General features: G+C 33.4%; 20 protein-coding genes, 2 long non-coding RNA genes and 4 pseudogenes across 27 annotated transcripts; 5 read left to right on the forward strand and 21 right to left on the reverse strand.

Moving 5' to 3' along the window:
• Nucleotides 1–939: 939 nt before the first annotated feature.
• LOC107420140 (uncharacterized) lies at nucleotides 940–4,973 on the reverse strand. The gene is made up of 9 exons (XM_016029030.4): nucleotides 4,455–4,973; nucleotides 4,151–4,354; nucleotides 3,988–4,045; nucleotides 3,765–3,827; nucleotides 3,148–3,223; nucleotides 2,802–2,917; nucleotides 2,491–2,580; nucleotides 2,275–2,406; nucleotides 940–1,537 (listed from the first exon to the last, which is right to left on the reverse strand). Exons 1-9 carry the CDS (start codon nucleotides 4,841–4,843, stop codon nucleotides 1,403–1,405), a joined length of 1,263 nt encoding a protein of 420 aa, XP_015884516.1. The 5' UTR covers nucleotides 4,844–4,973; the 3' UTR covers nucleotides 940–1,402.
• Nucleotides 4,974–6,202: 1,229 nt separating this feature from the next.
• Nucleotides 6,203–7,969, reverse strand: LOC107420142 (E3 ubiquitin-protein ligase AIP2). Its single transcript, XM_016029032.4, has 5 exons — nucleotides 7,623–7,969; nucleotides 7,260–7,473; nucleotides 6,892–7,106; nucleotides 6,577–6,792; nucleotides 6,203–6,452 (listed from the first exon to the last, which is right to left on the reverse strand). The coding sequence occupies exons 1-5, from the start codon at nucleotides 7,779–7,781 to the stop codon at nucleotides 6,303–6,305; spliced, it is 954 nt and encodes a 317-aa protein (XP_015884518.1). The 5' UTR covers nucleotides 7,782–7,969; the 3' UTR covers nucleotides 6,203–6,302.
• A 353-nt stretch (nucleotides 7,970–8,322) lies between these two features.
• Nucleotides 8,323–11,607, reverse strand: LOC107420141 (F-box only protein 13). Its single transcript, XM_016029031.4, has 2 exons — nucleotides 10,709–11,607; nucleotides 8,323–9,781 (listed from the first exon to the last, which is right to left on the reverse strand). Exons 1-2 carry the CDS (start codon nucleotides 10,718–10,720, stop codon nucleotides 8,537–8,539), a joined length of 1,257 nt encoding a protein of 418 aa, XP_015884517.1. The 5' UTR covers nucleotides 10,721–11,607; the 3' UTR covers nucleotides 8,323–8,536.
• Nucleotides 11,608–12,519: 912 nt separating this feature from the next.
• Nucleotides 12,520–18,012, reverse strand: LOC107420024 (ubiquitin carboxyl-terminal hydrolase 18). The gene is made up of 11 exons (XM_048476518.2): nucleotides 17,623–18,012; nucleotides 16,515–16,716; nucleotides 16,325–16,413; nucleotides 16,122–16,207; nucleotides 15,858–16,020; nucleotides 15,603–15,726; nucleotides 15,316–15,473; nucleotides 15,151–15,235; nucleotides 14,335–14,547; nucleotides 14,113–14,174; nucleotides 12,520–13,859 (listed from the first exon to the last, which is right to left on the reverse strand). Exons 1-11 carry the CDS (start codon nucleotides 17,880–17,882, stop codon nucleotides 12,878–12,880), a joined length of 2,424 nt encoding a protein of 807 aa, XP_048332475.2. The 5' UTR covers nucleotides 17,883–18,012; the 3' UTR covers nucleotides 12,520–12,877.
• Nucleotides 18,013–19,385: 1,373 nt separating this feature from the next.
• On the reverse strand, nucleotides 19,386–22,068 carry LOC107420022 (protein WHAT'S THIS FACTOR 1 homolog, chloroplastic-like; annotated as a pseudogene).
• A 7,051-nt stretch (nucleotides 22,069–29,119) lies between these two features.
• Nucleotides 29,120–36,175, forward strand: LOC107420093 (histidine kinase 5). Its single transcript, XM_016028959.4, has 13 exons — nucleotides 29,120–29,744; nucleotides 30,724–31,595; nucleotides 31,723–31,779; nucleotides 32,023–32,250; nucleotides 32,340–32,433; nucleotides 32,532–32,738; nucleotides 32,888–33,018; nucleotides 33,321–33,370; nucleotides 33,532–33,884; nucleotides 34,045–34,148; nucleotides 34,529–35,323; nucleotides 35,414–35,593; nucleotides 35,692–36,175. The coding sequence occupies exons 2-13, from the start codon at nucleotides 30,858–30,860 to the stop codon at nucleotides 35,812–35,814; spliced, it is 3,060 nt and encodes a 1,019-aa protein (XP_015884445.3). The 5' UTR covers nucleotides 29,120–29,744; nucleotides 30,724–30,857; the 3' UTR covers nucleotides 35,815–36,175.
• Nucleotides 36,176–36,526: 351 nt separating this feature from the next.
• Nucleotides 36,527–41,984, reverse strand: LOC107420154 (glutamate receptor 2.8). The gene is made up of 5 exons (XM_016029043.4): nucleotides 41,608–41,984; nucleotides 38,301–39,640; nucleotides 37,874–38,186; nucleotides 37,392–37,786; nucleotides 36,527–37,267 (listed from the first exon to the last, which is right to left on the reverse strand). The coding sequence occupies exons 1-5, from the start codon at nucleotides 41,894–41,896 to the stop codon at nucleotides 36,785–36,787; spliced, it is 2,820 nt and encodes a 939-aa protein (XP_015884529.3). The 5' UTR covers nucleotides 41,897–41,984; the 3' UTR covers nucleotides 36,527–36,784.
• Nucleotides 41,985–43,083: 1,099 nt separating this feature from the next.
• LOC107420153 (glutamate receptor 2.8) lies at nucleotides 43,084–53,263 on the reverse strand. The gene is made up of 5 exons (XM_016029042.4): nucleotides 52,898–53,263; nucleotides 44,832–46,171; nucleotides 44,402–44,714; nucleotides 43,910–44,304; nucleotides 43,084–43,804 (listed from the first exon to the last, which is right to left on the reverse strand). Exons 1-5 carry the CDS (start codon nucleotides 53,178–53,180, stop codon nucleotides 43,274–43,276), a joined length of 2,862 nt encoding a protein of 953 aa, XP_015884528.3. The 5' UTR covers nucleotides 53,181–53,263; the 3' UTR covers nucleotides 43,084–43,273.
• Nucleotides 53,264–53,653: 390 nt separating this feature from the next.
• On the reverse strand, nucleotides 53,654–59,011 carry LOC107408188 (glutamate receptor 2.9). The gene is made up of 5 exons (XM_048475313.2): nucleotides 58,656–59,011; nucleotides 56,462–57,816; nucleotides 56,047–56,359; nucleotides 54,716–55,122; nucleotides 53,654–54,551 (listed from the first exon to the last, which is right to left on the reverse strand). Exons 1-5 carry the CDS (start codon nucleotides 58,963–58,965, stop codon nucleotides 53,880–53,882), a joined length of 3,057 nt encoding a protein of 1,018 aa, XP_048331270.2. The 5' UTR covers nucleotides 58,966–59,011; the 3' UTR covers nucleotides 53,654–53,879.
• Nucleotides 59,012–62,924: 3,913 nt separating this feature from the next.
• On the reverse strand, nucleotides 62,925–92,774 carry LOC112492618 (uncharacterized; annotated as a pseudogene).
• A 123-nt stretch (nucleotides 92,775–92,897) lies between these two features.
• LOC107423696 (glutamate receptor 2.7-like) lies at nucleotides 92,898–102,287 on the reverse strand (annotated as a pseudogene).
• Nucleotides 102,288–104,671: 2,384 nt separating this feature from the next.
• LOC107409748 (glutamate receptor 2.9) lies at nucleotides 104,672–110,242 on the reverse strand. Its single transcript, XM_048476110.2, has 5 exons — nucleotides 109,901–110,242; nucleotides 106,667–108,003; nucleotides 106,230–106,542; nucleotides 105,713–106,119; nucleotides 104,672–105,590 (listed from the first exon to the last, which is right to left on the reverse strand). The coding sequence occupies exons 1-5, from the start codon at nucleotides 110,178–110,180 to the stop codon at nucleotides 104,973–104,975; spliced, it is 2,955 nt and encodes a 984-aa protein (XP_048332067.2). The 5' UTR covers nucleotides 110,181–110,242; the 3' UTR covers nucleotides 104,672–104,972.
• A 63,994-nt stretch (nucleotides 110,243–174,236) lies between these two features.
• Nucleotides 174,237–177,935, reverse strand: LOC132803713 (uncharacterized; annotated as a pseudogene).
• Nucleotides 177,936–186,868: 8,933 nt separating this feature from the next.
• Nucleotides 186,869–188,732, reverse strand: LOC132803714 (glutamate receptor 2.9-like). Its single transcript, XM_060817088.1, has 4 exons — nucleotides 188,109–188,732; nucleotides 187,695–188,007; nucleotides 186,987–187,255; nucleotides 186,869–186,880 (listed from the first exon to the last, which is right to left on the reverse strand). The coding sequence occupies exons 1-4, from the start codon at nucleotides 188,730–188,732 to the stop codon at nucleotides 186,869–186,871; spliced, it is 1,218 nt and encodes a 405-aa protein (XP_060673071.1).
• Nucleotides 188,733–192,887: 4,155 nt separating this feature from the next.
• On the reverse strand, nucleotides 192,888–197,456 carry LOC107419904 (glutamate receptor 2.9). Of its 2 annotated transcripts, none has more exons than XM_048475108.2 (5): nucleotides 197,098–197,456; nucleotides 194,858–196,194; nucleotides 194,421–194,733; nucleotides 193,905–194,227; nucleotides 192,888–193,781 (listed from the first exon to the last, which is right to left on the reverse strand). In XM_048475108.2, the coding sequence occupies exons 1-5, from the start codon at nucleotides 197,375–197,377 to the stop codon at nucleotides 193,164–193,166; spliced, it is 2,871 nt and encodes a 956-aa protein (XP_048331065.2). In that variant the 5' UTR covers nucleotides 197,378–197,456; the 3' UTR covers nucleotides 192,888–193,163. The 2 variants fall into 2 exon arrangements, with proteins under 2 accessions (XP_048331065.2, XP_048331064.2); XM_048475107.2 differs by having other exon boundaries at nucleotides 193,905–194,311; nucleotides 197,098–197,455.
• Nucleotides 197,457–204,750: 7,294 nt separating this feature from the next.
• Nucleotides 204,751–210,031, reverse strand: LOC107419861 (glutamate receptor 2.8). Its single transcript, XM_016028693.4, has 5 exons — nucleotides 209,329–210,031; nucleotides 206,693–208,056; nucleotides 206,253–206,565; nucleotides 205,691–206,115; nucleotides 204,751–205,570 (listed from the first exon to the last, which is right to left on the reverse strand). Exons 1-5 carry the CDS (start codon nucleotides 209,645–209,647, stop codon nucleotides 204,947–204,949), a joined length of 3,045 nt encoding a protein of 1,014 aa, XP_015884179.3. The 5' UTR covers nucleotides 209,648–210,031; the 3' UTR covers nucleotides 204,751–204,946.
• Nucleotides 210,032–213,861: 3,830 nt separating this feature from the next.
• LOC107419905 (transcription initiation factor TFIID subunit 10) lies at nucleotides 213,862–217,345 on the reverse strand. Its single transcript, XM_048475828.2, has 6 exons — nucleotides 217,165–217,345; nucleotides 216,951–217,015; nucleotides 215,643–215,705; nucleotides 214,938–214,995; nucleotides 214,808–214,858; nucleotides 213,862–214,157 (listed from the first exon to the last, which is right to left on the reverse strand). The coding sequence occupies exons 1-6, from the start codon at nucleotides 217,255–217,257 to the stop codon at nucleotides 214,077–214,079; spliced, it is 411 nt and encodes a 136-aa protein (XP_048331785.1). The 5' UTR covers nucleotides 217,258–217,345; the 3' UTR covers nucleotides 213,862–214,076.
• Nucleotides 217,346–218,185: 840 nt separating this feature from the next.
• Nucleotides 218,186–223,203, reverse strand: LOC107419903 (uncharacterized protein At1g32220, chloroplastic). The gene is made up of 10 exons (XM_016028734.4): nucleotides 222,955–223,203; nucleotides 221,972–222,086; nucleotides 221,773–221,861; nucleotides 221,166–221,221; nucleotides 221,028–221,083; nucleotides 220,339–220,432; nucleotides 219,831–219,910; nucleotides 219,438–219,480; nucleotides 219,077–219,168; nucleotides 218,186–218,629 (listed from the first exon to the last, which is right to left on the reverse strand). The coding sequence occupies exons 1-10, from the start codon at nucleotides 223,008–223,010 to the stop codon at nucleotides 218,450–218,452; spliced, it is 861 nt and encodes a 286-aa protein (XP_015884220.1). The 5' UTR covers nucleotides 223,011–223,203; the 3' UTR covers nucleotides 218,186–218,449.
• A 6,818-nt stretch (nucleotides 223,204–230,021) lies between these two features.
• LOC107419918 (protein GLUTAMINE DUMPER 5) lies at nucleotides 230,022–230,880 on the forward strand. The gene has a single exon (XM_016028758.4). It carries the CDS (start codon nucleotides 230,113–230,115, stop codon nucleotides 230,590–230,592), a length of 480 nt encoding a protein of 159 aa, XP_015884244.1. The 5' UTR covers nucleotides 230,022–230,112; the 3' UTR covers nucleotides 230,593–230,880.
• A 5,821-nt stretch (nucleotides 230,881–236,701) lies between these two features.
• Nucleotides 236,702–237,300, reverse strand: LOC132803847 (uncharacterized). Its single transcript, XR_009639086.1, has 2 exons — nucleotides 236,972–237,300; nucleotides 236,702–236,886 (listed from the first exon to the last, which is right to left on the reverse strand). It is a non-coding gene; the product is annotated as an uncharacterized LOC132803847 (long non-coding RNA).
• Nucleotides 237,301–237,454: 154 nt separating this feature from the next.
• On the forward strand, nucleotides 237,455–238,841 carry LOC107419941 (zinc finger protein CONSTANS-LIKE 4). Its single transcript, XM_016028783.4, has 2 exons — nucleotides 237,455–238,224; nucleotides 238,350–238,841. Exons 1-2 carry the CDS (start codon nucleotides 237,526–237,528, stop codon nucleotides 238,668–238,670), a joined length of 1,020 nt encoding a protein of 339 aa, XP_015884269.1. The 5' UTR covers nucleotides 237,455–237,525; the 3' UTR covers nucleotides 238,671–238,841.
• Nucleotides 238,842–254,027: 15,186 nt separating this feature from the next.
• On the reverse strand, nucleotides 254,028–258,798 carry LOC107419936 (probable protein phosphatase 2C 59). Of its 2 annotated transcripts, none has more exons than XM_025074792.3 (9): nucleotides 258,522–258,798; nucleotides 257,948–258,216; nucleotides 256,518–256,645; nucleotides 255,809–255,907; nucleotides 255,559–255,717; nucleotides 255,272–255,358; nucleotides 255,097–255,188; nucleotides 254,729–254,803; nucleotides 254,028–254,555 (listed from the first exon to the last, which is right to left on the reverse strand). In XM_025074792.3, the coding sequence occupies exons 2-9, from the start codon at nucleotides 258,025–258,027 to the stop codon at nucleotides 254,397–254,399; spliced, it is 879 nt and encodes a 292-aa protein (XP_024930560.1). In that variant the 5' UTR covers nucleotides 258,028–258,216; nucleotides 258,522–258,798; the 3' UTR covers nucleotides 254,028–254,396. The 2 variants fall into 2 exon arrangements, with proteins under 2 accessions (XP_024930560.1, XP_015884264.1); XM_016028778.4 differs by having other exon boundaries at nucleotides 257,948–258,222.
• Nucleotides 258,799–260,864: 2,066 nt separating this feature from the next.
• LOC107419899 (uncharacterized) lies at nucleotides 260,865–267,389 on the reverse strand. Of its 3 annotated transcripts, XM_016028728.4 has the most exons (14): nucleotides 267,147–267,387; nucleotides 266,087–266,213; nucleotides 265,693–265,939; nucleotides 265,518–265,559; nucleotides 265,246–265,317; nucleotides 264,981–265,116; nucleotides 264,672–264,829; nucleotides 264,416–264,500; nucleotides 263,672–263,874; nucleotides 263,350–263,511; nucleotides 262,967–263,116; nucleotides 262,357–262,617; nucleotides 261,474–261,743; nucleotides 260,865–261,265 (listed from the first exon to the last, which is right to left on the reverse strand). In XM_016028728.4, exons 1-14 carry the CDS (start codon nucleotides 267,217–267,219, stop codon nucleotides 261,038–261,040), a joined length of 2,214 nt encoding a protein of 737 aa, XP_015884214.1. In that variant the 5' UTR covers nucleotides 267,220–267,387; the 3' UTR covers nucleotides 260,865–261,037. The 3 variants fall into 3 exon arrangements, with proteins under 3 accessions (XP_015884214.1, XP_048331113.1, XP_048331114.1); XM_048475156.2 differs by lacking the exon at nucleotides 262,967–263,116 and having other exon boundaries at nucleotides 267,147–267,388; XM_048475157.2 differs by lacking the exon at nucleotides 260,865–261,265 and having other exon boundaries at nucleotides 261,575–261,743; nucleotides 262,326–262,617; nucleotides 267,147–267,389.
• Nucleotides 267,390–268,044: 655 nt separating this feature from the next.
• On the forward strand, nucleotides 268,045–269,561 carry LOC107419924 (uncharacterized). Of its 2 annotated transcripts, none has more exons than XR_001581642.4 (3): nucleotides 268,045–268,329; nucleotides 268,434–268,530; nucleotides 269,318–269,561. It is a non-coding gene; the product is annotated as an uncharacterized LOC107419924 (long non-coding RNA). The 2 variants fall into 2 exon arrangements; XR_001581641.4 differs by having other exon boundaries at nucleotides 268,046–268,329; nucleotides 268,434–268,525.
• A 4,715-nt stretch (nucleotides 269,562–274,276) lies between these two features.
• LOC107419893 (protein ENHANCED DISEASE RESISTANCE 2-like) lies at nucleotides 274,277–275,645 on the forward strand. Its single transcript, XM_016028721.4, has one exon. It carries the CDS (start codon nucleotides 274,391–274,393, stop codon nucleotides 275,306–275,308), a length of 918 nt encoding a protein of 305 aa, XP_015884207.1. The 5' UTR covers nucleotides 274,277–274,390; the 3' UTR covers nucleotides 275,309–275,645.
• A 3,353-nt stretch (nucleotides 275,646–278,998) lies between these two features.
• Nucleotides 278,999–279,928, reverse strand: LOC107419864 (aspartyl protease family protein At5g10770). Its single transcript, XM_025074687.2, has one exon. It carries the CDS (start codon nucleotides 279,926–279,928, stop codon nucleotides 279,182–279,184), a length of 747 nt encoding a protein of 248 aa, XP_024930455.1. The 3' UTR covers nucleotides 278,999–279,181.
• Nucleotides 279,929–281,291: the final 1,363 nt, after the last annotated feature.

The raw sequence follows: 281,291 nt of genomic DNA on the forward strand, positions 1-281,291 counted from the left end.
TCCTTATTTATTTATTTATGTATTGTTCTTTGTCATAGATAGCTAGCAGTAATATTTGACCATCCAACTTGACATCATATTTCATTTATTCACATTTTGTCCATATTATTTATATGGTGGAGGAGGTTTTCCAACCTTCCGAACAGAAAACGGGAATATGAAAATCCAAATTAAATGGTTCTAATATATTCGTCAAATCTTACTCTTTGATTGGAAAATGCAAGATAGGAAAGGAAAAAGCAAGTTTCTAGTTAGTAGCTCGACGCTGATCGGTTCAAAGAACCGTTATTGATCAGAGAATACTATATAACTCGATCTTTTTTAAATATAAATAAATAAATTCATGTATTTATCGTTTTTTTTTTTTTTTTTTTATGTGTTGATGGGTTTGGGTAGATTTTTAGGGTCAAACCTTATCATGAAAAAAAAAAAAAAAAAAAAAAGGTGGGAGAAGGGGTTGGATCAGGCTTGACAAGCAAGAATCTAAATCATTCAAGTTGAACAATTGCGACCCTGCGGTTCTGTGATTTGAGCAGATAAAATTTAGGATTTTTCTTCAAAGCCAATTAATATGAGCTACTTTCTTTGTGGTCCAATTGATGACCAAAGAGACACTACCAGGTAAGTTATTTCCGTGACAGTGGTTTGTTCACAGAAAAGGAAATGCAGAGGCAGGTTATAAAAAATCCTATCTTTTTGTTAAAAATACATATAAAAATATATAGCTTGCTATTGTTTACCAGGATTCTGGGACATGTCAGTCCAATTTCCACCACCGCAAGCACAATACATAAAACAACCCTATTTCCATCTTACATCATTTCATTTGACTCCAACCAACTATATTACCGCGACTCAAACACCCTCAGTGGAGGTGGATGTGGGAAAAATGGGATGTTATTATATATATATATATATATATTATAAATATTAAGCCTATTGAAATCCAACAAATTTCCATCATTAAGTTAACAAGAAGGAAAAAATGCAGAGTCTAAAAGCTGATTAACCAGCCAAACACCTTCGGCAATTACCAACAAGTTCTCTGTGCTTGACACGTTGCAAGACTGCCTTCTACTTTTAGAACCAAGCCTCTCGACTTTTGAGCAAAATCAAAATAGAGCTTCATTTTTCTAGTCAATTTATTTGGCAATCAACCTTTAACCATTTTCTTATAGTACATTTTTTTTAGACCTACAAATTCGTTACTGTTGTAAAAAATATTTTTTTTAGACATGCAAATTGGTTACTGTTGTAAAAAATCACCTATATAATCTATCGCTCCCCCACTCACCATGGCACTATTCCATGTATAATGTATCCTATAAGCAGTCGTATACATGCAGTTTTATTTCTGACAGTCCATTCTTATAAACCTTTACTTCCATTGAAACTCTGCATTTCAATCTTCAAAGCGTCTGAACCAGTCGCTAATGGTTCTGATTAGGACTCTTGTTTCATTCAAGGAAAGAGCTTTAAGACCCTGAGCCATAGCATCTGCTGGAGTGTACACATTGCCTACTTGCCATTTCGGTTCCTGGCAAAGGCAAAACCAAGGAAGTGAAAAAAAAAAAAAAAATTATGTATATAAATATATATATTAAAAGCTCTACCAATATTGGAAAATAAGAATAGAAAGGGTATAAATAATCCTCTCGTACTATTATAGGCAGGCTAACCACTGGCTGATAGCCTGTTCAAGTTAGAACGACCGATTAGTAGTTTTAAACTCAACAAAGCTCTCAAGTAAAACATTATTCATATAAGCTACAAGCCCCAAATGTGATATTCTTTCAGTGTCCACTAGTTCTTTGTTCTTCTTTCTAATTCTAGTGGTTCTCTAAGCTTGTGTCATTAATGAATGAAGTATATTAAGAAAGAAAAAAATGACAAAGTTGAGGCTGAACATTTTGTTCTACAACCAATTTTATGCCACTTCACTACCAGCACACAGACAGTAACGAGCATTTTCATGAGATCAAAGGTTAGAATCTATTGAAGAATGCTGAGCCCTCTAGGTGTTATTTTCGGAAATCCATATGTATATGTTGTTACCTTGTCCCTGTTTTGGGGTTTTCTATGTAGAAATTTCCTTTCTGAAAAGACTTCTTGTATATCATTTCTTTTGATTACAGTGAGTACTGGAATAATTGCGAACAATATAGGAAAAAGAATGTTGATTTTTAATAAACTGCCAGCATCAAACAAAGACCAAACTTCATGTTTACAAACAATTGAAATTAGTAAGACAAGAAAACATGAAAAATCAGTTACCTGTATGCACGGTGTGATATGATTACCACTTAATTGGACCTTTTCTAGTGTCCCACCAATTGATTTCACACGAGTTTTCAGTGTTTCTTCTAGAAGATCTGTCTCATCAATTGTGTCAAAGTTGAACTTCACCTACAATACCATAATAATCAAACTAGAGTATTAATTAGTAAATCAAAATTATCAAACTTCAAAATAAAGGGGCATCATATGTACCAGTAGTGTGTGCTTGATATTGTACGAGCTCTTAAAACAATCACGATTTTCAGAGGGTGTTGGCTTGAACTCTGAAATCCCTTGGGTGACCTGACAGACATATTAGAAACAGGTCCATTAAATTCAACATCCAGGTACTTCACCATTTAAAGATATGGTAGATAACGTCAAAGAGCATAAGATATCAGGTCAGAATAAACAAAAATTAAAACCATGATGATTTGATTCAAGGATATGAAGCATTTCAAGCGAATGAAAACCATTGATACATGGATATCAGCTCTGAAGTGTGGTCCAAGATATCAAACTACCTGACCAAACACTGAGGGCAACTGCTCAACAAATTTGTTAAGTGAAGTTAGAGTCTCCTGATCATTGTTTGGTATAATTGCTCCAGCTGCATCAACTAGTACTTTCCACGTTTCATCTAAATATAAGTAGCAGTGACAAGTTCGAACATCAGAAATCACAAACAGATAACTCACAGTACATATCCATGAATATAAAACGCAAAACATAACCAAATTGTGCACGGTAAGATACATAATCATCTGTTAATTTAATGGTATCGTATTTCTGTCTAGAAATTATCAATGTGAAGTATATATAAAGTTAGAAGAAGTTACAAAATTAAACTAAAAGAACTTTGGAATCTACCTGAGGCACTCCTAGCCATTGAATAAACTGGGGATGCTTCTATAATGGCCATCATTTGTCTAACTAGAGGGCCGAACTGCAATACAGCATTACAAACTTTCAGTGCGCCACATAGACCAAGAAATCAAATGATTTCAAATAAAGCAAGCGGAAAATGTGACAAGTTAAATATATGATTTCACATTAGTCAAATGCATTAATTGTTCTACAGAGGTAGCAGAACTAATTAAGTAAAGCATCCTTTTGGTCTGATTTGTGCACAGTGATTTTCTACTAACTGTTTGTTCAATTCACTTTTAACACGCTAGTCACCCCAGCACAAAATTTCATGGGAACAGGAAACTTAAATTCTATCAAAAGGCAACTTTGCGAGAAATATCTATAGAAAAATTAGTTCCAAATTAAGTCAACAGATGACAAAAGCAATATCAGAGTCTATTCAAATATATTACTATTTCCCCTTTTTTGTCTTGGCTGAAGAACATTACGGTTTCCTTTTTCCTCTTTATGATGACAACAAATTTCCCAAAAAAAGGGAAGCTATTTGGTTAAAAAACTAAACAATACAAAACCAAACAAAAGTAAACAACTAATTCACAAACATAATCATTACTCACCTGCTCAAAGTAAGGCACGGCCTCCGTTGCTGACCTGTTGTTGTAAGCAATTGTGGCATTGGCCTTAACCACAAGAGACAATAAATCATATCTTACTCATACAAAATTGTCTCAATATAAAAAAGCAAATGACACAGGGATGAATCTTAATCTACTTGTCTTAAACCAGAGAAAATACGAACCGAGAAAAGAAAACTTCAAGAACCGGAGAAACAGACCAAACCTTTGGTATCTTGTCACAGAAATAGCTCCCTATGAGTACTTGGAGAAGTGCACCATTACTACAAATGCAAAACAAGCACCATGTAAATGCACCCATCACTTCCTTGGCAATGAAAGTGATAACAAGTTCATTTACTCGATTTCTCACTCACTCAGTCACCTACCTATGACCAACAGAAAACAGAGGAAGATTAGAAAGTTGGGCAGGCGTTAGATTAGAACGGGGAAGTCCAGAGGTTAAGATGGAATCCAAGCAGGCATTGAATCTCTCATAGACTTGCTTAGTAGCATGGGCATGATCAAAGGTCACATTGTACGGCACTGATATGATAAGAAACCCTTCCTTCGCCAGTAACTCAATCAAGTAGCTGAAATGAAACCACCAAATCACCATAGGTCTATTTTAATGGACATTAAAAAAGAAAAAAAAAATTTGAAATTTTGAAAAATGGGTTATGAAAAAGGGACCTGTAAGTGACTTCAGGAACAGCTCCGATAAAGGCACCACCGAGGAATTGGATGATGGCGCGGGGTTTCTTCCCAAGGGGCGGAGGTATAACCAAACAAGTATCCATCCGAGTGTAAATCCTAGTGTTGGTGGTTTTACTCGCACTAGTAGTATTAGATGTGAAGGTATTTAACCCGGCATGCCCATTCCAAACACCAGAAGAGGGGCTTCCAGAAGCAGCCATGGCTTTAGTGCTGCCATTAAGTGGAGGGCTAGAGTACTGAATGGTCGTCCTCGTCGTCGTCTTCTTCTTTTTGTAATGGGTGGTGTTGTTTGGAGAGAATATGCATCTGAATTTGGTGCCCAATAGAGAGGAGGAAGACGAAGACGAACAAGTGGCCATCTCCATTACCAAACTAAGCTCTCACTCACTGTGTGCTGCTGAGGCTAACCAGCAAACCAAAATTGCGTCAAAATTAACATCTGTTAATGGTTGAGCCACGAAGTCACAAAACACGTTTGCCTCAAAAATCAAATTATTAGCTGATTTTTTTTATTTTTTATTTTTAAGTCCATTTTCATTCCTGAGTGAATCCGTAATTTCAATTGTTTGTCGTGTTTCTCAATTCGTTCGTATGAGGCTGGATTAGAATTTGGAGCCGCGGAATATTGCCGAAACGACTCGTCGTTTGTGTTAACATTTTTTTTTTTTTTTTTTTTTAAAGGAAGGTGAACCATTCCTTGCGGGCCTTTTGCTTAAGCCCAGAAATGATTTTTGTTCTTAGCCTTCTTTGTGGACCGGCTTTGATTCCTTCAATCTAACTGCCCACTTCGGACTGGGTAATAAGAACATCTTTTTATAATAATTAAGAACTTCATTTTAGACGCAAGAACTTCAATGTGCTGACTAGCAAATGGATCTCAAAGGTAAATTGGGCCATACGATTGAAATACAGCAAATTACCGAAATCTCATATGGTTTCATCATAGCCGCTTGAAATATTCAGGAACATTTCATGTTTATTCTTCTGTTTTAAGTGAAAAGCAACTAAGGTGGTTTAATTTTCCATATTTTAAAATCCTCCTACAAGACCATAGGCATAATGGAACTCATTTTTATAAATTTGATGTTTAACTAATTCTTAACCATGATGATTGTGTTGCAGTTACCCTTGTTAGGATATTCTTTCATAAAATTCTGGTTCCGCCAAGAGAATGCAAGTAAATCTGTGGATAGCATTCTATCGGAAATCCGAATGTCCACCAACACAAGAATTCCGATAAAAGAATCAATCATCTAGAACCTAAACTCAGTCCACATAAACGCGGTTCAAGCAGAACAAGTATGATTAAAACAGTCGACATAAAAGCGTTTCAAGCAAAACAAGTACGCTTAAACCGAGTCTATTATGTCTAAAATCTGTTCAATTTGGATCCGTATAAATTCCTCCAAGGCTACATAAAGATTTTGATACAAAAACGATTTCTTAACATGGGTGCAGAATAATAGAAACTCCGACTCACAAAGATCATGCACCCAAAATAGGCATGAAAAAGCTCGCTTTAGGTTCCAAACTAAAATATTAGACACAAACCACTCGAAACCTGAAACTAGAATTCCTAACTTTTTAAGACATCTTCGGCAGTTTGCACTAAACTTAAAAGAAGGTATATATAAAACATTTAATACAAAATTTCAACTAGTACCGATATTACTCTAGATGCCAACTGTGATATAAGATGAAACATTAATTTCGCAATGCCAAAATAAGCCATATAAACACCTTTATTGGTGTATTATTTGAAAACGATTTATCGTACAAAGTATAGTCTTTCACAATCTTTCTATAAATTAAATGACTTTCAATCTAAACATACATGTATTCACCACCACGAATCGCATTTGCAGCACCTTTCCTCTCTTCTTCAGCCTCCTTTTCCCGTTCCTTCCAGCTCTCGTAGGCATGATCATCCGTTTGCAACTCGTGCCGACAAATTGGACAAGAATTGTGCTCGTCCTGTCAATTATTTTTGGCCAAAATTCATCAATAAGCAAACAACATTAGAGCATACATAAAAATGTACTTCAAAAAACCAGGAAACAAGTATGAAAAAGTGCTAAAAATCCCGAGTAAAAGTTACCAGCCAAGGCCTTAAACAGGGAGGATGGAAGGTGTGCTTGCAAGGCAACTCTTGCATCTTGTCATTCACAACCAAATTTTCTTTACAAATGGCGCACTCTGCATCTTTACCAAGCTTCCCAAGTACTTCCTCAGTAATGGTAATCACAGGAAGCTTCGCCACAACTTCTTTACTAGCAGGTGGGACTCTAGGGGCTCCTCTTTCATTCTCCAGAATCTTCAAAATATTCATATACAAAAGCATCCATATATGAAACTTAACACGAAAAAATGTACACAACCCAGATTAGATATTCAAGAAAGAATAAGGAAATACCGGCGGCAAAACGCTATCCAAATTTTCAATGAGAGACTGGAGTAGAGTGGTAGCGTTTTCCGAGGAGTTGTCTTGTTCCACCGGTCCTAGAGAAGAAGAAGAAGAAGATTCGGCGTTAGAGAGAGAAGCAGCGGCATTCAGGAGGTTTGCTTGCACAAGCCACTGAGGCTGTGGCGGCTCTGGATCCACCGTCAGATGACCCTCAAACAGATACCCTGAAATTTTATCCCAAATTCGTTACAAAAAGGAGCCGAATTTGAACCCAAAAAACAAAAAAATAATAATAATAATAATAAATAAATAAATAAATAAAATCTTATTATTCAATGGGCATTTTCAAAATTTGAGATTAAACAAGGGGTTTGGACCTCCATTACTGGGATTGGAAGGCTCGGGCGGATTGTGAACTTGATGCAAGACTTCCTTAGCCTGAGCAATGCAACTCTGCAAGTGATTCTTCTCGGAAGCATCGGTGACCAGGCTCTGGGCCTGCTCGAAAAGACCCAATCCGGCAGCCCAGAAACCAGGCGACGTGTACCTCGTCTTCAAGACGGTTGCAACTCGGCAAATGACGGAATAGAACTGTAACCCAATCAACAAAGCAAAAAACAAAATCCCAAGTTAACGAATTTAGCTGCTAAAACCAAACAAAGAAGTACAGAAAGGGGAATTGTTGGATTAGACAAATTAAAAAAACAAAAAGAAAAAGAAACAAGGGGATGAGGAAGGACCAATTTGCGGAGAGAGGGAGATGCAGAGGAATAGCGATGGAGGAACAGAGATTTGATGGAGGAGACCGCGTCCTCGAACTTCTGCTTCTTCCCCAGATCTCTCTGCAATTCCTCCAATCGCTGTTTCAGATTACTTTCCTCCGAATCCATATTTTCCATATAGTTTTTGAATTTTTTTTTTTTCCCAATTTTCCTTTTGCCTCTGGTTCAATCGCTTTTCTGGTAACGTTGTCGATCTGTAAATTTAAAGGCCATTCCAATTCGTTGATCGGAGTTTTCTTGACAAGGGGGTCACCGCAAAAGAGATAGAGGAAATCATCGGCTGCGCTAAGCTTCTTTGAGGCTTCTCAGGACCCCTTACTACTCGTCCAGTTATAGGTCACCACGTCAGCATATGATATTACAATAATAAGCATTGTTTCGAGAATACTGAGTAGGTTAGGCTCGAAAAATGAAGACCTATTCGAATTTTGAAACAATTTTTCCTACTTTATTTTCCCTGCATTTATTGGTAACTTTTTTATGGTTTTTGTTTATTTGGGACAGAAAAAATAATTTAAAATATGCCACATTTATGTTTTCTTGAAATAATGTTGTATTTTTACATCACTTTGTACTACCAATTAATCAAAATATTATTACTATGTTGATATATTATTCTATGCATTGAGAATCCAATCAATTGAACATCAAAACAATATAAGAAAAACAAACCAACAAAGGAATAACTCTGTTACATTCATATGTTAGTTAACTACATGCCAATTTCGATTGACTATTTTGCTTAAACAATCCAAATAAAATTTAACAAATATGCTAAAAGAATACTAGAAAATAAAAATAAAAAATGAAACAAATTAAATCAGAGATTCCATTCCTAAATCCTAATCTTCAATCTTCAAATCATTCGGTTCTCACACAGCAGCTTCAATCCGGGGTTCAAATGAGAGTGCAGACATGAACTCTATTGCTTCACCATTTATACAACATTTGGGCAACTCAACCCATTCATTGGCCACCAAATCACATACAACATAGCGGAACTGGTCAGCAGAGTTTAAGCATATCAGTATCTGATCACCAGCCCCTACACAGTTTATGTCCACCTTCTTGCCATACCACTCATGCGACATTGATGGAGGCATTGCAGCAATCTGGTTCCAAGATCGACCATCCTCGTCATACCACCACACTCTTACACTTGCGCTCTCAAAGAATTCTGACAACAGCACGACAAGCATCTTACCTTTACACTCCACAACATCTATGGAGTACTCGGAGAAGACAGGCAATAGCCTTGGGTACTCGGAAAAGTGCTTGCAGGTCAGATTGCAAGCAACAACCTTACCGGTGGAACTAAGGAAGTAGACTATCTCCTCGCCGTCTTTATTTGTGATTACTGATGAGTATTGCTTAGATGGACTTCTTTGCATGTTAGTTGCAACTACATTCCCAGCTTTACTGAGAAAGTAGACAGCATTGTCATCATTTGACTCAAATTCCATGGAATCGTCGACCTTTCTGTCTAAAGATATATCATCTTCCCAGCAACCAATGCTAGAGTCGTAAACTTTACATGAAAGTTTTGGAAATTCACCTAAGACCAGGACAAGCTTGTACGAGTGAGGGTGGTAATTCGAAGATGTATTCATCACAATGGCATGGAGAGGGAGATTTTGTATCTCTGCTTCCAGTGTAGGGAGTTCAGTACAGGATCCCGAAACAGGATTGCATATAATGAAGTTTCCTGATGAATTGCGGAAACAGATCAAGCCACCAGAGGCTGCAACAGGCATGGAATTGTAGTTGGAGCTTTGCTGGAGAAGAGGTGGATGATTTAGCCTCTTCCAGTTTCTTTCAGCTGAATCAAAGACAACCAACCGGTTGAGATTGGGATCAACCATAAAGAACCATGGATCCCGGGAAGGAATGTGAGAGCAAGCAAGCTTGAAACTTGCAGAAGCCGCAACTGATTTCCATCTTTTGCACACTGAAGTAAGGCGGAAGAAAGCGGAGGGTGGTAGCCATGAAAGGATCCTTTCAAGGAGGTCTTCATTAAGCTCATCCATAGAGAAGCCACTGAAAATGCAATCATCTTCTTCTGAATTTCTCTTCCGTTTTGTTACATAAACGGGGCAATCATCAAGAAGCTCCATCACCTATTAAAAAAAGGTGGTGATTATGTTAGTTGTGAAAGGAAAATTTGTTTAAATGCCCCAGATATATACAATACAACCATAGTAAATACATTAAAGAAAGCTCTGGCATGGCGTCAAAATAAATACATATCAAAAAGTGCTAATAACAAGATAAGGAATGCACTCCCAACCCAAGTTATCTTTCCATGTCTGACATTTAATAATTAAGACAAAGTAATTTGGTCAGCAGCAGAGAAAGAAGGGAAAGGGTGTAGAAATTTTAAAGTGTAAGGAACATCGACATCTGAGAGACCCTATGGTTTAAAAGCATTGCCAAGCAATTACTGCTTAAGGATGGATTAGGATAACGCCAATGGGCAATAGCAAATCTGGATCATCATAAAGAATCAAAGTCCATACTTTATATGCTACCCACAGAAATAATTTTCTCTCTGTACAACAAGGTGCTAGGGATTTTAGGGGGGGGGGGGCATACAGAGAAAAGAAAATAAAAGAGAGAAAACAGGAGAAAAGGGGCAAAGAAAAACACCAAAAAGATGGATAAGAAATAAGTTTCTTCAAAATAAATAAATAAATACGGGTGACAAATCAAAACGAGAACTTTAACAAGAACCAATCGGAAATACATGTTGACCTTTCTGACTTACTATCTCTGCTCTTCCATGAACTTAAAACAAAATGAGTATAACTTAAAATAGCGAAAAGAAGAGAATTACATGAACTTTCGCAAAGGAGCAAAGTAATTTCCAATTTACCCAGAAATCACATTTCGCACGCTCACAGTAAGAATAAAGTTTTCAGAAATTAATTTGACAAAACAAAGGAAAAACAGAAAGCTTATGAGCCTCAAAGATCTGAAGAGACAGTACTCAACAATAAGACAAATTTTTTTTTAAAAAAAAAAATGAACTAATAGGCAAAATATACCTGCTTGAGCATGAGCTTGAGCTTGGGGAGTGCGAATGGAAGGCAGCAAAGTTAGATAGTAGAGAGTGACAGGGTTGTGAGTGTCAAAGGGTTTGAATAAAAATGGGCAGTGAGAAGTGAGAAATGAGAAGGAGGTGAATAAAGTAGATGAAAGGGAGAGAGGAAAAGAGGAAGTAGGAAGGGAGGTGGGAAGCTTCCTTGGGAGGTCTTTTTGTTTGGCGTTGACACTTTTTTAGAGGCGGAGCACACGGTGCATCACACACACGCACACACACACACGAGGGTTTAATTGTTTATCCATTCACCCCCCACCATTTCACAAGCAAAAGCAACCTACACACACACACACACACACACACACAAAAAAAAAAGCAAAGACAAAGGGAAAGAGCCACAATCTCACTCTCACTCTCACTACATTCCCTTCCTAAGTCCCCTATTTTTAAGTAGGGAAAGAGGGTAGTTGACTCTCTCTGCTTGAGGTGTGGTTTTTGGCTTTGGATACCAAAGTCCAAACAACTGTGGCACTTGTAATCACTTTACTCGTCTTTTTCGACATAAAAGAAAGAGAAAGCCCCCAGCCTCATCCCCACTGGGGCTTCATTTCAAACACACCCTCTTACATTTCATTACATGTCAAAGGGCTTTGGCATTTCTAAACCAAAAAGCAAAACCCCACAAACCTCCTGCTTCTGTGCCTCGTTAAGGAATCTCTCTCTCTCTCTCTCTCTCTCTCTCTCTCACAAAGTCAATGCCCAGAATCTTGGCTCCCTCAAAGAAACAAACAACAATATAATACAATGGGAAAAAGCCGTTAATTGCGTTGTATTTCATTTTTAAAAAATAATAAAAAATAAAAAATGTTTACTTTTTCGCTTGTGTTACTTTTTCGCTTGTGTTCTTTCAGAGGAGATGCTTGGCCTTCTAAGGAGACCAATGGGGAGATCTCGATGCCATGCAAATACAATGCAACCTCTTTTCTCAAATATGGCCTGGCTTGGGTCTCCAAAGACGGCTCTATTCTTTCTTTTCCCCCATTTCTCGACTCCTTCCACCGAAAAGATCGTTTTTTTTTTTTTTTTTTTTTTTAATTTACCTATAAAAATCTAATATTCGCAGCGTTTATCAGAATGTTTAACTTCAGCTTCACACAAGTTTTAACAGCCACAAAAAGAGAAAACCTTGGACTCCTACACAAACTTTCCCTCTTGGATGGCTAAAGAGCTGTAATAAATTGGAATTTTACAAATGCTTTTTATCTTGTGTGATTTTCATGGGAAAGAAAATCTTTTGAAGATAAGAGTAATGTAGCCTGACCCTGATATTAATTGTCATACTCTTTGGTAAGTTTGATTTCCAGGTCAAGGTGTGGACTTTGCAACCAAAAATAATAATAATAATAATAATAAATGTAGTAAAATAATCTCTTAATTTTCATAGACTCGCTGATATACAGTAAATTAAATAAATAATAATAATGATGTAATCGGCATATACTGTAATTATATTGCAATGATAAGCTTCAAATCCACTTTTTGTAGGCTTCAAGAAAAACAAAGATCTTGCATCGAATCGATCCCAAATCCAACATACATACAAGACTTCTAACATGACACAAATCCCTGTCAATGGCTGGCTAAAAATGCACATGCATGGTATACTAGTTGACAAAGTTCCCCAAGCACAGATCTGGAGTGAACATTACACCAGAAAACTCCATGTGCGATTGACTTTGATATCCTCATCTTATTTTTCTCTTCTTTTTCCTTTTTTTTTTTCCTGCTTTAATTATTAATCAAAAATCTCGGAAAGACACAAAAGAAACCCAGGTGGGCGTAGTCGAAACTAATAAATAAACAAGTTTCCGTACAAGCAAAAGAAAAAAAGAGAGGGGGAAAAAAAACCTAAAAACAAGAGGAGAAAAAGAAGACATTTAAAGAGAAGAATTCCTCCCAACCCGTTACTCTCATTGCATTGCACTCTTTTATCCGAATAAATAAAGTTTAGAAGTCCAACTAAAATTGCTACACATAGAATCCGAGATTTCTACAAATAATGAACCCCAGAGGAAAAAAATATTCCCAACTCAACCCTTTTTTTAGATGATGATGGGATTGTTAAAAAATATGGACAAATAATAAGTTAGAAGCCCTCTGGTACAATGAATTGTCACCCATTATTCCTTACTCTCTTGACTCCAGTTCCGTCATGAAAGTAAGAAGTATTATGGAGTAACAGGTGCTTCATTTTATGATTTTCAGCCCTTGATGCCTCGCTTGAGAAACAAAACGTACCAGAATCCAATTTATGAGCATGTCCACCTTGCGAATCACTTTCATCTGCTGCAGAAGGAGCGTGCCCATTGCTGTGAATTTCAATTTCTTTAGAGGCATATATGGTTGATAAATCATCAACCACATCCCTATGTTCTGAGTCTTTTTTGACATCTTCACAATTTGAAACAGGCAGATCCTTCTCATAGGAACAATCAGCCATATCCGTATCGTCTGAATCTTCTTTGACATCTTCACAATTTGAAATAGACAAATCCTTCTCGCTGAAACAATCAACCATTATCGTGTCTCCTGAATCTTCTCTGACATCTTCACAATTGGAAACAGACAAATTCTTCTCGCAGGATAGAGATACTTCCTCCACAACAGACTGACATGTTTTGTTAGAAGCCACATCCCTTGTATCTGCTCCTATAGTACCAAGATCCACAGCCACAGAAGAAACTTTCTCAGACACATTTGAAACGGATGGACCTGATTCGAAACTATAGGTATTTCTATCCTCTTGATCTTGTTTAGAAGCCTCAGATTCCCTTCCAAAAACCACCACCTCTCTTTCACAGCTGGAAACCTCCTTTACAACAGATGTCGGTTCGGGAATGACAACATCAGCATCAGCATATTTAAAATGTTCTCTTACAGCTTCAGAATTAATTCCAAGAGATGACTCCTTTGCAGAAACCTCAGGGTACAAACTAGCAGATGACGGAGATCCAGAGGGGCAAATGAGAATGCCAGAGTCGCCTTGGGCAGAACATTCAACTTGTTCTTTCAGGCAAGGCTCTTCAACATTGACAATTTGTTCCTCCTTCTTTATAAGTTCAGGAGGTCTTAGACATGATGGTCGCGCCCGAACCCTGTCCAAAACCAGAAAAAAGTAATATTATACACATATCACAAGCTTCCCCTAATAAAAATTGTGAAAAACACAAAAAGCAACCTGCCAGAAGAAATATATGCATATACATGGTAAACATCGTTATATTCCAATGAACACATTCCTTCAACATTATCAAAAAAACTGAATTTGAGTGAAACATGAATAGTATGCGAGAAAAGAAAAATATTAATTGAAAATTGTTATGTCAAAAATTCTTTTAAGACACAAACCTGCTGTACAAAAGCATGTATGCTCCCTGAGAAAGTACTTCTTCCAGTTCAACACCCGTAACCTTGAGAACAGTGCATTTTAAGTCAGATAAAATTACTACGTCAAGTGCATATAACTAAAAGAAAAATAAGCACATATGCAGCCAGCAGAAACAAGCAGAATCACACAGTGCATACACATGGAAGGGGGTGGTTTGGGTTGGGGGGGAGAGAGAGAGCTACCTTACAATCATCAATTCTGTACCAGTTGCCACGGAAATCCTTGGTATAGCAGATATAATGGCCAAAAAATGACGCATTCAGCATGTCCACATGAACAACAACTGCATAAAGTTTGTATATATCCAAACCATTCCCTGCTTCACTCATGTAAGGGCTAAGATCTAAAGTCTCTGGGAAAGTCACACTCTTATTAAGCTTCCCAAACCTCCCACTCTGAAAATATCAAACAGACAATAATTTCAAAATTTGGCAGAAGAGAAATCATTGATAACGAGAAGACCAAAAAGAAAAAAATAAAGCTATAAGAATCAGCACAATGTGCTATAAACGCTAAAAACTCCAAATCCAGATACTGTAGTTTTATTTTTTTCAGAAGGAAAAACCTCTAAAACGTCTAAAAGTTAACAATATAAAAAAGAGTTTTGACTATCTTAAGAAGTTTGAGCAACAACTATTATTTCCTACCAGACTAATGGATCCCACAACCTTCAAGAAACCATCTCACCTGACATAAAAATAAAAAATAAAAAATAAAACTAAAACACCTAGCCCATCTAAGAGCCATTCCAAGTGTAATACTAGTAGATATCAGTTTCCTCTCTATGAATTATTTTACAATCTTCAGTGATACACATTTCTGACAACAGAATTCATGATTATGGAACAGATCCATTGGTATTGTTTTTAATTGATGAAAATAAATAACTTCATTTCTTGATAGAGGTACTTGATCTACAGTAGCAGAAATAATATTGTTAAATTACACGTCCCACTTTACAAATCAAGGAACACATACAAGAAGAGTGTAGCTCAAACCTGAAATCTTTTCAAGGCAATTGTTAGAATATTTGGAGCCTGTTTAACCATAAGACGCTTTGAAGCCTTGACATAATCATTGCAACTACAAACAAAAAGTATATTGAATAAGAGATCATACAGTGGAACATGAAATTATGTATATAAAAGGGTAACCAACCATACCCATCGCATTTATACATATTTTCTCCATGAAGCAACTCCTCGACTGTAAATTGGTCTAAGCATTCCTCCAATGATGCAGCCTCCCCATGAATTTCAACAGTCAAATCCATCATATTTTCATACTGATTTGATATCTTATTGCATGCAGTACATATTACCTGAAAATTATAAAAAGATCAAAAGGATTAAAAGGTAAAAAGGAAAGGCACATACAAAAACAAATTTGAAATCATCACTTGCATAGTGGACTACCAAACATCAAAGGGAATGTATTGCTACAAGCTAACCTGAGATTGAAGGTAACCCCCAAAAATATGTTGGATGATGGTTGTCTCTTGAGAGGCAGGTGGGACAGCTTTTTCACCCCCAAATTCATCGAGGCAGATTGATTGCATTGTATCAATGGCAAACCTACAGGAAAAGAATGGTGTTTAACAAACTTAACCCAAACTTACCATCGTAATATCATAAAAAAAATAAAAAGCCACTATGATAAGCATAGACAAACAGAATCAACAGAATCAAGTAGAAATAACAGAAACCTCATGAACTCATGAGCATCCTCCTGTCTTCCATAGCCAAGATTACCACCAATATTACGCAACCTAGATATAATATTGGTCGGTGAAAAGGCCTGCAAACTTCTGCTAGCTCTTTCAAGATGAGTTTGGAATTCACAAAGGAAGCACCAATCATTCCGTATGCCTAAAAGACAACAAAAAAAAAATACCAAAAAAAAAAAGAGTAAGGAATGTAATTAAACACTTCTAACCAGAAAGAAAAATCACATAAGTCTATGTCTTTACATTCTAACCGATGACCCTTCTCTAACAAGTAGGCAACAAGTGGCCGTGTAAAAGTAAGACACTGCAGAACCACATTAGCAAAGCAACTGCACCGAAAAGGCAGAATTTAGATACAAGAAGAATGTATATGCATAACATATATACTTACATAACTACACAATTTTCATGTGTTTGAGATGGAAAGGGGAAGGATTTGCAAGAACCTGTTTCCACAATTTAACAGTCCACAAGGAGGGAATCCTGGTTTGTCCCAGTTGAAAAGTTTCACGAATTCATCATAAGGAAAAAGAATCTGAAATATACAAATGTTATTATGACATTAGTGTCCAACTGTCTATCAAGAATTACCAATGAAAACAGCACTTCATTTAACAACGTTAAAACAAAAATTACCTCTTTTGGCTGCTTGATAAGTTTAGCAGTTTCACTTCCACGTGCTGGTACCAGTGCAATTCCTGAAAAAGTTTTACCCCTAATCCCAGACTTTACGACACCCCTGTTATTAAATGCATTTTGAGCTGCCTTTTCTCTGTCAGGTTCCTTACACTCTGACTTATGCCCAGATTTCCAGTGTGCATTTTGGCACTTTAAAGAACTAAAAAAGAAAACAATAAATCAATAAGACCAGCTAATAATAAAACTCAAACTCAACTACCGCAGGAAACATGTGCATAAGAATATAGCCTGCACCGCAAAGAATAAAAATTCTGAAAAATAGAACCAGTACCAATAACATTATAACAATGGGGGAAAAAGGCAAGGGAAAAACAGAAAACCATTCAGGATTAAGAACAGAAATACATTTAAACGTGCTACATTCCAATATCTGGGAAAATACTTGATATATCTCCTGTCAATATAAACCACAGGCCGAAACTAGATTATGAGCCAATCACTAGCTAGAGTCCCAAGTCAAGGTAAAATCAGAGAGATTTACAACAGTTAACGGCCTGTTAAATTCTTATCAAGCACCCAGAATAAGCGTAGTTGATTTTGCATTTGTCATAAAAAGTTCGTTACAGTAAAATTCAGAAAGAAACAAAAAAAAATCCATAGCATATACCAGGCGCTATACGTTGTCAAACGTGAATCACATAGAAAAAAATAAAAATAAAAATAAAAACTCAAATATTATGCCTTTACTTTCTACCAAAATCAAGAATCACAAACCCCCCATACTAAATGTTGAATTAGGAAGCGCAGTGGTTTAGAAAAAGGCAAGGTGCATAAACTTCTATGCGAACGTAAAAAGACAAAACATGAAAGCTTGACCAGGAAAATCTTCAAGGCAACCATTGATTACAAAGGGAAATACTCAAATAAGTTAACCCATGAAAATACACACCAAGTAAGGAACAAGTGCCACGGCGCAATTGAATATTATACAAAGAAAGAAAAAATTTTAAGTACCAAAGACAACCCAAAAGATTAATGGCATATAAGCAATCTAATTCAAGAACCAACAAAGAAGTTTGAAAAACAATATATATATATATATTACCAGTATCGAACGGCTTTGCAGCGGGAGCACTGCTTGGGGCCCGAATTGCCGCAAACGATGCAAACCGGATCCTCCATGAGTAAGCCGGGCATTGAGGTCCGATCAGTGGTGTCACCTCCTCCTTCAAAATTGGCGTCGACCTCAAAGTACTTCGAGGCCGTGTTCTTCAGCAAATGGAGCAATCCGACGGCGATTATAAACACTGTGAATATGAACTGAAGGAACCAATTCAGATCCAAACTTACTCCCGCGACATGCATCTACTCCTCCCCCGCGTTGATCGTCGATTCCTCGCCGATCCTTGAGCTTTTCATCGATAATACCGATCAATTTCACTGCCACCTCTTCAATCATAACAAACAAAACTCCCCCTCCCCACTCCCCCCCACCCCCCCACCCCAAATCCCAACCCCAACCTCTCTCTCTCCTTTACTCCCAAATTAGGGTTTTCGTTCTTTCAATGTTCTTTTTATAAACTTTAAAAAAGTAAACACAGAGATCAATCTGGTATAAAATTAGGGTTTTTAATCAAGAATGCATGTTTAGAACTGGTACCAGACAAGGAGGATGTCTTATTGTGGCAAAAAATAATAATAATAATAAACACAAAAAAAAAAAGAAGATAAAATTAATAATTAACAAATCACAATTTCTAAGAAAAGTTATAGACCATTCAGCCAAATTTGTAATAATGCTTTTTTTTAAAAAAAAAAATTTCTCGAGTGAGTTTCGTGGTAAATTCTAGACCAATTCTCCAGAAGCAGCACCAATAAAGTAAAGAAAGTAGTTTTGAAGATTATAAATAATGATTGTAAAAATCAATTATTTACAATTACAGGTTTAATAATGAAAAAGGTTTGGGTTTCTTGTCTGAAAAGAAAGTCTTTCCGTGGCGTGATTAGAATTTTACAAAAAGTGATTTTGGAGGAAAAAAGATATTGGGGCTTTGTTTTGTAATGTGGTCACGTGGAGGGGAAGTAGTACAGGTGTGAACTGTGAATCACTTTCGAAAAAATAACGGAGATGCACGGACAGATATGCGACTCCTTGTCACGGACTTGAGCGTTTTCATTATCAGCGTGGGGTCGTGGAACTTTCCTATTCGCTCTATATTACCAATTGTTGGAGACCTATATTACCCAAAAAAAAAAAACAATATATATATATATCATATTCCATTTTGGAACATTATATTATTTTGACATTTAACTTGTTTAACTTAAAAATTACTCCTTTTTTTTTTTCCTATCTAAATTACTTTGTCTTTATTCACAAAAAAAAAAAAATGTATTTGTCTTTTTATCAAAATATAAATTAAAAAAAAAAAAACTTAATTTATCTTTTCTTTTCTTTCTTGACTTAATTTTTGGCGAATATATCTTTTTATGTGATAAAAATATATTTGAGTTATGATCAAAACCCACTAGCAAAACCTTGAGCCCACTTAAAGCTTGACTTGCAAAGCCTGTTCTCGGCACGTTGACTAGCATTCATCTGTTTTACTTGAATTTTTCATTTTTCTTTTATTTGAACGAACTGATTGATTGGTTCGAAATTTATTCATTATAATTACACGGATAGCCATCATGTACTTTTTTATTCTTTTCTTAACGAGGTTGGATTATAATAAGCATTTGCTTTATTGTCGGACACTTTGGACTTCATACCTTTTTCTCAAAGAATAAAAGCAAATAAAAAGGAGGAAAAAAAAGAAGAAGTAAGAATTTGGGAAATATATTCCTTTTCATGCCTAAAGAATTTCTTCTCATTGAAAATATTTTATTTCCAAATAAATGAAGTCTTAACATTATAATATGAGCCTAAGACAGCTCATTTAGAAGCATTTGGGGGATCTCACTCTCACAAATCAATTTGTATATTATAAGATTTTTAGCCTTAAGATGTTTCAACATCCTTGTATGCATTGGAAACCTATTCAATCTCCATTTCCACATTGTCTATGGGTAAACCATCATCTAAACAACTTAAATCTTCCTCTTGCTCAAGTTGAAAAGAAATACTCTCATTCTCGGAATCACTCTCGTTTGCAAAGCATTAACTTCCATGTCTTACATATCAGTGGAAGTTTTCAAATTTCTTCTTCTGTAACCTATAAAGGCTCTGGATATTTTCCTTCCATGGAACTAAACGGCATTCCCGATCAGCTCTTAACCTTCATATGCTTCTGCCACGAAGACACTAAACCTCTTCCACCTCTCTGAGACATAAAAAATGCCAATATGCTTTAGAAGAAGTCTCATAAGCTTTTGGGGCATCACAAATTCCCTTCGAAAGTGAGTGAGATGGTCAGTGACCAATCTCTTCTCAATGATAAAGCTAAGCAGTTCATGCATTACAGCTACAGCCCTCTCGTCAAATTCTAGTGAACCAGCTTTCAGTCCTCTGGCATCTGCATAAGAAGACCAATAGCACCTTTTCTCAAAGTGCTCGATTTTTTCTCCATATCTACACGCTTTTGGGAGAAAACTACAAAAGAAAAGGAAGAGAAAGCAATCCCGAGGCATGAGCGGGGGACTCAGTTATCCCGATTATTCTCTTCTCCACCTCTGTTATAGCCCAAGTAAGATTCCAATTAACAAGCTTCAAATACTCAGTCTCATCCTCATTTTCACCACCTTAAAGTGTTGGGGATACTTGTGAACCCAACTAGTACGAAAATCAACTGGCAGGCAGAAATCTCTCCTAAAATGGGGAATCTTATCCAAAGGAAGCAATTTATCAACTGACATCATTAAGACCGGGTAACATATTCAGCAACATTATCCTTGTTCTCCTCAAGAATCCTCTCCTCTTCTTCCACCAGATCCTCAGCCAGCTTTGTCATCCCGCACCATAAAACCGCCCTGTGATCCTTATACAACTCGAACAATTTAGGTGATTTCCTAATGAAATAAGAGACCTTATGGGGTTTAGGGAGATTTATCTGCCTCCGATACTGTTCCAGTGACCTAAATGAAATAATCATTTCTGGTTCTTTCTTCAGAATTTCCATCAAGAAGAGTACTTTTGAGGCAATCTTCCACTTCTCTGTAACAATTCCAATTTCATGAACCCTCTTCATTTTGCTCCTGTCCTGTACCCTTTTACTGGTGGTCATGAATCATCATCAGTCCGTGACCACCACCCAGGTTAAGCTTCTCTCGACCAGTTTCTTCTCACAAACATGTTAGCGGACATTGTTAACTCAAAATGGGTAATGCTGATCAGCATTCAGAGAATACTAGTTCAATTGGGATACTGATTCGTATCTGAATGTAAAAATCCAAACTCGTTTTTTCAAGCTATCAAGTGGAAAAGGGACCAAAAGATAAAACAAATGGCATGAAAACATTGAGTAGAAAAACGCCACCTTCTGGTCCATAAACTCAGGCCAAATTGTTAGCTTAGCTTCCGAAGAACAACCTTTACATGCTACAAGATCAGTTCAAACATCAAACTTAGTCCAATCATGACTACTGTCTCTTCATTGGTCTTGTTGGCTTGCAATTGTTATACCAAGGATTCTTGGAAACATAAGGCCAGTTGTTCTCATTGGGTGATCCGCAAAGCTCAAATATCTTATTAAGTTGCTCAGACTACAATGAAGTGTAAAGAATATGTCTGTCAAAAATCTAATAATGAATTAAAATTTTCAATAGAATTTTCCAATACATGGGGAAAAAACGTAATTTATTAAACGGGCAAAATTTGCAATTCTTCAAATTTTCAACAAAATTTCCATTGAAGGAGATAAATATACCCAAACATGAACAAAGCTACATTTTGAGCCAAACACTAGCCAGTCCCACGCCAAGATAAGGAGACACAGTTTTACAATACCTGTATAAAAACGTCAATGCAGAACGTAAAACTCAAAAAAAATTAAAGCTTGATCAGAATATCTCCAAAACACCACAATGATTGCAAGAGCAAAACACTCAAATAAGGTAACCCATGAAATGCACACCAAGTACGAATCAAGTGCCAATGTGCAACTGAATATGCAAATCAGAATGCCTTTTTTTAAAATTTCCCAAAATGTAAAGCACCAAATACACATGAAGATTAATGGCATATGAAAACTGAATAAGATAAGAATTCCGCAATCAAATTCAAGAACCAGTAGGGAGAAAAAAAAAAAAGAAAAAAAAAAAAAGGATTTTACCAGTATCGAACGACTTTGCAGCGAGAGCTCCATTTGGCAGACGACGCGTACCGAATCCTCCATAAGCGAGCCCGGCATTGATGTCTCCTCCCCCAAAGTTTTTGTCCACCTCAAAGTACTTGGAGGCCGTGGTCCCAAATTCTACTGCCAACGACACATCAACCCAACCTGAAAACCTTAGGCCCACTTAAAGCTTGGACTTTCAAGGCCTGTGATCGGTAACGTTGACCTGTATGCATCTGTTTGTTTCACTATAATATCCTTTTTTCTTTTCTCTGTTTTCTCGAGCCGAAACAACCTTTATCACTTTCATTAATCAGAACCTGTATAGGAAATGTTGAGTTTGTATAGATGAGCCATCTATCATATAAACCCATTTTCTAGAAAAAGAAGCATGCCAATTATCCCATTTACTTTCAAGTCCTCAAATTACATATGGTGGTCCAAAAATTTTCCATATACATTAAGGAGAATAGCCGATTACAGTAAAATATTAAAACTTTGTATTTGGAACGCTTTTTTAACTTTTAAATGGTCCAAAAATGTTTGATATATTTATATTTGGCCTCAGTTATTTGTTTTCATAACAATTCACACGCTGTTACAGAAATTTGAGTGTGTAATAGTCAGTGCTGTTGCTGGGCATATTAACAGGCTCAAGATGCATCACAACAATTGAGTTTCCAACTAAGAGCAACGGGCTTTAGGCCAGAAAGCAGAACAACAACGCATTCGAAGCTATTATAGAACTAGGAGGCCCAATATTAACCACTACTAATCCAACATTCTATAAAAATGGTAATGCAATTATGCAACATAAAAAATTTAAAAAAAAAATAATAATAATAATATAGGAGTCTAGGAGAGAGTACTAAATCTACATGATACCTTAAATTGTGCAACTTTCTTTTGATTTTTTATTTGATATTTTGTTTACTTGATTAGCAGTGCTTCATATGAAAAGGGTGAAGGAACCAAACAGATGGAAAGAACATGAAGATTCATACCCTTTTTCCTCATACTTTTTTGTTTCATTTTATTTTTTATTTTGTAGTGCTCCATTCTCTACATTTCTTTATGCTACTAAACTAATTATCCCTTTGGATTCTATATAGGGGACCTCTCTCTCTACTCTCTACTCTCTACTCTCTACTCTCTGTCTCTATCTGTCTCTCTTTTCTGTCTCTCTCTCGTTTAACAGGTTCATCCATTAAGAAATGAATGGATTAGTTGGAATAGCATATGGTTCAAAAAAAGAAAAAAAAAAAAAATTATTTCTCCTTTAACAAAAAAAGGCTATCCTTCAAAGAGTGATCTATATAGGGGCACTAGTGCTCTCATCATTAGGAAAATCTGTTTGCCAAACAACTTTACCATTTGGCCTTGGAAAACCCAAAATCACTGATTCCATTTGAATCGACAATGACCTGCATTTTACTAATGCCAATGAATTTACTCACCAAGTGGGGTATTAAGCAAGAAAACCCGGAGTGGTGCTTACTTTATCCGCTCGACATATATGGTGATTAATTCAGAAGCTTGAATAAATTCATCATCATCCATTTTGTTAAATCATAATATGAGAAAAGATCTCAAATAGTAGGCCTAGAAGGGGGTTTAGGCCATTTTGTCTGGAAGTTGTCTAAAATCTAAATCAGTGTGTGCCACAAAATATATATATATATATATATAAGTGACATCCAAAGTATGTTTGGGGTCATTGGGATATATGTCTCCGCTGTTTGTGGATTGTGTTCGTTTTATGTCTTCGTATATAGATTTGGTTTCCACCTAAATTGCCTAAAAGTATTTTTGGAGGTCCCTTAGATGATTAGGTGTGATTCATTTTTTGTTTAGTTTACTGTACGGATTTCATAATTACTTCCTAATTTGGTTTTCTTTTTCCTTTGCATGAGATCAATTATGATCCACATTCTTTTTTGGTACAGAAACAAAGATAGATAATCAATGCTCATCGGACCCTGTGACATATTTGGAGGTCCAACTGATCACTTGTGAATGAATTAGTATCAATATTACGTCTTATATATAACATTTGTGGTGGTAATTGGCAAAAACTTTCTTTTTGAAAGACAGATCTTTTGTATCGAAAAAAATAAATTACAAAAAAAAAAAAAAGACATCTTTTATTCGATGCGGTTGACAGATTTAGAACAGTCTTTTCTTTTGTTTCTTTTTTTTTTTTTTTGTTTCCATAGTGATTAGAAATCTTATTATATTGAATTATTTCGACACGTGGACCCAATATTTATAACTGAAGGGATTCATCATGATCAGTATTATACAATTTAATCCATCATCATATTCAATCAATTAGGACAGACTGGTATAAGGTTTCAAAAAGTTTTAGAAAACTATTAATCAACAACCTCTCAAAAAATCATTAATTCCCCAAAAAAGAAAACATTACTCAATTATTGGATTCCTAATGTTTAAATTATATGCTTGAAATTCCCTTTTTTTTTTCTTTTTTTTTTTTAATAAAAACAAAGTTTCCACTTTCCACCGCGTGCACAATAAACTCTGGGAGTATTTGAAAAGCATCATATATCACAACAAGAAGTATGAGTACCAAATTTCTTCTTTCTTCTGGGTTGGGACAGTTAATGAGCATTTTTCTCCTTCGACACGTTTGAAAAAAAAAATAAATAAATAAAAAATTGCACACCCCAAACTTCGGAATCGTTGACCTACACTGGATATGGACCCCACCCCATGCCTCTCACTGCAACGGAATATATTATATATCTGAAGCAAAATGGGCCCTCCCAATTACGATGGACCCGTTAGCACCACGACATTTTAGGATATAAAATTTGGAAAAAAAAAAAGGGGGAAAATAAATAAAAATGATGCATCTGCACAACGCAAGGTTTGTTTGGCAAGTAGTTGGTTATTATTAATATGATTGAGGGATAATGGAATAGCTAGCTAGGCTAGCTGTCCATAAAAGTGGACGCCGCTGTGCGAGGCAAACAATGTGGGCCACCCACCCAACGCAAGCCCATCTGTTGGCTGCTGCTGTTGTTCATCCTTATCATCATCATCATCATCATCGTCGTCCTTCTATTATACATTGTACATATGCTCTCTCTCACTCTCTGTCTTTCTCTCTCAACTCTGCATCAAAACCTTCCAGTGGGTGTTTATTCAAATCTATTGACAATTAAAAAAAAAAAAACTTTGGATTCAAATGGATTATAAATTTACCATGCATGCAATACATAAGCTATTTTTAGTGAAAATATTTTAAAGTGAAAGACTAGAAGCATTTTACAAAATCTTCCATTGAACTATTTACATTTTTACAATTCAAGCTGTATAATTGTTGCCTTATCAGCCTTCTCATTAAGTAAAAATAACTTTGTTGGTAAGTTATTTACCTTATCATCTTTATATTTTTTTGTTAAATTAGAATGCTTTAGAAATTTGAAAGATTGTAAATTTAAAATATCAAAAAAAAGGAAAAAAATATTATAAATAATTTAAAATTCTTATATTTCTTTTTATTTGCCCAAAAAAAAAACTTTTTATTTCTTGTTGCAAACAAACAGATCTCCTTTTCCATATATAACAAAATATCAATTGTAATTTTAAATATAGAAGTTAAAATCTTTCTTTATATTTTCAAATATTTTAATTCTATCTCATCAATATTTAAAATTTCATGTAATTTTTAGATCTTACCAAGAAACACACACATATATATATAGAGAGAGAGAGAGAGTTACTTTAATATTTTCACTCAAAAAATCTTGGGTGAACATGGGGATCATATAAAAATGTGTTTCAATAGTTGGTGAAAAATCGTCGTCCATCATCAGGAAAAAGGGGTTTTCCTTGTAACCAAACAGGTCGGTGCATCATGCATGTGCGGGACTTCGACGCGAGCATATACATAAGGTCTTAACCGACCAATTTTGTGGGACAGGTGGCACAAAACAATGGTTAAACCTGAAAACCAAGATTATATTTTATGATGGATTGCATGTTGGGGTTAGCGCAAAACTAAAATAAACCGTGAATATTGAAATAAATAAAAATAAACGATGAGTTAAATTAGTGAAAACGAAGCAGGATGAGCTCAAATCCTTTGGCAATCCCAATTACATAAATTCAGAGGAAAATGACCCCCAATGGGTACAGATCACACACCAAGCCAAAAAGGGTTTGAAAAATACAATTCCCTATTTAAATACCATGCATCTTTTTATTAACTTAAATCCACAAATAGTTTAATGTCTCTGGTACTCATTGGGTCTAGTTTTCTGTACTTTTCTATAATCATCGATCCCACATAATAAAATAAACAAGTACCAAATAAAACGTAGCTTTCATAAACTAAGTGAAAGGGACTGTATCACACACATTAACCAAAAAAAATTTGATTTATTTAATCCGTGTGTTAGGGAAGCTGTCTCCTGTAATTTTCAGTATTTCAAATTAATTACTCAATCTTCAGTACTATTTTTTGAGCATGAATTTTTATTTCCTTTATGTCAATGTTTTTAAATAGGGAAGTTAGATTTATCCTTCTTTGAGAGTTATTTACAATTACAAGCAAAGGAGAGAGGGTTTTACTTAAAGGCGCAGTTAGCTAATTAAGAACTTCCAATTAATGATATGTTAATTGAGGATTTGAGAACCAAGTTGGTATTGTTAATTAACGAATTATTTAATTCTGATAAAAGTCGTCTCTCAAACAATATTTTTCTCTGTAATTAATTATTATATATGCAAAAACATTCAACCAACGTGTTGGCCATCATCATCGACACTCAATCGGTTTTGTTTTTTCTTTAAAAAAAAAAATGATTTTGTTTTTACTTAATGCGTATAGAATGTACATTTGAATCTTTGTTGTTTTCATTTTTCAACCATTACACCAATGTATCTAGTACAACATTAACAAAATTTAATTAAGTTTGACGCCATTAGAATTGTTATATAATTTCAAGACATTTTAATTTTAGTTATATGTATATATTGATAATTTTGCGAGGGTCAGACTATTTTTAGTATTAGAAAATCTAGTCTTAAATTGGACCGCAGACACTTGGGTTCAAAGCAAGTTGGATCAGACGTCAGTGGAAGTAACATACTCCATCTCCATGGCACGGCCTCAGCTCCAACAATTCAGCGAATTAAACTTTTATTTAATTTGTTGGACTTTGTTAATTAATTTAAGCATTGTCATTGCACCATTCTTAGTCCTCATGATAACTTCCAATATGCTGGACATTGAGGATCCACAATCAACGTCGCATTATAAGATATATTACTTACAAAGTTACAATATATATGTATATATATATCCACGTTTCTATAAACAAAAGGACAAATATATATATATATATATATACACACAGACACACACACCATTTTAACTAAAAAATAGACCGAGTAATTATAAGATGAATTAACGTGATGGATCAATTAATTTTTATATATTTATTTAATATTGAAATTTACATTTTCTTTTTTAACCTAAAAATATACAAGCACCAAATCTCCACATATCGTGTGTGTGTGTGTGTTGGGGGGGAGAGGGAGAGGAGGGGAATTCGATACTTGAAATCCATTTGTAATATATACATTTTTTTTTGGGACTATATGATTAAAATAAAGTTGTGGAAAAAAATAATTAAAAAAAAAACATAAAATGTTACAATTATACATAATGGTAATTTAATTTATTGATTATGCTTTATTATGATATTTTGCGACGTTGCACATAATAAAATATGTTGCATGTTATAGTTGAAAGAAATATTAAAAATATTAATAACAGGGTCTCACCTTTATATATGAGCTTTTTCTTCGTTGGAATAACTCAAATAATAATGATAATCGGTAATAATATTATTTAGATTTCATGTTCCATCAAATTTTCAGTGTGTGTGTGTGTGTGTGTGTGTGTGTGTGTGTATTATGCTGAGTTAATGTGCTGAGGCCTTTAAAAGAAAAGCAGGATGGGGAGCATGTAAAATCTAATCAATCTTCCAAGTTTTGCCGCTAGCATTTTGACAAGTGGATTTAAGAATGACGTGGCACGAGAAGGAGTGGACCAAGTTTGATCAAACTCTCATGGGAATTTGGTATATACAAAATGTTGAAGTGGCAGGCAGAGGAAGTGGAGAACAAGGCTTAGTTGTTAAGCTGCATAAACTAATTAACACTCCATTTCTTTTAAAGACAAAAACAATTGGTTCCATGGAGCAGACCAATATATCACACCCCCATGTCCGTCCAACTAATTCTATTAATTTTGTTGGGGTTGACATAAATTATTTATACCTTTTATATGTATTTCACTTTTGCTTTGATTAAAGGTAACAAAAAGGTACTATTTTTTTTTTTAAAAAAAAAAAAAAAAAACAAAAGACTTTTGTTTTATAACAACAGAACTGCCCCATCGTGGAATCTACAACGTGATTAGAAAGTGCTTATGAGTTAATTATATATGTACTTGTTTTTTCTTTGTTTTAAGTAATCCACTCACAGCGCATATATAGTTGAGGAAAATTCATCCATTGTCATCCATTAGACCCAGCATATGCATTTCATTAATTTATAATTCATGAAAGAATAAGATATAGTTTTTTAATTAACTTGCTGATGAAGATGATTCTTTTAAAACAATAACAAGTAGTATAATGCTTCCTCTGGAGTTTTGATTAATTGAAACACACACACACACACATACATGTAAACTTCCTATATATAAAACAAAAATAAAAATAAAATTATATATATATATATATATCTTATAATGTGATGTAATATTTTTAATATTGTTGTAGTGATTACATTATTTTGTAAAAGATATGTATTAAGCATGTGGTTGATAAAATACATCAATTATAATAAAAATTACATGATATAAAACTTGTTTATAGACTTTAAATTTAATTGACCCAATCATGTTTTTATTTTATTTTATTTTTGAAGAAATCAATCCAATTATGTTAAGAAGTGACAGATTGGTTAAAAAAATGTTAATCCAATCATATTCATATTTAAGCGCTCTCTTTATTAAATATTTTGGGTTTCTATACTTTTCTAAAACAAAAGAAGGGCATGCACATACTACTAATCCACAAGAGAGAGTAACATAAAACATCCTGAAAACCATCAACCAAACATTTCACCACAGGAGCGTGACCACCAGACGCCGTCTCAACACGTCACCTAGGAAAGGGCGGGGAACAACAGCAACTTCTTCCCCATTTAAAAACTCCTACTCGCAAAGGACTCTCCTCCTATCTGTCTCTCTTTCTCTCTCTAAGAATTTCCATTGCTTTTATTTTTATTGCTTCTGAGAAAAAAAAAAAATATATATATATATATATATTTATATATATTTTCTTGTGGAGAGAGAAAACCAGGAAAAAACCACAGAAGAAGGAAGAAAAACATGAAGATGACAGAGATGAGCAAAGAGATCGTATAAGCCTGAGATTTTGCAAAAGGAACTCTGAATGTAACCTCAAAAAACAAACACAGAGAGAAAAAGAAAAATCCACCAACATTTTTAAAATATAAAGACAATTTTTTTTTAGTTTTTACTTTGAGCATCTGAAAAAGGCCAAGAATTCTCTAATATTTTTGACCTCCAAATGCACATGGCTTCTCGGGCTTCTCTTCTCTCCAACATTTGTTTTTTGTTTATCTTTTACCTCACATGCTCTCCTCTTCTCTCTCTTCTATCTACTTCTTCTTCTCTCTCTCTCTCTCTCTCTCTCACTCTCAAACAGCGCCACATACTAATTCAATATCATTGAAAGCTTTTGACTGAATAGTTGAAATAACAGATTCCTCCTCAGATCTACAGTGAAAAGCCCTTTAACTATTCTCTGCCTCAATTCTTCTTCATCTTCTTCTCCATTGGCGCTTCTTTCGTCTTCTGGTTTTAATTTCGATACAATCCGTAAAGGTTAGCTTTCGGTTCTTTAGGCTTTTTTATTTGCTGCATGGTTTTAACTTGATTGTTACCTTTTTTTTTTTTTTTTTTAGCTTCAATTTTGTTATGGTTAAGCTTTGTAATTTGCGCTGCGCCATCAGGTCTACTGTGGAAATTGAAATTTTAATCATGCTTATATTGATGGATCATGGCTTCATTGCGTCCAATTCGGGTTTTGTTTCGGATCCGGTTCTGCTTTTTTCCTTTTTCTTTTTTGGGTCTCTTTGGAGGTGTGAAATTAATTTGATTTTGATTCTGCTATTAGGAGTGTGAATTTGTTGATTTCTACACGTTTTTTTATCAGAATTAATTAACTAAAAGTAGTCTAGGAATTATATTAGGAAAATGAAATGGCATAATTTTTTGACTTTTTTTTATTTTTATTTTTTATATAAATTGTAAAGAGTTTTTCATTTAACTTTGATATTTTCTGAGAAAATTTTTCCTGATGAACGATAGCTACATCATATCATGTCATTGTCTTAGCTTGTTGGTCATATATAGAATTTCGATCATTTTCTGCATATTTTACTTTCTACAATTTTGGCAGTGTTAGTTTACAAACAGGTTTTCCGTACGTGATGTTGGTATTAATCCATATATGCACTGTTAGAAAGTCAATTAAGGTGTCTATTCGAGACAAAGAATTCTTGGTATAATCATGATATTCTGTAAAATTGGACTTACCTTTCTTTTCAAATAGTGTCAAGTCGGCAAAATTTCTTGTGGTCTCAGTGTTGCAATCTCCCTTTGCAGCTTCAAATAATTTCGAGTCCATTTTCCATAGATAGTTGTTCTATGATTTTTGTTTATGTTCTTCAGATATAATTCAACAACTCATGTTTTCATTGGTATTCAGAAATTGAACTGATCTGGAACAGGTTTTTGAGAGTGGACGACAAATTCAGCATAGTGTTTTGTTAAGGCTAACTCATATTGCCTTATTTGTCAGGTAATAACTGTAGCATGGAACTACTTTCAGATGACTGAAACGCATAGACTTGCTGTTGAAGCACATAGTTGTAGTATTTTGATGAGTGTGTGTCGTGGACGCTTTAATTGAATGATATTATTCAGTGAATTTCCATGGTTTGCGAGATGGTTACCGATCAAATTCAAGAAATGGAAATGGAAATGGAAATGGATGTGGAATTCCTCCCTTCAATGTGGCCTGAAGATATTGGAAATAATGCTGGAAAACAGTTTAACGTTGAAAAGCCAGGACGGGATCAAGATATGTTGGAGGAGGTCACAATCATAGAGGAACCAACAATAGTTGATTTTAAGCGTCTTTTAGAGCTAACTAATTATACTGACAAAGGTTCCTCTCAGCTGGCATACCTTGTAAAACACTGGGAGTATAAGCAGGCAAATGCTGTACGCCTTCTCAAAGAAGAACTTGACATTCTAAGCAGACAAAGACAGGAAGTTGAGCTCAAGAAATTGGAGATATTGGAGGAGCATCGATTTGAGGAAGAAACATATGGAGGTGATAAACGTCCAATTTCTATTCTGGATGAAGTTTATGACATATGGCCAGATGTTCCTCGGATTAAAAATGATGTTGTTGTTCAGAATAAGAGGGTTGAAATAGAAGCCGAATACGATACTGTTGTGTACTGGAAGCAGCGAGCCTTGCACTTGGAGAAATTGTTGGAGGCAAGTGTGCAGAGAGAGCATATGCTCTTAGAAAAGTTAGAGGAAAGCATTAAAAATCTTGAAAGGCAATCCTCACCAGTGGAAGAACTTTCCCAGATTTTGAAGAGAGCAGATAATTTCTTACATTTTGTACTTCAAAATGCACCTGTTGTTATTGGTCATCAGGTAACTGCTATCAGATGTAATAATGGAAATCCCTATTACTCTTATTTCTGCAAATTCTCATAGTTCTGTAAAGTTTTCCTAGCTCTTGACGCTTAGCCACTAATTCTCTGGGAACCTTCTTTTCCAGGACAAAGAGTTGCGCTATCGCTTTATCTACAATCACTTCCCAAGTTTGCAAGAGGAGGTAATTAGTTACCACTGAAGTTATTATTCAAGGTTTGATGAGATTGCTGTGTAATCTTATTGACTTTTTGCTAGTTAAGCCTTCTGTATATAGTCTTGGCCTGAAGTCAGAGTGCCTTTCTATAACTTTTAGAGTTCTATCTCCTTTTCGTAACTTCTTTTTTGTTTTTCTCCCCTCATCTTCTGGAAGCATCATTTGCAGTAAGAGGCACTTAATACCTTCAGTTTTACTTTACTGTGTCAGGACATCATAGGAAGAACAGATGTCGAAATTTTTACAGGAGCTGGTGTCAAGGAATCTCAAGACTTCAAAAAAGAAGTTCTGGAAAAGGGATTACCTGCAAAGCGAGAGATAACTTTTGAGACAGAGTTATTTGGCTCAAAGACATTTTTGATATATGTGGAACCAGTCTTTAGCAAGTCGGGGGAGACAATTGGTATAAATTATATGGGGATGGATGTAACTGACCAGGTACATAATTTTCCTTTTTCTTTTGGGTCATCAGAATAATACTATTATTGTGATTGTGAATGGATATCGATGTTCTTATTGTATAACAGGTGAGGAAAAGAGAAAAGATGGCAAAGCTTCGTGAGGAGATAGCTGTTCAAAAAGCCAAAGAAACAGAACTTAACAAAACAATTCATATAACAGGTTCAATTTCTTGGTGGCATCTTTATAGTTATGTATGTTGCTTTAATTGGCTTCTAGGGCATCGTTTTACTCTATCTTGCCTTTTAATACTCCTGCAGAGGAGACCATGCGGGCAAAGCAAATGCTGGCAACCATGTCTCATGAAATAAGATCTCCACTTTCTGGGGTTGTAAGCATGGCTGAGATTCTTTCCACCACGAAGCTTGACAAGGAGCAGCGTCAACTATTAGAGGTCATGCTATCTTCAGGAGATTTAGTCCTTCAACTCATAAATGACATCCTTGACCTTTCAAAGGTTGAGTCAGGTCTGAGAATCATCCCTTTTCTGATGGTTTCATTTTAGAATGTTTGTATATATCCTTGACCTTTCAATGGCTATCTGTTGTGTGAGGACTTTTAGTTGATCTCTTCATATATTGATGCTGATATTCTTAAATTTCCTCTTCCACCATAGGAGTTATGAAGTTAGAAGCTACAAAATTCCGACCAAGAGAAGTAGTAAAGCATGTACTCCAGACTGCTGCAGCATCTCTACAGAAAATTCTAACCTTGGAAGGACATGTAGCGGATGATGTTCCTGTGGAAGTAAGAGTTAATAATATGATATGTGTGATTCATGTTTTCCCGCATGCTACTTGTGCTTAACTTGAAAGATTAAACACCTTCAGTGGTAGGATGTTCTGTCTATAGCAGACTCTTGTTGTGCTGAACTGATTACTATTTTATACACAGTTGCACTAAAGACACTGACGCAAAGGTATACAGACACACTCACGCATTGACAGATAGAGACAGAAATAGACACCAAAGAAACATATTTGCAGTAAAATTATTTGTTTCCAGAGTGTATATGAAGCTTTGCAGTAATGTTAATTGCATAATTTCAGGTAATCGGAGATGTTCTAAGGATTCGACAAATTCTCACCAACTTGATCAGGTACTACTAAATTTTCTTGCTTGAGATTTACATGGATATCAGTATATTCATTATTCCATGACACTTAAAATATTAGTTTGTGCACTTCATTGGATGGTACTAAGTTTTCATTCTTTCCTACTGCATTTACCAACTCAGTAGTCTCTGCACCTAATATGCAGCAATGCGATCAAGTTTACACATGAAGGGAAGGTTGGGATAAAAGTATATGTGATATCAAATCCATCCTGGGCAAAAGAAAACGGATGCAAACAAAATTTGAATTCTGATCAATCAACAGTATCACAAAATGGACTAAAAGAGGAGAAACAGACATCTCAAACTAACAATGATCAGAAAGTTCTTCATGGTAATGGAGATAGTGCTCACCAAGATCAATCACTTAATGTTGAATCCAGAACACCAGTTAAGAGTGAGGCATCAGTGAGTGGAGATACGGATGAGCAACCTTATTCACCTGAAACAACAGTGTGGATATGCTGTGATGTGTATGACACTGGAATTGGAATACCAGGTATGCTTTAAGAATCATATCTGACTTGGACCAGTTACATGTAACTGCAATCTATATTTTTTTTCCTTGCTTCTCACAATTAGTTTTTTGCTTAGCTGATTGTTACGTGAGTTAATTTCTACTGCTAGAAGTTGTTTAACACATGCTTGAATGTTATCAGAAAATGCTCTGCCTACTTTGTTTAAAAGATACATGCAAGTTAGTGCCGATCATGCTCGAAAATATGGTGGCACAGGTTTAGGACTGGCAATTTGCAAACAACTGGTAAAGTCTTCTTTCCATTAATAATTATATTTGGTTTGCATTTCTCTATATTTCCATGTCTTTTGGGCAGTAATCAGTAGTGGAGATTAAAAGCATTGTTTATCTATATTAATGCATGTAACATGCCTTGCAAGTAAATCATGCTATGCACTTAGTTGTTGAGTTCAATTAGTGTAAACAGCCAATTAGTCTAGTTACATGGCAGGTAAATATGTTTTTTCCTTTTGCTTATAATTTCATGGAATGTTTATACTGAAAACTTGAAAAAATGACTAATTGGACTTTGTTCTTGTTTGGTTTCACAAACAATCAATTTAATGTAGATTAATGAAACCATTCTCTTATACCAGTCTCCTAAATTATCTGTCTTTTTGGAGTAGGTTGAGCTAATGGGATGGTGTCTCACTGTGTCTAGCAAAGTAAAATGTGGATCTACGTTTACATTCATATTACCTTACAAGGTTTCAGACACGTGCGATCATTCTGATGATCCTGATGAGCTCACAGATATGGCTGATCATGATGCTGCATCTGATGATACAACTGAGAGTTTTTTCCAATTCAAACCGCGCACTTTGGGTTCTCTATTCACGTCTAATGGATCCAGCCGGACCCAAAAACTATTACCACATAATATTGGCTATACTGGCTCACATAAACTAAATGGGTTTTCAGAGAACTCTTACTCATTTCCTTCTAGTGATGTCAGATCAAAAGAGACAACTTCGCTTGAGAATGCTTGTTCTGCATCTAATACTGCAGAGGCATTATCTGATTCAAAAGATCCACTACGACAAAGTTTGGATCCTGATGAGGAAAAAGCAGCTTGTAGAGCCATTGACACTAATGGTCAAATCCAAAATCCCGTTACAGGTCCAACTAATCATGTGGAGGCAAGCAGTGAAATGGATGTAGCAACAAATTTAAGTGAACCCCAAGGAAAATGTATGAGGCAGGAGAAGTCTGTCTCAAGCTCCCAGTGTAATTCGAAAAGCAGTTCAGAAGTATCAAATTCAACACTAAAACCTAAGATTCTTCTTGTGGAGGACAGCAAGATCAATGTTATGGTGACACAATCAATGATGAAGCAGTTAGGTCACAGCATAGATGTTGTGAATAATGGAGTTGAAGCTGTGCGAGCAGTTCAGCGATGTACTTACAATCTAGTTCTGATGGTAATCTCTTAATTCCCATAAGTTTTTTAAGTTCCAATTCAGCACAGGATTTGAATATCATGTTAATAATGGACTATTTATAATCTGTAGGATGTGTGCATGCCGGTTATGGATGGCCTTCAAGCTACGAGACTAATTCGGTCCTTTGAGGAAACTGGCAGCTGGGATGCTGCAGAGAAGGCTGGAGTTGAGGCATCTGAGCTTTCTTCAGATGCATTACAAAATGGTCAGGCTTATAAGAGTTCAAAAAAGAGGATCCCCATTATTGCAGTGAGCACTTTCAATCTAATATTTCATATTAACAACACCATTACCTGTGCCAGCTTTGATGTATCAATTTTGCTAATGAATTAGTGTAAATTTTTCAGATGACAGCAAACACATTGTCGGAAAGCGCAGACGAGTGTTATGCAAATGGTATGGATTCATTTGTGTCAAAGCCTGTAACTTTCCAAAATTTAAAACAATGTCTGGAACAATATTTGTCTTGATTTCTCTTGTAAATTTTTGCTTGTGTACAAAATGAGAAAAAAAAAAAAAAAAAAATAGCATGTTAGGAAAGTTTTGTAACCAGTGTATCATGCTCTGCTCGGTCATTAGCATTTGGTTATGAATTGTACAGATCTACGTACGAGTTATTTTTTTGTCCCTCTTCAAGATCTTCTACATATATTTGTTAGTCCTTGGATTGGATGAGCCTCTGTAGTCTAGTTAGGTGTTAGGACATGAAAACAAAACAGAACATGAAGTGCACTGTTAAAATGCAGGTAGCGAAGGTGACTTAACTGTATAAAGTAGTATTCTTAATAATTTTTCTTCTGAGAATTGGCATTATACTGTTTATCATTCATATAGTCCCTCAGGCTCACATCATAAATAAAATATATATTTTTCTAATTTTTTTTCACTGAGAGGCATTTCTTTTGTTACAATATCCAAGCCATTCCATTAATGTTTATCCTTTTTGGCCATTTTCATATATAAATCGATTGTAAGGTGGGAGGCCGTTGTTTAATTGTTTTATACATTCTCATATCTCTATTCATAAAATTCTCGATGGAATGATGCTTACGCTTAAGGGTTTCAACAACTAGTCCTGGCATGTGCTTTTATGTGGTTTACGAGAAGAATGTTGTCGTATATATTCCACGTATATGCATGTATAATATAAATATGTATATATATATATAAGAGTGTGTGTGTGTGTGTGAGAGAGAGAGAGAGAGAGAGAGATTGGTTTTCACACAACTCACACATTGTGAATACATATATTACAAGTACTGCGTCATTTTCATAGTACGCTGTTTCTCTCATGGGCATAACTACAAGTAAAGATTTCCTGGTATTTCTGGATTTGGGATAATATTATTAATATTCGAAACATTTGGTATATATTATGTCGGGAGGTCCCTGGTCGTTCGATTCTGCTAGCCACAATCAATTTTGGAAGCTGTTCCTAGCCTAAACTGACTGGTTTGTACAATTAGATGGGCTTGGCGAACAGTCGGTGTTCTGTGAGGCTTCAATCACATCCATAGCCTGATCATGAAGATGAATATTACCATCTAAACTCCTATTTCTTCTGTCTTGAAGCTCACTAGTCTTTTTGAAAGCGTGGGAGCTAAGGTCTTTCTCATCAAAGATTTTGAACATGAATCGAATTTTTCCACATATTGAGAGTTCTGAATCGAAATGCATCAAGATTTGCCTATGCTTGTAAAGAAAAATAGCCGCACATATTATAAGAGCTGACAAAGAAGCAATCCCGGCAATAAGGAATAAACCCCAGAAATTATTAAGCCCAAGACTGAAGGAATCCTTAGTGGTTGAACAACTGTTTTTCACAAACCAGGCATCTTCAATTTCCTTCATTTTCTTCCCTTCGATCATTTTTAGGATTGCCCTTGAGACATCACCCACTAACGGAGAACCTCTTGGGAAGACCTGCAAGTCATTAATCAAAAAAAAGAAATGGATCCATCACATGAACATATACATTTATTCATGCATATTACATATATATATATATATATATATATATTTGTGTATGGAGGGTGAGAAATCTTACAAAACCAAACCCATTAGTCTTATAACTTGGTCCAACCAATGTAAAGTTGGGGCAATGTTGAGCAACGAATAGCTCGAGGTAAGGGTTTTCATCAAAAGCAGCAGAAATTTCATCATTTGCAAAAAGTTGTTCCAAGTGTTGCAAGGAATTATATTCCTTAAGGTTTTCTTGCTTGAACTTCAACCCTTCTATCATTCTTCCAACAAAAGAGTATTTTGGGTACCCAACTTTTTCCCCATTCTTTAAAAGTTCATTCACATCAGTAAAACTGGGTCGGAGTTGTTCAACTGTTAAGAGTGATGTCAAACTGGCTGTGTAACTTTGCGTCAATATGGTAGCCACAAAACACCAAATGATCACTACAAACCTTGCCAAGTTGCTCAGAATTCTTTCACCTGTGAATTCATATAATTCGCTAATTAATACAGATTCATGGCAACCTTATGGTGGGGTTATATCGAGTAAAGGTTGAGAAAATTTACGATGAACGAGCATGGTGGTGGACAAGGCGAACGAGAAACTGATTCCAATCTGATGCGAAGGAGGACCGCGGAAATCGTCATTGTTTCGATGCTCAAGAACCCAGACCACAAATCCAATGAAAACAAGAAAGCAACCGGTTGTCACCCAAAGGTCCCAAGTCAAAGGCTTCAAGAACACCCAAGCGTTTTTCATTTTCATGCCTTTGGTTGGCACAATCATTGTGACCGCAGAATCTGTATATGGCAATGTAAAATCAACATAATTGGACCTGTTGGCTATAATAGTGATATCTCCCACTGCCCCATCATAGTTCTGTCAAAGAAAGTACTTATAATTAATCCACCAATATATAATACTTCTGTCAGATAGATTTTTTATGTTGAAAATGAGTACTGTCAAAAAGAAAAAGAGATTATGTTTAAATACCCCAAGATAAACTTGATAGATCAACTCGTTGTTAGTGCCAGCCCGTTTACCATCGGGCTTTGAAAAGGGAATGAACTCGTAGATTACAGGATATGGCATTGCATCCATTACAGCTTTGAAGACTTCTATACAGAAACCAGTGAATTCAGGGTTGCTCCTACTTGAATCATTTACCACTTGAACAAACGAGCTAATATTATCTTTCATCGTAACCGCTATTCTCAGTTTCTTCCCAATAGTTGTTGGATATTTCGTATATCCTTCGGGTTGAGAGGTAGTATCTCCAGGCCATATTATAGATCCTAAATTAGACTTCGAAGTTGAATACGTACTTGTGGAATTCCATTTTCTAGTTAGTCCATTACTGGGTGTCCAAAATCCGATCGATCTCATTCCATGACCATGTACATTCACTATTTGGAAAGTTGACGATTGAAGTTTCCGATTCACAAAACTGAAATCTCCACCCAGCCCTCTAAATCTCGTTGTGGACAATGCTTCCCTAAGTTTCGGACCATTTTCAGAGACCCCAATATTTTCAAGATCTGTCAAGCCGCTAGAAGCATTCAACTTTCGAAAGCCAGAGCCTTTACCTCCAACCTTTTCGACGGCCATGGCTAATGCAAAAACAGCGTCATAAGCCCACAATCCAAAAACGTTAAGTTCTGCATCATCGACCATGGTTGGATTTTCCTTCAAGAATTGCGTCTTCCATCGAACTCTGAAATTTTCCAGCTCTACTGTTTTGGGCACATGAGTCTTTATACCAACAACACCTTGCATTGAATTAATGGCTGATGCATTCGGTGAAGTCAATAGATCAGTCAAACTGTTGGTCATGATCCAAACATAGCCTTCATTCATCATCCCAATCTCTGCTGCTTTGGTAACGAGGTGAGAACCAACCGTCGGCGAGAGGTGCAATATGAAAACTCTGCTCTGCATTGACATCAACTTGTAGAGCTCTGTATCAATTTGGTCGTCTGTGGCTGCAGGAGGAATGGCACTCCGGTAGGGGATTCGGACACCTGCTTGTTGCAAGGCGTCGACAAGGGAAGGCATTAGTCCGCGGCCAAAGTCGTTGTCGACGTAGATGGGCACGGCTTCTCTCCATCCAAAAGCTTCAAGTATAGCACTAATGGCTTTGGCTTGATATGAGTCGCTTTGTGCTGCTTGGAAAAAGTAGGAACTTCTATGCGAGGCTAATGAAGGGCTTGTAGCTGAAAACGATACAACTGGAACCTTTGCTTTATCTCCAAGATCGATTACGAAGTTTGCCTGCATTGAACTCTGTGGCCCGATGATCGCTTGTACTTCCACATCCTTTATAAGGTGCAGAGCTGTTTTATACAGGAAGGTGCATTATTATATATTTATGTATGTATTTTACTCCAATCAGATTAACACTACTCAACTCATTTCTTGGTAAATTCGAAAGATTATTATTATTATTATTTTTTTTAATCAAAGAGGATCTATTTATGTCTCAACCAAATTGAAGTAGCGTGGCAGGCGTATTCCCAATCTATACGGTTAGAAAGTATATATATATATATATATATATTTAGACTTTGACCACAGGTGTCTTATATCCAATATTGGATATGGGTCTAATCCTGAAAATAAAAAAATTAATCGATGGCTTTTTTCAAATAAGAACTATTTCAACTTCAACCCTTAATCTTTGATTAAATAAAGTAGATATAATTTAGCATATATATATATATATATATATCTACACACAAACACACATTATAAAGCGGTGATAAAAATAAAATAATATAGCATTCAATTCAGTATTTTTAAAAAAGGTCATTCATTATTGTTTCTATTAAAAAGTTATTCAGTTTTTTTTTTAAATTAAAAATATAAAAAATAATAAAAAATAATAAATATTTAATTTAAATTTTAATAAAATATATATAAATTTATAAATATTTAATTTAAATTTAAATAAAATTTTAAAAAATCTATTAAAATTTAGAATTTTCGTTTAGAATTTTATTAAAACTAACTTTAAATAAACATTGATTATTTTGATTTTGAAAGATTTTTAAAAATTCTAAATTTTAATAAATTTAATAGAATTTTTAAAGAAAAATATGAATAAAACTAGCACTTTTTCAAATCCAGCCATCATACCATAAATTTTACTCGTACTTGATTTGCTTCGAATTCCTGAAAGGACCGCATAGAGTTCGCAAAACAATCAATAAATTTCTTTGAAATCTACCGCTCCTTTCAAATCCATAAAGAAGAGATTATTAGAAATATCCTTGTGGGCCCGTCTTAGCACCACATAGGCCATCTACCAAAATGACGACTAATAGCTAATGGTTGACCTCAGGTCCTTTCTTTGAAGATTTCTTTGGCATCAATCGTCAAATTGTCAATCATTCACCAACAAGTTATCGTCAAAATTGTCAATTTATCACAATCTATGCCCATTTTTTATTTTTTTTAAAAATAAAATTTATTTCTTTCAATAAAAAAAAAGAAAAGCAAAACGAAATAAAATAAAATTTATTTAAACAAAAAATAATAATAATAATAATAATAACGGTGAAGGACTTATTGCCATCACCGAAATAGTCATGCCATTGCCAGCCACTTAAGTGCTTCTGCCATTGTTTTTATTTCTACTTTTTCTATTTTTAAAGTATTTTTTAAAAAGTCATTCATTATTGTTTCTATTAAAATTGTTGAAGTAACTTTTAAAAATTATTCAAACATGGTTAAAAACAAATTTAAATTCTCAAAGCTATACCAAACTATCTTGTTCTTAAATATATATATATATATATATATATATATTCTTTTGGTTTTTTTAGCCAAGTCAAGTGTCAAGAAAAAAGGTACATTAATTCATTGACTTTCATAGAGGCTTTTATAAATTTTTCTTATTATACAGAAAAATAAAAAAAGGGGTATAATTTGTTGTTAAAATTTTTTTTTTTTCTTGGGATTTGAATATTCTGTGTCCTATCATAATCAACGAATTATTTCCGAGGGATTAACTGTGGATTCTTTATTGATACAACGTTCTTAGATTTTTTATTACCCAAAAAAAAAACTACTTGTTTAATAAAATTTAAACAAGAAGTATAAAGTCAGAAAGGTTCATTTCAAAATTTAAAAATCTATATAAAACTAGAAATGAAGCAATAAACAAAATAAAATTTGCTTCTTTTTTTTTTTTTTTTTTGATACTTAATTGAGTTGTTGATCATACACCCTAGAGCTAATTATCTCAAAGGAGTGAAGAGAGAGAGGGAAGGAAGGGAAGGAAGGGAAGAGAAAGAAAAACCTGCAGCAGCTGAATGAACGACGTCGTTTGTATTGGAGTCGTTGATATGGAGGAAAAGTCTAGTGTTGTAATGAGGATGGGAGTTATGGAAGTCAGAAAGGGCCATGTTGAGGCAGCTCAACCCAACCTTCCCAACCCATGTATCCAAGTTCACGATCGTACCTATGTTTATCTGAATTTTCGTCGTCGTCGAGCTTTCCGCGGTGGCCAAGAAAATCCTCATGCACACAATCAATGAAACCAGCAGTCGGAAAACATATGCTTCTGCTGGTGGCTTCTTCTTCGCCATGCTGAGATTCGATTTTGAGGAACAGTATATTGAGTCGGAAGACAACCCTTATTAATATACCCCGGATGAATGAAGGCATATATATATATATATATATATATACAAACTGTGTGTTCTTTAATTTGGTCAATAACTTAAATGTATAAAACGTCGTTTGATTTCAAAAAGGGAGGCATGCAACCGCCTCACTTACAATGGTTCGAGGAAATTTCTCATGCAATTCATAAAAAAAAAAAAAAAAAAAGAGAGAGAAAAATGGCAACACAAATGTCTCTTTATGTACAGTGAAATAATTATGAAAGTGAAAGAATATGTGTTGAATAAAATATATGTGGATGTAAAACAATTTTCTTTTGTTTTTTTTTTGAGTCAAACTTCAATTTCACAATTTTCATTTTATCTTTTTATTTCTTTGGTTGCGTTATTCTGCGAGTCCGTGAGGAATATTATTCCTGGTTGGTACATTATATATTGCAATATATGCAATATTGAATATGAATGCACCAAGCCAATTAGCAAACTTTACCAAACGTGATATCTAAGTTAAATTCCAATATTAAATTATATAAAAAAATTTAGATTACCTATGGCATGTTAGTCCTAAAAGAAGACGAATTTTGTAAATACTAAAATTTTAAGGTAAATTGTCCATTATATCTTAAGAACTTGGAAATATAATAAAGTTAAAAAAAATTAAGAAAAATTTCAGAAAAATTCTATAAACTTTCCACGGAAATTTCACAAAATTAACAGAGATTACAGAACTTTGCTGAAATTTGATCACATGCAGATATTTTATTCAACTATTTGGAAAATCAACGTATAAATTGAAAAATTATAGATTTTTCAACTTGTTTTTGAAGGATGAAAGAAATTAAAATAGAAGTTTAGTGAAAAATCATTTTTTAATTTATGTTTATATCATTGTAGTTAGGTCAATTTCATGTGATTCGGTAAAGAGAATATCAATTCCATCATTGCCATATTCATCCATATGATTTGATGAGGAAAAAAAGAAAAAATTCCGTAGGCAGCGTCATAAAAGAACTAAAAGAACTAGGAGGCCGTTGTTTAATTGTTTTATACATTCTCAAATCTCTATTCTGGTATGCGCCTTTTACAACAACGACAAATAAAATAAAATAAAAAAAAGGGTCCTGGTATGTGCTTTTATATGGTTTTCGTGAAGATTGTTGTCGTATATATATTTCACATCCATATCCAATTACATATACGCATGTATAATATATGTGTATGATTGGTTTTTTCACACAACTCACACAGAGTGCATACATATATTAAAAGTAGTTGGTCATTTTCATAGTACTCTGTTACTCTCATGGTCCCTGGTCGTTTGATTCAGATTGCCACAAACAATCAGTTTTGGAAGCCGTTCCTTGCTTCTCCTGCAGGGAAAGCGAAGTTAAGCTCAGACTGGCTTGAATAGTTTGAAGGGCTTGGTGGACAGTTGGTGTTCTGTGAGGCTTCAATCACTTCCATACCCTTATCATGAAGATGCATATTACCATCTAAGCTCCTACCTCTGCTGTCTTGAAGCTCACCGGTCTTTTTAAATGTATGGGAGCTAGGGTCTTTCTCGTCGAAGATTTTGAACATGACTCGGATTTTTCTAGAGATTGAGGCTTCTGAATCGAAACTTATCAAGATTTGCCTATGCTTGTAAAGGAAAGTACAAACACATATTACAAGAGCTGACAGAGAAGCAATCCCGGCAATAAGGAATAAACCCCAGACACTATTAAGACCAAGACTAAAGGAATCCTCTGTGCTTGAACAATTGTTTTTCGCAAACCAGACGTCTTCAATTTCCTTCATTTTCTTTCCCTCAGTAATGTTTAGGATTGCCCTTGAGATTTCACCTATTAGAGGAGAGCCTCTGGGGAAGGCCTGCAAATCATTAATCAAACAAAATTTTTTATCACATTAACATATACATTCATGCATATATATATATATATATTTGTATATAGAGGGTGAAAGAGAAAATCTTACAAAACCAAACCCATCAGTCTTATAAGTTGGTCCAACTAAGGTAAAGTTTGAGCAATGTTGAGCAACGAAAAGCCTGAGGTAAGGGCTCTCATCAAAAGCAGCAGAAATTTCACCATTTGCAAAAAGTTGTTCCAAGTGTTGCAAGGAATTATATTCCACAAGGTTTTCTTCTTTGAACTTCAATCCTTCTATCATCCATCTAACGAAAGAGTATTTTGGATGCCCAACTTTTTCACCATTCTTTAAGAGCTCATTTACATCAGTAAGACTGGGTCGGAGTTGTTCAACCGTTAAGAGTGATGTTAGATTGGCTGTGTAACTTTGAGTCAATATGGTAACCACAAAACACCAAATGAGCACCACAAACCTTGCCAAGTTGCTCAGAATTCTCTCACCTGTGAATGCATGTATTATTCGTTAATTAACACAGATTCATGGCAACCTTATGGTGGCGTTATATCGAGTAAAATTTAGAAGGCTGAGGAAATTTACGATGAACAAGCATTGTGGTGGACAAGGCGAACGAGAAACTGGTTCCAATCTGATGCGAAGGAGGACCACGGAAATCGTCATTGTTTCGGTGCTCAAGAACCCAGACCACAAATCCAATGAAAACAAGAAAGCAACCGGTTGTCACCCAAAGGTCCCAAGTCAAAGGCTTCAAGAACACCCAAGCGTTCTTTATTTTCTTGCCTTTGGTTGGCACTATCATTGTCACCTCAGAATCTGTATATGGCAATGTAAAATCAACATAATTGGACCTGTTGGCTGTAATAGTTATATCTCCCACTGCCCCATCATAGTTCTGTCAAAAAAAAGAAAAAAAGAAAAAATAGTAATTAATCCACCAATATAAAATACTTCTGTCAAATTTTATGTTCGAAAAATACCGTGAAAAAGAAAAAGAGATATAATTGATTACCCCAAGATAAACTTGATAGATCAAATCATTGTTAGTGCCAGCTCGTTTACCATTAGGCTTTGAAAAGGGAATGAAATCGTAGATTACAGGATATGGCATCGCATCCATTACAGCTTTGAAGACTTCTATACAGAAACCAGTGAATTCAGGTTTGTTCCTACTTGAATCATTTACCACTTGAACAAACGAACTGATATTATCTTTCACCGTAACCGCTAATCTCAGCTTCTTCCCAAAAGTCGTTGGATATTTTGTATATCCCATGGGCTGAGAGGTAGTATCTCCAGGCCATATTATAGGTCCTAAATTAGACTTAGAAGTTGAATACGTGCTTGTGGAATTCAATTTTCTAGTAAGTCCATTATTGGGTGTCCAAAATCCAACCGATCTTATTCCATGACCATGTACATTCACTATTTGCAAAGTTGATGATTGAAGTTGCCCATTCACAAAACTGAAATCTCCAGCTAGCCCTCTAAATCTTGTTGTGGACAGTGCTTCACTAAGTTTTGGACCATTTTCTGAGACCCCAATATTGTCAAGATCTGTCAAGCCACCGGAAGCATTCAATTTTCGAAAGCCAAGGCCTTTACCTCCAACCTTTTCGACGGCCATGGCTAATGCAAAAGCAGCGTCATAAGCCCATAGCCCAAAAACATTAAGTTGTGCATCAACCATGGTTGGATTTTCTTGCAAGAATTGCCTTTTCCATCGTACCCTGAAATTTTCCAGCTCCTCTGTTTTGGGCTCATGAGTCTTTATACCAATAACTCCTTGCATAGAATTGATAACTGAAGCGTTCGGCGAAGTTAATAGGTCAGTCAAACTAGTCGTCATGATCCAAACATAGCCTTCATTCATCATCCCAATCTCTGCCGCTTTGGTGAAGAGGCGAGAACCAAGAGAGGTCGGCGAGAGGTGCAATATGAAAACTCTGCTCTGCATTGACATCAACTTGTAGAGCTCTGTATCAATTTGGTCGTCTGTGGCTGCCGGAGGAATGGCACTCCGGTAGGGGATTCGGACACGTGCTTGTTGCAAGGCGTCGACAAGGGAAGGCATTAGTTCCCGGCCAAAGTCGTTGTCGACGTAGATGGGCACGGCTTCTCTCCATCCAAAAGCTTCAAGTATAGCACTAATGGCTTTGGCTTGATATGAGTCGCTTTGTGCTGCTTGGAAAAAGTAGGAACTTCTATGCGAGGCTAATGAAGGGCTTGTAGCTGAAAACGATACAACTGGAACCTTTGCTTTATCTCCAAGATCGATTACGAAGTTTGCCTGCATTGAACTCTGTGGCCCTATGATTGCTTGCACTTCCACATTTTTTATGAGGTGCAGAGCTGTTTTCACAGGGAAGTTGCATCAGTATGTGTTTATATAATTAGATTAACTCTAAACTAATTTCTTGGTAAAATTTGAAAGGTTATATATGCAGACATATATATGTATGTGTATATTTATAAACATATATATATATATATATATATATTTTCCCCCTCTTTGTTTCCTTCTAAAATCCAATATAACGATCCATTATGTTTCAACTAACATTGAAGTAGCTGGATTGCAAATATATAAGGATAGGAAGTAGATGTAGCTTAGCATCTATAAACAAAACAAAAACAAATAAACTAAATTAGGACTTTTTTCTTTTTCCAACAATCAAAGGACTCATTCAATGGCCATCAGTCACAGAAGCTAGAGGTAGAAAAATGCTATTTATCATGCTTATAATTAAAAATTCATAATAACTTCGATTTATCACATAAATTATAATTTTTAATCAAAAAACGTAGATTATATTAGTAGCATAGAAAAATTTTATTTATCACTGCTACGAGGAATGTTAATTTTAATAGGCTATTTGTGATCACATATAAATCATTTATTTTTTAAAAAATAAAATTTTATTTAAACAAAATAATAATAATAACGGGGAAGGACGACTTGGTTTATTGGACATTGTGAAGTCCAGCCGCACCAACCAACCGCACCAACCACACAACCTCACCAACCACAGCCTCACCAACCACAGCCACCATTGTTGACAGCCACCATTGTTGATCAACAATTGTGGGCTAAGATGTTGAAAAGTGTGGCCTTGTAAGCCTATAAATAGGCTCCTTACCATTTCATGAAAACCAAGCCAAGAGAGCAAGAGAAAACTCCAAGAGAGAGAGTTGTTTAAGTTCCAGAGAGAACTTAAGAGAAGAGTGAGCAATTCCAGAGAGAATTGGAGAGTGAAGAGAGAGGTTCCAAGAGAGAATCCTCCATGAGAGAAGTTTTTATTTTTGTATTCTATTTTTAAGAGATTAATAGAATTCTTTTATTTTCTTCTCATATTTCTTCTCTAAAGTGGTCAGAGAACCACAACAAGTGGTATCAGAGCTCCTGGTTGAGAGCTTGGGTCCAAAATTTGAAGAAACAAAGCCATTGTTCTTCAAGTTGGTGTTTCGGAAAGTTGTTCAAATAATTAATTTGACAATCCCAGGTGAAAGTACCCGACGAGAGGAGAACAACGAAGTTCGCCGGAGAGAAAACGAACGTCCCACGCGCCCGCACGCGCCGCCTGAAATTTTTCTGCAACTGTTCACGCGCCCACGCGCCGCACGCGCCGTCTGGAGGTTGAAGACGACCACGTCATCAGCCACGTCAGCAGCCACGTCAGCACACCTGCCACGTCATCTGCCACGCCAGCCGACACGTCATCTGCCACGTGTCGCCACGTCATCTGCCACGTGGTGCCACGTCAGCACCATCGGCCACGTCAGCAATATTTTCTGAAATTACGGAAAAGCCCCTGAAGTTTCGGAAATTACGGAACAGCCCTGAATTATTGGAAATTACAGAGTGACCCCTGTAGTTTTCTGAAATTACGGTGAAGCCCCTGAACTATTGGAAATTACAGATTGACCCCTGAAGTTTCTGTATTTGCAGGTTGACCCAGAAATTTTGTGAAATTACAGTTTTGCCCCAAAATTTCTGGTAATTATATTTTGACCCCGGAAGAGTCAAGTCCACCATTTTCGGCCGTTCCGGACGCAACGGTTAACTCCGTTTTGCCAAATTCAGCTCCAATTTTGGTCAAGCCATAATGTCAATGGAAGAATCATCTTCGGGAGCTATGGTTAAGCTCACTGCCACAAATTATACACTTTGGAGACCTCGGATGGAAGATCTCCTCAATTGTAAGGATCTGTTTGATCCTATAGAAGCTAAAGGCGAAAACCCCGATCCCAGCAAAGTAGCAGAATGGAAGAAATTAAACAAGAAAACGATCGGTCAGATCAGGCAATGGATCGACCACAGTGTCTTCCATCATGTAGCGAAGGAAACGGATGCATATGCCCTCTGGACAAAATTGGAGGACATGTACCAGGCCAAGATTGCTCGGAACAAAGCCCTGTTGCTTAAGCGATTGGTACATCTAACATTACAGAGTGGAACTTCTGTAGCCGAGCATACCAGTGAGTTCCAGAGCTTGGTAAATCAACTATCTGCTGTGGATTACCAACTAGGGGATGAGGATCAGGCCCTCCTACTTCTAAGCTCTCTTCCAGACAGTTGGGAGACATTGGTAGTCTCTCTCAGCAATTCGGCCCCGAATGGCAAACTTACTCTGTCTATGGTTAAGGATGCCCTATTTAATGAAGAGGCCAGGAGAAAGGACATTGGCATGGATCAGTCACATGCCCTCGTCACAGAGAGAGGAAGACAGCAAAGAGGTGGTCGAGATAGGGGGAGAGGCAGGAGCAAGAGCAGAGGCAGATCTACAGATGGTAGAAAATCATCGTATAAGTGCTATCATTGTGGCCTGGAGGGTCACATGAAGAAGAACTGCAGAAAGTTGTTGAGAGAGCAGAGACTCCAAGGTAATCAGCCGAAGAAGGATGGAGAGACACTAGTCACTTGTACAGGAGAAGTGGCGCTCTGCTCCACCGAAGAAGAGACATGCCTTCATATATCAACCCAAGATGTTGAGTGGGTAGTCGATACTGCAGCATCCTACCATGTCACTCCACACAGAGATTTCTTTAAAACGTACAAAGCAGGAGACTTTGGTACAGTAAAGATGGGAAATTCCAGTTTCGCAAAGATTATGGGAACTGGTGATATTCAGATAAAAACGAATGTTGGTTGTACAATCACTTTGAAGGATGTCCGTCATGTTCCAGATCTTCGGCTTAATCTACTTTCGGGAGTAGCTTTAGACAAGCAAGGCTATGACAACTACTTCAGCAAAGGCACATGGAAAATGACGAAAGGTGCCATAGTTGTTGCCCGAGGACATATTTGTGGAACGTTGTACAAGACTCATGTGAAGATATGTGCAGACAGCCTCAATATTGCAGAAGGAGAGGCGTCTCAAAATCTGTGGCACCAGAGACTCGGTCACATGAGTGAAAAAGGATTGACCACTTTGGCAAGGAAGAAGCTTATCACTGTTTGCAAGGATGCTGCGCTAGATCCTTGTAATCACTGCTTGTTTGGTAAGCAACATAGAGTCTCCTTCAGTTTCTCTGCATCGAGAAAATCAGAGTTGCTTAGTCTGGTGCACTCTGATGTTTGTGGTCCCATGGAGGTGGAATCATTAGGTGGCAACAAGTATTTCCTGACCTTCATTGATGATGCTTCACGGAAGGTGTGGGTATATTTCTTGAAGACAAAGGACCAGGTACTGGATTACTTCAAACTGTTTCATACCATGGTAGAGCGTGAAACAGGAAAGAAGCTGAAATGTCTCCGCTCAGATAATGGAGGCGAATATACTTCCAAGGAGTTCGATGCCTACTGCAGAAGACACGGCATTCGACATGAGAAGACGGTCCCTCGCACCCCACAACATAATGGAATAGCAGAAAGAATGAACCGAACCATTATGGAAAAGGTCAGAAGTATGCTCAGTATGGCTAAGCTGCCAAAGCCATTCTGGGGAGAAGCTGTTCGTGCCGCCTGTTACTTAATCAACAGATCACCGTCAGTACCGTTGAATTTTGAAATTCCGGAGAAAGTGTGGTCGGGTAAGATTCCCTCCTACTCTCATTTAAGAGTGTTTGGTTGTATAGCTTATGTACATGTATCCAAGGAGCTCAGACAGAAGCTCGATGCAAGATCTACTCCATGCATCTTTATAGGATATGGAGACGAAGAATTTGGATACAGGTTATGGGACCCGAAAACCAAGAAGGTTATTAGAAGCAGGGATGTAGTATTCCAAGAAAACCAGAAAATGGAAGACATTGAAAAGCCCAGAATGTCTCCTAATTATAGTTCTAGTGCCGAGAATTTTTGTCCTAATCCAGCACCAGCACAAATAGCCACAGAGGATAATGAGGTGCATGAAGATATACCAGAAGCAGACCAGGAGGAAGAAGGGGATAATGAGCAGGGGGAGACTCAATCCTCTCAAGCAGCTGCAGGGCCATCACAGCGGTCAGATGATGGTACACCTCCTGAAACCAGTGGTTTACAAGTTCGGAGATCTGAGCGAGGCCGAATTCCATCAAAGAGATTTCCAGAATCTGAGTATATTCTGCTTACTGAAGAAGGGGAGCCAGAGAGTTTCCAGGAAGCTGTTTCTCTTCAAGAGAAGGAAAAGTGGCTGCAAGCAATGCAAGATGAGATGGAATCCTTGCAGAAAAATCATACTTATGAGTTGGTTAAGCTTCCAACAGGAAAGAAGGCACTAAAGAATAAATGGGTGTTCAAGCTCAAGAAAGATGGCAGCGGAAAGGTGGTGAAACACAAAGCCCGAATGGTGGTCAAAGGATTTCTTCAGAAGAAAGGAATTGACTTTGATGAGATTTTTTCACCAGTGGTAAAAATGACTTCAATTCGAGTCATTTTTGGTTTAGTAGCAAGTCTAAACCTAGAGCTTGAGCAGATGGATGTGAAGACAGCATTTCTTCACGGTGATTTACATGAAGAAATCTACATGGAGCAGCCAGAAGGATTTGAGGTTTCAGGGAAAGAAAACCTCGTATGCAAGCTAAAGAAGAGCTTGTATGGCCTCAAGCAAGCACCAAGACAATGGTATAAGAAGTTTGACTCGTTTATGGTGAGTCAAGGCTATAAAAGGACTGCAGCAGACCAGTGTGTTTACATTCAAAAATTTTCAGGTGGAAACTTCATTGCACTTTTGCTATATGTGGACGACATGTTGATCGTTGGACAAGATGCAATGAAGATTAGTAAGCTGAAGAAAGAATTGTCTAAGTCTTTTGATATGAAAGACTTAGGACCAGCTCAACAAATTTTGGGAATGCAAATAATCCGAGACAGGAAGAAGAGAAGGTTATGGCTATCTCAAGAGAAGTATGTTGAACGGGTGATAAAGAGATTCAACATGGATAAAGCCAAACCGGTCAGCATTCCACTTGCAAATCATTTTAAGTTGAGTAAGAGAATGTGCCCCTCATCCAAAGAAGAGATAGAGGAGATGGCTTCAGTACCATATTCTTCAGCGGTAGGAAGTCTGATGTATGCAATGGTGTGTACCAGACCAGACATTGCTCATGCAGTAGGTGTTGTGAGCAGATTTCTTTCAAATCCTGGAAAGAAACACTGGGAAGCAGTCAAATGGATTCTCAGGTATCTTAAAGGTACATCGAAGCTGTGCTTGTGCTACGGGGGAGGTGACCCAATCTTAGAAGGCTATACAGATGCAGATATGGCCGGAGACCCTGATAATAGAAAGTCTACATCAGGTTATCTCTACACTTTTGCAGGGGGAGCTGTGTCATGGCAGTCAAGATTGCAGAAGTGTGTTGCTTTATCCACTACTGAAGCAGAGTACATTGCCGCAGCGGAAGCGGGTAAGGAAATGTTGTGGTTAAAGCGTTTTCTCACAGAATTGGGCATCAAGCAAGAAGACTACAAGATACATTGTGATAATCAAAGTGCCATGGATTTGAGCAAAAACTCAATGTATCATTCCCGTACAAAGCACATTGACATTCGCTATCATTGGATACGCGAAGTAATAGGTCAACAGTTGCTGAAACTGTTGAAGATTCACACAAAAGAGAATCCAGCAGATATGCTAACAAAAGTTGTTGCTCAAGAGAAGCTGAAGCTATGCAGAGACATAGCTGGAATAGATGGCAGATGACCATCAGTTTTAAATGCGACTGGAGGGGGAGAATTGTGAAGTCCAGCCGCACCAACCAACCGCACCAACCACACAACCTCACCAACCACAGCCTCACCAACCACAGCCACCATTGTTGACAGCCACCATTGTTGATCAACAATTGTGGGCTAAGATGTTGAAAAGTGTGGCCTTGTAAGCCTATAAATAGGCTCCTTACCATTTCATGAAAACCAAGCCAAGAGAGCAAGAGAAAACTCCAAGAGAGAGAGTTGTTTAAGTTCCAGAGAGAACTTAAGAGAAGAGTGAGCAATTCCAGAGAGAATTGGAGAGTGAAGAGAGAGGTTCCAAGAGAGAATCCTCCATGAGAGAAGTTTTTATTTTTGTATTCTATTTTTAAGAGATTAATAGAATTCTTTTATTTTCTTCTCATATTTCTTCTCTAAAGTGGTCAGAGAACCACAACAGACATCACTATCTGGAATAGTCATGCCAGTCACTTTAGTGCATTTACCAAAATAGGCTATCTTCTTGGGGCCAAGTCAAGAGTCAAGATAACAATGTTATTGACTTTCATAGAGACTCCTATGAATTTTTCTTATTATTCAAGAAATAATAAAACGTAACGTAGGGTTTCAAAGTCTGAGACTGGCAGGGATGTGAACATTGTTTTCGGGGTTTTGGATTTTCAGTGTCCTATCATAAGCCAACGAACCATTTTCGAGGGATTTGTGGATGATTTATTGATTCTAGCCACCAAAAAACGAAAAAAAAAAAAAAAAAAGAAAAGAGAAAAAAAAGGAAAAAAAAAAAGGAGGAGATCGAGGGTCATATTTCAAATTAAAATCTACATGAAACTAGAAACGATGCAACAAACAAAACAGAACGAACTTTTCTGTTTATATGTAATGGAGTTGTTGATCTAATTAATTAATTATAATCTCTAAAAAGTGAAGAGATAGAAAGAGAGAAAAACCTGCAAAAGCTGCATGAACGACGTCTGTGTTGGTGTCGTTGATATGGAGGAAGAGTCTGGTTTTGTATTGAGGATGGGAGCTATAGAAGTCAGAAAGGGCCATGTTGAGGCAGCTTAGCCCAACTTTCCCAACCCATGAATCCATGTTCACAATCGTACCTATGTTTATCGGAATTTTCATCGTCGAGCTTTCCTCTGTGGCCAAGCAAATCCTCATGCACACAATCAATGAAACCACCAGACGGACAAAGTATGGTTTTTCTGCTGGCTTCTTCTTCGCCATGTTTAGAATCAATTTTTGAGGAACAGTATATGAGTCAGAAGACCATCGCTTATTAATAGCTAGCTAGGCCTAGGATGAATGAAGACATACAGTGTCTTTTTATTTGGCAAATGCTAAATGTACATATATAAGCGTCCTTTGTTTTGAAAGTAAGTACACGACACCTTTATTGCTGTGGTTAAAGGAAATTTCTCATGCCAACCCAAAAAAATAAATAAAAAATAAAAAATAGTGTCAGACACAAACATTTTGGTATACAGTGAAATAAATATGAATGCGAAGACTATATGTATATCTTTATTTTCCAAATTACCAATACATGTTAAGTCCTAAAAACAGAAAATTTTGTAAATATTATGTTTTAAGGTAAAATAGCTATTAAATTTTAACAACTTTCAAATATAATTTTAAGAAATTTAATAAAAATTTCTGAAAAATTCAATAGAAATAAAAGAAAACATGAGTGTCGAAATTGATTATGGAGAACTCGAAATTATGTATGATTACAATTATTATATATTACATATAAACAAAAATAAATATAGTAATTGAATTTTATTTATTTATTTTTAACCACCAGCTATCTGTCTAAGGAGCTACATATATTATTGGTCTCTCTTAAATTGGGAAAAGTAAGTTAATTGATCGAACACTAATACTAGTGTCCAAGTTGTTTGACCATTACGATTGAAATCATGATCATGCATCATGCTCTTGGAAGACAAACATTGATAGATTCTCTGTGGTACTGTTGTACGGATAGGCTGATGGACTTGGGAAAGTAAGCTCATGACCAACATCAACGCTTGATAAATTAATAATCTCCATCGCTGCTTCATCACCATTTGGACTATCAACAATCGAACCATGACCATGACCAGGCTGAGGAGAAACTGACCCACCAACGTTTGATCGATCAGTATGGTACGAATACCATGATGGACTTGGTGGGCAATTTGTGTTGGGAGAGGATCCACCAACCACACTTTTCTCTTGGGCTTCGTTTCTTTTGTAAGTATGGGAGTTAAGGTCCCTTTGGTTGAAGATTCCAAAAATGAGTTGGATCCTTTTCCACATGGAGGCACCTAGATCAGGTCCAGAGCCACTCAAGAAATGCCTATTCTCGTGAAGGAACGTTGCTGCAAATATAAGGAGAGCTAGTGAGGAAACAACACCAGCTATGAGAAAGAGACCCCAAAAGCTATCAAGCCCAAGACTTTGAGAAGAAATCACGTCACGGTCGCTAGGGTCTGGACAACCACTTTCTGCCTTGAACCATTTATTTTCGATTTCCCTAATCCTGTTTCCCTCTGTTACTTTTAGTATTGCCCTTGAAATATCACCAACAAGAGGGGAATCCTTTGGGAAGGCCTGCAATATTGTATACACGTATATGAAAATTCTTTTATCCACGGTTTGATTTATCATCTTATTACAGGTAATAGGATTGCAATAGACGACCTATAATCGTATGTAAAATTAAATGGAAGTTAAACAAAATGAGAAAATATGTATGGGTGAGAGAGAGAGCTTACAAAGCCAAACCCATTTGCTTTAAATGTTGGCTCAACCATGGTGTACTTGGAGCAATATCTTGCAAGAAAAGGTTTCAAAGAGGGCCTTTCATCAAACGCAGCAACTATACCATCATTTCCACTCTTATTTGCAAAAAGTTCATCTAATTGTTCTGGAGAGTTATAAGTCTTGAGATTGTTATCTTCGAAACCCAGTTGTTTTAGAATTCCATGAACAAAAGATCCTTTTAGATACCCAACGTTCTGCCTATTCTTAAGGATCTGGTTGACATCATTAACGGCAGGTTGGAGCTGTCGTACAGTTAGGAGTGAAGTCAAGCTGGCTGTATAACTCTGAGTGAGAATAAGCACCACAAAGCACCACACTATCACCACGAACCTAGCCAGGTTGCTAACTACTCGCTCCTCTTTTGCATACATAACGGGACCACCAAAACAAATTAGAGTTCGAGTAAATAATGAAATTTATTACCCAAAAATATATTTCAAATTATTGCAACATGTCGACCTTAAGACCAAATGTTCTTCTAAATGCGGTAGACTTTGAATATGTCTCTTTTTTTTTTTTCTCTTTTTTTTAATTTTCCATTGACTACATTTTTTAAAAAAAATATTTTGTTGACTAACAACTTAAGGAAATAATAATAAAAAAGACCGAGTCATCGAAATTTTGGATTTTAAAAAATTTATATATATATGCATAAAAATAAACAAATAAACAGCTATTTAATATATAATAAGGTTTTCAAAGGGTTTTTTCAAGAGTGGTTAAGCTGATGAGAAAAAAAATAAAAATAAAAGCTGTCAAGGCATGGGATTTTGTATTGCCTTTCCCCTGTTTCTATTTTTCCCACCCCTTATAGAATTTCACCCTCATATTAAAAAGGAGTAATTCTTTTACACGTACATTTAGATATGGTATCGTATTATCAGTGGACTAGAAAAATGATACCAAAAAATGATAGAAGATCCATATTTATTATGTGTAGTAGACGGTAAATTTTTAAAGGCTTTGTTAGACATAATTTAGAAAATATTTAGAAATAATTCTGATAAAAAATTAAAAATAATTTTTATTAAGAAAAAATCTATTTTAAAAAAAAAAATTTGATTAAGTGTTCATTAAATAAATATGATCATGCTATATATATAACAAGTCCTTTCCACTTCTTACATAGATAGCAATTAAGAGAACTATCAGAGACGATCTTAATGCCTACTTTGTACTCTTGGCTTGTATAGCGTATTTTTATATGATTGAATGTAAAAAAAAAAAAACATTAATTGTAAGTCATGTAAATAATTTTTTTTAAGGGTAGTAATTAACTTACTGTGTGCAAAAACCATAGTTGAGAAGGAGAACCAGAAGCTTGTACCAATTTGATGATGTGGAGGCCCTCTAAAGTCTTCATTGATCCGATGTTCAAGAACCCAAACGGCAAAACCAATGAAAATAAAGAAAAAACCGGTTGTCGCCCAAAGGTCCCAAGTGAGAGGCTTCAAGAAAACCCATGCATCTTTTCTTCTAACGTCTTTGATTGGCACCACCATTGACACCCCTGATTCTGTGTAAGGCAATGTAAAATCCACGTATAATGACCTGTTTGCTCGAATCGTTATGTCCCCAACCGCCGCATCCAAGTTCTGTTCCAAGTGTAAATCCTTATCAACTCTGCAACTATAATTAACTAATTATAATAAGCTGACAATCTGAAATGGAAAAAAGGGAGTAGTTTTAATCACTACCTGGAGAAATACTTGATAGACAAAATCATTATAAGTGCCAGAGCTTGTGCCATTTGGCATTGCAAAGGGAATGAAGTCGTAGGGAACAAGGTAAGGTAGTTCATCCAACACAGCCTTAAATACATCTATGCTGTATCCAGTGACTTCCTTGGTTTTATTAGTACTTGTATCAAATGTCACATTCACAAATTCACGAAACCCATCCTTCACTGGAACTCCTATTCGCAACTTTTCCCCTTTTGTTGCAATTTCCCATCCTCTTGGAACATATGTAGAATCTCCAGGCCATATAATAGGTCCAAGGCTGGTATTCGAAGTGGAATATTTTGTACTATTTTGTGTTTCATCCAAGATTCTTCTGCTGAGTCCATTTCTCTGTGTCCAAAACCCTATCCTTCTTTCTCCCCTGCCATTCACGTTAAGTATCTCGAAAATTGATGACTGTAATTGCCCATCAACAAGCCTGAAATCACCTGCAAGGCCCTTGAACTTCAGATTCTTTAATGCTCGGGCAAGTTCAGGACCGTTCTGATTTATCCCAATTGTTTCCAAGTCAATACTGGAACTACCCGAAACGTTCACATGCTTAAAGCTGAAGTTTCCACCACCACTACCAATCTCCTCAACGGCCATAGCCAATGCAAAAGCAGAGTCATAAGCCCACAGCCCAGAAACATCCAATTCAGCATTGAGGATGGATGGGTTATCATGTCGAAATTGTGTTTTCCATCTAATACTAAAATTTTCGAGCTCTTTGGTATTGGCAACATAAGTCCTGACACCCAATACACCTTGCATGGAATCAATCACTGAGGAATTGAACGAATCTATCAAATTAGTTATCCCATCTGTCATGATCCAAACATAACCTTTATCCATCATCCCAATCTCTTTAGCTTTTATAAAGAGCCGAGAACCAAGAGTAGGCGACATATGGACAATGAACACTCTTGTCTGCATTGTCATTAGTTTATAGAGCTCAGCAGCAATTTGGTCATCGGTGGCTTTTAGAGGAATGAGACTCCGGTAGGGGACGCGGGCATCGACTTGTTGCAAGGCATCGGTCAGGTAAGGAATTATTCCATCCCCGAATTCATTGTCCACGTAGATGGGGACCACTTCTCTCCATCCGAAGGCTTGAACTATAGCGCCGATGGCTTTCACTTGAGATGAGTCGTTTTTAGCTACTCGGATGAAGTACGGACTCATGAGGGATGTCAGAGTTGGGCTTGTTGCAGAAAATGATAAGATGGGCACATGAGCTTTGTCTCCCAGATCAATTACGAAGTTGGCCAGCGTTGAATATTCTGGCCCTACGATGGTTTGCACTTCAACATTCTTTATTAGGTCTAGAGCTGTCATTAACAGAATATTAGATTCCTGTTAAATTTCAAACACTTTTGTCGCAAAACAGAGGAGTTGTAGTAGTTTAATTCTTTTGTATTATTAAAGAGGAATATATATTTTGGCTGAAAAAAGATTAGTAATTAACTTTTGTTTTATTTGTTATATGGTAATTCGAAGTCAAACCTATATTCTCTGTACATGTAAAAAGCATAAGCGCGTAACCGTGTAGCAAAGGGAAATTGTTACACAGCACATGAAAGTCTCTTGGATGTTCAATTACGTCAACAACAAAGAATTCACGATATAAAAGACAACTTGCAAGAGAAACAGGACAATTTATGAAGACTTTTGGTCAACTAATTTAGTAATCCAAATAGCCTTCTATTTCTATGAAGGTATGACCATTCAAACATTCCTTTTTCTAATTCATCTTGACTCTGTCTATGTACATTAAATGAACCAAACCTAGGATTCGTGACATTAACTTGTAAATAAAATGGTATACTTAGTCTTACTCATCATACACTATATCACAAATAAAAAATGTAGGAATTGACCATCATATTGTCAATTCTACATTAATCAAGTGTCGAAGAATAATACCATTGGAGACAGAGAAAATGACTGACTAGTGATTATGGAGATCAAAAAAATAAATGAAAACTAAACTTTGGAAATTTAATTAGAGAGGATAATTAATGAACAAATTGCTCGTCACTCGTAAGAGGTCGAGTCGTAAATTACAAAGCAGCTGTTAGTTTAGAGAAAGAGAAAAAAAATACAAAAAAAAAATATATATATATATATATATATATGTATATCATGGTGGACAAGAAGAGCAAATAACCTGCAACAGCAGCAGCAACACCATCACCATTGGAGTTCCTTGTGTGGAGGAGCAGGCGAGTTTTGTAGTAAGAATGAGAGGCATAGAAGTCGGAGAGGGCCATGTTGAAACAGCTAAATCTCATCTTCCCAATCCATGTGTCTAAATTGAGAATTACACCCACCTTTACTGGGGTTATATTCGTCCTGTTTTCTGCCAAGACCACCAAGAATCTCGGTGAAACAAACAGGACCAGAAACAGAGAAAATACAAGGTGTTTTATGAACATGTTTGTTTGAGTCTCTTGGGAGGGTTTTGGAATTCTTGGCATGCATTAAAGTTGGCGAGCAAAGGAGGGTTTTGGAACTCTTAGCATGCATTAAAGTTGGCGAGCAAACTTACTATTAATAAGAAATAGGGTATGTGGCTGGTTACGGAAAGTAAGAAACAAACATAATATTAAAAGACGACTAGACGAGGCAAAACGCGTTGAAAGTGACTTCCCATGTGTAGACTATAGATCATTACAGTAAAAGAACATTAGTTAACAAAAATTTAAGTAGCGTTTTCGACAAGTTGTGGGGAATTCCCATGCTCTATTTAAATAAAGGTGTTATGCTGTGGCACAATCAGCCGTATTCTTTGACAATTGATATTACTGCTTAAATATGTATAATATATCCTATATCCTTTCTTATATATGTTTTCACTACCTTCTGGCCAGCCAAGGATACATTTTTTTTTTTTTCTTCCCCCTCTTTTAACTATCATTTTTTCAGGTACGGTAATGGCAATACCCACACTACTCCCATAAGGTTCTAAGTTTAGTTAGGATTTGCAAAAGATTTTAGTTAGCCGTGATGGAAACCTCAATCCGAATTATACAATTAACATTGTTACATCTCAAATTTTATTGGATCGAGACATTGCATCTTAAATTATTATTATTATTATTATTTTTAATATTTTGCAGTTGAACATACACATTTATTGCAATTTTGTTTTAGTTTTCAAAATAATATTATTGAATTTATTAAATTTATTTATTAAATGATATAACAGAAAATGATGTAGTAATATTTAATTAGTCTATTTTTTTTAATTCACTTATTTATTTAAAAAAAAAATTCATCTAAATTTTTTTACATTTACATTAATTTCAATTTAATTTATCAAATTTTAAAAATTACAACTGATGCTTTTTTAGAAATATAGATTATTTTAAAAGGTGTGAATAAAATAATAAAAAAATAAAAATTGTTTAAAACCTAAACCAAGATAAATGATATTTTTAAAACTTGAAAAACTAAATTAAAATCAATACAAACCAAGAGAATTTAAATAAAATTGTACTATATATTTAAATAATCACTTATTTATATTTAAATTATATAAATATATTAACTAATAATACTTAAATATATATCATTTATTAAATAAATTTGTTGAATGTTCGTTGTGTTTTAGGGCTGCTACCGCTCTTAAAAACCCATATGGAAGCTTCTGAAAGTCTAAATGAAATTGGTCACCCCCACATCACATGATGATTGTACAGGTGTCATGGACTCATTTCACTCGCTTTATTTTCGCTTTTTCATGTATTGCATCTTCTTCACTCACTTCTTTTTCTCTCTGTTTCCACCAAACCCAACCCAACAAAAATTTTCTTTTTCTCTCGCTTTCTTTTGTGGGAATCAAAAGTACCTAATAATAAACCAATCAAATATGAACAATGAATCAGCAAAAGTAAGAAAAAAGAATTCATGGTCACATGTAAAATCATTTTAAAGAATTCTTATATAATGCCAACCATTGTTTAATACCAAATAACAAACCAATCAAATGTGAACAATAAATCCAGCATAAGTAAGAAAAAAGAAGTCATATTGTTATACACAAAGAAGTTGCTACAGAACATGAAAAATCATTTTAAAGAATTGTTATATAATGCCAACCATGTTTCATACCCATAAATTCATATTCTACACAGGAATCAAAAGGTCTTTATCGTTCAGATCTTTTTTTTATCCGAAAATAAATAAATAAGTAAAATAAAAAAATAAAAAGTCATTGTAAATTTTTGAAAACCAAAAGGTTTAAACCCATGAAAACACATAGAAGGAAAAACAGAGGTCCCGATTGGGTTTAGTCGTTTGGTGGGTGGAGAAGGTGGAGATGGCCATGTTGAAGCAGCTCAGTCTCATTTTCCCAATCCATGTGTCTAAGTTAAGAATTATACCCACCTTTACTGGGATGATATTTGTCCTGTTTTGTGCCAAAACCACCAAAATTCTTTGTGAAACTAGGGATGTCAACGAGGTGGGGCGGGGTTGGTTTTTAAAATCCCGTCCCCGTCTCCGTGGGGAATTTTACATCCCATCCCCGCGATTTTCCCCGTTTCTTTAGGTGTAGGGCGGGATCGGGGATTTTACGGGGCGGGGACGGGGCGGGACGGTTTTCCCCATTTTGTTTTTTAATTGATATATTTTTAAAAAATTTATATAAAAAAATTATTTTATGATTAAAATATAAAAAAATGACTACAATGCAATAAAAATATAATAAAATACATCAAGGAACAAATTTACAATTATAATAAAATACATATTTAGAAAAATAAAAAAAAATGATTTTACATAAATAAAATTTTATAAAAAAAATAATAAATAAATATATATATATATATATATATATATATATATATATATATATATCGGGGCGGGGTTATTATTCTCTGTCCCCGGCCCGTCCCCAACTCGGTTTTTAGGCATTTGTCCCGAGTCCGTCCCGCATCCCCGAATTTTCGAGGAAAAACCACCCCATTAGGGGCGGTGCACCGCGGTTTTGGGGATGGACGGGGCAAATTGACATTCCTATGTGAAACAAACAAGATCACAGATAGACAGAATACAAGGTTTTTGATGATCATGTTTGTTTGAGTCTCTTGGAAGCTTTTTGGAAGTCTTTGGCATGCATTAAATTTTATGAGCAAACTTATTAGCATTTATAAGAAATAGGATCGATACATGGCTGGTTTTGGAATTTCAAGGCCTGGAATATAAAAGTTAATTTCAGTATCTTCAACTTTCATAGTTTTATAATTTAGATTTTAACTTTTCAACTTAATAATTTAGTTTCTTGATTTTAAATTTATTACAATTTAATCCTTGTTTGACCTTTGATTAAAATGTTTTTGTTATCTCATATGACATATATTAAACTATATCAGTTTTCAAATTAAAGTGTCGAAATATTAAAACTATTTTTAATATTACCATATAACTAGTACTGTGTCAGATTAAAATTCAAAACAGAATATATTACAAATTGAGATTTTTAAAAAATATTTAAAAAGATTGCACTTTAATATTTTCCAATTTAAAATTTCATGGCTATTAAACTTTGTAGTTAAAAAGATCCAAATTGCAACAAATTGAATAATAAAAAGTTTAAATTACTTATTGAATTGAAAAATTTAAGATTTAAATTGTAAACTTTTAAATATCAAAAGTATCAAAATGTAACTAACCCTAAATATAATGATCTCCTGCTGACTTAAGTGTGTGAAAAATGGTTATTGAGCCAAAGATTATATCTGAATTGCTAATTTAGAAAAATAAAGTTAAAAAAGACCATATGAGAAGAGAGCTAAGGTGATATAAATATACAGATGTTGAAAAGTGATCCCTTGTGTAGGCTCTATCATTACACTGAAAGACTAATAATTTAAGAAATTTAACTACCTTTATGACAATGGGAGTCTTTAACAAATTGTCAATACACGCCGTAAGATTTGCGATATCTTTTGGAAATAAATTAAAATTAATTGATCAATTAACAATTTTATTTTAAATAAAAGTTGACAGTAAAGGTTGACTTGTGAAATTTTACCTGAAGACTCTGGACCATCATTAATTAATAATTTCTCCAAGGAAAAAAATAACCAAATAAAAAATAAAAATTTATAATAAAGAGAATTACCCATGAACTGATCAATCTAATTTTTAGCCATAAAGGCACAGGGAATTAATATATTGCACTCTTATCTGTTATTTATTCATCAGCCGCATATGAAAAGAAGAAAAAAGATCATATATATATATATATAGTAAACTATTTATGCCCATATTGTGTAAAATTACCGAGAAGTAGAAAACAATATCATTTAGATTATAATATTTAAAATTACGTAAGGATATCCATACTAGAAGGATCTAAAAGTTGGCCTCTCTTGACCAGAGGAGAGTTATAAGCTGATCAAACAGTGATAATGCCCCATACTTAGTTGCTTTAAGTACCATTATGGTTAGAATCATGATCATTATGCTCATGGAACATAAAGTAGGATCGGTGACAGCAGTTGCACGAGGAGGATGATGAACTTGGGAAATTAAGCTGATGATCATGAAGAGTAGCAGTTTCTTCTGTACCCTGAGTGGGCTGATCATTTGGAGAAGGCTCAGGAGAATCCTGGGCCATAAAGTTTGATGGATCAGAATAGAATGAGTATGGCCTTTGGAGGCAGTTTGTATTGGGCGTGGATCCCCCACTCCTTTTGAAAGTATGGGAGCTCAGATCCTTTCGGTTGAAGACTCAAAGATAAGCTTTTGAATTAGGGCCCTTCAAGAAATGCCCATCCGAGCGAGGGAACATTGCTGCAAAATATTATGAGAGCGAAGGAGGCAGCAACCCCAGCGATGAGAAAGAGGCCTCAGAAGCTTTCAAGGCGAAGATTTTCAGAAGAAATTTTGTTGGTATCAGGAGACTCTGAACCTGAGTTGTTTCATCCCTCTTGAACCATTTCATCTCAATATCTTTTAGTATTGCCCTTTAAGTATCACCAACAAGTGGGGAATCCTTGGGGAAAGCCTGTCATAATTATAATTTCGATATACATATACATATGATGGTCATCAAAATAATCGGAATTAGTTAAATAAAATGAGATTATATTATATATGCAAGAGAGAAAAGAGCTAGCTTACAAAAGCAATCCATCAGCTTTAAAAGGCTTCAAGTAAAGGGTTTCATCAAAAGCAGCAGCTATACCATCATTTCCACTCGTATGTGTAACAAGTCTATGCCATTCCTCATGTGAAGTGTAATTCTTTAGATTGCAATCGTCAAAACCCATTTGTATGTTTAATCCTTTTTCGACCTTTAATTAAAATGTTTAACTGTTGTCTCATATGACATATATAAAACTATAGCAATGTTCAAATTAAATTGTTAAAATATTAAAATTATTTTTAATATTGTTAGATAACTAGTATTGATACCAGATAATAGAGATTATTTCAATATACCATATTATGAAGAGATTTTCTATATAATTTAAAAATTTAGTAATATTTTCAAAAAAAAAAAGAAGAAGAAAGAAATTCGTAATATTCCAAATTGGTGGGCGTGGAGCTTACACTACGTGGTTATGAAGTATGCTTTTGTTGGGTCATGTGAGTCCGTTGATATATGTTCAAAATTATGTTTTTTGTTTTCTTTTTTGGAGTGTAAAAGTATGTGTTTTTCTTCTACTCTTATTATTGCGTTTACCTTTGACTAGATCAAAGTATGGTACAGCAAGAAGAAACTAAGGATCCACGTGGCTAAATCTAATTGGAAAAAGGACTGACTGGAGTGGGGCTGCCAGGCCACGTGGCTTGTTAATTTCTGCCATGTTACCCACCATTTTTCATTTTCATATTCTAGACCCAAGCCTCCTTTTTGGCTGAGTTCTCAAAACCAAGCCAATTATCAACAATCATTCAAACATATGCTGATGCAATCTATTTTATCAGGCAATCAAATCACCAAATCCATTTAACCCCTAATTTTTTGAACGCTTGGCACAGTCTAGTTCATTAATGACCATTGGTAAATTTGGTGTTTAAATTTCCGTCTCTATCTATAAATAATAATAATAATAATAAAAATCCTAATTTTCATTCTTAATTAATTTCCTAATTTTGAGAAGGTGGCAAAATACAACAACAACAAAAACGTCGGAGTAGGGTCTGCATTTGCAGAAGATTGCTCCTGATATAGAAACTGTATACGCTATTTTATAAATAAGCAAATTAATAACTCAATCATATTATGGGATATTTATGCAAATGAGTTTTTATTATTTTTTTGAAATTTTTTTTTATTAAAAAGCTAATAAGTATTTGGTTGTAAATAAAAAAATTACATTAAATGTTCATTCAGTTGTATTAAATGCTAATTAAATTTCCATATAAAGTAAAAAAAAAAATTTAAAGAAGTTCAAAATTTGAACTTTTTAAAACAATTTTAAAAAGTTTATTTTTTGGTTAATAAATACTTATTGATTTTTATCAAATATTTTTTTTTTATAAAAAAATTTTTAATTTTTAAATAGAATTTTCAAACAAAAAAAACCTCTGCCAAACAAAGGTTTACACCACAACAAACAAGTTTAAAAGCCATAATTTATTTTGTCAGTGAAAACAAGTTTATTTCAATTATGATGGATCTATAATTTTTGAAGATATAAAGGTAGTGCGTTTAATAAAAGGAGTTATAGAACACGGATATTAGTTAAACTGCATCTATATATGATTTTGTCACTACAAAAATATAAAAAAATAAAAAAATAAAAAAAATTAAAGGATGGTTGCGTCTCTACCAAAAAAAGAAATATATATATATATATATATAATATATATATGGTTTTGTCTTATATAAATGCGTTTACCGTGACCAAATCAAAGTACACACATTCGGACGCTATTGGCACAAGCAAAGTAACAAACGTCAGAGTGGGGTCTACATTTACAGAAGATTGCTTTGTAGAAACTGTAGTTTCCATTTTATAGACAAGTAAACTTTTTGTTTTTTTTTTTTTTTTGGTAGAATTATAGACAAGTAAACTGATAACTCAATTATATTGGATATATATATATATAAATGATTTTTTATTTATATTTGGTTCTCATATATAAATAAAATGTGTCCACTTACTTGTTGCTTCTCACAAGATATATTTCATTCACAACTGACTGGGCAAAAAGAATAATAATAATAATAATAATAAAATCGATCTGAAGATTAAGAACTAATTGTCGTATCATTTATGAATTTTTTTTTTCAAATATAAATGTAAAGTTTATAAATATACATTAATTGATGGTCCAACGGTCCCATCTCCTATCTCCAAACAGACCCAGTCCGAGTCCGAGTCAACATTCCACATAAAGCATATAATATTTAATTTGATTTACGCCACAGTCCGCGCGGTCAATTAGTCAGATTGCCACGTGGTAGGACATCTTTGTGAAACATAACCAAAAACTAAACCAAAAGAAACAAATATTTATTTATACTAATAAATTTCAAATTTTATGCATATTAAAACAAGAAAAAACGGATTCTTCTTTAACTCACACTCACAAGGTTGTCTGGTTTCAGATCCTCAGGCCTGTCCATATTTTCTATTTTTTATTTTTGAAATATTATTTTTAAAATAGAAAATAAAAAATTATTTTCTACTTTTTAATGAAACAAAGAGCATTTAGCCATTAATATTTGAAAATAATTTTTAAAACTAAAAAACAGAAAATGTGTTTGGCTAAATAATTTTTAAACTTTTTTTAAAAAAGTTTTCTTTTTTTTATACTTTTTTTTTTGACATACAAGGAATCTAATACATAATATATATATATATATATATATATAGAGCTATAAACATCCATAAAATATCATATTAGCATAATAATAAAACTACTAACTTTTATATGTTACTAATATAGTCAAGTCACATATTTACACTTTTTTGACATTGTTGCACAGGAAAGGTAAAAACAAAAATAAACAATAAAAAGGAAAAAATAAATACAATGGGTAATAAGGGGAAATAAAAAATGGCGATAAGGAAAAAAAAAAACTTATAGAAAAACAAAAAAAAATGAAAAAGAAAAAGTAAAAATTGAAAAATTAAAAAACAATATCTGATAGAAATGGAAAATAAGAAAAAAAAATAATGGAATAAAGGAAAAATGGAAAATTAGGAAAAAGAACAAAATAGAAAAGAGAGAGAGAGAGAGAGAGAGAGAGAGAGAGAGAGAGAGAGAGAATATTTGATAAGGAAAAAACAGAAAATAAGGAAAAAGAACAAAACAGCAAAATAAATAATTGATATAAGAAATATTTACCCAAAAAAAATTGATAAAAGAAGTAAGATAAAAAAATTAAAAATAAAAAAACTAGAAAGTATATAACGAAAAAAAGGAAAATAAAAAATAACAATAAAAAAATAATTTATGTAACTTATAAAGGATAAAAAAGAAGAAGATGAATAACTATTTTTTTAAATTGTTCTTACAAAAATTAAAAAAAAAAAAAAGAGGGAGATAAAATAAGAGAATAAGAAAATTTCCCTCTCTACAAATTTCTCTCTCTACAATTTTCTTTCTCTTAGATATTTCAAAAAATTAAAGTAATATTTTCTTTCTACAACTTTCTCTCTATATGATAGAAAAACGCACACTAAATAAAATGATTAAGAAAATAAATTAAAATAATATGTATTTTATTATTTTCAAAACAGGTGAAAACATCATTTTATTGTTTTCCAATTTTTTTTTATTTGTTTTCTAAAACTGTTTTTGAAAACTGATGGCTAAACAAATAATCTTTTGTTTTGAAAATAATTTTTTATTTTACAAAACAGAAAATTGTTTTTAAAACAGGTAAGCAAACATGCCCTCAGTCTCTATAGATTTTCAGATTCTCAATGTCTATTCCACTAATAAAATGATTGACATTTACATCATTTAGAAAATGTTATGACAGAGAAGCTAACTGCATTACTGTCTCTATTCCGTCTTGCTGTTTAATTACATTCTAGCATCTGCCATTTGCTGTTAAAAAGTTGAATTAATGCTTTCATGTTTCATCGGTTTGATTTTATTTATGGAGCAAAGAGGATCTGGATCCAAAGGAAAATTTGGCTAAAAAAAATGTTCGGTTTTGGTGGTGGTGCCAATAGAAGTGTCCTGAGTGTCTAGTCAGCATCTAAATCACTGTTATTGATAATTGTTGAAAATAAATAAATAATTCCAACCCCAATCAGGTCAATCAATTTTCCTATTAAAAGGTAATTACAACTTAATTGATGTGACGATGTCCTTTCGATCAAGGTTTAAAATATCCGACATTTCCTCAATGTTTCTATTTTTTGAAATGATCGAAATAAAATTTAAGTTCGACGTGGAAATAGATAGAATTTCCATAATATCCATTGAAATTTCTGAAATTTTGACAAAATTTCCATAAAATATTTACATCAAATCCTTAACAATTTGGTTAAAAAATTTATAATTTCCACTGAAATTTCGAAAATATCCGATATTTTTTTAATTTTTTTAAAAAAATTCATAAATATTATTGATATTTAGTAAAATTTTTATCAAATTAGCTTCATTAATAATTTTTTTACCCTTTAATTGCTTTTTAAACATTTAGTGATATACACAAAATAGAATAAATTGAATTAAATAACATTAATAAATTCTACTTATTTATTGAATATCAATAAAGTAAAAATATAAAGATTGTGTATTATATTTTCTAACTTTGAAAATCTTAATATTTGAAACTACAATGGAAGATGATGATGAAGAGGGCAATAAAATGTATCAATAGATTAGAGATGTTTACTTAGATGATCACGAAGGAAATCCTGATCCAAAGATTACTCAAAAAGTTGAAAAAGAAGGAATAAATATTCAAAAAGTAATTGCTGAAAAAATAAATTCCAGTAGTGGTGATTCATTTCAAAGGTTTATGAGAGAGCCAACTAGAGCTACTAGTGTTTCAGCTCCATCAGGTGGTACACATTCACAATTTGAGACTCTTAGTAGTCACTCTAGCTCCAGTGGTGATGAAGATAACTTCAATAAATTATCTGAATTAGAAGTTAGAAAAGGTAGTGGCCAAAGGAAATCACCAAGTTAAGAAGTTGGATTAAGCCCATTTATTGGTGAACAATATTACACACATGTAACACAAGATAAAGATCATGGAAGTAGAGATGCAGGTCAAGGATTCGGTACTATTGGAAAATACTATATATTTAAAGAAAAATCTATAATGGAGACATCACAATAAGAAAAAGATTCAATTTCTACAAATTTTGGATCTATAAGGGTTGAAAGTCATTTTCATAATCCTTATTCAATGGATATGTATGGAATGTCATCAAGTAGAAACTCATGGATACCATCTCAAACTCAACCATCAGAAAATAGTAGTTATGCACATAGTTAACCAATAATGCAAGATCCATATCGTTAGCATATTAATAATTATATACAAAATTATCAGAAAGATACATCTTTTCATAACTATTTCTTATATTTCACATTTGAAAATCAAAATAAAGAAGCAACCGATGATTTTCAATCACCAATAAGTTCTATGTGGTATTAAGATGATATTTATGAACTACAATATAATTATAATAATTATTTTATATATTTTAGTTAATAAATAATTTTATTATATATGTATTTTTTGATATATTTTTATTAATAATAATTCATCTACGGTTATAAATGCTTATTATAAATCAATTCATTGAGAAGAATATAACATCCATTCAATATTTTAGCAAGTTTTATAATTAATTTGATAATCAATGAATTAAATAAGCTAATTCTAAAGTTTCAATAAAAATTTTCACTTTTTAGAACAAATTTCCATAATTTTTTATAATTTTTTATCGATATTCGATATTTTCATGAAAATTTTTGTATTTTAAATTCTCGATATTTCCATTGATATCGATTTTTTGAACTTTTGTTTTTACTACCGTCTCGCCAGCCAATGATGCTTTTTTTTTTCTTCCCCCTCTTTTAACTATCATTTTTTCAGGTACGGTAATGGCAATACCCACACTACTCCCATAAGGTTCTAAGTTTAGTTAGGATTTGCAAAAGATTTTAGTTAGCCGTGATGGAAAACTCAATCCGAATTATACAATTAAGCTCGAATATATTGTAGTCGTTGGAACTTGTTAAATAATAAATCGGGTTAATAGAAGAAATACAAGGAATGGTAGTGGTGAAAGGAAAATTGATATATACAAAATAGTAATTGGTGGGCATTTAGACGCCTCATGTACAGTAGTTTCTTTTGGGATAATACTCAAGTTTATAGTTTAAGAAATTCGTGATATTCCAAATTGAAATTCGTAATTACCGAGATTGGCGGGATTGTATGGATTATGCGTATGCTAGGAGTAACCAAATAAAAAAAGGGAATTAACATTGTTACATCTCAAATTTTATTGGATCAAGACATTGCATCTTAAATTATTATTATTATTATTATTTTTCGTATTTTGCAGTTGAACATACACATTTATTGCAATTTTGTTTAGTTTTCAAAATAATATTATTGAATTAATTAAATTTATTTATTAAATGATATAACAAAAGATGATGTAGTAATATTTAATTAGTCTATTTTTTTTTAATTCACTTGTCTATTTAGAAAAAATTCCATCTAAATTTTTTTAGATTTACATTAATTTCAATTTAATTTGTTAAATTTTAAAAATTACAACTGACATTTCTGTAGAAATATAGATTATTTTGAAAGGTGTGAATAAAATAATAAAAAAAATAAAAATTGTTTAAAACCTAAAGCAAGATAAATAATATTTTTAAAACTTGAAAAACTAAATTAAAATCAATGCAAACCAAGAGAATTTAAATAAAATTTTACTAACTATTTAAATAATCACTTATTTATATATTATTTATTAAATAAATTTGTTGAATGGTCGTTGTGTTTTAGGGCTGCTGCCGCTCTTAAAAACCCAAATGGAAGCTTCTGAAAGTCTAAATGAAATTGGTCACCTCCACATCACATGATGATTGTACAGGGGTCATGGACTCATTTCACTTGCTTTATTTTTGTTTTTCATGTATTGCATCTTCTTCACTCTCTTCTTTTTCTCTCTGTTTCCACCAAGCCCAACCCAACAAAAATTTTCTTTTTCTCTCGCTTTCTTTTGTCGGAATCAAAAGTACCTAATAGCAGACCAATCAAATATGAACAATGAATCAGCAAAAGTAAGAAAAAAGAATTCATAGTCACATGAAAAATCAATTTAAAGAATTCTTATATAATGCCAGCCACGGTTTCATACCAAATAACAAACCAATCAAAACTACCTAATAACAAACCAATCAATTGTGAACAATAAATCCAGCAAAAGTAAGAAAAAAGAATTCATATTGTTTTATACAAAGCAGTTGCCACAGCACATGAAAAATCATTTTAAAGAATTGTTATATAATGCCAACCACGTTTCATACCCATAAATTCTACACAGGAATCAAAAAATCCTTATCGTTCAGGTCTTTTTTTAATCCGAAAAAGTAAATAAATAAGTAAAATAAAAAAATAAAAAGTCATTGTAATTTTTGAAAACCAAAAGGTCGAAACCCATGAAAACCCATAGACGTAAAATCAGAGGTCCCGATTGGGTTTAGTCGTTTCGTGGGTGGAGAAGGTGGAGATGGCCATGTTGAAGCAGCTCAGCCTCATTTTCCCAATCCATGTGTCTTAAGTTAGGAATTACACCCACCTTTACTGGAATGATATTTGTCCTGTTTTGTGCCAAAACCACCCAAAATTCTTGGTGAAACAAACAAGATCACAGATAGACAGATTACAAGGCTTTTGATGATCATGTTTGTTCGAGTCTCTTGGAAGCTTTTTGGAAGTCTTTGGCATGCATTAAATTTTATGAGCAAGCTTATTAGTATTTATAAGAAATAGGATTGATACATGGCCGGTTTTGGAATGTCTAAGGCTTGGAATATAAAAGTTAATTGCATTTTAGTATTTTCAACTTTTATACTTTTATACTTTAGGTTTTAACTTTTCAACTTAATAATTTAGATTTTTGATTTTAAATTATTGCAATTTAATCATTGTTTGATCTTTAATTAAAAAGTTTAACCAATATCTCATATGACATATATTAAACTATATTAATTTTCAAATTAAAGTGTCAAAATATTAAAACTATTTTTAATATTGTCATATGACTAGTATTGTGTAGTATTAAAATTCAAAACAGAATATATTACAAATTGAGATTTTTAAAAAATATTTAAAAATATTGCACTTTAGTATTTTCCAATATAAAATTTGATATAGTTTTTTTTATCAATCAAAGGAGATGAATATTAAACCTGTAGTTAAAAGTTAAAAAGATCCAAATTGTAACAAATTGAATAAAAAAAAGTTTAAATTACTAATTAAATTGAAAAGTTTAAGATTTAAATTGTAAACTTTTAAATATGAAAGTATCAAAGTGGAATTAACCCTAAATATAATGATCTCCTGGTAACTTAAGTGTTTGTTAAAAATGGTTATTGAGCCAAAGATTATATCTGAATTCCTAATTTAAAAAATAAACTAAAAAAAGACAATATGAGAAGAGAGCTAAGGTGATATAAATATACAGGTGTGGAAAAGTGATCCCCTTGTGTAGACTATATCATTATACTGAAAGAATAATAATTTAAGAAATTTAACGACCTTTATGACAATGGGAGTTTTTAACAAATTGTCAATACACGCTGTAAGATTTGCGATATCTTTTGGAAATAAATTAAAATTAATTGATTAATTAACAATTTTATTTTAAATAAAAGTTGACATTAAAGGTTGACTTGTGAAATTTTACCTGAAGACTCTGCACCATCATTAATTAATAATTTCTCCAAGGAAAAAAATAACCAAATAAAAAATAAAAATATAAAGACAAATTACCCATGAACTGATCAATCTAACTTTTAGCCACACAGGCACAGGGAATCAATATATTGCACTCTTATCTATTATTTATTGGCACGCATGAAAAGAAGAAATTTTTTTTATCAGGCACATATGAAAAGAAGAAAAAAGAACATATATATATATATATATAGTAAACTATTTATGCCCATATTATATAAAATTACCGAGAAGTAGAAAACAATATCATTTAGATTATAACATTTAAAATTACGCAAGGATATCCATATACTAGGAGGATCTAAAAGTTGGCCTCTCTGGACAAGGGGAAAGTTATACGCCAGAAGGATATAAAAGTTGGCCTCTCTTGACCAGGGGAAGTTATAAGCTGATCAAACAGTGATAATGGCCCATAGTTGCTTTAAGTACCATTATGATTAGAATCACAATCATTATGCTCATGGAAGATAAAAAGTAGGATCGGTGATAGCTGTTGTACGAGGAGGATGATGGATTTGGAAAAGTAGGCTGATGATCATGAACAGTAGAAGTTTTTACTGTACCCTGAGTGGGCTGACCATATGGAGAAGGCTCGGGAGAATCTTGGGCCATAAAGTTTGATGGATCAGAATAGAATGAGTTTAGGCCTGGGGGTGTTGGGGGTGGATCCCCCACTCCTTTTTAAAAAGAAAATTTGGTCCAATATTCTTTTTTAAAGATGGTTAAGGATATTTATCCATATTATCTGGATCTTTTTTATTTTACGTTTTAATATCCATTCTCATCTTAAAAAAATTATAAATGACTTCCATATCTTTATTTTAATTCCCCGTGCATCCTGTGTTCCACTAAATAAAAAAGAAAGATATCTTAGCAGGTTCCATTCCTTAGAAATTGTAGAGATTCTTAGTGAGTTTCTTTTTAAGCCTATCCACAGCAAACAAGCCAGTCAAACATAAATGATAAGTAAACCAAAAATTCAAAGGCAATAATTTTCAAGTGCTTATTACCAAATAATAATCACTGGTTAGAGAAAGAAGGAGAGTTGTGTTTGCATATTAAAGCCCTTGGAGGTGAGACGAAAGTGGACACCATTGAAGAATCTCAAAGATAAACAGAGAGAAAATGCCGAAGCAAAGCCAATAGCAAGTTTGACAACTCTTGTAGAAGGAAGAGCAAAAGAAGAGTGTGTATAGAGTAAGGTCGCGTGGGATAAGGAAGCATGTGCCACACTTGCCTATATTAACCCAGGAGTTCTGGAAACTTCCAATATCTTGTCTTCTTCTTGTTCTTCAACATGCGAGCCTTTGTTTTAACAAAGTTGACAGCTAAAAATAATTAGGCCAAAGCTATTAAACTAAAGTGTTACTAGTAAGAGAAAGAGGAAAATGGGATTTGAAGTGTGGGAGGTGGGACATTGGTTAGAGAGAGAAAAGTTGTACGTGGTTTATTAAGGAGTCTCCACATTTGCACAAATTTCTATCATCAAGTTTTGACAGTCAATCATAGAATTTTCCTCCATCCGGATCACCATATGGCCTACCACCATTCAATTCATTATCCATCCACCAGACAATACCATTTGTAGAGAGTTTACAGCCTTTGCCCAAGCACACTTATCTTGGTCCGAGAAAGGTTTCAATCCAGAACCAATTAATTTTATATTGAAATCTCAACTGAGCCTGGGTGAGTGGGCTTGAGCAGAGGCTCAACACTCTATAGAAGATATATATCTCTTTGTGTCTCATTAGATCAAACAATGTTAGGCCACTTTTTGTGCCAATTTGAGAATTTTTTAAGAACTTTTGGGGTTTTTTCTCCTTAGGATCATTGAAAAATGTATATTTTACATGTTGTTGCATTTAACACACATTAGGGAACTTGTGGGGGCCAAAAAATTGATAAAATGTGATAACCATAAGGGTTTCGGTAATTACCGATGAAACCTACGGTAATTTTTTCAGCAACTATAAATTGATTACCGTAGGTTTCATCGGTAATTACCAAAGGACCTATGGTAATCAAATTTTTGTGCCAATTTGAGAAATTGTTTTAGAATTTTTGGGGTTTTTTCTCTTGAGGATTATTGAAAAATGTATACTTTGCATGTTGTTGCATTTAACACATATTAAGGGACTTATGGGGGCCAAAAAATTCATAAAATGTGATAACTATAGGGGTTTTGGTAATTACCGATGAAACCTATAGAAATTTTTCTAACAACTACAAATTGATTACCGTAGGTTTCATCGGTAATTATCGAAGGCCCTATGATAATCAAATTTTTGTGCCAATTTGAGAATTTTTTCCGAACTTTTGGGGTTTTTTCTCTTTAGAATAATTGAAAAATGTATATTTTGCATGTTTTTACATTTAACATACATTAGGGGACTTATGGGAGCCAAAAAATTGGTAAAATATGATTACCATAGGAGTTTCGGTAATTACCGATGAAACTTACGGTAATTTTCCAGCAACTACAAATTGATTACCGTAGGTTTCATCGGTAATTACCGAAGGCCCTACGGTAATCAAAATTTTGTGCCAATTTGAGAACTTTTTCAGAACTTTTGGGGTTTTTTCTCTTTACGATCATTGAAGAATGTATATTTTGGATGTTTTTGCATTTAACACACATTAGGGGACTTGTGGGGGGGAAAAATTGGTAAAATGTGATTACCATAGGGCTTTCGGTAATTACCGATGAAACCTACGGTAATTTTTCCGGCAACTACAAATTGATTACCGTAGGTTTCATCGATAATTACCGAAGGTCCTATGGTAATCAAATTTTTGTGCCAATTTGAGAACTTTTGGGATTTGTTTCTCTTTAGAATCATTGAAGAATGTATATTTTATATGTTTTTGCATTTAACATACATTAGGGGACTCTTGGGGGCCAAAAAATTGGTAAAATGTGATTACCATAGGGGTTTTGGTAATTACCGGTGAAACATACCATAATTTTTCTAGCAACTATAAATTGATTATCATAGGTTTCATCGGTAATTACCGAAGGCCCTACGGTAATCAAATTTTTATGCCAATTTGAGAACTTTTTCAGAACTTTTGGGGTTTTTTCTCTTTAGGATCATTGAAGAATGTATAGTTTGCATGTTTTTTCATTTAACACACATTAGGGGACTTGTGGGGGGCAAAAAATTGGTAAAATGTGATTACCATAGGGGTTTCGGTAATTATCGATGAAACCTACAGTAATTTTTCCAGCAACTACAAATTGAATGCTTTCACTTATTAATGTCGTTTTTTCTCTTACTTTGTCAACAGTTATCATTAATAAAGCTAGATTTAGCATGTTCTTGGTGGAAACACACACGATTGAAGTTGTCGGATGGAATTGTGGTGATTTTTTTACGACGGTGGACAAATGTCAATTACCAACGATGCATCAGTAATTACCATTGGGTAGTAATAGCATCCGTGAAACAGTAAGAAACCTACATAAAACTGAACACAGAATGATATTTTAAAAACACAATACAACAGTTGACTTTGCCAACAAAACAACACATAAAACCAATGTCTATTATGTCAAAACGCATGTTAGCGGTTGAGCTACTAATTGCATTCCTTACTACATTGCATAACACATGCATACCGCATAACATGGCCCCATTATCTTAATATAGCGTAGAGCAATTTATGGTCCTTCGATTGAATGATGCTATTGGTTGGTAGTGCTATCAAGAGGTACGGCGGCCGAGCATGATCGGCTGCTGTGACCAATCTGTTTGCATCTCCCACATCTCTATTGAAGACGCTCCTCTTCTTGAGATTGAATCCTCTTCTTTCTTAGTCTTCCTGACTGTTTGCCAATCTTAGGTGGAAGTACAAGCTGGTTTATGACATCATCTCGAGCATGCCACTGACATTTATCTCCAAGTGGATATATGGTTTCTGAATATGCGTCACGGAGTGAGTCAACTGAGTAATGCACCGAGCAAAGGATATATGGAGAAATATGTCGATGCTTACATGCTGCAATTGCATGGACACAAGGAAATCCATCAATGTCGAATTCCTTGCATGAGCACATCTTATTTTCTAAGTTGACTACTCCAACGAACACACCATAGCCAACAATTTGAAACTCATATAAGTTCAATGGAATAACACGTAAGCCTCTGCCATTATTTGAGCGCTCTTGCATGATATTTTTCAACCAATTAGTAACAGGAGTTTGCATTGCAGCTGTGTTATTTTGATGTTCATAACCCTTGTTGATTAATTCTTCAATCATGTCTGCAAACAAAACAGCTCAAAAACATTACAAACTCTTGTATTGCCCTTCCTCCTCATGATAATTATAGCAGACCATGCCTTCTAACGCAAGAAAAAAAAACTGCTAAATTATAACAAAACCAATATAATATCAACCAATATAATATTAAACACAGTAATCACATAATAAAAGCATTAAAAGTTAACTAAAGACTATAATTGTGGATATTTAGATATCATAAAACATCAACAGCGAGTAGACTTCTTATATAAAACATTTAATATGTCCCTAAGAAGATAATAATCATCAAATGCAGCTCCTACCATGGACCTACCAATAATCCAAACCACAACAACTGTGGTCCTTGTGGTCCTTAAAATTTTGAATAGAAACATAAAGTGAAAAAGCTTCATCATATCATAATATGTTGACAACACAAATACAATTGAGTGAATAATCTTCCACCAGTTCTTTTCACACTAAAGAGAAAAAAGTTCATCCCACATAACAAATAGCAGGGAGTATTGAGCATTTCTTTAAAATTAACAATGTTTCAAAACATGTGACAAATAAATTGCTTAATTTATAAAATCCTAAAAACTAGTTATTAAGTGCTCAGGAGAAAAAAGGTTCTTAGATAAGGGTGGAAATTCTGTGGTTCGGTAAAATAAAGTAGAAAGCTAAAGCATAGATATTAATTTAAACATTGTTACACAGATAATGAGGATCCCTTAATAGTTCCAACCAAATCAGAGATCAGAATGCCAACTCCCTATGTGTAGAATGTACAAATATACAACAATAAAAGGAACTCAATGTTGACCTTAATTTGAAGGTCAGCATATATGAACTGAACAAGAAGAATATAGGTAATAATACTATTGCACTACTTTGAACAATATAGGAACCAAATGGACCTCTAAAATTCAGAACATCTAAATTTTTTAGTCTGGCTAATGATGAAATGAGGAAAAGCAACATCTAAATTTTGAAGTGCATGTAAATGTTGATATCTATTTGTGCAATTTCAATTGGTTTACTCGTTTTTTCATATGAACACGTTATTTTACATTCATTGTGATTTTGCCTGTTTTCTAATATCTTTTCTTGGCTTTTTTCCCCTTAATGTGTGTGTATTTGTCAATACAATAGATAATATAGTGGTGGCTAACTTCCAAAAAGCATAATTGATCCGCAGCCAAACCGAGGAACTCATTTAAAATGTCTTCCTTACACAGCTCCCGTAGTTTTCTATTATTATCATACGTTAACCTATCGTTGCATCTTTTAACATAAAGTGCAGAGGGAAATGATTCCACAACATCATAATTGGAGTTTGAGTTAGATCAATAAATGAAAGCCCCAATGGACTATTTAAATCAATAAACATGTATGAGAAATGACTAAATTAGAAGGGGATGAATACAAAAAATATCAACAAAGAAAACGGAGAACAATTTTTGTGAAGTATCTCTTTGACACAAGAATAATTTACTTGAATAAAAGATATTAAAGTAATGATAATAATATAAATAAAAAGAAAAAGAAAAATGCATGCTGATACAAAAAAAGAAAAGGAAAAACAAAGTGCATTTACATTGGATATTAAGTGTTATGAAGCGGTATGAATGCAAATACTTTAAATCGAAAAACTCATTCATAGAACTCAAAGAAAGGCACTGAAAACAATATCGCTAAACAATTCACTTCGTAAACCATGATTAATGCTGCAGAATAACACTTACCCCAGGAAAACTTAACTCGTAGAGCCCAAATCCAACTAAAGCTACCAAAGGAACAGCTAAAAGTGGACTCAAAAACTTGAAGAATAGAAATAGAAAATCTAATTAACAACAGCTTCAGAATTCCAATTGTTTGAAGGACAAAACTATTTTGGAGAAAACATTAAAAGGCATCAATGCAAACACTCAGCAGCTTTAACAAATATTTGACAATAGTTTTTGTAGTCGAGTTCTATTACTTCTCTAGTTTCCCTTTAGAATGAGAAGCCAAATTTTAGAGCTTCAACTTTTAGCTTCAACTTTCCTCACTTCCATTTTCTCACTGCACTTCCCAAGTACAACATATATGTTAGACAAAATTACATATGTAGATATTGGCTTAGGATTTAAACTAAATATTTTCTTTGCTAGAAAATGTTATATAAGGTTAAGCACATTCAAACATAAGACTAGTTAACATTAAATAATTATCAACATAAAAAATTTAAGCTTTAAGAAAACATGTAGTTTTAACAAGAATGATATAGTAAGTGGGATGCTTATTGTTTATTTTTACCATTTCTATGTTCACTACCATTATTATGGTTCTTTTAGTCTTTGCTCACAATAAAAAGAAAAAAAAAAAAGACAAGGAAATGACCTAAAATGGGGTTGTAACAAAAAATGAAATAGGAATAAAAAATTGTAAAGTCTTGAGAAAATGTTCCACCAATAAGTGGTGGGTTTTGAATTTTTAATCAAAAAGGTGACAAAGAAGTGTACCATAAACGTTTATAGTGCCCTTGGGTGGTTCCTTATCAGATTTCTTCATTGTGGGATCAGCACAGGCAACAACATAAATTTTCTTGTATAGTTCTTCAAGGTTATATGCTTAATTCCTTCTTCTATGCACTCATTAAAGGATTTCACTCAACCTTCCTGCTAATGTCAAATCTTTTTATTTAAAAGTAGACAAGATTATACAGATAAATATGAATTTGGGGGACAGAAAGAAAAAGAACTTAAAAGAGTATCATTTCAACAAAATAATAATGTTGTTATGCCTATGTATGAATATATACCACAATGATGCATATGATATTTTGTGCAGTAGCCAATTATAGTAGCTCGTGTAGGAACCTCAGAAGACAACTTATTGAGGTTATTTTTAATCACATAAAGTGCAATGCACCCATAACTCATTGGAAGAAATTTAAATTATCAATCAACAAAAAGGATGAACATCTTGACTTTTAAAATTAATATTATCAGACAATAGGAAAGCATGATTAAGTAAAAAAGGAAAAATAAAAAGTTCTTCAACAATTCAACTAGAAAAATGTATTCAGATGTGTTACTTCAAGACATTGCATCAAGCATTCTTCTTGGAATTCTTTGTCTTCGAAGAAACAAGAGCATGCCTAGAATAGGGCAAAGAAATGAAAAAGGTAAAACTAAACATTTAGAAATATTTAATCAAAATGCGGACACAAATTAAGCAACTCATACCTACCTAAATGCATAGATGCAATAGGTCCTCTATGTCCAAACATGCCAAAAAATGGCTACAAAATCAAGATATGCTTTAAAGATAAATTTCAACGAGTAAACACTAAGAAGACAGTGGACACAGGACATAACTGACAAAGAAATTGTACTTCGAATATGGAGGAAGAAATGCACACTAATAAATAATCAAGAGAAACAGAAAATAAGATAAAGTACATGTACAAAATAAGAGGGAGACTTCTCTTTATATTAGAATGAAACATACATGCACAAGCTACAAAAGTTAGTGTCAGTTTTCACCATATAAATAAGTGTATTCACAAGATAAAAGCAAAATAAAAAGATTTTGAAAACAAATTTTACCATAAGGTATGGAGGTTTTAATTGTATTGCCTGTCCTTTTGAAGACCTATGAAGTGATGCGCCCATCTTTCCCCTTGTATAGAATATATGTAAATGACACCTTTTGAGGAACACAAAAACCTCATAGAACATGGAAATCAGATTTAATAAATAACACTTATTATCATAATAATAGTAATGAAAAATGTATTGTCTTGTAGGGCTGCTTAGGGTTTTAGTTCTTTCACAAATTCTTTTTCTGTTTGACTAGTGTATCCACTTTATAGGGAAAATAATTTCTTTAATTCATTATGCCTCTTTGAAGTACCAATAGCTTGTTCAAGAAATCACATCAAGAATGAGCATTAAAAAGAAAATATTAAAAAAAGCACATAATGAATATGAAATTTGGCCAATTAAACACTAGAACAGAAGAAAATTAGCTACCAAATCTATAAGACCCTCTTATGAAACATATCCACTGATGAAGTCCAGGTTCAAAGTGCCAGCATAAATTAATAGGAAGTCGAGGTCCAAAGTGATAATCTAACGAAAACTAATGAAAAAAATACTTGGTTAACTTTTTAACATTTGATGAAAAATTTTGTTAGTGGGTCATTGTAAAGAATGACAAGCAAAACTTCTAGAAGAAAAATCCTCACCTCTACCGCACCAAAGCTTTCCATATAACCATTGGCAAAAAACATGTTCTAGTTAACAGCTTAATGATAATGATGGAATTCTAAAACATAATACTATCTCCTTATTCATGCATTCAAAGTATAAACCAGACCAGAATTTCTAAATCGAAAAAGGTCGAAAAGGGATGAAGGGAGAAAAGGCAATGCTTACCTGCTGTGGTTGGTTTGTTATCTTCCCTAAGAACACGTACCGTGAGTGAGGATAGGTTTGAGGGAAGATTGCAAAAAGGGGTTGTGTTGACATGGCATAGGTTCCACTCACCATTTGCCCTACTAATAAGTTCTGTAGATAACCGAAGCCGTGAAGATGAGAAAGAAAGGTCGCAGGGAGAGGGAAGAAGTTGCTGGCAGAATTTAAGAGCTCCTATTGTAAGAGGGAAAAGGATCCTAGAGAAAGAGAGAGTGAGAGGGAAAAGAATCATGTGGAGAAGAAGGAAAAGGAAATGGAATGGAGCAAAAGAAATATCAAATAAAATAACAAAAAAACAGATAAGAAATAGAGAGAGAGAGAGAGAGAGAGAGAGAGAGAGAGAGAGAGAAAGAGAGAGAAAGAGAGAGAGAGAGGGGGTAGGGGAGGGAAATTAGATACGAAATGTGGTAGAAGGGATACTGGTAAAAGGAAGAAAGAAATTGTACGTGATTTATAGGATAAGGATAGAGTTGGAATATTGAAAAAAATGTGGGTAGATAAAAAAGATTTAAAGAAAGAGGGATATTTTTCATTAAGCCCTTTAAAATAAAGGCATTGGGCCAAATTCCCCTTTTTAAAACGAACTCTCCACTCCCTATTATGGGGACTTTTAAGAGACCTTGGGGTTACATAAAAATGGTCATATAATGAGGGAAAATTTAGCCCGATATTCCAGTTTGAAAGCCTTTAATGAAATATACCCATCTCCTTTTGAGGTTTTTTGTTTTACCCTCTGTTTTTTTAATATTCTCAAACCATCCTTTTCAAATATCAAAAGGAAAAAATATACGTGAAAAGCACGAAGAAAAGAGGAAGAGAAAGTAAAAGAGAATGGTGAAGTAGCTACCAGAGAGTTCTTCGAGAGGAGAGATGAGTGGAGGAAGTATCTTAGGCTCAGCAACCAGCTCCGCCATACTTTTCCAGGATTTAGCCTTGGAGTCGCCCCCTTTAGCGTCTACCTGGTCAACAACCAGATCTACAACGTTACTCCTCCTCTTCTTCTGGGTCTGCTTTTAATGTTGTACTTTTTGTTGGGTTTTTCAAGAAATCTTCAAAATAGAAAAATACAATTAGAATCCTATAGTCAGAACCCTAGCTTGGCTTTTGTCATTGGGACTTGGCAGGTGGAAGTTTATTTTGGAAGCCGCAGCAGGAGGAATCAGTCATGGTTAGATTCAATTCTGCCATATTTTTCATCTTTTTCTCTTAATTTTATTGCTTTTCTTACTTTGGGTAGGGGGAAAAAAAAGTGAAAATTTGTTTTAAAAATGCAAAACTTTAGCATTTCAGTTTTATCAAGTTTTATGAATTCTTGATTGTGTATGTTTTTATGATAAATTTTTAGGTGAAGTATTCGAGAGAGCCTAATCCTACCAAGTGTGAGTAATTTTTCCATCTTTTTTTTTTTTGTTGATTTATTGAATTTTGTTGGCCACTGAGAAAATCTTGGAAAAGGGAGTAGTGAAGTTAATTTTCCGAAATATTAAAGTTGCATTTTTGAGCGAAAGATATTAATTTTTCTTAGTTAATGATATTGAATTTGGTCTACAACAAGGCTTTTCACTAGGGATTTTCTTCAGTGTCTAGACAAAAGTTAGATTGGTTAAGCATGGTTTTAGTTTTGGAAAATTTATAGTTATTTTGTTTTTTATGATCTTAATCAGCCTGCAAAGCTAGAGGATCAGACCTATAAGTTCGTTTTAAGGTATGCTTGTTCAACTTGATTGCCTTTGGGATTTCAGTATTTTATTGGAAAGTCTGAGATGGTTAATGATGGTGAATACCTTTAATAATGTTAAAGTTCAATGAAAAAGTAATTATTAATATAGTAAATCAGTGATAGTATGACAAGGGTTAGGTTAGATCGACAATACATGAAATTTGACTTAAAAAATAATCAGTAAATAGAGCTCAATCTAAGAAAAAATTGGTTTGATATCTAGTATGCTAATGATTTTGAAATATGACTTAATCAAGTTAATGCTTTGTTTTCATTATATTCTCTCTTCAGAATACTAGGTAAACAGCTACCATGCAGGCCCTTTGGAATACTGCAAGCACATGTCACTTACATAGACCCTTCTAGAACATACGGAGTGAAGAAAAAGGGATAGTAATGCAATAATGACAATGGTGATTAAACGGTAAAGCCTTCTAAGATTGTGCTTTACTCTCGACTTAGCACCAGTGAACTGTTTATGGCAATAGATCCAAATACAAAGCATCTGTTGTATTATGAGGACAAGGCAGACCATTCAAAAGGACCTATATCTAGAGAAGTTGTTGCTTGTTGAAAATACTTTGATGTCTCTACACAATGACAAATAGGTTAATTCCTCAAATCTCTCCATCAAAAGCAATTTGGTTGTTTTTAGGTTGCTTATTACTATGGTATGGAAATGTGGTAATTTTCAGTCTTCAGTTATTTTTTCTGCCATTATTATTATTATTATTATTATTTTTTCACCTTCCATTTTTGATAAGTACATATGAGTGGAATGAAAAAGGTATTGGTACATGACGTACATTGTTCAGTTTAGCTGCTTATGTTATATTTATAAGTTGTGGTTGAAATTCTAAGTAGATAAACACAATATTTCTTTATCCTTCTAGTATGATGCAAATAATGGGGAATTTTTCTTTTTCACCAATTTGGATTGTATATTAAGTTAATTGTTTATTCAATTTCCTTTTCACTACTTTCTTTCTTGTAGTCATGACTCATGACTAAGCTGTTTAGTTTTTGGCACCTCTGTCTTATCAGTGTTCCTATTTTGTCATATCCGCTGTTTTACTTTTAATTTTCTGTACCTTGTGATAAGCAATAGTTCTACAAACTACCATCTATTCTTTAAAGCACATTTGATTGGTGGACCTATACGGTATATTATTAGGTTCATTGGAATATAACAATGGAAGCTGTATTGAGTTGGGACATATGAGGGTCCTATGCTATTATTGGAAGATAGAAATTTCTTTTTTGTTCATTTCCTTCCTTTTACTATGGTTTTATGTACCAAAATGTCTTTTAGAGTTAAGGTCTTTGTATGCATGATAGACATGGATATTTTTTCCATGGGCTTGTCATTTCTTATTTTGATTGAATCTTGAATCTATGCTTACAAAGTTTCTCATTTGTAGGATTGCTACATTGACATCTGCGCCCTAAAGGTTCTTAGCCTTTTTACTGACAATTTTGATCACCAACATCTACGAGGCCATTTTGTCAAGGGATTGCTTGTTGATGGTGTATGTATTTCAAATTAACTATCTATTATGTTAAAAAAATTTAAACTCTTAGCTAGATTTATATTTCCATCTTATACTTATATATTATATTACATAAATGGAGGCATAGAGACACATACATGATGCTTGTGCCTCTACCAACATGAATTATGCATGTATTATTGAAACTTTATGTTTTAAAATGTAACAGAACTCTCTTTGATTAGAATATAGCAGAATTATTTCATGACTATGCTTAGCTGTCCATAAACTTGTCTAGTTATGTTGGATAAGAATGCATATGGATAAAGATTTATTCATGGTAGATATTTCTTATATTTTTTGTTGATATGTAGTTTAGTACCTTTTGTCAAGTGAATATGCATTTTGTCCTCTTGGACATGTCAACCTTTATATTCATTTTAGTTTTGGAATTGTTCTAAGGTAACCGTACATCCATTCAGATTATGGGTTACAAAATATTCACACATGAAATTCATTGAAGCTATGCGGCTAGACTTGACAATTTCCGCAGTTATGACACTGTTAGGAAGGACATAATTCAGCAATGGACATATCCATTGGTGCCAGGTGTTAAGTTTTTTGGGAACTCTTTAGTTAAATTGGAAAGATAGGGGATGTATCAAGCATCAGGTAATTATCACAAAGTTGTTATAGGATATCCTTTTTATAATTGTTTGAAGAGTTGAGAATTTTCTCATGTACTCATAGCTTTATGAATGGTATCATTTACGTTAAATATTCACATAAAAGAGAGTACCAAGTAATTTGACTTTAAGTCTGCTAGAATCCTTATTTAAACATTTCTTTGTTATTTACATTAAACTAATATTTATTTCTGTTGATATTAATAAATGCAACTAAAACAGTAGAAAAGCTCTTATCAGATAGTTGCACCTTATTGGTGCTTATTACTGAATAATAGCTTCACCTCTCTCTCTCTCTCTCTCTCTCTCTAAGAGAAAGGAGCTTTCGCCTATTTTCATGGAAATGACCAAATAGATGTACACAATTTAAAGTGCAACATAATCTTCATTTTTAGAGTACAACATATCACCATCTCTAATTTCTACTGTGCTTATCAATTGCATTTATACATAAGTGTCAGCACCCGTCTAAATTTCTCACCGGAACCCTAGACAAGTCCTGATACCAAGGAAACCCTACCGGACCTTTCAATGGAAAATCCGGCAGAACCTCCCCTAAGGGTTGGACTTACCACAAATTTCCTGCACTGAAAATACACTTCTATAAACATGACCTTATTCCTCCCATCTTACTATGATTTGTTTCCACAAATTTACAGCACTCCAAAATAATAACAGGGAATTAATATATGATTCAATAAGTATGTGTCCAATCAGTATACAGAGCATTATACAAATGATTGTGAAATTAATACAATGACAGATGAAGCAATACAAGATGGAGAGGAAAAAGGGAAGAAACGCTTCTTGGACTTTCGGCAATAAACTGAGACATCGGGCTTGCCCCGGACGATCAACATCTCCCAATCCTTGTACCTAGGGGAACGAAATTTAGAAATATGAGATGCTAATCATCTCAGTGAGTGACCCTATCTACTGTACAATTATAAAGCAACGATAATTATAGTACATTTGGTTAATTAAGAATAAATAAGTAAGTAAATAATAATTAATTAAAAATAATATTTTTTCTCAAAACCCTTATCATTCACGCAGTTGGAAAGGTTCCCCTTTTAAAACGTTTTACAAAACCCAACATTTTATACCCCAAAAATCAAGAAATAATTAGTCAAATAAATTTCAAATAAAATACAAGAATTTAAGGATCCAAATTTATAATAAAATAAATTGAAATAAAAATAACTTATAACAATTACTAAATAATTAATGCATGTCATAACAATTAATACCGAAACATCTTACATTAAAACAATTCTTGAAATAATTAAATAATTAAAATAAATCAATTTATTGAATAATTAAGCAAAGGAAAAATTAAATCAAATTAAAACCTCCATTTAAAATAAATGGTAAGAACATAGTAAGATCTCTTTAAAATCATCAAATCAATGTAAATAGTAAAATCAAGATAAAATGCATTGTTAAAACATTAATATAAATAGGTAATTAAAGCATAATAAAATTCCATAAAATTTGTATTAAAATCTCCAATTGAATTAAATAATAAAAACAACATTAAATACATTCTAATTTAAATATAATTTCAAAAATCAAGTTTTGAAAACCACTTGATGCACCCACTATATACCACTGGCGCCAACGGTACCCATTGTCCCGAGATACCATCAGACAGGAGGTTAAAGAGAGAAACCAGCATACGGTTGCGTGGCGTCCCACTGCGCTGCTGCTAACAGGCGTCCCGGCCATGGAAGGGCGGCCTACCCTCATCCGATGGCAACTACAGGACAACCCCATAAATCACCTGTGCGCTACTCACACACACCTGCATGCTAATCATATCCATATGCGCACTAATCACATCCATATACACAGAACACCAGTACGTGTATGGTGCCAGTACGTGTATGGTGTATTTAAAACAAATAACCATATTATTATTAAAATACCAGTTTTTCCAAAATTCATCGTGGGAATTATACCATTTTTCAAACTCACATTCCCACATTTTTCTTTAATCCTCATCATAAATCCACCACTTTAAAATCCATCAAGTTCAAATCCATCAATTTGAATATACAAATTTTTCATTGGCATAAGGTCAAGCCATTAGTATTTGAATGCATAAATATTTTTAAACATAATAATTTAAATCCATATTTTTGAAAAATTCTCAAAAATCAATTTAAATCAGTAATATGAAAACCATATAAATTCCATATATCATTAATTCATATAATTGTGCACAATAATTGAATAATAACCATAGCAATAATTAAAATAAATCAAAACCACAATTTCTGTAAATTCCTAAATATATTCTTTTGGCACCAAAACTTATATTAAAAACATTATAAATTGGCAATACAATTCTAGATAGAAATTCTCATAATATTGAACACATAAACATATTTTTGAAATATTCCATTATGAAATATTCCAACAATGAAATTTGATAATAATTACCAAAATCTCAAATTCCTTAAAACCAAAATATTTTATAATGCACAAATATTTAATTCCATTCAATTTTGGCATCAAAATTCCAAATATAAATTTACTAAATATTCAACATATCAAACATATTTTTCGAATAACCAATTAACACAAAATATATATATTTTAACATCCCAAAATAATTTTGAAGGTGGGTCACTCACCTTGAGCACGCAATTAACCCAAGATCCTCCATGGGATCAATTCCATGACGCATCCGTGCTCCTAGAACAACAATATTGCACAACTCAAATAAATTAATATTTTATTCGGATAAATAATACTCGGTACCCGGGGGGTTTAACACAAACATTAACAAAAATTCATGAGTATATACCGAAATGAAGCTTATAGAATGAGGATTACGAATCTGATCTTACTTCCCGAAGATCGGACCCGAGGTGGCCGGAATCTCGCCGGAAAGCTTACGGATTCTAGGCCTTTGATTCTCACAATCCGTTAATAATTGAGGAAAGTGGACACCGGATTTGGGTTCAAAGGGTTGGAATTAGTGGGAAAGGAGGGGCGGTGCAGCTGGAAACTCGCCGGAAAGTCGATTTCCCGACGAACCGCTGTGGTCACGGGAATTCACCACCGCCGGCGGCACGTCCGGTGGCCACTGGCTGTGATTTTTGGTCAGAAGGTTGATCAAGAAATCGGTTGGCCGTGAGGCAAACGGAGGTCGGAATAGGGAGAAATCTGGGTTTGAAGAAATTGGCACTGCCGCCAGAAAAAGCCTCGATCCGGGCGCGTCGGCGGTCGGTTGGCCGTGATTTTTGGTTGGCTGGCCCATTTTCAGGTGATCTTCAAGGTGGGATCGCGCATGTATGGAAAGGGTTGCCAGAAAATGGCTAAGCGGCGGTGGCCAATTGGTTTCTCTCTTTAGCTCTCTCTTTCTCTCTCTCCTCCCTTGGCTCACGCGTTTTAGCCAAAATAAAAGCCACCGGTGGGTGATACTGTTCACTCATGGGATTGGCTGAAAATGCAACACGTGGCACACACTGTTCACTCAAGTCAAAATATATTAAAATATTATGGTATTCGGAAAACTTTACATGTCCATAACTTTTTAACCAGATGTCCAATTTAAGCGTGCCACTAGTCTATGAACTCGTATCTACGAGTACTTCACAACCATGCATGAGTCAAAGCTCAACTTTGCATAAACAAAAAAGTCAACTCGGCACCCTTTGGACAGTTTGGACCTTAACTTGTTTTGCTCATAACTTTCAAACTGTAGCTCCGTTTTTGACATGCTACGAGTCTGTGGACTCGTGACAATGTGTGCTTCTTAACGGTACTTCGGTCAATGTGAAATTCCATTACGAACAAAAAGTCAACATTTGACCTCTTCTCGGTCAACAACGGTCAAACCCGGTCAACCTTGGTCAAATTTTAGAAATTTCCGATGTATTTCGGGACGGGGTGTTACATAAGCTTATTTGAGTATCCTGTATGGCTTTTAAATTATTTTATAATGGAATGAAAATTAGTGTGATTCTTGAGGAAAATACCAAAATGTGAATGGTTGCATGCTAACGTTACTGAATTCCTACTATTTTGTTCAAGCTACAAAAATTCTTTCTCTTACATCTGTTTGACTTTTATAGGGTGCCATGGAGATAACATGTTTTTTCATTGGTATGGCAGATAACTAGACTTGCTTTCTCCTCAATCGATTCAGACTATATCTATGTAGAAGGGGTTAATTATGAGGTGAATTATTTAAAGGTTGATTAAGAGGGTTCCAGTGCAACATGATTTTCATGCATCTATGAACTCTAGCTTTCAATTCAATAGCAAGGATTAGGTCATTTTTGAAATTGTACTCTAATATGAGCTACTTGAATCATCTATAGCCCTTGTAACATTCAAATACTTGCAATTTTTTTTTTCTTTTTCATGTTTCTTAATGGAAAATTTAGTTTCTTCATTGTCGGTTGGAGGAGCAAGACCATATGTTAGTCGAACTGCATCTTAATAAAAAATATTTGTTAATATTTTTGTCAAAAAGTATAAACATTTTAAAAATATATGTTATATTTTCATAAGTACATCCACAATTATTAATATAATTATATTTAAGCATAAAAAAATATAAAATATATATATATATATATATATGCATGATTATTTTTTATAAATAATATAGATGCTAAATATAACTTTAGTAATGATCCTCAACAAAAGAATCCATAAAAAATGGGAAAAAAGTGGAAACATTTCAACTAAATTTGATTACAGATGGTGCATCGGTATATTTTGAGATTTTTTCTTTTTAGGATCATTGAAGAATATATATTTTGCATGTTGTTGCATTTAACACACATTACGGGGTCTTATGGGGGCCAAAAGATTGGTAAAATGTGATTGCTATAGCGGTTTCGATAACTACCGATGAAATCTAAGGTAATTTTTCCAGCAACTACAAATTGATTACCATAGGTTTCATCGGTAATTACTGAAGCCCCTACGGTAATCAAATTTTTGTGCCAATTTGAGAACTTTTTGAGGACTTTTGGAGTTTTTTCTCTTTAGGATCATTTAAGAATGTATAGTTTGCATGTTGTTGCATTTAACATACATTAGGGGACTTGTGGGGGCCAAAAAATTGGTAAAATGTGATTACCATAGGGGTTTGGCAATTACCGATGAAATTTATGGTAATTTTTCCAGCAACTACAAATTGATTACCGTAGGTTTCATCGGTAATTACCAAAGATCCTACGGTAATTAAATTTTTGTGCTAATTTGAGAACTTTTTTAGAACTTTTGGGATTTTTTCTCTTTAGGATCATTTAAGAATGTATATTTTGCATGTTGTTGCATTTAACACACATTAGGGGACTTGTGGGGGCCAAAAAATGGGTAAAATTTGATTATCATAAGGGTTTCGGTAATTACCGATGAAATCTATGGTAATTTTTCCAGCGACTACAAATTGATTACCGTAGGTCTTATCGGTAATTACCGAAGGTCCTACGGTAATCAAATTTTTATGCCAATTTGAGAACTTTTGGGGTTTTTTATTTTTAGGATCATTTTTTTTTTGAAAACCCCTTTAAGATCATTTAAGAATGTATATTTTACATGTTGTTGCATTTAACACACATTAGGGGACTTGTGGGGGGCCAAAAAATTGGTAAAATGTGATTACCATAAGGGTTTTGGTAACTATCGATGAAACCTACAGTAATTTTTCCAGCAATTACAAATTGATTACTATAGGTTTCATCAGTAATTACCGAAAGCCATATGGTAATCAAATTTTTATGCCAATTTGAGAACTTCTTCAAAACTTTTGTAGTTTTTTTCTCTTTAGGATCATTTAAGAATTTATATTTTGTATGTTGTTGCATTTAACACACATTAGAGGACTTGTGGGGGCTAAAAAATTGGTAAAATGTGATTACCATAAGGTTGTTAGTAATTACCAATGAAACCTACAGTAATTTTTTTTCCAGCAACTACAAATTGATTATCATAGATTTCATTGGTAATTACCGAAGTCCCTACGGAAATCAAATTTTTGTGCCAATTTGAAAACTTTTTCAGAACTTTTGAGGTTTTTTCTCTTTAGGATCATTTAAGAATGTATATTTTGCATGTTGTTGCATTTAACACACATTAGGGGACTTGTGGGGGGCCAAAAATTGGTAAAATGTGATAACCATAGGGGTTTCGATAATTACCAATGAAACCTATGTTAATTTTTTCAACAACTACAAATTGATTACCGTAGGTTTCATCAGTAATTACCGAAGGCCCTACGGTAATCAAATTTTTGTGCGAATTTGAGAACTTTTGGGATTTTTTCTCCTTAGGATCATTGAAAAACGTATATTTTGCATGTTGTTGCATTTAACACACATTAGGGGATTTGTGGGGGCCAAAAAATGCTATAGGACCAAAGTCATCAAGAAACATATAAATTGCCAAGACAAGCAACAAAAGAGTCACTGAAGTATAAACAACCCAAATAAAGACAACCCACCAAGCCAGAAATAAAGCCACTTCTTTAAGAAAAGCATAGCAAGGCAGTAAACCACAACCCAATTGGTAATTTGACGGAATTACCATCAAGTTGAGATAATCCTAGAAAGATAAGTAACAAAACTGGAGGTGCAAAAAACTACAAAACTAAGAGACATAAGAAATGATTGTGAAGGAAAAATTTTGCCCTGCTAGATTCCAAATTAGGGAAGGAAAAATTTTGCCCTGCTAGATTCCAAATTAGGGACTTTGCTAGCATGCAACCTCTGGTACCAAGACAAAAAAGCTTTGTTCCAGTACATTTGCAAGTTCCGTCGCAAAGCAACGAGTTGCAGGAAACCCAAAAGCAATAAGCACCAAATCCTAAATTTAGCAAAATTGGAAGGCAAAATTCCTATACTTCCAAAGAATCTCTCTAAATGTCCAACTTTGTTGACCAAATGCACATCTTTACCATCACCAATGTTCTTGTTGACCAACATTTCTGTTAAAGGTTTAATCCATAGAATTGTTGTGAATAGAATCACCAAATAATTTGCATATAGAATTAGTTTAGCAAACCATCTGCATGAAATCGTTGCCAAATTAGATCTGGACTGATCAGTTCCAAGCCAAAACGCCTTGGCACTCTCGTTGCAAGCATAAATAGAAAACCAACTAAGCAACCCATTAAAACAGCAATTGAAGATCTACCAAAACCATCAAGTGGACCAAAATTGAAATCCAGAACCAAAGGACAAATTAGGAAGCAAACCATATTCCCAGCTATGGCTGCCGAAGCCCTAAAGACAACACTCAGTCGCTTCTCCGATCTCCTCGATGCAAATTTTCAAACAAACCTTGGCGAGCAATGTCAAATACTTAAAAACACCCATAAATCCTAGTAGAATCGTATCAAAACCACCATTTGCTAAAGACCCAGATTCTTGCGATCCACCATTCAAGTATTTTTGAAGCAGCAAAGAAGAAATAACCATAACCGAGAAGGTAAAATCATTCCGATACTCGAAGAAATAAAGGCGAGATTGAAGATGGGCATCGTCGAGCATTAGCCAGAAGATCTGAGCATTGCTTTCATCGAACTCAAACTTGTTGTCCTTGGATTTGGTCCTCTTTATAATCTCAGCATTGGTTTTGGTTGAGAACCTAGAAGTTGAATCAGAGGAGCCACAAAAGGTTTCCTTGTATTAAATATAAAATAAAGGACATCCAGGTCTTTTAAAATTTTTTTAAGGGTGTAATGGATATTAAAGGGCAAAACATAAAAGTTCACCAATGCAAGGGTATATATCGTCATGGCCCTTCTAAAAAAGGCATTGGACCAAATTCCCCCATAATGAGTTCCAAAGGCTAAAAGCCCGAATAGTTGATCCAGTAGTTCTAAATATAGATGGGAGCTTAGATCCCTTCTGTTGAAGACTCAAAGATAAGCTTTTGAATCAGGGCCCTTTAAGAAATGTCCATTTGAGTGAGGGAACATTGCTGCAAAATATTATGATAGCCACGGAGGCAGCAACCCCAGCAATGAGAAAGAGGCCCCAGAAGCTTTCAAGGCCAAGACTTTCAGAAGAACTTTTGTTGGGATCAGGAGGCTCTGAACCTGAGTTATTTCATCTCTCTTGAACCATTTCATCTCAATATCTTTAATCTTGCCCTTGAAATATCACCAACAAGTGGGGAATCCATGGGAAAAGCCTGTCATAATTATAATTTATATATATATATATATATATGTGTGTGTGTGTGTATGATGGTCATCGAAATAATTGGAATTAGTTAAATAAAATGGGATTATATTATAAATGCAAGAGAGAAAAGAGCTAGCTTACAAAAGAAATCCATCATCTTTAAATGTTGGCTTGACCAATGACTATTTGTCACAATATTTTGCAAGAAAAGGCTTCAAGTAAGGGGTTTCATCAAAAGCAACACCTATACCATCATTTCCACTCGTATGCGTAACAACTCTATGTCATTCTTCATTTAAAGTGTAATTCTTGAGATTGCAATCGTCAAAACCCCCATTTGTTTCAAAATTCCACAAACAAAAGTTCCTTTTAGGTACCCAACATTCTGCTTACTCTTCAGGATTTGGTTCACGTCGTTAATGGTTGGTTGGAGCTGCTGTACCGTTAAAAGGCAAGTCAAGCTGGCTGTATAACTTTGCGCGAGTATAAGTACCACGAAGTACCACAAAATCACCATGAACCTAGCCAGGTTGCTCATATTCGCTCCCCTTTTAACATAACGTTCCATGAAAACACATTAAAGAGTCAAATTACTCCTTCACTTGCATATATAAAAGTGAAAAAGTACAAAAAGGTGTGTAAAACTTACTATAAGCAAAAACCACGGTTGAGAAGGAAAACCAAAAGCTAGTACCAATTTGATGATGTGGAGGCCCTCTGAAGTCTTCATTGAAGAACCCAGACAGCAAAGCCAATGAAAACAAAGAAACGATGGGTCGTTGCCCCCAAGTCCCAAATGAGAGGCTTCAAGAAAACTCATGCTTCTCTTCTTCAACCGTCTTTGATTGGCACCACATTGACACCCCTGATTCTGTGTAAGGCAATGTAAAGTCCACGTATAACAACCTAGCCTGTTTGCTCGAATCGTTATGTCCCCCACAGCAGCATCAAGTTTCTGTCATGTAAATCCTCATGAATCTGTATCTACATAAATATATATGCATATGTGTGTGTGTATATATATATATAGTATGTATATTTTTTTCGGTATGAACGAATATAAACTAGAAGTAAAAATGGAAAACACGGAGTATTCATAAATAATCAGTTATCACCTTCGGAAAGACTTGATTGACAAAATTATTGTAAGTGCCAGAACTCAAGCCTTTGGGCATTAGTATGCTGTATCCGGTGATGTCTCTGGTTTTCTTAATTAGTACTTTGATCTTATGTGACATAAAAAAATTCAAAAAACCCATGCTTTATGGGAACTCCTATTTGCAACTTCTTCACTTTTGTTGGAATTTCTCATCTCTTTGGAGCATATTCCGAATCTCCTCCTGGCCATATTATAGGTCCTACACTGGTATTCGATGTGGAATGTTTTGTACTATTTGTCGGATCCAACATTCTTTTCCAGTCCTTTTTTTGTGTCAAAAAAAAATCCTATCCGTCTTTTCCCATTTTAAGTATCTCAAAAATCGATGATTATAATTTCCCATCAACAAGCCTGATATCACCACCAAGGCCCTTGAAGTTCTGATTGATAATGCTTGGGCAAGTTGAGGACTGTTCTGATCTATCCTGATCGTTTCCAGGTCAGTGCTATAACTACCACAAACGTTCACATTCTTAAAGCTAAAGTTTCCTTTACTCCCAATCTGCTCAACTGCCATGGCCATGCAAAAGCAGAGTCATAAGCCAATAATCCCATAACATTCAATTCAGGATTGGGAATGGTTAGATTTTCATGATGGAATTGTGTTTTCTTAATCGTAAATTTTCGAGCTCTGTCGAATTTCGAACATTAGTCCTTACAACACCCAACATGCCTTGCATGGAATCAATGACTGAAGAAACTGAAGGAATCTATAGAATTAGTAATCCCATCTGTCATCATGCTCCAAACGTAGCCTTTATCCATCATCCCAACCTCTTTTGCTTTGTCAAAGATCCGAGAACCAAGAGTGGCCGACATATGAATAACCAAAAAAACTCTCTGTCTGCATTCTCATCAACTTAAATATTTTGATATACGGTAAAATTAAATAAATAGGAATGCGAAAAATGTATGTATATCTTTAGTTTCCAAACTAAATTAGCAAACTTTACCAAACGTGATATATATCTTAAAACATCTTTCATGGATAGACTTTCTCCTTTTTATTTTTTTATTTTTATTTTTTTAAAATAAATAATTAAACCAGATAAAGAGATAATTATTTTTAAAAAAATTATCTTTAATGAATTTGTCTAATTATAGACTTTTTATCGCTTTATCAAACGTTGTGAATTTTTCTTAAATTAATTTTTTTCAAAAAGTCAATTTTTTAAAAGGTTAAATTTAAAAAAAAAAAGAAAATTTTATAAAATATATATAATTAATTAATATATATATAAATATTCTTCTATACATTATTATTAAAAAATAATTTTAAAATGAATTATGTATTTATACTATTTAAATTTAAACTTAAATTTTATACTATATAAATAACAATCTACATTCACCATTGAAAATGTTTTTAGTTTTTGAGTGGTTAAGAATTATAGATCACCAATATATGTTAAGTCTTAAAAGTAGAAAATTTTGTAAATATTATATTTTAAGGTAAAATGTCCATTAAATTTTACCAACTTGGAAATATAATTTTCAAAAATTTAAAAAAATTACTGAAGATTTCAACAAAAATAAAAGAAAAGAAAATGTATTTCGAAATTAATTATGGATAATCTAAAACCATTGTTAGTATGATTAAAGTATATATATTACATACAACTAAAATAAACATAATTGTAATTTTTTTTTTTTTTGTTTATTTTCCACCAGCTATCCATTTAAGAAGCTACGCGTATTATTGGTTTCTCATAAATTGGGAAAGTAATTTAATTGATCGAACACTAATACTGTGTCCTAGTTTGTTGCAACACCGTTATGATTGAAATCATGATCATCATGCTCTTGGAAGATAAACATTGATAGATTCTTTGTGGTAGTGCTGTGCGGATAGGTTGATGGACATTGGAAAAGTAAGCTCATGGTCATCATCAACACTTGACAAATTAATAATCTCCATGGTTACTTGATCAACATTTGGACCACTAGTAATCGAACTATGACCATGACCAGGCTCAGGAGAATCTGGCAGTGACCCACCAAAGTTTGATCGATGAGTATAGCACGAATACCATGATGGACTCGGTGGGCAATTTGTGTTGGGCAAGGATCCATAAAACAAACTTTTCTCTTGGGCTTCGTTTTTTCTGTAAGTATGAGAGTTAAGGTCTAATCCGTTGGTATATTTGAGGAGCATGTGTCCTGTATGAGATTGTTAGACAACTAAGAATGCTGTGGGTCAGTAGGAGTTTATTATATTTTCTGTAATAATATACATGTTGAGTATTATTTATTATTTTGATGCATTGATGTATATGGATCATTATATATTTATGAGATATTTTATTAGACATATTATTGCTCCTTATATTTACAGGCCTGTTGGGACTATTAGTCTATGTATATGTGTATGTTGATCCACAGTTGCCATGGTGAGTCTCTACTACCTAGTTTGGGTATATTGATGTATCCTGTCAATACACAATGTGCTCGGATGAAATGGTATTTGTGTGTTGGGGGATTGCACGTGGTGAGGTAAATCTCTACTAGACTGAGTTTATGGCATGCAAAGAGCTCAGTTGAAATGGTATCATATTTTGGAAGATTTATTAAGAGAATCTCTACTGCCTAGTCTAGTATATTGTTATGCCCTGTAGGTATGCTATATATTTAGATGAAATGGCATTATAGTTCGGGAAATTCTGTAGTAAGTGAGTTTGGATTATATATATGATGATGATTATACAGTCCAAGTGGGAGAATGTTAAATAAATTAATAATTGTGGACTTAGCTTAATCAATTACTCACTTACAGGGCCTATTTATGCCATTAATAGGACTGGTTTATTTTAATATTTTGTAGTAGGGTTTTTGGTCACACACTTTCTATAAGACTCCAGTTGGTCCATTGGGCTAGAGGATCAACTCTCTTTATAAGCTCATTGACTTACCCATATTTTTCCTAGTATTATTATATTATTAAATTATTAGTATTTTGTGTGTTAAAATTAATGGGTAAGTGTGACATGCAGAGACTATAAAAAGTCTAGGGCAAGCAAACAAATATATTCTATACGGCATTTTGATATTAGGGTTTTTAGAGATTTAAGAGTGGTTTGAGAGTAGTGTGTCCATAGACACTACTTTATATTGTTTTCTATTTTGCAGGATTAAAGATTTAATTTATCAATGGCTGCATTTGGAGGTTAGTAATTTATGATTTATATAATTTATTATATATGTTTAGATCCACAAATTCTAACAACTAGTATCAGAGCATGGTTAATATACATACTAAATTCTTTTACAATGTGTTCCCGTTGTGAATGTTGATCTGTTATTTTATATACATGTTTATATATATTCGACCATTGATGATCTGTGTATATTGATTACATAATATTTATTTTATTATTGTTTGCTCTTCCTTGATTAATCGGAGATTATATGTTTACGGTCTGTGAAATATAACCCAACTATTATATACTCATTAAAAATAAAAAATAAAATAAAATAAAAATTGTAAAATTTTTGGCTGGATACTGCTTTTGCAAAATATTGAGAAAATTGTGTTTTGCATGAATTTTTGATCTGGGTATTGTGGATTCTTGTCTCTACGTCGAATGGAATTAATTTTTTAAGGTAATTTGGCTTGAAAACTTCAAAATTGGATCTGGAAATTCTTGTTTAAAGGCCAAATTACATCTTGCTTGGGTGTTAAATTTTCTGGGTCTTTAAGCCAAATTGACACCTAAATATTGTTGTCCACACCGAAAGGATTCTTTAGACACTAGAATTGAAGAAAAATTCCGCCGGAGAAGCCAATTACAGGCGGGTTAAAGATTCGGATCGTCTGACCAGTTTGGACTGGAACCGGGTCGACCGTGACCCGGTTGGTTGGGGGAGATGAAAGAAATGACAGGTCGTTTGTGCCTGTGTGATGTCATCATGCTAACGTCAGCACGACGTGTCTTTTGCTGACGTCAGTAGCCAAAAATTTAAAAAAAAAATTAAATAAATTAATTAATTAAATAAAAAAATAAAAAAAAAATGTTTTTCTTATTTAATTTATTCTCATTTATTAATTTATTTTTGATTAATTATTTATATATCTATTGTTTTGATTTTATTATTATAAAATAAATAAATATATATATATATATATATATATATTTGTTATTTATTTGTTTATGGGTAATTAGTTCATTTGTTTATTTGTTTAATTATTTTATTCCAAATTTATTGAATTAAATTAAATATCTATATTTGGAGAATTGGATTGTGTTAGCTTTCCCTAAAGAGGCTTTGTGCCTAGTTGGTATAGTAGTGTGGAATTTTAAGTACTCACCTGTCGTGAGACTTATTTTGTTTGTATTATGTGTACCAGTATAATGTATATTGGCATAGTGGATGGGATGTTTTATATTTACCTATTTCATGAAATTGCTAAAATGTTATTTTCTCCCACTAATTAATGAGGGTCTATACGGGTAACTAAACTACCCTGTCGGTGGTTTTAGTTGCTTTGTATGACGCTTGGAATGGTAGTGGAAGTTAATTAAATGCCATGTATCGCAGGTTCTGAGTTGCTCTGTTGGTGATTTAGTTCAATGCATTTGGTTATGGTTATTTGGTTGACTTTTCCTTACTCACAAAAGGGTATCTTTAGTGCTACAAAGACCCTAGCAATATTGATATTTTATATTTTGTGTTGAAGGACTGGAAAATAGTTATTCTTTTATATATATATATATATATTGTGTTTACTATTTTCACAGTTAGTAGCACTCCGATTGTTCTGCCTATGATTGCCATGATGAAATTGGATGGGACAAACTATCAGAAGTGGAAGAAGACTTTAGTTATGAATTTGACATTTATGAAATTGGATTTAGCTTAAGCCTCTTACTTGGGACCTTTGGACAACAAGCGTTGGTTTCTTTCTTTTCATTGGTTTTGTTGTTTGGCTTCTTAAACATCGAATCAATGAAGACTTCAGAGGGCCTCCTCATCATCAAATTGGTACAAGTTGTTGGTTTTCCTTCTCAACCATGGTTTTTGCTCATAGTAAGTTATTTACTGTCTTTGACTGGCACCACCATGGACATCCCTGATTCTGTGTAGGGCAATGTAAAATCCACATATAATGCCCTGTTTGCTCGAATCGTTATGTCCCCAACTGCCGCGTCCAAGTTCTGTTCAAGTGTATGTAAATCCTTATCAACTCTGTAACTATAATTAACTAATAATAAAGTGACAATCTGAAATGGAAAAAAAGAGTAGTTTCAATCACTACCTGGAGAAATACTTGATAGATCAAATCATTATAAGTGCCAGCGCCTGTGCCATTTGGCATTGCAAAGGGAATGAACTCGTAGGGAACAAGGTAAGGTAATTCATTCAACACAGCCTTAAATATATCCATGCTGTATCCAGTGACTTCCTTGGTTTTATTAGTAGGATCAAATGTCACATTCACAAATTCGCGAAAACCATCCTTCACTGGAACTCCTATTACCAACTTTGTCCTTTTTGTTGGAATTTCCCATCCTCTTGGAACATATGTAGAATCTCCAGGCCATATAATAGGTCCTAGGCAGGTATTCAAAGTGCAATATTTTGTACTATTTGTTTCATCCAACATTCTTTTGCTGAGTCCATTTTTCTGTGTCCAAAACCCTATCCTTCTTTCTCCCCTGCCATTCACGTTAAGTATCTCGAAAATTGATGACTGTAATTGCCCATCAACAAGCCTGAAATCACCTGCAAGGCCCTTGAACTTCAGATTCTTTAATGCTCGGCCAAGTTCAGGACCATTCTGATTTATCCCAATTGTTTCCAAGTCAATACTGGAACTACCAGAAATGTTCACATTCTTAAAGCTAAAGTTTCCACCACCACTTCCAATCTCCTCAACTGCCATAGCCAATGCAAAAGCAGAGTCATAAGCCCACAGTCCAGAAACATCCAATTCAACATTGAGGATGGATGGGTTATCATGTCAAAATTGTGTTTTCCATCTAATAGTAAAATTTTCGAGCTCTTTCGTCTTGGCAACATAAGTCCTCACTCCCAGCATCCCTTGCATGGAATCAATGACTGAAGAATTCAACGAATCTACAAGATTAGTTATCCCATCTGTCATGATCCAAACATAACCTTTATCCATCATCCCAATCTCTTTAGCTTTTATAAAGAGCCGAGAGCCAAGAGGCGCCAACATATGGACAATGAACACTCTTGTCTGCATTGTCATCAACTTATAGAGCTCTGCGACAATTTGGTCGTCAGTTGCTCTCTGAGGAATGAGACTCCGGTAAGGCACTCGGGCATCGATCAGGTAAGGAATTATTCCTTCCCTGAATTCGTTGTCCACGTCGATGGGGACTGCTTCTCTCCATCCAAACGCTTGAACTATAGCGCTGATGGCTTTCACTTGAGACGAGTCTTTTTTAGCTACTCGGATAAAATATGGACTCCTAAGGGATGTGAGAGATGGACTTGTTGCAGAAAATGATAAGATGGGCACATGAGCTTTGTCTCCTAGTTCAATTATGAAGTTGGCCTGCATTGAATTTTCTGGTCCTACAATGGTTTGCACTTCAACATTCTTTATTAGGTCTAGAGCTGTCGTCAAAAGACGGGGCGAAAAAAAAAAAAAAGGTTTAATTTTGTTCCTGTTAAATTTCAAACACTTTATTGTGAAACAGATGAGTTAAGATAGTTGAATTCTTTTTTATTACTACGGAGAAAGAAAAAATATATCTTGGCTGAAAAGATTAGTAATTAACCTTTGTTTTATTTGTTATATGGTAATTCGAAGTCAATTATACTCTGTTTACATATTAGCATAACCGCATAGCGAAGGAAGATTCTTATACAGCACATGAAAATCCAAATAAAATGATGGTCTTTGGACATCTATTTTTATATGGTTTTTAACAAATTTTTTTAATATGTGGCAAAAATAAAATAAAAAATTTAAGTATTAAATCACATTGATTATTTTAAAATCATATTAATAATTTTTAGCATATGTTAAATGATCATTTACAAATAGGTGTGCCAAATACCAGCCGATTTTTTTCCTTAAAGTCTCTTGGATGTTCAATTACGTCCATAACAAAGCATAAGAAATTAAAAGACGACTTGCAAGAGAAACAGGACAATTATGAAGACTTTTGGTCAACTAATTTAATAATCCAAGCAACCTTCAATCTTGCAATCATAAAGGTCATTCATTATTAATATCTGCCCAAGGCATAACTATTCTAAGATTCCAATATTTCTAATTCTTCATGACTCTACCTACCAATTAATAAGCTTTCTATATACAATCAAAAACTAAAACCAGTGACATCCTGACTTGTAGATATATAAAATGGTTGACCTAGTCTTTGATCACACAAAAAACCGACAAATAAAAAAATGTTTGTGTCAATGGCTTTCCATTAGTATAATGGTGATTGTAGACAAGATTTGTAATGTAGGAATTGGTCATCATATTGTCAATTACATTAATCAAGTGTCGAAAATTAATTAATAACAACAGTTGAGATGGAGAAAGAGAGATTGACTAGTGATCAGAGAAATGAAAAAAAGTAAATGAATTAAAGAGGGTAATTGATGAACAAATTGGTCGTCACTCATAAGAGGCGGAGTCGTGAATTACGAAGCAGTGGTTAATTTAAAGAAAGAGAAAAGAAATCATATTGGTGGAAAGGAAGAGCAAATAACCTGCAGCAGCAGCAGCAACAACATCACTATTGGAGTTCCTTGTGTGGAGGAGAAGGCGAGTTTTGAAGTCAGCATGAGAGGTATAGAAGTAGGAGAGGGCAATATTGAAAAAGCTAAATCTCATCTTCCCAGTCCATGTGTCTAAGTTGAGAATTACACCCACCTTTACCGGAATTATATCCGTCTTGTTTTGTGCCAAAACTACCAAAATCCTTTGTGAAACTAACAAGATCAGGAATAGAGAAAATGCAAGGTTTTTTAGTATCATGTTTGTTTGAGTCTCTTCGGAAGCTTTTTGGAAGTTTTTGGCATTCATTAAATTTTGGTGAGCAAACTTATCAGCATTTATAAGAAATAGGGTATATGGCTGATTTTGTAACGTGAGAAAGAAACTAAGTATTGACAGAAGCCTCTATGAGGCAAAACACGTTGAAAGTGATTTACCATGCACCGACTATAAATCATTACACTAAAAGAATATTTATTAATAAAAAATTAACTACCTTTGTTTGACAATGAGTTGTGGGGAATTTCCATGTTACTATACATTTAAATAAGATATTATACTGTGGCACAATTAGCCGTATTGTTTGACAATTGACATCACTGCTTAAATATATAATATATCATTTATTAAAAAAAAAATATATATATATATATATACACACACACACACACACACACATATATTATATGTAAAATAAAATCATTAATTTTTATTACCCTCAGGCCAGCCAAGGATGAGCTAATTCTTTTTTGGTAAATAATTATGAGCTAATTCCTTTACTTTTTTAAGTCGTTTAACTATCATTTTTTTACGAACCGCAGTAAGAATACCCACAATCCTCCCATAAGGTTCTGGGTCCAATTCACTCAGTTATTAAAACAAATAAATAAATTATTACCAGTTAAAATCCCCTTTAATTGATTGTACCAATGGGTTAGGATTTGCAAAAATATATAGTACAGTAATGGAAGCAATAATTCGAATCACACAATTAAGCTCGAATAATGTAGTCGGTGGAAATTGTTAAATATAGAATCGGGTTAATTTAGAAAATAAGAGGAATGGCAGTAGTGATAAGAAAATTGATAAATAAAAAGTAGTAATTTATGGGTATTTATACGCCTCAGTACAGTGGTTTCTTTATTATCCTTAAAATTACGGTAAAACTTTTCTGCTGTTATATCTTTGAGACTAAATTAATTTTATAATTATGAAAATGTTATAATTTAGGAGAAGTGTAATTAAAAATTTTATTGTCCAATGCATCCAATACAATCATCAATCAATCAAAGTTATACATTTCCTTTAATAGGAAAAAAAATCTGTAAATAATTTAATTTAATATTTAAATACAATTTTAAAGATGATAGTATGGAAATACAAACTATTTCATGCCAGGAAGCTCTTAACATGTTTAAGAAGCTATAATTATTTTAGCTTTCCAAATTCATAAATGTTATCATAACTCTAAATAATAAATCATATATTTAATATAATTTAACGTATATTTTTTAAATATTAATATATTTATAAGTATGTAAAGCTAAAATTCTTTAATATAGAATTTTAAAAATTTATAATTTATTACAATATAAAATTTGATTTTATTTATAGCTAATGAAGTTGAGGTTAAAATTTTTTATAACTACATAATAGAGATTATTTCAATATAAGATATTATAAAGAGATTTTACTATATAATTTAAAAATTTAGTAATTTTTTTTTTAAAAAAAAAAGAAGAAAAAAAAGAAAGAAATTAGTAATATTCCAAATTGGTGGGCGTGGAGCTTACACGTGCTTATTAAGTATGCTTTGTTTTTGGGTCACGTGAGTCCGTTGATATATGTTCAAAATTATGTTTTTAATTTTCTGTTTTGGAGTGTAAAAATATGTGTTTTTCTTACTCTTATTATTGCGTTTACCTTTGACTAGATCAGAGCAAGAAGAAACTCTGGCCAAATCTAATTGGAAAAAGGACTGACTGAGTGGGGCGGCCAGGCCACGTGGCTTGTTATCATTTTTCATTTTCATATTCTAGACCCAAGCCTTCTTTTTGGCTGAGTTCTTAAAACCAAGCCAATTATCAACAATCATCCAAACATATGCTGATGCAATCCATTTTATCACGCTATCAAATCAGCAAATCCATTTAACACCTAATTTTTCGAACGCTTGGCACAGTCTAGTTCATTAATGACCATTGGTAAATTTGGTGTTTAAATTTCCGTCTCTATTTATAAATAATAATAATAATAATAATAAATCCTAATTTTTATTCTTAATTAATTTCCTAATTTTGAGAAGGTGGCAAAAAACAACAACAGCAAAAACGTCGAAGTAGGGTCCGCATTTGCAAAAAATTGCTCTTCGCTATTTTATAAATAAGTAAATTAATAACTCAATCATATCATAGGATATCTATGCAAATGACTTTTTATTATAAAAATTATATATATATTATTAATATAATATAAAATATATTCACTGGCTAAGTGATTTACACCATAACAATCTAGCTTAAAAACCACAATTCATTTTGTCAGTGAAAATAAAATTATATTTATATCAATAATATATGAGAATATATTAGTAAACGATAAATGATTTGCACTCCCATCTATTATTTATTTATCATGCACATATGAAAAGAAAGAAGAAAGATCATATACACATATACTTACAGTAAACTGTAAAGTATTTCTACACCCATTTACAACTACGGAGAAGTAGAAAACAATATCATTTTGATTGTAACATTTAAAAATAGGTACAAGAAAATGATATCTAATTATTGTGTCATTTTTTTCCTCTAAAAAAAAAAAAAAAAAAAAAACTAAACTACGTAATTTTTTTTTTTGGAATTGGCTAGCCATACAAAGAAGGATCTACAAATTGGCCTCTCTTGAACAGGAGGAAGTAAGGTGATCAGCCAGTGGCAGTGCCCCTTAATTAGTTGTTTGAGTACCATCACAATTAAAATCATGATCATCATGCACTTGGAAGATAAAGTTGGATTGGTGATCGCTGTCGTATGGGGAGGATGGTGGACTTGGGAAAGTAACCTGATGATCATAATGAACAGTATCCTGAGTGGGTTGAGTTACTTGAGCATCTGGAGAATGCTCAGGAGAATCTTGGGTTGTTGATCTATTAGTATAGTATGAGAATGGAGTAGGTGGGCAATTTGTATTGGGTGATGATCCACCGCTCTTTCTGAAAGTATGGGAACTGAGGTCCTTTTGGTTGAAGATTCCAAAGAGTAATTGGATTCTCTCCCACTTTGAGGCATTGGGATCAGAGCCCTTCAAGAAGTGCATATTGGAGTGAAGGAACATTGCTAGGAATATTATGAGAGCTAAGGTGGAAGCAAGCCCAGCTATGAGAAAGAGGCCCCAAAAGCTATCGAGCCCAAGACTTGCAGAAGACATTTTTTTGGATTCTGGACAAATTGATTCATCAGTCTTGAACCATTTATCCTCAATGTCTTTAATCTTTTTTCCCTCGGTCACTTTTAGTATTGCCCTTGAAAAATCACCAACAATAGGGGAATCCTTTGGGAAAGCCTGCCATAGATAAATAACTTTTATGCAGATATATATATCATGGTCATCAAAAAAATTGGAATTAATTAAACAAAATGAAATTGTATCAGTTATGCAAGAGAGAAAAGAGCTAGTTAGCTTACAAAAGCAAATCCATTAGTTTTGAATGTTGGCTCGACCATGGTGTATTTGTCGCAATATTTTGCAAGAAAAGGTTTCAAGTAAGGGGTTTCATCGAAAGCAGCAGCTATACCGCCATTTCCACTCTTATTCGTAAAAAGTTCATGTAATTCTTCAGGGGATTTGTAGGTCTTAAGATTGCGATCATCAAAACCCAGTTGTTTCAAAATTCCATAAACAAAAGAATTTTCTAGGTAGGCAACATTTTGCTTATTCTTCAGGATCTGGTTCACGTCGTTCACGGCTGGTTGGAGCTGTTGTACGGTTAAGAGTGAAGTCAAGCTGGCTGTATAACTTTGAGTGAGTATAAGCACCACAAAGCACCACACTATCACCACGAACCTAGCCAAGTTGCTCACAACTCTCTCCTCTTTTAACATAACATTTCAATGAAAATAAATTGGAATCAAATTAATTACTCCATGGTCCCTTGCGTGTACAAAAGAAGTCAAAAAAGTACTAAAAAGGTATGTGACTTACTATGAGCAAAAACCATGGTTGAGAAGGAAAACCAAAAGCTGGTACCAATTTGATGATGTGGAGGCCCTCTAAAGTCTTCATTGATTCGATGTTCAAGAACCCAAACCGCAAAACCAATAAAAATAAAGAAACAACCGGTTGTTAACCAGAGGTCCCAAGTAAGAGGCTTCAAGAACACCCATGCATCTTTTCTTCTGCTGTCTTTGATTGGCACCACCATTGACACCCCTGATTCTGTGTAAGGCAATGTGAAATCCACATATAACGACCTGTTTGCTCGAATCGTTATGTCCCCCACCGCTGCATCCAATTTCTGTCAAAGAAAATCCTCATCAACTCACCAACTATTTTTCTATATGACTAGCTTACGGTCATTAACTAATTATACAGTCTATGACAATTTGAAATGGAAAACAAAGAGTTCAAGTTTTAATTACCCCGATATACACTTGATAGACAAAATCATTGTAGGTGCCAGTACTTGTGCCATTGGGCAATGCGAAGGGAATGAAATCGCAGGGAACAGGGTAAGGTAGTTCGTCCAATGCAGCCTTAAATACATCTATGCTGTATCCAGTGACGTTTTTGGTTTGTTTAGCAATAGGATCATATGTGACATTAACAAAGTCATCGTTCTTCATGGGAATTCCTATTTGCAACTTCTTCCCTTTTATCGGGATTTCCCATCCCTTTGGAGGATCGACAGAATCTCCAGGCCATATAATAGGCTCTAGACTGGTATTCGAAGTAGAATAACTTGTTCTATTTGTCGGATCCAACATTTTTCCCAGTCCATTTTTCTGTGTCCAAAATCCTATCCGTTTCCTCCCATTTCCATTCAAGTTGAGTATCTCAAGGATAGATGTTTGCAATTGCCCATCAACAAGCCTGAAATCCCCTGCAAGGCCCTTGAATTTCTGATTCGATAATGCTCGGGCAAGTTGAGGACCGTTCTGATTGATCCCAATTGTCTCCAAGTCAGTACTAGAACTACCAGAGACGTTCACATACTTAAAGCTGAAGTTTCCATTACCTCCAATCTGCTCAACTGCCATGGCCAATGCAAAAGCAGAGTCATAAGCCCATAATCCTATAACATCCAATTCAGGATTGAGAATGGTTGGATTTTCTTTTTGGAATTGTGTTTTCCATCTAATAGTAAAATTTTCGAGCTCTTTCGTATTGGGTACATAAGTCCTCACGCCCAATACACCTTGCATGGAATCAAAGGCAGAAGAATCGAGGGAATCAATAGAATTAGTAATCCCATCGGTCATGATCCAAACATAGCCTTTGTCCATCATTCCAACCTCTTTTGCTTTGGCAAATAGCTGAGAACCGAGAGAGGCCGACATATGGACAATGAACACTCTCGTCCTCATTTTCATCAACTTGTTGAGCTCTGCAACAATTTGGTCATCTGTGGCAAGTTGAGGAATGGGGCTCCTGTAAGGGATTCGGATGTCGACTTCTTGCAAAGCATCCGTCAAGTAGGGTATTATTCCCTCGCCAAACTCGTTGTCGACGTAGATTGGCACTGCTTCTCTCCAACCGAAGGCTTGGACTATAGCACTTATAGCTTTCACTTGAGCGGAGTCGTTCTTAGCTGTTCGAAAAAAGTATTGACTCCTAAGCGACGTCAGAGATGGGCTTTTTGCAGAAAATGATATGATAGGGACTCGAGCTCTGTCCCCAAGACCAATCATGAAGTTGGCTTGCATCGAAGTTTCTGGCCCAACGATTGCTTGTACTTCGTTTTTTATTAGGTCTAAAGCTGTTATATTATCATAGAAAAAATTATATATCAACTCCGATTGTATTTCCAAACTCAATAAAAGTAAAAAATAAAAAAACAGAGGAATTCACCCAAAAAATAAAAAATAAATAAAATTTCAAAACAGAGGAGTTCATGACGTCTTTGTGAAGGAAATGCATAGGGCGAAAAATCAATGTTTAGTTAGCATACGTAAAGAAAAGTCAAAATTAGTGCATTTTGATTTGTGTATAATGTCGGCTTAGTAATTGAAAAAAAAAAAAAGAAAAATGTCGGCTTAGTAAGTAAGAAAGATTCTTCAACCGTACATGAAAGCCAGACCTGTTACTCAACAATGATAGGATCGGAATAATGTCGCGGCGAAAAAACATAAAATGATAAAAATATTGTTGTCCCAGTGATAGTGATGAATGTGAATCTTTTGTTTCATTTTTTTCATTTTCTATTTTTTTGTCTCGTCAAAAAACGTAAAATGGTAAAAGACAACAAAACCACATGCACTAACTTATGTAGACTTTTTTTTTTTTTTTTTCGTGTGTGTGTGTTCAATTTATTCAAGAGGACTTTTAGTCACCTGCTTTTTATCCGAATTATATTTATTTGTTTGTTTATTTATTTTTATCAAAATGAAGGCTACCGCCCTAAAATGAAAAAACTTTTAGTCTACTAATTACTAAGCCAAATATTCGTCTAAAATGTAATGAAAGTCCTTAATTGAATGGTAGTATCCCCGCTAGTAATATTAAAATATTCTAAAATTACAACTGTTCCATATTTTTGAAGACTATCCCTCCAAACAGCCTATTAAGTCAAAACTATGACAAATAATATTTATAAGACTTACCATTTCTAATAAGACTTTGAATTTGTTAGGACACGATGCCTACATAGTTTTATACATATTTATATAAATATATTATTTATATTACTGTCTCAGACTAGAGACAAAAACGTAGACTTTTAAACATTTGATAGTTTCAAGCCCCATCACGTGGAGGAAAACTTGCATTATGACCGGTCGCACCACGTCAAATCGAAAACTGACATATAGTTCGTCTCCATATAATATGAATTGTTTTGGCTTCTAATGTCTTCCACTAATCGACTATCAAGCTAACTGTGGTGGTGGTGGTGGTGGTGGTGACTATTAAAAAGGTCGAAGCGGGTGAGCGAGACCAAGCAATTCAGCAAATGATGATCATATATATATATAGCAGTTTTTTCTCACAAGAAGTCAAGTGAATTCTTCAAAATTTTTATTGGAATTTTTTAATATCATTACTTCTAAAACTATATTTTTATTATTATTTATCACAACTTTATATAGATTAAAAAAATAAAAATAGAAACTTTATATAGGTTAAAAAAATAAAAATAGAAACAAACTTGTTGGAGCCTATTATAGCATGATTTCAAAGCCTGGAGAAAAAAAAAATGTATATATAGATATATAACGATAGATCATTATCTCATTAATCTTATAATCAAAAAATAGAAACTCATTACTTTGAATGGCTATTTTATTGATCAAAGATAGCAACATAAATGACTATTGCAAGAGATTGATCAAGGAAAGTGAAAAAAATAAATAAATAGATAAGAACCGAAAACGGAAAATAGAAATTTAGGTGAAAACTCCAAATGGAGATCCATTTTAAATCTGGTAATGAATCAAGTTGGCTGTTAGGCCGTATGAGTCGAGTCAACTGCAAACACACATATATTAGAGCGAGGGAGCGCTCAACTTACAAATTAGTCGATTACGAAGCAATCAAAATAAAAGATATGTTTAAGAACTTGTATATGATTGAAATCCAAAAATTTTTAAAAAAATAAAAAATCAATTCAGAAACCAAAAGAGTAGACTGAAAAATAGTAGAGAAAGGGAGAAGAGAACCTGCGGCTGCAGCACCAACAACATCACCATTAGAGTCCCTGGCGTGGATGACAAGGCGAGTGGTGTGGTTAGCATGGGACGCATAGAAATCAGACACCCCCATATTGAAGCTGCTCAATCTCATCTTCCAAATCGCCGTGGTCAAGTTGAGAACCACACCCACATTTACTGGAACTGTTCCTCTACTGCTTTGTGCCATGACCACCAAAATCCCCGCAGGGCAAGCAAACAACAGAAATGATAGAGAAAATACAAGGTTTGGGGGATCGACCTTGCTCATGTTTGATATAATATTATGCCTAATTTCCCAAGTCGACTTTGGCACATAGGCGTTAAGTTGGATGGAACTTAAACTTATTATATACGCCGATTGATATCGGTTTTAGATTATATAAGAGCAGAAATTGGGGATACAGACCACTTGTTGAAAGCGACGCATCTAAGGACTTTCGCACATTTATAGTTAATAAAAAAGTGCGCCTTTCTAACAATGAGGTTTTAGGGAACCTTCCGTGCTATTACATTTAATTCAAGTAAAATAAATAAATAAATAAAAATCAATCTCTATTAATTCATGACTTTTTTTTAAAAAAACTTTTTTTTTTTTAACATAAGTCGAGTAATTGTTTAAAGGGAAAAAAAAAAAAAAAGTGACATAATTGCTTAAACATAATGTATTACTTCTGCTATATTATATACATATGTTTTTATTAGTCTCAGGCCATGGACGTAGGAGCTTCCTTCAAAATATATGAAGGTATTTGTGAATGTACATGGAGGATCGATCTTTCAGTGTTTCGGTCTCTGCAAGAAGAGGTGAGACATGTTATAACTAATTATATATATATTTCCATATATTTTGGATCAAATTTTTTAATTCCTAACTAGAAATACAATTTACAATGTCAAAAGTCAACAGTGTGGTGGTATTTGTTATTAGAAATTATTTTTTGGCGTGAAGTGGTGGAGGAACTTACAGACCTATTGTGCATTCTTATATATCTTCAGGTTCGAATAACTTGATTTGCAATGAAATATAATCTTGTTGTTTTGTCTACCGTGGAGGACAAGTGTATGTGTCATTTCAAAAGAGGAAATCACAGTAACTTTTTTTTCGTATCTTGTATTTTCTTTTTCTTTTTTTTTTCGATATATATATATATATATATATCTTAGTAGATTAGGATCTTTTGGATAACATGGCTAACACCTTATTTGTCAATGATATATAGTAACTTCTGGCTTGTAACAAATAATTTTTTACTACTCACAATCTTATATATGCGCATGCAATAATAAATATTTCATTTAAAAATATTATAAATTAAAATTACGTTGATATTTGTGATATTTTCAATTATGATGGATCTATAATTTTTGAAAATATAAAGGTGGTGCGTTTAATGAAAGGAGTTATAGAACAAGGATATTAGTTAAACTGCATCTCTATATGATTTTGTCACTACAAAAATAAAAAATTTTTAAAAAAAAAATTAAAAGATGGTTGCGTCTCTACAAAAAAAAATAATAATAAATTATATAAATATAATATATATATATATATATATATATGGTTTTGTCTTATATAAATGCGTTTACCATGACCAAATCAAAGTATACATTGGGACGCTATTGGGACAAACAAAGTAAAAAACGTCAGAGTGGGGTCTACATTTACAGAAGATTGCTTTGTAGAAACTGTAGCTTCCATTTTATAGACAAGTAAACTTCCTTTTTTGGGTAGAATTATAAACAAGGAAACTGATAACTCAATTATATTGGATATATATTTAATTGACTTTTTATTTATATTTGATTCTCATATATAAATAAAATGTGTCCACTTACTTGTTGCTTGTCACAAGACATATTTCATTCACAACTGACTGGGCAAAAAAAAAAATAATAATAATAATAATAAAATCGATCTGAAGATTGAGAACTAATTGTCGTATCATTTATGAATTATTATTATTATTATTATTTTTTACAAATATAAATGTAAAGTTTAATATATATATATATATATAAATTCTTCTATTTAATTGGCAGATTTGTAGCAGGTAATGGAAGATACTATTCTGTTTTTTTCTTTTTCTTTTTTTTCGACGAGCCAAGAAATTATTCCATTAGTTGATATAAATATACATTAATTGATGGTCCAACGGTCCCATCTCCTATCTCCAAACAGACCCAGTCCGAGTCCGAGTCAACATTCCACGTAAAGCATATAATATTTAATTTGATTTACGCCACAGTCCGCGCGGTCAATTAGTCAGATTGCCACGTGGTAGGACATCTTTGTGAAACGTAACCAAAAACTAAACCCAAAGAAACAAATATTTATTTATACTAATAAATTTCAAATTTTATGCATATTAAAACAAGAAAGACAGATTCTTCTTTAACTCACACTCACAAGGTTGTCTGGGTTCAGATCCTCAGTCTCTATAGACTTTCAGATTCTCAATGTCTATTCCACTAATAAAATGATTGACACCTACCTCATTTAGAAGATGTTATGACAGAGAAGCTAACCGCGTTACTGTCTCTATTCCGTCTTGTTGTTTAATTACATTCCAGCCACTGCCATTTGCTGCTAAAAAGTTGAATTAATCCTTTCTTGTTTCATCGGTTTGATTTTATTTGTGGAGCAAAGAGGATCCGGATCCAAAGGAAAATTTGGCTCAAAAAAATGTTCGGTTTTGGTGGTGGAAAAGTGCTGACCAAAAATATTTGGAACCAATAGAAGTGTCCTGAGTCTCCAGCCAGCGTCTAAATCAATATTATTGATAATGTTTGTTGAAAATAAATGAATAATTCCAACCCCAATCAAGTCAATCAATTTCTCTATTAAAAAGTAATTACAATTACAACTTAATCGATGTGACGATATCCTTTCGATCTTTTTCTTTATCCCAAAAAAAATTAAATATATATATATATATATATGTCCTTTTCTCTTCATCTTCGCCGAAACAAATTCTTTTAGGACCTTTAATTTGCCTAGTGTCATGCAGGATTTAATAATGGTACAATGAACAACAACGTGAGGACTGTTATTTATTTATTTTTTTTAATTTTTAATGTTTTTTCCCCTTGCTTTAAATGAAAACATTGAAATAAGTCAAAAGAAAACAATAAAATAAAAAATAAAAGAGAAGAACCAAACTGGCCCAAAACAGAGAATCAGAGACAACCAGCAAATCCATCCACAAACTGGCTTAGCTAATAAGCATAGATCTTTTTTTCGTTTTTTGGGCGGGGGTTACAATATAACCATGCCAATAATATTATTTTCCTTTTTGTACGTAGAGTATTCCGTATTCCCCTCCATCAAGCTGTAAAGTTTTTATTACACAAACACCATTTCAGCTACCTATACACTGTGGCAGTGTGTGGGACCTCAGCTGCCACATGGCAGCAGACAAGCGGAGCTGTTGCTTCTGGAATTATTCTGTTGATTTGGGATTTTAAGCTGAATAGTTGGTACTACTTCTAGAAGCTCGAAGAGTATCTGAAGGTGTTCCAGCTTGGTGAATGGTGATGTATATGATGGAAAATAATGGTTATGTTTTGAAGCAGACTCGGAGTAGTTTGAACAAACGAATGGGCTTGGCTGGAGAGAAGAAGTCGCTAGTAGTGGTCAGCCAGCCCATGACTGTGGCACTTATTATGGAAAGGAAAATGGAAACGCAATTTTCTTTCAGTTAAACCTTGATTTTAAGGATTACGATCGATTCTGTTCTGCATCATCAAATGCTAGACTTGTAAAATTACTTGGAAACCTTCATTGTTTTTAAGCAACAATTCCAACTGCAAACTATATATATATATATATATATTTATATATTTATATATAATAATAATAATATGATATAGAAAACAACTGTAAAGGATAACACATATAGTCGCCAATGTATATAATGTTTATAATTTAACGATTATATTATCTTTCATATATATATATATATATATAGATATATGTGTGTGTGTAGTAATACATAGAAATCCAACCATCCTTCACGTGAATAAATATATACTTGCTTATTATATGTGCAATTATAGTGGGTCTATGTACATATATATTTCCATTGGTGACATGAAAGCAAAAATATATTGAAAATAATCAATTATTAATTCAAGATTTATATAAAGGAAATGAAAATATTTTATTTAGATCTTTTCATTTTTTCTTAAGTATTATAGTTTAATCTATATTTTTGAAAAAAAATTATTATTAACTTTTTTTTTCAGTTTTTACTAATTAATTTTAACAGCTAAAAGCTAAATTTGAATTTTTATATTATTATTCAATCATTAAATATTCATTTTAAACCTTTATTTGAACTTTAAGTATTAAAATTAAATGGTAAAAATTAATAAATAAAATTGTTATAATAGATATAGTATATTAAAGAAATGTTAATGATAATATTCCAAAAATATAAATCTAAATGTAATTATAATAAAATTAAAATAGTCTCAATAAAATTTATTAAAAAGAAAAGAAAAAAAATCAATGTCAAATCTTAAAATATAAAAATAAAACAATAGTAGAACATAGACTTGAATGCCTTGGTTTAAAAAAAAAAAAGAAAAGAAAAGAAAAGAAGAACTGAGTTACAACCGTAGAACATAGTTTTTTTTTTTAAATGGAATTAAGATTTAAAAAATCAATATATATAGAAATATCAAATATTCAAAATATAAAAATATTAAAAATTATAGAATATTGATAAAAATTTATAAAAATAATGAATATTTATGAAAATTTATTTAAAAAAATAATAAAAAATTTTGTTAAAATTTTAAATTTAACTTAATTAATTAATTAATTATCAAATTAACTATAAAAATTATAAAAATATTAAATAAATTTGATATTTCTCTAAGCAATGATGTATAGTAAACGTTTGATAGTTATAAGTATATTATTATAAATAAAAAAATAAAAAATACATATTTAATAAAAATATTTATTAATTAAAATATATAAAATAATTATTATAATTATATTATATGTCTAAAATATGATCTTAATACTACAAAATTTTTAAATAGTTGAAAATTATTTATATTTTTTTGGTTTTTATTTTAAAATACGAAATAATGAAAAATAATTATTAAAAATTATATTTTTTAAATAATTTTGTAAATAATTGTTAATATGTCTATTAGACGAAAATTTCAATAGAAATTTTGTGAAAATATTATAAATTTTTAAAATTTATCCTTTTTACTTCATATCAAGATTTTCGTCTTACCCTTTGAAAATATAATAATTTCAATGAAATTTCCATATAAATTTTGATTTTTTAAATCTTGGGTGAAATGGCTTGGAGTCAGTTGCATATTAAGATCATAGTTATATTTATTAATGAAGTCTTCTTTTGTACATTTTTAGTTGGATTACAATTAAAAAATTTTACTTTTACGTGTATTAGATCCATAATTTTATAAGTTTATGATGTGGACACGAATAGGTTACTCCTAAGTCAATTTACATTTATTAACAAAGTCTTCATACAGAGAGACAGACTGTACCCTCAAACAGATGATGACCTGCGCGTGGTTGTGTATTTAATATTACATTTATTTTTTGGGACCGAGTTATTTATTATTTCTTTGAGAAACAGCCATTAACTAATTAGAGCTTCAGGCAGTGTATTCCCTCAGCTCAGTATAGTCAATGGAATTAATTAAAATTCCTCAAAGACTAATGGATAAAATATAAACAGAAAAAGACATTTCCATATCAAATAACAAAACTAAAATAATATTATTAAAATATTAGCAAAAAACGCGATGCTATTAATTTGCAACAGTTAAAATAATATAAAGCGGAAATTAAAGTAATAACAACCAGATGAGGGCTAATCTTGTTTTCTTCAGTATTTTTCTTAAATGAATACCCTTCCACCTTATATATATATATATATATATATGTATAGTGTTAATTTATTTAATTTATTAAAAAAAAAGTTTATATGTTTGAAAAATCAGATCAAACCTTGAGTAGAACTTATCTCCATTATTTGATTTTTATGATCAACAGGATGTTTGAATTTCTGAATTTCTAACATTAGGCGTAGGACCTTAACTTAGCGTCAAAAATCAAGTGGTCGGAGATGGAACATATAAAGTCTAATTAATAATACAGAAATTCATAACTTCTTAAGGGACTCATTTCCCGTCACATACCCGTCAATAGTCGAGCAATCTACCACCTATGAAGCGCCGTCGTGGACTGGACTTTCCGGTAGGAATTTAATTTGTTGTTTGCTATCCACATTTAAAGTCTTTTCAAGAAAACATTGCAATGCTTTCCGGTAGGTATTATTTTCTCTGTCTCTCACTTGACCGTAGACAATTTTCATAGTCAAATTTGGCTTTAGTCATGCCTGGGTGCAAAATTTGCTTTGCTTAGCTTTAATTATATGGTCGCGAAAATCAACAACTACCTTGGATGAACACCCTATAAAAGATAAATTATACTTCCATTTTGTATTACCATTTTTATCAGACAATAATAATTATCGTCACACCGGCTGCTATATCTAGCTATCTAAATGATGATGGCTCCTTTATCTTTCTCCTCTTATTATTACTATTTTTCTTTTCTCTTCATCAAGTAAATTTATAATTAATTAATAAAATTCAATTGGAAGCACAAAGGGATTATTCATTATTAACATTCTATGCCATCAGCTTCTTTGCCAGGATTAATAAATTCTTATAACTTAACCAACAAGGTTGTCTGGATTCAGATCTCTGTCTTTTTTTTTTTTTTTTGAAGTTTTCTTTTTTTCTACTTTTTATTTTTATTTTTTGACATACAAGGAATCTAATACATAATATATATATATAGCTATAAATATCCATAAAATATTATATTAGCATAATAATAAAACTACTAACTTTTATATATTACTAACATAGTCAAGCCACATATTTACACTTTTTTGATACTGTTGCACAGGAAAAGTAAAAACAAAAATAAACAATAAAAAGGAAAAAAATAAATACAATGGGTAATAAAGGAAAATAAAAAATGACGATAAGGAAAAAAAAGAGAATAACTTATAGAAAAACAAAAAAAAAAAAAACAATGAAAAAAAAAGTAAAAATTGAAAAATTAAAAAACAATATCCGATAGAAATGGAAAATAAAAAAAAAAAATAATGGAATAAAGGAAAAATGAAAAATTAGGAAAAAGAACAAAATAAAAGAGAGAGAGAGAGAGACAGACAGACAGAAAATATTTGATAAGGAAAAAACGGAAAATAAGGACAAAGAACAAAATAGCAAAATAAATAATTGATATAAGAAATATTTGCCCTAAAAATATTGATAAAAGAAGTAAGATAAAAAAAATAAAAAATAAAAAAATAAAAAACTAGAAAGTATATAACGAAGAAAAGGAAAATAAAAAATAACAATAAAAAAATAATTTATGTAACTTATAAAGGATTAAAAAAAAAAGAATAGCTATTTTTTTAAATTGTTCTTACAAAAATTAAAAAAAAAAAGAGGGAGAGAAAATAAGAGAATAAGAAAATTTCCCTCTCTACAAATTTCTCTCTCTACAATTTTCTCTCTCTAAGATATTCCAAAAAATTAAAATAATATTTTTTTCTACAATTTTTTCTCTATAAGATAGAAAAATATAGACTAAATAAAATGATTAACAAAATAAATTAAAATAATATGTATTTTATTATTTTCAAAACAGGTGAAAACATTATTTTATTGTTTTCAAAATTTTTTTTTTCATTTGTTTTCTAAAACTGTTTTTGAAAACTGATGGCTAAAAAGGTAATCTTCTATTTTGAAAACAATTTTTTATTTTATAAAACAGAAAACTGTTTTTAAAACAGGTAAGCAAACAGACCCTCAGTCTCTATAGATTTTCATATTCTCAATGTCTATTCCACTAATAAAATGATTGACACTTACGTCATTTAGAAAATGTTATGACAAAGAAGCTAACTGCATTATTGTCTCTATTCCATCTTGCTGTTTAATTGCATTCCAGCATTTGCCATTTGCTGTTAAAAGGTTGAATTAATCCTTTCATGTTTCATTGATTTGATTTTATTTGTGGAGCAAAGAGGATCTGGATCCAAAGGAAATGTTGGCTCAAAAAAATGTTCGATTTTGGTGGTGGAGCCAATAGAAGTGTCCTGAGTGTCTAGTCAGCGTCTAAATCACTATTATTGATAATTGTTGAAAATAAATAAATAATTCCAACCCCAATCAGGTCAATCAATTTTCCTATTAAAAAGTAATTACAACTTAGTCGATGTGACGATGTCCTTTCGATCAAGGTTTAAAATATCTGATATTTTTTCAATATTTCTATTTTTTTAAAGCGTCGAAATAAAATTTAAGTTCGACATGGAAATAGATAGAATTTCCATAATATCCATTGAAATTTCTGAAATTTTGACAAAATTTTCATAAAATATCTAAATCAAATCCTTAACAATTTGGTTAAAAAATCTATAATTTCCATAAAATTTCCATTGAAATTTCGAAAATATCCGATATTTTTTTAATTTTTTTTAAAAAATTCATAAATATTATTGATATTTAATAAACTTTTTATTAAATTAACTTCATTGATAATTTTTTTTCCCTTTAATTGCTTTTTAGACATTTACTGATATACGCAAAATATAATAAATTGAATTGAATAACATTAATAAATTCTACTTATTTATTGAATATCAATAAAGTAAAAATATAAAGATTGTGTATTATATTTTTGAACCTTGAAAATTTTAATATTTGAAACTACATTGGAAGATGATGATGAAGAGGGCAATCAAATATATTAATGGATTAGAGATGTTTACGTAGATGATCATGAAGGAAAGCCTGATCCAAAGATTACTCAACAAGTTGAAAAAGAGGGAATAAATATTCAAAAAGTAATTGCTGAAGAAATAAATTCTAGTAGTGGTGATTCATTTCAAAAGTTTATGAGAGAGCTAACTAGAGCTACTAGTGCTTCAGCTCCATCAGGTGGTACACATTCACAATTTGAGACTGTTAGTAGTCACTCTAGCCCCAGTGGTGATGAAGATAACTTCAATAAATTATCTGAATTAGAAGTTAGAAGAGGTAGTGGCCAAAGAGAATCACCAAGTCAAGAAGTTGGATTAAGCCCATTTACTGGTGAACAATATTACACACATGCAACACAAGATGAAGATTATGGGAGTAGAGATGCAGGTCAAGGATCCGATACTATTGGAAAAGACTATATATGTCACAACAAGAAAAAAATTCAATTTCTACAAATTTTGAATCTATGAGGGTTGAAAGTCATTTTCATAATCCTTATTCAATGGATATGTATGGAATGTCATCAAGTAGCAACTCATGGGTACCATCTCAAACTCAAGCATCAGAGAGTAGTAGTTATGCACATAGTCAACCAATAATGCAAGATCCATATGGTTGGCATATTAATTATATACAAAATTATCAGAAAGATACATCTTTTTATAACTACTTCTCATATTTCACATTTGAAAATCAAAATAAGGAAGCAACCGATGAATTTCAACTACCAAGAAGTTCTATATGGTATTAAGATGACATTTATGAACTATAATATAATTATAATAATCGTTTTATATATTTTAGTTAATAAATAATTTTATTATATATGTATTTTTTGATATATTTTTATTAATAATAATTCATCTACAGTCATTAATGCTTATTATAAATCAATTCATTAAGAAGAATATAACATCCATTCAATATTTTAGCAAATTTTACAATTAATGAATTAAATAAGCTAATTCTAAAGTTTCAATAAAAATTTTCACTTTTCAAAACAAATTTCCATCATTTTTTATAATTTTTTATTAATATTTGATATTTTTCTATATTTTCAAGAAAATTTTTATATTTTAAACTCTCGATATTTCCATCGACATCGATTTTTTGAACTTTTGTTTTTACTACCATCTGTGCAGCCAATGACACTTTCTTTTTTTTCTTCCCCCTCTTTTAACTACCATTTTTTCAGGTACGGTAATGGCAATACCCACACTACTCCCATAAGGTTCTAAGTTTAGTTAGGATTTGCAAAAGATTTTAGTTAGCCGTGATGGAAACCTCAATCCGAATTATACAATTAAGCTCGAATATATTGTAGTCGTTGGAACTTGTTAAATAATAAATCGGGTTAATAGAAGAAATACAAGGAATGGTAGTGGTGACAGGAAAATTGATATATACAAAATAGTAATTGGTGGGTATTTAGACACCTCAAGTACAGTAGTTTCTTTTGGGATAATACTCAAGTTTATAGTCTAAGAAATTCGTAATATTCCAAATTGAAATTCGTAATTACCGAGATTGGCGGGATTGTATGGATTATGCGTATGCTAGGAGTAACCAAATAATAAAAGGGAATTAACATTGTTACATCTCAAATTTTATTGGATCGAGACATTCCATCTTAAATTATTATTATTATTATTATTTTTAGTATTTTGCAGTTGAACATACACATTTATTGCAATTTTGTTTTAGTTTTCAAAATAATATTATTAAATTTATTTATTAAATGATATAACAGAAGAGAAGATGATGTAGTAATATTTAATTAGTCTATTTTTTTTAATTCACTTATCTATTTAGAAAAAATTCCATTTAAATTTTTTTAGATTTACATTAATTTCAATTTAATTTGTCAAATTTTAAAAATTACAACTGACATTTTTGTAGAAATATAGATTATTTTGAAAGGTGTGAATAAAATAATAAAAAAAATAAAAATTGTTTAAAATCTAAAGCAAGATAAATAATATTTTTAAAACTTGAAAAACTAAATTAAAATCAATGCAAACCAAGAGAATTTAAATAAAATTTTACTATCTATTTAAATAATTACTAGAATCGAACTGATACACGACTCAAGTACTGCATCGCACTAAATAAACAGCGACGAATTCGACGGAGTCGCCAAATATCCTGTCGCGAAATATATAAGATAACAGGCGACATATCATAACAGTCGCCTATTCATAATTTTTAGCGACGCATACACCAATGTACTTATAGCAACGCATAAAATAGCGACGCTTTATAATATTGTCGCTATAAATGGTTAGTGACATTACCTTAATACGTCGCTAAATGTTTGTGTCGCTAAAAATTCTTGCTGAATAGCGACTCATTCATTTTTAGCGACACATTTTTTTGTCGCCTATTTAGCGACACATTACTTTTTAACGATGAATTATGTGAGTCTCTTTTTTAGCGACCATATATTTTTAGCGACTATTTTTTAGTGTCTCCAAATTAGCGACTCATAAATTTTTAGCGACACTTTTTTTGTCGCCTATTTAGCGACGCATTATGTTTTAGCGACAAATTTTGTGGATCACTTTTTTAGCGACCCGTATATTTTTAGCGACCATTTTTTAGTATCTCCAAATTAGCGACCGTTCATGTTTTAGCGACAAATTATAAGAGTCGCATATTTATGAATTTTTAGCGACTCATTTACCTATTTAGCGACATATGCAGCAATATATTTATGTCGCTAAAATTGGAAGAATACTTTAAGCGACATTTTGTGTAGAGTCGCGAAATTTATAAGTCGCTAAATTGATCTTATTATATGTTGTTATATATTTTAGGCGACTTTTAGTTATCTTAATGAACTGTCATTTCTTTTATATTTTTTTAGATTTATATTTTTTAATTTTTAAAAATTTATTAAAATATAAAATTAATTATAATACCAAAAAACCTAAACTAGCTTCGTCCAAAATAATTAGAATATAAAAATTTAAAATAAATACTTGTTCATAACAAAACAATAATCAATATAATTAAATATCATCTCATTGATATATTTTTACATATGCATACTCATTGAGATGGAAGTTGATGTCCTCGTGTTGATGATATTACACCCTCATACTGCATATGGAAAAATAAAAACATTTGTTAACACTGACGCAAAATAAATTAATAAAAACTTAATCATTAATAAATTAATTTGTAATTTAGCAAATGAAAATTTAATGAATATTTATCTTCTTAAGGTTTGCCGTGGCACATTTCTCCTAATTAAAGTGGAAAACACATAAGAAAAAAACACATAATGAATAAATAAATATTACTTAAAACATAAGTTAATAAATATACGTACCAATTTATTTAGAAGATATTGTTTATCCATATCCCTTCACAGTCATTACGAACATAGCCACTCTCACATTCATCCTCATGATCATTTTCATCAACACTTGGCAATTGTATGGCAAATGGATTGTGAGTCATTGTAGTATCACCAAGAACATCTTTTTCAACCAATTCTTCTTCAACAAAAGTACAATGTCGTGGTGGAGTTAAAACAACAGACCATCTCGAATCAAGTTGATCTTCAACATAAAATATTTGTTGAACTTGTGAAGCCATGATGAATCGGTCAGATTTATATCCAATTTTACTAAAGTTAACACATGTAAACCCCGTCTCATCAACTTTCACACCACTGCTGTCAACCCAATCACACTTGAACACTGGAATTCAAAACATAGTGTAATCGACTTCCCAAATCTCTCTTATGATCCCATAGTATGCCATCTCAGCTAAAATTGGGTTATTATCCTTAGCACTAGCAAAATGCTCACTTTTGGCAATAACTTGGACACTATTCTGGGTGACCATCTTATTATCCATATTTATAGTGTTGAATCTAACCCCTCTAATGACATATCCTTCATGTTTCGTTACCACCCATTGCGGACCATGGGCTAACCATCGTAATGTTTCAGACACTGTGTGATTAGGTTGACTTCACTCTTGTGCAATCTAGTCAATTGAAAAAAATATGAAAAATTAAAGTTAAAACAATGATATTATATATTGAATATTTAACTTTCCCATACCTTATCACGTAACCAGTACATAAATGTACGTTTGTGTTCGTCTTGAAACCATTTTGCTTTTTTTCCTCGATTTTTTTGCTTGACTTCAAGACTTTAAAATGAATACTAAAACAAATAAAAGTTGTTGTAATTAATAAAAATATCCAACATATCAACTTATTGATGCATATTAATATATTCAAAATATCAACTAAATTATACATGTTAATATGTATATATATATATATATATTAAAAATATCAACTAATTTATACATTAACATGTATATACGCACCTGAAATACGGTTCCACTTCTGGTGTATTCGAAAGTACACATCTATGGACTTGCTCCCAAAGTTGTTGATCAATTTATTGATTTTTTCCACCTTTAATGGGGGCACCAACATCATCCTTATCATTTAACTTTTGATATCTACCAATTGGATTTCCAACTGCATCTAATCCTCTCTGAAATTCACTACAAAACTCAATCACTTCTTCACATATGTAACCCTCGGCAATACAACCTTCTCGTCGATTTTTGTTTCGAACATAACTTTTCAATACTTTCATGTACCTCTCAAACGAGTACATCCACCTGAAATGTATTGGTCCACACAATCTTACCTCTCGAACTAAATGTACAGTTAGATGAACCATTACATCAAAAAATGATGGTGGAAAGAATTTCTCTAAAAGGCACAAAGTTGTGACAAGATCATTTTGAATATGTTCCAATTCAGCAACAATGATAGACTTCTTGCAAATTGCATTGAAGAAAAAACAAAGTCTTGCAATTGCATGTCTCACATGTTTAGGAAGGATTGCACGAATTGTAACAGGCAAGAGTTGTTGCATCAGTGTATGACAATCATGAGATTTCAATCCTACCATCTTTAAGTCCTCCATTGAAACAAGATTCCTAAAGTTTGAAGAATAACCATCTGGAACTTTTAAGTGCGCTAAACACTTACAAAACAATTTCTTCTCATGCTTTGATAATGTATAGCAGGCCGGTGGTAGGAAAGTTCGATTTCCTTGAGGCTTTTTCCGCAAACCCATTTCTTGTAAATCTAACCGAGCATTAACTCCGTCCTTCGTCTTACCAGGAATATTGAGCAATGTACCATATATGCTCTCACAAACATTTTTCTCAATATGCATGACATCTAAATTATGTCGCACATGGAGAAATTTCCAATATTCCAATTCAAAAAAAAGGGACTTCCTCTTCCAACATTCTTCAGAATCAACAGACCTTTTCCTCTTGTGTGAGTTATCAAATCTCATTGCATTAAGTTTATCTAAGATTTCTTCTCCAGTCAACGGTTTTGGAGGCACTCCAAATTCTTGAAATCCATTGAAAGCCTTTTGCCTTCTATAGTGATGATTTGGAGGAAGAAATCTTCTATGCCTGGTAAAACTCATTTTTTTTTCCATGCTGTAGCCTTGTAACAAAAGTATTTTCACTGCAAATTGGACAAGTATAATATCCCTTCATCGAATGACCGAACAAGTTACCATAAGCTGGGAAATCATTTATTGTCCATAGCAACACTGCCTTCAAAGTGAATTTCTCCTGACGATAAGCATCGAAGACCGTAACACCCTCATTCCACAACCGTTGCAGGTCTTCAACTAACGGCTCCATGTATACATCAATTTGATTTCCTGGTTGCTTCGGTCTAGAAATTAGAAGACTTAACATCATAAATTTCCGCTTCATACATAACCAAGGAGGAAGATTATACACAACTGTCATCACAGGCCAACAACTATACCTACTACTCAACATATGATATGGATTAACTCCATCGGCCGCGGTCCTAAGTCTCAAATTCCTATCTTCGGATGCAAAGTTTGACCATAAAAGATCAACCAACTTCCAAGATGGAGAATCCGCAGGGTGTTGCATTTCCCCTGTCTTAACTTTCTCCCATTGGCATGCCATGTCAAATTCTTAGCCGTTTCAACACTACGAAACATTCGTTTAAGACGTGGAATAATAGGAAAGTACCATAAAACTTTATTTGGAATATTGCTAGCAATTGCATTCTTATCAATTTTCCATCTAGCAGATCCACATTTAGGACATTCATTAAGGTCCACATATTCCTTCCTAAACAGAATACAACTTTTAGGACATGCATGAATCTTGATGTACTCCATTCCCAAAGCACTCAAAGTCTTTTTAACATTGTACATGGAGGTTGGCAACACATTGTCATTTGGCAACATCTCGGATAACAATTGCAACAGTACATCAAAGCTCTTATCAGAATATCCATATCTTACCTTTAAGTTGTACAATTTAACCAAAGCCGACAACTTGGTAAATTTGGTACAACCTAGGTACAAAGGTTTCTCCGCATTCTCCAATAAGGTAGCAAATTCATTAGGATCATTATCAAAAGTTTCTAATGCAGCACGGGTCATGTCTAAGCTATTGAAAGCCACGTCTTCCTTATTACTACTATCATTTTCATTATATTCTACATTAATATTCCCAAAATGAGAAGATGGTCCAATACCATCAGCACATGACTCACCATGCCATATCCATCGCCGATAGTTGACATCAAACCCATTCCAATATATATGGCCTTTAGTATCCCTAATAGTATGGATTTTCATATTCCCGCATTACATGCAAGGACACCGTATGACATTACAATCATTGGCATTCTCCATGCTAAATTTCAAAACTTCACTCACCCACTTAGCACAATCGCTTAAGGTTCTATCCTTCGTTATCCACGATTTATCCATTTCCCTACCAATCTAAGCAGAACAATATCAAACAATATCACAAAAAAAAATTATCGACAAAAGCAAGATTAAGAAAACCCATCGCAAACAAATTATTGACAAAAGCAAGATTAAGAAAACCCATTGCAAACAACTTATCGACAAAAGCAAAATTAAGAAAACCCATCGCAAACAAATTATCCACAAAAACAAGATTAAGAAAACCCAGCGAACCTAACCTTCGGGTATAATGAATAAATATAAATAAATAAAAAATAACCCAATCCACCACATGTCACCACCAATCATAAAGCGAAAAGAAACTCACCGAAACCATGGAGACGAAGAAAGAAGAATCCAAGCTAACCACGAGGGCAACACAGAGAAATCCAACTTCCAGATAGCAACGCAAGCAAATGGAAAATTAAACACGAAATATCCCACTCTTCAAGTCTCTTTTAGGTTGCTTCCAATTCTAACACCTATTATGAAGTGTACTAACACATATTTTGTGAAAAGAAATGGTATTCAAAATCCCATGTAAATTTTGAAAACGCGCCAAAAATTTTAAGAAACTGGATAAACAGGCGACGTATTCAGATAAACTGTGTTGCTAAAGGATAAACAGTTTCATAGACGCCCTTTTTTTTTAATTCTTTTAAAACAAATAAGTTTCTCCAAGTACTGTTTATTTCCTTCTTAAACTTTTGGCAATAACTCTAAAATTGTAATTTTTCGTTTAAAAAAGTAGATGATCTAGCGACTCATTGAGATAAATAGGCGACGCATTTACATATAAAAGGGTTGCCTTATCCAATAGTAATTAAAATTTATTTTTTAATTTTAGTTACTTTTTTTTGAAAATTATATCCAAAAATATTTCCACATAGCATTCCAATGAACACCAAGTCAATTAATCTAAAAATATAAAACAGTTCTATCAATGCTCTTTTCAATTATTCACATATATGAGTATACACAAACACAAAAATACATCTCATGACATAATTTGAGATAGGATATAACAATTGTAAATTGGTCTAAAGCAAGGACCCATAGTCCAATTGCTCGAAGTAAGTATGTTCAACGAGTTGCACTTTCATGTTTTTGGCTATCAGTGATAGTTTATATGAACCCAAATAAATTAATAGATTACATTTGGGAAGGATATTTCAAAAAACAAGCGACGCATTAAAATATTTATGAGTCGCTTATGAGCAAATAATTTGTTTTTTTTGGGTTTGTGATCTTTCTGTTTAATCAATCTGATATTCTTTCAGCATCAAATAACCAATGAAAATATTTAAAAAAGATAAAGTAGGTTTTTTTTTTTTTTAAAATTAAAAGTAATAGGCGACGCATAAACACTATTATGCGTTGCCTATAATCAAATGATCATTTTTTTTAATCCTCCCGTTTAATAAATTTGATTTTCTTTCAGCATCAAATAACCAGTGAAAATATTTAAACAAGATAAAGAAAGTTTTTTTTTTTTTAATTATAAGTAATAGGCGACGCATAATCACTTTTATGCGTCGTCTATAATCAAATGATAATTTTTTTTTTATCTTCCTATTTAATCAATTTGATTTTATTTCAGCATCAAATAACCAGTGATAATATTTAAACAAGATAAATAAAGTTTTTTTTTTTTTTTAAATTATAAGTAATAGGCGACGCATAATCACTCTTATGCGTTGCCTATAATCAAATGATAATTTTTTTTTTTTATCTTCTTGTTTAATCAATTTGATTTTCTTTCAGCATCAAATAACCAGTTAAAATATTTAAACAAGATAAAGAAAGTTTTTTTTTAAATTATAATTAATAGGCGACACATAATCACTATTATGCGTTGCCTATAATCAAATGATAAATGTTTTTTTTTTATCTTCTTGTTTAATCAATTTGATTTTCTTTCAGCATCAAATAACCAGTGAAAATATTTAAACAAGATAAAGAAAGTTTTTTTTTTTTAAATTATAGTAATAGGCGTCGCCTATAATCAAATTTTAATTTTTTTTTTATCTTCCTGTTTAATCAATTTGATTTTCTTTCAGCATCAAATAACCAGTGAAAATATTTAAATAAGATAAAGAAAGTTTTTTTTTTTTAAATTATAAGTAATAGGCGAAACATAATCACTCTTATGCGTTGCCTATAATCAAATGATAATTTTTTTTTTTTTATCTTCCTGTTTAATCAATTTGATTTTCTTTCAGCATCAAATAACCAGTAAAAATATTTAAGCAAGATAAAGAAAGTTTTTTTTTTAAAATTATAATTAATAGGCGACATATAATTACTATTATGTGTCGCCTATAATCAAATGATAAATGTTTTTTTTTTAATCAATTTGATTTTCTTTCAGCATCAAATAACCATTTAAAATATTTAAACAAGATAAAGTAGGTTTTTTTTTTAAAATTATAAGTAATAGGCGACGCATAATCACTCTTATGTGTCGCCTATAATAAAATGATAATTGTTTCTTTTTTTCTTCCTATTTAATCAATTTGATTTTCTTTCAGCATCAAATAATCAGTGAAAATATTTAAACAAGATAAAGAAAGTTTTTTTTTTTTTAAATTATAGTAATAGGCGACGCATAATCACTCTTATGCGTCGCCTATAATCAAATTTTAATTTTTTTTTATCTTCCTGTTTAATCAATTTGATTTTCTTTCAGCATCAAATAACCAGTGAAAATATTTAAATAAGATAAAGAAAGTTTTTTTTTTAAATTATAAGTAATAGGCGAAACATAATCACTCTTATGCGATGCCTATAATCAAATGATAATTTTTTTTTTTTATCTTCCTGTTTAATCAATTTGATTTTCTTTCAGCATCAAATAACCAGTAAAAATATTTAAGTAAGATAAAGAAAGTTTTTTTTTTTAAATTATAATTAATAGGCGACATATAATCACTATTATGCGTCGCCTATAATCAAATGATAAATGTTTTTTTTAATCAATTTGATTTTCTTTCAGCATCAAATAACCATTTAAAATATTTAAACAAGATAAAGTAGGTTTTTTTTTTTTTAAATTATAAGTAATAGGCGACGCATAATCACTCTTATGTGTCACCTATAATCAAATGATAATTGTTTTTTTTTTTTTATCTTGCTGTTTAATCAATTTGATTTTCTTTCAGCATCAAATAACCAGTGAAAATATTTAAACACGATAAACAAAGTTTTTTTTTTAAATTATTGTAATAGGCGATGCATAATCACTCTTATGCGTCGCCTATAATCAAATTTTAATTTTTTTTTATCTTCCTGTTTAATCAATTTGATTTTCTTTCAGCATCAAATAACCAGTAAAAATATTTAAACAAAATAAAGAAAGTTTTTTTTTTTTTAAATTGTAGTAATAGGCGATGCATAATCACTCTTATGCGTCGCCTATAATCAAATTTTAAATTTTTTTTTTTTATCTTCCTGTTTAATCAATTTGATTTTCTTTCAGCATCAAATAACCAGTGAAAATATTTAAACAAGATGAAGAAAGTTTTTTTTTTTAAATTATAAGTAATAGGCGACGCATAATCACTCTTATGCGTCGCCTATAATCAAATGGTAATTTTTTTTTTTTTTATCTTCCTGTTTAATCAATTTGATTTTCTTTCAGCATCAAATAACCAGTGAAAATATTTAAACAAGATAAAGAAATATTTTTTTTTAAATTATAAGTAAGTGCTTATGCGTCGCCTATAATCAAATTTTAATTTTAATTTTTTTTTTATCTTCCTGTTTAATCAATTTGATTTTCTTTCAGTATCAAATAACTAGTTTAAATATTTAAACAAGATAAAGTAGGTTTTTTTTTGTTCTTTTTTTTTTTAAATTATGTGTATTAGGTGACTCATAATCACTCTTATGCGTCACCTATAATCAAATATAAATTTTTTTGGTTCTTTTTTTTTTACTCAATTTGATTTTCTTTACAAAATTAAATATCATGTTAATATATTTAAGCAACTTATTAAATTAACAAATTTTTTGTTTAATTAATGTTAGCAAATATATATATTTGGTGTGTGATCTTTCTATTTAATCAATCTGATTTTCTCTCAGCATCAAATCACCAGTGAAAATATTTAAACAACATGAATGAGTTTTTTATTTTTTTATTTTATTTTGTTAATCAATCTGATTTTCTTTCAAGTATATTTATTTTTTATTTAACATTTCAAAACACTTAAAATTTATATGCTTTTTAATTTTTATAGGCGACGTAGTTTCTTCTTTATACGTCGCTCGTTCTAATTTCATTTTTTTTTTTGTATTTCCATTTTTTCGTTTGTAAGTGTCTTTAAATATTTTTATTTGCCCCTAAAATGTTTTTAATAACCATTTTTTATTCCCCAATATTCAGGAAATATTAGAAATAAAATGGCATGTTAATCTATGGGCTTTCTTTTCAACAATTAACCCCAAGTACGGAAACTTGAGAGTTAGAAGTAATCTAGGAGGTATGAGAAGATTTTGAAGGATCACACTCTCATTATGCATTCTTGTTTCTTTCAAGGGTTTGAAGGATTTTGTGGGTTTCTTTCCTAAATTTCAAAGTTCCTTCTTCCTCTGTTTCTTCTTCTTGCCGGTGGTTGGGTTGGAAGAACTTCACCCTTTTGCCGTCGCCGTCGCGCTGGGTGGCTGGGATTTTTGCCGTCTCGTCGCCGGGATTGGGTTGCTGGGTTTCTGCCGTGCCATCGCCGTCAGCTGCTGTGGTGGCTTGAAGTTCCTCTTGATTGCTGGATTTGTAAAGGTGTGCTGTTTTTGTGTGCTATTTTTCATCCCTTTTGGGGTTCGGTGGTGTATATGTTTGCTGGAAAAAATATTCTGTTTGCTGGTTTTTTGTTTTTTTAAATATTTGTTCGTTACTGTAATTTTGGTGAGGTTTTATGTTGTCAAAATCATGGCTTGTTGTCGACAATGGGTTAGCTAAATTTTGTTTCGAAAAATAGCTATATCTATTGAGTGGGGTTCGATTGTATGTAAAGCAAAATGATATGTATTATGTGTATTATGTGTATTATGTGTTTATATGGTTAAATTCAAGATATAGAATTTATAAATTGCGTGGGAAATGTAAGAGGTGGTGCTCTGTTGCGGGTCTTAAAACGACGTCATTTGTATGACTCAAAATCCATTAGTGATTTAGTCGCCGGATGCAAAGTTTGAAAATGTTAATGACTATTAAAGAGGGTAAATATAAGAGAAGATACTATTACTGCATCACTTGGTAAATAAATTACATGAATTTATCGTTTATTATTGTTATTAATGGTTTATTCATTATACTACACCCTATGTTCATATTGTTAGTAATATTAATTTGTGTTTATGTTTTTTATATGTAGAATCATGGATCCTTTGAATGAACATGTCCTCTCGGATGGGGATGGTGCTGGATCACCATCCAGTGATATGGAAAGGCCGAATACGTCATCCCCAAGGCGTAGAAAACGAGGGGCCACAACAATGAAAGGCCTGAGGAAGTATTTGGCGGGAAACAAAAGCTTGGAACCTCAATATAATGAGGTTGGAGTTGCTATTAACTCTGAGGCCGTTCGACTAGACAATTTGGAGGGCTCGTTAACTAGGAGCACAATACTAATTAATATACCTAATTGGAGAGATGTGTCCGATAGGTTAAAAGATAACCTATGGGCATCAATAAAGGTACAGAGTGTATTATTGTTAGATATTGTTTATTATGAATAATATTTAATTGATGGAGATTTTATAATTCCTTTTTTGCATTTGCAGCTTGTATATATGCATTTTACTTGCATTTCTAACTTACTGCATTTACTTGTCAATCAATGTTACTAAATATATATATATTTTAATTTTGCAGCAATATACGGGTAAGGATGATAGTTTTAGGAAGGCAACTTTAAAAGATTATTGTGACAAATGGAGAAAATTCAAGAATTACTTATATAGATATTTTGTTCGACCATATATTGACACACCCGAAAAGTTGAAGCACGACCCTTAATTTATGAATTCATAAGCCAAGAGGTGTGGGATGATTTTTTACAACAAAGGTTGTCGGATAAATTCCAGGTATAGTTTTATTTAATGCACGTTAATGTTGTATTAAATTGCGCTGCCATTATTTATATAAAAATTAAAAATTGTTATGGTGACTTATGTTATTTGGGTTTTCTAATATGTATGTTTATAACTTTTGTAGGCATTAAGTAAAAAATATTCGAAAAAATGGCAATTAAACAAGTATCCGCATAGGATGGGTGCAATGGGCTACGCAAGATTAGAAAGAGCCATTGTATGCAATTTATTTTTATTTACATTTAACCATATTAATTTTTGTCATTGTTACTTGATCACTTGCATTATTAAAATTAATTTATTTGTAATTTTGAAGCAACTTGAAGGAGGCACCGAAGATTATGTAGACCGAGATGACTTGTGGATAAGGGCACGTATGGGGAAGGATGGAAAATATGCAAATGAAGAAACTGAACATGTAGCGGAAAAAATTGTGAGTATTGTATTTTTTATGAATATTTGTTGCATATATTATTATTTAGTTCATTATTATATAAACTGATATATTCAATCATTTAAACAATATATTGTAGAATGACTTAAAGAAGAAGGCAATAGAAGGAGAAATTCGGCCTTCACCTCCGGTGGATATCCTAACACAAGCTTTGGAAAAAGAGGAGTATGGAGGTAGGCTTAGGGGTCGAGGCAAAGGATACACGGTGATAACTTTTTCCATACTTCTAAGCCGAGTTCACAAAAAAAGACCAAGTCGGAGGGAAGTGGAAACAATTCAATCTATGAGATGCTGCTCAAAGGTCTGGTGGTGATTGTCAGAAATTCAAGTAGCAGCAGCGCTGCCCAAGTTGATGCGCTCATATCGGCATGGGGTATTGACATTCCGTCACTCACTCATCCAGCCGATACTGTTGCTGCTCCTGGGACCCAAGTCGATGATGTTGCTGGTCAAGGGACCCCCTTAGCTGATGATGTTAATGCTCCTGGGACCCAAGTCGATGATGTTGTTGCTCATGGGACCCCCCCAGCCGATGATGTTGATGCTTCGGGCACCCAATTCAATGATGTTGCTGCTCATGGGACCCAATATACATCTTGGATTGATGCTCCTCGGATCTATCCTGAGGTAATTATTTCAAATATATATTTATATATATATGTATGTTTAAGTGGGTTATTACTATCTATATAGCTCCCATGGTTGAAGAGTCTTACCTACCGCCGTGAGGTCATGGGATCGAGTCTTTAAGTTGAAGGAATATTGTCATGTGAACATATATTAATCTTTTTATTTTTATTTTTAAACTTTGCAGGGTGTAAAATGCAATCTTGCACAAGGCAATGTTAGCCATATAGTAGCACGTGGCACTTTAGTACCTTCGCTGCCAACGGATATGTGCCATGGTGTGAAGCTAGGTGCAGCAAATTATAAGGTCACTGTTGATGACGTTATTGATGGATTTGCACCTTTGCCTATTCCGTCATTTGACATCATACGTGTCGGTGATGCTGAAGGTGCATTTGTTGCATGGCCAAGAGATCTTGTTATCTTGCCATCTGAGGAGTTATTGTTCGATGCAGCTATATATATTAATGAAGTTTAAAATGATTTCATTTTTGTTCTATTTTAAATGTTGTTTGTTGATATTTGTAGGGAAGCTCGAACAGGTCAAATATTGAGAATGATCAAGATGATAATGTTGATCCCTTAGTCGTTACCCCAATGATCCGAGAGTTGCTACGTCGGATCAAGGACGTCGATAGTGATCATTTATGGTTTTTTAATATGAAAAAGAGATCTTTGGGGAAGAACAACAGTTGGGCATAGCGAGTAGCGATATAAATGATTTTTGTTACATGCAAGAATTATCTTCCGAATGCATCTTGTTCTACATAAGGTAAACTAAATTTGGATGTCTTTATAACTAATTCTTTAATTTAATTAATTAAACACTATAATTACTTGTAATCGGATTATGTAGGCATTTATGTGAGGGATTGACGGGCTCCTTTGAAGGGAATTATTGCTTTGTTCATCCGGATATTATTGCCTCAGTTGGTCATCCAGACCCTCATGAACGGATATTAAATATATTGAGTAGATGGCAAGATGCAAGAAATAATCAACTATGGTTCTTTCCCTACTGTGCAAGGTAATATTGTGTTAGTTTTAATTGAATTATGTTGTGAAAATATTAATTTCGAAAAATATCATATTAACTAAAATATTTATTGGTGTTTTTAGGAATCATTGGATGCTATGTGTTGTTGATTTATACAAAGCAGTAGCATTTTTGATTCTTTGAAGACTCATAAGAATATAATTGATAAGGATCTAAAAACTATGATCGACGAGTAAGTTAATAACTCTAATATTTTTAATTAATTGTTCTTATATTGGATTTGTACTTTTGAAGCTACTGTATAATCTTATACAATATTTATATTTCTATATAGTTCCTTCGTTGCATGGAACCAAGGAAAGACATTTGAAAAGAAACTTCGGTGGCAAAATACTAAGGTAATTATTATATATAAACTTAGCATTATTAGTTGTTAATTAATTTAAATACTTGTATATATTCGTATCTAATATTACACATAATTTACTGTTTGCAAATTTAGACACCGATGCAGCCCGGGAGTATGGAATGCGGTTACTATATGATGATGATAATGCGAGATATCATTAGGCGCAAAGTTCCTCCCCGGGACTTAAGAGGAATGGTAAATTATTATTAATTTAATGATTTCATCATATTTCTATTATGTAATAATTAATATTTATGATTATTTGTATATGTATTAACATAAGTTTCTCATGCTCAGTACGAAGGTGTCACTTGGTTACAAGCTGAAAATGTCAATGAATTTAGAGATGAATGGGCAACAGCGATGATCACAAGTATCTTAAACCAATGAATATTTATGCATGGTAGTGAAATAGCTAGCTTTTGTTAATAGCTTTTGTTTGTACATATAAAATATCGTAGACAAATTTGTGAAAATCGCTCATAAGGTAGTATTTGTTTTGAATGAACTTTGGTTTTAAACACACCAATTTTACAAAATTTCAAACAATATTAAAATAATTAAAATAAACAGTGAACAGGTGACGCACAATACACTTAAGAGTCGCCTGATACAAATAATACAAAAAAAACAAAAACCATCACAGTTATGTGCTTCAATATTTTAACAAATTATTTGATGCGAAAAGTAAAACAGATTGATAAATATTTTTACAAAACCAAAAGAAAAAAAAATATTTAAATAAAAGGTGAACAGGCGATGCACAAAATGGTTGAGGGTCGCCTGATACAAATAAGAAAAAAAAAAAAAAGCTCTGTGATGCTGCTTAAACATTTTCACTTGTTATTTAAAGTTGAAAAAAAATCAACTGTTTCATACTTAATAAAAACCAAAAAAAGAAAAATAATACTACACTAATAGGCGATGCATATTGCTTATGCATTGCATGATATCAATAATATGTCTTCCAAAAAATTTTTTGGAAAAAACAAAAAAAAAAAAGCACTGTGATGTTGCTTAAACATTTTCACTTATTATTTAAAGTTGAAAGAAAATAAACTGTTTAATACTTACAACCCAAAAAAAAAAATAATAACTAATAGGCGACACATAACAGTGCTTCTGCGTCGCCTAATATCAAAAATATGTCTTCCAAAAATTTTTTTGGAAAAAATTAAAAAAAAAAGGCACTGTGATGCTGCTTAAACATTTTCACTTGTTATTTAAAGTTGAAAGAAAATCAACTGTTTAATACTTACAAAAAATCCAAAAAAAAAAAATTATACACTCATAGGCGACACATAATGGCGCTTTTGCGTCGCCCTATATCAATAATATGTCTTCCAAAAATTTTTTGACAAAAAAAAAAAAAGCAATGTGATGCTGCTTAAACATTTTCACTTGTTATTTAAAGTTGAAAGAAAATCAACGGTTTAATACATACTAAAAACCCTAAAAAAAAAATACACTAATAGGCAACGCATAATAATGCTTATGACTCGCCTGATATCAATAATATTTTTTCCAAAACATTTTTTGGAAAAAAAAAAAAGCACTGTGATACTGCTTAAATATTTTCACTTGTTATTTAAAGTTGAAAGAAAATCAACTATTTAATACATACTAAAAACCCAAAAAAAAAAAAAAATAATACACTAATAGGCGATGCATAATAATGCTTCTGAGTCACCTGATATCAATAATATTTTTTTTAACAATTTTTTGGAAAAAAAAAAAAGAAAGCACTGTGGTGCTACTTAAACATTTTCACTTGTTATTTAAAGTTTAAAGAAAATCAACTCTTTAATACTTACAAAAAATCCAAAAAAAAAAATTAATACACTAATAGGCGACGCATAATAGTGAGTCTGCGTCGCCTTATATCCATAAAATGTTTTCCAAAAAAATTTTTAGAAAAAAAAAAACACTGTGAAGCAGCTTAAACATTTTCATTTGTTATTTAAAGTTGAAAGAAAATCAACTGTTTAATACTTACAAAAAATCCAAAAAAAAAAAATATTACACTAATAGGCGACGCATAATGCTTGCTTCTGTGTCGCCTGATATCAATTATATGTCTTCCAAAAAAGTTTTTTGGAAAAAACAAAATAAAAAAGCACTGTGATGCTGCTTAAACATTTTCACTTGTTATTTAAAGTTGAAAGAAAATCAACTCCTTAATAATTATAAAAAAACCAAAAAAAAAAATAATAATAACTAATAGGCGACGCATAATAGTGCTTCTGCGTCGCCTGATATAAAAAATATGTCTTCCAAAAAATGTTTTGGAAAAAACAAAAAAAAAAAGTACTGTGATGCTGCTTAAACATTTTCACTTGTTATTTAAAGTTGAAAGAAAATTAATTGTTTAATACTTACAAAAACCCAAAAAAAAAAAAAACTATACACTCATAGGTGACGCATAATGGCGCTTCTGCGTCGCCCTATATCAATAATATGTCTTGAAAAAAAAAAAAAAAAAAGCAGTGTGATGCTGCTTAAACATTTTCACTTGTTATTTAAAGTTGAAAGAAAATCAATTGTGTAATATATACTAAAAACCCAAAAAAAAAAAAAACAATACACTAATAGGCGACGCATAATAATGCTTCTGAGTCGCCTGATATCAATAATATTTTTTCCAAAAATTTTTTTGGAAAAAAACAAAAAAAAAAAAATCTGTGATGCTACTTAAACATTTTCACTTGTTATTTAAAGTTGAAAGAAAATCAACAGTTTAATACATACTAAAAACCCAAAAAAAAAAATATTACACTAATAGGCGATGCATAATGCTTGCTTCTGTGTCGCCTGATATCAATTATATGTCTTCCAAAAAATTTTTTTGGAAAAAACAAAAAAAAAAAAGCACTGTGATGCTGCTTAAACATTTTCACTTGTTATTTAAAGTTGAAAGAAAATCAACTCCTTAATAATTATAAAAAAACCAAAAAAAAAAATAATAACTAATAGGCGACGCATAATAGTGCTTCTGCGTCGCCTAATATCAAAAATATGTCTTCCAAAAAATGTTTTGGAAAAAACAAAAAAAAAAAAGCACTGTGATGCTGCTTAAACATTTTCACTTGTTATTTAAAGTTGAAAGAAAATCAATTGTTTAATACTTACAAAAACCCAAAAAAAAAAAAAACTATACACTCATAGGCGACGCATAATGGCGCTTCTGCGTCGCCCTATATCAATAATATGTCTTGAAAAAAAAAAAAAAAAGCAGTGTGATGCTGCTTAAACATTTTCACTTGTTATTTAAAGTTGAAAGAAAATCAACTGTGTAATATATACTAAAAACCCAAAAAAAAAAAACAATACACTAATAGGCGACGCATAATAATGCTTCTGAGTCGCCTGATATCAATAATATTTTTTCCAAAAATTTTTTTGGAAAAAAACAAAAAAAAAAAAACGCTGTGATGCTGCTTAAACATTTTCACTTGTTATTTAAAGTTGAAAGAAAATCAACAGTTTAATACATACTAAAAACCCAAAAAAAAAATATTACACTAATAGGCGACGCATAATGCTTGCTTCTGTGTCGCCTGATATCAAAAATATGTCTTCCAAAAAATGTTTTGGAAAAAAAAAAAAAAGCACTGTGATGCTGCTTAAACATTTTCATTTGTTATTTAAAGTTGAAAGAAAATTAACTGTTTAATACTTACAAAAAACCAAAAAAAAAAAGAATAATACACTAATAGGCGACCCATAATAATGCTTCTGGGTCGCCTGATATCAATAATATGTCTTCCATAAAATTAAAAATTCAGCACTGTTATTTTTCTTATATATTTTCACTGGTTTTTAAAGTTGAAAGAAAATCAGATTGATTAATATTTTATGAAAAATGAAAATAAATAAATATAAGGGCATCAGGAGACTCACAATACTCCTATGTGTCGCCGAATGTATATGTTTTTGGGGAAAAAAAATTATCTTTCTCATGCTGCTTAAATATTTTCACTTGTTATTTAAAGTTGAAAGAAAATTAACTGATTAATATTTTCAAAAATCCAAAAAAAAAAATTAATAATTTAATAGTCGACTCATAGAGTTTGTTATGCGTCGCCGGATATTTATAAGGTGGAACGAAAAAAAAGTTAAGATACAGCTCTGTAAGTTTTCTTAAATATTTTCACCTATTTGGAAAGTTGAAAGAAAATCAGATTGATTAATAATTATCTTTAGTGTAGCATTTAAACAATACAATTGATAAAAAATATACGCACTCTATTAAAGGCGACTTTGTTGGGTTGAATATTCAGCGACTCTTAAAGGATGTGTCGTGTATTGTTGTTTCTCGCGACTTCTCGACGTCAACATTTTTCTTATGCGTCGTCGATTGGTCAAATTTTTACTGACGCATTAACCTCAGAGTTGCGGTTTTATTTTTTTAGACGCATTTATCTAGTAGCGTCGCTAATAGTGTGTCGCTAGAGCTTAATTTTCGCGTAGTAATCACTTATTTACATTTAAATTATATGAATATGTTAACTAATAATACTTAAATATATATCATTTATTAAATAAATTTGTTGAATGTTCATTGTGTTTTAGGGTTGCTGCCGCTCTTAAAAACCCAAATGGAAGCTTCTGAAAGTCTAAATGAAATTGGCCATCTCCACATCACATAATGATTGTACAGGGGTCATGTCAGGACCCGTCCAGAATTCCTTCCCCGGAACCCTAGACAAGCCCTGATCCCAAGGAAATACCACCGAACCTTCCAACGGAAAATCCGGCAGCACCTCCCCTAAGGGTAGGACTAACCAAAATTTACCCGCACTGAAAGCACACTTCTATAAACATCCCCTTATTACTCCCACAAACAACAAATTGGTTCCACAAATTTCAGCACTTCAAAAGAAACAACAGCAGCAACCAAAAAAAACAACTACACGTCCAATACAGTATACAGAGCATTATACAGATACATGTGGAATTTATACAATGACAGATAAAGAAGCAATACATGACAGAGAGGAAAAAAAGGGAAGAAAAACTTCTTGAACCTTCGGCAAACGAACTGAGACGTTGGGCTCGCCCCGGACAATCAACGTCTCCAACCTGGACCTAAGGGAACGGAATTTAAGAGTGTGAGATGTTAATCATCTCAGTGAGTGACCCTAACTACTGAACACCTTTAGTATTAATAATATAAAAAGTAAAGAAATTTAATTAACCAGTACCGAACAATTAAATAAATAAATAAATAAACAATTGAAGTAATGCTTTCTCTCAAAACCCTCACTATTCACTCCGTTGGAAATGTTCCCTTTTTAAAACCTTTTCCCAAAACCCAATGTACATACCTCCCGAAAACCAAGGGATTAAACCATTTGATAAACAATAAATAAATAAAAGCATACCCCAATATATAATTAAAATATAATAAATTATAGTAAATATCTTGAACACCTTTGGGGTTTAAAACATTATTTGCAATTTACACTGACGCACCACACCATATACCGGTGATGCCCTCCGATACCCAGCGTCCTGAGCACCGACTAGCGGGGGGTTAAAGAGAGAAACCTACAACGGTCACTTCGGCGTCCCGACAGTACCGCCGCTAAAACCATCAACCCGGCCAAGGAGGGGGGCGGCTGTGCACAACAATAACCTTGCTGCCCACGGTCCAATGGCAACTCACGGGAGAAGTAATAACCGCACGCTAAACCACATAATAACCGCGTGCTATCACGTGTCTATACACCATACACCAGAACACCAATACTGTATGAGTGCGTCTAAAAATAAACATTATTAACCAACCGTACCGTTTTTCCAAAAACTACCGTGGCAAATACATTAAATTATCACACTTACCATCCCACATATTTTTATTTAACCAAACCGGTACGAAGCATTGATAACCAACAAACCACAATTTTCTCGAAGTACAAGATGCAACCATAAAAATACCGCGGGCATAATTTATAAAATTTAAACAAATATTTTCGTAAAATATTTAACCCAATTATACCCGAAAAATTAATACTGAAAACCACGTACAAATACTACCGAAATACACCTTGCTCATGCATAATAAATTAAACCACAATAAAATCATAATTAAATCACACCACATGAGAATAATTTAAATATCAATTTAAATACCAATTAAACATAATTAATTGCCCAAAATAATTTTTGAAGGTGGGTCTGTAACATCCCGTCCCAAATCGCACCGGAATCCGTGCACGTTGACCGAGGTTGACTGTTGACCGTTGACCAAAGGGGTCAAAAGTTGACGTTTTGACTCGGTGGGAATTTCGAGATGACTAGGGTACCGTGGCGAAGTGCACGATGCCACGAGTTCGTAGACTGGTAGCACGTCGAAAACGGAGCTACGGTTTGAAAGTTATGGACGAAACAAGTTGCGGTCCAAACTGTCCAAGGGGTGCTGGAGTTGACTTTTTGTTTATGGGGAATTGAGCTTTGACTCATGCATGGTTGTGAAGTGCTCGTCGATATGAGTTCACAGACTAGCGGCACGCTCAAAACGGACATCCGGTTAAAAAGTTATGGACGTTTGAAGTTTACCGGATACCGTATTATTTTAATATTTTTGGGTCGGTGAACAGTGAAATGCCACGTGTCAACTTCTGATTGGTCCACGTGGCATGAACAGTGTCACACAAGGGTTTTTATTTGTTAAAATTCCCGGGGAAGAGAGAGAAAGAGAGAGAGGAGAGAGAAAGAGAGAGAGAGAGCCACCGCCGGCCACCGGAGTTTTCCACTGTTCCGGCCGAGTTACTCTACACGCGCCGGACAGAAAGCTTGCCCACCTCATTTCCGGCAAAACCTCCAAATTTCACGGCGAACGGCCGCCGGGCGCGCCCGGATCGGACGTCCGAAGTTTGGCGGCGATTTTTCCCCTCCACCGCCGGCCACCGCGAATCGGCACTGTTCTGGCCATTTTCCGGCCACACGCGCCTGACAGCCTTGATCCTCTCCTCAAGTCCGGCCTACCCACCAACAATCACGGCCATCGGACCACCGACGCGCCGGGATCGGAGCGTTTTCCGGCGAGGGGTCGAAAATCTTCAAACGGTGATTTCTCCGCCGTCCGACCTCCGTTTTGCTCACCGTCGGTCCCGTTGGATTGCTCTCCTCACGATCTACAAATCTGCAAAATTTCACAGCCAACGGCCACCGCCGGAAAATACTGTTCCGGTGACGGTTGCCGGTGACGTGGCGGCCCGCCGGAAAATACTGTTCCGGCGAGTGCCCGAAAATTCCGGCCAGCTCCAGTCCGCAGTGTTCGACCTCCTGAATCCGAATCCGGCTTCCGTTTCCGCCAATTCGCGACGGTTTGGGAGAATTGCGGAGCCGAAACTCGAAAAGCTTTCCGGCGAGATTCCGACCCCGTCGGGTTCGATCACCGGAAAGTAAGACCGAATCCATGATCCTCATCACGCGAGCTTCGATTCGGTATATAACTCGTAACCCTTAGATGTCGCTTGGTGTTCGCTCCCCGGGTATCCATTTGGGAATTACCCGAATAAAATATTAATATTTTTGGTTTGTGCACTGTGGTTGTTTAGGTGCACGCGCGAGTAGTGGAGTGGATCCCGAGGAGGATCTTAGTTGATTTGCGCTCTCCAGGTGAGTGACCCACCTTTAAAAATATTTTCGGGGTAATTAATTGTATTTATGTGGTATTAATTTGGTATCTGTAAAATTGTGCTCATGTGGTGTATTTTAAATATAATCGGGAAAAATATTATTTTATATATATATTTACCATTGGTAATAAATGGCAATTTTGGGATCGTTAAGAAATTCCCGATTATTATTTTATGGTGATTTAATTATGAATTATATTGTTGTTTAATTTATTATGCATGAGCAAAGTGAATTTTGGTAGTATTTGTACGTGGTTTTAAATTTGATTTTCCGGGCATAATTGGGTTAAATATTTTACGAAGATATTTGGTTATATTTTATAAATTATGCCCGCGGTATTTTTATGGTTGCATCTCGTACTTCGAGAAAAGTGTGGTTTGTTGGTTATCAATGTTTCGTACCGGGTTATTATATAAAAATATGTGGGATGGTGTTTGTGAAAAATTTGGTATACTTCCCACGGTGGTTTTTGGAAAAACGGTACGGTTGGTTGTTTATGTTTATTTTTAGACGCACTCATACAGTATTGGTGTTCTGGTGTATGGTGTATGGACACGTGGTTTAGCACGCGGTTATTATATGGTTTAGCGTGCGGTTATTACTTCACCCGTGAGTTGCCATTGGACCGTGGGCAGGCAAGGTTATTGTTGCGCACAGCCGCCCCCCTCCTTGGCCGGGTGATGGTTTTTAGCAGTCGGTACTGTCGGGACGCCGAAGTGACCACTGCAGGTTTCTCTCTTTAACCCCCCCGCCAGTCGGTACCTTGGGACGCTGGGTATCGGAGGGCATCACCGGTATATGGTGTGGTGCGTCAGGTGTAATTGTCGGTGTAATTGCAAATAATGGTTTAAACCCCAAAGGTGTTCAAAATTTATTTATTATAATTTATTATATTTTTATTATATATTTGGGGTATGTATTTATTTAATTGTTGTTGTTAAATTATTTAATCCCTTGGTTTTTGGGAGGTATGCACATTGGGTTTTGCGAAAAGGTTTTAAAAAGGGAACATTTCAAACGGAGCGATTGGTGAGAGTTTTGAGGGCAATCATTATTTTCCAAAGGTTATTATTATTTATTATTAATTGTTGGTATCTGTTCCACTCCTTAATTGTTATTATTTTATTATTATTATCAAAAGGTGTTCAGTAGTTCGGGTTACTCACGGAGATGATTAGCATCTCACACTCTTAAATTCCGTTCCCTTAGGTGCCAGTGGTGGTAGACGTTCTTCCGGAGCGAACCAAGTTTTCTGCTGCTGTTGTGTTTCGAGAAGTTTCTTTGTATTCTTTCATTTCAGTGTATTATTTCTTTTCAGCCTTGTTGTATTTCTGTTGTTTAGCACTTCTTAAAGCTCTGTATACTATTGGAACACTTCTGTTTTATTTATGCACTGGACTGTTGTTGCTTTGAGAAGTGCCGGAATTTGTGGAATCAGTTTGTAGTTTGTGGGAGGGATAAGGAGATGTTTTTTTTGAAGTGTATTTTCAGTGCAGGTAGTTTGTGGTAATTAAATCCCTTAGGGGAGGCTCTGCCGGATTTTCCGTTGGAGGGTTCGGTAGGGTTTCCCTGGGATCAGGGCTGTCTAGGGTTCCGGGAAAGGAATTCTGGACGGGTCCTGACAGGGTCACTCACTTGGAGCACGCAATTAACCTAAGATCCACCGTGGGATCAATTCCACGACTCACCGGTGCTCCTAGAACAAAATTCACAGACAGTCAAATAAATTAATATTTTATTCGGGTAAATAATACCCGGTACCCAGGGGTCAAACACAAACGTTAACCAAAATAGGCGAATGATATACCGAATCGAAGCTCGTGGGACGAGGATCACAAATCCAGTCTCCATCGACCCCAATTCCGCCCGAGGTGGCTGGAATCTGGTCGGGAAGCTTCGGCCGAGTTTGATCTTGAGGGATCTTTCAAACGGTGGGGATTTTGGGCAAACTAACCCCGGAAATGGACTCAGAGGGATCGAAAATAGTGGGATGGAGGTATGGGATGGGCTGGGTTGGTCGGAAACGGCGAGAATCGCCGGAAAAATTTCACCTCGCTGCCGTGACTTCGCCGGCCCGATCTGGGCTCTTCCGGCGGCGGCTGGCCGGGAGATTTGGTGGCTGAGGTCGCGAGGTGGCGGGCTACACCGGTGGCCGGCGCGTGTGGCGTTCCGACGACTGAAATCCGATCAAAACGCCGGTCAACAGAGGGAGGGTGAGAGAGTCAAAGGAGAGAGAGAGAGGGAGAAAAATTTCTGCATTTTGTTTTGACGGGCTCGGGGAAGAAGGAAAGGAAGGGAAAAGAAAAAAAGAAAAAAAAGAAAGAAAAAGGTGTTTTCCCACGTGGGGAAAAGAAAAGAAAAAGAAAAAGAAAAGGAAAAGAAAAAAGAAAAGAAAAGAAAAGAAAATAAAATATATAAAAATAATTAAATAATAATATAACAATATTATTATTTAAAATAATAGTAAAATAATTTGATTTTTTAAACATGGTTGACATGTGGCATTTCACCATGGTGACACATGGTCACCTTCATTAAGTCACACGTGGCACCTCGTTATGCGTTTTAAAAAAATAATATTAAAATAATACGGTATTTGAAAAACTTTACAGATTCATAACTTTCAAACCACATGTCCAAATCGGACGTGCCGCTAGTCTACGGACTCGTATCGATGAGCACTTCACAACCATGTATGAGTCAACGCTCAACCTTGCATGAATAAAAAGTCAACTCCGGCACCCCTTGGACAGTTTGGATCTCAACTTATTTTGCTCATAACTTTCAAACCGTAGCTCCGTTTTCAACGTGCTACCAGTCTACGAACTCGTGCCAACATGTACTTCGTAACGGTACCTCAGTCAACCTAGAATTCCAATCGGGTCAAAAAGTCAACTTTTGAACCCTTTCGGTCAACGGTCAACGGTCAACCTCGGTCAACGTGCAAAAATTCCGACATGGTTCGGGACGGGGTGTTACAGGTCATGGACTCATTTCACTTGCTTTATTTTTGTTTTTCATGTATTGCATCTTCTTCACTCTCTTCTTTTTCTCTCTGTTTCCACCAAGCCCAACCCAACAAAAATTTTCTTTTTCTCTCGCTTTCTTTTGTCGGAATCAAAAGTACCTAATAACAGACCAATCAAATATGAACAATGAATCAGCAAAAGTAAGAACAAAGAATTCATAGTCACATGAAAAATCAATTTAAAGAATTCTTATATAATGCCAGCCATTGTTTCATACCAAATAACAAACCGATCAAAACTACCTAATAACAAACCAATCAAATGTGAACAATAAATCCAGCAAAAGTAAGAAAAAAGAATTCATATTGTTTTATACAAAGCAGTTGCCACAACACATGAAAAATCATTTTAAAGAATTGTTATATATTGCCAACCATGTTTCATACCCATAAATTCTACACAGGAATCAAAAGGTCCTTATCGTTCAGGTCTTTTTTTAATCCGAAAAAGTAAATAAATAAGTAAAATAAAAAAAATTAAAAGTCATTGTAATTTTTGAAAACCAAAAGGTTGAAACCCATGAAAACCCATAGATGAAAAATCAGAGGTCCCGATTGGGTTTGGTCGTTTCGTGGGTGGAGAAGGTGGAGATGGCCATGTTGAAGCAGCTCAGTCTCATTTTCCCAATCCATGTGTCTTAAGTTAAGAATTACACCCACCTTTACTGGAATGATATTTGTCCTGTTTTGTGCCAAAACCACCCAAGATTCTTGGTGAAACAAACAAGATCACAGATAGACAGAATACAAGGCTTTTGATGATCATGTTTGTTCGAGTCTCTTGGAAGCTTTTTGGAAGTCTTTGGCATGCATTAAATTTTATGAGCAAGCTTATTAGTATTTATAAGAAATAGGATTGATACATGGCCGGTTTTGGAATGTCTAAGGCTTGGAATATAAAAGTTAATTGCATTTTGGTATTTTTCAACTTTCATAGTTTTATAATTTAGGTTTTAACTTTTCAACTTAATAATTTAGATTTTTGATTTTAAATTATTGCAATTTAATCATTGTTTGACCTTTAATTAAAAGGTTTAACCAATATCTCATATGACATATATTAACCTATATTAATTTTCAAATTAAAGTGTCAAAATATTAAAACTATTTTTAATATTGCCATATGACTAGTATTGTATAGTATTAAAATTCAAAACAGAATATATTACAAATTGAGATTTTTAAAAAATATTGCACTTTAGTATTTTCCAATATAAATTTGATATAGTTTTTTTTATCAATCAAAGGAGATGAATATTAAACCTGTAGTTAAAAGTTAAAAAGATCCAAATTGCAACAAATTGAATAAAAAAAAGTTTAAATTACTAATTAAATTGAAAAGTTTAAGATTTAAATTGTAAACTTTTAAATATGAAAGTATCAAAGTGGAATTAACCCTAAATATAATGATCTCCTAGTGACTTAAGCGTTTGTTAAAAATGGTTATTGAGCCAAAGATTATATCTGAATTCCTAATTTAAAAAATAAACTAAAAAAAGACAATATGAGAAGAGAGCTAAGGTGATATAAATATACAGGTGTGGAAAAGTGATCCCCTTGTGTAGACTATATCATTATACTGAAAGAATAATAATTTAAGAAATTTAACGACCTTTATGACAATGGGAGTTTTTAACAAATTGTCAATACACGCTGTAAGATTTGCGATATCTTTTGGAAATAAATTAAAATTAATTGATTAATTAACAATTTTATTTTAAATAAAAGTTGACATTAAAGGTTGACTTGTGAAATTTTACCTGAAGACTCTGCACCATCATTAATTAATAATTTCTCCAAGGAAAAAAATAACCAAATAAAAAATAAAAATATAAAGACAAATTACCCATGAACTGATCAATCTAACTTTTAGCCACACAGGCACAGGGAATCAATATATTGCTCTCTTATCTGTTATTTATTGGCACGCATGAAAAGAAGAAAATTTTTTTATCAGGCACATATGAAAAGAAGAAAAAAGAACATATATATATATATAGTAAACTATTTATGCCCATGTTATATAAAATTACCGAGAAGTAGAAAACAATATCATTTAGATTATAACATTTAAAATTACGCAAGGATATCCATATACTAGTAGGATCTAAAAGTTGGTCTCTCTGGACTAGGGGAAAGTTATAAGCCAGAAGGATATAAAAGTTGGCCTCTCTTGACTAGGGGAAGTTATAAGCTGATCAAACAGTGATAATGGCCCATAGTTGCTTTAAGTACCATTATGATTAGAATCACAATCATTATGCTCATGGAAGATAAAAAGTAGGATCGGTGATAGCTGTTGTACGAGGAGGATGATGGATTTGGGAAAGTAGGCTGATGATCATGAACAGTAGCAGTTTTTACTGTACCCTGAGTGGGCTGACCATATGGAGAAGGCTCAGGAGAATCTTGGGCTATAAAGTTTGATGGATCATAATAGAATGAATATGGGCTTGGGGGTATTGGGGGTGGATCCGTACTCCTTTTTAAAAGGAAAATTTGGCCCAATGTCCTTATTTTAAAGGGCTTAATGAAAAATATCCCTCTTTCTTTAAACCTTTTTTGTCTACCCACGTTTTTTTCAATATTCCAACTCTACCCTTATCCTATAAATCACTTACAATTTCTTTATTCCTCTTACCAGTATCCCACCTACCACATTTCGTATCTAATTTCCCCCCCCCCTCCCCCTCTCTCTCTCTCTCTCTCTCTCTCTCTCTCTCTCTATTTCTTATCTATTTTTTTGTTATTTTATTTGATATTTCTTTTGCTCCATTCCATTTCCTTTTCCTTCTTCTCCACATGATTATTTTCCCTCTCACTCTCTCTTTCTCTAGGATCCATTTCCCTCTTACAATAGGAGCTCTTAAATTCTTCCAGCAACTTCTTCTCTCTCCCGGCGACTTTTCTTTCTCATCTTCACGGCTTCGGTTATCTACAGAACTTATTAGTAGGCCAAACGGTGGTCGGAACCTATGCCATGTCAACACAACCCCTTTTTGCAATCTTCCCTCAAACCTATTCTCACTCACGATACGTGTTCTTAGGGAAGATAACAAACCAACCACAGTAGGTAAGCATTGCCCTTTCTCCTTTCATCCCTTTTCAACTTTTTTCGATTTAGAAATTCTGGTCTGGTTTATACTTTGAATGCATGAATAAGGAGATAGTATTATGTTTTAGAATTCCATCATTATCATTAAGTTGTTAAGTAGAACATGTTTTTTGCCAATGGTTATATGGAAAGCTTTGGTGCGGCAGAGGTGAAGATTTTTCTTCTGGAAGTTTAGCATGTCATTCTTTGCAATGACCCACTAACAAATTTTTTCATCAAATGTTAAAAAGTTAACCAAGTCTTTTTTCATTAGTTTTCATTATATTATCACTTTGGACCTGGACTTCCAATTAATTTATGCTGGCCCTTCGGACCTGGACTTCGTCAGTGGATATGTTTCATAAGAGGGTCCTATAGATTTGGTGGCTAATTTTCTTCTGTTCTAGTGTTTAATTGGCCAAATTTCATATTCATTATGTGCTCATTTTTATATTTTCTTTTTAATGCTCATTCTTGATGTGATTTCTTCAACAAGCTATTGGTACTTCAAAGAGGCATAATGAATTAAAGAAATTGTTTTCCCTATAAAGTGGATACACTAGTCAAACAGAAGAAGAATTTGTGAAAGAACTAAAACCCTAAGCAGCCTTACAAGAAAATACATTTTTCATTACTGTTATTATGATAATAAGTGTTATTTATTAAATCTGATTTCCATGTTCTGTGAGGTTTTTGTGTTCCTCAAAAGGTGTCATTTACATATATTCTATACAGGGGAAAGATGGGCACATCACTTCACAGGTCTTCAAAAAGACAGGCAATACAGTTAAAACCTCCATACCTTATGGTAAAATTTGTTTTCAAAATCTTTTTATTTTGCTTTTATCTTATGAATACACTTATTTATATGGTGAAAACTGACACTAACTTTTGTAGCTTGTGCATGTATGTTTCACTCTAATATAAAGAGAAATCTACCTCTTATTTTGTACATGTACTTTATCTTATTTTCTGTTTCTCTTGGTTATTTATTAGCGTGCATTTCTTCCTCCATATTCGAAGTACAATTTGTTTGTAAGTTATGTCCTGTGTCCATTGTCTTCTTAGTGTTTACTCGTTGAAATTTATCTTTTAAGCATATCTTGATTTTGCAACCCTTTTTTGACATGTTTGGATATGGAGAACCTATTGCATCTATGCATTTAGGTAGGTATGAGTTGCTTATTTTGTGTCCTCATTCTGATTGAATATTTCTAAATATTTAGTTTTACCTTTTTTCATTTCTTTGCCCTATTCAAGGCATGCTCTTGTTTCTTCAACGACAAAGACTGCTAAGTAGAATGCTTGATGCAATGTCTTGAAGTAACACATCAGAATACATTTTTCTAGTTGAGTTGTTGAAGAACTTTTTATTTTTCCTTTTTTACTTAATCATGCTTTTCTATTGTCTGATAATATTAATTTTAAAAGTCAAGATGTTCATCCTTTTTTTTGATTGATAATTTAGGTTTCTTCCAATGAGTTATGGGTGCATTGCACTTTATGTGATTAAAAATAACCTCAATACATTATCTTCCGAGGTTCCTACACGAGCTACTATAATTGGCTATTGCACAAAATATCATATGCATCATTGTGGTATATATTCATACAAGTTCTTTGACATTAGCAGGAAGGTTGAGTGAAATCCTTTAATGAGTACATAGAAGAAGGAATTAAGCAGATAACCTTGAAAAACTATACAAGAAAATTTATATTGTTGTCTGTGTTGATCCCACGGTGAAGAAATCTGATAAGGAACCACCCAAGGGCACTATAAACGTTTATGGTACACTTCCCTATCACCTTTTTGATTAAAAATTCAAAACCCACCACTTATTGGTGGAACATTTTCTCAAGACTTTACAATTTTTTATTCCTATTTCATTTTTTGGTTGCAAACCTCATTTTAGGTCATTTCCTTTTTTTTTTTTTGTTTTTTTTATTGTGAGCAAAGACTAAAAGAACCATAATAATGGTAGTGAACATAGAAATGATAAAAATAAACAATAAGCATCCCACTTACTATTTCATTCTTGTTAAAACTATATGTTTTCTTAAAGCTTAAACTTTTGATGTTGATAATTATTTAATGTTAACTGGTCTTATGTTTGAATGTGCTTAACCTTATATAATGTTGTCTAGCAAAGAAAATATTTAGTTTAAATCCTAAGCCAATATCTACATATGTAATTTTGTCTAACATATATGCTGTACTTGGGAAGTGGAGTGAGAAAATGGAAGTGAGGAAAGTTGAAGCTAAGAAGTTGAAATTTGGCTTCTCATTCTAACTGGGAACTGGAGAAGTAATAGAACTCGACTACAAAAGCTATTGTCAAATTTGTTAAGGCTGTTGAGTGTTTGCACTGATGCCTTTTAATGTTTTCTCCAAAATAGTTTTTTCCTACAAACAATTGGAATTCTGAAGCTGTTGTTAATTAGATTTTCTATATCTATTCTTCAAGTTTTTGAGTCCACTTTCAGTTGTTCCTTTGGTAGCTTTAGTTGGATTTGGGCTCTACGAGTTAAGTTTTCATGGGGTAGTGTTATTCTGCAGCATTAATCGTGGTTTACGAAGTGAATTGTTTAGTGATATTGTTTTCAGTGCCTTTCTTTGAGTTCTATGAATGAGTTTTTCGATTTAAAGTATTTGCATTCATACCGCCTCATAACACTTAATATCCAATGTAAATGCTCTTTGTTTTTCCTTTATTTTTTTGTATCAGCATGCATTTTTCTTTCTATTTTTATTTATATTATTATTATTAATTTAATATCTTTTATTCAAGTAAATTATTCTTGTGTCAAAGAGATACTTCACAAATATTGTTCTCCATTTTCTTTGTTGATATTTTTTGTATTTATCCCCTTCTAATTTAGTCATTTCTCAACATATTTATTGATTTAAACAGTCCATTGGGGCTTTCATTTATTGATTTAACTCAAACTCTAGTTATGATGTTGTGGAATCATTTCCCTCTGCACTTCATGTTAAAAGATGCAATGATAGGTTAACGTATGATAATAATAGAAAACTATGGGAGCTGTGCAAGGAAGACATTTTATATGAGTTCCTCGGTTTGGCTGCGAATCAATTATGCTTTTTGGAAGTTAGCCACCACTATATTATCTATTGTATTAACAAATACACACACATTAAGGGGAAAAAAGCCAAGAAAAGATATTAGAAAATAGGCAAAATCACGATGAATGTAAAATAAGGTGTTCATATGAAAAAACGAGTAAACCAATTGAAATTGCACAAATAGATATCAACATTTACATGCACTTCAAAATTTAGATGTTGCTATTCCTCATTTCATCATTAGCCAGACTAAAAAATTTAGATGTTCTGAATTTTGGAGGTCCATTTGGTTCCTATATTGGTCAAAGTAGTGCAATAGTATTATTACCTATATTCTTCTTGTTCAGTTCATATTTGCTGACCGTCAAATTAAGGTCAACATTGAGTTCCTTTCATTGTTGTATATTTGTACATTCTACACATAGGGAGTTGGCATTTTGATCTCTGACTTGGTTGGAACTATTAATGGATCCTCATTATCTGTATAACAATGTTCAAATTAATATCTATGCTTTAGCTTTCTACTTTATTTTACCGAACCACAGAATTTCCACCTTTATCTAAGAACCTTTTTTCTCCTGTGCACTTAATAACTAGTTTTTAGGATTTTAAAAATTAAGCAATTTATTTGTCACATGTTCTGAAACATTGTTAATTTTTAAGAAATGCTCAGTCCTCCCTGCTATTTGTTATGTGGGATGAACTTTTTTCTCTTTAGGGTGAAAGGAACTGGTGGAAGATTATTCACTCAATTGTATTTGTGTTGTCAGCATATTATGATATCATGAAGCTCTTTCACTTTAGGTTTCTATTCAAAATTTTAAGGACCACAGCTGTTGTGGTTTGGATTATTGGTAGGTCCATGGTAGGAGCTGCATTTGATGATTATTATCTTCTTGGGGACATATTAAATGTTTTATATGAGAAGTCTACTTGCTGTTGATGTTTTATGATATCTAAATATCCACAATTACAGTCTTTAGTTAACTTTTAATGCTTTTATTATGTGATTACTGTGTTTAATATTATATTGGTTGATATTATATTGAATTTGTTATAATTTAGCAGTTTTTTTCCCTTGCGTTAGAAGGCATGGTCTGCTATAATTATCATAAGGTGGAAAGGCAATACTAGAGTTTGCAATGTTTTTGAGCTGTTTTGTTTGCAGACATGATTGAAGAATTAATCAACAAAGGGTATCACATCGAAATAACGCAGCTGCAATGCAAACGCTTGTTACTAATTGGTTGGAAAATATCATGGAAGAGCGCTCAAATAATGGCAAAGGCTTACATGTTATTCCATTGAACTCATACGAGTTTCAAATTGTTGGCTATGGCATGTTCGTTGGAGTAGTCAACTTAGAAAATAAGACATGTTCATGCAAGGAATTCGACATTGATGGATTTCCTTATGTCCATGCAATTGAAGCATGTAAGCATCAAAATATTTCTCCATATATCCTTTGCTCAGTGCATTACTAAATTGACTCACTTTGTGACGCATATTCAGAAACCATATATCCACTTGGAGATAAACGTCAGTGGCATGCTCGAGATGATGTCATAAACCAGCTTGTACTTCCACCTAAGATTGGCAAACAGTCAGGAAGACCAAAAAAGAAGAGGATTAAATCTCAAGGAGAGGAGCATCTTCAATATAGATGCAGGAGATGCAAATAGATTGGTCAAAGCAGCCAATCATGCTCGGCCGCCGTACCTCTTGATCGCACTACCAACCAACAGCACCATTCAACTGAAGGACCATAAATTGTTTTATACTATATTAAGCCAATGGGGGCATGTTATGCGGTATTCGTGTGTTATGCAATGTAGTAGGGAATGCAATTAGTAGCTCAACCACTAACATGTGTTTTGGCATAATAGATGTTGGTTTTATGTGTTGCTTTGTTGGCAAAGTCATCCGTCATATTGTGTTTTTAAAATATCATTCTGTGTTCAGTTTTTTGTAGGTTTCTTTCTATTTCATGGATGCTATTACTACCCAATGGTAATTACCGATGCCTCGTCGGTAATTGACATTTGTCCACCGTTGTAAAAAAATCACCACAATTCCATCCGACAACTTCAATCGTGTGTGTTTCCACCGAGAATATGCTAAATCTAGCTTTATTAATGATAATTTTTGACAAAGTAAGAGAAAAAATAACATTAATAAGTGAAAGAATTCAATTTGTAGTTGCTGTAAAAATTACCGTAGGTTTCATCAGTAATTACTGAAATCCCTATGGTAATCACATTTTACCAATTTTTTGGCCCCCGCAAGTCCCCTAATGTGTGTTAAATGCAAAAACATGCAAAATATACATTTTTCAATGATCCTAAAGAGAAAAAACTCCAAAAAGTTCTAAAACAGTTCTCAAATTGGAACAAAAATTTGATTACCATAGGGTCTTCGATAATTACCGATGAAACCTACTGTAATCAGTTTAAACTTGCTGGAACATTTACCGAAGCTTTCATCGGTAATTACCGAATGCCTTATGGTAATCACATTTGACAACTTTTTTGGCCCCTATAAGTCCCCTAATGTGTGTTAAATGCAAAAACATGCAAAATATACTTTCTTCAATGATCCTAAGGAGAAAAAACCCCAAAAATTCTGAAAAAGTTCTCAAATTGGCAAAAAAACTTGATTACCATAGGCCTTCGATAATTACCGATGAAACCTATGGTAATCAGTTTAAACTTGCTGGAAAAATTATCGAAGGTTGCATTGGTAATTACCGAAGACCTTACAGTAATCACATTTGACAACTTTTTTGGCCCCCACAAGTCCTTTAATGTGTGTTAAATGCAACAACATGCAAAATATATATTTTTCAATGATACCAAGGAGAAAAGACCCCAAACGTTATGAAAAAGTCCTCAAATTGGCAAAAAAACTTGATTATCGTAGGGCCTTCGATAATTACCGATGAAACCTACGGTAATAGATTTATACTTTCTGGAAATATTACCAATGGTTTCATCGGTAATTATCGAAGGCCCTATGATAATCAAAATTTTGTGCCAATATGAGAATTTTTTCAAAACTTTTGGGGTTTTTTCTCCTTAGGATCATTGAAGAAAGTATATTTTGCTTGTGTTCCATTTAACAGACATTAAGGGACTTGTGGGGGCCAAAAAGGTTGTCAAATGTGATTACCGTAGGGCCTCAGTAATTACCGATGAAACTTTCGATAATTTTTCTAGCAAGTTTAAATTGATTACCATAGGTTTCATCAGTAATTACCGAAGGCCCTACGGCAATCAAGTTTTTTTGCTAATTTGAGATATTTTTCAGAACTTTTGGAGTTTTTTCTCCTTAGGATCATTGAAAAAAGTATATTTTGCATTTTGTTGGATTTAACACACATTAAGGGACTTATGGGGACCAAAAAAGTTGTCAAATGTGATTACCGTAGGGCCTTCTGTAATTACTGAAATCCCTACGGTAATCAAGTTTTGTTGCCAATTTGAAATTTTTTTCCTAATGTTTGGGGTTTTTTCTCCTTAGAATCATTGAAGAATATATATTTTGTATGTTTTTGCATTTAACACACATTAGGAGACTTGTAGGGGCCAAAAAAGTTGTCAAATGTACCGTAGAGCCTTCGGTAATTACCGATGAAATCTTTGGTAAATTTTCTAGCCAGTTTAAACGGATTACCGTAGGTTTCATCCGTAATTACCGAAGGCCCTACGGTAATCAAGTATTTTTTGCCAATTTGAGAACTTTTTCCTAATGTTTGGGATTTTTTCTCCTTAGAATTGAAGAACATATGTTTTGGATGTTGTTGCATTTGACACTCATTAGGGGACTTTTGGGGGCCAAAAAATTGATAAAATGCGATTACCACTGGGATTTCGGTAATTACAGATGAAACCTACGATAATCAAATTTTTTTGCCAATTTGAGAACTTTTTCTAGCCTTTTGAGGTTTTTTTTGTTTAGGGTCAATGATGAATGTATATTTTGCATGTTGTTGCTGAAAACACGCATTAGTGGACTCTTTGGAGTAAACAAATATGTGAATTGATGTTACCGAAAATGTATCGGTAATCATCTTTGTTTGAATTTTTATCACTACCAAGGGTCTTCTTTTCTCTTATTTTGTCAACGGTTATCATTATTAAAGTAGATTCTGCATATTAAGATACCATTAATATAGGATGTCATAATATTAAACATGCGATCTACATTGAAAATTTATTAAAGCACAAGTCAACAGCATATTTTTTTCTAAACATGCTAATGTCTTCCAGGCCAAATAAAAGGTTCTCCTTACTGCTCTTGTATTCGATAGATTTCAAAGCGAAGACACCACAATCACCCCTGCAGAATAGCATTAATGAAAACCAACCACGTGAATTTCCACACGTAAGCACAATTAAACAGCAGCAATAGAAGTGGTTTGAAATGACAACACATTCATACCCGTTATCTTGGCAGGGTGCAACCTTGATCATGGTCATCGTGAATGGCTCTAAAGTGGGAAGCACTTCCAGATTCTTCTCGTAATATCCCCCATCCCTCAATAGGTAAGGCAGCATATACTTAAGGCATTTCGCATTGTCCAACTCTTTATTCTGGACATATTTATTTCCCATATTTGGATCGTATAAATCAATATGTCGAGCCTTCAAATCCACACATGCTGCCAACCAATGGGCACCTCCATTGTTGACAGGGATGTACACTTGAAAATCAGAACGTAACGTCATTATCCACAAATTGGGAAACTTAGTCAGAATTTTTTTAAATATATGTATAGACTTACATAATCACATCTCCACCATGGCACGCTAAGTTTGGGTCACTTCCCACGCACATAGCTATGAAGTGTCGAATCACATGAATATGTGCTTCGAGATGCCTCCCATATGGGATAACGGCCTTTGATGGATGACTGCCAAATAATTAAATAGATACAATACAAAATGTCATCAATATAACATTAAGCAACGCAGTAACATCCCATCTTCTTACCCAAAATAACATGTCTAATATGGCACAGTTGTGGGTGAACATCTTCTCATTCTCAAACTGCCATTTTCTATGAAATACAAAATAGCGTCAATATGCTGCAAAAAACATTAAAGGAAAAAAAAAAATGTGAGGTGATAAATAAAACATCATTCCAAACGTACGAACAGAATGAATTTACATGGAAGTAAAGTATATAACTTACATCAGAACTTAACCATCTTGCAGGGGTAAGTAACTCAGCAAAAAATTTCTTCCCCATCGTCATATAAGATGTACACATAGTCGCTCCATTCGGTGCCACCCTATACCACTCATTAAATGCCCTCTCCTTCGATGCATCAATATGTCGATTAAGATTAAATTTGACCTTTTTCTTACACGGGTCGGTGTAAGGAGAGATGACATGATGTGACTGGTGGTAAACTCTACCGAATCGGCTTTTATCACCAACTTTATGCATCTAAGCCTCCACCTCACTCTCAGCTAATTGGTCATGATATGGACTGTTAGTTGAAGCACTGATATCTCACCCTAAATGTAAAGGCCGATATGGCACCAAAGCCCAGGAATCCTCCACATAGGCTCCTCCAGGTACGATAGGCTCGAACGGTTTTGTCAGGACCCATCCAAGATTCCTCCCTGGAACCCTAGACAAGCCCTGATCCTAGGGAAATACCACCGAACCTTCCAACGGAAAAACCGGCAGCACCTCCCCTAAGGGTAGGACTAACCAAAAATTTCCTGCACTGAAAACACACTTCTAAAATTCATCCCCTTATTCCTCCCACAATACTACAACTTGATTCCACAACTTTACAGCACTCCAAAGAAAAATAGTAAATCAGTGCATAAATAATAACTATATGTCCAATACAGTATACAGAGCATTATACAGATAAATATGGAATTTATACAATGACAGATAAAGAAGTAATACAAGATGGATAGGAAAAAGGGAAGAAATACTTCTTGGACTTTCGGCAACGAACTGAGACGTTGGGCTCGCCCCGGACAATCAACGTCTCCCAACCTGGACCTAGGGGAATGGAATTTAAAAACTTGAGATGCTAATCATCTCAGTGAGTGACCCTATCTACTGAACACTTTTAATAATAATACTATACGAATAAAGAAATTTAATTAATATCAACAATTAAATAAATAAATAAATAAACATTTGAAGGTAATACTTTCTCTCAAAACCCTCACTATTCACTCCGTTGGAAATGTTCCCCTTTTAAAAACCTTTTCACAAAACCCGATATTCGTATTTCCCGAAAACCAAGGGATCAAATAATTTAATGAACAACAAATAAATAAATACCCAAAATATAAATAAAATGTAATAAATTATAATAAATAATTCTTGTACTCTTTGGGGTTTGAAATTTCTATCTGAAAAATTTGTACTTGACGCACCACACCATATACCAGTGATGCCCTCCGATACCCAGCGTCCCGAGCACCGAATGGCGGGGAGATTAAAGAGAGAAACTTGCAAACGGCACTTCGGCGTCCCGACAGTACCACTGCTGAAACCGTCATCCTGGCCAAGGAGGGGGGCGGCTATGTGCACTATATCAAACTTGCCTGCCCACGGTCCAATGGCAACCCACGGGAGACATAATACTTGTGCGCTAACCATATACATACACCAGAACACCAATACTATATGAGTGCGTCTAAAATAATTATTAAATTAATTATAACCGTACCTTTTTTTCCAAAATTACCGTGGAAAATATACCAATTTTCACATTTACCATCCCACATATTTTCGTTTAATAACCCGGAACGAAAACATTGATAACAGTAAAACAATAATTTTTCTCGTAATACGGGGTTCAACAAACAATATACCACGGGCATAATTATAAAATTCAAAACCACCAATTTAAACAAATAATTTTCTTAAAATATTCAAACCAATTATGTCCAAAAATAATATAAAATCCAAACACAATTAATTACTGAAAAGACTTGCTCATGTGTAGTAAATACCATTTAATCACAATAAAATAATAATCGGGAATTTCTTAATGACCCCAAATTTCCGTTTAGCACCAATGGGTAAATATATATATAAAATAATATTTTTTTCCGATTATATTTAAAATACACCACATGAGCATAAATTCCAGATATCAAATTAACACGACATAAATATAATTAATTACCCCAAAAATATTTTTAAAGGTGGGTCACTCACCTGGAGCACGCAATTAAACCATGATCCACCATGGGATCAATTCCATGATTCACCCGTGCTCCTAGAACACAATTCACACACAGTCAAATAAATTAATATTTTATTCGGGTAAATAATACCCGGTACCCGGGGGGTTAAACACAAACGTGAACCAAAATTGTCGAAATATACCGAATCGAAGCTTGTGGAACGAGGATCGCATTACCGATCTCCATCGACCCCAATTCCGCCGGTGGTGGCCGGAATTTGGCCAGAAAGCTTCGGCTGGTCTTGATTCCTTCGCATCTCACAAACCACTTCGAATTTTGGAAATTGGAGGCCATAATTGAACTCAGAGGACCCAAAATAAAGGGAAAGGGGTGGCAATTTGGACTGGGCTGGCCGAAAAGCACAAGAAAAGAGGAGAGAGAAAATTTCCGGCCGGCGGCTTCTCCGGCCCGATCTGGGCGCGTCCGGCGGCCGGTGACCGTGAAATTTTGCGGCCGAGCTCGCCTTCTCCCTCCGCTCATCACTGGCTAGCGCGTGTAGCAAGGTGGTGGCCGGAATTAAAAAATACGGCAAGACCCGAGAGGGAGAAAGGAAGGGAAAGGAAGAAGAAAAGAAGAAGAAGGAAGAAGAAGAAGAAGAAGAAGAAGGAGAACGGGACCCTGGCCTTTTTTCCCACGTGGGGGAAAAGAAAAAAAAAGAAAAAGAAAAGAAAAAGAAATAAAAGAAAATAAAATAATTTAATTAAATAATATTAAAAATAATATTATTATATAAAATATCAATAAAATAATATGATATTAAACACGGTTGACATGTGGCATCTCACCATGGTGACACATGGTCAGATTTATTAAGTCACACATGGCACATCGTTACACGTTTAAAAAATAATATTAAAATAATACAGTATTTGAAAAACTCTACAGGTCCATAACTTTCAAACCAAATGTCCAAATCAGACGTGCCGCTAGTATACGGACTCGTATCGACTAGTACTTCACAACCATGCATGAGTCAAAGCTCAACTTTACATGAATAAAAAGTCAACTGCGGCACCCCTTGGACAGTTTGGACCTCAACTTGTTTTGTTCATAACTTTCAAACTGTAGCTCCGTTTTCAACGTGCTACTAGTCTACGAACTCGTGCCAATGTGTAATTCGTAACGGTACCTCAGTCAACCTAGAATTCCAATCGGAACAAAAAGTCAACTTTTGATCCCTTGGTCAAAGTCAAAGTCAACGGTCAACGGTCAACCTCCGTCAAAGTTGGAACACTTCTGTTGTACTTTGGGACGGGGTGTTACGGTTTTGTACAATCGTCATCCTCCTTCCTACCATTGGAACTGTCTATGGGTGCATAAAATTCTTCGGCTTGCTTTCCGAATGACGGTGCCAGAGGGGATAATGGTCGCACCGAAGATGATGGTGAATGGGTGTGCATATGATGTTCGGCCTGCAAAACACAGTGGTTATTTTGCAGTTCCCAAAAACTAACAACAAGTAATTATTGAATTACAATATATAATTTAATAATGCTGAAATGCTAAAGTATACTATGTTGTCTAAATGATACCTGATGCTTTAGTTGGTTAATAACAGAACTAAGCATCTTCCTTAACGATGCCATCTCTAACTTCACTTCGTGATGACAATCATCCACAAATTTCTTTAATTCATCAAATTTTGCCTCCAAGCAAGCAAGCTAATCAATATCAATATCCAAAACATAAGTCAATATATATTAGTACAACATATGAAATGCAAATTTGCATGCAAGTAACAATTGTATACCTAAAATTAGCATCTAGAAGGACACTAGAATGCTCCTCAGCTTTGGATGCATCTTTAGCACCAACGGTGGCTATTAGTGCTACAAGTGGTGGTGTCGTATAGCGAACTTTATGTATGTTCACTACTATTGTTCGCCAGTAATCCATAGTCTTCTCCTCATAGGTAGCGTCTAACCTCCAGTGCGCAACATACTACATGAAATGAAAAAAAGGAAAAAAAAAAAGTAAATTTGGAAACTGGACATTGGTAATGTAACTTGAATGTAGTCGTACCATATAGTTTAAATAAATTTGCCTCACCTTGCTATTTGAGGTGAACCAATAATGGATAGCAAAATGGCTTGGTTGACTTGTGGCATGCCATCCAAGGATCCTCGGACAACGAGTTTCCCGCCACTCACAAAAATGGTTACCGAAATCAGAGATTGCTTCAAATCCCCACACCTACAAAATATAAATTATAGGTTAGTAAATATAATTTTTAAGTAAACACTACATGTATTAAATATATTACCGTACCTGAAACACCAATGGAAAACTTTTTAGATCATACGACTGTGATTTATTCTTTACTCCTCGTCCTCTATGGTGGAATGCATTGTGCAATGAGTCAATCGTCTCCTTGTAGCTCAAAAAGCCCCAAGGGTAGGAATTAAATACCTCCATATCAGCAACCAAATCAATGAATTTTCTATTTATTTGAACCCTCGGATCAATTCTGAGTACACCATGAACTAAGAAATATAGTAATGTAATTCTTACAGCATCCCAATCATCCACATAATGTGTACCCTTGAATATTCGAGCCAGTTCGGGCGGTTTCAAGTCAGTCATGTCTTTTAGCAACCTCGTGCGCAGCTCATTTCCTTTTGGATTTAGCATATCATATATGGAAGGGCACCTACAAAACTTTAAGTTGCTAATTAGTGCAAATTCCCACTTCGTAAACCGCACTCCAGATCCGCCGAAGTTAAACTCCAGTACTTCTGGATCTTTGGACACAATTCGTCTGCAAAACAAGTGATGCACTAGATGACCAGAGAACTTGAGGTTCTTCATGTTAAGTAAGTGTCCAAAACATGTTTGTCTATACTTTTCCAGCTGCTCACTTGTGAGGACACTTGTAATTACTTCATTCGCTTCTATTGGATTCCCGAGTGAATGTGCCCTAACTTTAAATATATCAGCATTCTGAAAGATCCGTTCCTTTGGAGCGTCATTGGCCTGCAAAATGAATTACATAAATGGAACAAAAGTCAACCATTTAATCATACCCTATTTTTCCACCCTACCTTGATAATAATAATTTTCAACCAAATGTTAAGACATATGGGTTCACATTTTTTCACTAGTGGTAATTACTGATGAAACCATTGGTAATCAACCTACAATGAACTAAAAAAAATCCCGATGGCCTATCAGCAATTACCGATGGCCATCGGGTGAAGTTTTTCTCAAGTATTCACATTCATGAATAAATACCGACAGATCTATCATCACTTACCACACCAAGCTACATAAATGAATATAAAACTTACCATCTCAGATGGGGAAGAGGAGAGTGGAACGTGCCCTGGAAGTTTGGTGGTTTCTTTCTCAGCTTTGGATTGCTGCCTAGTAGTTCGTCGACGCTTAGAGTCAGGTGCTAAGATGCTGCCACCGTGTCTCTTAGTTTGCATCTTCTTAACTCCCTTCTTCGATTGAGATCGCAAATTCCTTTTTGGTGCCATTATAAAATACAACCTATAAATGTAACTTGACAATATTAATAACTTTTTAACTACCTTTAGCCACATAGTCAACTATGTATGCATATATAAATAACCATAATCCTAAATTACAAATACATAATTTATATAATTCTAAACAATACAAAATAACCATTTCAATTTAAATTGCCAATGCTGCTCATTTTCATCTACATTTAAAGTGTATATATATGTGTGTATATATATATATATAACTACGTATAAACAACTTAAAATAACATAAAATTTGATCAAACACATTTATTTTATCCAACCAATTCCACATTTTTTATCACTTCCAAAATTAATTTATATCAGTTTTAATTTTTAAGATTGTGCCAAACTATAAACCTTAATCAACTCCATATTTTTTTCTCCTTTTGAACCCCAAAACTCTTTTTTTTTTTTTTTTAAAAAGGGCTACGTCAGCGAACGGCAAGTGGTCCCTCACACACGCACAAAAATGACACGACGTTTCTAATTAACAACATGTCATCTTAATATGACGATGTGTTGTATGGCTGCCGACCGAACGACATGTCGTTCGTAACAGATGACAAGTCGTTCGCTTCTCCTTCAACCTCCGACCGGTCGACCCAAACCTGCCCGAACTGGGTCTCGTACCCAAATTCCAACCCAAAATTTTCTCCCACCTCCAGCCAACGTTTCAGACCAAACCGGTCCCCTTTTTTTCGTCTCTTCATTTCCTACTGATACCCAGTGTCAATCTATCCTAAAACTTAGATTTTAATAACTTCCATATAAAAATCTTAATCTAACATAAATTTTAAATTTTTAACCGGTTTTAAACATCAATAAAGCGATTCACACTCCTAAACATATCACATTGTACTCAAGAAATATTATATATTCTTAAAATTCCAAGTATTTGATGTAAATATGAAATCCACAATATATATACATCACACACGGCAATAAACAAAAAAAAATTACCTGATGATGCTTATAAGTGGATTAAAAAAATAAAAAAAAAAAGTGGTTTTTTGTTTTTTAGGTTGAAAAGTTAAAAGGGTTTTTCGTGGTGTGGGATATCATATAGGATGGGATGAAGTAAAGGTTTTTCGTGGAAATAGATTGGAAATTAATGTAAGAGAATATGGATGTCTTTTGAAATTATTTTAAAGTTATAATTGATATTAAAAGGTTAAAAAAAAAAATGAAAGAAGAGGGGTATATTTCGTTAACGCCCTACCAAGGAGGGTAAAGGGCCAAATTCCCCTTTCTAAAAGGAAAATTTGGTCCAATACCTTTTTATAAAGATGATTAAGGATATTTACCCATACTTTCTGGATCTTTTTTATTTTACCCTTTAATACCCATTCTCACCTTAAAAAAATTATAAATAATTTCCATATCCTAATTTTAATTCCTCGTGCATCCTGTATTCCACTAAATAAAAAAGAAAGATATCTTAGTAGGTTCCATTTCTTAGAAATTGCAGAGATTCTTAGTGAGTTTCTTTTTGAGCCTATCCACAGCAAACAAGCCAGTCAAACATAAATGATAAGTAAACCAAAAATTCAAAGGCAATAATTTTCAAATGCTTATTACCAAATAATAATCACTGGTTAGAGAAAGAAGGAGAGTTGGGTTTGCATATTAAAGCTCTTGGAAGTGAGACGAAAGTGGACACCATTGAAGAATCTCAAAGATAAACAGAGAGAAAATGCCGAAGCAAAGCCAATAGCAAGTTTGACAACTCTTGTAGAAGGAAGAGCAAAAGAAGAGTGTGTATAGAGTAAGGTCACATGGGATAAGGAAGCATGTGCCACACTTGCCTCTATTAACCCAAGAGTTTTGGAAACTTCCAATATCTCGTCTTCTTCTTGTTCTTCACCATGCGAGCCTCTATTTTTACAAAGTTGACAGCTGAAAATAATTGGGGCAAAGCTGTTAAACAAAAGGGTTACTAGTAAGAGAAAGAGGAAAATTGGATTTGAAGTGTGGGAGGTGGGACATTGGTTAGAGAGAGAGAAGTTGTACATGGTTTATTAAGGAGTCTCCACATTTGCACAAATTTCCATCATCAAGTTTTGACAGTCAATCATAGAATTTTCCTTCATCCAGATCACCATATGGCCTACCACCGTTCAATTCATTATCCATCCACCAGACAATACCATTTGTAGAGAGTTTACAGCCTTTGCCCAAGCACACTTATCTTGGTCCTAGAAAGGTTTCCATCCAGAACCAATTAATTTTATATTGAGCCTGGGCAAGTGGGCATGAGTAGAGGCTCAACACTCTATACAAGATATATATCTCTTTCTGTCTCATTAGATCAAACAATGTTAGGCCACTTTTTGTGCCAATTTGAGAACTTTTTCAGAACTTTTGGGGTTTTTTCTCCTTAGGATCATTGAAGAATGTATATTTTGCATGTTGTTGCATTTAACACACATTAGGGAACTTGTGGGGACCAAAAAATTGATAAAATGTGATAACCATAAGGGTTTCGGTAACTACCGATGAAACCTACGGTAATTTTTCCAACAACTACAAATTGATTACCGTAGGTTTCATCGGTAATTACCGAAGGCCCTATGGTAATCAAATTTTTGTGCCAATTTGAGAAATATTTTTAGAACTTTTGGGGTTTTTTCTCCTGAGAATTATTGAAAAATGTATATTTTGTATGTTGTTGCATTTAACACATATTGAGGGACTTATGGGGGCCAAAACATTCATAAAATGTGATAACCATAGGGGTTTTAGTAATTACCGATGAAACCTATAGTAATTTTTCTAGCAACTACAAATTGATTACCGTAGGTTTCATCTGTAATTTTCGAAGGCCTATGGTACTCAAATTTTTGTGCCAATTTGAGAACTTTTTCAGAATTTTTTGAGTTTTTTTTTTTTTTTTTTTAGGATCATTGAAAAATGTATATTTTGCATGTTTTTACATTTAATATATATTAGGGGACTTATGGGGGCCAAAAAATTGGTAAAATGTGATTACCATAGGAGTTTCGGTAATTACCAATGAAACTTACGGTAATTTTTCCAGCAACTACAAATTGATTACCATAGGTTTTATCGGTAATTACCGAAGGCCCTACGGTAATCAAATTTTTATGCCAATTTAAGAACTTTTTCAAAACTTTTGGGGTTTTTTCTCTTTAGGATCATTGAAGAATGTATAGTTTGCATGTTTTTGCATTTAACACACATTAGGGGACTTGTGGGGGGCAAAAAATTCGTAAAATGTGATTACCATAGGGGTTTCGGTAATTACAGATGAAACCTATGGTAATTTTTCCAGCAACTACAAATTGAATGCTTTCACTTATTAATGTTGTTTTTTCTTTTACTTTGTCAACAGTTATCATTAATAAAGCTAGATTTAGCATGTTCTTGGTGGAAACACGCACGATTGAAGTTGTCGGATGGAATTGTGGTGATTCTTTTACGACGGTGGACAAATGTCAATTACCAACGATGCATCGGTAATTACCATTGGGTAGGAATAACATTCATGAAACAGTAAGAAACCTATGTAAAACTGAATACAGAATGAAATTTTAAAAACACAATACAACATATGACTTTGCCAACAAAACAACACATAAAACCAATGTCTATTATGTCAAAAAGCATGTTAGCGATTGAGCTACTAATTGCATTCCTTACTACATTGCATAACACATGCATACCGCATAACATGGCTGCATTATCTTAATATAGCATAGAGCAATTTATGGTCCTTCAATTGAATAATGCTATTGGTTGGTAGTGCTATCAAGAGGTACGGCGGCCGAGCATGATCGGCTGTTGTGACTAATCTATTTGCATCTCCCGCATCTATATTGAAGATGCTCCTCTCCTTGAGATTGACCTAAAATGGGGTTGTAACCAAAAAATGAAATAGGAATAAAAAATTGTAAAGTCTTGAGAAAATGTTCCACCAATAAGTGGTGGGTTTTGAATTTTTAATCAAAAAGGTGACAGGGAAGTGTACCATAAACGTTTATAATGCCTTTGGGTGGTTCCTTATTGGATTTCTTCATTGTGGGATCAGCACAGACAATAACATAAATTTTCTTGTATAGTTCTTCAAGGTTATATGCTTAATTCCTTCTTCTATGTGCTCATTAAAGGATTTCACTCAACCTTCCTGCTAATGTCAAATCTTTTTATTTAAAAGTAGACAAGATTATACAGATAAATATGAATTTGGGGGACAGAAAGAAAAAGAACTTAAAAAAGTATCATTTCACAAAAATAATAATGTTGTTATGCCTATGTACGAATATATACCACAATGGTGCATATGATATTTTGTGCAGTAGCCTATTATAGTAGCTTATGTAGGAACCTCAGAAGACAATGTATTGAGGTTATTTTTAATCACATAAAGTGTAATGCATCCATAACTCATTGGAAGAAACTTAAATTATCAATCAACAAAAAGGATGAACATCTTGACTTTTAAAATTAATATTATCAGACAATAGGAAAGCATGATTAAGTAAAAAAGGAAAAATAAAAAGTTCTTCAACAACTCAACTAGAAAAATGTATTCGGATGTGTTACTTCAAGACATTGCATCAAGCATTCTTCTTGGAATTCTTTGTCTTCGAAGAAACAAGAGCATGCCTAGAATAGGGCAAAGAAATGAAAAAGGTAAAACTAAACATTTAGAAATATTTAATCAAAATGAGGACACAAATTAAGCAACTCATACCTACCTAAATGCGTAGATGCAATAGGTCCTCCATGTCCAAACATGCCAAAAAATGGCTGCAAAAGTTATTAGAATGAACATGTACAAAATAAGAGGGAGACTTCTCTTTATATTAGAATGAAACATACATGCACAAGCTACAAAAGTTAATGTCAGTTTTCACCATATAAATAAGTGTATTCACAAGATAAAAGCAAAATAAAAAGATTTTGAAAACAAATTTTACCATAAGGTATGGAGGTTTTAATATTTTGCCTGTCCTTTTGAAGACCTATGAAGTGATGCGCCCATCTTTCCCCTGTATAGAATATATGTAAATGACACCTTTTGAGGAACACAAAAACCTCATAGAACATGGAAATCAGATTTAATAAATAACACTTATTATCATAATAACAACAATGAAAAATGTATTGTCTTGTAAGGCTGCTTAGGGTTTTAGTTCTTTCATAAATTCTTCTTCTGTTTGACTAGTGTATCCACTTTATAAGGAAAATAATTTCTTTAATTCATTATGCCTCTTTGAAGTACCCATAGCTTGTTCAATAAATCACATCAAGAATGAGCATTAAAAAGAAAATATAAAAAAAAAAGCACATAATGAATATGAAATTTGGCCAATTAAACACTAGAACAGAAGAAAATTAGCTACCAAATCTATAGGACCCTCTTATGAAACATATCCACTGATGAAGTCTAGGTCCGAAGTGCCAGCATAAATTAATAGGAAGTCCAAGTCCAAAGTGATAATCTAACGAAAACTAATGAAAAAAGACTTGGTTAACTTTTTAACATTTAATGAAAAATTTTGTTAGTGGGTCATTGTAAAGAATGACATGCTAAACTTCTAGAAGAAAAATCCTCACCTCTGCCGCACCAGAGCTTTCCATATAACCATTGGCAAAAAACATGTTCTAGTTAATAGCTTAATGATAATGATGGAATTCTAAAACATAATACTATCTCCTTATTCATGCATTCAAAGTATAAACTAGACTAGAATTTCTAAATCGAAAAAGGTCGAAAAGGGATGAAGAGAGAAAGGGCAATGCTTACCTACTGTGGTTAGTTTGTTATCTTCCCTAAGAACACGTATCGTGAGTGAGGATAGGTTTGAGGGAAGATTACAAAAAGGGGTTGTGTTGACATGGCATAGGTTCCGATCACCGTTTGCCCTACTAATAAGTTCTGTAGATAACCGAAGCTGCGAAGATGAGAAAGAAAGGTCGTCGGGAGAGGGAAGAAGTTGTTGGCAGAATTTAAGAGCTCCTATTGTAAGAGGGAAAAGGATCCTAGAGAAAGAGAGAGTGAGAGGGAAAAGAATCATGTGGAGAAGAAGGAAGGAAATGGAATGGAGCAAAAGAAATATCAAATAAAATAACAAAAAAATAGATAAGAAATATATATATATATATAGAGAGAGAGAGAGAGGGGTAGGGGAGGGAAATTAGATACGAAATGTGGTAGAAGGGATACTGGTAAGAGGAAGAAAGAAATTGTACGTGATTTATAAGATAAGGATATAGTTGGAATATTGAAAAAAATGTGGGTATATAAAAAAGATTTAAAGAAAAGGGATATTTTTCATTAAGCCCTTTAAAATAAGGACATTGGGCTAAATTCCCCTTTTTAAAACGAACTCTCCACTACCTATTATGGGGACTTTTAAGAGACCCTGGGGTTACATAAAAATGGTCATATAATGAGGGAAAATTTAACCCGATATTCCAGTTTGAAAGCCTTTAATGAAATATACCCATCTCCTTTTGAGGTTTTTTGTTTTACCCTCTGTTTTTTTAGTATTCTCAAACCATCCTTTTCAAATATCAAAAGGAAAAAATATACGTGAAAAGCACAAAGAAAAGAGGAAGAGAAAGTAAGAGAGAATGGTGAAGTAACTACTGGAGAGTTCTTCGAGAGGAGAGATGAGTGGAGGAAGTATCCTAGGCTCAGCAATCAGCTCTGCCATACTTTTCCAGGATTTAGCCTTGGAGTCGCCCCCTTTAGCGTCTACCTGGTCAACGACCAGATCTACAACCTTCCTCCTCCTCTTCTTCTGAGTCTGCTTTTAATGGTTTACTTTTTGTTGGATTTTTCAAGAAATCTTCAAAATAGAAAAATACAATTAGAATCCTATAGTCAGAACCCTCGCTTAGCTTTTGTCATTGGGACTTGGCAGGTGGAAGTTTATTTTAGAAGTCGCAGCAGGAGGAATCAGTCATGTTTAGATTCAATTCTACTATATTTATCATCTTGTTCTCTTAATTTTATTGCTTTTCTTACTTTGGGTAGAAGGAAAAAAAAAGCGAAAATTTTTTTTAAAAATGCAAAACTTTAGCATTTTAGTTTTATCAAGTTTTATGAATTCTTGATTGTGTATGTTTTTATGATAAATTTTTAGGTGAAGTATTCGAGACAGCCTAATCCTACCAAGTGTGAGTAATTTTCCATCTTTTTTTTTTTTTAATTGTTGTTGTTGATTTATAGAATTTTGTTGGCCACTAAGAAAATCTTGGAAAAGGGAGGAGCGAAGTTAATTTTCTGAAATATTAAAGTTGCATTTTTGAGCGAAAGATATTAATTTTTCTTAGTTAATGATATTGAATTTGGTCTAAAACAAGGCTTTTCACTAGGGATTTTCTTCAGTGTCTAGACAAAAGTTAGATTGGTTAAGCATGGTTTTAGTTTTGGAAAATTTATTGTTAATGTTGTTTTTTATGATCTTAATCAGCCTGCAAAGCTAGAGGATTAGACCTATGAGTTCGTTTTAAGGTATGCTTGTTCAACTTGATTGCCTTTGGGATTTCAGTGTTTTATTGGAAAGTCTAAGATGGTTAATGATGGTGAATACCTTTAATAATGTTCAAGTTCAATGAAAAAGTAATTATTAATATAGTAAATCAGTGATAGTACGTCAAGGGTTAGGTTAGATCGACAATACAGGAAATTTGACTTAAAAAATAATCAGTAAATAGAGCTCAATCTCAGAAAAAATTGGTTTGACATCTAGTATGCTAATGATTTTGAAATATGACTTAATCAAGTTAATGCTTTGTTTTCATCATATTCTCTCTTCAGAATACTAGGGAAACAGCCCATGCTACCATGCAGGTCCTTTGGAATACTGTAAGCAACATGTCACTTACATAGACCCTTCTAGAACATAAGGAGTGAAGAAAAAGGGATAGTAATGCAATAATGACAATGGTGATTAAATGGTAAAGCCTTCTAACATTGTGCTTTACTCTCGACTTAGCACCAGTGAACTGTTTATGGCAATAGATCCAAATACGAAGCATCTGTGTATTATGAGGACAAGGCAGACCATTCAAAAGGACCTATATCTAGAGAAGTTGTTGCTTGTTGAAAATACTTTGATATCTCTACACAACGACAAATAGGTTAATTCCTCAAATCTCTCCATCAAAAGCAATTTGGTTGTTTTTAGGTTGCTTATTACTATGGTATGGAAATGTGGTAATTTTCAGTCTTCAGTTATTTTTTCTGCCATTATTATTATTATTATTATTATTTTCACCTTCCATTTTTGATAAGTACATATGAGTGGAATGAAAAAGGTACTGGTACGTGATGTACATTGTTCAGTTTAGCTGCTTATGTTATATTTATAAGTAATGGTTGAAATTCTAAGCGGATAAACACAATATTTCTTTATCCTTCTAGTATGATGCAAATAATGGGGAATTTTTCTTTTTCCCCAATTTGGATTGTATATTAAGGTAATTGTTTATTCAATTTCCTTTTCACTACTTTCTTTCTTGTAGTCATGACTCATGACTAAGCTATTTAGTTTTTGGCACCTCTATCTTATACTGGTTCCTATTTTGTCATATCCGCTGTTTTACTTTTAATTTTCTGTACCTTGTGATAAGCAATAGTTCTACAAACTACCATCTATTCTTTAAAGCCTATATGATTGGTGGACCTATACAGTATATTATTAGGTTCATTGGAATATAACAATGGAAGCTATGTTGACTTGGGACATATGAGGGTCCTATGCTATTATTGGAAGATAGCAATTTCTTTTTTGTTCACTTCCTTCCTTTTACTATGGTTTTATGTACCAAAATGTCTTTTAGAGTTAAGGTCTTTGTATGCATGATAGACATTGATATTTTTTCCATGGGCTTGTCATTTCTTATTCTGATTGAATCTTGAATCTATGCTTACAAAGTTTCTCATTTGTAGGATTGCTACATTGACATCTGCTCCCCACAGGTTCTTAGCCTTTTTACTAACAATTTTGATCACCAACATCTACGAGGCCATTTTGTCAAGGGATTGCTTGTTGATGATGTATGTATTTCAAATTAACTATCTATTATGTTAAAAAAAAATTAAACTCTTAGCTAGATTTACATTTCCATCTTATACTTATATATTATATTACATAAATGGAGGCATAGATACACATACATGATGCTTGTGCCTCTACCAACATGAATTGTGCATGTATTATTGCAACTTTATGTTTTAAAATGTAACGGAACTCTCTTTGAATAGACTATAGCAGAATTATTTCATGACTATGCTTAGCTATCCATAAACTTGTCTAGTTATGTTGGATAAGAATGCATATGGATAAAGATTTATTCATGGTAGAAATTTCTTATATTTTTTGTTGATATGTAGTTTAGTACCTTTTGTCAAGTGAATATGCATTTTGTCCTCTTGGACATGTCAACCTTTATATTCATTTTAGTTTAACCGTATATCCATTCAGATTATGGGTTACAAATATTCACACATGAAATTCATTCAAGCTATGCGGCTAGACTTGACAATTTCTGCAGTTCCGACACTGTTAGGAAGGACATAATTCAGCGATGGACATATCCATTGGTGCCAGGTGTTAAGTTTTTTGGGAACTTTTTAGTTAAATTGGAAAGATAGGGGATGTATCAAGCATCAGGTAATTATCACAAAGTTGTTATGGGATATCCTTTTTATAATTGTTTGAAGAGTTGAGAATTTTCTCATGTACTCATAGCTTTATGAATGGTATCATTTATGTTAAATATTCACATAAAAATAGAGTACCAAGTAATTTGACTTTAAGTCTACTAGAATCCTTATTTAAACATTTCTTTGTTACTTACGTTAAACTAATATTTATTTCTGTTGATATTAATAAATGCAACTAAAACAGTAGAAAAGCTCTTATCAGATAGTTGCACCTTATTGGTGCCTATTACTGAATAATAGCTTCACCTCTCTCTCTCTCTCTCTCTGAGAAAGGAGCTTTCACCTATTTTCATGGAAATGACCAAATAGACGTACACAAGTTAAAGTGCAACATAATCTTCATTTTTAGAGTACAACATATCACCATCTCTAATTTCTACTGTGCTTCTCAATTGCAATTATACATAAGCTTCTTTGAGTATCCTGTATGGATTTTAAATTATTTTATAATGGAATGAAAATTAGTGTGATTCTTGAGGGAAATACCAAAATGTGAATGGTTGCATGCTAACGTTACTGAATTCCTACTATTTTGTTCAAGCTACAAAAATTCTTTCTCTTACGTTTGTTTGACTTTTATATGCTACCATGGAGATAACATGTTTTTTCATTGGTATGGCAGATAACTAGACTTGCTTTCTCCTCAATCGATTCAGACTATATCTATGTGGAAGGGGTTGATTATGAGGTGAATTATTTAAAGGTTGATTAAGAGGGTTCCGGTGCAACATGATTTTCATGGATCTATGAACTCTAGCTTTCAATTTAGTAGAAAGGATTAGGTCATTTTTGAAATTGTACTCTAATATGAGCTACTTGAATCATCTATAGCCCTTGTAACATTCAAATACTTGCAATTTTTTTTTCTTTTTCATGTTTCTTAATGGAAAATTTAGTTTCTTCATTGTCGGTTGGAGGAGCAAGACCATATGCCAGTCGAACTGCATCTTAATAAAAAATATTTGTTAATATTTTTGTCAAAAAGTATAAACATTTTAAAAATATATGTTATATTTTCATAAGGTACATCCACAATTATTAATATAATTATATTTAAGCATAAAAAAAATATAAAATATATATATATATGCACGATTATTTTTTATAAATAATATAGAAGCTAAATATAACTTTAGTAATGATCCTCAACAAAAGAATCCATAAAAAATGGAAAAATATGATTACTTTAGTAATGTATATTTTGCATGTTGTTGCATTTAACACACATTAGGGGTCTTATGGGGGCCAAAAGATTGGTAAAATATGATTACCATAGCGGTTTCGATAACTACCGATGAAATCTACGGTAATTTTTCCAGCAACTACAAATTGATTACCGTAAGTTTCATCGGTAATTACCGAAGCCCCTACGGTAATCAAATTTTTGTGCCAATTTGAGAACTTTTTCAGGACTTTTGGGGTTTTTTCTCTTTAGGATAATTTAAGAATGTATAGTTTGCATGATGTTGCATTTAACACACATTAGGGGACTTGTGGGGGCCAAACAATTGGTAAAATGTGATTACCATAGGGGTTTGGTAATTACCGATACAATCTACGGTAATTTTTCTAGCAACTACAAATTGATTACCGTATGTTTCATCGGTAATTACCGAAGATCCTACGGTAATCAAATTTTTGTGCCAATTTGATAACTTTTTTAGAACTTTTGGGATTTTTTCTCTATAAGATCATTTAAGAATGTATATTTTGCATGTTGTTACATTTAACACACATTAGGGGACTTGTGGGGGCCAAAAAATTGGCAAAATGTGATTATCATAAGGGTTTCGGTAATTACCAATTAAATCTATGGTAATTTTTCCAGCGACTACAAATTGATTACCGTAGGTTTCATCAGTAATTATCGAAGGTCCTACGGTAATCAAATTTTTAGGACAATTTGAGAACTTTTGGGGTTTTTTCTTTTTAGGATTTTTTTTTTTTTTTTTTTGAGAAAACCCCTTTAGGATCATTTAAGAATGTATGTTTTACATGTTGTTGCATTTAACACATTAGGGGACTTGTAGGGGGCCAAAAAATTGGTAAAATGTGATTATTATAAGGGTTTCGGTAATTACCGATGAAACCTACAATAATTTTTCCAGCAATTACAAATTGATTACTGTAGATTTCATCGGTAATTACCAAAGGCCCTATGGTAATCAAATTTTTGTGCCAATTTGAGAACTTCTTCATAAATTTTGTGGTTTTTTCTCTCTAGGATCATTTAAGAATGTATATTTTGTATGTTGTTGCATTTAACACACATTAGAGGACTTGTGGGGGCCAAAAAATTGGTAAAATGTGATTACCATAAGGGTTTCGGTAATTACCGATGAAACCTACAGTAAGTTTTCTAGCAACTACAAATTGATTACCGTAGGTTTCATCAATATTACCGAAGCCCCTACGATAATCAAATTTTTGTGCCAATTTGAGAACTTTTTTAGAACTTTTGAGGTTTTTTCTCTTTAGGATCATTTAAGAATGTATATTTTGCATGGTGTTGCATTTAACACACATTAGGGGACTTGTAGGGGGCCAAAAATTGGTAAAATGTGATAACTATAGGGGTTTCGGTAATTACCAATGAAACTTACGGTAATTTTTCCAACCACTACAAATGATTACCGTAGGTTTCATCAGTAATTACCGAAGGCCCTATGGTAATCAAATTTTTGTGCGAATTTGAAAACTTTTTTAGAACTTTTGGGATTTTTTCTCCTTAGGATCATTGAAAAAAAGTATATTTTGCATGTTGTTGCATTTAACACACATTAGGGGATTTATGGGGGCCAAAAAATGCTATAGGACCAAAGTCATCAAGAAACATATAAATTGCCACGACGAAACAGCAAAAGAGTCACAGAAGTATAAACAACCCAAATAAAGACAACCCACCAAGCCAAAAATAAAGCTGCTTCTTTAAGAAAAGTAGAGCAAGGCAGTAAACCACAACCCAATTGGTAATCTTCGACGAAATTACCATCAAGTTGAGATAATCCTAGAAAGACAAGTAACAAAATTGGAGGTGCAAAAAACTACAAAACTACGAGACATAAGAAATGATTGTGAAGGAAAAATTTTGCCCTGCTAGATTCCCAATTAGGGACTTTGCTAGCATGCAACCTCTGGTACCAAGACAAAAGAGCTTTGGTCCAGTACATTTGCAAGTTCGGTCGCAAAGCAACAAGTTGCAGGAAACCCAAAAGCAATAAACACCGAATCCTAAATTTAGCAAAATTGGAAGGCAAAATTCCTACACTTCCAAACAATCTCTCTAAATGTCCAACTTTGTTGACCAAATGCACATCTTTACCATCACCAATGTTCTTGTTGACCAACATTTCTGTTAAAGGTTTAATCCATAGAATTGCTGTGAATAGAATCACCAAATAATTTTCATATAGAATTAGTTTAGCAAACCATCTGCATGAAATCATTGCCAAATTAGACCTGGACTGATTAGTTCCAAGCCAAAACGCCTTGGCACTCTTCGTTGGAGGCATAAATAGAAAACCAACTAAGCAACCCATTAAAACAACAATTGAAGATCTACCAAAACCATTAAGTGGACCAAAATTGAAATCCAGAACCAAGGGACAAATTAGGAAGCAAACCATATTCCCAACTATGGCTCCCAAAGCCCTAAAGAGAACACTCAATCGCTTCTCCGATCTCCTCGATGCAAATCTTCAAAGAAACCTTGGCGAGCAACGTCAAAAACTTAAAAACACCCACAAATCCTAGTAGAATCAGAACAAAACCACCATTTGCTAAAGACCCAGATTCTTCCGATCCACCATTCAAGTATTTCTGAAGCAGCAAAGAAGAAATAACCATAAGCGAGAAGGTAAAATCATTCTGATACTCGAAGAAATAAAGGCGAGATTGAAGATGGGCATCATCGAGCATTAGCCTGAAGATCTGAGCATTGCTTTCATCGAACTCAAACTTGTTATCCTTGGATTTGGTCCTCTTTCTAATCTCAGCATTGGTTTTGGTTGAGAATCCAGAAGCAAGATCAGAGGAGCAACAAAAGGTTTCCTTGTATTAAATCTAAAATAAAGGACATCCAGGTCTTTTAAAATTTTCTTAAAAGTGTAATGGATATAAAAGAACAAAACAAAAAAGTTCACCAATGTAAGGGTATATATCGTCATGGCCCTTCTAAAAAGGGCATTGGACCAAATTCCCCCATAATGAGTTCCAAGGGCTAAAAGCCCGAATAGTTGATCCAGTAGTTCTAAATATAGATGGGAGCTCAGATCCTTTCTATTGAAGACTTAAAGATAAGCTTTTGAATCAGGGCCCCTTAAGAAATGCCCATTCGAGCGAGGGAACATTGCTGCAAAATATTATGATAGCCACAGAGGCAGCAACCCCAGCAATGAGAAAGAGGCCCCAGAAGCTTTCAAGGCCAAGACTTTCAGAAGAACTTTTGTTGGGATCAGGAGGCCCTGAACCTGAGTTATTTCATCTCTCTTGAACCATTTCATCTCAATATCTTTAATCTTGCCCTTGAAATATCACCAACAAGTGGGGAATCCATGGGAAAAGCCTGTCATAATTATAATTTATATATATATATATATATGTGTGTGTGTATGATGGTCATCGAAATAATTGGAATTAGTTAAATAAAATGGGATTATATTATAAATGCAAGAGAGAAAAGAGCTAGCTTACAAAAGAAATCCATCAGCTTTAAACATTGGCTCGACCAATGACTACTTGTCACAATATTTTGCAAGAAAAGGCTTCAAGTAAGGGGTTTCATCAAAAGCAGCAGCTATACCATCATTTCCACTCGTATGCGTAACAACTCTATGTCATTCTTCATTTAAAGTGTAATTCTTGAGATTGCAATCGTCAAAACCCATTTGTTTCAAAATTCCACAAACAAAAGTTCCTTTTAGGTACCCAACATTCTGCTTCCTCTTCAGGATTTGGTTCACGTCGTTAATGGTTGGTTGGAGCTGCTGTACCGTTAAAAGGCAAGTCAAGCTGGCTGTATAACTTTGCGCGAGTATAAGTACCACGAAGTACCACAAAATCACCATGAACCTAGCCAGGTTGCTCATATTCGCTCCCCTTTTAACATAACGTTCCATGAAAACACATTAAAGAGTCAAATTACTCCTTCACTTGCATATATAAAAGTGAAAAAGTACAAAAAGGTGTGTAAAACTTACTATAAGCAAAAACCACGGTTGAGAAGGAAAACCAAAAGCTGGTACCAATTTGATGATGTGGAGGCCCTCTGAAGTCTTCATTGAAACCCAGACAGCAAAGCCAATGAAAACAAAGAAACGATGGGTCGTTGGCCCCAATTCCCAAATGAGAGGCTTCAAGAAAACCCATGCTTCTCTTCTTCAACCGTCTTTGATTGGCACTACATTGACACCCCTGATTCTGTGTAAGGCAATGTAAAGTCCACGTATAACAACCTAGCCTGTTTGCTCGAATCGTTATGTCCCCCACAGCAGCATCAAGTTTCTGTCATGTAAATCCTCATGAATCTGTATCTACATAAATATATATTTATGTATATGTGTGTGTGTGTATATATATAGTATGTATATTTTCGGTATGAACGAATATAAACTAGAAGTAAAAATGGAAAACACGGAGTATTCATAAATAATCAGTGATCACCTTCGGAAGGACTTGATTGACAAAATTATTGTAAGTGCCAGAACTCAAGCCTTTGGGCATTAGTATGCTGTATCCGGTGATGTCTCTGGTTTTCTTAATTAGTACTTTGATCTTATGTGACATAAACAAATTCAAAAAACCCATGCTTTATGGGAACTCCTATTGCAACTTCTTCACTTTTGTTGGAATTTCTCATCTCTTTGGAGCATATTCAGAATCTCCTCCTGGCCATATTATAGGTCCCTACACTGGTATTCGATGTGGAATGTTTTGTACTATTTGTCGGATCCAACATTCTTTTCCAGTCCATTTTTCTGTGTCAAAAAAAATCCTATCCGTCTTTTCCCATTTTAAGTATCTCAAAAATCGATGATTATAATTTCCCATCAACAAGCCTGAAATCACCACCAAGGCCCTTGAAGTTCTGATTGATAATGCTTGGGCAAGTTGAGGACTGTTCTGATCTATCCTGATCGTTTCCAGGTCAGTGCTATAACTACCACAAACGTTCACATTCTTAAAGCTAAAGTTTCCTTTACTCCCAATCTGCTCAACTGCCATGGCCATGCAAAAGCAGAGTCATAAGCCAATAATCCCATAACATTCAATTCAGGATTGGGAATGGTTAGATTTTCATGATGGAATTGTGTTTTTTTAATCGTAAATTTTCGAGCTCTGTCGAATTTCGAACATTAGTCCTTACAACACCCAACATGCCTTGCATGGAATCAATGACTGAAGAAACTGAAGGAATCTATAGAATTAGTAATCCCATCTGTCATCATGCTCCAAACGTAGCCTTTATCCATCATCCCAACCTCTTTTGCTTTGTCAAAGATCCGAGAACCAAGAGTGGCCGACATATGAATAACGAAAAAAACTCTCGTCTGCATTCTCATCAACTTAAATATTTTGATATACGGTAAAATTAAATAAATAGGAATGCGAAAAATGTATGTATATCTTTAGTTTCCAAACTAAATTAACAAACTTTACCAAACGTGATATATATCTTAAAACATCTCTCATGGATAGACTTTCTCCTTTTCATTTTTTTATTTTTATTTTTTTAAAATAAATAATTAAACCAGAAAAAGAGATAATTATTTAAAAAACAATTATCTTTAATGAATTTGTCTAATTATAGACTTTTTATCGCTTTATCAAACGTTGTGAATTTTTCTTAAATTAATTTTTTTCAAAAAGTCAATTTTTTAAAAGGTTAAATTTAAAAAAAGAAGAAAATTTTATAAAATATATATAATTAATTAATATATATAAATATTCTTCTATACATTATTATTGAAAAATAATTTTAAAATGAATTATGTATTTATACTATTTAAATTTAAACTTAATTTTTATACTATATAAAGAACAATCTACATTCACCATTCACCATTGAAAATCTTTTTAGTTTTTGAGTAGTTAAGAATTATAGATCACCAATATATGTTAAGTCTTAAAAGTAGAAAATTTTGTAAATATTATATTTTAAGGTAAAATGTCCATTAAATTTTAGCAACTTGGAAATATAATTTTCAAAAATTTTAAAAAATTACTGAAGATTTCAACAAAAATAAAAGAAAAGAAAATGTATTTCGAAATTAATTATGGATAATCCGAAACCATTGTCAGTATGATTAAAGTATATATATTACATATAACTAAAATAAACATAATTGTAATTTTTTTTTTTTTTGGGGTTTATTTTCCACCAGCTATCCATCTAAGAAGCTGCGCGTATTATTGGTTTCTCATAAATTGGGAAAGTAATTTAATTGATCGAACACTAATACTATGTCCTAGTTTGTTGCAACACCGTTATGATTGAAATCATGATCATCATGCTCTTGGAAGATAAACATTGATAGATTCTATGTGGTAGTGCTGTGCGGATAGGTTGATGGACTTGGAAAAGTAAGCTCATGATCATCATCAACACTTGACAAATTAATAATCTCCATGGTTACTTGATCACCATTTGGACCACTAGTAATCGAACTATGACCATGACCAGGCTCAGGAGAATCTGACAGTGACCCACCAAAGTTTGATCGATGAGTATGGCACAAATACCATGATGGACTCGGTGGGCAATTTATGTTGGGCAAGGATCCACAAAACAAACTTTTCTCCTGGGCTTCGTTTCTTTTGTAAGTATGAGAGCTAAGATCTTACCCGTAGGCATATTTGAGGAGTATGTGTCCGATATGGGATTGTTAGCCAGCTAAAACTGTTGTGGGTCAGTGGGAGTTTGTTATATTTTCTATAGTAATATCCATGTTGAGTATTATTTATTATTTTGATGCATTGATGTATGTGGATCATTATATATTTATGAGATATTTTATTAGACATATTATTGCTCCTTATATTTACAGGCATGTTGAGACTATTAGTCTATGTATATGTGTATGTTGATCCACAGGTACCATGGTGAGTCCTTACTACCTAGTTTTGGTATATTGATGTATCCTATCGATACACAATGTGCTCTAATGAAATGGTATTTGTGTTTTGGGGGATTGCACGTGGTGAGGTAAATCTCTACTTAGACTGAGTTTATGGCATGCAAAGTGCTCAGTTGAAATGGTATCATATTTTGGGAGATTTACTGAGAGAATCTCTACTGCCTAATCTAATATATTGTTATGCCCTGTCGGTATGCAATATATTTAGATGAAATGGCATTATGGTTCGGGAGATTCTGTAGTAAGTGAGTTTGGATTATATATATGATGATGATTATGCAGTTCAAGTGGGAGAATGTTAAATAAATTAATAATTGTGGACTTAGATTAATCAATTACTCACTTACAGGGCATATTTATGCCATTAATGGGACTGGCTTATTTTAATATTTTGTAGTAGGGCCTTTGGTCGCACACTCTCTATAAGACTCCAGTTGGCCCATTGGACCGGAGGACTAACTCTCTTTATAAGTCCATTGACTTACCCATATTTTCCTAGTATTATTATATTATTAAATGATTAGTATTTTGTGTGTGTTAAAATTAATGGTTAAGTGTGACTTGCATAGACTATAAAATGTCTAGGGCAAGCAAATAAATATATGCCATACGGTATTTTGATATTAGGGTTTTTAGAGATCTGAAAGTGGTTTGAGAGTAGTGTGTCCATAGACACTACTTTACATTGTTTTCTATTTTGTAGGATTAAAGATTTAATTTATCAATGGCTGCATTTGGAGGTTAGTAATTTATGATTTATAGAATTTATTATGTATGTTTAGATCCACAAATTCTAACAACTGGTATCAGAGCATGGTTAATATACATACTAAATTCTTTTACAATGTGTTCCAGTTGTGAATGTTGATATGTTATTTTATATATATATGTATATATATATATATATATATATTCGACCATTGATGATCTGTGTATATTGATTACATAATATTTATTTTATTATTGTTTGCTCTTCCTTGATTAATCGAAGATTATATGTTTACGGTCTGTGAAATATAACCTGACTGTTATATACTCATTAAAATAAAAAAATAAAATAAAATAAAAATTGTAAAATTTTCAGTCGGATACTGCTTTTGCAAAATATTGAGAAAATTGTGTTTTGCATGAATTTTTGATCTGGGTATTGTGGATTCTTGTCTCTACGTCGAATGGAATTAATTTTTTGAGGTAATTTGGACTGAAAACTTCAAAATTGGATTTGAAAATTCTTGTTTAAAGGCCAAATTACATCTTGCTTGAGTGTTAAATTTTCTGGGTCTTTAAGCCAAATTGACACTTAAATATTGTTGCCCACACCGAAAGGATTCTTTAGACACCAGAATTGAAGAAAAATTCCGCCGGAGAATCCAATTACAGGTGGGTCAAAGATTCGGATTGCGTGACCAATTTGGACTGGAACCAGGTCGACCGTGACCCGGTTGGTTGAGGAAGATGAAAGAAATGACAGGTCGTCTGTGCCTGTGTGATGTCATCATGCTAACGTCATCACTACATGTCTTTTGCTGATGTCAGTAGCCAAAAATTTAAAAACAAATTAAATAAAAAATAAAAAAACTGTTTTTCTTATTTAATTTATTCTCATTTATTAATTTATTATTGATTAATTATTTATTTATCTATTGTTTTTATTTTATTATTATAAAATAAATAAATATATATACATATATATATAAATTTGTTATTTATTTGTTTATGGGTAATTAGTTCATTTGTTTATTTGCTTAATTATTTTATTCCAAATTTATTGAATTAAATTAAATATCTATGTTTGGAGAATTGGATTGTGTTAGCTTTCCCTAAAGAGGCTTTGTCTCTAGTTGGTATAATAGTGTGGAATTTTAAGTATTCACCTATCGTGAGACTTATTTTGTTTGCATTATGTGTACCAATATAATGTATGTTGGCATAGTGGATGGGATGTTTTATATTTACCTATTTCATAAAATTGCCAATATATTATTTTCTCCCACTAATTAATCACGGTCTATACGGATAACTAAACTACCCTGTCGGTGGTTTTAGTTGCTTTGTATGATGCCTGAAATGGTAGTGGAAGTTAATTAAATGCCATGTATCGCAAGTTCTGAGTTGCTCTGTCGGTAATTCAGTTTAATGCATTTGATTGTGGTTATTTGATTGATTGTCCCTGACCTGCGAAAGGGTATCTTTAATGCTACAAAGACCCTAGCGATATTGATATTTTATATTTTGTGTTAAGGGACTGGAAAATAGTTATTCTTATATATATATATATATTGTGTTTACTATTTTCACAGTTTGTAGCATCCCAAATGTTCTACCTATGACTGCCATGATGAAATTGGATGGGACAAACTCTTAGAAGTGGAAGAAGACTTTAGTTATGAATTTGACATTTATGAAATTGGATTTGGCTTTAGAGATAGATACACCAGAGATACCAACTGATGAGAGTAGTGCAGCAGATAGGAAACTTTATGAGGATTGGAGGCATTCTAATAAGTGCGGCATAATGATGATGGAGAATTATATGGACGAATCAATGTATGCTAGTATTCCTAAGGTTGATACTGCAAAGGAACTTCTTGAGGAGATAGGAAAGAAATTTATCAAGTTTGATATGAATGAGAAGCATCATTATTTGGACCTTTTGAATAATACTAAATATGATGGAATTGAAGGAGTAAGGGACCATATTATGTTAGTTTCTTCTTATTATAATAAGTTAAAGGACCTTACGATGGACATTGGAGAGGAGTTCTTGACCTATTCGATAATAAAGAGTCTTCCATCTCAGTTTGATAATATAAGATCTAGTTTGAATACTAAGAAAGAAGAATGTAGTTTGGAGGAATTAACTGCTATTCTTGTAAAAGAGGAAGATGCTATTAAGCTAAGTAGGTCAAGATCTGTTGCTATAGTTTCACATCAGGTAGATAAGTCCAAGAGGGTTTTCCAAAAGAAAGGATAAGGATTTAAGCCTGGACAAGGATTTACGTCTGGACAAGGATTTAAGCCCAACAAGAAGAAGTTTTCTAGTATGAAGCCAAAAGTGCCTAGGGATGGAGCTCATCACATAGAGGAAAGGAAAGCCTACTTCAATGGAAACTGTGGCTATAGCAATAAAGTTGGACACAAGAAGATAGATTGTTGGCATTTGAAGGGAAAGCAAGAAAAGAAAGGTAATATTTTAATGATTGAGACCAATATTATTGATGTGCCTATGAATTCTTGGTGGTTTGATACTAGAGCAACAATTCATGTTACTAATTTATTGTAGGGGATGATAAGGCAAAAGGGGCTAACCAATCTTGAGCAGCATGTTTATATGGGAGATAACTCAAGAGTGAAGGTGGATATCATGGGAACAATCAAGTTGAAGCTTGCCATTGGATATGTTTTAGAATTATAAGAAGTTTCATATGTACCCTCAATTAGGAGGAATTTGTTATCTATTTTACTTTTGGATAGTCAAGGTTTTAGTTTTGGTTTGGGAATAATAAAGTTGAGATGTATAAGGATGATAAAGTTGTTGGTTTTGGAACTTTATGTGGCAATTTATATAGACTTGATTTATTTAGTAATGGTCTCAATTCTTCTATTAATTATGTTATTGCCCCTATTATTGCTTCTAAATGTCCAAGAGTTAATGATAATTCTTCAATGTTGTGGCATAAGCGTTTAAGACATATTTCTAAGCACAAGATAAAAAGATTAGTGAAGGATGGAATACTTCCTAATCTTGATTTCTCCGATCTGTCAACTTATGCAGAATGTGTGAAAGGGAAGCTAACTTCCAAGGTTAGAAAGGATAAGATAGTAAGGTGTGGAGATGTTTTGGAATTAATCTATACTGATGTATGTGGACCTTTCATTCCAACTGCTTTGGGTGGTTATAGATATTTTATTACCTTTATTCATGATTTTTCTTATTATGGACATGTTGAGCTTATTTGTGAGAAGTCAGATTCTTTAGTTGCTTTTAAGGAGTTTAAGATAAAGATGGAGCTTCAAAAGAATAAGAAGATAAAGGTTGTGAGGTCTGATAGAGGTGGTGAATTTTATGGCAGATATGATGAGACTGGACGGAACCGAGAGCCATTTGCAATTTATTTACGTGAGTGTGGCATTGATGCGCAATATACAATACCTGGTATACCTCAGCAGAATGGCATAGCTGAGAGGAGAAATTGCACTTTGTTGGACATAGTGCAATCTGTGTTGGCAAATTCTAGCTTGCCAGATTACTTGTGGGGAGAGGCTTTAAGGATGGCTGCTTATATTTTGAATCAAATTCCAAGTAAATCCATTTCTAAGACTCCTTTTGAGTTGTGGTCAGGGAGAAAGCCTAATTTGCATCATTTTCGAGTATGGGATTGCAAAGCTGAAGTAAGATTTATAATCCCCAAATTAAGAAGTTGGATCCTAAAACTATAAGTGGGTATTTTGTTGGCTATTGTATAGGATCTAGGGGTTTAAGATTCTTTTGTCCATCTCACACCATGAGAATTATTGAATTAGACAGGGCTGTTTATTTTGAAGATGATTTTGGGTTTGATGATAGTAATGGTCTAAGGGAACCTCAATTTAGAGAAGAAAATGTATTCATTCCCAGTGTTATAGTTCTTGATAGAGATATTATTAATCTTGTAATTGATGAACCAGTAGTTGATCAGGATGAACCCATCATTGAGGAGCAGACTATCCCAGTTATTGTAGATGTTGATGTGCCTTTGAGAAGGTCACAAAAAACTAGGAGGTCAGCTCTTCCTGATGACTATGAGGTTTACTTGCAGGAGCATGATTTTGACATAAGTGATGATTTAGATCCAGTCACTTATGAAGAAGCCATAAGCAGTTTGCACTCAAATTTTTGATTTGATACAATGGAAGATGAAATGAAATCTATGGCATCAAATGGTGTTTGGGATTTGGTTGAGTTACCATTGGATAGCAAGCCTATAGGGTGCAAATGGGTCTTCAAGACTAAAAGAGACTTTAATGGTCAAGTAGAGAGGCATAAGGCTAGACTTGTAGCTAAAGGATTTAGCTAAAAGGAAGGAATTGATTACGCAGAGACATTCTCTCCTGTATCCATAAAGGATTTTTTTAGAATCATTATGGCAATTTTGGCACATTATGATCTAGAGTTGCATCAGATGGATGTCAGAACTGCTTTTCTGAATGGTGATTTATTTGAAGATGTGTATATGATTCAACCAGTTGGCTTCCAGTAAACAGGGAATGGTAATTTGGTTTGTAAGCTTAAGAAATCAATTTATGGTCTTAAGCAGGCTTCAAGGCAATGATATCTTAAGTTTGATGAGGTTGTCATCCAAAATGGCTTTAAGGAGAATGTTATTGATAGATACAAATATATAAAGGTCAGTGGGAGCAATTTTATATTTCTGGTGTTGTATGTTGATGACATACTTCTAGCTACTAATAACACTGACTTGTTGGCTGAGACAAAGCAGATGTTATGCAACCATTTTGATATGAAAGATCTTGGAGAGGCTTTTTTTGTTTTGGGCATCAAGATTGTTTCAGATAGGACTAATTATGTGTTGCAATTGTCTCAAAGAGCCTATATTGATAGAATCCTTAAGAGATTTGATATGCATAATTGTTCTCCTAAAAGTGTACCGGTCACAAAGGGTGAAAGATTTTCTAAGGATCAATGTCCCAAGAATGATAAAGAGAGGATGACGATGAGAAATGTCAGCTATTCTTCAGCAGTGGGCAGTTTGATGTATGCTCAAGTATGTACACGGCCTGATATAGCTTTTGCTGTGGGTGTGCTTGGTAGATTTATGAGCAATCCTGGTCCTATTCATTACCAAGCAGTTAAGAAGGTCTTTAGGTATCTACAGAGTACTAAAAATCATATGTTGACATATCGATGTACCAACTCGCTAGATATTGTTGGTTATAGTGATGCAGATTATAAAAGCTGTGTGGATGATAAGAAATCTACCACTGGGTATATATTTATTATGGCAAGAGGTGCTGTATCTTGGCACATTGTCAAACAGTTAATGACAGCATCCTCGACTATGGAGGCAGAGTGTATGGCGTGTTATAAAACTACTCGTCATGTAGTTTGGCTTCGGAATTTTATTTGTGATTTGGGAGTGGTTGACTCCATTGAGAGGCCTATTATGATGTATTATGATAATACTATAGCAGTATCTTTATCCAATAATTTAAAAAGTACCCCTGGTACGAGGTACATTAATGTTAAGTATTTTGTGGTTAAGGCAAAAGTTGAAAAAGGCCTCATTACTGTAGTTCACACGCCTACTTACAGCATAGTGGCAGATCCATTGATCAAGGCCTTACTCGTAGTCATATTTGAGGAACATGTGTCTCGTATAGGATTGTTAGACAACTGAAACTGCTGTGGATCAGTGGGAGTTTGTTATATTTTCTATAGTAATATCCATGTTGAGTATTATTTATTATTTTGATGCATTGATGTATGCGGATCATTATATATTTATGAGATATTTTATTAGACATATTATTGCTCCTTATATTTACAGGCCTGTTAAGACTATTAGTCTATGTATATGTGTATGTTGATCCACAGGTGTCATGGTGAGTCCCTAATACCTAGTTTTGGTATATTGATGTATCCTGTCAATACACAATGTGCTCGGATGAAATGGTATTTGTGTGTTGGGGGATTGCACGTGGTGAGGTAAATCTCTACTACCTAGATTGAGTTTATGGCATGAAAAGTGCTCAATTGAAATGGTATCATGTTTTGGGAGATTTACTGAGAGAATCTCTACTGCCTAGTTTAGTATATTATTATGCCCTGTTGGTATGCTATATATTTAGATGAAATGATATTATGGTTCAGGAGATTCTGTAGTAAATGAATTTGGATTATATATATGATGATGATTATGCAATCCAAGTGGAAGAATGTTAAATAAATTAATAATCGTGGACTTAGCATAATCAATTACTCACTTACAGGGCCTATTTATGCCATTAATGGGACTGGTTTATTTTAATATTTTGTAGTAAGGCCTTTGGTCACACACTCTCTATAAGATTCCAGTTGGTTCATTGGACTGGAAGACCAACTCTCTTTATAAGCCCATTGACTTACCCATATTTTTTCTAGTATTATTATATTATTAAATTATTAGTATTTTGTATGTGTTAAAATTAATGGATAAGTATGATTTGCAGAGACTATAAAAGGTCTAGGGCAAGCAAACAGATATATGTCATACGGTATTTTGATATTAGGATTTTTAGAGATCTGAGAGTGGTTTGAGAGTAGTGTATCCATAGGTACTACTTTACATTATTTTCTATTTTGCAGAATTAAAGATTTAATTTATTAATGGCTGCACTTGGAGGTTAGTAATTTATGATTTATAAAATTTATTATATATGTTTAGATCCACAAATTCTAACATATTTTGCAAGAAAAGATTTCAAAGAGGGTTTTTCATCAAAAGCAGCAACTATACCATCATTTCCACTCCAATTTGCAAAAGGTTCATTCAATTGTTCAGGAGAGTGATAAGGTTTTAGATTATGATCGTCAAAGCCCAGTTCTCTCAAAATTCCATACACAAAAGATCCCTTCGGGTATCCAACGTTCTGCTTATTCTTCAGGATGTGGTTGACGTCATTAATGGCTGGTTGGAGCTGTTGTACGGTTAGAAGGGAGGATAAGCTGGCTGTGTAAATTTGAGTGAGTATAAGCACCACAAAGCACCACACTATGACCGCGAACCTAGCCAGGTTGCTCAATATTGGCTCCCCTTTTACATAAGAGGACATTGAAAACAAATTATAGTAGTAAATAATGAAATTTATTAGCCAAAAAAATTAAAATTACTTGGAATACATCAAATCTTAAGATCAAAATTCTTCTAAATACGGCAAACTTTGACTGTATATATATATTTTTAACTTCCGTTTAATAATAATAAAAAAGACATATTTACGAAATTCACAATTTCCACAGAAAAAGATTTGTAAAGCGTATTTTTTATATGATTTTAATACGTGTATATATATATATATGTGTGTGTGTGTATTTATATATATAAAAAAACCATCAATTGCAAGTTTTACGTATATAAATAATTTTCAAAAGAAGGGTAAATAACTTACTGCGAGCAAAAACCATGGTTGAGAAGGAAAACCAACAACTTGTACCAATTTGATGATGAGGAGGCCCTCTGAAGTCTTCATTGATTCGATGTTTAAGAAGCCAAACAACAAAACCAATGACAAGAAAGAAACCAACGCTTGTTGTCCAAAGTTCCCAAGTGAGAGGCTTCAAGAAAACCCATGCATCTTTTCTTCTACCGTCTTTGACTGGCACCACCATGGACATCCCTGATTCTGTGTAGGGCAATGTAAAATCCACATATAATGCCCTGTTTGCTCGAATCGTTATGTCCCCAACTGCCGCATCCAAGTTCTGTTCAAGTGTATGTAAATCCTTATCAACTCTGTAACTATAATTAACTAATAATAAAGTGACAATCTGAAATGGAAAAAAAGAGTAGTTTCAATCACTACCTGGAGAAATACTTGATAGATCAAATCATTGTAAGTGCCAGCGCCTGTGCCATTTGGCATTGCAAAGGGAATGAACTCGTAGGGAACAAGGTAAGGTAATTCATTCAACAAAGCCTTAAATATATCCATGCTGTATCCAGTGAGTTCCTTGGTTTTATTAGTGGGATCAAATGTCACATTCACAAATTCGCGAAAACCATCCTTCACTGGAACTCCTATTACCAACTTTTTCCCTTTTGTTGGAATTTCCCATCCTCTTGGAACATATGTAGAATCTCCAGGCCATATAATAGGTCCTAGGCAGGTATTCAAAGTGCAATATTTTGTACTATTTGTTTCATCCAACATTCTTTTGCTGAGTCCATTTTTCTGTGTCCAAAACCCTATCCTTCTTTCTCCCCTGCCATTCACGTTAAGTATCTCGAAAATTGATGACTGTAATTGCCCGTCAACAAGCCTGAAATCACCTGCAAGGCCCTTGAACTTCAGATTCTTTAATGCTGGGCCAAGTTCAGGACCGTTCTGATTTATCCCAATTGTTTCCAAGTCAATACTGGAACTACCAGAAATGTTCACATTCTTAAAGCTAAAGTTTCCACGTCGATGGGGACTGCTTCTCTCCATCCAAAGGCTTGAACTATAGCGCTGATGGCTTTCACTTGAGACGAGTCTTTTTTAGCTACTCGGATAAAATATGGACTCCTAAGGGATGTGAGAGATGGACTTGTTGCAGAAAATGATAAGATGGGCACATGAGCTTTGTCTCCTAGTTCAATTATGAAGTTGGCCTGCATTGACTTTTCTGGTCCTACAATGGTTTATTAGGTCTAGAGCTGTCGTCAAAAGACGGGGCGAAAAAAAAAAAAGGTTTAATTTTGTTCCTGTTAAATTTCAAACACTTTATTGTGAAACAGATGAATTAAGATAGTTGAATTCTTTTTTATTACTACGGAGAAAGTAAAAATATATCTTGGCTGAAAAGATTAGTAATTAACCTTTGTTTTATTTGTTATATGGTAATTCGAAGTCAATTATACTCTGTTTACATATTAGCATAACCGCATAGCGAAGGAAGATTCTTATACAGCACATGAAAATCCAAATAAAATGATGGTCTTTGGACATCTATTTTTATATGGTTTTTAACAAATTTTTTTAATATGTGGCAAAAATAAAATAAAAAATTTAAGTATTAAATCACATTGATTATTTTAAAATCATATTAATAATTTTTAGCATATGTTAAATGATCATTTACAAATAGGTGTGCCAAATACCAGCCGATTTTTTTCCTTAAAGTCTCTTGGATGTTCAATTACGTCCATAACAAAGCATAAGAAATTAAAAGACGTCCATAACAGGACAATTATGAAGACTTTTGGTCAACTAATTTAATAATCCAAACAACCTTCAATCTTGCAATCATAAAGGTCATTCATTATTAATGTCTGTCCAAGGCATAACTATTCTAAGATTCCAATATTTCTAATTCTTCATGACTCTACCTACCAATTGATAAGCTTTCTATATACAATCAAAAACTAAAACCCGTGACATCCTAACTTGTAGATATATAAAATGGTTGACCTAGTCTTTGATCACACAAAAAACCGACAAATAAAAAAATGTTTGTGTCAATGGCTTTCCATTAGTATAATGGTGATTGTAGACAAGATTTGTAATGTAGGAATTGGTCATCATATTGTCAATTCCATTAATCAAGTGTCGAAAATTAATTAATAACAACAGTTGAGATGGAGAAAGAGAGATTGACTAGTGATCAGAGAAATGAAAAAATGTAAATGAATTAAAGAGGGTAATTGATGAACAAATTGGTCGTCACTCATAAGAGGCGGAGTCGTGAATTACGAAGCAGTGGTTAATTTAAAGAAAGAGAAAAGAAATCATATTGGTGGAAAGGAAGAGCAAATAATCTGCAGCAGCAGCAGCAACAACATCACTATTGGAGTTCCTTGTGTGGAGGAGAAGGCGAGTTTTGTAGTAAGCATGAGAGGTATAGAAGTCGGAGAGGGCAATGTTGAAACAGCTAAATCTCATCTTCCCAATCCATGTGTTACCTGCAGCAGCAGCAGCAGCAACAACATCACTATTGGAGTTCCTTGTGTGGACGAGAAGGCGAGTTTTGTAGTAAGCATGAGAGGTATAGAAGTCGGAGAGGGCAATGTTGAAACAGCTAAATCTCATCTTCCCAATCCATGTGTCTAAGTTGAGAATTGCACCCAGCTTTACTGGAATTGTATTTGTCTTGTTTTGTGCCAAAACCACCAAAATCCTTTGTGAAACTAACAAGATCAGGAATAGAGAAAATGCAAGATTTTTTAGTATCATGTTTGTTTGAGTCTCTTCGGAAGCTTTTTGGAAGTCTTTGGCATTCATTAAATTTTGGTGAGCAAACTTATCAGTATTTATAAGAAATAGGGTATATGCCTGATTTTGTAACGTGAGAAAGAAACTAAGTATTGACAGAAGCCTCTATGAAGCAAAACACGTTGAAAGTGATTTACCATGCACCGACTATAAATCATTACACTAAAAGAATATTAATTAACGACCTTTTTTTGACAATGAGTTGTGGGGAATTTCCATGTTACTATACATTTAAATAAGATATTATACTGTGGCACAATTGGCCGTATTGTTTGACAATTGACATCACTGCTTAAATATATAATATATCATTTATTAAAAAAAAAAAAATATATATATATATATATACACACACATATATATTATATGTAAAATAATATCATTTATTTTTATTACCCTTAGGCCAGCCAAGATGAGCTAATTCTTTTTTGGTAAATAATTATGAGCTAATTCCTTTACTTTTTTAAGTCGTTTAACTATCATTTTTTTACGAACCGCAGTAAGAATACCCACAGTCCTCCCATAAGGTTCTGGGTCCAATTCACTCAGTTATTAAAACAAATAAATAAATTATCACCAGTTAAAATCCCCTTTAATTGATTGTACCAATTGGTTAGGATTTGCAACAAAATCTAGTAGACAGTAATGGAAGCAATAATTCGAATCACACAATTAAGCTCGAATAATGTAGTCGGTGGAAATTGTTAAAAATAGAATCGGGTTAATTTAGAAAATAAGATTATAAGAGGAATGGTAGTAGTGATAAGAAAATTGATAAATAAAAAGTAGTAATTTATGGGTATGTATACGCCTCAGTACAGTGGTTTCTTTATTATCCTTAAAATTATGGTAAAACTTTTCTGGAGTTATATCTTTGCGACTAAATTAATTTTATAATTATGAAAATGTTATAATTTAGGAGAAGTGTAATTAAAAATTTTATTGTCCCAATGCATCCAATACAATCATCAATCAATCAAAGTTATACATTTTCTTTAATCGGAAAAAAAAATCTGTAAATAATTTAATTTAATATTTAAATACAATTTTAAAGATGATAGTATGGAAATACAAACTATTTCATGCCATGAAGCTCTTAACATGTTTAAGAAGCTATAATTATTTTAGCTTTCCAAATTCATAAATGTTATCACAACTCTAAATAATAAATCATATATTTAATATAATTTAACGTATATTTTTTAAATATTCATATAATTATAAGTATGTAAAGCTAAAATTCTTCAATATAGAATTTTAAAAATTTATAACTTATTATAATACAAAATTTTATTTTATTTTATTTGAATGAAGCTGAGATTAAAATTTTTTATAACTAGATAATAGAGATTATTTCAATATAAGATATTATAAAGAGATTTTACTATATAATTTAAAAATTTAGTAATATTTTCAAAAAAAAAAAAGAGAAGAAAAAAAAAAAAGAAATTCGTAATATTCCAAATTGGTGGGCGTGGAGCTTACACGTGGTTATGAAGTATGCCTTTTTTTGGGTCACGTGAGTCCGTTGATATATGTTCAAAATTATGTTTTTTATTTTCTGTCTTTGGAGTGTGAAAATATGTGTTCTTCTTATACTCTTATTATTGCGTTTACCTTCGACTAGATCAAAGTATGCTAGAGCAAGAAGAAACTCAGGATCCACGTGGCTAAATATAATTGGAGAAAGGACTGACTGAGTGGGGCGGCAAGGCCACGTGGCTTATTAATTTCTGCCCTGTTACCCATCATTTTTCATTTCCACATTCTAGACCCAAGCCTACTTTTTGGCTGAGTTCTAAAAACCAAGCCAATTACCAACAATCATTTAAACATATGCTGATGCAATCTATTTTATCACGCTATCAAATCAGCAAATCCATTTAACCCCTGATTTTTCGAACGCTTGGCACAGTCTAGTTCATTAATGACCATTAGTAAATTTGGTGCTTAAATTTGCGTCTCTATTTAAAAATAATAATAAAAAAATTCTTAATTTTCATTCTTAATTAATTTCCTAATTTTGAGAAGGTAGCAAGAAACAACAACAACAAAAATGTCGAAGTAGGTTCTGCACGTGCAGAAGATTGCTCCTGATATGGAAATTATATTCGCTATTTTATAAACAGGTAAATTGATAATTCAATAATATTATTGGATATCTATACAAATAATTTTTTATTTGGAAAATTTTATATATATTATTAATATAATGTAAGATGTGTTCATTTGCTAAGCGATTTACACTACAACAAACTAGTTTAATGGCCGCAATTCATTTTGTCAATGAAAATAAAATTATATTTATATCAAATGATAAGAACATATTAGAAAATGATAAATGATTTAACTCTCATCTATTATTTATTTATCATGCACGTACGAAAAGAATGAAGAAAGATCATATATATATATATATACAGTAAACTGTAAAGTATTTCTACACCCTGTTTACAATTACAGTAGAAAACAATATCATTTTGATTGTAACATTTAAAATTAGGTACTAGAAAATGACATCTAATTATTGTGTCATTTTTTTCCTTTTAAAAAAAAAAAAACTATCATTTTTTTATTTTGGGATTGGCTAGCCAGACAAAGAAGGATCTACAAATTGGCCTCTCTTGAACAGAAGAAAGTAAGGTGATCAGACAGTGGTAGTGCCCCTTAATTAGTTGTTTCAGCACCATCACGATTAAAATCATGATCATCATGCACTTGGAAGATAAAGTTGGATTGGTGGTCGCTATTGTATGGGGAGGATGGTGGACTTGGGAAAGTAAGCTGATGATCATAATGAACAGTATGCTGAGTGGGTTGAGTTACTTGAGCATCTGGAGAATGCTCAGGAGAATCTTGGGTTGTTGATCCATTAGTATAGTATGAGAATGGAGTAGGTGGGCAGTTTGTATTGGGTGATGATCCACCGCTCTTTCTGAAAGTATGGGAGCTGAGGTCCTTTTGGTCGAAGATTCCAAAGAGTAATTGGATTCTCTTCCACTTTGAGGCATTGGGATCAGAGCCTTTCAAGAAGTGCATATTGGAGTGAAGGAACATTGCTACGAATATTATGAGAGCTAAGGTGGAAGCAAGCCCAGCTATTAGAAAGAGGCCCCAAAAGCTATCGAGCCCAAGACTTGCAGAAGACATTTTTTTGGATTCTGGACAAATTGATTCATTTGCCTTGAACCATTTATCCTCAATATCTTTAATCTTTTTTCCCTCGGTCACTTTTAGTATTGCCCTTGAAAAATCACCAACAATAGGGGAATCCTTTGGGAAAGCCTGCCATAGATAAATAACTTTTATGTAGATATATATATCATGGTCATCAAAAAAATTTGGAATTAATTAAACAAAATGAAGTTGTATTAGTTATGCAAGAGAGAAAAGAGCCAGTTAGCTTACAAAAGCAAATCCATTAGTTTTGAATGTTGGCTCGACCATGGTGTATTTGTCGCAATATTTTGCAAGAAAAGGTTTCAAGTAAGGGGTTTCATCGAAAGCAGCAGCTATACCGCCATTTCCACTCTTATTCGTAAAAAGTTCATGTAATTCTTCAGGGGATTTGTAGGTCTTAAGATTGCGATCATCAAAACCCAGTTGTTTCAAAATTCCATAAACAAAAGAACTTTCTAGGTAGGCAACATTCTGCTTATTCTTCAGGATCTGGTTCACGTCGTTCACGGCTGGTTGGAGCTGTTGTACGGTTAAGAGTGAAGCCAAGCTGCCTGTATAACTTTGAGTGAGTATAAGCACCACAAAGCACCACACTATCACCACGAACCTAGCCAAGTTGCTCACAACTCTCTCCTCTTTTAACATAACATTTCAATGAAAACAAATTGGAGTCAAATTAATTACTCCATGGTCACTTGCGTATACAAAAGTAGTCAAAAAGTACTAAAAAGGTATGTGACTTACTACGAGCAAAAACCATGGTTGAGAAGGAAAACCAAAAACTGGTACCAATTTGATGATGTGGAGGCCCTCTAAAGTCTTCATTGATTCGATGTTCAAGAACCCAAACCGCAAAACCAATAAAAATAAAGAAACAACCGGTTGTTAACCAGAGGTCCCAAGTAAGAGGCTTCAAGAACACCCATGCATCTTTTCTTCTGCCGTCTTTGATTGGCACCACCATTGACACCCCTGATTCTGTGTAAGGCAATGTGAAATCCACATATAATGACCTGTTTGCTCGAATCGTTATGTCCCCCACCGCTGCATCAAATTTCTGTCAAAGAAATTCCTCATCAACTCACCAACTATTTTTCTATATGACTAGCTTATGGTCATTAACTAATTATACAGTCTATGACAATGTGAAATGGAAAACAAAGAGTTCAAGTTTTAATTACCCCGATAGACACTTGATAGACAAAATCATTGTATGTGCCAGTACTTGTGCCATTGGGCAATCCGAAGGAAATGAAATCGCAGGGAACAGGGTAAGGTAGTTCAACCAATGCAGCCTTAAATACATCTATGCTGTATCCAGTGACATTTTTGGTTTGTTTAGTAATAGGATCATATGTGACATTAACAAAGTCATCGTTCTTCATGGGAATTCCTATTTGCAACTTCTTCCCTTTTATCGGGATTTCCCATCCCTTTGGAGGATCGACAGAATCTCCAGGCCATATAATAGGCTCTAGACTGGTATTCGAAGTAGAATAACTTGTTCTATTTGTCGGATCCAACATTTTTCCCAGTCCATTTTTCTGTGTCCAAAATCCTATCCGTTTCCTCCCACTTCCATTCGCGTTGAGTATCTCAAGGATCGATGTTTGCAATTGCCCATCAACAAGCCTGAAATCCCCTGCAAGGCCCTTGAATTTCTGATTCGATAATGCTCGGGCAAGTTGAGGACCGTTCTGATTGATCCCAATTGTCTCCAAGTCAGTACTAGAACTACCAGAGACGTTCACATACTTAAAGCTGAAGTTTCCATTACCTCCAATCTGCTCAACTGCCATGGCCAATGCAAAAGCAGAGTCATAAGCCCATAATCCTATAACATCCAATTCAGGATTGAGAATGGTTGCATTTTCTTTTTGGAATTGTGTTTTCCATCTCATAGTAAAATTTTCGAGCTCTTTCGTATTGGGTACATAAGTCCTCACGCCCAATACACCTTGCATGGAATCAAAGGCAGAAGAATCCAGGGAATCAATAGAATTAGTAATCCCATCGGTCATGATCCAAACATAGCCTTTGTCCATCATTCCAACCTCTTTTGCTTTGGCAAATAGCTGACAACCAAGAGAGGCCGACATATGGACAATGAACACTCTCGTCCGCATTTTCATCAACTTGTTGAGCTCTGCAACAATTTGGTCATCTGTGGCAAGTTGAGGAATGGGACTCCTGTAAGGGATTCGGGTGTCGACTTCTTGCAAAGCATCCGTCAAGTAGGGTATTATTCCCTCGCCAAACTCGTTGGCGACGTAGATTGGCACTGCTTCTCTCCAACCGAAGGCTTGGACTATAGCACTTATGGCTTTCACTTGAGCGGAGTCGTTCTTAGCTGTTCGAAAAAAGTATGGACTCCTAAGCGACGTCAGAGATGGGCTTTTTGCAGAAAATGATATGATAGGGACTCGAGCTCTGTCCCCAAGACCAATCATGAAGTTGGCTTGCTTCGAAGTTTCTGGCCCTACGATTGCTTGTACTTCGTTTTTTATTAGGTCTAAAGCTGTTATATTATCATAGAAAAAATTATATATCAACTCCGATTGTATTTCCAAACTCAATAAAAATAAAAAAACAGAGGAATTCACCCAAAAAAAAATATATATATATATATATTCAAAACAGAGGAGTTCATGACGTCTTTGTGAAGGAAATGCATTGGGCGAAAAATCAATGTTTAGTTAGCATACGTAAAGAAAGTCAAAATTAGTGCATTTTGATTTGTGTATAATGTCGGCTTCGGGATTTTAAAAAAAAATAAAATAAAGAAATGTCGGCTTAGTAAGTAAGAAAGATTCTTCAACCGTACATGAAAGCCAGACCTGTTACTCAACAATGATAGGATCGGAATAATGTCGCGGAGAAAAAACATAAAATGATAAAAATATTGTTGTCCCAGTGATAGTGATGAATGTGAATCCTTTTGTTTCATTTTTTTCATTTTCTATTTTTTTGTCTCGTCAAAAAAGGTAAAATGGTAAAAGACAACAATACCACATGCACTAAATTATGTAGACTTTTTTTCTTTTTCTTTTTTTCGTGTGTTCTCAGTTTATTCAAGAAGACTTTTAGTCAAGGAAAGTGAAAAAAATAAATAAATAAATAAGAACCGAAAATGGAAAATAGAAATTTAGGTGAAAACTCCAAATGGAGATCCATTTTAAATCTGGTAATGAATCAAGTTGGCGGTTAGGCCGTATGAGTCGAGTCAACTGCAAACACATATATATATTAGATCGAGAGAGCGCTCAACTTACAAATTAGTCGATTACGAAGCAATCAAAATAAAAGATATGTTTAAAAACTTGTATATGATTGAAAACGAAAAATTAAAAAATAAATAAATAAATAAATTCAGAAACCAAAAGAGAAGACTGAAAAATAGGAGAGAAAGGGAGAAGAGAACCTGCGGCTGCAGCACCAACAACATCACCATTAGAGTCCCTGGCGTGGATGACAAGGCGAGTGGTGTGGTTAGCATGGGACGCATAGAAATCAGACACCCCCATATTGAAGCTGCTCAATCTCATCTTCCAAATCGCTGAGGTCAAGTTGAGAACCACGCCCACTTTTACTGGAACTGTTCCTCTACTGCTTTGTGCCATGACCACCAAAATCCCCACAGGGCAAGCAAACAACAGAAATGATAGAGAAAATACAAGGTTTGGGGGATCGACCTTGCTCATGTTTGATATAATATTATGCTTAATTTCCCAAGTCGACTTTGGCAAATAGGCGTTAAGTTAGATGGAACTTAAACTTATTATATACGCCGATTGGTAGCGGTTTTTGGATTACATAAAAGCAGAAATTGGGGACACAGACCACTTGGTGAAAGCGACGCATCTAAGGACTTTCACACATTTATAGTTAATAAAAAAGTGCGCCTTTCTAACAATGAGGTTTTAGGGAACCTTCCTTGCTATTACATTTAATTCAAGTAAAAAAAATAAATAAATAAATAAAAATCAATCTCTATTAATTCATGACTTTTTTTTAAAAAAAAAAAAATTAACATAAGTCAAGTAATTGTTTAAAGTTAAAAAAAAAAAAAAAAGTGACATAATTGCTTAAACATAATGTATTGCTTCTGCTATATTATATACATATGTTTTTATTAGCCTCAGGCCATGGACGTACTAGCTTCCTTCAAAATATATGAAGGTATTTGTGAATGTACATAGAGGATTGATCTTTCAGTGTTTCGGTCTCTGCAAGAAGAGGTGAGACACGTTATAACTAATTATATATATATGTCCATATATTTTGGAACCAATTTTTTAATTCCTAACTAGAAATACAATTTACAATGTCAAAAGTCAACAGTGTGGTGGTATTTGTTATTAGAAATTATTTGTGGCGTGAAGTGGTGGAGGAACTTACAGACCTATTGTGCATTCTTATATATCTTCAGGTTCGAATAACTTGATTTGCAATGAATATAATCTTGTTGTTTTGTCTACCGTGGAGGACAAGTGTATGTGTCATTTCAAAAGAGGAAATCACAGTAACTTTTTTTTCCTATCTTGTATTTTCTTTTTCTTTTTCTTTTTCGATATCTATATATATATATATATATATATATTTAAAAATTACCGAGTTATCTTAGTAGATTAGGATCTTTTGGGATAACATGGCTGACACCTTTTTTGTCAATGATATATAGTAACTTCTGGCTTGTAACAAATAATTTTTTACTACTCACAATCTTATATATGCGCATGCAATAATAAATATTTCATTTAAAAATATTATAAATTAAAATTACGTTGATATTTGTGATATTTTCAATTATGATGGATCTATAATTTTTGAAAATATAAAGGTAGTGCGTTTAATAAAAGGAGTTATAGAACAAGGATATTAGTTAAACTGCATCTATATATGATTTTGTCACTACAAAAAAATAAAATTAAATAAAATTAAAAATTAAAAAAAATTAAAAGATGGTTGCGTCTCTACAAAAAATAAAAATAATAATAAAAATAAAAATAAAAATTTATATAAATATAAAATATATATGGTTTTGTCTTATATAAATGCGTTTACCATGATCAAATCAAAGCATACATTGGGACGCTATTGGCACAAACAAAGTAAAAAACGTCAGAGTGGGGTCTACATTTACAGAAGATTGCTTTGTAGACAAGTAAACTTTTTGTTTTTGTTTTTTTTTTTTTGTTTTTTTTTTTTTTTTTTGGTAGAATTATAGACAAGTAAACTGATAATTCAATTATATTGGATATATATATGTATATAAGTGACTTTTTATTTATATTTGATTCTCATATATAAATAAAATGTGTCCGCTTACTTGTTGCTTGTCACAAGACATATTTCATTCACAACTGACTGGGCAAAAAGAATAATAATAATAATAATAATAATAAAATCGATCTGAAGATTGAGAACTAATTGTCGTATCATTTATGAATTTTTTTTTAACAAATATAAATGTAAAGTTTAATATATATATCAATTCTTCTATTTAATTGGCAGATTTGTAGCAGGTAATGGAAGATATTATTCTATGTTTTTATTTTTATTTTTTCGATGAACAAAGAAATTATTCCATTAGTTGATATAAATGTACATTAATTGATGATCCAACGGTCCCATCTCCTATCTCCAAACAGACCCAGTCCTGGTCCGAGTCAACATTCCCCGTAAACCATATAATATTTAATTTGATTTACGCCACAGTCCGCGCGGTCAATTAGTCAGATTGCCACGTGGTAGGACATCTTTGTGAAACGTAACCAAAAACTAAACCCAAAGAAACAAATATTTATTTATACAAATAAATTTCAAATTTTATGCATATTAAAACAAGAAAAACAGATTCTTCTTTGAGTCACACTCTCAAGGTTGTCTGGGTTCAGATCCTCAGTCTCTATAGACTTTCAGATTCTCAATGTCTATTCCACTAATAAAATGATTGACACCTACCTCATTTAGAAAATGTTATGACAGAGAAGCTAACCGCGTTACTGTCTCTATTCCGTCTTGCTGTTTAATTACATTCCAGCCACTGCCATTTGCTGCTAAAAAGTTGAATTAATCCTTTCTTGTTTCATCGGTTTGATTTTATTTGTGGAGCAAAGAGGATCCGGATCCAAAGGAAAATTTGGCTCAAAAAAATGTTCGGTTTTGGTGGTGGAAAAGTGCTGACCAAAAATATTTGGAGCCAATAGAAGTGTCCTGAGTCTCCAGCCAGCGTCTAAATCAATATTATTGATAATGTTTGTTGAAAATAAATGAATGATTCCAACCCCAATCAAGTCAATCAATTTCTCTATTAAAAAGTAATTACAATTACAACTTAATCGATGTGACGATGTCCTTTCGATCTCTTTCTTTATCCCCAAAAAAATTATATATATATATATATATATATGTCTATATGTCCTTTTCTCTTCATCTTCGCCGAACAAATTCTTTTAGGACCTTTAATTTGCCTAGTGTCATGCAGGATTTAATAATGGTACAATGAACAACAACGTGAGGACTGTTATTTATTTATTTTTTTAATTTTTAATGTTTTTTCCCCTTGCTTTAAATGAAAACATTGAAATAAGTCAAAAGAAAACAATAAAATAAAAAATAAAAGAGAAGAACCAAACTGGCCCAAAACAGAGAATCAGAGACAACCAGCAAATCCATCAGCAAATCCATCCACAAACTAGCTTAGCTAATAAGCATAGATCTTTTTTTCGTTTTTTGGGCGGGGGTTACAATATAACCATGCCAATAATATTATTTTCCTTTTTGTACGTAGAGTATTCCGTATTCCCCTCCATCAAGCTGTAAAGTTTTTATTACACAAACACCATTTCAGCTACCTATACACTGTGGCAGTGTGTGGGACCTCAGCTGCCACATGGCAGCAGACAAGCGGAGCTGTTGCTTCTGGAATTATTCTGTTGATTTGGGATTTTAAGCTGAATAGTTGGTACTACTTCTAGAAGCTCGAAGAGTATCTGAAGGTGTTCCAGCTTGGTGAATGGTGATGTATATGATGGAAAATAATGGTTATGTTTTGAAGCAGACTCGGAGTAGTTTGAACAAACGAATGGGCTTGGCTGGGGAGAAGAAGTCGCTGGTAGTGGTCAGCCAGCCCATGACTGTGGCACTTATTATGGAAAGGAAAATGGAAACGCAATTTTCTTTCAGTTAAACCTTGATTTTAAGGATTACGATCGATTCTGTTCTGCATCATCAAATGCTAGACTTGTAAAATTACTTGGAAACCTTCATTGTTTTTAAGCAACAATTCCAACTGCAAACTATATATATATATATATATATATTTATATATTTATATATAATAATAATAATATGATATAGAAAACAACTGTAAAGGATAACACATATAGTCGCCAATGTATATAATGTTTATAATTTAACGATTATATTATCTTTCATATATATATATATATATATATATAGATATATGTGTGTGTGTAGTAATACATAGAAATCCAACCATCCTTCACGTGAATAAATATATACTTGCTTATTATATGTGCAATTATAGTGGGTCTATGTACATATATATTTCCATTGGTGACATGAAAGCAAAAATATATTGAAAATAATCAATTATTAATTCAAGATTTATATAAAGGAAATGAAAATATTTTATTTAGATCTTTTCATTTTTTCTTAAGTATTATAGTTTAATCTATATTTTTGAAAAAAAATTATTATTAACTTTTTTTTTCAGTTTTTACTAATTAATTTTAACAGCTAAAAGCTAAATTTGAATTTTTATATTATTATTCAATCATTAAATATTCATTTTAAACCTTTATTTGAACTTTAAGTATTAAAATTAAATGGTAAAAATTAATAAATAAAATTGTTATAATAGATATAGTATATTAAAGAAATGTTAATGATAATATTCCAAAAATATAAATCTAAATGTAATTATAATAAAATTAAAATAATCTCAATAAAATTTATTAAAAAGAAAAGAAAAAGAATCAATGTCAAATCTTAAAATATAAAAATAAAACAACAGTAGAACATAGACTTGAATACCTTGGTTAAAAAATACAAAATAAAAAAAAAAAAGAAAAGAAAAGAAGATGATCTGAGTTCCAACAGTAGAACATAGTTTTTTTTTTTTAATAGAATTAAGGTTTAAAAAATCGTTCAAAATATGAAAATATTAAAAATTATTAAATATTAATAAAAATTTATAAAAATAATGGATATTGATAAAAATTGATTTAAAAAAACAATGACAATTTTTGTTAAGATTTTGATTTAGTTTATTTAATTAATTAATTATCAAATTGACTATAAAAATTATAAAAATATTAAATAAATTTGATATTTCTTTAGCAAATAGTAAACGCTGATAGTTTTAATTATATTATTATAAATAAAAAATATAAAAAATACATATTTAATAAAAATATTTATTAATTAAAATATATAAAATAATTATTGTAATTATATTATATGTCATAAAATGTGATCTTAGTACTACAGAATTTTTAAATGGCTGAAAATTATTTATATTTTTTTATTTTTATTTTGAAATATAAAATAATAAAAAATAATTATTAAAAATTATATTTTTTTAATAGTTTTGTAAATAATTGTTAGTATGTCTATTAAAGAAAAAATTCAATTGAAATTTTGTGAAAATATCATAAATTTTTAAATTTTATCCCTTTTTACTTCATATCAAGATTTTCCTCCTACCCTTTGAAAATATAATAATTCCAATCAAATTTCCACAGAAATTTTGACTTTTTGATTTTTTAAACCTTGGGTGAAATGGCTTGGAGTCAATTACATATTAAGATCATAGTTATATTTATTAATGAAGTCTTCTTTTGTACTTTTTTAGGTGGATTGCAATTAAAAATTTTTACTTTTACGTGTATTAGATCCATAATTTTATAAGTTTATGATGTGGACATGAATAGGTTACTTCTAAGTAAATTTACATTTATTAACAAAGTCTTCATACAGAGAGACAGACTGTACCCTCAAACAGATGATGACCTGCGCGTGGTTGTGTATTTAATATTACATTTATTTTTTGGGACCGAATTATTTATTATTTCTTTGAGAAACAGCCATTAACTAATTAGAGCTTCAAGCAGTGTATTCCCTCAGCTCAGTATAGTCAATGGAATTAATTAAAATTCCTCGAAGACTAATGGATCAAATATAAACAGAAAAAGACATTTCCATATCAAATAACAAAACTAAAATAATATTATTAAAATATTAGCAAAAAACACGATGCTATTAATTTGCAACAATTAAAATAATATAAAGCGGAAATTAAAGTAATAACAACCAGATGAGGGCTAATTTTGTTTTCTTCAGTATTTTTCTTAAATGAATACCCTTCCACCTTAAATATTTATATATATATATATATTGTTAATTATTTAATTTATTAAAAAAAAAAGTTTATATGTTTGAAAAATCAGATCAAACCTTGAGTAGAACTCATCTCCATTATTTGATTTTTATGATCAACAGGATGTTTGAATTTCTGAATTTCTAACATTAGGCGTAGGACCTAAACTTAGCGTCAAAAATCCAGCTGGTCGGAGATGGAACATATAAAGTCTAATTAATAATAAAGAAATTCATAATTTCTTAAGGGACTCATTTCCCGTCACATACCCGTCAATAGTCAAGCAATCTACCACCTATGAAACGCCACCGTGGACTGGACTTTCCGGTAGGAATTTAATTTGTTGTTTGCTATCCACATTTAAAGTCTTTTCAAGAAAACATTGCAATGCTTTCCGGTAGGTATTATTTTCTCTGTCTCTCACTTGACCGTAGACAATTTTCATAGTCAAATTTGGCTTTAGTCATGCTTGGGTGCAAAATTTGCTTTGCTTAGCTTTAATTATATGGTCGCGAAAATCAACAACTACCTTGGATGAACACCCTATAAAAGATAAATTATACTTCCATTTTGTATTACCATTTTTATCAGACAATAATAATTATCGTCACACCGGCTGCTATATCTAGCTATCTAAATGATGATTGCTCCTTTATCTTTCTCCTCTTATTATTACTATTTTTCTTTTCTCTTCATCAAGTAAATTTATAAATAATTAATAAAATTCAATTGGAAGCACAAAGGGATTATTCATTATTAACATTCTATGCCATCAGCTTCTTTGCCTGGATTAATAAATTCTTATAACTTAACCAACAAGGTTGTCTGGATTCAGATCTCTGTCTCTTTCCACGACAGATTCTCCATTTCTATTCCACCAGTAAAATGATTGAAAGTATGACACCTATGTTATTTAGAAAATTATAAAGGAAAGACAAGCTAACTGCGTTACTTTCTTTTCCATTTTCCAACCTCTGCCATTTTCCAAGACGCTGGAGTCCTTTCGTCGTTTTGATTTGATTTCTTTACAACCACTGCCATCTGTTAAAAATTTGACTGAAAAAAATGTTAGGTTTTTTGGTGTTTGAAAATCAAATGCTGAGCAAAAACTCAGGAGCCAATAAAAATGTCCCAAGTCTCTAGTAAGCATCTAAATCACTGTCATTAATTGTTAAAAGTAAATGCAATTTCCCACCTCATGAACTCATTAATTGTTCAAAGTAAAGGTAATTTCCAACCTCACGAACTATGTAATCAATTTCTTTATTATATGACTTGTTACAACTTAATTTAATGAATGACCTTTCTTTTCTTTTTTTCTTTTTTCTTTTTCCTTAAATTTTATCTGAACAAATATTTTAGGTCCGTAGATATGCCCAACTTCCTGCATGATAATGGGACATTGACCAACAAAGTGGGGACCGATAATTTTATTATTATTATTATTTATTTACTTGTTTTTTTTTTTTCCCCCCCTGCTTCAAATGATACATTGTTAATAGTCAAAACAGAGATGAACAAATTAGCCCAAAAATGAGAAAACAGAGATGACAGGCAAAGCTGTGGGGTACAATCATTTAACTCCACAAAAATATTCATATGTCAATCGTGTGTATTTCATATTATATGATAGGGGGACAAGGCAAATAAATTTGTCTAACAGATTAGTTTTCTTTTTTCTTTTTTTTTTTTTTTTTTTTTTCCTTTTCTTTTCTTAACAGGGGTTGAATACTCACTGGAAAGTTTTATATGTACAGTGTTTGTTATTTTCCTCTGTAAAGATTTTACTACACAAATTCAACTTTCAGCTACCTATGATCGTAATTAATTAGCCTATACATATTTAGTTTCTGCCACTGTTCTTTCAAGGGTTATTCTGTTGATTTGGTATTGAAAGCTGAATAGTTGGTACAACTGGTTCCACTAATTCTGGAGAAGCTCGAGGAGTCGCAGAAGGTGTTCCTGCTCGGTCATGTTTGGAGAATGGTGATCTTGAACCAGACTCAGAGCAGTTTGAATAAATGGATGGGCTTGGAGGGAAGTAATTGCCAGTTGGCGAGCCCATAACTGGGACAGTATCATGAACATTACTAGTAGTATCATCGCTTCCTTCACTCTTTTTGAAAGTATGAGAGCTCAGATCCTTTTGATCGAAGGCTCTGAACATGGCCCAAATTCTTGTCCATATGGACGTCTCTGAATCAGAGTGAAAAACCATGTGTTTGTGCTCGTAAAAGAACAAGATTGCAAATATGATGAGAGCTGATAAGGAAGCAACACCAGCGATTAGAAAAAGGCCCCAAAAGCTATCAAGACTGAGACTGCTGGAAGTAACACTGGGGTTGGAATCTGCTGGACAATTATTGCTATCCTTATTATTGTCACTATTGAACCATTTGCTTTCAATCCTCTTCATTTCGTCTCCTTCGGTCACGTTAAGAATGGCCCTTGATATATCACTTACAAGAGGGGAACCTCTGGGGAATGCCTGCATGTAAAATCAATGAAGAAAAATTAGTTATTATGAGAGTGAGAAAATTAAGAGAGAAAAAAGAAAAGAAATCATAAAATCTATAGAGAGGTTTGGTGGGATGAGATAAGAGCTTACAAAACCAAAGCCATCAGTTCTGAAAATTGGGCCAATCATGGTATATTTGGAGCAGTATTTTGCAAGGAAAAGCTTCATATTGGGGGTTTCATCAATAGCCGCGGCAATCCCACCATTTTCAGCCCCAATGGACAAAAGTTGGTCCAATTCTTCGGCAGTATTAAAAGCTTTTAGTTTGGACTCATTGAAACCATTGGACTCATTGAAACCATTGGATTTCAGGAGTCCATACACAAAAGAAACGTTGAGGTAGCCAACTGGAACGTCATTCTTTCGGAGGGTGTTTACATCAGTAACAGTTGGCTGGAGTTTCTGGACTGTCAAAAGTGAAGTTAGACTGGCCGTATAACTTTGTGTCAGTATTAGCACCACAAACACCCATATTATCACCACAAACCTCGCCAAGTTGCTCACCACTCTCTCCCCTGCATGTATTTTAATTATTAATTAATTTCCATCATGAATTAACCAAACAAGAAACATTCTAGCTTCGCAGATTAGTGGCCACATGTCAATGGATCCCAAAGCTTAGATGAGGAAAAGATGCAGAATTTATACTTACTCTGTGCGAAAACCAAGGTTGAGAAGGAGAACCAGAAGCTGGTGCCGACTTGATGCGAGGGAGGTCCACGAAAGTCTTCATTAATTCTGTGTTCAAGAACCCAGACAACAAAACCGATGAAGATGAAGAAACAAGTACTGGTAACCCAAAGGTCCCACGTCAACGGCTTCAAGAAAACCCAAGCCTTTTTGCCCCCCTGGTCTTTCATTGGCACCACCATTACCACTCCCGATTCTGTGTACGGCAATGTGAAGTCAACGTACTGGGATCTGTTTCCTCTGATCGTTGTGTCTCCTACCACAGCATCATAATTCTGTTCAAAATCAAATTACAAATATGATCATAAAATAATTAATTAAGATTACTAATATGACCCAAAAAAAAAAAAATGACAATAATAATTGATTGGTCAAAAGTTTAATTGAATTATACATACGTACCCCGAGATATACTTGATAGACCAAATCATTGAAATCTCCAGAACTGTTGCCGTCAGGTTTGACAAAGGGAATTAGTTCGTAAGGAAGAGCATATGGTAATTTTTCAACTGCAGCTTTGAAAACGTCAATACAGTAGCCTTCCACGTTGGTTGTGTTAGTGGTAACATCACGCGTCACCTTAACAAACTCAGTAAAGCCGTCCTTCTTTGGAACACCAATTCTCAACTTTTTCCCATTTGTAGGAATATCCCATCCCTTGGGAATAGCGCCTGGATCACCTGGCCATATGATTGATCCTAGATTGGATTTATTATGATTTGAAGGACTTGATTCTCCGCTGTTGTTATTCTGATCCAATAACAATGTTCTTGTAAGTCCGTTTCCGGGTGTCCAAAATCCAATTGTTCTTCCCGATTCACCAATTACGTTGACAATCTGAAAAGTGGATGACTTTAGTTGGCGATTCACAAGGACAAAATCTCCTGCCATGCCTTTGAATCTTGTAGTTTCCAATGCATCCCTTAGTTGAGGACCATTTTGGGAGACCCCAAAAGTGTCAAGGTCCGTGGAGCTGACAGAAGAACCATTAATTGTATTATTGAAGCCAAAGGTTTGTGTTGTCCCAACTTTCTCAACTGCCATGGCTAAGGCAAAGACAGCATCATAAGCCCAAAGCCCCATAACATTCAATTGCGGATCTAGAATGCGGGGATTGTCTTGTTGGAATTGCCTCTTCCAGCGAACTCTAAAATTTGTTAGCCCATCTGTGTTTGGCACATAGGTATTAAAACCCAATACACCTTGCATTGAATCCATAACCGAGGAATTCAACGAGCCTAGTAAATCAGTAAAGCCACGCGTTATGATCCAAACGTAGCCTTCGTCCATCATTCCAATCTTTTTTGCCTGGGCAAAAACTCGAGGGCCGAGATCGTACCACATGTGCACAATGAAAACTCTAGTTTGCATGGTCATCAACCGGAGAAGCTCCGTCTCGATTTGATGGTCGGTGGCTAACGGAGCAATGACACTCCGGTAAGGGACACGAGTACCGATTTCTTGAAAAGCATCAGTCAAGTATGGAATGAGTCCCTGGCCGTAGTCGTTGTCAACGTAGATTGGCACAACTTCTCTCCAGCCAAAAGCTTGGACAAGGTCACTAATGGCTTTCACTTGAGTTGAGTCGTTTTGTGCGATTTGGAAAAAGTAAGGACTTCGAAGAGAAGTCAGGTAAGGGCTTGTAGCAGAAAATGTGATAATTGGAACATTAGCTTTTTCTCCTAACTCGATGATGAAGCTGGCTTGCATTGATGATTGTGGCCCTATTATTGCTTGAACTTCTTCGATTTTTATAAGGTCTAGAGCTGTTTTTTTTCATGCAAAAAGCCAAACAAAATAATTGCAATACGTGCTTAAAATACAACCAAATTGGGAAAAAAAAATATATATATATATATATATATTGAAGATCGATACGAGTTTATTAAAGGAAATCACCATAATAAAAATAAAAATAAATAAAAAAACCACTGATAGATGAGAATTTTATGCTAATTTTTGTTTTATAAGATTTTAAATAATTGCAATACGTGCTTAACATGCAACCAAATTGAAAAAAAAAAATATATATATATATATATATAAATAAAATTGAAGATCGATATGAGTTTATTAAAGGTTTTTTTTTTTTTTTAACACAAATAGATGAGAATTTTATACTAACTTGTTTTATAAGATTTTAAATTGGAATTAAACAATCTTGTGGAACGTAATTACTATTGTAGCCATAGAAACGAACAAAAAGTTAAAAGATGCACAAAAACTCTTCACAAAATGTCACAAAATTTTTGTACATAAAAACTCTATAATTTTAATTATGAACAAGTATCAATGTGTATAATTTCGTTACTACAGTAAGTTTCTAAAATTGTGGTTGACTGAACCAGCTTTGAAAAATTTTAATTAGGTAACAAAATTGATTATATATGATTTAATATATAAAAGAATAGAAAACCATGTTATGGCACTCTTTTTCCATAAATCCAGGAGATACCAAGTTCGTGGTTATATATAATCATATGAATATAATAAATGCATTGTTAGCGTGCTGAGTACTATGTGGTTCATTTTCTAAAGCGCCGAAGACCAAAATTTGTTTGTGGAAATTTCATCAAAACAACTGGACAACTTTTTCAACACTCTCCTCTGTTCCGCTGTCCAAAAAAGAAGACGGAGTTCTTATTTTCCGAAGCCCTATACAGATATAACCAAAACAGAGGCAGGAAAGAAGTTATATATCATTAATAAGATAATGCTTCCCATGTCCTCTTAATTTCTCTTTGGACAGGAATCTAATTAATCAATTCTAGAATAATTTATTTAAAAAAAAAAAAAAAAAAAACTGACTTTAGGAGAGACTATTAAAATATTTTCTCAGAAACACCCACCAATCTACAAAACAATAAGAAAAATAAAAATAAAAATTGTTTGTGGGTGTATTTATGAAATTTTTTTTTTTTTGATTAATATGTCCGATTCATTATGGCATGAGAGAAACACTACAAAGAGAAAATTCAAAGATGTAATAGATGACATAACACCCAAAGAAGAAGGAAAAGTAAGAAAGAAATTAGTACCTGCGGCGGCTGCAGAGACTTCGTCTTCTTTGGAATTCCGAGTTTTGAAAACCAGTCTAGTTTTGAAGGAAGCATGAGAGGCATAAAAGTCCGAGAGGGCCATCTCTGTGCAGCTCAACCATATCTTCCCCATCACAGTGTCAAGTTTAAGAAGCACACCCACTTTCACTTGGACCGTCGTGTTTTGTGCCATGCCCATGTCCATAAACATCAACATCCATGAACAAACAAACCAGAAAATGAAGGCAAAACCAAGCTTCTTCGGATTCTTCCTTATCATCATCGTCGTCTTTGAATCTTTTGAAAAGCTTAATTTCATCAACCTTTTTTTTTTTTTTTTTTTTTATAAGGTTTACGGAAACTAGTTTGTTTGGTTTATTTATGCTACTGAGGACGGTTGGTTCTAACTATACTTTCATTACGTTGAAAGAAAATGAAAAGGAGTACTATAACTTAATGTTCAATTTTTTTTATTTTTTTTTTATATATAACAAAAAGAAAATAAGAGAAGTTTTTCAAATTAAAATAAGAAAATAAGATAAAGTAGAAAGCAAAAAAGATCTAAATATGATCTGGTTTCTAAAGCTCTTCTTTGTAATAGTTAACTTGAGGGACATATATATATATATATATATATTTATTGGAAACAAGTTAAATAAAATAAAGAATTGGAACTGAAAAATCTCTGGTCACACGTGGTGGTTCAAAAAGATTCGTTTGTGTTTGTTCTCTATTCTATTCTATATATATAATTTGCCTCCTCTCACGGTCAATCCAACTGCGTTCTTATTTTCATATCAGTTTACTTTGACCAACTCAAACTAATAGGAATGTGATAGTGTTGTTATTATTATTTTTATTATTATTATTTTGCATTAAATAATCCTCATAGTTAACGCTTTAGTGAATAATATACTTAAAATATATATTTACACATTGTATATAATTAGGTTGCATACGACAAAAATATTCTTTCTTCAGAAATTTACACCAACCTTCCTCCGTGGAAGGATATATAGACTTTAAGTATAATTTAAATAATATATAAAATATATACATATATGATGAGAAAGCTGCTGAAGTGTCCTATAGATTAGTTTTACTAAGTCCTTTTTTCATGTGTAACTATGTCTTTGTAACTTATGAAAATATCTATATATATATATATACACGTAATCATTAACAATTGAAATTAGAATCCTTTAATTAATTAATTAAATTATTAATTAATTTTTAAAAAAAATGAAAAAGAAGAATCCCTTAATAAACTAATATAAAAGATTAATTCTTTTATTGGAAGAGAAAGTGTGTAAAGGGCGGCTTGTAAATTATATCTCCTACTCTCCCTGTTTGGAATTTTTTTCTTTAATTGTCTATTTTTGACAGCACGTATTAAATCTATTGATTTGTCGGAGTGTACATGTGGCTTATTCCGAAGAATGGTAATTAAAGAATTAAGGCTTAAGACGAATAGACAAAACAATTATGTAAACACCACTAGCTAATATATAATTAAAAATAACTATCTTCTAGAACAAAAATAATTATATGTAACAAGGTTTAAAATAACTAAAAGTCAGTTTTGTGATAATGATTTTTATTTTTTCTATTGAATTTATATCTGGAAGGCGTTGGTTATTGACGACATGCATTACCATTTTATTATCACTCACAGATATAGAAAACACCATAAATGACTAATTAATATTAAAAGTTTCTGTCATCATTAACCATATGTGTTGTGTTTTTTCCCCCTCACTTGGAGGATAACCTCTAATCTCTTTCTAAACATATTTAAAAACTTGTACGGCATTGCAGTAACAATTAAATTAAAAATATACAGTCAACCATCAAAGGAAAGGGGAGGGAAACCTGCATAGGTATCTACTTGTCAGTTAAAACCTAAACAGTACTTCTTCTTTTTTTTTTTTTTTTATTTCCCATTGCAATATTGAATATTACTCTTGAAAACAACATTTTATGTTAATAAATAAATGCTCGGTTCAACTTCATTTGACAATGATTGATGACAATCGTCCATAGTAATATTCGATTCATTTTTTTATTTTATTTTTTAAAAATTGTTTTAGAAAAAGTCCTTCACAAATAATCAAATAAGCAGATAAATATATTGGTTCCATGATGCCCTGTATATGATGCAGTCATCGTGTCTAAAAAAAATGTTGGAAAAGTGGTAATAAAAAAAGACTACAAGTCAGATATGCAGATAGATATTTTTGGTTGGTTGGCGCTCCTTTTAATCTAATTAAAAACTATATTTTCTGACTTTTCCACTACCGGTTTCCTATTCCTATATCCTGGAAATTCATTAAACACACTATGATCCACAGAAACCAAAGATTGGACTTCAAAGTTAAAAAGAAAACTAATTGAACACGCAATTAATTTCAAATTACATCTTGACTTCAGAACATTAAAGGGGAAACTACCTAGTTATGTTGTTATCTAAATGATGTGTAGAAGAACATTTAAAACTTTTTTTTTTTTTTCTAATAGCATATAAAAAGTGGCATTTAATTATAGGGAGAAAATTTATGTTATTATTTTATTAAAAGAACTATGATCGATTCTACTCTGAAATCATCAAATGCCTACTAGACTTGAAAAATTACTTGGCATGACTTCCTGACTGTAAAGTTTATGTGTATATTATTAACACGTTTTGCGGTCAAGAGGAATCCAACCATGTTCAGAAATCCACTTGCTTATGTATGCGAGTAAGTGTGTGTGTGTATATATATATAAATATATTCAGTATATTTCTAACGGTGACATGAAAGCAAAATATATTCAAGATAGTTAATTATTTATTCCAGATCTTTCTAAAAACTAGGACGTAAACTTGAAGGACTTGGTCTGCAAGAAAGATGAACAAGTCTCAAATCTGTCTCGCATTTAGAATTTGGCTTGAAGTCTCATGATAGAGATTAAAATCGCAATTTTATATATATATATATATTTAATGAAAGTATATCTTCATAAAAATATAATTAGTAGATATATTTTGTGTTAATAAATATTTAAATTATTGAAATTGTGTAAGTTATAAGAATGTACCCTCACGGAAGACGACTTCTAATTGATTATTTTAATATTACTTTGGAAAACATCAACGAATCAGCTCTGAATTAAAGCAGTATATTCCTGACCACTGTTTTAACAGCTAGCCGTGAGGCTCGCCTTGAACTACACGTCTACACCCCGACGCGAGGCGGTTCAAAAGTGTCTCAAATAGTCAATACATTTTTAAGCATCACATCTGAAAGGCGTACGCCTTGGATATATATGCCTTGAGAATAAAAAAGCGCAGAAAGGCGCGCCTAACCGTATATAAATGTATGAGATAGATAGTATATAATGTATATATATAAGCATATATGGTTAATTATTCATTATCTAAAATATATAATCTGATACAAGATAAATACTTGTTTTTTTTCTATTAAATAAAGCAAACACTTAATAGATAATTATTCATTATGTAGTTTCTATAATTTGATAAAAGATAAATAGTTGCTACTACATAAGAAGATGATTAAAAGTTATGAATACCACTTTATCATTATAATTTTAAATCTTTATTAATTTGACTAAATGTTTAAAACGAAATTATAAATTTATATATATCTTTTAAGATATATTAATTTATTTATATTATATGTTCGAAAAGAAATCAAGTCCAAATAAAAAAATGGAAATCAAATCTTGAATAAACGTTACTTCAATTATTTGATTTTTATGATCAAGGAAGCTTAGGATGTTTGTGTTTCTGAATTTCTATAAAAGTCCAAAAATCCAGCTGTTTGAATAAGGAATATGTAAAGTCTAATGTGGAATTTATTACTTTTTACTTTCTATATAGTATTCGATTCTGGGACTCATTCCCCGTCACATACTCGTTAACAGCATTCTACGAAAAGACATCGTGGACCGTTAACTGGCAGGAAAAATGTTCTTTGCTCTCCACGTTTAACGGCCTTTAAGAAAACATTGCATTGCGTGGGTTTAATTTTCTATGCCTGTTACTTGACCGTAGACAATTTCATAGTCAATAGACTTTTTCCATGGTTGGGTGCTGAATTTGCTTTGCTTGGTAAAAATGATTCGGTATCTGAAATCAATATAATTATTATTGTTCAATGTAGCTACCCTGGATGAACACCCAACCATGGATTTAAGTTACCATTTTCATTTAGACAATAATAATCATTATCGCAGCCAGTGCCATCTAGCTAATTAAACAATGACGCATTGGTGTCCAAACTGACTTGGTCATAGAAAAACCTAGACTGTAACAGAGATTATATCAGAATTTACTTGATAAAAATTCGATTAGAATACACATTATTTTCCCCTTCTTCCCCAATAATCACTTCACCAGTTCGGCCTAAACATATACGATGTAGAACCATCTACGTCTCCGAAAGGACAGCCATAGAATTAGGTAGAACAGCGAGCAAAAGGTCTCGCTAACAAAAATTCAAATTCGGCAGAGTCGAATGGTCAAGGTGCTACAATGCAAACCCAGAAAGACGGCTGGATATTACCACGAAATGTACAAAGATATTGAATATTTTCACAATATAAAGATATTTCAATTAAAAATAACTACTTTACATTACCAGTAAACTCTCTAGTACAAAATGCAGAAGAACTAAGTGATTACGCTTCACTTTTATCTAGTTAGCCTTACAAAACGAAAATGGATTTATAGGTCCGGCTGCACTTCATTCCTCTCTTGAAGCAGGATCCATCCCAGTTGAAGGGCTGTCGGCAAAATATTCTTGGTGCTTCACATTCACACCATGCTGTTCATTGAATAATAATAAACAACGAAGTCTAATTAGTGTTAAAAAAAAAAAAAAAAACAAAAAAACAAAATGTTAGGTGACTTAAAAACTAAATAACCAGTGAGATGTAACCAGAGGGATGCATTCGTGGATAGATCAGAATGTTCAAACCAATATTAACCCAGTCTAATGCTATCAAGAAATCTCAGTGACATTTAAGATTCTATTGAGCTCAAATCACAATTCTCATGCACAGACAGCCACTTTTGCATGCATCATTACATCATGATGAAAGTTGACTGTATAAGCACAAGTGGCTGAAAATAACTTCAACTGACAAGTTACTATGTTATTTTTTTATTTTTTAAATTTAAATGCTCAAGCAGTAAAAGGTATCAACTAGTATCTTCAGTGTTGTGACTTGGAAGGAATGTTCAATGTTGGCACATTGCTTTATACCAGTACATCATCCAAGAAAATACTAACCCTCGCCAATATCTTGCTTTTAGAGTATAAACAAGGAAAAATCTATCATTGCATCTCTTCATTAGTTGGATCAAGCATTTTAATTACTCTTTTTGTCTGTAATGAAGTCTCTGGACTAGAAAGCTGGATCCATAAAAGTAAATTCATCAAGCCAATACTATACTAAAAGTTTCAGTGCTTACCTCACGCAAAGCCTTTGACAAGTCCTCCATTGTCAAAATTAGCCGCTTATCCTGTGTCCACAAAACAGTTACAGAGTAGCCAAAAATACTAAGGATATAAGGATATAACTTCCTAGAGTAAATTGAGTACCTTTTGCTGCTTATCCCTTTTGTCCTTGACAATTGATGCCTGTCTTGCCTTGCATTGCCTACGGGAGGAGAAAGAAGTAAACCATCTTGCAACAACCAAACTTAAACAGAAACAAAAAGTAACTGTGACCTACCATGGAGTCTAATTTTGATACCATAATCCATAGGATAAATCATCTTTTGATGCATGTAAGAAATCAATAAACATTAATTTCTATGTAATAAGGTTTGACACAAATTTATTAACCTCTTCCTCTCCCCTACATTCTTTTTCTCTCCACAAACAATAAATAAGGAAATCCAGATTCATTTCGAATCCAGGTTTTTACGTATGACAGAATGCAGTGCACAATTCTACCAATCACGAGAAGTTAGCACAACTTAGTCAGAAAAATAGTTGGGATCACGTCTCAATAATCTCCCAACCTAATGCTTAGCCTTTCCATTACAAATTAGATATTACAAACATTTTTACATTGGATAATCATTTATTTACATATCACAACTACAACTTATCACCAACTACAACATTCCAGCCATCCCCCCAACCCAGGGGTGCCCCATCAAAAATCCCCTTAGTCTTCCCCAGAGTATATGGCTATGTCATAGAAAAGAGAGGGGGAAAAATTGGATACATGCGGTTGCGTGTGTTTGTGAGCATGAACAAGCTTATGACATAAGTCAAGAGGAGAAGTAAATGGCTTACTGAAGAGCATCACCAGCAACCTCTGCAACAAACTTCTGTGTGGCAACAGCCACCAGCCTAATCCTGAAAAACATAAAAAGAGAAGTCAATCCATAGATAATATATCACAATAAAAATTTATAAATAATTGATACAATTCAATTGGAAGCACAAAAGGGTTATTGACATTCTACGCTACTGCCTCATACGAATGTTCTTTCAAGAGTTCTTCCACAATGAACTTCAAATAATAGCTTAGAATGACATGAAAGGTATAAATGAATTATATCTCCCAAAAGAATAAATGAGAAGGAAAAATACACTGGGAGAAAGCGCTTATCCTATCACATAGTGAATGAGTTCTCTTGTTCACCCAAAAGACAAGGAAGCCTAATCTTACTCTTTTTCTCTGCCACACAACTAACTTGGTACGTCATTGCAGTAGCACAAACATAATGTTAAAGCTGAAGGGTGATCTACAATAGTTGCAACAAGAAAAAAAATAATCCAGGAAACAGATAAAGTATTCTTCAGAAAAAGGTATTTTTGCAATATAAAGTTCTGACTTCCTTTTTTCTTTTTTATTCTTTTTTTTTTTTTTCTTTTCACTTACAGCAGTAGCCCTTTATTTAATTGTAGAAGCATTGCTTTTGACCATGGAAATCAGTGAATCACGACAACTGCACTTTTTAACGTAGATGTGACTGGTTTTGTGCAACGAATACAGCTTACATAACTCTCAACAAATAAAAGGGAACAATCAATCATAATTCTGCTGTAAACTGCAAGCTGTCAGAATAAGACTTAACAATCCATACAGATGGTAATCTAGAAACTGCAGCATAACGTTGTATAATCTTTCCTCTGAGGCATACAAAACTTCATCAGCTATGAAACAGTAAAGAAAATAGCGGTTCCTGGCAAGCAACCTTAATAGATAAGGATATTCTCTTTAACCAATAATCTAGCTCATCCCCAGCAATCCTTCCTCAGTATAGAAAAGAACCATGCATAATTTCACCAAACATATACTCAATGAAATAAAAACAAGTAAATGATAAATTGAATTAATAAACATACATTCTACACTTCAAAACTACAGGAAACTTATTTAATAAAGTAATTTGTTCCACTTAAAGCAGCACTCAGACTAGAAAGGTTCTCCTTGTTTGCACTTATCGTATTTAACTGCTTAGCGAGTTAGCGTAGTTTAGCACATAATTAATTCATCAAATTACACCAAAAGTTTAAAAGAAACATAACGAAATCAAAGAAAACAAGCGCATGTATATATTCAAAAAAAAACAAAAAAAGAAAAAGAGTACCTACAATCGAACGTCGGGACACTGAAACCCGCTCTTGGCCAAGTAATGCTCCACGAGCTCGTCAGGTATCTGAAATACAAAAATAACACCAACAACTTATATGCAATTGAATTAAATGGCATCCGAAAAGATCAATTTTTGATCCTATTTTTTCTAAGAAAGCAAAAAGTCTAATTGAATGGTGCTGGGAAAAGAAGAGAAAGGAAAATAGGGTTTACAGTAGGGGTGTAGTCCATTAGAGAAGCGAGAAACTCGGATAGCGCTGGGTCATCGTCGTGCCTGGCTTCGGTGGATTGCTGGTTATGGTTCATTCTCTCTCCCTGTTTCTCTTTACCTTCGATTCTCTCAACTCTCACTCAAATTATAGAATCTTCCTCTGCTCTATGGTTTGCGCCGGTCTTTTATATATATACACACTATTATTGCAGATTTAAAAAATTAAGGAAATAAGAAATAATTTTTTCTTTTCTTTTTTGGATTCAGTTTTACAATAAATTTTAATATATCTTTCTTACAACGAGTTGTTTTAGACTACAAAAAATAAATAAAAATAAATAAAAATCTCTTAATCAAAATAATATATTTTAGTACGATATTTCGTTTTTAAAAATTAAACATAAAAATCAATTCTCAACAACCCAGAGTTCGAATCCCGTCCGAAAATAAATAGCTCCAATTTTAATAAAAATCAATTAAAAAAAAATTTTAAAAAAATACTTGTTTGGTAAGTTTTGTCATGGTTAGTTTTGATTTATTTTGAATTAAACATAAGTAAGGAACCCAAAAAAGAGGGTAAGTACAGAGTAAAAAAAATAATCATGAAAAGCCAGAAACCGTTCCATTTTGCATTTTAACCCCTAATCAGTCAAATCAAATTGGATGAATTTGAAATACATCCCCAAAAACACACTCACATCCATGCACACACAAAAAAAACTAAAAATAAAATATAAAAAAAGGCCAAAATTTGTTTTGTTTTTGGTTTTTTTGTTTTTTTTTTTTTTTTTCACTTAGGCTTTTCAGCTATTCATGGCAAAAATAAGATTAATAAATAAATAAATAAATAAATAAAAAGACCAACAGCAGTGGCTAAAGCAGTACAGTCGTCCGAAAAATAAATAAATAAAAGAAGAAAAAGAGAATAGACTGGAACTAGGATCAGTTACAACATGAGCCAACCCTGTTAGCAGCCTGGAAGGTGGCATATATTATGTAGATACATATACATGAGAGATGGGGTAGTAAAAGATGATAGTAGATTCATATGATGTCACCTAAATTTAACAAGTTGATCATTTATCAGAAAGAATGATCAAACCAGCATATCATATAAAAATTTGGCAAACATTATTACACTAAAGTGCCCTAACAAAGTTTAAATTTTTATGATACCAGTTACCAATATCAGACAAGAAGGACCTCCATTTCAATAATGGTTAAAAAAAAAATTTCTGACAGCTCAAAGCTGACCAAAACAAAAAGAAAAGAGAAGACTTAAGGTATCTACTTAGACTTTTGCTGGCTATATCGTTGAATCCCATAGATATCTATGACGCCGGGAGGAAACACAGGATCAGTTGCAGCTCTAACAGCAACCTTCGCCACCGCAGTAACATTGACTGGAGGAGTAAACAGCGGCCCAACGAATGGCAGTTGGTTCAAAGGTCTTGTGTGTTGAAGAACCTGCAATTTTGTGAAAATGAATTGGATTATAGTGTTTACCAGATAATTGGAAAGGGGGAGTGGGACATTGTTTCACTAAAAAGCTGCTTAAAGAATCTTTCTACTTTCACCATCTAAGCTAATACTACAGAAAACCTGAAAACTGAAAATTTTTTTAGGAGTACATAAGCAATACAACTTAGAAAACTACATAGAAATACACTAACAGAGAAGAACGCTGCATGCTCAAAACTCACATGCATGTATGCTATTAATCATTTCTTTACTAATAAGAATGCATGCAGTTTACTATTACTTTGAACCAGAGGATTGCCAGTTCATGCACTTTGTTTGGCTAATTCTATTGAAAATCTGGTCATATGGATCATCACTCTTCAGCAAGCATAGCATAGATGGCCAATATGCATACCAAAAAGACATATCATAGGAAGGAAGACAAAATAATACCATCTCTAGTGGAGAACCAATCACACCAAGAGGTAATTTCACGCTTCCAACATTACGTGTCCCATAAATGAATCCAGGCCTCAGAATTACTCCTGAAAAGTCAAATAATGTCCAAAGAATAAATAACTACAATGCAGGCTCCATTGCTCAGCTATAATAATATTTCCAAAATCAGGATAAAGAACATGTGCAAGATAATGGACCCCCAAGTCCCAAAGAAAATAAAGTTTATTAATCGTTATTATGATGAAATATTCTTTTACTTTTGTTTAGAGGAAGGCCCATTTCACACAGTTATACAATCAACCAACTCAGAGTTTACTGCTAGTTATGAATATTACGTTAAAATCGGAAAGCTCACCTCCATAAGGGTATTTAATTAGCAACTCTGCTTCAGCAGCTCTCTACATTAAAAAAGATAGGAAACATAAATTTTTTAGATAATATTGAAAGGTACAAAAACAATTAGCATCACAAGCACAACTATAGAGCTTAATTTTCTAGATCATGTAATTGTATAACCATAATTGAGAGAAGAATTGAAAACAATATAAAAAGCACCAATACTTTCTGACTCTTCACTATCACTAAACAAATTTTACTTAGTACTGCTATCATGTTTTGTGAAGACTAACCCATTAAAAAAATAAAAACATAGAGAAAATGCTCTCAAATCCCAAGTCTTATGCTGATAAGCATTTTTAGGGCAAAAGTAACCAGTAAGCTTAAAAGTAACCAGTGACCAAGATAGTACCTTTCCATCATAATATCCTTGTAGAATATAATTTGCCACCCCAAAATCAGCAGCAGAGATATAGACAAACCTTTTTACACCTGCAGGATCAAGGACAAACAAAAACGTGCACCAGACAAATAAGTGATCAAATTGTAGATTGTACAGCATTTAGATTGGACTAATATCCATGGTGATATGTTGATTAATTATGTTTTTATCTTTTAGAGCTATCAATTATTGCAGCAATTGGCAACACCCCAAAATCAGCAGCAGAGATATAGACAAATATTTTTACACCTGCAGGATCAAGGACCAATCAAACAAAAACGTGTCCCAGACAAAGAAGTGATCAAATTGTAGATTGTACAGAATTTAGATTGGGCTAATATCCATGGTGATATGTTGATTAATTATGTTTTCATCTTTTAGAGCTATCAATTATTGCAGCAATTGGCAATTCATCAATTAATTGAAAGATGGCAGAACCAAATATTATAAGAAGTAAGAACATTAGATGGATTCCTACCTTTGTCTGAAGCCGCCCTAATAGCGTTGATGTTTGCCGTACCATTGATCTTATACATGTAAGAATTGGAGCCAAAACCACCAACACAGGATATCTACGAAAAGAAACCTTAATTAGCAGAGCAAATCAACATCTCTCCCAGAAAAGCAACTCTATGAACTTCTGAAATCAAATTACTTCAGTATCAGAATAGAGAATGAGGGAGCTAAGCAGTTTAATATTTCTCTTTCATATAAGAAAGGCTAGGCAGGCAGGTTAGTGTAAAGGCAGTTTCACTTTCAAAAAGAAAAACGTGGTACTTTATTATTTAATATCTTATCAGCAGAAAACTAAAGCCTCGAGTGCTACTTTTAAAAAAAAAATATATATATATATATATATATGCATTGCATCTGAATAGAAATCATAACACAAACAATAACAATGCCATCGAACAAAAAGATCTCTTATCCATGCAACGACCAACAAAACCAAAATTGTGACATGGAAATTGAATCAAGCCAAACCATCATGTGCACTCTTCTCCAAGTTTTATCACTCATAACAGAAGCATATTTTGAAAAACAAAGTACAAAAGATAATCAATCACAAAACCATAATGTGCTACACGTATAAGCTTGCAACCATGTGCAAATCTCTAATCCTTGACCATTCAACTACAATGATAATGGGTTCAAGGGAATACATACAACAGCAGTGACACCAGTCAGAGCATCCTCCCATGAACCAGGTGATAGGAGATTTCCTGCCAATAAAAGAAGGATTAGCACATACTAAGCAAGAAAAATTTAGGTTGTGGAATAAGTATACTAAGCAAGAAAACAAACCTTGATGCCAAGTCACATTATTAGCCCAAGGATCATGTTTAGATGACCTACCAGATCTGAAAAAGAAAAAGGAATGCAACATGAAGTTAATTATATATGTTAAGTAATATCATGGTCAGACAAAGGGGCAGAGGAGCTGTCCAAATACAATAGAGATGCCAGAAGGACCCAGCACTATGACACAGCAGAGTAATCCAAAAATCCACTTAAATTGAGATTATAACCATAGGATCCTCTTTTCTCTGATTTAATTCACAACTGAGGTTTGTTATGACTTACGAGAAAGTAATTAGAGGATCTATCTCTAGAATAGCTTCATATTGTTAGAAATTGACAATTTGTACCAAGAAAACATATCCTGTTATTATTATTATTATTACTATTATTATTATTATTTTTTTTTTTTTGGTGAATACATATCCTGTTATTTTGTATTTTGATATCATCCACCATACTCTTAAGATACCATAGGACACTGAATGGTGTAAGTCTATTTTGAGACTAAATTATCTTGTCTAGAATCAATACAATTTAAGATTTTAAATAACAAAACTTCAACAAAGATATATATGTATATATATATATATATATATAAGCAGAATTATACCTGCTTATACTTGCAACAGATAAACCACGATCTAAAGCTTCTCTACAAATATGTGAGCCAACAAATCCATTTCCACCCAACACAAGTAACTGAATCAGTATGACAATTGAAATCGTAAGATCACCTAGGAATGCATACAACAAACATACTATATGATGAATTTCCAATATAGGTATCAATAACCCTCAGAACCAAATACCTTCTCTGTTGGAGGAGGTGGAACATGAACTGTTTCTGCTTCCTCAACTTTAAAAGGTTCATCAACCTTAGAGTCTGTTGACAGATATCTCCCATTGTTGGATGCAGACATTGTACTTGATAGATAAAGACAAGAAAATTTAAATAAACATTAGGAAAAAAGGGAAAAAAAAAAAAAGAAAAAAAAAGACAACAACAAGAACAGCTACTCCTATTACTGCTATCTGGTCTCTGGAATAAATGTTTGACTCTGCCAGAAGTCAAAACATCGTTAAAAGTTTGTACAAAGATAAATATATTTGTTCATGTCATAATCAACAATACTATGCACCACAAAAGGGGTCCATAATTTTTCTCGTCTAGTTCAGAAATCAAAATGTCAGAACCGTAGGCTCTACTAGGTTCTAGAAATCAATTTACCATCTAACAACAAATTTATAGATTCTATTTCTCCTGTTTGTCTTACATTCTCAACGCAAACATATTAACAGTCAAAATGAGGCAATGAAAAACAAACAAATCCCCCGATTGATCGCTTAAGATCAACATGAAAAATGCAAATCATGCATAAGACAAGGTAATTCTACAAAATAACGATTTTAATACTTCAAAATTAGGTCTCACAAGAACATTTTACAAATTCCACAAATTTCTTCACCTATCTGTTCCATTCCACCCATAGATTCATCAATGTAGAACAACCCATCAAAGAAATAAAAATAAAAATTAAGCATAAAACACTGACGAAAAATTGTCGCCAAATAACTTGGAAACTAATTAGAAAATAGCGGTCCTAGGGTCATAGCGTCCCAAAATTTTCATTCTTCCGCCAACATTACATAGTAGCGAAACATAACATCACGAAAGGAACAAAATAAAAACTGGAAACAGGATCAAATTACAAGCAGTAACAAGAATAAATAAATATGCAAATAAAAAATGAATTCAGAAAGATTGAAAAAGAAAAAGGATAGAAGAGAATACTAGAGTCTGGGAATTGATGATCTAGAATGGATCAAGCGCGAAACAAGTGTCCTCATTTGTAATTTTGCGATTCCACACTCTGTTTGTTCTATAGCTGGGTTTAAATTTTTGCGTTTAAATTGGCTGTGTGAGTCGATAGAAGAATGGCTTGGGGCACAACAAGTGAGTCGGAAAGTCTAGCTCTGTCTCGCTTTGTCTCGCAGTCTCACAGAGAGAGAGAGAGAGAGAGAGAGAGAGGACACATGGCGCGTCCTACTGCTGACAGGTTTGGAGTACATGTGGCTCAATGGGAGCCTAGCGAAACTGTGGAAAAGAATTGCTAGCATGTGAGTTACTCACACCATAAGAATGGTGTTTCGTGTTTTATTGACTCATGTGGCTCAAAATATATGATTCACAATCTTCCATTTTGATTCCGGACTTGGAGACCCCACCTGCTGGGTCCCATAACATCCTAAAAACACGTCTCCCATTATTATTTCCTTGTTCGTATGGTAAGGAATTTAAGCTGGGCTAACTTCAATCAGAAGTCCAATTATTTCCTTGGGCTGCAACATAAAAGACCGGCCCGCCTGAATTAAATATGGGTCTAAATCTCCATCCCAAATGAGTCCATTGGTTTTGGACATTTAGTTTGAACCGTCCCAGTATAACTCACTCTTGGAATTGCATATAAAATTTCTCCAATCTATAGTATGGTACTCTTTTACGGTATATTCATGTTTAGTCATGTTTGTCCATTCCGAGGTGACAAAAAGCACAAATTGGCAAATAGCTAGAGTTGTCGATGAAGCTCTAAGAAATCAGAAATTAAAATCAAACCTCTGAAAATTGATGAATATATGTATATATATATCAAGAAGAAGCTAATATGCATCAGGTGCCTCACAGATTGTTTTCAAACTGCTGACATTTTAGAAAAGCTGTAACCTTGCTTGTTATTAAGGGATTTCATGCTTTTGTGGTTGATTTATTTTTTAAATATTCTTTTGTTATCTTGATTTTCATATTGGAATAAACCGAAAGGTGCTTGGATTCAGATTTGTTGCTTATTAGGTTCCCAATTCTGCATCTTTTAAGGATGGAAAGGTACTTCTTCATATGAAGCCGTCGGATTGAAGTTCGGTGAAAACGCAAATGGTGAAGTATACCAAACAAATAATACGTTTATAGGAACCAAATCCCAGATGAATATGCTCATACCTCTTGAAAGGGACAAAACAACTTACAATGTCCATATACAAAATCTAGTGGAGATGCAAAGCTAGTCCACTAATTATTACGTCATTTAATGCAAGTATTTTTAAAACCAAAAATAAATAAATAAGAGAAGTTCCTTAATTATCGGATCAGCTATATGGAACAAATTGAATGTGAAATGAACCAAGTTGGGTAATCCAAATTTCTTTCAGAATCAGAAATCTGAATCCAAAAAGTGGATGGTTGATACTGATCATAAAGATTGCATTTTGTATATAACTTGCGCATATATATATATATATATATATGATTAGACATTGGAATGGCTTCTAAAAGAATATATATGAGGTACCAGTGCTTCGATATTGAATGCTGACTCTTGTAAAATGGAGACGATATGTAAAACAACTGGTCATCAGCAATCTCGAAGGCCAGCTTAAAAGTGGGCTACAAGCTGAAAATCCAAAAAGAGGAAAAAAAAAAAAAAAAAAAAAGAATTACAATTACGTTGGATTGATCCATTTGGCATGGAAGCTTGCGAGAAAAGATATTACACAAAAAAAACAAAGAATCTTATTAAATGATCTCATTAGTGCCCAAAATTAATATATATTTTAGTCATGTTGAAACAATGCGATTTCTTATAATGGCCTTCCACATTGACAAAATCAATATTTTCTCCAATACAACTATAGAAGTTTAGAATTCAAATTCACTGTCTTCATTAATATAAAAATAATAATAATCCTTCAAAATACACAAAAGGATATGAGAGGAAAGGATGGGATTGGAGGTAGTACGGTAGGTTTTGGTGTATATAATAATTAACTATTTATAAGAAAAGAACGTACTAAGAGAAAAGATATAATATTCATGTGTCTGGGAAGTAGATGTCGAACGGTGGTGCTGACATTTTGAGTGCTTGCTTTCTTATCTGCAGAAGAAGCATAATAATTAAAATGGTTCTCTACGTGCGTCATATATCCACTTCAAGTGGAGAGAACAAGTGCCCCTTTTTCTTTTTTTTTTTCACATATGTTCTATTTTGAGGCTAAAGATTCTAACACTAAATAAAATCTTTATTTTGTTATGTTTTTTGGTGTGGATTAGATTAGATTAGACGCGAACCTTTCATTAAAATGAAACAAAATTTGGTCCCAAACCCCTCCCATTTTTCTAGTGCCCTGTCCACTATTAGTCCTAGCGGTCTATTATTATATGATGAGATTTTTATTTCATATCATTATAATAAATCCTTGAAATGATAGATTGATACGATATTATTCTTTTCTTTTTATTCCAACAGGAGGAATTTGTAGCAATTCATAAAATAAAAAAAAAGTTATATGTAGTAAACAATAAAAATTTTCTTTATATGTAGTAAACAATAAAAAATTTCTTACTTAATGAATAACCACGTTGGTGCCAAAAGGACAAGCCTCCAAAACAGAAATAGGGATTTTTTTTTTTTTTTTTTGTTGGGTAAGATAAGACATATATAGGTTAACAACATCAAAAGAGTTTTGACAATTTTGTTGTATTTTATTTGTTTTTATCTTAACAATTTTTTTCTTAAATTATAAATTCAACGTTAGCATAGAAAACAAATAGGAATGCTGGACAGCATGAGATAAAAGACTGTAAATATAATTATTCACAAAAAAAAAAAAAATGTTGTCACATGAATTAATTACCCTTGGCTATCATATCACCCACTTTGTGTTCCTTCCGGTGATTATTAATGATAAATACCTACCGCTCAATAAGCAAATATATAATAAACAATTTTCAGGGAAAAATATATATATATAATTTTTTTATTTCGAAAAGAAGGTTAAGTACAAAAGTGGATGCATATCTAACAATAGAAACTTGAGTTTGTGTGGAAACAATTGGGAAAGGAAGGATTAGACTGAGGAGATGTAATAATTAGTAATAATTATCTAACTGATGATCAGTTTGTGAAAGTAAAAGTTTGCATTTTAAGGATTAAAGTTTAGGACAGAATTTCAACTCAGAAGCGACTTTAAATTAACGGAAAGAATCTCTGTTGACGTGGTAAAGCAAAAACTGAAGCATCAAAGTGGACTTTTATAAAAATAAAAAAAATAAAAATATTATATTTAGAGAGAGAGAGAGAGAGCATCGCTTTGATATATCGTTTTAGCACCAATGACTTTATGCGTGAAACTAATTTTAATCAATCCCAAGTAGAATATCGAATACATACCATAAAGCAAATAGAAAGAATATTGTTAATTATACTTAAGCAAATAAATAAATAAATGAATGAATACAAATAAAGCTAAGGTAATTGGTAAAGCAACAAGAAATTGTGAAACATGTTGGAAGTGCCGTGCTTAACTTGATAAACTTGAAGATTGAGCAAATATGTTCCTGGCCAGGCCGGTGACAAATATATGATGAAAAAAACAATAAAAGTTATTGCAATCAATGAATAAAGTTCTAGTAATTACTAGAACTCTGAAACAAATTAAGGTAGTTATATATGTATGTATATAGATTAATAAAGGTTAGTTTTCATTGATATGAATTATGAACATTCCGGATCACTCTCTAGTCTCTAAGCAACCAAATGATAATTAATGAATGATTTGCGTAATGAAAAAGTAAGAGAAAAATCTCCATAATTCAGTACTCTCTTCTGTCTTTTCAGTTGCAGTTGCATGTTAGCCATATGAATTTAATTGCCACGACACATATAAACTATATAGATTAGAATTATATTTTCTATAAAATTTTCTTTTGAATTAGAATTATATTTTCTAAAGGCAAGCAAAGGAACTTATTAAGATAAAAGGGATTAAAGAAAACAAAAGCACAGTTGACGTAAACTAAAATATATCCTAAATCTCAATTAATTACCCTCTATTTGAAACAGAATTAATAAAGTTATTAGCTAGCTAAGTAAAGCAGCTACAGAAGTTTTAAAATTATAACGCAGTTTGGCAGGGGAGGTATAAATTAATTTGTGAAAGATGAGGGGGAAAAAAAGTGTGGGACAGAGCAAATAAAATATTGGGGAAATGAATAATATGATTGAGGGGTTTTGAGGGATCCATACACACAACAGTCACAGTGGATCGCTGTTTTTCATTTACAATGCACCCCTCTGTTTTGTTATTATGCAGTTGGATTGTTGATTGAGATTAGATTGCATAAAGTGATATATACATATATATATATATATATATATATATATATATGTGTGTGTGTGTGTGTGTGTGTGTGTACGTGTGTGGATAATGATGGTGGAATTCCACCAAAAATCCTCATGTCCCACCCGTTTAATTCCTATGTTCCCGGGACCCATTTGGGTCTCCATCATTTGACTCCAATGTCTCAACTTTTCTTTACCATTCATCTAATGGTTTTAACCAAAACAGTAAGCTCTTAGAGTTAAAACTTTGAAAACATCTTAAAACCTAACCAATCATTTCTGGGGAAATAAACATTATAATTAAAGTTATCCCAAATATAATCTAAACATGTAGTTTCAACTAAAACAATAAGCTATGAGCTTCAAACTTTGAAAAGGAGCTTAAAACCAAAGCCAATTAAATATAGTTTATTGAAAAATAAACATTATGATCAAAGTTATCCCAGGCATAAACTAACGATGTTTTGTTGATTTGGATATATTAGAAATTTTTTAGCTTTTTTTTTTTTTCAATAATTTAGTTATTAGTGTTATGGTAAAGTTGATCTAGCTTAACTCGTTAAGGTATAAACTAAGACTAAGTGTAATATTTTCCTCATTGAAGGTTCATATGACTGGAATATAATTTTTAAAAAATTTTAAACTTTAATATAATAAGTATCATTGATCCTAAAAATTTTAACCAAATTTATTATATATAATATATATATATATATATATATATATATATATCATAATATGTGTTACCATTAATGATACACATTAATTTAATTTAATTTTTTTTAATGAATTTACATGTTAATGTTTTATTTACCAAAAATAAATCAATTTACATGGTAATGTTTGGTCTATAGCGGCGGGTGGTGGCTTTCTCCTAAAGAAAATTCGTCGAAGATTAGATAGCAACACAAGGGACACCTGACGTGTACAGTATTGAATTTTTCAAAGTACGTGAGGACCAAGCAGCCTAATAATTAATATATATGTGAAACATTGATTCTTAAAAACGGGAAAACATCAAATTCAAAAGCTTTATCGCAATACTCCAGCGAAGCTAGCTTCCCTGCTTTCCCTACCAAGATTGTGATACTCCACCTTCATTTCAACTGCCCAGATACAGTTTTTTGCAGCTTTTTCAAATTCAAATTGATTTACAGCTTTTGGAAATTTACTCTACCTATATTTATATATATATATAACCTTTTGTCTTGCACATCCCATTCTCCAATCCTTATCTCCATCTATTATGGATTTTTGTCGTACGTCTCTACAATTTTTCCCTTAACATTAACGGGACCTAATTAATTAGACCATGTCTCTATACCAACTAATAAGCCTAGCTGTATGTGATAATTGTCAAAATATCCCTATCCCAATTCATATACGGAACCATCCAAAATACACAAGTAAATTAATTATTTTTATTTTTGACAATTAGTAAATTATTTACATGAAGATGAAACAATTCAAAGATTAAGACAATGGGAACTCATTAGAATAAGATTAAATCTAATTAAGCAAAGCAACTGATGAATGAAGGGAAAGCTTCAATTGGTTTTGTTCCCACTTTACCCACAAATGGCTCAATCATTGTGGGTTTCCTTCAGTATATATCTTCTTAAACATAAAAACTGTCAGTGCGTTTTTACTGTGGCTTTAGATATTGACACCCAAGCAACACGACCAAATGACTCTTCGTATTTGGTTAAGTTTTTGCCCTCTTTTTTTTTTTTTTTTTTAAAGTAATTTTAAGCAATTATATTATGCCCCCACGAAACATTCCCTTCTAGATGATAGACAAACTTTAGTGATGTTTAGAATATACGAGGGCTTCGATCTATATCTCAAAAAGCAAAGATTATAAATTACTGTTCCATATAATTATTATTACTGTTATTATTATTATTATTTTGGGAAAAGAGATTACTTAAATAAACATCCGCCCATTTTCAAGAAGACGGTGGTCGTAAAAGGACAATTTTACTTTCTTGACCAATGTATGGATAATGAGCTATATACCATTCCATCAAATTCAGATGCACATACGGACCATCTAACCATGATTCTTCCTGATTGGCATAATATAAATTTGTGCTGGATTTATGAAATTCGAGTCCCTAATCAAGAAATCCACACAGAGATACCAAATATGGGAATATGTAGCTGTACAATCCAATCTTATACGTTATGATAGTCTATAGCCCAGATCTCAAAACCAAGACGCAATGTTATTACCATCTATAATGGGTGTTATGTCTGATTAGTAATTTTGTATATAAGGTCAAAATCAACTCATAAAACTTTTTAGAGCTAATTTTTATTTATTATTTATTATTATTGATGAATAATCATCGATAGCATTTATATATTATATAATAATTTAAATAATCATTATTAAAAAATTTATTTTTAAAATTTTAACATAAAAATAATAAAATTAAAATATTTGAATTAAAATTTATGGTATTAAAAATAGTGATTAGTATTACAACTATTGGTTCGAAACTTTAAGCCCTTAGCTTAAAGCCTTCCCTTTTTTGTTTTCGCCAAAAGTATACCCTGTTTTAGTCTTTGCGTTTGTCACAATTTAACAGGGCCAAATCCGTGAATGCAATAAAATTCGAAGACTTTTTGTTATTTTTATTCACACTCTACATCGTGCACACTTACTTTCCCATGCTATAAATACCATCTCTTACCCTCTCTTTTCTCAAGCTTCTTACAATCTTCTTCTTCTTCCTCTACTCCAAACCTTTCTTTCACCTGAAAAACAGAGGATGAGAACCATTCCTGACGTCTCCACCACACCAACAACATCTATTCCACCACCCATACCATCGGCGGCTCAGCGGTCGCCGTGGCATTCTCCGATACCGTACCTCTTCGGAGGCCTAGCAGCGATGCTTGGTCTCATAGCCTTTGCGCTTTTGATCTTGGCTTGCTCTTATTGGAGAATTTCAGGGCAATTGGATGACAGAGAAGGGGGACAGAGAGACATAGAGAGCGGGGAAGAGAACGATGGGGAATCTAGTAAAGCTGCGAAGGTTTACGAGGAGAAATTTATGGTCATAATGGCAGGGGACGAGAAACCCACGTTCTTAGCCACCCCTGTTTGCGCCAAAATTTCTTCTTTCGATGATGAAGGGAAGGGGAAGGACGAGAACAATGAGGGAGAGAATGGATTTGATAAGACAGAGAATTCCGAGAAAGTGAACATCGACAATGATCAGAACACTGAACAAGAAGCAAAACGGTGATCATCACACCCAAGAGAACCAGTTAGCAGCCCAAGATCAAAACCAGTGAGCTAGCTGATTTTCTTTGTTCATATTTTGGCACAGTTGAGAGAGAGAGAGAGAGAGAGAGATCTAGAGGGAGTTTTCTATATTTCGACTTATTAAGAACTTTGTCAGTTTTGGGATTTTGAGTCTTCTTTTTTTTTTTTTTTTTTTCTTCTTTTTTTTTTGGCTTTTTTATTCGGGAAATGTAAATTTCGCAGAGATTAAATAGACGATGAGATAAGTATCTCAACTTTGCAGTGGTAATTACAGCAAAATTAAACAAGAAATGAAACGACTGCCATTTCGTTTGGTTTTGCTGCTTATTGTTAATGTTTTTCCATGCAGTATTTATTTACAGCTGGCTACACCATGTTTTGTCTGTGTAATTATGCAAAACTGCCGCAGAATATCACAAACTCAGCAACTTTGGGATGCATTATTCATTGAAAGCATGCTTCTGGGTGTTTTTCAAAATGTTAAAAATAGCTTCATGCTAGCTCCAATCTCCAGAAAAAACTAATCAAGTACACAGAATGCAACATCTTTTACCCAAAAACAAAAAAGGATAGGATTAAAAATTATTTTTATTTAGAAAAATAATCACGAAATGGGTGCCTAGTACCTGTGAGGTTCTTTACAATATTTTTATTCCCTTTTACCATTTATCTTTTTTAAAATGTCAAAAAATTAACGCATAAAGAAAACAAAGTTTTTTTAAAAAAAATTAAAAAAAGAAGTTATAATATAAATATGAGTTTTCCAGAAGAATATTATATCTTGTTTTTTCTTGAAGACATTTATTAGTCACTTCTTCTAACGGAGGCATTGATTGAAGCGAATTAGAGAAGGGAATAAAGCAAAGGAAATGACGGCATATTCTCAAAGGGGACACATATCCCTGCTACGCCGGCTGGGAAAAAAATTTCCCCGGTGACCGGTAATAAGCGCCGGTTACCGGTAAAAAAGTGTGAGAGGGTGGGTGTGGTGGGTTACATTGAAGGTGGGGGGGCACGAGAAAGATGAGGTCAGCCTTTGCTAAATTCCTTGGGCAGCACTCAAAGGACGCGTGTGCGGTTTACGTTGGTTAATGTCTACGTGTAAACTCAAGCGGCTGGGCTTTCCGTGCTGTGCGGCGACGCGAAGCCGCGTTTTTCTTTATTTAAAGGCAATACCTGCAAGCAAAGCAGGCTTTAATTAGCTGGATTTTTTTTTATTTTTTTCTTTTATAATATGCGTAAAAAATAGTTAAGAGGGACAAAATGACAATGATCCTCTATTATTCGGTTAAATATTAGCCCCGTGGATCAGCTAGAAATTCAACCGTTTTCCATGAAAGATGTCATATGGGTTTTCATAAGTCGTTGAGAGTATTTATTGGTTGGTTCCTTTGTTAGGAAATGAAAACAAACAATAACAATAATCTCATGTGATTGCCTAAACAAGCATTTGTCATGATAGTTTTGAGTTTGTGGTTTTAAAGGTACGTGACCCTTATCCTCTTAAAACATATTTTATTTATAGACAAAGGGAAACTCATGAAATTCGATTACGCAACCATTAAGTCTTTTTCCAATTATTTTGACATAATTTACATTATTTATATTTTTGAGTCTATTAAAGGCAAAAAAAAAAAAAAAAAAAAAACTCGTTTTGTTTCTATATTTACAAAATTTATGGCTTAAAAAAAAAAAGGATCTTTTATGAGTTCATAAAAAATAAAAAGAAAATCTTCCCCTCTTTTTGCAAAGTTTGTTTGTAAATAAATAGACCTTTTTGATCCGTTATGCGAAGCTCCAATGAGGCATGGGTTTGGGTCAGTGAAGGCCGGAGTACAAAAACTGGCTTGCAATGTCCCAATCCAACAACATGTTTAGGCCCGAAGCGTATGTTTGTGCTTTCAAACTTTAGATCCGGTTCTGGCTGGCCTGAAAGCACTTGTCCATTTCTTGCATTTATCACTTTTTCCAATTGATGATAGTGAAAAAAAAGACTAGGCCACAATCAGAATGCGTGCTCCCCCTTAAGTACAAGCGTGGGACCTACACGTGTGGCTGCATTCCTGTGTTAGAAGGGGTGTACCAACTCTTAAGAGTATTTGGAATATTTTCTTGTAGATGGAGGCACAGAGTGTGTTATGAAAAGTACCATTTTCATATTACATGGTATAATAAAGCTTTATTACCATTTTTCATCTGCAAAATACATATCCGCGTCTGACCCATATATAAACTGTGTGTGTGTGTGACTATCAATTCTTTTATTGTAGAAGTTCAAGCTTTAACTATTAAATTAACAAAAAACTAGTTTCCATAAATAAACTAAACTAAAAATTAAAATATACATAAAAATAGTTGTTCTACATAAACCTAAATATTTTCTACCTATTGATATATTAATTTTTGGTATATATATATATATGAATAAATATTTTTTTAAATGAATATGTGAATAAAAAAATAAATTAATTAAATATCACTATACATTATTTGTAAATATATTTGATAAATATTTTAATAATTTTAACATTATTGATATAAAAATATGGGTTAATTGCATTTTTATAAAATGGATTTGTAAAAGTTTTATGATTTAGGCTTTCAATTTTTTAATTTATTACAAATTGGTTCAATTTCCACTTTTGGCTAAACAAATTGATAATAATTCTATTTTTCTCTATTTAATCAACGCCCTAACTAATCTTTTTCCGAATTATTATCAATTTGTTTAATCAAAATTGGATCTAGACCAAACTATAATAAAATTAAAAATTATTTAAAGCTTATATCATTAATTTTAAAAGTTAAAAATCTAAATTATAAGATTCTATGAGTCAAAAGTATCAAACTGCATTTAACTCTAAAAATAAATAAATAATTTTCTTAATTGAAAAAGAACATATGCACAAGGCTCATATGCAATAGACTATAAGAGGACATTAATAGGTACTACTTACTTGCTTGGCTTCATAGATTCAACTATTATATGATAAATTAGGTTAGTTTAGCAATAAACCCTAACACCTATGTTTTGAGATCCTAGGTTTGGATCGTCTACTGTCATCCTTTTAAATAGAGAATATATATATTTATTTATATATAAATATATATGTATATTAAAAAAAAAAAAAAAGAAGAAGAAGATGTATCAATAATTCATTTCCTAGCATTTTTGAAAAATTTGGCATTACAGCAATAAAACTAATTAAAATATGGACAAGTCTCTCGTTATCAGCTGCAACTTTCGTTCTATTAAATGCAAAAGTTGACATTATACCGAGAAGTAAATGCAAAAATTGACATATTAACCAATTGAGAAGATTTCATACTTTTTACATGGGGTGGTTCTCAGTTCAATTTGTTGGTACAAAGAGTCAATAAATCGAGGAAGGAAAAAGGGGTTGACGTATGTTGCAGCGAATACCATCTCCATCCCTAGTCCATTCCCAGTTCGCACTATTTCCCTCTGCATAACGAACTGCATAAATTCGGAATATGGATTTTTTTTTTTTTCCTCTCTCTCTCTCTCTCTTAACAACCAGTTATGTCTGAAGTCCGGCATAATAAGGTCAGTCAGTTAAGTGGTAACAAAAAATTACCAGAACAGAAAAAGTCATGCTCAATCAATTGAAAATCACCTTGAAAACTATTGATATGTGAATTATTTTATATAGCAAGAGTTTAGCACTATATTTGAATTGATGAAATAGAAGCGAATAGGAAGGAAATGATTTTTAAATAATTAAAATGGGAAAAAAAGAAGGAAAAGGAAAGAAAAACCATATTTGAAAATTATCCTTATTATTACTCTATCAATATATTTATTGCCTTTTATTTTTCTTTATCTTTTATTAATCATCCAAACAAAAATTATAAATAAATATTTTCATTTCTTTTCATTTTCTTTTGTCATTAAACATTTCCTTCTTTTTATTTTTTTTATTTACTTCCTTTAATCAAAAATTAGTGTACTCCAAATATAGTACACAGGGTATACTATATTTTAAAGTATACAACCATTTTTTTTTTGTTTTTGTTTTTTGGGATAAAACAGTGTACAAGCAGTTGCGTATATATAATAAAATAGCATTAATAGTATGTCGACAGTGTGGGGTTCACCAATTAAATATAAATTTGAACATCAATGACGCCATATATATATATATATATATATATTTGTGTGCATATATACACACGAATTCTCTTCGTAAATGGGCATTGATGGTACGTGGGGTTCAGTCCTCCTTTTGGTGCTCTTTACGGTCTTTTTCTTACTCATCTGTACGTGACAATATGACTCATTAGAATTGATGCTCAACATATAAAAAGTGGTTGAAAACTACCATATAATAGAGGTATAAAAACTTTATTTACTAACATGAAATTTGTTTCTGTAAGTGAATTATTAAAAGAAATAGAGATTAATAGGATTAATTATAAGGCTTATAATTATAAATATAAACAAATGTTATATGGATATGCACAATTTTATATATTAAAAATATAATATATATATATATATATATACATGAAACCACGATTGGAGTCGGAGTCGGAGGCAGAGGGTGAAATGGACGGTGCGTGAAACGTGTTACATGCGTAACACATGGTTTGAGCCTTTTGTGGCATCGGCCATGTTTCCCCTACCTTTTTTTTTTTTTTTTTTTAATTACTTTTATGATATTGTTGCCAAAAGCAATCGATTTAAACGTACCCTTTGGGTCAACTTTAATATCATTTCATTTATCACTCTCTCTTTTCAGCTTTCACTCTTACAATGATTAACAAAGCAGCAAAATGCACACTCTCTGTGTTTTCTTCATAGTGGGAAGGAAACATAAATTCTGAGAGTCGCTTGATTTTCTCCTTTTTCATATGGAAATTAACCCCCACCTTTAAATTAATTGAAGCTTATTATCGACTCCTAAATTTCTTTTGTTTTCCCGTCTCTACAAAACAAAACAAGGAAAACGTTTATTTTTTCAAGCGGAATCCAATATGGAGGAAACATTTTTAGCCCAGTCTGAAAAATGGACCAATTTGCATAGTGTGTATTGGTTCGAGGGACATGTAGTTGTGAAGCACGAATCGAGTCGTTGAGTGAAATGGGTCACAACGTTAACCCACGTGACCCACGATGTTGTTTGTTGATTATTAGATTGCACTGTTTTTTCAATCTTCACTTAAAAATATTTAGATTAGACTATTCCCTCAGTACGATCATGTTTGGATCGATTTTATTTGCCAACACGGGCATCCTACTGCACCGTGAAATCCACATCGTGCTGTGTGATGGTCATTGGCAACAGTTCGACACGTATTGTACCCAGCAAGATGCTTCCTAAGAATATGCTCTGTTTCTTTAAGTGGAAATTAATTTGTCTTTTATTATAAAAACAAATGGTTTAAAAAAAAAAAATTACTTGTTTCTTTTCATATTCACTTCAATTTTGATAGAATGTAAATTAATATCTTTAATGAGGAACAGTAACATGGGTTTAAATTTAAATCTGGGTGAAAATTTTCCTACCCAAATTCTAAACTTGTAATCGAGAAAAGTTTTTTTCTAGTGCGAAAAGAAGTAAAATGTCTGGCCAATTAAAAGTTATAATCCAAGTCACTTTCTATTTCATCTTTTAAAGCAATCAAAGTTTGATGTCCCCAATTTCACACGCGTTAATAGATAAACTAGACCTGCAATATCTCTTCCAGGGCCTACAACACAGGAAAGCATTACTCAAATTGCTCAAATCTGGCCAGCTAAGGTTCATGGTCCCCTACACACAACATCTCGAACCACCAAGTGGGGGGAATCACATAGGCCCACTTGCCATTATCACTAAAGTAAAACTTTTAGATGGTGTAATAAACCATTTATTATTTAAGTTTAAATTTTTAATTTTTAATATATATATATATATATATATTAGTGACATGGCTATTTTTATTTGAAAAACAAAGAAGATAGATAAACAATTTGGGATAGAGAATTTTAATGTGTAATAATATTTTATTTTATCCTTATATAAAGTTATACATAATTATAAATTATCAAATTTATATTAATAATTGAAATTTACAAAATGATATGATGTAACATATAATATATATATATATATATTTTTTTTAATGAGAGAGGGCTAGAGCAGCATTCCCCATTCTTGCTCATTTACATTTTCATGCTAAGTCTTCATTGCATTCATAATTTATTTTTAAGGGAGACAAGACGCTGATTCCGTAGCGGGGAAATGGGGCAGAGAATGATTTCGTTTGCCTACCAAAGAAAAAAGAAAAATCAATTTTCAATAAATATTAAATCAAATTTTAATAAACGCATATAATTAAATAAATATACATACAGGATCGATACAGGCAGGGCAAGTAAGCTTATCCAAATTTCCGTTTAAACGGGGAATTCTTGCCACATTAGAGGAGTATTGCCGTTGAATCGAGTCAAAAGGGATTTTTGTCATCTCCGATCTAATTATCAAACTTCAGAACGGAGAAGGAGCATTTTTTTCAGATACAACAGAGGAGTTTTTTTTATTTTTATTTTTATTTTTATATTTTAGACATAAAGGAGGAGGAGCTTGGCCCGATTGAATTCCCCAATCCCCATCCTCATATGGACCATTTGACATGGACCCCACAAACTCATAGATACATGTATTGGACAGAACGAAAAAAAACAAAAGCAAAAAAAAAATTATTGATATGGTTTATTGATGAGTAAGAAAAATCCCTTCTTCTGGCTAAGCCTCTCCCACGTGCCCATCGTTCATTTGATCCTCTCCAGATCTCCCTAGGCCCACCAGATAGACCCATACACACAAATACACGATCAAAAACAGACACAGAGAGAAAGAAACCAGAGAGTCTTGACTCTTTTACAGTTGATGTGGTGACTCGCGTAATGGCTTCTAAGCTCTGTGACTCTTGCAAATCGGCCACGGCGACTCTCTTCTGCCGTGCCGACTCGGCGTTCCTCTGCGTAAACTGCGATACCAAGGTCCACGCTGCCAACAAGCTCGCTTCCCGCCACGCGCGTGTCTGGGTCTGCGAGGTCTGCGAGCAAGCCCCGGCCCATGTTACCTGCAAAGCCGACGCCGCGTCTCTCTGCGTCACCTGCGACCGCGACATCCACTCGGCCAACCCACTAGCTCGCAGGCACGAACGAGTCCCTGTTACCCCGTTCTACGATTCGGTGAGTTCCACCAATTCCACCGCCGTCAAACCCGGCGCCCCCATCAACCTCCTTGAAGACCGTTACTACTCTGACGACGTCGAGGCAGAAACTGAGGTTAGCACCGAAGAGGCGGAAGCCGCTTCCTGGCTGCTACCCAACCCTAAGGCCATGGAAAGCCCGGATCTGAATTCGGGTCAGTACGTGTTCACCGACGTGGATCCGTATTTGGATGTGGATTACGGTGCTGTGGATCGGAAATTGGAAGTTCAGGAGCAGAACAGTTCCGGCACCGACGGAGTTGTGCCGGTGCAGACCAAGAACGCTCATCTACCGGTGGTGAACGAGCAATGCTTCGAAATGGAATTTCCGGTTTCGAAACAGCCTTTCGTCTACGGCTACAGCGCCGCTCACTGTCTGAGCCAGAGCGTAAGTTTTAACTTCCTTTCTCTTTTTTATCGGCTTGGCGTGGCCCAAACGGATGGTAAGGAAAAATTTGTTAACGGGCTTTTGTTTTTTCTCCTTTTTTCTTCTTTTTTTTTGGGGCTTTTCAGGTATCGTCGTCGTCCCTTGACGTCGGAGTTGTTCCCGATGGGAACGCCATGACCGACGTTTCGAATCCGTACACGAAACCAATCAGCTCGGTAATGGATTCGGCCCATGCAGTGCCCATGTCGTCGGCCGACAGGGAAGCGAGGGTTTTGAGGTACAGAGAGAAGAGGAAGAACAGGAAATTCGAGAAGACCATTCGCTACGCATCGCGGAAAGCGTATGCCGAGACCAGACCGCGAATCAAAGGAAGGTTTGCTAAGCGTACGGACGTCGATCTCGAAGCTGACCGTAACTATGGATACGGTGTCGTTCCTACGTTTTAATTAATTAAATTAATCTTAACGCTAATGCTTTGTATATAGTAGGCAAGGCAGACGGTGTTTGATCGATGGAATACTGACCGTCGATTTCGTAGAAAAAGTCTATGTAGTTTTTAATTTTGCTTTGTACTAATCAGCAGCATTTTAGATTTCAAGCTTTTTCTTAAATTCCAATTTTGGTGCTTCTTTTTTTTTTTAAAAAATTTTCTTTGTTTCTAATTTATTTTTTTCTCTTTTTCCAAAATAAGTGTTTGTTGTTATGTGTTGAATGGTAATGCTATAAGGTTTGGAATTATATCAGAATTTTTGAATTTCGATGTTGATTTATGTACAATAATATTTATTTATTTATCAACGGATAAAAAATTTATTGGATGGGATTGAGTCGGAAGGAAGAAAAAAAAGGTTGAAAGGATAGACATTAATGGATTTCCTTAATCTCGATCCTCAAAAATTGGACATTTCTGCCTGGGTGGGTTTATAATTTTCGTGATGTTCAAGGACATTCCACTCCCTTGCAAAAAAGTCATGGACGAAAAGCTGAAAACGAAATGAATGAAAAGGAATTATTTCCTAAAAGTCCATTGCATAATGATGCCGTATATGTATATTTCTAAAAAAATAAAAATAAAAATAATCCCTAAATAAAAGTAGAATTTTCAAATGGTAAGCCCACTCAAAATCTAATAGGTCATTGGCGTACATAAACTAAAAATGTGGAAGTGATTATAATTTGAATGTATGTTGATTACTTACTCTTGATAATGGAGAGGTTGGGTGGGGAGGGTGCATCATGCATGGTTGTTGAATGGTGGACATCATGTAAATCCATGGTATACTTAGACGCCAATTCAAAAAGTGGGTAATAAGGATTGAGAATTTCTTTTTCCTTTTCTTTTTTGGAAATGAAAGTTTTGGTTAGCATTATAGTTTAGTCATATAATACTGTAATTTGATTGTGAAAACAAAAAAGGTGGACAGCTAGCTTCAGGTGGATGAATGTTGGTTGTACAACCTTGTGTAAAACACATGGCAGTGGCAACAGATTTTCAAGCAAGACATATGTATGCTTTACTCATTGGAGAATGTGTGAATTCACAGTTGGAAGAACGATCTTCCTCAGCGCATGGCCTCTTTTGGCTCGGTTTGTTAACCCTTGAATTTAAATAATAATATACGTACAAGTTAATTAAGGTAAATCATCAAAAGTTTATTTGGTCAAAGTTTTGGAAAGGTTTAATTAAAATTAACCTTTTGTATTTTGGGACAGATGTCATCATTAATAGTCCTATCAAGTTGATTCTAAACTTAATTTCTATTTGCAGTTCTTAAATTTTTAAATACTTCTATTATTAATTTATATTGAGTTAGAATCTTAAATTTGATAAATACTTTTATTAGGTAATTATGCCCTTGTTTAGTCTAGCAATACAGATATTAATCTGACTCAAGACTTTTTCTTTGAGAAAAAAAAAATAACTTTATTAAAGAGGAACAGGAATAGTATTTCATTAATTAAACATTGAAAAAATCAAATAAAATGATACAGGTCCTATAAAAGTTTTGAAAAGCCAATTGTTTTCTTGGACGACATGTATATTGAAGTACTAATTCCCAATGTCGCAGTATGGTTGTTGTTCCTTGTAGGCTTAGTGATGATGATGACCATTAATGGAATTATTTGCACTATTCTAAATTCTAACAGGAATAATTGGCATCTATGGACTAAGCAAAGTCAGAGAATTATTTTATTATTTTATTTTTTTGGCGTGGTCGCTACACATTTGCTTGGCTACCCGTTACCATTCCAATTGACGGATTTTCTTTCTGATAAATTAAATAGTTCTTGGTAAGCAAGGCACAACAGAACATGCATGGCCTCTTTTTATCAATATTAATTTATCATAATTGATAAAAAATGAAGTTATGATAAAACCAAATAAAAAAAAAATTATCGAATTATATCTATTTAAACCAAAGAAAAGTCATACATGTAGAAATTAATTATATATATGAGCATTTATTTGGCACTCTCAATTTCATATATATTCACATAGTCATCATCATTTAAGTGTTACTGTTTGTATGTTTGTCAGTTTGTTCATGTCGTTTCTTTTCTCAGTTATTTTATTGTACGGGCAATTAGTTTGGTAGGACTTAATTAGATTTTATGGTGTGCCTTGAATTTTAGAGATGCATGCATTAATGTCATGACTTCTTTCTAAGTTCAGCTCTTTCACCATTGCATTTAGGGTTTTTATTAGGGTACATTATATTGTATATTTTTAAATTTTCTGTTAATTACAATAAAATATTTTCAAAAAATTATAAAAATATAAATATAAATATATTCGGTTGTAATAAAAAAAAATTTTCAAAAATGTACAATATAGTTGGATGTGATGGAGTTCTAACATGATTTTTTTTTTCTTCTTCTTTTCTTTCTTCATTTCGTAAATTTTAATATTGTGATTAGTTGGTTAATGTGGTTTGAGAGAGTTTTAAGAGAGAGGACGATGATGACGTGTAATTTTGGTTCGCTCTCGTGTGTAATGGCACAATTGCCTTGCCGATATCATTTCAGTGTTTCTGAGTCCTCTCTCGGTTCTCATGTTTCCAAGTGTCTTCCTCCTCTCCTAACAATTATTATTATTATTATTTGTTTTTTTGCTATGCCCTCAGGTACCTTTTGTTTTTCCGTAGATTCAAATTTTGATCAATAGTCTTGGAGGTGATGTTTGTACCAACTGAATTACTACACTTGTGTACTATTATTATTATTATTATTATTATTATTATTATTTATAATAATTACATATGCATATTGATTCGTACTTGAAGAAGATTTTCATCAATTAATACAAGTTTACAGTATTCGTTAGAAATTAAGAAATTGCAATAATATTTTCTGTTTTGGATGTCAAACCCCAAATTGAAGCTTAAAATATACGTGTCTCTGTTGGTTTGATCTTTTTAATTGGTAACTTTTAATTACTTCTTGCACAGAATACAACATAACACCACCCCCATGCGTTCACCATGCACCTCACAATCAATGTTTACACTATGGAAAAACAGGATATATACCAAGATAAAAGTTGTGACAAAAAGTCTACAATTTATAATTAAATGTTTTTGGCTATAATAAATGCCGTTATTACTATGTTGTGGTTAATAACTCCGTAGTTAAAAGTTTTTAACATTTATTTATACCTAAATGCATTTTGCCATTGTTCTTTTTGTAGCTAAAACTAATTGTTTTGGCCAAAAATAATTTTAGCTGCAACAATTGTTAATGGTCTTTGTTATTGTTATTATCATTATTATTTTTAGTTACCAACATTGGCGAATCTTAGCAGCATATATACTTGGCATGTATGTGATGTGCACCTAATATTAAGCCTGTTCGTAGAGTTAGTGGTTGTAAGGGGATTGTATGGGTCAGTAGTTATTTCTAATTTAATTGTTATTTGGTTACCACTATTCCATGTCTCCATTAAGTGACTATAGTTATTATCTTTTAGGTTGTTAAATATTTCACTGATTTTATGGTTTATTTTCATAGATGAGTAAATTATTCCCCAGTTCTCTCACTTTCCTCTTAGCTTTTCATTGTCTCCCTTTTTTTCTCTGTTCTTTTCTTTCTCAGATCGTTGATGATTAAAGAGGGACGTATCATTTGGTATTAAAGCTGATAAATCATGGATATATGTGAGAAAACAGAAGCCGAATTTTATAAGGAAGTTCGAGAAATTCTAGCTAGGCATGAGACCAACTTCCAATGGATCAATATGATACGTTAAACGATACCAGTGGACTTGCAAGCACTGAGTGTTCATCAACCACAGTCACACACAAACACTCTGATGTAGAGCACTATGAAGGACATAGGATGGTGCCTTCATTGTGGACCCAAATCCACGTTGATGGCAGTTTCGAGGAGTTGCTTCCTGTTGTCTATACTCCTACTGTTGGCAAGGCTTGATAGAAATATAGGAGCATCTTCAAGTGATCTCAAGGTCTTTATATAAATTTAAATGAGAAGGGAAAAATTCCAATCTATATATAAGTTTAAATGAGAAGGGAAAAATTCCAAAAGTAATGAAGGAAAAAGTCTACGTCCCAGGACAAACAAACAGTACTCACATTTTTCCTGGATTGGTGTGAGTTTGGTCATCATTGGAGCAATCCGAGTGTACAATCATATGCTCTGGGCAGCCTCAGAAGCCTTGGCTGAAATTCTAAAGGATGATGCTGTCTAGAAGATCGAGTTACTCTTCTCCAAGGACATTACCCGACCCCATGCTTGAGGACCAGGATATTTTAAGGGCAAAGGACTACTATTCCATGTCTCCATTATGAGATTACGGTTATTATCTTTTAGGTTGTTGAATATCTCATTGATTGTATGAGTTATTTTCATGAATGAGTAAATTATCCCCCTAGTTCTTCCACTTTCCTCTTAGCTTTTCTCTATGTTCCTTCTTTTCTATGTTCTTTTCTTTCTTGAATCGTTGGTGATTAAAAAGGGATGTATCAGTGTGTAGACTGCTGTTCGGATCTTACTTGGCTGCAGGGAGGCTAAATGTTCTGGGAAGATTAAGAATGGAGTGTCTTTGTTAAGGAAGATCTGAAAGACAAATTATAGATTTTGGGCTAGGTACTCTATTAGGAATATGTAATTAATATGGAGATAATAAAATTACTTCTATGCTCTCTGACCAAAACAGAGAAAGAAAGAAAAAGAAACAACAAAGAAGCTACTTTCTCTATCTCAATAACTGTATTATAATTAATTAATCGTTAATTTATACAAACAACACATGATGTTTACTTCATTTTGTTGATTACGATTTTGCTGGTCAAACAAACCTTTGTTAATATATATATAAATGACGACAAATGACTTTGTCTGTCGCCCAGAGAACATGTCATATGGCTGTTTGTTTTAGGCGTCGTCAACATTTTATCAAATATTATTCTTTTAAAAAAAAAAAAAAAATGGTCTGCAAATTTGTAAGCAGAGTCAGAGAAGACGGAACTATAAAATGATGACCGAAAAATAAAAAGGAGTAATAGTGGCAACCACTTTTTTCCTTTTGGCGTGGTCACCACACAATCTTTAATATATATGGAAGAAAAATCCTTTTACATGGTCTTTGCAATCGAAAGACTTTTGCAATCTTTAATATATATCTATATATAATAAATATATATATATGTGAAGCACAAACCTTTATACAAATAAACCATATGCATTTGTCTCCTCTCTTTGCATATCGGTGTAAACTGTAAATGATCATCTCTTATCCATTTTGAACTTCTGTGAATGTTAATTTTTCTTTTTCCTGTTCTAATATGCAGGCATATGTGTTTTCTCTTTTTCTATAATTTTTCTTTCTTTGTTTTAATACTATTTATAGATGTTACTGATTTTAATAGAGATGAGTGTCAGATAATATAGACAATGAAGATGTTTAGTTCGCTCGTCGTGCGTAATGACAAAATTGCCGTGCTGTCGTTATTCAACATTTCTGACTCCTCTTTTCTAATCATATTAACTTCACCTCCTAATCTTACAATATTTTTTTTATCATTTTTTTTTTCTTATTATACTTATGTTGTGATTTCTTAAGTATAAATGTACAATAAGAAAGAAAATGAGTCAGGTGTCGTTGCATATAGGCTTCAATTATCGTCTCTTTGGAGTTGTAACATGAAAATGAGCTTTCCATGTTTCCTTTTTCGTTTTCAGTTTCATATACTTTGATTGTCATCTCAGTTGGGAAGGACGATGAAGATGATATTCTATACATAAATTTATTTGTCAACAAATTATAATAAACCGTAAAGGAGGACGATGAAGATGATGTTCTATAATCATCTCTGTGAACTTAAACAAAACCGTCCAAGCTGATGGAAGTCTCTATTTTGCTTTTCTTCTAATCTTCTCAGTTAGCCAACAGTTCATAAGTTTCATAACGTCTTGATTAAAAGCTTTCCCTCAACTCTCAACTCCAACAAGATTCTCTTCGGACCTAATGTATCCCAAAAACCTAAAGTATTTTTTATTTTTTTTACTTTTTTGTAGCCCAAAACCCAGGTCTATAGGCTTAATCAAAAGTATGCAACAGAAGAAACTATACTGATAGGTTCTTCAAAAAGCAAAATAAAAAGTAAAAAATAAAAGAAGAAGAAAAAACATTTGTGGGTTGCCGTTTCGAAAGCCAAAAAAATTAAACTACGAAAAGAATAAATAAAAAGTTTAATATGCTTGTATCAAATTCAAATTTAAATGGAAGAAAAAATTTAGATGTTAATGAAATATTTGAAAGGAAAGGAAAGATGGAGAAAAAGATCAAAGAGGCGGACCTAGAATCAGAAGGGTATTATTTATTTACTTATTTTTTCCTAGAATCACGGAGAGAAGACAATAAGAGAGAGAAAAAAAAAAAAAAAAAAGGCAAAACAAATAAATGAACCATAATCTTAACCAAACAAATACGTGGCAATTTTTGATTGGCTGATTCACTCATCTGGTACCACGGCCTTACCTAAGTTTTTCTCCTGCCATTGTCGGTGTCTTAAGTTTTTGTTCCTTGCGTGGTCAACAATATTTGATGAACGTAATTATAAAAAAAAAAAAAAACAATATTTTGATGAACTATTATTCCTCTGAAAAATAAAAAAGAAAAAAGAAATATATACATACATATATATATATATATATATATATATATATATTCGCAACTTGTTAAGCAGAGTCAGAGAAAGACGGAATTATAAAATGATGTCCAAAATTCTAATTAAAATAAAATGTGCATTATTGCCATTAGTTTAGTTGCTCGCCTAACGAGTAATCCTGCCAACCACATTTTTTTACTTTTTGCGTGGTCACCACCCAATTGCTTATACCATAAAAAAGGGATTTTTCTTCCAATAAAATAATCCAAGCTGAGCAAGGCAGAGATGACCATGTACTTAATATAATAACCTCTTTCATTAATCATAACGACCTAACAAAGCCAAATAAAGAACTATGAAAGACTGCATTTGCTTCTTCTCTTTGCATATTTGTGTAAATGAGCATCTTTCCCTCTTTCTGAGCGTCTGTATTTGTTGGTTTTTTTTCTAATATGCATGCTAATATATATGTTTCTCTCTTTTTCCTTAGTTTCTTTGTTAGTTTTAGCATTATATATAGATGTAAGTGATTTTAGCAGAGACGAGGTGTCATATATATAATATGGACGATGATGGAGATGTATTAGTTCGCTCGTCGTGCGTAATGGCAAAATTGCCTTGCCGACATCATTTAACATTTCTGAGTCCCTCTCTCATCTTGTTAACTCAACCTGTTAATCTTGCAATAGTTTGTTTTGTTTTCTTTTTTTCTTTTGTTTTTTTCCCCTTGTAATATATATATGAATGAATGCTGTGATTAGGGAAACAAATGTCGCTGAGACGGCTGAGAAGTCGCCGATACTATCCGTTGTCATCTACCATCGATATCGAAAGAGGGGGGAAAGTTTCTGTCATGGTTGTTAGAGGAATGTCCCCGGAGTCGACGAATATTGCCTGAGTCGCCAGGTGTCGGTGGGAGTTTCATTTTTTGGATGGAAATGGTGGAAAAAAGGTGGAGAAATCAATGGTTTATTGTCGTTTGTCGGTGGAAATTTTGGGGAGATCTCGAGCAGCATGTGTGTGTGTTTGAGATCTGATCTAGAAATGATCTGTGTGTTGTGTGTTTGTGAATGTGATCTGTTCTATGTGTTTGTGTGTTTAGACCGAGAAGAGAGAAGGCTGAAGAAAGGGCTACTAAGAAGAGAGAAGAGGGGAAAGAGAGGGCCGGTCGAGAAGAGAAAAAAGGGTTAAATGGCGGGTCGGAACTGAAGGGAAAGAGAGAAAGAGAGGGAGGAAGAAGATGAAAGAAGAGATAGAGAAGGAGAAAGGGTAAGAAAGAAATCTTTCTTCCCACGTGGGGGAAAAAGGAAAAAGAAAGAAAAATAAATAAAATAAAACAAAATAATAATATGATAATATTATATTGTATAACGGATGATACATGGCTTTTTATATTGTAGCATGTCAATACACATTCTTTTATTTTTTTTTTATTTTTTTATTTTAGTATTTAATTTGATTTCATCTATTTAAAAATAAATAAATAACACTGTTAGTTTTTTTGTTATATAATATATATAATTTTAGTATATATGCCTAATTGGATGAGTATTTTAGTGTATTTTATTATTATTATATTTTAATTATTGTATTTTTATATTATTTTACTATATTAATTATTTCATATGTCAAAATTTTTATTTTAAATTAAAAATTTATAATTTGCATAACTTTATCGATATTTCCATAGATATCGATATTTTTATCAATATTTCTGTAAATTTATATTTTTGATATTTCCATCGACATCTATATTTTCTTCAGTTATTGTAATTTCTTATGTATAAACTTACAATAAAAAAAGAAAACAAATCAGGTTTCTTTTGCATATAAACCTCGATTATCATCTCTTTATTGGAGTTTGTGACATTGAAATGAGTTTTGCCATGTTTCCTTTCATTTTCAGTTTCATGTACTTCTATTGTCATTTCAGTTGGGGAAGACCATGAAAATGATGTTCTGGTTCGCTCGTCGTGCTTAATGGCAAAATTGTCTTACCAGTATCATTTAACCTCTCTGAGTCCTCTCTGTTTTTTGTTGGCAAGTTTATGAATACATTTTTTTACAGAATATATATATATATATATATATGATGATGATGATAATGGTGATTTATAACTGGGATTAATTCTTATTCCACTATTTCACATCTGGACATTGATTCTTCTTCTAAATGATCACTAATTGTTCACAAATATTCCTTCCTTTGCGGTGGATCAGCATGAATACCTTCAAATAGTACTCCATTCCTAGTTTTCCGAACTCCATCGATAACAAGAACTCTAATAACCAGCAATAATTAATATTTCAAGAGAATATTTCTTTGGTAAAGTGTTACGGAATTGGGAGAAAAAACAAATAGCAACGAAAACAAAGAAAACGAAGAACAAACACAGGATTTACGTGGAAACCCTTGACGGGAAAAACCACGGGTAGGGAGAAGCAAATCCAATATCGAAAAATTGGTACAAAGGTGAGAAAAAAACTGCGCTATACCCTAAAACCCCAATTACAGCCACCAAACCCCAAAAGAATAAGAAATATATATACGGTCTCGGGCCCCGAGACCTCCGCTTCCACCACAGAGCCCCAAATTTTTCTCCAAAATTTAGTTTTACCAAATGGGTCGCACCGCGAGCTTTTCGGGTCGGGTCAACAAAAATTCGGGTCACAAACTCTAACATAAAGGAATACAATCAAACAATAAAGAGGAAATAGGTTCCGAGGCTCTGTTCAAAAAATAAATACATAAACAGATGAAGAAGAAACAGAGTATAATTATCGGAGGGAGAAACAGAGTTATTATTTATCATTTTTTTTCTCTGGGTCACCAAGAAACAGAGTATTCAAAGCGTAGTAATATTTTTGGAAGTGAAAATAAAGTATGAATGATGGTTATTGAAGGTTAATCATCGAATCGAGTGAACAAGCCGTTTCCAAACGTTGAATGGCCGAAGTAGAAAGCTACATACAGGGATGGAAATACTGACATGGTCGAAAATATCAAAAGTATAATTTTATAAAAATATCAATATTTATATCGATATATATGAAAATATCAATAAAATTAAAATAATATAAAAATATAATAATTATAATATAATAATAATAAAATAGTTTATAACTATTAAAAATTATTATAAAAAAAAATACAATATTTGTTAGCATATTTATATTTAATAAATAATATTAAAATATATAAAATTTTTAAATATAATTCATAATACATTAACAATACTAAAAAAATTTTTTTGGTATTTTAAATTGATAATCGTATTTAAATATTTCGCTAGTATAATAATAAACATTTTAACTTATTATATTAGAAAAATTTTCCATGTAATTGTGAAAAATTTACAAATCAACATTATCTAAAATACATAAATTCCAAATTATAGCGGTTAGTTTTTATTTTTATAAAAAATACAGAAAAATTATTAATAATTGGTAATAAAACCATAGATATAGATACCAATAACACATCTAGCGATGATTATTGATAAGTACGTTATTTGTCTAATATTTCCTTAAAAATCCACTTTTTCTTTCAATTTTTATAGATAATTATTGACATCATCAACAACTACCGATAAATTTAATATTCTCATCTATATTGACAATGGATAAATTTACACTTTATCAATGTCAAACATATCGACGAATATATTTTACCCCTGTTGTCGGTATTGAACATGAAAAATATGTAAATATCGATGGAAATGTCCACAATATCATAGATATTTGCGTCCTTGGCTAGATGACATCATTTTAAAAAATAAAAAAAGAAGAACTGATCATACCTATGAATTCTTCTTTGGCACAGAATACAGTGGTATATGTGTAACAGAATTTAATTAAAGCTGGAGCAAAATGAATATATAGCTTTCAAAAAATTTGAATACATTTGCCTCGTTGGGTGACAAATGATAAAAAGAAGAATGTGAATCAGAAATTGGCAATCTTATACAAGAATATTAATCAAAAGAAAACTTACCAAAAATTTTGGTGAAGAAATTTTACTGACGAGAGAAACTGTAACGTCAAAGACACAAATGGTTCACCATTAATATGAATATATATATATATATATATATATATTTTTTTTTTTTTTCCCTCCTCTGATTGAATCCTCATTTTGGATTGAGGAAGGTCCTTAACTTCTAAGTGGTTGATGCCTCTACTATTTTCTAGTAAACGCTATATATGTCACTCAAATATGAATGTATGAGTTCATAAATTCATGCTTAAAAAGGTTGTCGTTTTATGTTTTATGCTAATTAATCACTAAACCCGACAGAACTTGTATTTGAGTCTGCACAAGCTTGGCACCTATGTAGATGGATAATATCATATAGTCAACTTTCACTTCATAGGAGTCGAATTGATTATATATAATGATGATGATGATGATGATGATGATGATGATGATAATAAGTCTAATTCTGTTACCCCTATTCCATGTATTATTAAGTCTAATTCTGTTACCCCCATTCCATGTATCTAGAAGTTGATCGTAATTTACAAATACTTAACGGTAAACGAACGAAATTTATTGGATAAGATTATAAATTTATGGTTAATCAACGTCTGCCGCGTCCCAGTGAGAATACTAATTATCTACTCCATTTTGTGGCAGAAATTTTTCCAAAGGGGCACTGTTAATGTTGGTTTTATTTATTTATTTATTTATTTATTTATTGAGGGGATCATATTATGTAATAACACTTAGATTATTTTTAAACTTATATATAGTGTGTAAAAATACAAACATATTAAAAAATGCAACACTTCTGTTTCGCTATGTTGTAATCTAACTAGCTAGAGTGCTTACAAAATTATGGGTTAAACCTTTTTTTTGTTTTTTCCTGAAAATTATTTTTTGAAGAAAAATTTAATCTTCAATGCTTTGGTAATACACAAAAAATTGATTGCAAATCTATAAAATAAAGACACATCTTAAGACAGAAATAAATAAATAAATTTTTGTTTTATTACAAATTTAAACAAGTAAAGTAATTGAAAACCATAAAAAATAAAAATTAACAAAAGATATATAATTAAAAAAATGGCAACTTAACTTCTTTATAATTAAAACAAAAATGAAATTAAAAATTTATATTAAAAATATTAATTAAATATGTATTGTAATAATGTTAAAAATTTAAATTATATTAGAAAATTATGATCACATAAGAGACGAATGTAAGTATAAACTATAAAGAGATAAAGTAAGAGAAAAAGATTAAAGAAAAAAAAAAGGAAAAAAAAAAATGGAGAGTTGACGTGGGCTTAGCTTTTTTATTTTTTATTTTTTTGTTGAGGTAACAAGTGGGCTCAGCTAAGGGAGATTAAAAGGCAAGGTGGCGATACGAAGAGATAATATAAGACAATAAAACGTTAAATAAGGAGAAAAATATGAGAGGGACACGTGCCCGCTGGACCCAACGTGGGTCCACCATTGTCCATGATGTAGAGAGAACATGTTTTAGTTTCCTATTACCGGCGGCTCTATACATCCAATCCAACGCTTGCTGACTAGTCGTCTGTCCGGTCCGGCCCAAGTCCTTGATGAGATGCAAAGGAAGACCAATGTCCTCGTTGATGCTTGGCCGCCACACAAATTGGCTAAACCATACACTTCCCGTTTCATGGATTATTTGAACATCTTCATCCACTAAAAGTCATAAAGCTTGGTCAGCAAGGTCGAAAATTTTATTATATATTTATACACGTTAGTTTCAAGGACAATTAAAAAAATAATAAAAAAATTCAAGAACATAAATAAACCTATATATAATACAGACAAATCGTATGCATTTTTGCCTCCTCTCATTTGCATATTATATAAAAGACTCTGAAAATGATGATGATCGACCTCATGAGTTAGTGTTATATCTGGTTTGTCTAACATGGAGGAGCTAGCTGCGTTTCTCTTTTTTCTTTCTCAACAATTCTAGTAATATGAATACGTTAGTTCAGAGAAAGAGAGAGTCAGAAAGAGGATAAGTATTTCTATATTTCTTTCTTTTTTTTTTTTTTTTTTTTTTTTTGCTTAATTTTATATTTAAGTTCAAAATGCATGTTGTTAAATTAGGGAGGACGGTGATGATGAAAACATTGAGGATCTCCTCCTTACAGCGTAATGGCAAATAACCCTTGCCTTGACGCATCATTTAACTGAACCGACATCATCTGAGTCCTCCAACACTGCCGTTGTCGTTGTTGTTTTTTTTTTTTTTTGCCCCTTTTGGGTGGCTGTCGTTGATTGGGTATTTATTATTTATTTATTTTTTTAAAAAATATTTTATTTTTTGATTTTTGTGGTGAAATGATGGTAGAATAAGATATTTATCTGTTTCAAGCCAAATGTCACCAATCATCATTAATGTGAGAAAATACTATAAATGATTATTCCGGTTGTTGACTTGATGACAATCAGGTACGTCCAAAGAAATCGGAAAAGAAGAAGAAGGAGGAATTCTATTATTGTAGACAATGTCACTCGCGCACTGATATATTATAGCAAATGGGTATGCTGTAAAGTGGCTTTAAAACGATAGAAGAATAATAAGATGACTAATAATGAATATCTGAAAGTTTTCATATATATATATATATATATCTTTTTTTTTTTTTCAAAAAATATGTATTTCAAAGAAAATAGAAAGATGGTAAGAACTCAAACTGATAATTATTTCCATTTTGTCTTCTTTTATATATTTCTATATATAGAAATAAATGAACTTACGGAGAAAAATGGGGATAAATGAACTTATTATCATCTGATCTCCATATGAGAGCTCCACATGGATAATATCTGAAGCCTACATATTATATATATATATATATATATAAAAGAAAAGATTATGATAGTCCATCTATATGTAAATCTGTGTCAAAATTAATATTTTAAAAATATATATATATATATATATGTCGATTTTACTCTATATATATTGTATCTATATTATGTCTTTTGTTGTGTGAATAAATCTCGTAATGGAAAAATTTCCCTGCTGGTGGATATCAAATTTTTTTTTTTTTTCTTTTTTAACAGTTTCTGAAATAAATTCAGTCGACTCTCCTCTCAGGTTGTCTCAAGTCTACCTCATAACTCATTATGAAAAGATGTGGATCTTTTGTCCTTGATCAAACGTAATAAATGGGAACAGGAATAGCTGCTTTTTAAAATCATGTCAAATTCTACCACTAACTGTAATTGGACGGAATTGAGACAGGAAAAAAAAAAAAAAAAAGGGGTGGGCGGGTGGGGGGGCAGAAGTATATTCATTCATCATAGAAAGACCCTTTTAATTTGGTTTATAGTAGAAATATCATTATTAATGCCACTACCCACTGAATTAAATATGTAAATATTAAATATTAAGTAATGTAGTGATCTTTCCTAGAGGTAAGGAACTGCCCAGACCTTACTGCGGGGATGGCGGAGTTCATGGCTCTGGAGTGGGATTCCAAAATAGCTGAAAACCATGCCTGGGAAAGACTAATATGGAGGAGTGTGATGCTAAAGGATTATTGGTGAACCACTTACCAATTAAAACCTCCAACAGGGGACCCCGACCCCGACCCCTCTGCATCTAAGTACTGAGTCGTAACTGAGAAGGAGATTCGAAAATGGAGATGTGGACTTTAGAATGGACTGCCAGAGAAGCAAATCAATTAGCAGGTTTGGCAGCAAAGAAAGCTTTCCAGTTAGGCCAAGATCTGTTTTATTTTATTTTTTTATGAGTTTTCTCTAATTAAGTCAATCATATGTTGAGTTGAAGAGGCTGAGGCCTCAAATCTTTTGTAACCCCAGTATGGGGGTTTGTTTTTGTGACTTTAATGCACCGTTACGTACCCACAAAACAACAAAAAAAAAAAAAAAAAAAAAACAATAGATTAATGAGCAAAATTAACTGGCACATGTATCACCTGTGGATACATATTAGCGGGAGGATATTTCATACACCTGGCATGAATATTGATTTTTTACATTTTCAGTTTTTGCAAATTAATTCCTTCCTTTTTTTGGTAAAAAATTAATTCCTTCCTTCTTGTTTGTAGGCTTGTAGCCCACAAAATCTGAATTAATTTATAGGTTAGAAAAGCATGACATTTGCCTTCAAATAGCTTCTCCATTTCTAGCTTTCCAAACTTTATCAATGACAACAAGAAAATGAAAAATGAAAAATAATCTTCCTGGAAGTAAAATTAAAATAGGGAAAAAGCCACACCGCGAAAGAGTAAAAAAATACAATAAAATTGAACTTGTTTAGTTTAGAAACCTATCCTTCTTTTTACGCTACGTCGTTCTAAATGTTGTATTCGCATGCCATTTGTCTTTTCCTTCAAAGGAAAAAGAGAGATACAAAACGTAAGAACTCCGATAAATAAATCTGTTAAATTCTTAATAAATAAAGGCATTTATATAAAAGTCTTTTGTCTTTACTTATTTATTTATTTTAAATTTTGAGGGATGGAGGAAGCAGACTGAGACAGCAAGAGCATGATTGTCTTTTCCGGATATTATAAAAGTTTCATTTGGGCTTCAGTGTGTTTTAAAGAGACCATTTTGCCCTCCAGGATTCATATCCCAAGGCAAATTATCCCAGCGAATGACCTCAACTTCAGGCTTCAATCGTTGGAAGTTGACGATGCTAAATCCATCAACAATTAACAACCAAAAAACAAAATTCTCATAAAGCGACCAAGGCGGCAAAGTTTGAAACCACATTTACAGAGCACACAAATATAGGAATGTGGTCTTATGACACTTTTTAATAGACGAACACATTAACATTTTCTACTATACTTAAAAAAAGAAAAGAAAAGAAAGGCCCAAGTACAGAAGCTAAAAAACTAGGATACAATTCTATACTAGAGGCTGGAAGACATGTAAATACACGTTAGCACCGTGATGGTTCTGATTAAGCCTCTATCCTTGTACAATACTATGCTATCATAGATTTCCTAAAACTGTCAGAATAATGAATTTTTATTGCACCCCAAGGAGACCAAACACTTGCAATAATGAAAGGGTGCCTAACCAGTACTGTTGCGAGATGAGCCCCCTTGATTTGCCAAGAAACGAACAACAACACAGGTAATATTATCAGCACTTCCTCTCTGATATGCTTCTTGCATCAGCCTCTCTGCTGCCTGCTTTGGCTCCTGAATTGGCTTAATCATTGCGACGGCCTCCTGAGAAAATTGTACAATCAGTCAGCTTAGGAGGGATCAAAAAAGTTTTGAAGACAAAATAACAAGTGAAAAATGGGGCAAAATATATAGGTCTTGTTTTCTGATGGCAAACCAACTCCACCGTACTCAAGGCATCAAAAAAGACACACAATGGACAGAAAATCATGGCAAACCTCATTGGAGACAACATCCCACAAGCCATCACTGGCAAGGATAAGGAACTCAAGAGAGCTATCTATCTTCTCCTCCTGCAAAGACAAAATTAAACCAATGGCTAAGCAAATTAGAAAAAGGGAAACAGGAAAAATGTCTAAAGGCATTGAGCAAACCAATTGTTTTCATAAGAAAAATAAATAAATACCAATATTAAAAGTGTTTTAGCAAATGACATCTTTCTTGAAGAAATCTAAAATACAAGGTTAACCAGGCACAGCTAATTTACACATACTTATCTTCCAATATCCAGTTTGATCAAAAGCCGCCTAAGAAAACAATTAATTATACATGTCAGCAATAAAAATGTCGGCATTTAGAACCAGACCTGAATTTCTGGATCAGCTACAACATACTGCTTCAAAAGCCTATCACCAAATGCACGAGAAACAGCAAGAACACCTCCAACTCTCCAAGTTCCTGTCAATACATTTTGAATCAAAAAAAATGCAAGCAATCTTCCAGAATCCATAGGCATTTACAATCTGCCACGCATAACCTACCAGCCCACATTACAAACCCTCCAGCATCCTCAATCCGTTGGCGCTCATCTGTTTGATCTGGCTTGTGATCTCTTGAAACAGCAATTGCTGCAGAAATCTCGAGTTGGGATTATAGGCAAAAATATGAAACAAGCAAACATCATTCAAGCAAGTATTTCCTTTCAAAGGAGTTACAACGGAAGAAAGATATAAATTTGTATCTTAAGAGAAGAGAGGAGAGAGAGGGAGGGGGGGCGCCGCACGGGAGAATCTCAAAACAAAGTAAAATAAATCATTAATTGTCTTACCATTACCACCCCTGCATATTACAGCTCTGGAGTCCCCAACATTTGCAACAAGTAAACGATCACCAACTAGGATTGCAGTAGAAGCAGTTGATCCCGCATCTCTGTTCTGATTGTTTTCTGATTTCAGGAATTCAGAGTCTGTGTGGCTGTATGCATCAGCTGCAAAAACAGGGAACAACTTTGTACCAACGCTTTATTCGTTGAAATAATAAAATGCAAGGTTACTAGTTCTGGGTATGTAATCACAAACCTATAGCAGATTTGGTGTCAGAAATGAACTTTGGATGATTGATCAAATTACTAAAAAGATTTTGCTTGACATATTCAGCTGCACGAGCACCGCCATGACCTGAAGCAACCACAAGGCAACATATAGTGTGTCTACAAATGAAAGCTAACATACATGTAAGGTGGGTGGGGGGGTGTTCCATGCACAACCAGATAATAGCGCATAATCAGGAGGTTATTATTTATTTAATTAAATTTAATAATTATGGAAAAAATAATTACAGTTAGACGAGATACAAGATACTAAAAAGCTGGCTTCCCTTGAAACCATCTAAGTTATGTTAGCTTATCTAAAGTAGGTTAAACCTCTATGGAGAGAAGAGGGAACAATAGGTTACCATAGGAAGGTCACCTTACAATCTTGCAAGAACATAATACCAGTTTCCAGAAGGAATTACACAAGTCCATAATGGAACTGGCATGCAGCACAATTCTTGTCTATAAATATATAAAATATAAGCTATCCTATAGATACCCAAATAACGAGATTATGACATCATGCATAAAACCACAAAAGAGTCAAAATAATTAGACACTAAGGTGTGAAAGTAAAAAGATATCGTATGGTTAACCTGTCAAGCACTCTCATGCATTTAAAAACTAATCTTATCTTATGCTTACTTTGGTGTGCTGTGTGGGTGTTTGTTTGTGTGTGTGAGTGAGAGAGTTACCATCAAAAACTCCAAAGAGACCAACTATCTCCCCTTCCACGCCATCAATTCTTGTCTCATAAAAATCTTCCATTGAAGACCTTTTCCCTGGAGAGCTCGCATATCCATAGCTGAACTTCCCATTCTGACTGTTAACAACATCAAACTTAGTGTCAAATGCATTCAAATTAGTACCAAATCAGAACATAATACATAATGTTCAGACCATAGAGTACAGAGTTGCACATCAGTACCCAATTAAAAAGCAGAATCAAAAACCAAAATTTATTGAGAGAGCGATTCCTATCCAACTATCTCAACCGTATCATTTGCAGTATAAAACTAGCAAAAAAGTTGTCTAAAAGAATACCAAATTTAATACATAATCAGTATCAACAGCAAAATCGTACACAACAATAAACTTCAGAGAAATGAACAAATGTCAATTTCTTTTTAAGTCAGTAATGCATGGTACTTAATAGCAGAAAGTCTCTAAATATCCTCAACCACAAAGGTCCCCACAATGTTGTTTGTCAGGTTCCTTAAAAGATCCAACAATAAGTCATATCCGCCAAAAGTGGAGTGAGAAAAACAAACAAGGCTCCAGTAGGAAAATCCCCCAAATTGTGACTTGTATGTGGATTTCTATCATCATGTATGGACATTGTTACTAATAGGCAACAGCATTTGAATTAAGATGCAGAAAAAGTGAGCCAGCCATATAGCACAAATAATGGCTTGGAAACCAAAAAAGGGAAAAGGATGACTAAATATTTTTGAAAAGATCGTCAAACCTTGCAAAATTGTAGAATATTCACGTTTGAGTTCATTATCATTTCCCAAATATTATAATTATAGATGTTTAGTTATGACCCTTGTTACCGAGATTCCATCCACTGTCGTAAGAATTCCGAAAAATGCATAGCCTTAGACAATGAAAAAACATACGAGAATCCACAATCTTAATAGCATCATCAGAATTAAAATAACAGAGGCCTCTTCAGAGCTTACAACGTAAGATTATCATCAGAGGCCTCTTCAGAGCTTACAACGTAAGATTATCATCTTCATAGAAGGTCAATAATGACAATGGTCAAGCAAGCCTAAAGAAGAACATACCCTGAGTCATACACCTAATTTCCTAGCTGTGAATTATGATGCAGGATATAGAAACAAAACCTATACCAAAATCAGCCTACACTCAGGAGGATATAAGATACAGGTAATAAAAACATAAACAAATCTTAATGAGCAGGGAGTTGATCAGCATCCGTCCCAAAAGAGAAGGTACATAACAAAATAGCCAGACATCATAATTCATAAATCATACTTACCAAAAGACAAATTGGACAGAACAGAATGCATTAAATGAAATCGCAAGAAAACCCCAAAAGGTACCAATTATAACACTTTCAGATCCAGCCAAGATATCAGTGAAAACAAGAGCTAACCTGAGTCCACCACCGCTGACGGGTGCATCGTCAGCATGAACCTGGCTAGAAGATGACAAAACTGAATTGAGATAGCCCATATTATTGCTTGAATCAACAAACTGCCCACCTCTTATTTCTTCGATTGAAACGAAAAAATGGAATACTACAGCTATAACAATTGGAATGATTACAAAGTTGACAATAAGCAAGGAATAGCCTATTTTCGAATGACAATGAAGCTCGGCGACCTCAGGATCATTTCGAAATCACGAATTATCGAGCTGAACCTGCATCTAGAACAAAGCGATTTGAATTGAAAACGCAAATTAGATTCGAAGTTTGTACAAACAAATTCATGGATCTTCTTGTTTCTAGCCACATGCACAACATATTCAATACCCCCCCCCCCCAAAAAAAAAAAAAAAAAAGACACTGGACCTATAATCTACTGAATTAAATCTTAACAAAAATATAAAATAAAAAATAAAAAAGAATGGCCCAATCAACATTTTTACAGTTAATCCAGAATTTAGAGAGAGATAGGATGGAATGGATAAAGTTGTAGAGAGAGAGAGAGAGAGAGAGAGAATACCTGAAGAAAAGAAGAGAAATGAAATGCCATAGACAAGGGAACTGAAAGAGAGAGAAGTTCAAACACAGGAAAACGACGAGAGGGTAGTGAGAAAAGACAGATAAAGAAAGCTTTTAGAGCGAAGAAGAAAGAAGAAGAAGAAGAGCGATGGCAAACCAATGAAGATTCTCTCTTTCTTTTTTGGTTTCAGTTTTGGTTTTTGTTTGTTGAGCAATCGCCAAGTTCAGGAATACCCAAAAAAAAAATCCTATTAATTTTAATTTTTTTTTTTTTAAAATAAATCTATATAAATAAATTAAAGACAATAATAATAATTAATAATAATAACGGTGTTAAAGCTTGGTTAGTTGGATTCATGCTAAAAGTGGGTGGGGTTTTCATACGCGTCGCCGAAGCCTGAGGCGATCATAAGATTTAGGACCGAGTCAATGCCCCCAAAACGGAGCGATTAAAAGCCGCGATTGGATCGGCTTCTCCGGTGGTTGTGCCACACACGTGGCGCACATGCAGAGTGAAAGGACCTTTCTCAATGTTATGCTGTATTACACATTAATGTTTCTTTTAGCTGCGGAATTGCAGAGCTTTTTGATGATGATGATGACTGGGATCCGATTATTTGACTTTTCGTTGTTTTTGTGTGGGTTAAGTTTTGCTTTGTGTTGTGTGCACACCTTGTTTATTGACTTCGTCAAATCCCCATTATTTTATTTTTTTATTTTTTATCGAAATTTTTTCAGTGCCATTTTCTTTCTTTTCTTTTCTTTTCTTATGTTCTTTGAAATTTGAGAATCCAAGACACTGTAAATTTTATGAATTTCTTATTCAGAAAAAAAAAATTTATAAATGCTCAAAGTAAATTCTACATTTTAAGACCCCATATAGTAAAAGAAAAATAGATGTTTTCAATCTTTTAGATGCTTAGAAGCCACAGTTTACCCCAAAAAAAAGACAAAAAAAAAAAAAAATGCTTAGAAGCCACAATTAAGTATAACAGAAGTAACATAATTGAAAATGATTCATATTCCATTAAGTAAATGGCTTTGATTATTTTCTATTGTATATTGGAAACATGAAAAAACAATATTCTCTAAGCACTTAAATTTTCTAAATTTTCGAAAATCAGAAAACCTTTATTCGTGCAATAGTTTCGGTCAATAGGGCAGCCCAACTCATAACGATTAGAAGGAAAATTATGGCCACAATATTGGTCCAAATTCAGACTTATATGGGTACCTATCTGTCTCCATTCCAGCACAAATTTCATCCAACCAAATTAAAGTAAAAAGACAGAGGACGGATAGACACTTGAGCTTCGTTTCACATCCAAGAGAATTTATTCAAAACTTGTTCTTCTTTCTTGGGAATCAAAACCCCATTTTATTTTGACCAAATGGTAGTTACAAAACTTGAGACACTGAAACATGTAATATATTTCTTTTTCAAAGAAAACAATCAGTCTGATTAAAATACATGTATAAGATAAACATTATTGTTTGTAAAAACAGACATGTGGCAGCTTTCAATTACGTATGGCTTATTTTCAAGGTCTGGGAAGCCCTTCTTCTAGCTCTAGTAACGTTCCAAGATGGCCAAGGATCATTCACTGTGCCATTTAAAGAAAACGAAAAACAGTAATCGGTTAGTGTATATGCATATATTATCCATTTCAATGTCACCCATCTATATCGTATGTAGACACCGACCCCAGTGGGCTAAATTATTGAATCCTCCATCCACTGAGAGTTGAGAACGAAATCACATTATATATGTATATATATATATATATAATATAATACCAAAAAAATTATTATTATTTTTGTTGATCTACTGTATGTATCCATGTTAATAATTGAGGTTGATACACTACTATAAGGTTAGCAAACGATTTTCAATTTTTCATTAAATACAAATTTATTTTCCTGGTCTCATGAAAATTGTAGTGCATGAGCAAAGGCATGTCCTTATGACTACGAATGAAAACGAAAGGTTTTGTTAGACATTCCAGTCTTTCTGCTTCCTTTTGTGGTTCCCCTTGGTCCCCGTTAGCAGGGGAACTATTTGTGTTAGACTACCACTTAAAAGCCTCTCTCTCTCTCAAGAAAATAGTGACGAAATGTCTCCCTCTCCCGTTACATTGCTATCAACTAATTAAGAGAAGAGACGGGAAGCAAAAAATGTAGATCGCTTTCTTACTCTATTCTCGACTTTTGCCTTGTGCAAGGATATTTCCTATGCAAAGACGCTAAACTTTTCCAATTGATTTTGCCCCTTATAGAATTTCTTGACAGTGAAATTTCTCTACTTTTCTACGACAAAAAAAAGTTTAAATTCACAGAGAATGGATACATAGAAAATTCCATCACATTCCAACGCAACATTGCTAGGAAATTCTCTCTTAATTTTGAGTATAGTATATACAATAAGACCGTTGAAATCTTGAGGGGAAAAACAAAAATAGGCACCGACAAAATGTTACTTTTTGATATCGGTTATGTCACTATTTGACAAGGGTGTATTTACTTCATCAACTTGTGCAAAAATTTTGAAATACAAACCCAAAAAGATTCAGGAATTTTGCTCCTAAAATGAATGGCTAGGGTTGAAATGATGTCTAAAGTAAATCTATGAACCTCAGGTCTCAATGACATGCGTAGAAGCATTGCCGTCCACACCTCTGGGGCCAATTTTACAGCTTGAAGGAGAGACCGAAAACCGTTGAAAACCCTCTGGACCATGTCATGTCCCTGAAAAAAGCACACACATAAATTCTTCAGTAAACTTATCATTCACGATAATAATCAGTGTTGCAAAATTTCCCATCCTCTTACGTTGAAGAAGCACAAGGGCATATGGAAAAACACAAGAAAGTATTTTTCTTCTCCACTAGATTCTAGATATTGTAAAGTGAATTTCTACATCAATGGCCAATTAATTCATTGAATTGGAACAAACCTCTTGTTCTCTTTCTTCAAGCTTCTCATTAAACATGCAACTAACAACTTCATTTTCAATAAAAGCATTAGATGCGCTAATTATATCCCGGAGAAGGAAAACACGGACTCTCTGACCCTTATCTGACAGAATGAATAGCAATAGATCTTCAGTGGCAGAAACAACAGCTCGCATGTCAAAAGATTTCCATTCCTGAGGATTGGCTGTGTTGTCCTCCACATTAGAGGTCTCCCCAGCAGACTCAGAAGCCTGTTCTGAAATTGCTGCTACCTGGAACAAGACAAGTCCCTGATGAATACTGGAAGTAGATACAAATTATATCTTAAAAGAAATTATATTATATAATTATATCAGAAAAATATTCAGTCTAGTGTTATCATACAGAATAAACTGACACTTACGAAGAATGCTTAAAATATTTGTTAAATTTTGAGGAAAAAAAACCTAACCTTTGCTGACATGCAATCTACATGGAATTCTTGTGGGTTTCAATATGCATTTAGAGGTTCTTTAGAGTTGGACACCATACCATATGTCACAGGGTGCTTACCAACAAGGTCACACTCCTAGATTTCACGGAAGGATAAGGGATTCTACTCTTCCTTAACCCTTGCACAGAATCTCGACTTACAAGTTCAAAGTAAATAATGACAACCAAAATTTCATTGCTGCCACCAAAAAAATTGGGAATGGTGGAAAGAAGAGTTCAAACTGGAAATACTGGAACAATCATCAAGCATATAAGGCAAACATTAATGAACCTTTTAGAATAGCAGGTACAAACATTTATATATTTAAGTATTTTATGTGAACAAAAAGGCACATATAATTTATGCATGTACATGATATTACATGATATAGGACATAGAGTGGAGATGCAAACCAGGCGCTCTAGCCGATTCCACCTTATCGATCCATTGTTACAGATGAGAAGCTCCCTCAAAATTTTCCTCATATCAGGATTTGGGTCTGACAAGAGTCTTCCAATGACAAAAGGGTATGCACTCTCAACAACTTTGAAATCAGGATCCAGAACTTTTGCTGTGCCTTCCAGTGATCCTAATGCTCTTATTACAAGGGCATAGTCCGGAGGAAGTGAAAAGTTAAATTCATACATAACATCATACAACTGGTTCATTATTGCCTGAAATCCAAAGCAACAATGGTATTAAAAAAACAAACCCCAAGGATGGAAAAGAGGGAGGGGAGTAGAGAGGGAAAAAAAAGGAAGAAAAAAAAGTTACAAAACCCGTTGGGCTTTAATATCCACATTTCAGTCATCAGAAACTTCCAGTTGGTAAATTCCCAGGATAAGTTTCAAGCAGTAGGTGCCAAGTATTGAATGAAGACATATAATGGAAGAATGAAAGAAAATTACTTGTCAGACTTTGACAAGGTTACTTAAGTATAAAATGTTATATTGATTCATTTGCTGCAACTCCATAACCAGCAGCATCATTTTAGATGAAAACCTTGATACCACAAGCACAAACCTGAAAATCTTGAGAATGTCTAGTTCCGTGACCAAAGGATGCTTGCAATGCAAATGATACTGATTGTAAATCAACCCCTTCAGGTAGAAATCCCAAAGAAAGAAAATCATTTGCCAAACCCAGTGCGTCACGATTAACAAAGTGAACAAGCTGAAAGAAAAGAAACTTATCAACAACGCACAGCCACAGGTCAAACTTTAGTGTCATAAGACTCCATGGAAGCTACAAATTCAATAGTGAAATAAAAACTATATAAACGCCTATATTTTAATGAAGAATGCTTTCAGCAATTAACTATGTGACAAATGAAAAATAGAAAGAATAATAAAATTAAGCAACATCCACAAATAACTATTGTTTAGACTTGTTTCTAGAGTTTTTACCACTTGAATAAGTCCAACACGGAAATGTCGAGGAATGTCTCCCATCATTCCAAAATCAAAATAGGCAAGAAAGCCACTGTCAGTGGCAACAAGGTTTCCTGGATGTGGGTCCGCATGAAAAAATCCCACCTCAAGCAACTGTCTCAAAGAACAATACAATCCCTACAAAGTGAAATAAAAGAAAATGAAAATTTTAAAGATGAAAAATCATATATCCGGTATAACTACCTGAGAAATGACACACATGAGTTCCACACAGCCAAAAGAACAAATAATTAAACATTCCAGTGCCCATATACATGGAGTGACTTCTGCCCACTACCTGGTCAATTAGTTCCCTTCTGTTCAAACAGGCCTCCCTTAAACGAATTTCATCTGTGAGCTTAATTCCATCTACCCATTCCATTGTAAGCACAGCCCTTCGAGTAAAATCCCAGTATATTTTTGGAACTTTGATATGATGCCCTTTTTTATATTTAACAGTTTTCCCCGCTGTACCTTTTTGATAACTTTTTTGACTACCACCTGCAAATTTTATCTATAATTACAAAGGAATAACCTTAAAATAATATATCACAAGATAATCAACTGCTAGTTGACATTAAAACATTGACATTAAAACACCCACAAGAAGAGGATGTCAAACTAAAGTTATTTGGCCCAGCCAGCAAAAAGATAACGATACAATAGAAAGCATAAAGTAGTTGCTGCTTGAAATAAGGTCAACAAATCCCCAGCACAAATCCACCATGTCCCATATGCTAAACTACACAAATCCATGGGAAAATGGGCGAGATTAACCATAAATGACATATCTGGTATAACAAGTTGAAACAAAAAGCGACTGTCAGAAAACATATAGATATAAATGTTCAGCCACATTTTAGACAGATATTTTTTATTAGAATAGTCCTACTAAGAGAAATGCAATGGCTATTTGACAATTCCATTTATGTTGGTGAGAGCGTCATATGTTATTACTTCATAAAAGGCTAAGATTCAACAAGAAAGATACAATCTAGAATAATCTAACAAATAGAGTGCCCTGAAATATGTATGAACTTACATTCGTGAAAACCATATAAAGAAGCAAAACGCTCAGCATTTTTTGCCTCTAGGATGTAGTCAATTTCATCAAACATGTGTCTTACCTGTTAATTCAAGCAACAGAAAACACCCGTGAGCACATATGTTAAAATCTACTAGAATGAACATGAACTCACAAAAATGAGAACAAGGAATCAAGTAGCAACATAAAGGAAAGCGAGATGGAACAAATGGAATTAAAATTTCTATAAAATCTAATGATATAGAAGACTCACCATCTCATTCACTGCTACTAAAAGATCTTTACGGGCCTTGGCAAATCGCTTCAATTGACCCCCAATCATATGGAATAACAAGGCATCAAGGGTCAGTGAAAGCGACATACCAGGCCTTTGTACTTTAACAGCTACCAGCTCTCCAGTGTGCAGATGAGCTGCAAAACTTGAAACAACAAAACAATCATTTAATTTGAGCTTTCACTCAAGATACAGATCCTTCCTGAGCATCTACATTGAAGTCAGAGGAGAACAGAAGTACATCCCAAAAAAATGCACAGATCTTTCTATTTAGAGAAGGTATCTAACCTTTATAGACCTGCCCTAAGGATGCTGCTGCAATGGGCGCAGGACTAATGTCCGCAAAAATCTGTGAAATGGGAAGACCTAACTGGGTTTCAATTGATTTAATTGCAACATGAGTTGAAAATGGAGGTATTTGATCCTGGCAAAGAAGAATAGCTTCATTATGTAACATGCAAAAACATACTAAAGATCCATTTGAAGCAAAAGGAATCAAATTTAAATAAGGCTCACTAACAATCAGGCTAAGGGAAGAAAGAACTATAGTAACCTGTAACTTTGCAAGCTCTTGGCAATATACAGTTGGTAAGACATCTGGCCTAGTACTGAGAGCCTGCCCAAGCTGCAACTCAAATAAAATTGGTTGGTTATGTAAATTTTTCCATTTTAAATGATTTGTTTTTATTTTTTAATTTGGATGACTTAGATATTATTAGTCATTAAATTTGTGTGCACCTCCATTAGATATAAAAGTCTCATGTTTCAAAACATATGAAAGCATGGACACTAAAATATTCAATAGTAATGGTGGAAGACACTTGCCTTGATATAGAAAGGTCCCAAGCGGATAAGAGTTTCCCGAAACTGCAATAGATTGTATTAAAATTTCTGTAAATGTTAGAAAGTTAATCTTCATAAAATTTGAAAACAATAAATCTTTCATGAGGAAGAAAAAAAGGAACAGAAAAACATGTAAAAGTTAAAATATTGCCAATACCTTGATGGCACGTTTTTTAACATCTTGAACAAAAATCTGCCAGATGGTTAATTTCAAAACATGGAATGAAATGATTGCTGCTCTATACAAAGCTAAAAAAGGACTGAAACGGTAGACAACAGAAAAACTTTTAGAGCCATAAGTTCCTAGAGCATGCCCAAATTCACTTTCTAGTGACTCCTTCCTCAGCTTTGCATACTCTGCAGATGGCCTTTCACCATGTACACTGGTGAAACCTGTGGAATACCTGTGATAAGGAATAAAATGAGCACAAAATAGTGTGGAACAGAAAACACTGGAAAAGAAGACTAATGAATAAAGCCAGCAATGCCTGGAACAACAAATTATTTCAAAGCATGCTGCTCCATTGTCTCAAAGATAATAATCAACTTACAAATGCTGCGGTAAGAAGTAATACGGAGGCCAATTCTCAGGTTTCCTCCTAGAAACAGTATCTTCCTGAAATCTCAGGGATATGCCTTTTAGCAATATGGTCCCTGTGGTACTCTTATGGTATAAAGCTGCAAGAAGAATCCAATTTCTTTAGCCAATAAATAATGATAGAGAGTTCTATGATCCGCAATGGATGTGAAGACAGTAATAATCATCATGCGGAAACCAACAAGCTTATACTTTAACCAATATAACGTTATACTTATTTTTCTTAAGTGAACTTTAGATAGAAAAAGGATAGCATAAGTTCAGCAAAACACTCATAGAGGCTGCAATAGATATGCTTAATATGGTAATGGTGAACCCAGCAATAGATAAAATCACAACTTAAACCTACCTCTTCTGAACAATTTCTTCTACAATACAGTTGAGTGAAAGGTTAGGAATATTAGGTTTACAGGGACAATCCAAAACCAATCCATACAGCATTAAACTATATTAAATCAAAATAGAACATCCATAATCAGACATTTTATAACAAGTTGGCTAACTTAAATCGAATTGCAACACTTCAAACACTAATCAAATTAGAAAGCACCGACGTTCAAAGTATTAAATTGTTTTAAACAATACAGCCTAGTCCACCGTTAACACATCAGTCTCTGTGAAAGTAGCAAAAACAGCACGTCTTAGATTTGATACTATATGCGGCAAAGAAAAAAATACTAACAATGACAGTTCATCGTGGCGACTAAATAGTCACGCAACAATTTTCAACAAGTACTGCAACAATTCAACCAACCAAAAAAAAAAAATAATAATAATAATTAAATAAAAAATAAAAAAAAATAAAAAAGAGCAGAGATAAACGTAACAAAACTAGATTTTCCGATCTCGCAATTCAATTTTTCAGTTCGTATTGATTTAGAATGAAGAACCCAAAGAAATCTACACAAAAATCTCGGTCACTTTCTTCTTTTCTTCCTACATTTTCTCATTGCCAAACAAAAGCTATAAAATGGAATCCACTCCGAAAAATAAAAAGGGTAAAGAAAAAGTACTTGAAGTGAGCAATGTGGCGTGGCGGCGACGCTTCAGTATCGCAAAGACATTCCTCATCGGCGGTAAGCGCATAGCATAGCTGAAGTCAGGGAGCCATGGGAGAGAGATTTACTTTAGCACCACAACCGTTTGAAATATTGCGCGACTGACTGAGATTTGAGACGGTAATCATCTAACCGCAATTCAGAAGAGTGTGTGTTGGCATACAAAAAAACTGCCACGTTTGCTCTACATGGCACCATTCATGGACACCAACCCACCTAGGGCTAGAAATTTGTAGGCTCCGACTTCCGAAATAAGGTTGGGCCGTTGGGGTATTGGATTTTGGGTCAAAGGCAAAGGCAGTCTCAAAATGGATGATTGATATTGGGCTCCATTTTTATGCGTAACATTCCCTGGAAGCCTAAATAGCGTCTTTTTTTTTATTAATTTAAATTCATTTCCACCCTTATTAGAAAAAATTAAATTAAATTTAAAAAAAAAATAATTTAAGTAAAAGATAAAATGAATTTCTCATTTGTTTATTGAAGTGACAAAATTTTTTAATACCTCATATTTTATTCTTAGTTTCAAATTAAAAAAAAATACTTCTCAATAAATTTCATAATTAGGTAATCAAAAGATTTTTTTTTTTTTAATTCCCTTCATATTTCTTACCCTAAAGTAAACATTTTAAAATGCGTTAATGTCAGTCATATGAATATCATATCAGTTATTAAAATCTCCAAGATTATTTTTAAATATTTTTATGTTTATCTATCCATTTATTTCTTGGTTATCATTTTTTTTATTTATGTTTATTTGATTTCATTTAATATATACATTAAAAAAAACCTTGAAAATTTAAAACTATATTATTTAATATATTTATATATATATATATAGAGAGAGAGAGAGAGAGAGAGAGAGAGAGATAAAACCTTGACCCGACAGTCGATCCGGCACCCGTCTCATATGGTGCTTCAACTTCTGAAAGTAGTCAGCAAAGTTCCGCACCAAGGAAGGACTTGTGCCGTTTTGTAAAACTCGGTTGGGCTCATTGACACAGACACAGACAGTCTTGCTAAAAACTCTCATTGACATCTAAAAATGGCGAATGAGCAGCCGTCGTCGCGTCCATGGCTACTCGAATTAGTTCCCTTCATAGTGGTTCTCCTTATAGCTGCTCATGTTTTCGCTTTGGTACTCTTTTATATATTTCATTCCCTTTACCATTTATATTTTCACACTAATTTGAAGCTTTATGTATCTAATTTTTACCTCCTTTACTCTATTATCATATTTAGGTCTATTGGATATACAGATTAGCTACTGAGAAACAACCCCAGAGGAGAAAAGCACACTGATGAGGATGAACAATATGATTTGTAGAACATTGGTAAGGTTGGTGAAGAACCCTAATTTGTTGATTTTTTTTTTTTTTTAATATCAGAAAATAGTAATTAGTTTTTTGGTAGAGCGAATTATATGGGTTCTTGTGGTCATTTTGATTATTGGTTTTTTGTCATCTGTATACTAATAGACTATTAATTGCTGGGGTTATGTGGAAATTTACATGATTTTAGGAAATTGGAGTAGACTCATTTGATTGTCTCCTAAACTATGGGTTGTGTTATTATTATTATTTTTTTTTTCTTCCGTTAGAATTTTTATTTTTTCCTCGTTTTTTATGTTTAGTTAGAAAGTAAAGAACATGCGGTTCTCTTATTTTGTAGTTGGCTTCCTTTGGTTTCTTCGGAAGCTCAAGGAAATGAAAATAGAAAGAAACTTCCTTATCATTTTGGGCACTTGAATATTGTCGTCCTGTAATTTTACGTTTCCCTTGTTTAGTTGCTGAATGTTTAAGCCATAACAAAGTTAAACACAGGGCTAAGTCTTTGATTTCTTCTAGGGGTGATTTACAGCTTGTTTAACTTATAACATGTATAGGAGGAAAAAATTGGAATCAAAGTAGAAAGTAAAAAACATTATATAAGATAGGCAGCTCTTTGAACTCGAGTAGTCGAATTTAAGAAATATAAAAACATTATATAAGATAGGCAGCTCTTTGAACTTGAGTAGTCGAATTTAAGAAATATATTGGTACCTACAGAGTCATCAAATGATCTTACATGGTCATAATACATGATCTGTTCAACTCAATGTCTGTATCCCATGTTTGATTATGCAGTTTGCTGTATATTCCAGAATGCTGGATTGATGTTGTGATTGATCTTACTTTACCCTTGTCCCCGTGGTGGTATAGACTTGTATTGGCTTCTCAGTTGTTTTTAGAGTCAGGGAATTGTGTCATATCTGCACCATATTCCAATGTTGTAAAGCATTAATGTTTGTATAATTGCAGTTGAACTAAAGAAAGATATTGGAAACGATATGTATACAAGCTCTGCATAATATATAGATTATTTCTGATACATTTTTATCTTTTGGATTTTTGATACACCCTATTAGTTTTTACTTATTTGACTTGGTTTAACATATAAAAGGGCCCCTTATTTGGATTTGTGAGACTCCTTATTAGTTTTTACTTATTTGATTTGGTTTAACAAATAAAAAGGCCCCATATTTGGATTTGTTAGACTTCCATCATATCCCGTCAGTGCTTTTGGATAATTGCAACATTGTTCCTCTTTGCTTTCCAATTGATTTTCATCACTATGGTCATGAGATACAAAAGTCATGGCTGAATAAATTTGTAGAGTTCTCTGGTTTGATTAGAAGCTCTTAGGAGTAAATGCATGAAGGAGAATTGAAGAATAAGAGGTAGACTAACTATGCCAAGTCCCCCAATATGCAGGCAGGAACCAGGAAGTTTGTCAGTATGGCTTATTATTAATCCCAAACTCCAATGCTTTTTGTTAGTGAAGATGGCTTTACCACTGGGAGTTTAGGATGGTCACTATAGAATTGTTAGATTTTCGAAGTAGAAAATTTGTTTTGCTTTTCTCATTATTTTATTAGGGCTATAAATTAGAATGAATGGATCTACTTGTGTGAGATGCATTTAGTAATTTGGCTTATAGTAAGCAGGCTTTATATATGGTATAGTATGTGTGCAACTATATGTGTTTAATTTTTATAAACAAATGGAGAAAAAATCTGCATCCACTTTTGTATATTCTGACAGACTTATTGTTGAAGTTTGAAAATTTTTGGAGCAGGCAAAATGACAAATGATTACTGTAGGATCGTATTAGACGATACACTAGGTATGTTTTTTGTACATGTCTTATACCTACATAGGAATTTGGAAACTTTTTCGATGAGGTGTTATTTGAGCAACTTCAGATGAGTATATAAATATAGCTTGACTGAGTCATGTTAGCAAGGTTAATCCCAAGACTGTTTTTGACATGAGTAATGGCGGTGGAATAAGAAGGTAGCCAAATGCGAGTTACAGTTTTAAAGAAAGAGTGCAAAAACTTTGATGATATTTCATGAAAGGGGGAGGATAAATCAATCATAAAATTGAGAGATTAATACCAGGAATATGATTGCTTCACCTCTTTCAAGGTGTTTAGGGGGTTGTAATTAGTTTGAGGTAGTTTCCACGTAACATGAAGCAGTGCCACTGTAATGAAAAATTCTTTGGTACTCATTTGTGTACCAACTCAATATCCAATTTGGTGCACATATCTAGTAGGATAATGCCATGTTTCCAGAAATAATAGGTCAGGTTTAATGCCACATAAGCAAGACAACACTGTTATCTTATTACTTCCTATTTCATCTAAACTCTTTTCTTTCTTGTTTGGACGAAATATCAACTCTTTCCATATGTGTTTATTCTTTTTCCTTTTTCTGCCTTGTTTATATGGAAAAGAGCTATAAAACCCTTTGCTTCCATTTTCATTTCAGATCTTTTACTTTTGCCTGTCTTTCGGCAACTTCACCATTTCAGATCTTAACTGAAACTAACCAAAAACCATGTTACTTGGCAATTGTTTATACTGTTCGCAACATATAGGTGTTTGGTGATTTAATTCTTAATTTTAATTTCAAATCCATAAGTCCATTTATTCACACAGAAGAAAGAGGACAACAAAGTAATTAAAAAAATGGTGAAGTAGCGAAAGAAAAAGACAAAAGCAAGAGAAATCGTAAAATAAAGATGAACAAGGAAACAAATACAGAAGAAATAATTGAAGGTCAGAGTAATAGATTGTTCCCAAAGAAAAAAAAAAAAAACGTGAAATGGTGTATAAATCTTGCTTATGTGGCTTTTAATATGATATGTTATTTTTTTTTTAAACATGGCATTATTCTATTAGCTATGTGCACCAAATAGGATATGATACACAATAATTCCTCCCTGTGCGCAAATCTGAAGTGAATAAGGAATTTCTCGAGCTCAGGCAGGACTGCCTGGGAAATAACATCTTCTTCACTAAACTGCAACCGTAGTTGGGCATGGTATTGGAATATTTCATGGTTGTTATTCAATGCAATCTTCATTTGAGCATATGTCGTAGTTTCAAGGATTAAAATGAAGAGATTTGTTCAAATTAAGTTGGAAGTATACTGTATACAGAGGCTTTTGAAAGTTGGTATAAGAATAACTGATGGTTTTGGTGTTGAAGGTAAAAAGGCTTGATCATGTCCAAAGATGGTGCTTGCTAACATTGATCGGTGTTTAATGATATTGACCTTCTTAGTAAGTGATAAAATTAAAGGTTGTACCAATGACACAAGGAGAGATTCCAGCTATTCCAGCTATAATCTCTTTTGGTTCCAAAAGATGTCCGCAAAAAGAAAATCCCAACAAGCAAATTTATGGCAATTATAAATCTGAATTAGGTGCCAGAACTTTATTCCAATCGTAGTTGCGAATATGGTATCGAAGGTAGCATGAAAAATTGTAAAAAGCTTAGGGCATATTGATGGACTATATCTTGCCACGATTCCATTGCTCCTTTTTTTTTTTTTTTTTTTTTTTTTTTTTGGTTGGACACGGAAGATTGTACGAATTAGAATGCTACTTTGTTACATAGAAACGTTGGTAAAATTATGCACTTAGCCCCAAGTAGACAAGGTGTCTTCTTAGATACCCTCTTTTGCCCTTTTACCAGACTTCATATCCATTGTACATCAATCATGATCAACGACATCAATGCAGACAAATTTCAATTCCAAGCTAAGCTATGGTACCAACCTTTACTCCAAATCCTATTATTTTCTTTAATGAGAATCGTCTCAGGAGATTAATGGGTCCTCTACCAAGCTGGCTTTGTGGGGTATAGCCCCAAATTCCACCAACAAATATTATTATCATCGTCCAAAAGTGCAGATGCTCTTCTGCCAATTTTGGGACAGCAAATCTCTCTTTATTGCTGTATTTTCTACATTTTCTAAAAAGATCAAAACCTGATCATATGGCACACTGAAGATTTTAGTTATTTATTTATTTTTCTTTCTAACTTGATAAAATTAGAAAACCAATTCATCTAAGAAAGCCGGTACTCGATGCGAGCCACTCAATCGAGCTCATTTCTAGTGCTCCTGGGAGCACAAGAGATTTTTTTTCCACTCGCTTATGGTGTCTGCAGGCCAAGATAGGACAATATCCACCTATTAGTACATCATGATTCGGCAAAACAAAAGTTCAGGTTGTTTTCCAAAATTTTGATATACAGTATGGAAAGAACCTTTAAAATATTCGTAAAAATTGGAGTTTGTTAATACTTTGTTTTGTTAAGCGGTTATTTTGTTCTTTTGTTTTTTTACTTTTTTATTTTTAACATTTGGCTGTACCAATGTTCCTAATTGCCCAATGTCCGAATGTCGTCATGCATCAATATGTATTTATAATTATTATATTTTTTGGACGGAGTTATGAGCTTTTCTATGCATAATGCATGATGAACGGCTTCCAAATTTTGAGCTACGATTCACCCAAAAAAAAAAAAAAGTGAACAATGAAGTTGTGAAGATGGTGGACCTGATGTGCAAGTGGCGAATTGAAGGAGCATGCGCATGTACACGTGAGCTACCGTAAGGCAACTCTCTACATTCAGTCTACATCATTAACGATGCTTTACTGCTTTTGCCACGTGTTTCTATTTTACCGTCGACGTCTATGAAGTCAAAAAAACAACTCCTCGAAAAAGTCGTCTTCTTCCTGCTCTCGTTTTCTGTGGTACATGAATTGACCCCTCACTGATTGAATTGAAAAAGAAATTTGAATTCCGTAAAAAATTTAAAATGCATATAAAAAAAAAAATCTGCTCGGCTAAAAATTAAAATAATTAATTGATGCTGAATCTAATACAAATTAATAACTGTATCTCATCTAAGATTTACACTCGGGTCTTTCGAAAAAAAATTAAAGATATACACTAGGGAATTTCATAATGGGCATTGGAAGTTATGGAACTGAAACAAGTCACCAAAAACCCACCCCAGTGTCACAGCCGGAAGAGAGAGAGAGAGAGAGACCACTCACCCTGTGGTGAAAAAACATAATAATCAAAAACCAAACAAAGACTTGGATTTTATGCACTTAACCTTTTTTTTTTTTTTTTTTCCTAAAATGGATGCGGATCTTCTCCATTTTTGAAGAAAAAAAGAGATTTCAATTTGACTTCACAATTTTATGCCATGCTAATGTACAATTAATATTGTGACATGTTATTATCCTTAATTTAGAAATATTTATGATAGATATTATTAATATTGTACTAATTCGCTTTTTATATCTCTTGAAATTTTCAAATAATAATATTTAAATTGGAAAATATTATAAATAAATTTTTGTAATTTTTAATTTATGAAAAGTTTTTAAAATGATTTACGATTTAATATTAAATATAAAATTTTTATATTAATTTATGATTTAGTTTTCAAAGCCATAGACATCGTAACCATTTAATTAAATTCATTATATATATATATATATATATATATATATATATGTATTTTTGGTCAATAATTAAATTCTTATACATGGACATATAAAATGATCGGAATGAGATTGAAATCCTACGTAAGCAGGAGAATCCAAATCCCCACACAATTTTGTTTTATTGGTAATAATAGCTGTAGCGGAATAAAGGACTCTCTCGTAGTTTCTTGGAAACTGAGGGGCACCACTATCTTTCTCCTTTTTTCCTCTCTTGACCATATTAAGCATCCACTCTGAGGCCCATTTACTCTCAACCAGTCTCTGAGAGAAACATAGCCGAAAAACAAAAAAAACAACAAAGAAAAAAAAAAAAAAAAAAAAAAAAGGCTGAGAAGAAGAACCATGTGTCCAACTAAGCAGAAGCACCGGAGTTCTGGAAAAGAACACGCTGGGAAATGCTCCAGATCTGGTGGCTCCACCACTACCGCCTTCGATTGGATGGCCGAATCCATCAACGGCGGATCTCTACGCCACGTGGACCTCCACACTGGCATCAATGGCTGGGCCTCACCGCCCGGTGACCTTTTCTCTCTCCGAGCCAAGAACTACTTCACAAAGAGAACGAAATCCCCCTCCGGCGATTACCTACTCTCACCTGCCGGCATGGACTGGCTCAAATCCAGTGCTAAACTCGATAACGTACTCGCTCGCCCCGATAACCGCGTCGCTGCTTCGCTTCGAAAAGCTCAGTCTCAAGGGAAATCCCTTAAGAGCTTCGTTTTCGCTGTGAATCTTCAAGTCCCTGGTAAGGACCATTATAGCGCGGTTTTCTATTTTGCCACCGACGACGCCGTTCAACCGGGTTCGCTCCTTTACCGGTTCATCAACGGCGACGATGCGTTCAGGAACCAACGTTTTAAGATCGTGAATCGGATCGTGAAAGGGCCGTGGATCGTGAAGAAGACGGTTGGGAATTACGGAGCGTGTTTGTTGGGGAAGGCCTTGACGTGCAATTACCATAGAGGACCGAACTATTTTGAGATAGACGTCGATATCGGAAGCTCGACGATCGCGAGCGCCATTTTGCACCTTGCATTGGGATACGTGACGAGCGTGACGATCGACATGGGTTTTATGGTGGAAGCGCAGACAGAGGATGAGTTACCCGAGAGGTTAGTCGGTGCGGTTAGGGTTTGTCAAATGGAAATGTCGTCGGCGACCACCGTGGTGGTGGACGCGGCTCACGCGCCTAATATGGCACGCGGAATGGCGAAAGTAAATCACCATAAGTCCGGTGATGACGATGAGGATGACGCATAAAATTAAAAAAAAATTGTTATCAGGTGTCAGATTAAAATCCAATTTTTTTTAATTGATACGCAGTGTTGTGATTTGTAATTATTGGCCCTTTTTTTATAGGGGGGACTGGTGGGGGTAGTTCTGTTGGCGTGGACGGTGGGGATGTAGATAATAAAAATGCTTATATAAACCAAACAAAAATAACACTGCAGCGAATTTCCACCTTCTGGGTTTCTCAGATCTCTCCCCGATTTTTTATTTTGGATTTAACTTAACTTTCTTGGAATTTTTATTATGAAAAATTATATAAAAATTAAAAAAGCACATTTATCTCTTTTTGAGAGATTCTGAAAGTGAAGTTTACGATTTATTATGCTGACGTAATTTTATGGGGATGTGATATATATATATATATATATATTTTTTTTTTTCGTTTGGTTATGGGTGTCGAAGGGGACAGAACTAGAATGAAAGATTTTGGTGGTGGGGATGGGTTCTGGCAGTGAAACCTAAAATGGGATGTGGTTGAAGGTAAGCCATCGAAATTGCTTTAACACAGGCTAAAACATTCCTTGTACGACAAAACCCGTTTTAATTTTTTATTTCCGATCTAAAAATTTTAGTAGCGGTGAGGACGCTTTTGCGTGGGTAAGTCAAATAGCATACTAGTAAAAATGGATGTGGCCCGGAAGTGTACCTAAGCAAACCTACTTAATACTCCTTTTATGATCCTATCCTAACCACACACTTACTAAATTCACATAAACAGAAGAAATGAGTGATATTTTTGGGCAAATGTCCATTCCAAAATGACTCACGCGTTTGCCTATTCAATCCTTAATTCAAGGAATCCAACATAATTTTGCTCTGTTTAGCATCTTTCTCTCTCTCTCTCTCTCTCTCTCTCTCTGTGAAAACCATCAGTTTTTATAATCACCATCCAGCTGTTAATGCTAATACGAATTTAATTTTTTTTATTTGTTTATTTGTTTAATATTAAAGTATTACTTTCATTGCGTTTGCTTTTGTTTGGACACTACAGTGATATAATTGTACGTTAATGGGAAAAGAATCCAACTTTAATCAGGCCACTGTGATCGCGATGGAGCTGGGTTTTCAGTAAATTCGCGGCCTTTATTTATTTATTTTTAAAGGTTATTGCGACACCGGGTACGATCGAACCATGCAAATATCGAAAAATATCGGGCTTTGAGTATACTTTTTCTGCCGTCCATTAAAAAAGGTCCTTGGCTAATAGCAAGGCGTCTTTTGGTAATTCACTAAGCCCATGGTTGTTGACTCTTTATTAAAACTTCCCCCGACTCCCCGGGAAAGGCGTATTTCCATTTTAATCCAAAACTTAACAAGCATAATTATATAATAATTTAATTAATTTTTTGAGCTGTAATGTAATCTTTTTCCTTTTGTTCTTTTGCAAATAGCTTTAATGCAATTTTATAATTTATTACATACACGTATCTATCAAAAAAGTAAAAATATCACGTATAATTATTTATTACGGACAAACATAAAAACGAACTTTATATAGAATTTACCGCGTGAGTTTGATATCTGACTCTGTTAGAGTTGACAATAATATTGTTTAAACTCTGACCACGTGATGGTGCAACGGATACCGATATTAATTGAGATCCAATACCCTGCAATCGTGTGTAAAGTAATACCTGGTATTAAGGCATGGCATACTCAATTTCCATTTTCACGTGGAATTAATAACAGTTTTTTAAAATATCATACAATATATAATTTTTCTTCGGTCAGTATATATAATATATAATTGCCAATAATTTTTTGAATTTGGCCGGAAAATGATTTATGTGAAAAGGGCACGTAGAAGCAATAATTACAGTTCATGCTGCTTCTATAAAGATGATTAGGATTTTTTATGAATATACGGGTAGTTTTTTTTTTTTTGGTGGTAAGTACAAAGATAATAGTTAGGTTTTGTTTATTTTTAAAAAGATAATAATTAGGCTGGTTCGAAGTTCGGATACATATTATATATTATAGCCTCGTAAATGGCCAACAATACTCTATACATGAATATGATTATGTATTTTGTCTCTGTCCTCATTAACATCAATTTCGTTGTCACAGCTAAAAAACCTCTTTGAGTAAAAAACAAATATTTTAACGGGTTTGAATATGATGATGATGGGAACTGTGTGGCCCATGACTCTGATGGAATTCGTTTTGTTCACTTTCTCATCAGCCTTGGAAAGCCAACCTCATCAATTCATTGAATTCAATGTCCGGTGGTCAAAACTCTCCGACCCCACTTCCCGAGACAAAATCAGATGCACTCTAAATCATCTGTTCTATATAATCCTTTTATAAATATTTTGACATGTGATAAATCTAATAATAAAATTTAAAATATTATATTATATTAGTTATTTTATAATTGTACTAATTCAATTTTATTATATATTAAAAGTTTATAAAAGAATCATGTAAAAATAAATCATTCTGGATTTTTTTTTTTTTTCAGTTCTCGAATTGATCGACCATTTTTTCTTTTTTTATTTGTTTTCTTTTATTTTATTGCCATAACGGTTTATTCGGGTGTTAATGCTCATTGACTTTTTATTTGTTTCCTTTTTTTGTTTTTTTGGTTGAATAATGATAATTGACTTTTTACAAATTATAACTTACTTTTTCTTTTTCTTTTTTGGTGAATAAATTATAACTTACTTTTGATGCAGATGGTTGGTGAAAAACTTATACATGTTTGCCTAAGTAAAAATCTAGTGTACCTTTGACAACAAAATTTTACTGTTCATCAAATTTCGGTTCTTTTTTTTTTTTGGTTTAAATATTGATAATTTATATATGCTCAACCTTTCACGTTGACGTGGAAACCAATTAAGGATTCTGCTCATCCTTTAACCTAAAAAAAAAAAAAGGAGAAGAAGAAGAAGAAGAAGAAAAGAAGTTGCCCATCCACTCTACGGAACAGTAAGACTGTAATAATCAATTTTGACTTTTTTTTTTTTTTTTTTAATTCTTAAAAAGGCCTGAACCTTCATCTTTCTTTGTGATTAGAAATTCGACCTTGACATTTTACTAGACCTTGTGAAGAGTACAGACCGGCCTAATAGATTGCTCTAGACCCTGATCAAGGGAAGGAACGAAGGAAGTCACTGAAACTTGTGGCCCAAATGATGAATTCGAATTCAAAAAGTTGATATTCTATGCTTATTCTTAGACAACTACGCTTTTGAGAATCCAACGGAATTGTCAAAAGCCAACTATTTATGATTATGGTGCAAGAAAAGTTTGAGGATTTGAGCATAAATGTAAACCTTCAAGCCTATATAAACCATACCATTCGAATACAAAGCCGTGTATGTGTCTATCCTGGTTGTCATTTTAAGTGTGGTCCAAACCTCCGCAACACAATATTCTTTCCATTCGAGCCCAAAAACTTGTTGCTAACTTGATTACATCAGCAACTGTTTAAAGCTCAGGAATTAGTTGATAAGTATGATTTTATCTTTCCACTCATTTAATGAAATGGAATTTTTGCGCTCATAAACTATCATGGGTTAGAAATTCCACCAGAACTAGTAATAAAGGAAGTGACACTAAAACGACTCATTAATTTGCAACAGTAAACAATATGGCCTATAGCAGTAGTAAACAGAACCTAGGAAGCATAAGAAGGAAATGAAATTGTTGATTCGTGAAACCATATATATTCCATTTCCAGGACAAGAAGAACAGCATTAAGGTTGGCATTACAAACACACTCTTTTCAATCTATGTTGTAAATTATTTGATTAATAATATAGTATAACATCCATTAGGCTGGCATTAAAAACACTTTTCAGTCTATGCTATAATTTATGATTGGTAAAATAGTATAACATCCTATTTTGCCGTAAACGTCAGGTAACTTAACAAACAGCAGGGCCAAAATCCAATCCTTCCTCCACCAACATCATACACCACTTCCAAACTTTGCTGTTGGACATTCCCGAATATCGTGACCTCATCATCGTCTGTGTACCCAGCAAGCGCCAAACAAAATTGCCTAGCATTGCCGCCCACGTAAATTATATCTTCGAATTTCAATTCCACTTCAACTCCACCGCCGAACAAAAAGCTTATCTTCGGAAAGCAGAACGATGGATACATGCTCAAGTCGTAGCACGTCTCCAAAATTGACAGTGCCGGGGCCGTCTGATAACCACTCATCCCTTCCCGAAACGCTGACCAGGAGGCGCTATAAGCAGTGGCCGGCAAACGTGTTATGACGGTTCCTGAATCGATAATTGTACCCGGGGACGAAAAAATCGATGATGGAATGGATAGTTTAGCACCGGCAACGATTATGCCTTCCAAATCGAGGGCGTAAAATGAATCGTTTATACCAGTGGATGTGGATAGAGGTGTATACTTTATGTCTTTAGAGCTTACGGGAGTTCGATCGAAGGTTAAGCTTCCTGTAGAGCCGCTGAAGGGGGTCGGAAGGCAGTAGGAGAAGATGCGTCTGTAAATCTTGGAGGTCTGTTGGACGATAGACATCTTGTCTCGGCCCAGGCCTAGCAGCCCAGCAGTTTGGCCGAAGAGGCCACGATTTTCATGACCGCATCCAAAGAGGAAACCATTGAACATGTTGTATTTGGATAACGTAATTCTTTCTTTGGCAAAGTATCCCACAGAGTACGATTGTTCATTGTACTGTACGTCGTATATACACGTGGAGGTCCCGGAAGCACATTCCGTTTGTGAAATATTGGAACAAAACGACCAATTAAATTATTATTGCAAATATCCCATTAATTAATTATTAATCAATAAAATTTACCTGTGGATGAAGTGAGTAATGAGCACGCTGCCGATTTACATGAAACGTTGACATATGTGAAAGACTTGGAAGGGTCAAACGTTGGTTCCTTCTGGGAATAACTAGAGTGGGAACAGGGCATGCACTGGGTCCAAGTGAGAGAGCTGCTAGTATCTAATATTAGCGATAAGTCCTTTTTGGGTGTGCCCAGGCCTACCGTCACAATGTATTTTTCAGAGCCTAAGCTGTTACCGGGCTTGGCGGGGAGGTCCACGACGGCGTTGGTTGGCTTTCTACTTTTAAAAATGCTGGAGCGGATTGAATTCACTCTGGATTGGTCCTGGAGGAGGATTTCAGAGTGAGAAGGTGGAGCCGTGGCTTTGTCTTCACATGGTGTTGACTGCATGGACCATGCCTGTGTACCACTTTTAGTGACCCTTCCATGTAATTATCTACTTGATTAAAATCGTAAATTATTGATGATGATGATGATGATGATAATAATTTCCATCGTAAATAAGTATAAATTAATAATTTTTGCAATTTTTTGGAACATATTTCGGGAATATCTCATATTTCAATATATTTTTTTCACATTAATTTTGTCCACAACGGTTTTAACGATTAATTTGGTTAAATTATTATTTATTTCAAAAGTTGAAATTGATAAACTGATAAAAAAATAAAATTTTGAATTCAAAACTTTTAAATCTCTAGCTTTTAAATTAAATTAAATTTCTACTTTTTGAAAAATTTAAACTAACAAAAAGTGGTCTTTTATTTCTTTAATAATTTTCTCTACAAGATTTCATGTCACAAAATTTTGGTCAATTTTGGCTTCATATATATACCAAACTAATTTTCTTGACCAAAAAAGGGTCAGAAATATGTGTTTTATATGTAAAAGAGAATTATATATAATATATGATACTATAAATCTACAGCAAGGAAAATGAGAATAAATATAACCTTTGGTGGATGTGCTGCTGGTGCAGACAGTCGGTCGCAGCAAAGAGGTGAGTTGAACAGCATGATGAGTATTGTGGTGGGTCTCCGTAGTGTGTTTTCCTTCCAAAGAGCAAACGAGGCATAGAGATGAGAGAAAATAGGCGATGAATGAGGAGGAGGAGGAAATGGAAGGATCCATGAATAATGATTAGTCTTTCTCTGATATCTAAATTATGGGTGATA

Source organism: Ziziphus jujuba, chromosome 5 (assembly GCF_031755915.1).
Source record: "Ziziphus jujuba cultivar Dongzao chromosome 5, ASM3175591v1".
In the NCBI taxonomy this organism is placed as follows: domain Eukaryota; kingdom Viridiplantae; phylum Streptophyta; class Magnoliopsida; order Rosales; family Rhamnaceae; genus Ziziphus; species Ziziphus jujuba.

Bases quoted from the DNA above. Each gene is read 5' to 3' on its own strand.
- LOC107420024 (XM_048476518.2), bottom strand. From the start codon at position 17,882: ATGCATGTCGCGGGAGTAAGTTTGGATCTGAATTGGTTCCTTCAGTTC. The intron at 15,474-15,602 runs GTTAGCTTGTAG...TATAATTTTCAG, and splicing joins GGGGTTACCTTCAATCTCAG to GTAATATGTACTGCATGCAA. The intron at 14,548-15,150 runs GTTTGAGCTACA...TGATATTTTCAG, and splicing joins TTGCCTTGAAAAGATTTCAG to AGTGGGAGGTTTGGGAAGCT.
- LOC107419918 (XM_016028758.4), top strand. From the start codon at position 230,113: ATGAGAACCATTCCTGACGTCTCCACCACACCAACAACATCTATTCCA.
- LOC107419905 (XM_048475828.2), bottom strand. From the start codon at position 217,257: ATGAACCATAACCAGCAATCCACCGAAGCCAGGCACGACGATGACCCA. The intron at 217,016-217,164 runs GTAAACCCTATT...TTTGTATTTCAG, and splicing joins TAATGGACTACACCCCTACT to ATACCTGACGAGCTCGTGGA. The intron at 215,706-216,950 runs GTAGGTACTCTT...TATGTTTTTCAG, and splicing joins CAGTGTCCCGACGTTCGATT to GATTAGGCTGGTGGCTGTTG.
- LOC107419861 (XM_016028693.4), bottom strand. From the start codon at position 209,647: ATGAAATTAAGCTTTTCAAAAGATTCAAAGACGACGATGATGATAAGG. The intron at 206,116-206,252 runs GTAAGTATAAAT...AAATACATGCAG, and splicing joins AACCTTGGTTTTCGCACAGA to GGGAGAGAGTGGTGAGCAAC. The intron at 205,571-205,690 runs GTAAGCTCTTAT...TTTTACATGCAG, and splicing joins GAACTGATGGCTTTGGTTTT to GCATTCCCCAGAGGTTCCCC.
- LOC132803714 (XM_060817088.1), bottom strand. From the start codon at position 188,732: ATGGAGAGAAGCAGTCCCCATCGACGTGGAAACTTTAGCTTTAAGAAT. The intron at 188,008-188,108 runs GTAGTGATTGAA...ACACTTGAACAG, and splicing joins TCTATCAAGTATTTCTCCAG to AACTTGGATGCGGCAGTTGG. The intron at 187,256-187,694 runs GTAAGTTATTTA...AAATTTACACAG, and splicing joins AACCATGGTTTTTGCTCGCA to CCAGCTTATCCTCCCTTCTA.
- LOC107420093 (XM_016028959.4), top strand. From the start codon at position 30,858: ATGGTTTGCGAGATGGTTACCGATCAAATTCAAGAAATGGAAATGGAA. The intron at 32,739-32,887 runs GTCTGAGAATCA...CTTCCACCATAG, and splicing joins CCTTTCAAAGGTTGAGTCAG to GAGTTATGAAGTTAGAAGCT. The intron at 34,149-34,528 runs GTAAAGTCTTCT...TTTTTGGAGTAG, and splicing joins TGGCAATTTGCAAACAACTG to GTTGAGCTAATGGGATGGTG.
- LOC107420140 (XM_016029030.4), bottom strand. From the start codon at position 4,843: ATGGAGATGGCCACTTGTTCGTCTTCGTCTTCCTCCTCTCTATTGGGC. The intron at 4,355-4,454 runs GTCCCTTTTTCA...GTTTCATTTCAG, and splicing joins GTTCCTGAAGTCACTTACAG to CTACTTGATTGAGTTACTGG. The intron at 3,224-3,764 runs GTGAGTAATGAT...GCTGTATTGCAG, and splicing joins CCGTGCCTTACTTTGAGCAG to TTCGGCCCTCTAGTTAGACA.
- LOC107408188 (XM_048475313.2), bottom strand. From the start codon at position 58,965: ATGCCAAGAATTCCAAAACCCTCCCAAGAGACTCAAACAAACATGTTC. The intron at 57,817-58,655 runs GTTATTTGCTCT...TGTTAATGACAG, and splicing joins TGTTGCTGCTGCTGTTGCAG to CTCTAGACCTAATAAAGAAT. The intron at 54,552-54,715 runs GTAAGCTCTCTC...ACAATATTGCAG, and splicing joins AAGCAAATGGGTTTGGCTTT to GCCTTCCCAAAGGATTCCCC.
- LOC107420142 (XM_016029032.4), bottom strand. From the start codon at position 7,781: ATGGAAAATATGGATTCGGAGGAAAGTAATCTGAAACAGCGATTGGAG. The intron at 7,107-7,259 runs GTCCAAACCCCT...ATAAAATTTCAG, and splicing joins TTCCAATCCCAGTAATGGAG to GGTATCTGTTTGAGGGTCAT. The intron at 6,793-6,891 runs GTATTTCCTTAT...AATATTTTGAAG, and splicing joins TGGATAGCGTTTTGCCGCCG to ATTCTGGAGAATGAAAGAGG.
- LOC107420153 (XM_016029042.4), bottom strand. From the start codon at position 53,180: ATGGCGAAGAAGAAGCCAGCAGAAAAACCATACTTTGTCCGTCTGGTG. The intron at 44,715-44,831 runs GTAATCAATTAT...TTTTTTTGACAG, and splicing joins TCTATCAAGTTTATCTTGGG to AACTATGATGGGGCAGTGGG. The intron at 43,805-43,909 runs GTAAGATTTTCT...AATGATTTGCAG, and splicing joins AGACTGATGGGTTTGGTTTT to GCCTTCCCCAGAGGCTCTCC.
- LOC107419899 (XM_016028728.4), bottom strand. From the start codon at position 267,219: ATGCGCTTACCGCCGATGAGGAATGTCTTTGCGATACTGAAGCGTCGC. The intron at 265,560-265,692 runs GTATTGGCAATA...AATCTATTGCAG, and splicing joins TTAAAAAACGTGCCATCAAG to TTTCGGGAAACTCTTATCCG. The intron at 265,117-265,245 runs GTTACTATAGTT...CTTCTTTGCCAG, and splicing joins AAGAGCTTGCAAAGTTACAG to GATCAAATACCTCCATTTTC.
- LOC107419864 (XM_025074687.2), bottom strand. From the start codon at position 279,928: ATGTTCAATGGTTTCCTCTTTGGATGCGGTCATGAAAATCGTGGCCTC.
- LOC107420154 (XM_016029043.4), bottom strand. From the start codon at position 41,896: ATGGCGAAGAAGAAGCCACCAGCAGAAGCATATGTTTTCCGACTGCTG. The intron at 38,187-38,300 runs GTATTTAAACAT...TTTCTTTGACAG, and splicing joins TCTATCAAGTTTATCTTGGG to AACTATGATGGGGCAGTGGG. The intron at 37,787-37,873 runs GTAAATTTTCTC...ATGAATTCACAG, and splicing joins CACCACCATGCTCGTTCATC to GTGAAAGAATTCTGAGCAAC.
- LOC107419904 (XM_048475107.2), bottom strand. From the start codon at position 197,377: ATGAGCAAGGTCGATCCCCCAAACCTTGTATTTTCTCTATCATTTCTG. The intron at 194,734-194,857 runs GTAATTAAAACT...TTTCTTTGACAG, and splicing joins TCTATCAAGTGTCTATCGGG to AAATTTGATGCAGCGGTGGG. The intron at 194,312-194,420 runs GTAAGTCACATA...TTATGTTAAAAG, and splicing joins AACCATGGTTTTTGCTCGTA to AGGAGAGAGTTGTGAGCAAC.
- LOC107419893 (XM_016028721.4), top strand. From the start codon at position 274,391: ATGTGTCCAACTAAGCAGAAGCACCGGAGTTCTGGAAAAGAACACGCT.
- LOC107409748 (XM_048476110.2), bottom strand. From the start codon at position 110,180: ATGAGCAAGGTCGATCCCCCAAACCTTGTATTTTCTCTATCATTTCTG. The intron at 108,004-109,900 runs GTTCTCTTCTCC...ATAATATAACAG, and splicing joins TGTTGGTGCTGCAGCCGCAG to CTTTAGACCTAATAAAAAAC. The intron at 106,120-106,229 runs GTAAGTCACATA...TTATGTTAAAAG, and splicing joins AACCATGGTTTTTGCTCATA to AGGAGAGAGTTGTGAGCAAC.
- LOC107419941 (XM_016028783.4), top strand. From the start codon at position 237,526: ATGGCTTCTAAGCTCTGTGACTCTTGCAAATCGGCCACGGCGACTCTC. The intron at 238,225-238,349 runs GTAAGTTTTAAC...GGGGCTTTTCAG, and splicing joins CTCACTGTCTGAGCCAGAGC to GTATCGTCGTCGTCCCTTGA.
- LOC107419903 (XM_016028734.4), bottom strand. From the start codon at position 223,010: ATGAGGACACTTGTTTCGCGCTTGATCCATTCTAGATCATCAATTCCC. The intron at 222,087-222,954 runs GTATTCTCTTCT...TTATCTATCAAG, and splicing joins TCATCAATTCCCAGACTCTA to TACAATGTCTGCATCCAACA. The intron at 221,222-221,772 runs GTATAATTCTGC...TTTCTTTTTCAG, and splicing joins TCTGTTGCAAGTATAAGCAG to ATCTGGTAGGTCATCTAAAC.
- LOC107419936 (XM_025074792.3), bottom strand. From the start codon at position 258,027: ATGGGCTATCTCAATTCAGTTTTGTCATCTTCTAGCCAGGTTCATGCT. The intron at 254,804-255,096 runs GTCTGGTTCTAA...TTGTCTTTGCAG, and splicing joins TAGCTGATCCAGAAATTCAG to GAGGAGAAGATAGATAGCTC. The intron at 254,556-254,728 runs GTTTGCCATGAT...CAATTTTCTCAG, and splicing joins GGGATGTTGTCTCCAATGAG to GAGGCCGTCGCAATGATTAA.